This window comes from Megascapheus bottae, chromosome 23, assembly GCF_031878675.1.
Source record: "Megascapheus bottae isolate mThoBot1 chromosome 23, mThoBot2.hap1, whole genome shotgun sequence".
Lineage (NCBI taxonomy): Eukaryota > Metazoa > Chordata > Mammalia > Rodentia > Geomyidae > Megascapheus > Megascapheus bottae.
The window spans coordinates 2,923,998-3,212,355 of NC_143531.1; the positions used below are offsets into that span (position 1 = coordinate 2,923,998).

Below are 288,358 nucleotides of genomic sequence, written 5' to 3' on the forward strand. Positions count from 1 at the left end.
TACTATAGAGCCATAGTAACAAAAACTGCTTGGTACTGGCACAAAAACAGACCAGAAGATCAGTGGAACAGAACAGAAGACCCAGAAATAGAACCACATACCTATAGGCAACTTGTATTTGACAAAGGAGCCAAAGATATACAATGGAACAAACACAGTCTATTCAATTATTGGTGCTGGCAAAACTGGGCAGCCACATGCAGAAAATTAAAAATTGACCCTAGCCTTTCGCCATGCACAAGCATTAACTCAAAGTGGATCAAAGACCTCAACGTCAGACTGGAAACCATGAAATTGCTACATGATAATGTAGGAGAGACACTGGAACTCATAGGCACAGGCAACAGATTCCTGGACAGAATCCCAGGGTCACAACAGATTGGAGAGAGACTCGATAAGTGAGACTACCTAAAAATAAGTTTCTGTACAGATAAAAACATAGTTGCAAAAGTAGAGAGACAGCCAACCAACTGGGAAAAGATATTCATCAACAATATATCTGACAAATGCTTGATATCCAGTATCTACAGGGAACTCAAGGAACTAATTCCCCGAAAACCCAATAAACCATTCACTAAATGGGCAAGGGAACTAAAGAGAGACCTATCAGAAGAAAATTAAAATGGCAGAAAAACATAAAATGTTCATCATCTATGGTCATAAAGGAAATGAAAATAAAAACCCTAAGATACCACCTTACCCCAACAAGAATGGCCAAGATTTTGAACTCAGACAATGACAGTTGCTGGCGGGGTTGTGGAGAAAAAGGAACCCTACTGCACTGCTGGTGGGATTGTAAACTAGTTCAGCCACTCTGGAAAGCAGTGTGGAGGTTCCTTAAAGAACTGAAAATAGACCTTCCCTATGATCCCGCCATACCACTTCTGGGCATCTATCCTGAACAGCATGACCCAGGATATTATAAAGACACCTGCTCAGCTATGTTCATCTCTGCACTATTCACAATAGCCAGGCGATGGAAACAATCCAGATGCCCTACTGCAGATGAATGGATACAGAAAATGTGGTATATGTACACAATGGAACTCTACATAGCCAACAGACAAGATAAAATAATGGCATTCGCAGAGAAGTGGATGAATCTAGAGTGAATCATGCTGAGTGAGACAAGTCAAGACCTAAAGAACAAAAGGCGCATGGTATCCTTAATATGCAGTTATTAAATCCAAAGTGTACAAGAGCGAGAACTCAATAACCGCGTACCCAAAGCTATGGATATGGTAATGGAAATACAAACATAACTATATAGACAAATAAACCTATGACTCTATAATCATGTTTTATTTCATAAATTGATATGTTTCTATGACATACAAACTGTTAGCCTAACTTTGATTAAGTTCTAAATACTAAGTCCCTGAGAATGTAATTAGATTCCCTCCGTGAACAATTGTTTGTTAAACTTGTCATTTAAAATATGATGTAAACATAAGCCATATAATGAATGATTGTTGTTCTTAAGGTACTATGTTATCTCTCATCACTTCTACTGTCCCTTGGTTATCTCATATTTTTACACTATCTCACTTTGTTACCTGATATATCGGATATATTTGTATTTGGTTATCTGAAATTGGATAGGGAACGGGGGAAAACAAGATGAGGGGTGGGGGAGGGGGGAAGGGAAATGAGGACCAAGACATGTGAAAGGGTATCAATGTATGGGAATTAATGCACCATTTATCTGGCACATATCATGCAATCCTTCTATTAATTACAATAATATATATACATATATATATATATAAAATAGCTAACAACCTGTGCCAGGGAGGCCTAGTGTATCTCCTATTCTTTCTTGTAAAGTTTTCAGGTCGAAACTTTCTTAATAAGGACCAAGAATCAACAAATCAGAGAAAGGCTGGATAAGTGGGAGCTTTTGTATGGCAAAGGACATAGCTAGTAAATTAACTAAGAAGCCTACAGAGTGGGAGAAGATCTTCACCAACAAAACAACGGACAAAGGCCTCATATCTAAAATATATCAACAGCTCAAAAAATTGAATCACTCCAAAACTAATTTCCAAAGTAACAACCACCCCATTGAAAAGATGGGCCAAAGACTTAAAGAGAGTCTTCTCTGAAGAAACAAAAATGGCCTATAGACACATGAATGCTCAACATCTCTGGTCATAAAAGAAATACAAATCAAAACAACTCTAAGATTCCACCTCACTCCAGTTAGAATGGCCAGGATCAAGAAAACTAGTAAGAACAGATGCTGGAGGGGATGTGGCCAGGTGGGATCACTATTACACTGTTGGTGGGAGTGCAAACTCATTCAACCACTATGGAAAGCAGTATGGCAGTTCCTCAAAAGACTAATCATAGAGCTCCCCTATGACCTAGCAATTCCACTACTTGGCATTTACCCAACTGTCCAGAAACAAGGGCATACTAAATCCACTAGCACAACAATGTTCATTGCAGCACTATTTACCATAGCAAAGATATGGAACCAACCTAGATGTCCCTCAGTTGATGAATGGATCCACAAGATGTGTTATTTGTACATAATGGAATTCTCTGCTGCTGTCAGAAAGAATGACATCGCCCCATTTGTTAGGAAATGGAAAGACTTAGAAAAGATCATATTAAGTGAAGTAAGCCAGACTCAAAGGAACTCAGGCTCAATGGTTTCCCTCATTTGTCATAATCAGTAGAAACCTTGGGCTCTCCTAGCAGAGATTTGCAATAGAGCAAAACCTTGATACAAAAGGCCATATAGTAGGACACTAAATGAAAGGATCTCTAGGACATAGAAACATAAGCCACATAATGAATGATTGTTGTTCTTAAAGTACTATGTTATCTCTCATCTCTTTTGCTGTCCCTTGGTTATCTCATATTGTTAGAGTACCTTCACTTTGTTACCTGATATATCGGATATATCTGTATTTGGTTATTTGAAATTGAATAGGGAATGGGGGAAAACAAGATGAGGGGTGGGGGGGAGGGAAATGGGGACCAAGACATGAGAAAGGGTATCAATGTATGGGAATTAATGCACCATTTATCTGGCAAATATCATGTAACCCTTCTATTAATTATAATAAAAACTATATGAAAAAAAGATTCTTCTGGCTTTACCTATGGTATTTTTTTAGATCATAATTTTTACTGTCATCTAGCATTGTGACTGGCTAATATGAGACACTCCAAAGCCTGCTGAATAAATCAAGAAATAAGAATTGTTATTTTCATTCTTGGCTTTCATTTTTAATTTGAAAAAGCTTGAGCAAGACAGTAGAACATAATGTTGAGTGGTGTAACTGTGGAGAGATTCAAAACAAAAACTGGGAATACCTTTTAAACTACAAAAATTAGAAAAATACAAAATATCTACACCGTGAATGAAGTCTCTTTGCCAAAAGTAAAAAAAAGTTTAAATATAAGTTGACATAAATATCCACAAATTTTTTTGAAGTATCTAAATGTTTGTATTGCAAGACTCTAATTTGCAAAAGATGAAAACCTCAATATTTTAAAATCATTTTAACCAGTCAAAACACACCAAAAAATAAAAGACTTTTAATATGACAATGGATTGCCTATTTCACATACTAAATTTCTCTATACAGGAAGATTTCACAATCCAGGAGCCATAGCCATGTTGTTGTAAGTACGATTTCAGTAAAATTTTAGCTTCTTGATAGGATGCAGACATACACTAGAAAGAAAAAAAATCAAATTATATCATATTGGTAGAATTTGATATATGTAAATTTAATTGTCTTACTTTGCATTAATAAAATGAAACTGAATTCCTACTTTTTCAACTATTTTTTCAGTACTGTGATCTGACTTAGGGCCTATGCTTGCAAGGTAGTCATTCTGCCACTTCAGCCATGTCCTTTTTATGCTTTTGATTATTTTTCAGATAGGTTTATTTCTGACTACGATCCTCTTTTGCCTCCTTCCTCATCACCAATATACTGGCTGAGAATGAAGTATTACTAACATTTTTCCTGTATCAGCGTCAAACTATAACTCTTCTTTTTGCTATCCTGGGGCTTCAACTCGGGGCCTCAACACGGTTCTTGGGCTTTCTCAAGGCAGACCTCTACCACTTGAGTCTTAGCACCACTTCTGGCTTTTTTTCTATATATGTGGTACTGAGGAATCAAATCCAATGTCTTTGTGCTTGCTAGGCCTAGTGCAGGCCCAACTTCCTGTTCAAACCTTAATTCTCTTAATTTCTTCCTTCTGAGTAAGGATTACAGGCATGCCCTACCATTCCAACCCCTGAATATTATCATTTTTGCCTGTACTGGAATTGGAACTTAGGGCCTTCATGCTTGCTATACACACACTCCAGTCACTTAAGCTATGCCTCAGACCTAATGTTTAGAAATATACCTTTGGATGACTGCATATCATAAAAGTTACCAATTTTTACTGTACAGTTTGATGATTTGCATTATTGATGTATGCAGATACCACCACAATCTGGTTATAAAACAAATCCATGTGTGATATTAATCAAGATATATTTGTACTTATGTACTTGTGTCAGGTTTCTGTCATATTTCTTCCTAATTTACTCATGCAGTTTCATTTATCAGTAGTTTCTAAAACTGAACTGATTAACATTCCATTATATGGATATATTACATCTTTTTCATGCAGTCATCAGGATATGAGTATATATATAGCTACCAGTTATTGACTATTACAATGCTGCTATGAACATTCACATTAAGATCTTTATGTGCACATAAATTTTGCTCTTCACAGATACCAGCAACAATGTTGATCATACGTTAAATAATTATTTATTTATTTAGGTGGGTTGGTCGTGGGACTTGAACTCTGGGCCTGGGTGTTGTCCCTGAGCTCTTCAGCTCAGTTGGCCTGCATCAGTTGGTCATGCTGTAATACCAAGAAAATGTTTTTTAAACTAGCAATGAAAACATGAGTGATAGGTAAGCAAGACAATGCCAATGTGGTGTCTAGACAGAATAAATTGTCAAGCCAAAACCTAATCCAAAGCAAGGTCCCAACTCTATGAAGGTTGAGAGAAGAGTAAAAGCTATTAGCAAAGTGGATTACAAAGCTCCAGGAAAGAGGCCAATTATGTAACATACCAATGCAAGGTGAAACAGCAAGCAGTATTGCAGAAACCAGTAAATACCCTAGAATTTCTAGTTATAGTGATTAATGAATATGACTAAACACTTTTGAAACTGAAGATGATGCCATGGAATTTTCAAAAAGTCAATGCTTTAAAGTGCAAACACAGGCTGAGCTTTTTGTTGGGACTAGCATAGCTATTAACTTTAAGTTGAAGCCAATATTCATTTACCACTCTGAAAACCCAAAAATCTTTAAGAATTTAAGCTGGGTGTAGAGATCCACATTTCTAATCCCAGATATTCAGGAGGTGGGGAGTAGAAGGATCATAGTGTGAGGTCAGGCCAGCCAGAACATTAGTAAGACTTCCATCTCAACAGAAAAAGCCAGGACTGGAGCTCTTCTCCAGGTAGGAGGATTGTGATCTGAGGCCAATACTGGGCAAAAAGAGCGAGCCTACCCGGAAAAAAAAAGGGGGGATGGAGGTGTGTCTCAAGTGGCAGAGTTCTGACTAGCAAAGTCAAGGTCCTGAGTTCATATCTCAGTACAATCAAAAATCAAGTTATACCAAATCTCTTCTTGTAATTTATAAAGGAAACAACGTATAAAACAGAAGTTAGGCTTACAATACAGTATAATGAGTACTTTAAGCTCAGTTTCCACCTATTAGAAAAAGATTACTTAAAATTACTTTTCATTGTCAGTCATCTGGTCAAAGAGTTCTGACAGATGCAGCTTTTGTTTTTATGTGCATTCCATGAATGAGAAGTCACTCTGACTCTGTAGCTGAGGCTGGCCTTGAACTCATGATCCTTCTGTCTCTACCTCCTGAATGCAGAGATTACAGGCATGGATCCACCACATGGATTATTGTTGAGAAGTTCAAGACTTAAAGGTACAAGAAGAGTAGCTTAAGATGTGGTAGGAACAGTAAGAGAATCAGAATTGGAGGCCTGTTGCAATCACATTTATAATGCTAGTAATAAATAAAGATCTGTGCTGATGAAGAAGCAAAGAAAGACAGTTCCTTAAGATGAATTTTTTCCTGAGGATTCTACAAACACTGCTGAAATGGCAACAAGGGACTTAAGACTATTTAAAAAGCAGTATTAGTCAGTGGCTCAGGAGGCTGAGATCTGAGGATCTTGGTTGTAAGCCAGTGGGCAGGAAAGTCCATGAGATTCTTATCTCCAATAAACCACTAAAAAAGTAGAGTTGTGGTTCAAGTTCCTTGAGCAAAAACACCTCTGGGACAGCATCCAGAACTGGCATACAAAAAAGTAGATCAAAAACACTATTTAAATTTATTTATTTTGCCAGTCCTGGGGTTTGAACTGAGGGCCAGAGCACTGTTCTTGGGCTTTCTCAAAGCTAGCACTCTACCACTTGAGCCACAGCACCACTTCTGGCTTTTTTCTATGCATGTGGTATCAAGGAAGCGAAGGGTATCAAGGGTCTTCGTGCATGCTAGGCACGCAGTGTACCACTAGGCCAATATTAATATTTGGTAATAACATGGAAGGTTATGTCATATTGAATAAAAAGTATACTAAAACGTATACAGTATAAACTTATACATTATGTATGTACAAGAGAGGAAGCTGACATGTTTACAAGATTAAACGAGATCACTGGATAGTACACATAGGATTAAAAGTAATACATATATGCATACAGATATAAGTAATGTGTATATAAACATATGCACAAGTAGAAATATATGCATATACAGAGAAACATACATATTTTTATGTGTGATGGATATTAAACACAGCTGAGGGCTATATGACTATCTTCTGTATTATAACAGAATTTCCAAAATTTCTGCTTTAAGCATGCCATTATTCACATAAAACACCCAAATATTTTATATAGAGAAAGTTATCTTTACACTGCCAAGTCGGTCTGAAATAGAAAATGGTAGTAAATCCTTTCTGTGCCTTAGTAAGAAAATTGTATGAACCTCATAAATTATATTATCTTAGATACCATTCTATTAGCACAATGTCATACACAGAAAAAATGTATTATTTTGTTTCTCTAGCAATGACACACAGAGTTCTGGTGAGCATTGTCTGCGAAAGTATATACCATACTGAGCTGGTAAGTGATTAGATCTATGTATCTAATTTCTAGTATATATACTTAATAATTTTACCACTGCATGGTAATATAACTATTGCTCAACAAATTTTACTATGTTATATCATCACTAAATTACATTATTGATTTTAATTTTGTGTCTATAACCAACTTTATCCTTTTAACAATAATCATTACCTTTGCTTCATGGTATGTACTAGCTTCAAGTAAACCATCCTTTTTAGCTTCCTTGGCTAGTAAATTGAATCGACTTAACATTGCAGCCTTACAAAGCCGACTTGCCATTGACACACCACTTTTAAATGGGGAACTAAAGTAGAAAAAAATGAAAACAGGAACCATTTTTATTGATGCTGACAACTGAAAGAATTAAAATTAACAAAAAAAGAATTAAAATTGGGGGTGGGGAAGGAAATGGGGACAAAAACATGAGAAGGGATATCAATGATGGTTAAGTAATGCACCTTCTATCTGGCGAATATAATATAACCCTTCTATTAATTACAATAAAAAATTAAATAACAACAAAAAATAATTAAATTAACAGTCTACAAATATTGACTAATGTGCAATGAATTTACGGAGACTTTACATATAAAGCATTCTAAATATTTACTTTCTGAAGATAATTTATTACAAATTAGGTTAACTTGTTATAGTATGTCAAAAATTAATACAATGTGATAATGCAAACATTGCTGTTCTTTGAAGTTGTTATGTACTATGATATAAGGTATTTTTTAGTGATACTGCTAGGACTGACTGGAAAGGAACATGGATATATTCTCTGAATTGATAAAAAACATTTGACTTGTTGGGTTACATGGATACATATATCCAATTGCATAGCATTACACAGTGTATTTCTCTAATATTATTAATGTATTACTAGTTTAGTTTTTATTTAATGATTATGACTAATCATTAATTTGATTATTTACTTAATGATTAATGATACAAGTAAGCAAGCATTATCTGTAACTTTCATGTGCATGTTAGCAGGTGGCAGTTATCTTTTATCAGGTTCATAAAGCTATTTGGATATTTCAGATATTTAAATGTTCAAGTTTTTGTTTTCTATATTTTTATTTTTAAATCTCACCTTATTATTTTATTTTCACTGAAGTTTTTAAATGTACTGCACAGATAAGCTTTTTTGCTTAGGCCTAGTTGAAGTCTGTCATATGATCCGAAACAGAAATAATGAATTCAACTTAAAATATTCAACTTAAAGTATTATACTTGACTGAATTAATACTAAAAACACTTTTCATGTGGTCTTAACACAATTCTCAGAAAGGATATTACTCCTCGCCTCATTTTAAAGTCATGTTTACACTAAAGGGAGAGTTTTAGTTTTATGTGACAAGAACTGACAGGGAAATTATCTAGAAATGTCTAGAAGACATAGAGCATTATGGTTAAGAGTCCAGTCTTTGGAAATAAAATATTCAGATCAAAATTCTAATTGTGCCTCTTACTACTTAGGAAAAATATCTGACCAAAATACAGCCTACGTTTCTTTATCTATACAAGAATAACAATACCACTCAAACAACATGGCTATTATAAAGAGACAATATTCCTTAAATTTAAGTGTACATAATATTTGGGAGTATGTATGAAAAATGCAGAGCCTTAAGCTCCACATCCAGAAATTTCGCTGGATGAGAGAAACAATTTTTAAAAACCATGTGTGATTCCAATGCTAATGGGTCACAAAATGACACCTGGATGGATATACATTAGTTCTGGAGTCAGAAAACATTCAAATTTGAATGCTGACTTCACAACTCACTGTGTATGTTCAATAAATGATATAATTTTTCTAGGACTATTTTCTTACCAGAGAAAAGTTTTCAAATACAATGTTTGCAACATAGTATATTATTATTCAGAATCCTTTGTTTTCATTATTATATGATTTTGAAGAAATTAGTAATTCTAACCTTTCAGTGATCTTCCCACTCAAGCCATCCACAATTTCCAGAGAAATGTCTCCTTGTGCCCAATTCATGCTCAGGGATTTATAGTCCAGGTTCATTTGAAGCGGATATGCAGAGGGTACTAAGCTGATATGAGGTCGGTTAACCAAGTAAAACATTGGAAGTTTTGAAGTAAGTGCATCATCAACTCGTTGGTTAATTGCAATTTCTAAACCTCGAGTATCACTGCAATTCCCATCACCTATGAAACAAAGACAAAAACAAAACTTCAGAAATTCAGTATTCAAAGAAAAGACTCCATCATCAAAAAAGAAAATAAAGAAATATTTGGAAACTGTCTGAAGTCCATTTTTCTTTTTCTTATTTTTATTGTTGGGATAATGTATAGAGGGGGTTACAGTTACATTCTATCAGGTAGTAGGTGCATTACTTCTCACACATTGATACCCCTTCTCATGTTTTTGTCCCCATTTCCCTCCCCCCACTCCCTCCAAACAATCTTGTTTTCCCCTTTCCTATTTCAAATAAACATATATACAATATACCAAAAGGGCAAAAACAGAGAAGAAACATAACATAGTACATTAAAAACAACAATCACACAAGATAAAGCTTTTGCTTCCAAGAGGAAATGACTAGCCATATTTTATTAGAAATCTTGCTCTTTCCCTTTATGTATGAATGTTCCAATTATTTGCTCTATGTGCTATTTTATTTCAATCTTAAATTTTAGATCTAGAAAAACATACCTCTAAAATTATGTCATGTAATTGGGAAACAGACATTCAATACGATCTTAATATGAAACTCAAGAGACTAAAGTCAAAGTTCCTTTCATTTAGTCTCATCCTATATGACCTTATGTATCTACGTTTTGAGCTATTGTAATCCTCTGCTAGGAGAGTCCTAGATGTGTACTAATTATTACAAATGAGGGAAGCCATGGAGCCTATGCTCCTTTGGGTCTGGCTTACTGAAACCCATTGATTTAACTGTGTGTTAAATTGATTTAAACAGTGTGTTTCAAGCTTAAAGAGAGTTTCATGTATGCAAAAGCTAAATTTTTACTGGTAAACTGAGACAGAGAATATATTTAGTGCCCCAAGAAGCTAGGAGGCACTGACATCCCCACTCACCAACAAGTATACTGCTGATATAAACTGGCTGTATAAAATGGCTCAACAATGCTCCCTGTACCCCAAGCACTTCCCATCTTGTCAACTTGTCACTCGAGGACATACTGTTTACTCTATTAACAACGTCTGCAGAACAGTAGACAGTCAAAAAAATTTTGCCTTCAACAGCCACATGGAGACTCAATTCTTCATTGGCTTCAAATGCAGAAATAGAATGTGGATTAAGACGTCTAGAGAGAGAGAGAGAGAAGTTTCTTCTTTTAACAGAGTTGTTAGGATAGAACACATATACTTAAAATTGCTCTCGAACAGGTTTAATTTGCTAGCATACATTTAAACCAAGTATCACAAACAGATGCAAACAAAAGTAGAACTGGACTAACAATTCCAAAGACTAATAAAGCTTCAGCATGGTTAAAATTTTATTACTATTTTTATGTCACTTAAAATCAAATAAAAAAATCCCTATCATAATATGTGAGCTATTTCTTGCCTCTGAATGAAAAAATTTAAACTACAAAATAACCAAACAAGAACAAAAAGAAAATGTTTTTAATCAAAACTCATCAAACTGAAGTAAAATGTTCCAATAAAATATAAGATTAATTTTTATTAAGTTTCTTTCTAGGGACCATTGTCCTTACTTGCATCAGAGTGTTATTCCAGATTATCTCTACATGTTCAGACTCGAAATAAATTTTCCTTTCTTCCTGTTATTAAAAAAAAAAAACAAAAAACAACTGGCAGTACTGGGGTTTCAACTAAGAGCCTTCTCTTATTTAGCTTTGATTGCTTAGCTGGTGTTCTTGCACTTTAAATCATACCTCCACAATGGCTTTTTTATTGTTATTTTTTTGAGTACTAATAAAATAAATATTTTATTAACAAAATCTGAAAAATGTGTACACCAAAATAAGTGATGACTAATGTTGAAAGACCTGCAAAGAATGTACACCACATGATTTTGTTTTTAACACTTTATATAAAAACTATTACAAATTCAAAGTTAAATGTATTTGAATACTAACTGTTCATATAAAGAAACTTAACACTAAGTAAAATACAAATACAGGAGATGTTAGTTTTGGTTCTTCTAGGAAAAAGAATGAAGATTTTTGTTTTATCATGGCTCCAGGCCCAAGATCAGAATATAAGGTTGTTATTGTGACATTCTTAGTGTTTATCCTTGCATTCTTCAAATGTCACCAGTCATAATAGCAATGAACTCCTCTTAATTTCTCCATCACCATCTTTATCAAATTCTTCTATCATAGCTCGAAGTTCTTCATCACTCTTATTTTCACCCAGTTCTCTAGCAACACGGAGCAAATTCCTCAAGCTTATTTTACCTGAATCATTGTCATCAAATAGTTTAAATGCTTTAAGAATTTCTTCATGTGGATCTCTTTCCAATATCCAGTCTGTCACAACTTCATTAAAATCTTCAAAGGTGATTTTCCCTGTGGCTTCTCTGTCATAATCTTTAAGAATTTTCAGCACATCAAGCTTTTTTTACATCAAATCCCAAGGCTCTCATTGCCACCTTTAATTCATGATAATCTACTGTTTCATCTTTGTTTCAAATAGCTCAAAAGCATCTTTAATTTCTTGTTTCTGTTCTTCAGAGAGTTCTCTTCTTTTTTTCCTTTGTCGACTACCAGCTCACTTCTCAGAGCTAAACTCATTTTCTCTCCAGACAGAGACCTTCCTCTCAAGAACAACATTAACCCCCTAGCCGGCGCCACGCAGCACCCCTTCCACAGGCTGTTCAACAGACTCCTTTTATTGTTATTTTTAAGTAAGAGGCTTTTGTTGTTTTTTTCTGCTTACAATGACTTCAAACCAGAGTCCCTCAATCTCCTGAGTAGCCAGATGACAGGCATGAGCCACCAGTATCCAGCTCTATTGTTTAAATTTTACAGTATCTGACACTGCAGATATCAAGGACTGCAGTTCCATTTTTCTAAACTCTTCTACTGTATATATAAATAATGCATAAAGCTATACCCTAAAGCTAGTGATATATTAAAAATAGAAAAAATTAGTTATATAAAATGAAGTGGCTAAGTATATGAAAATTTTAAATATCTGTCATACATTAATGTTTAAAGAATAATGTAGACACAGACAAATTTACTTTTTCTATTTTCTACATGGATTCTGAACATACTTAATAGACAAACTCTGTTTTTCAAAAACAACTTCCATCATGCTTACAATTGGGACTTAATCTGGGCTGATCCTTTAGGCAACTGATTCATATACAGATAAATGTTGATATTCTGCTTCAAAGTAAGTAGACTAGAAGCTGGTTCTGTACAAAATATTGACTTTTCCATCATAGCAGGATTTTTGCTATAGAAGAGTAGAAGCTGTCTATAAAAGTACCTAAAAGAAACAATTTTATTAAATGATATTTATTAAATGGTGCATTTTAGTATCATACCAATATATAACATTGGCAATGCTCCTGTGTGTCAAAAGTTTGATATTGATTTGTAAACACTTAAAATAACCTTAGCTTTAGCTAAGGACAACTTAAATCTCGCAAGGATTTCTCAACTAGAGTCCCATTTTCCCTATATAAAGTACATTAAAACACCATTCCTTGACTGCTACTTCACATTCTGCAGAAAATTATTTTCTCTCTTTATTCTCCATACTCTTCCTAAGATAGTCCTCCTTCCAGACATCCATGTGAATACTCATCACATTTTTTGCCTTCTATTTCTCCTCCCCAAACAAATCATTGTTACTATTTCAATAACTTTATAACCAGCAGAAGCAGCAGTGGTTCCTGATTCACAGTTATATTAAAGACAAATATAGAGCATAGAGAGAGCAATATGAGTACAGCAAGTCGTTTTAACCTGGGAAAATAATCTCTTAAAAGACTAAACAAATGATGGTTTTTGTTTTAAAGAAAACATGACTACAAAGATTATAATGGTTTTAAAAAAAAAACAGGATTACTAGGATTACTCCATCTAGTCCCTTTAGAAATAGCTAGTAAAAAAATAAATGCCAATGGCTGTGAGTTGGGCCCTAGTGGTAGAGTGCTTGCCTAGCATGCATGAAGACCCAGGTTTGATTCCTCAGTACCACATACATAGAAAAAAGTTGGAAATAGTGCTGTGGCTCAAGTGGTAGAGCTCCAGCCTTGAGATAGCCCAAGGGCAGTGTCCAGGCCCTAAGTTCAGGCCCCAGGACTGGCAAAAACAATGCCAGTATATAACAATGCCAAACACAGTAAAAATAAAACTTAGAAGAAGTAACTTTACAGAGGTCAAGCGCTGAGCCCTAGGGGCTCAGGTCTATAATAAGAGCTACTCAGGAGGTTGAGATCTAAGGATCAATTAACAATCTGGTCTCCAATTAACCACCAAAAGGCAAGAAGTAAGAGTTGTGGATCAAATAGCATTGAACTTAAAAAAGCTCAGGGACAGTGCCCAGGCCCTGAGTTCAAGCATCAGGACTGGCACAAAAACAAAAAAGAAGTCATAAGGATTTGAAGGACAGTGAGTGGCAGTATAATAATTTTTCCTACAAGGTTTTATTACAAAGTTTATTTTCAAAATAGAAATAATGTTCTGATACTTCTCAGTTAAAATATTTAAATTTGTTTTAAAACCCTACAATAGTATTAACAAAGTAAGAATGCAGAGGTTAAAGGAAAAGAGAAGAATGTGTTAGCTGCCCAAGGCAGATGTTGGAATTGTCTTCTCATTTATATTTGCAAATTTCCATAAGAAAAGTTGGAAAAAAGGAAAGTTTGCTGGCTTAATGAACCCAAAAGCTGACAATATCGTCCCATTGCTTGTATTTTATATGAAGAAACTTCTAAGAAATAACATTCTTGGCTTCTCTCTCCCATTTGCTATTCATTTTTTTCTGTGAACAGTAAAACATCTGCAAGTAAATAGGCACTGCCCTCCTCAGCTATTTTCTGTTTCTCTGTCAGCCTGGAGAATACCTTGTGTATTTTCCTTTATGTAAACAATTCACAAACATCATTAATGAAAACAATACATCAATCTCATTAATGCTCTCCCTGGAGAAGCATAGCTAATTTAGACACAAGTGAGATTAAGCCACCTTGGGCAAATCTAAAACTTCATAACTGTACTTTTGAATAACATTAGTCAGTTAAAAAAAGATGGCATTTTTGTCTTTAGAAAAAAACTACAGGATTCTTAAATTCATAAGACTTAATGGAAGCCACTGAAATCCACACACTAGACATTACAATTACCTTGACAGTATCTCTGTATATTAGACACATATAATCAGATGACTCACTTAAGCTATCTGAATTTACATGCTGTTCTAGGAGACTTTGTGTGCCATTCTACTTATGTTAAACAGTCCACATACAATAGCTCCATTTTTTTCCTTCATTTTCCTGGATCATTGATTAGTAAAATACTGTTTTAAATACAGGCATTACATGTGGCAACTATGGGCTGGCTAACAGCATCTAGAGTTAAGGGAATTAAATGTATCTGTCACTTTACCTAAGGAGAGACCTTCTTGCAGTAACAATTGCATGTGTGTCATGCAACACTCTTCCATTTGGCTTAACACTCTGGCTGTAATTGTATTCACCAGTGCCGACTGCTACAACCTCATGATGTCCTCCTGTGAAAGAAAAAGTCTAGCAGTAAGTTGACAAGTTATTCTAAACTCGAATGCTCTATTTCTACCTCTAATGCCTCATTTTCAGTTGGATAAAAATTATTAGTACAAAAATGGAAATTAATTTCAGTTTCTGCAAAGACACAGACAAAAAGGCTAAACAAATCTCGAATTGCTAAGTGCTTTGAAAGAAACATGAATGGAGCTACTAAGAGAAAAAGACTTTCATGCAGAACAAGGTCTGAATCTTTTCCTAAATAGCTGAGACATGAGCTGTCAGATGATACAGAATGGTTCCAGTCAAAAGAAACAGCAGAATTTTATCACACAAAGACCAATATAATAGCTACTCCAGTCAGTATGATGCAGGGAGTGGTGTAGATGAGGCTAAAGAAAGGCATTATATATCATGCTAATAAAGAGTTTGTTGATTTTAATAATAAGCTATGAGGAAGCTATATACAAGATAATGAGGGAAAATCCACTTGTGGTTACATTTCAAGACAATTCCTTTCCTTAAAGCAAAGTGAACAATCAAATAAATGAAAAGTCTCTTCAGTAGTGTCAAAAACGTCCCTTTATCCACATCCTTGCCAAAATAATAGCATCCTAATAATAGGTTTGACATCATTTTAAAGTTTTGTTTCTGTGCCTGATTTGAACAATGTTTATTCAGCCCTTTGCCCACATTTTAGTCTTTTTTTTGCTACTGTGTCATTGGATATTGAACATTTATTGGAGAATATGATGTGAGGATACTTTTCATTTATTTGATTATATAATTTTACACCACCTTTCAAATTCACTGTTAATACAGAAGCACTCTGCTCAGATAAACTTGAAATAGTATTTTTATTCATCTCACTTTATCTTTCATTGTTACCTTCACATTACTGTATTATTTTTGTACTTAAGTCTGAACATAGGGTCTTGAGCTTGTTAAGCGGGTATGCTACCAATTTGGACTCTATTCCCATCCCTTATTGTTTTAGATTTTGAATAAGGGCTCAAGTTATTTTTTTCCTAATTGTTCTGGATTTCCCCTAAAATGCTGAAATGATAAGGCCAACACCACATCCAGCTTATTGGTTGAGAAAAATGTTTACTTATATTTTGCCTGGGATGGCTAGGGCCTGTGGATCCTCCAAATCTCTGTACTTTTCAGGAGCTGAAATTACGAACATGAGCTACTCCATCCCAGGACATCATGCAAATTTGTAGAAGTATTTTCTCCTTTCAGCTTATATCTGTCTGAACTCTAATGTAGGTACTCCACTATAGCTACTAAAATTGTAATTCCTTAACTCAATTAACTCCTATAATTTTTTCAAAAATTGTTGAATATAAATTATTGCCTGAACACTTATCAACTTACTACTTTCAACCAGTATGTATCCTTTTTTCCCACCTAGATGATAAAAACTTAAGAGGAATCAATATAAAATTATTTTAGTATCATCTATAACTCATAATTAAGAGATTAATATGAAGTACAATTATCAACCCAGAATACAAAGGATGAACAGACATTAAAACAGAATCACAAAATCATAATGTACAGAAGAACATTTACTTGAATATTTTGATTGTTTCTTCTTTGAAAATGCATGAAGGAGGATAATTTTTATAACTTTCTTCTCAGTGTTATAAGGATTAGCTTTGGGGACAGTAGTGGTTTCCACAGTTAAAGTATTAAAAGTTTTGTTCATTCTGCAGTTGTTTTCTAGTTTCTAGTTTGCTAGTCAGTATGTTTAGTCTATTGTCAGAAAAGTATGTATTGAATAATTCACATCTATGTGAAAAGGTTACTGGGAATCAACATCACTGACTATAGAAAACAAAAATATTAATCATACTACTAAGATTGTTTTTTACAAACATATCACCAATATCTAGACTTACCTCTTTCAATTACAAAAGCAGCCAATGAACTGCAACATTTCAGATACTGTGACTGGCTAGAAATTAACTGATTAAATGTTTCTTTAACAATCTGTGAAATCTTTGCATACTGGACATGCCTCCCTTCTAGAAGAGAGAATCAAAAGCAATATAAATTTGAAGAACAACATGCTTTTCTTTTTTCTTAGTTTTATAAAAAGCTGTGTCAGTAATACATGCTCACTAGAGCACTAATGATTTATATATATATATATATATATATATATATACATACATACATTTTTTGTCAGTCCTGGGCTTGAGCTCAGGGCCTGAACTCTACCACTTGAGCCTCAGCACCACTTTCAGCTTTTTTTTCTATGTATGTAGGACCGAGGCATCAAACCTGGGTCTTTTGTGCATGCTAGGCAAGCACTCTACCACTAGGACAAACTCCCAGCCCTAATGATTTATATTTTATAGAATTTAATTTTAAACGATATTCAAAATCCATAAGACAAGGTAATTCTGTCCCATACATTGCAAAATGACCTATATCACACCTAGTGGCATTTATTCTCAGTAATTCTGAAAATGGAAAGACCCTACTCTCTACTCTAATAAGAACCATTAAGCAAGCCATTAAGCATTTAGATCCAAATAATTCCATATTTCAATTAGAAAAACGCCTTCACCTTGATGGTTAGAAATACTTCTAAGAAATTAAATTAGGATAACTATACAATAGTTTGTAAGGAAAAATACACATAAAGTTACCAACAGAGTACAAATGTCTCACACAAACCTACAAGACCAGGCTGAATAAACATCAAACTTTTCAAGTCCTATCTTCCAGGCCTGGAAAATGAAAGAAGCTCTCTTCCATTTTACAAATTCTCTAAACCTAAGTTCAAAATCTGACATGTTTTTAATATATCACAATGTAGAAATGAAAACAAATACCTTGTTTTTCAGGAGACAGTAGTTTACCAGGTAAAAAACAACTATCATCCAATACTGAATGTGATAAGGTGTTATGATATAACAATGCAGTATGATTTAGTGAGAAGCTACTGAGAAGCAGAAAGGTATACAAGTATTTCACATGTTTGGATTTATTTTATCCTCACATTAAGTTTATGGGGTAATTAAGGCAATTTTTCAAAGGATAAATTAAGGGAACTGAAACAGCTCTATATTGATCACACAACTATTAATTTAAAACTGTAGTTTACAGTTTAAGCAATTAATAATTGCCATTAAAAGAAAGTGAATAGATAATGCAAAGTTTAAGTGCCAGCTGACCATCAAGCCCTTGTTTTTGTTGTTTTAAGTCTATATATACCAGACTGATCTTGAACTGAAATCCTCCTGCCTCAGCCTTCCCAGTGCTGGGCTAAATGTATGCCACTGTATTGAAACTATTGGTTTTCATTAATGATAAACCACCACAGCAAACAATTCTCAAAACTGCCTTTATATGAAATTCACAAAACTCTTTGTAAGAAAAAAACTCTTTAATCCATCCTCTCCATTTCTTTTCCTTACTTCTCTCATTACTATAAAACTATAAAATGGGTTTTCCTCTTTGAAGAAGTATGAAAGGTTTCAATAAAAATTTCACTTACATTTTCATGCATATACCTATTTAATTATAATTTTTGTTGTATTAATCTACCAAAAAAAAACACCACCACGGATTTCCCTACCATAATGTACTTTTGAAACATATGCTGGCTCAGGTGCAACAACAGGTTCTGCAGGGATAGGAGGAGGACCTGATAAAACAAAAACATAATGAAACATGAAACTTCAATGTTCCTAACTGAAAGTACTTTATTACTGTGTAATAATAGACATTCAACATTTTTTATTTTTGCTATGCCTGGGTCACCTCAGTGTTGATAAATTCACTATGTTGTCATAAATTTTGCAAATTATTTCCTGAGTTTCTTAAACTTATATTGCTTTACAGCTTACAGTGGAAAAGATACAATACTCCGAAAAGCATCCAAAATAAAATTCTACTGTAGATACTTAGGAACTATTTTCTATTTATAATAATATTGTGTGGAAAAAATCTGAATTAATGTTCTAATGAGTTAAAAATTGTTTTAAGCCAGCATTGGTGTCTGCAATCCTAGCCAAGGAAACTGAGATCTGAGGATCATGATTCAAAGCCAGTCAAGGCAAAGAAATCTGTAAGATACTCACCTCCAATTTACCAGCAGAAAGAAGGATAGGTGTAACTCAGGTTGGTTAAGTGTCAGCCTTGAGCAAAAAGGCCAAATGACACAGTAAGGCCCTCAGTTCAAGCTCAGTACCAGCACCACCAAAAAATATTTTGAGCCAGGATTTTTTCAAGGATAATACTACATCCAGAGTTTCCTATGTTTTCAGTCCCATTCCCTGGAACAGCTTTCTAACCCAATTCCCAAGATGAAACACAAGAAAAATACAAAAAAAATGACATTAAACTAAAGGGACAATTTAAAAACCCACGGATGTTTATACGGAAAGGCTTTGGAAAGTAAGGTGCTAAACTAAAAGATTTTCACTAAATGTGGTTGTCAGCCATCAAGAGAAGAGGGAAATGGAGAGCTGCATAATGAATAGAAAGTTACAGATCTACAATGTGAACAAGTTCTGAAAATTGGCTGCACAACAGTGTAAATACCATTGAACTGTTAAAAATAAGTTTTTTAAATCACTTTTGAAACCACAGATAGGATTTTTTGAAAAATAGGAATGCATGCTGGTGCTGGTGGCTCATGCCTACATGAGGATTGCTGAAATATCCACAAGACTCCATCAATTAACCAGCAAACGAAACAAAACTGAGCTGGAGCTATAAAAGCACAAAACCCTGTGTCAAAACCCCAGTACAAAATGAACAGCACAAAATAATTCATGAGTTGGAGGAATGCATGTCTCGGGTGGTAGAGCAATGAGTATGTCATATGCCAAGTACAAGTCTCAAAAAAGTTCAAGACAAAAAAGGAATAATTTCATTAAAATATTAACATATAAAGATGATGATAAATTTTGTGATAAATGCTGGTGGGATTGTGGAGAAAGAGGAACCCTACTGAACGGCTGGTGGGAATGTAAGCTAGTACGACGACTCTGGAAAGCAGTTTGGAGGTTTCTTCAAGAACTGAAAATAGACCTTCCCTACGATCCTGCCATACCACTCCTAGGCATCTACCCTGAACATTATAACCCAGGATAAGATAAGGACACCTGCTCTGCTATGTTCATCTCTGCACTATTCACAATAGCCAAGCAATGGAAACAACCCACATACCCTACTGCAGACGAATGGATAGAAAAAGATGTGATACATACATATATATACAATGGAATTCTACATTGCCCTTGCTCTGTTTATCCCTGCTTCCCACCCATCAGTTGTACAGTTCATGTTCAACATTGTGTCCCGTGACAACCATCGCCCATCATTTGTCCTTCCCTTACACTCCCAAAGACATATAGACAATGCAAAAAGAAAGAGGGGAAAACAGCAAACAAGGAAAACTCTCTTGTTTCCTTAAGTTTAACAATGTTAGTTTCAGCCATCTATTTCTCACGATTTCAGCCTTAACCTATTTGCTATACAACCTTTCTCTGACCATTTTCTGAAGCAACTACTATTTACTAAACTCAGCTTAAACTGTACAAATATTACATTAAAATCTCCTAGCATTAGATGTACAGGATTACATTCACAGTATGAATCCAATAAATCACACAAACAAAAAAAAACACTTTTCAGGACATGGGTACATTAGTAAGTTATCAGTGTAGCAGTATGATTGTATCTTTTGGTGCTAAATTGTGCAATGGTATTTTAACCACTATTAAATATGCCAGCAGACAACAACTTGATATTTATTCAAATCCTGTAACTTATCTTGTAGCTGCTAAGAAACTTGATGAACATAAATCTTTCTATGATTCCTTCTGCAAAAAGACAGTTTTTTCAGGTATTTTATAATCAAGAATAATTTACCTGATGGTTCTACAACTCTTGGTTCAGGTTCATCCAATTGTAGAAGCTCATCAAGAGCTAATTTTGCTGCATTGGATCTCGACTCCTTTTTATTTTGTCCCAGTCCAGTCTTGTATTGAATACCATCCACCACAGCACAAAAAGCAAAATATGGTCCCATAACATTACCTTGAAAAAGAACTCAGAATGACTGCTACAATAATTCACTCTGTGTATGTGTATATTTTATTTATCTATTTTGATGCCAGTCCTGGGGCTTGAACTTAGGGCCTGGGTGCTGTCCCTGAGCTCTTTTGTTCAAACTTAGTGCCTCTCTTCCATATAAGTCATAGCTCCACTTCAGGCTTTTTGGTAATTAATTGGAGATGAGAGTCTCACAGATTTTTCTGCCCAGGCTGCGTTCAAACTGTCGTCCTGAATGCTCAGCTTCCGAGTCACTAGTATTACAGGTGTGAGCCACACCGCATATTCTTAAAAACCATTTCTGTATTTGGGAAAACATTTCAGTACAAAAATCCTGGAAAACAACTTAGTCTAAAATAGCACCCAAAAGGAAGCTATCTTGTCAATTAGTACAATACACAAAGGATTGAAATAAAATATAAATTATAAAAAAAAGTATCAGTCTTTTTGTAGGGATAATAAGGATTAAAACTATAGCCTGATGTGCCCCTGACCTAGTTCTGAGCATTTACCCAGCTAGATGGTCTGTAGAATCAACTGAGATAAAGAACCAACTTCAGTAAACAGGTTGCACATGGGGAGTTATGTTCAGCAACAGCACCAAATATCTATTAAACAAATCAATAAGAGTAAAACGCAGACTTCTAGGAACATCTCTCTTCTCTTTAAAAACTTCATTACAAGAGAGAGCTGGTGGCTCATGCTGTAATTCTAGCTACTCAGGAGGTTGAACTTATTAGACCAAAGTTTGAAGTCAGACGAGGCAAAGGAAAAAAAGGGGTCTTTGAGTTTTTGTCTCTAATTAGCCTGCAAAAATGTTGGGATGAAGGCACATCTCAAGCGGTAGTGCACTGCAAGAAAGCCAAGCAAGAATATCCCAAAGTTCAAACCCTGGTATCAACATAGAAAAAGGAATTTTTCTAAAAACCATACTTCATTAAAAATAAGTGGAACTTCTTCCATTTTTACACTGCTAAAATACACTTATCTGCTCTGAGGAAACAATTTAATCTACTGTAACTCAGTTGGACCAGGGAGCCCACAAAAAAAACTGAAATAGGAAAGGTTATCCTAAAGTTTTAAACAGAATGTTGGGTCCAAAATGCCCATGAGATTTACTTTTACAGTTACATTTTATTTACCAGATGAAAAGTGAAATCATCTCCTAAATTCAAAAGTCACCGACTTTTTCAAGCTTTACTTGCTGCAATTTAGAAGCCTAATCTCTATTGTTTGGCTATGGATAGTTAGAATCCCTACTATCTTAGTTCAGATTCACAATCACATTATGTCAATCATCAGGAATTCCTGATACCACCCTTCCTTGATCTAATACCCCAAAATTCCTTCATTCACAAGTTCCTGTGCTCCAATACAAATTTACTGAGCCAGGGAACAATGTGTGTACAAGTAGCCCAAATGACACTCATGCAGGGAATACTGTAGATAAATTTGTTAATAAGTATTCTGTTGAGCTGAGCATTAAGCTTCATCCTACTTACAATCAGCATATTAATATGGATCTAAGTCACAGGCAGTACTTTTTTTAAAACACTGACAGAACACTGGTCTCAATACTAAACTTACTTAACACTTGGAAATACTTTGAATAGAAAATGAACGTCATTAACAATGAATAGGATCATATTTTTGAGTAGTTTTCCTCAGTTAAGATTTTCCCTAGTCAGTTTTCTTTCCCTCTCTTCCTTCCTTCCTTTTCCCAGACCAAGAGTTTATATTTTTCAATGGTGATCCGAATATAATGCAGGAAAACAACTGACTTAACAGATTAAGCCACTGCTTATATCACATTAAAAATACCTCTTTCTACACTTAAAATTATTTTTATCATGTTAAATTTACTAGTAATTCATTCCAAATAATAGATTAAAATTTTATGCCATTGTGACAATCTTCACTAAAATGTCAATTGCTTTAAATTCTTTCACAAATATACCAGATTTGAGATTTATAATTAGGGTGACAAAACACAACATAGACTTGCCTGTGGTTACAGTTTCCTTAAGGTCAAGCTGAACTCGCTGCATTTGGGCAAACTGGTGCAAGGCTGATACTGGATTTATCTCTCCACGTTTGTATTTCACTATGAATTCTTTAGGTATTTTTTTTGGAGGTAGGACAGGATTTGAAACAGATGAAAGACCTTTGGAAAGCAATGGTTCTGGAAAATTGCCTAAAAAAAATGTCCACATTGGTCAATCATGTTTTAAAAAAATGAGCTAAAAGACCAAATCCTCTTTGAAAATGAAAGATATGCTTAGTGATGCATTCTTCATTAGGTTTTGTTTCTACTCAACAGTACATGTGACAAGTGCAATGTTTGGCATATTAAGTTTCTACTAAAGAATTCTGGTATATACAACAAGCACAATGTGCTATTTCATTGTATGCTTTGGAATACTAAGTACAATTTTACAAAGAGATGATATTACTATGGTATCCTGAATGGGCTCTAAGAACCATGGAACTCTAGCGATACTGAGGTCATCATCAGAGGGTGTGCTATGTTTAACAAATGATGTCACTAAGGTTTAACATGGAGAAAGCCAAGACATAAATCTAGATCTGTTGGGTACACACCTCACTTTCATCTTCCCCCAACACACAAACCACTGTTTAATACTGTCTACGCTTCTCATGAAATACAATTTCATTCTAATTCACTCCAGTTTTCTCAAAGTAGATGTTGGTCCTTAGTGTCTAATAATTAATACCTAGACTCTACATCAGCCTCTAAGTCCCGTGCTCTCCCATACAGCCTCACACAAGGCAAAACCTCATTGTGGAGGGCGGGGCAATTAAAACTGTGACATGAGCATCGAGGAGTGGGGGGGAAAGAAAAACAAAGGAACCCCACAGGTTTCCTACACAATCTGGGAGTCAGATGCCAGCTGTAGGTGGAACCAGAGGTCACAATGAAGATCCGTCTCTTCCCGCCCGCCCCCCCCCGACACACAACTTTCAAATCGAGGGTTCATAAAGGGAAACTGAGGCACTCCACAGGAGAGAGAAGTCGTACCCGTCACTTGCGTCACCTTGGACGCCAGGCTCGCCAGGCTGCCACTTTCGGAGGGGTATCCCGCGGGCGGAGGGGCCGACGGGGCCGGTGCTGGAACTGGTAAATTCTTCTTCAGCATCTGAGCAAAGCTGGGGACCCTGGAACTCTGAAACCAGTCACTGTCGCCAGACATTTTCTCATCTACGAGTCAAGTTGGCAGGAAACGGAAACAAAGGGACTGGGTGAAACAACCGGGGTGTGTGTGTGTGGGGGGGGGGACCCCAGCACGCCCGGGGTGTGTGTGTGGGGGGGGACCCCAGCACGCCCGGGGTGTGTGTGGGGGGGGGACCCCAGCACGCCCGGGGTGTGTGTGGGGGGGGGGGACCCCAGCACGCCCGGGGTGTGTGTGTGGGGGGGACCCCAGCACGCCCGGGGTATGTGTGTGGGGGGGGACCCCAGCACGCCCGGGGTGTGTGTGTGGGGGGGGACCCCAGCACGCCCGCTTTCCGGAGCCCCCCGACCTCCTCGCCCATCCTCCGGGCTACGCGCTCGGCCCGCCCACTCCCCGACGGGCGGAGGCCTAAGCCAGGGAGAGGCGCGGCAGGAGGGCGGAAGCCCCTCGGTCCTCTCAGGCGCGGAAGTAAAGTCCAGAAGATTCGAGAAAACGCGAGAGTCCCGTCCACACCCCCCCCTTCCCCACCTTTAGCCGCGACTCTCACCCCCGAGGTTGTCCTCGTCGTCGTCGTCCTCTCGACTGGACACCACTGCCGACAAGTGGGTGGTCAGAGGGAGGCCGAGGCGCAGGCCCGGGGTCGGGGCTCGCCGGCTGCCGCCCGCCGCCGCCATTGCTTCCTCCTCCGGGCGTCGACCTCTCTCCTCAGGCTGCTCGGCGCCCAGCGTGCCACGCGGCGGCTCCAATCGCGTCTTTCGAAAGCCGCTTTGACAACGACGTGAGCCTACGTGACCTCGTGGGCCGGTCTTGGCCAATCACCAACGGTCTCCCGCGGCGCATGCGCGTGCGTCACTCCCTCCCCCCTCCCTTCCCTAGCGCTTACGTCGTTCCGCCACACCCCACGCCCTGTGTGCTTGGCCTGGCGAGTCCACGAAGCGAACGTGAGTCCCCGTGGGCCTCGAGCGGCGTGCACGCCTTCCTCGCCGCGTTCCCTTCCGTCGAGGTCTAGTAAGTCATTTGGTCACCTGTATGTCACCCCGCCGCTGGAGGCCCCCCCCGGGCGCCATGTCACCCAGGCTGTGCCCATCCTGTGCCCTGCGCCTTTCCATTCAAGGCTGCGGCTCTGTCACTTGAGCCACGCCTCCACCTCCAGCTTTGATTTATTGGAGGTGAGAGGCTCCAGCACCCAGCTTCAGAGGACTCTGATGGAAAGATTTGGCCTTTCTGTAAAAAAAAAAAAAAAAAATCATTACTTTCTGGGCCCACGCCTGTCATCCTAGTTGCCTAAGTGGTTGAGAGCTGAGCATCACGGCTCGCACTGAGCCTAAGCAGGAAAGTCCGTGAGCCCCTTCGACTTCCCTCCTGTGGGTTGTCCCCTGGGCTGTTGGTTACGCTGTCACTGTAGTATAATCTGATGTCCACTGTTGTCAGATCTCCACTGTTCTTCTTTTCCTCCTTCCCCTCTTCCTCTCCCCCTCCTCCTTCCTGACAGTCCTGTACCTTGATCGCATGGGTTGGGCATCGTCCCTAAAGGCTGTCTTGTTCAAGGCTGGCATCACCCCTTGAGCCACAGCAACCACTTCAGGCTTCTTCTGTGTAGGTGGTGCTGAGGAATTGAAAGCAAGGGTTCATGCATGCTAGGCAAGCATTTTATGACCAAGCCACATTCCCCGCCCCCTGTTGTTCTTTCTTATTTTTGATATTCATTGTCTTCTGTAATTCCAAATGAGAGTTTAGATCGACTCTTCTATTTTGTGGAGGAATAATGTTAGGATTTTGATGGGTATTTCGTTGAATTTAGCTTCCTTAGGATAATCATTATTATGTTGAGGTACAGCCCTTCTAGATTCTTTAGGGCTTTTTATCATACTAGGTAGAGTTTATTTTGGTCAGAACCTTTTTCTGCATCAACTGAGATGATCATCTGATTTTTGTCTTGGTTCTGTTTATGTACTCACTTTCATTTATTTACATATGTTGAACGAATCTTGTATCCCTCGAAGGAAACCAACTTGTCTTTTAAAAAAATTTATTATAAAGGTGATATGCAGAGGGTTTACAGTTACATAAGTCAGGTAATGAGCACACTTCTTTCTGAGCCCATTTCTCCCTCATTTTGTCCTACTTTTTCCCCTCTTGAGCCCCCTCTCTGTAGTTTTTTTAAGATGTTCAGCTTACCTGAATTTTATTTATAAATTGTGCATCAGTGCTTTTTTTTTAAATCTGTTTATAATTTTTTTTGGCTCAGGTCTTCTTTTAGAATACTTCATAGAATGAGCTTGGTAGTGTAGTATTTCTTCTCTTTATCATGCAAAAGTTTGAGAAATATTGGTGTTCTTCATTAATGGTCTGATAGAATTCAGCAGTGATTTATTTGGTCCTCGTTCAATGTTAGTTAACTGTTTTTAGAAATATTTCTGCTAGACCAGACCAGACTGGACCACACTGCACCACACGGGACCAGAGCAGACCCTGGGCCATTTTGTCCCTAAGCCTTTCAGGGAATTTTAATTTCTCAGAGTAACTTTCATGTTTGATGTCAAAAGAAAAAAACAGACAAGAAATTAAAAATAAAACAAAAAAAGAAATATTTCTGCTAGATTTTCTGGTTCATTTGAATATTGGTTTTTAAAGTATTCTCTCATGAGCCTTTGAATTTCATTGGCCAAGGTTGTGATATCCCTGTTTTGTTTCTAAAATGTTATTAATTTGTCTCTTTTCCCTTCTCAGGCAGACTTAGAAATCAACCTTTTGCTTCATTATTTCATTCATTTCTGCGTACTTATTTTTCCAGTCCTGGGGCTTGAACTTGGGGCCTGAGCTGTCCTTGGGCTTTCTCAATGCTAGAGCTCTACCACTTGAGCCACAGCACCATTTCCAACTTTTTCTATGTATCATGGTACTGAGGACATAAACCTAGGTCTTCATGCATGCTAGGCAAGCACTCTACTACTAGGCCAAACTCCCAGCCCCCTTTCTTTCTGTTAATTTTGAGTTTGACCCTTCTTCGCAGGAATTGGAAGTACATTTAAGTTTTTATGTGAGATTTTTTTTTTATATAGGCATTCATAATTCATAGTTTTGTTTTCCTCTTAGCACTTCCCTTTTGTCTCCCAAAGGTTTTGGCAAATGTGCTTTCATTTTCATTATATTCTAGTAACTTATTTACCTTCTTTATTTCTTTAATGATTCATTGTCATCCAACAATGTATTTGTTCAATATCCATGTATTGGAATATTTTCCATAGATTTTTTGTTGAGTTCTAGTTTATTTCCATTGTCGTCTGATAGAATATAGGGAGTATTTTCAATTTTTTTATGGTGCCAAGACATTTTAAGTCCTAAAATAAGCTGTTTGGATAAAGTTCCATAGGCTGCTTAGAAGAATTTGTATTATGTAGGATACACTGTAGATATTAAATCCATTTGGTATATGGTGTCATTTAGATTGGAGAGGGCTTTTGTTTTGTTTGGTTTTTGGATGACCTATTGGTGAGTGTAGAACTGAAGTCTCAATTATTGTACTGATGTCTTTCAGCACTTTTTAAATCCAGAAGCATTTGTTTGACATGGTGTACACTGGTATTTGGTGCCTATGTTAACAAATGTTATTTCTTGATGGATTGTTTCTTTTATTAATATGAAGTGACATTGTTCATGTCTTCTGATTTTTAAAGTTTGTTTTATGTGATATAAATGTAGTTAACTTACCTTCTTTGGTTATACCCTTTGCTTGGAAACCTTTTTCTAACCTTTAACTCGTACCCAGCATTTGTCTGTGTAAATAAGATGTGTTTCTTATAGGAAATGAATGGTTGGGCCTACCACCTTAGCTTTTCTTTGAAAATAACAGTAAAGGTCTGCCCAACTCCTGGGAGAAGGACATTTTTTTCCTTGAAATAGAATTATGCATGACACACTTTGTATAGCAAACTTTTCTTTACAACCCAGTTCTTGTTGTTTGTGAGTTGGCATTGGATTCAGGAGACCAAATTTCTGGTATCAAGACTACTAAAATTCAGTATTGATAAAGAGGATATGCTGTTTTTCATTTTGGTTTTGATTATTTTTTCCTATTCCTTTCCTGCTAATCCATTCATTTAGTGACAGTTTTTCTGGATTTTTCTGTTTTTTTTTTCTTCTTCTTCCTCTTCTATGTATAGGATTTATTATGTCTTTTACAGTACTGATTTAATGGTCATGAATTTCTTTAGCTTGTTTTTATTTCTCCCTGGATTATGAAGAAGAGCTTTAGTGACTATATTAATGCAAATTAACAATTGCTCTTTTCAAACATGAATTGTACCCTTCTATGCTTACTTGCATGAGATATGTGTTGAGAAATACTGTTATTTTAATGAGCTTGCTTTTGTATGTGACTTGTCTCTTTTTCTTTCCAGCTTTCAATGTTTTTCTTTGTGCTGTATGTTTAGAGTTTTGACTATATGTTTAAGGATCTTCTCTGAAGTTGCCTGATGGTGTTCTATATGCCTGCAGTATCTGAATGACCCTCTCAAGGCTGGGTAACTTTTCTATTTTATTGAATATGTTATTGTGATCTTAGTTTGTACCTGTTCTCTTTCTGTATTCAATGATTCTTAGATCTTTGTTTTCATGGTGTTGCAGCAGTCTTGCATATTGGCATTATTTACCATAGTTAAGACATGAAATAAACCCAGCTGCCCCTCAGTAGATTAATGGATCAAGAAAATGTGGTATATATTCACAATGGAATTCCATGCATCCATCAGAAAGAATGACATGGCCCCATTAATAAGAAAATAGAAAGGTTTGGAAAAATATTAAGTGAAGTAAGCCAGTCCCAAAGAAAGACAGGATACTTGGTTTCTGTCATTAGTAATAATTAGTATATGTCTAGGATAGTTCTAACAGAGGATCACAAGAACTGAATAATTATGTTCATATGACCTTATAAAATGATGCTAATCGAATGAATTACAAGATAGAGGAACAAGAGCTTTATGTTTTCCTTAGTGTACTGTATGCAGTTATTTCTTTTTGCTTTTATCTCTGCCTCCCCCTTTGGCACTGTTTTTTATATTTTGTTATCTTTTGTATTGTAAGTTTAGGTGACTTGAGAATGGGAAAGGAAATCTCAAAAAGTGAGACAAAGGACAAAAGATGAACCAAATGCAACAGTAATATTCACAAGCACTATACTGGAAATGAACTTGAGGATGAGAATGCAGGTGGGGAAGGAAAATGGGAGAAAACAAAGGAAGGGGTAACACTGAAATATACTTTTACTTATGTAACTTTAACCCCTCTGTAAATTACCTTTACAATAAACAAAGGTATCTCATGAAAAAAGGGAACAAACACCCAAATAAAACATGTAAAAAGAACAAAAAGTTTATTTAAAATTAAATTAGGTGAAAATACTACCTAGATAAGAAACTAATAAGAAAGCAAAATCAAACAATGAGAGAAGAAAAAAGTTCAGTACTCAGCAGATAAGTGTTCTGTCCAGCAGGTGGCAGTATCGTGACAGGTTCCACCTAACAATGTTGGTTCCTTAGTGCAAGAGGAGAACTTAGAGAGCTATTAAAATCTCCAGTGAGGACTTCTGACTTCTAGGTTCCAACCTTTCCTCACTCTCCCAGCACGTAGCTTCCTGGTGTTCCACCCTCTGCAATCTCAGGCTGAGTCAGATCCTGTGATCAGCCTCCTTTCTGCACTACATTCTTCACTCTGCCCGCTTGTTGTCTGGGTTGCCTCTGCAGAATCCTACATGGAACTGAGACTCATCAAACCCCTATTAAGTATGAAGATGTAAGAAAACAATAAGTTTCTTATAGATTCCCCTCATTAAGCTAAGGAAGTTCTGTCCTCTTCCTAATAATTGGTGAAGATTTTTGATAATAAGGATATCACTAGGCAGAGAATAATGCATGCTTGTGAAGCCTTGTCTTTCATCTTTCCTCTTCCTTTTTCTCTCCTACACTCTCAATTACTCCTTGAGCTATTACGAGTACTACAAATGTTTATATATTGAAATTTTAATAAGTATTAATTGTCTATGATAATGAACAGTTATGAAACAGGATGGGGACTACCAAAGGAAAAACAGTCCCGAAAATAGCTATAATTGAAACCATTACTGAGACTTTATTACAATAGTTACAAACAATATTTTAGTGGTATACAATCATATCACAATTGCTCAAACTATATACAAATAGGTATTTATACAAGTCTACATTAACAAAAAGCAACTAATGACCCCTCCAAATCACATTATTCACATTTTTTCTACATGTCATGGCCAATGTAACAAAAAAAAATTCACAGTTACTCTGCAAATGTTTTAAAGATGCAGGATTCATATTGCACATAATACAATTATAAACCTTCACAAGCAGATTTGCATATTTTAATCTAGTTTTCACAAAATTTACATCTTCATGCAATACTTCACTGTACATAGGATGGTAGAACTAAAATAAACAGGTTAACTTTTAATATAATGGCCACAATATTAGAATTATTTTAAAGTCACATTTAAACTTTTACTTAAAAAATGCCACACCCATGTAATAATACTTAATGGACACAAAGAGTTTGCTCACAGATCAAGTTCCTGTTTAGTGTTCTTCTTTGTCCTTTCCTTTCTTTTCCTTTTCATCCTGTAGTGCAGTGCCTAACTTTTTGATGAGGACTGACAGAACCTTGTCCAGTGGGTCCATAACACCTCTCTGAAGCCATTTAGGAATAGTAGTCCTGGCATGATGAAAGCCCAACTTTTGAAGAATATAGTCAACACCTACTGGATCGATCTTTCTTCCAGTCCAAGAAATCAATCTAAAAAATAATTATAAGTGAGACTTCTAAGGTGCTAGCACACAGTGCATTTGTACAATTGTGTTCATTAAGTAGCAACAATAATGTATGGGTGACTGCAAGTATCCTTCAGGTCCTTCATAGAGCAGTGTGGATGAACTTTCATTCTGATCCATCTGTTTTAGCCTGTTAAATGGCCCTCATAAACATTTACAAGAATCTCTTATTAAAAAGATTTTACAAGTGTGCAGGGTAATAGGGGAGAAAGGGCTAAAACTCAGTGTTATGTATGATTTGAAGGAAGGGCCATTTTCTCCCTTTTGCTTCTAATTCCTTCTACATGTAGGGTGTATTAATGAAACACTCTTGGTCTCTCTCTGTTCCTGTATTAAGGATTTATTTGTCTGACTAGCAACTGTAGTTCCTCTTAGGAGTCACTCATTTTTGAGTGTTCCTCCAAGCCACAGGGTATTTAAAGAGAAGGCTCCTAAACAGGATAGCTGGAGGCATTGAGTGCTGTTTGTGGGTAGTTGAGAACCCAGAGCTACGGACTATATAACTGTAGAGAACCCTGCCCCTTGAATTCTGCATTGCTGCAGCCCTATAGCTGCATCCAAATCTAGACTTTGTGGTAGCAAGCCACTGCTGCCAGACCCAAGTCATGTTAGCCAGCTGCTATTTTCCCAACTCTTAGTTGGTCCTGAATCCAAGGAGGAGGTTTCAAGCAGTGATGTCCCAGAATTCAGTTGTGATAAGCATTTTACAACATTAATGAACTCATGTAACTAGTTTAACCTTATAAGGTAAGTTAAATAGCATTTTCAACATTTTCCATGAGGCAGAGAGGACAGATAGTCTCTTGGCCTAGATCATTAGATCATTAAACTATAACACAATAAAGCTGAGGTTAGAACCAGAGCTGTTTTATCATTCTCTACCACTACACAACATTCCTTTTAATGCTTGCTCAAAAAGTTAATATGCTTAGGGTAACTTGTAGCCAAGTTAAATATGCTCTCAAAGATAGTTAATTTCATCATAATTATTTTTTATTTACAAATATAAAAATGTATTTCCAAACTAGTTTAATACTGAAGTTACTGAAGTAATAACTTTTTTTTTGTCCATCCTGGGGCTTGAACTCAGGGCCTGGGCATTGTCCTTGAGCTTTCTCAAGGTTAGTGCTATACCACTTGAGCCACAGTACCACTTCCGACTTTTTCTGTGTATGCAGTACCGGGGACTTGAACTCAGGGTTTTGTGCATGCTAGGCAAACAATCTACCAATAGGTCACAGTCCCTGCCCTGAAGTAATAACTCTTAAAATGACAACTTAATGACTACTTAAATGATTACATAAATTTTACTGAACAAAAATTATGGACACAAAAAATCAATACTCTCTGTTGTAGCACTGATTCTAAGTAAAGTTGGAAAATACTTTTGAAATTTTGATAAGAAGAATCAACTGGAATTATGACTTAGTAAAGGAACCTGCACCTGAAAGCATTAAATTCAACATTTTAGCATGGTTTAATATTGTGTAGTATGCACAAATAAAGACACAGTGATAGATTCTGTCACATTGTCAAAACATATCCAGTAAGAAATTTTAATGGTTTCTTAAGGATGACGTATGACTTCTACTTCATTTTTTACTCTAGTTACTGGTAACATCTAAAAATAACAATTTGCTGAATTAAATCTAATAGCAATAGTGGAAGGAGATTTATATTTTGGTGATTAAGTGAGAGAATGTCATTTAATGGACAACTTATCAGTGCTGAGCTATTCTGTTATTTGTATTTCTTTTTCCTCAGAACTAAAAAAAAAACAGGTGCAGAAATAGTAGTCAGAGGCTAAAACGGTTACCAGTGACTACATTCTAAATATAACCAAATATAGCAAATCTTAACTTGCATATTTATAACCCTTTTTCTGAGTATTCCTGTCAGAAATGGGTACAATAGGTCGATCTGTCACTTACCGAAGAGTAGGTTCCAGATGCCATGTGTTGCACATAAAATCTCTCCAGTCCACAGTGGTGTAGGTGATACCATCTTCTCTATCTCTGTCAGAGGAGTTCTCATCATGTAGAATAACTGGACTTTTCTGTCCTGGTCGAGTAGACAGAATCCGAGGTGGAAAAATGGCTAGAGTGAAAAACACCAACATTAAAAATCCATACTGGAAGTCCATTTTAAACCACCATAGGAACAGAGTGATTGCTTTCATTTCCTCCTTCTATTACTTCACTAAAGCAAAACCAAGAAATCTTTCAAAACCATTTTATAACAGTTTAATAAGAGTTTAACAGAGTCCTTAGTAGATTAAGACCTTTATATACTTCCTTTTTTTTTTTTTTTGGTCAGTCGTGGTACTGGAACTCTGGGCCTGGGTGCTGTCCCTAAGCTCTTCAGCTCAAGGTTACTGCCCTACCTTGAGCCATAGCGCCACTTCCGGTTTTCTGGTAATTTATTGGAGATAAGAGTCTCATGGGATTTGTAGTGCCCAGGCTGGCTTTAAACTGAGATCCTCAGATCTCAGCCTCCTGAGTAGCTAGGATTACAGGTGTGAGCCTCTGGGCCTGGCAAGAACTTTATACACTTTCTAAATGTCAAAGGTTTTTTTTGAGGCTGGGAATATGGCTTATGGTAGGGTGCATGAGGCCCAGGGTTAAATTCCTCAGTACCACATAAACAAAAACAAAACAACAAAGGTTTCACATATAATCTGAGACAGGTTTTCATATCTAGGTAGAATAGAGAGGAAACTAGAATCCTTAAGTTTGTTTGTCTGTACATTAACTATTATGGCAGAGGGAAAAAGGGGATTGTGGGTGGTTGGTAGAGGCTGATGCTTCCAAAATATTTTTTAAGAATCCCATCTGGCCAGGCACCATTGGTACATGCCTACAATTCTCACAACTCAGAAGGCTGAGCTCTGAGGATAGCCATTTAAAGCCAGCCTGGGCAGGAAAGTCCATGAGATTGTATTTCTAGCTAACCATCAGAAAACTGGAAGTAGTGTTGTGTCTCAAAGCAGTAGATTGCTATCCTTGAGCAAAAGAGCTCAGGATCAGTGTTCAGGCCCCAAGTCCAAGTCCCATGCCACACACACACACACACACACACACACACACACACACACACACACACACACACAAGGAATCCCACCTGTTGTTCTTTCATTGCGTCTTTATATGTATGATATGTATATAACTGAATACATATCTAATAATTATACAATAAACATTGAAAAATGACTGTATTTTGGAAAGCAGCCATATAATTACATTCCAAACTGTTTCATTCTTTTAAATAGTTACAGCATATTTTATCTGAACAGTTCCAAATAGATATCAGAGTTACTCTATGTTTCTTACATAGCAAATGAGTAACCCAATATTAGCTAGTTCATCAAACCAAAGCACTACTGTGGTCTAAATACTTTGTTTATGAAAACAAAATCTTCTTTATCTATATTCTGAACTAATCTCATTCAACTCAGCTTTTTCAGTTTTGTAACTCATGCAACTATTAAATAGCTGCTCAAGTTGCTTTGTCATTTTACTTAAGTTTGCAATATTTTCTCACAATTTCCTACTTGACAAAAAGCACCTACCCGATCCAACTGAAGCTGTAACCCAATGTATATGGAATACTTTATAAAGTATAAGTCATTATTCAGCACCAAGTTTGGTTAGAAAAAGAGTGCTGTATGTCTAACAGATATTCGAAAGTCTAGTAATGCTATTTACTGGCGGGTGTTTGTCACTACAGCATAAGATTCACAGAAACAGCAGTAACAATCACCTTTTCTGCAGCTTGAAACATTACTAACATGCAACCCACCTTTTTCTTTTTCTTTAAGATAAGCCGACACTAAATCATGGAGGAACATGATGAGTTCTGCATCCATGGTCACACAGATGTGGTCAGTGAACTCTGTTACCACACTACACTCTACCTTTGGCTTCAAGTTGGCATCTGAAACAACAATAAAGATATAAGTCCACTCAAATGCGTTCACGTGCAAGTACTGGGAAATATGCTATTTCCATATGCTATTTCTGGAATGATTAAGCCCATCTTACTGGATTGCCATTAGTTCCCCCTTTGCCCAGAAAATGAATTTTAACTGCTCTTTTTTCATTTACTTCAAGTAAAATGCACTGTCTTTACTTTCCATAGAACATACAGCATGTAAGAAAATCTGCCAATATGACTTATAAAATCAACTTGATTATAGCAAAATAACTGGTGGGAGAAGACAGCAGTGACTTTAAGAAACTGAAGATTATTTTTCCACATACCCTGTAATGAAGGTTCTTGTGGTTCCTGAACGTGAATGGACTTGAAATCCAGCTGCATCCTTGGTAAAGCAAATATGGTCTCTGTTTCATGATTGTAGCTAGATCCTCCTCTGAATCCACTCAGTAAACTAGAATTCTTCACAGTAGTGCTGTTCTCTGTGTTGTTGGCATCAACGTTACGAAGTAGATTGAGCTCTAGACATACAAAGACAGAATCAACCAGGAGGCTTTCAGAGCAGTATAGTACACTGAGCTTTCATCATTTTCAAAGTTGGAGAGTCTGTGTGAGTGTGTGTGTGCACGCATGTGCATTCATGGGAGCCAGTCCCAGGGCTTGAACCTTAGGATCTAAGTGCTGTTCCTGAGCTTTTTTGTTCCAGGCTAGTGCTCTAACCATTTGAGCCACTCCTTGCTTTTTTGTGGTTAACTGGAGATAGTCTCATGGACCTTTCCTTCCCAGGCTGGCTTTGAACTGTGATCCTCAGATCTCAACCTCCTAAATGGTAGCTTCGATTATGGGTATGGGCCACCAGTGCTCAGCCAGAATCACGTTAAAAGAAATAGTGCTATATACACAAGTGTGTATCACTGTTGTCAACACTACAACTTTATAGATGATGCTAAGTGAAATGAACTCCAAGATATGGAAACGAGCCTTTTCTGTGTTGTTGGTGTTTTTAATGTACTGTGTGAAATTATTTCCTTCCCCCCACCTTGGTTTATCCCCTGTTTTCAATACATTTGATTTTGGTATACTGTGTCTTGAATATACATTTATCTGAATTGGGGAAGGGAAGGAGAACAACAAAATGGTTAAGGACAAAGGGTGAACCAATGTCAACAGCGATACTCACAAAACAATATGTTGGAAATGAACTTTACAACTTTGGGGGGGATGGGAGAGGGAAAATGGGAGAAAATTGAGGGAGAGGGTAATAGTGTTTGAGAAGAAATGTGTTCATTACCTTACGTATGTGTATCACCTTGACAATAAAATTAAATAATAAAAAAGACTGCAGCTTTATAATGTGATTTTGAACAAACCCAACAATACTGTGTTTTTTTCCTCCAATTTTAGAATTGATACTCTTCTCAACTAAATTCATGCCTAAACTTGAGTTTCATTAATCTAAAGTTCTCCATAGCCTAACACTTTCCTTTTATACAACTTAGAGTTAAATATGATGCAGGCCCTTGAAACTCAATTGTTAAGTCCTAAATTTTCTAAAAACTGAAGTTTTTCTAGATACATAAATAGCAATAGATAATGAGGCAAGTCTACAAAAAAACTGTCAAAAAGGACTCCTATCCCTAAAATCCCTATTTTAGTAGACTCTGGAAAATGAGCAAACCTTCCAATTTATCCTTTTTTTTCCCTTAGGGATTTTCCTGAGTGTCTAATCCCTTAGGATAGAAGGTTCCATGGTAGCTATTCTCTATGGGTTCAAATCATCTACTCTTTACATTTTGAAAGCAAGTCATTTTTAAGTAATAAATACAGTCAAGTCTTAATCTAGCCAGCAGATGATTAAGCAAAACAATACTATAAACTCAGACCTGAATCTAACACAAGCACAGACTAAGAGTTATCTGACCACATTATCATACGACTAATTTATCTAGTAAAACAACAACAAAAAAACTCATCAGCACTCTGATGGGGAGACTAATTTATGAAATGCTGTATTATTTTCTTCTGTCTGTACAAAACTTAAAAAGTCTGCAGTAATGTTATTTAATGTATAATTTTCCAAACCTCCAATTATTAAAGCAAAAAATGTATTATTTTCCAAAAGCTTCTGAAATATTTCTAAAAATATTTTCTAGTATAACAACCTTATAATTATTTTAAAACAATTGCATTTTGAGTGCTTTCAGTTATATTAAAAATCGTTTGAGTCTATGATGTACTACTAGGATGATGAATCATGTAATAAATAATCACTGTGTTAATGAGATTAAAAAACTAAAAATAATAATGAAAAATAAAAGGAAAACTATGTAAAGACTCAGGGGAACTTTTTCCATTTAAACACATCAACTAATTAAAAATAGAAAAATTCAACAAAGGTCACATTTTACCTTCATTCCTGGTGGCAGTCACGTAATTGAACCATTCTTTCACACTCGCTACTCCATGGGGTGGGTTTTCATGGCGACGCCGTGTTATCTTGGTTATTGTTGCCATAGGACTTTCCAGAGCACCACATGGTTTGGTAACCATGGTATTATGACCCAGATGAAAATCCAGTGTTTGTACAATATATGTAGAATGATCATTAGAACCTAGAACAAAAGAAACTTTTTTAAAATAGGAAACTATGTTTACATAGTTGTGGTCTCAGAGTATCACCATTAGCTAAGTCATACACAAGATAAAGAAGGCTACACAAATGAAATAGGCCAAAAACTTTAGTTGTAACTGGCGTTTATTGCCAGTAGAATGAAATATATCAGCTATTTTTTTTCTTCAACCTTCATTAAGAAACCATTGAGCTTGCCAAGCACAGTGGCTCATACCTCTAATTCTAGCACTCAGGAGGCTCAAGGCAGCAGAAGTATGATTTCAAGGCCAGCCTAGACTATAGAGTTCCAAGCCAGATTGATCTAGGCCAGGGTCACAATAAACAAAACAACCAAAGGAACCACCAAGTGGGAAATTAAAGCTTTTTTCTTTTCCATAAAAGCAAAATACAGCCTTATCAACATGTTTTATCATCCTGACTGGCAAAGATTTTCCTAATACTACTGCTTCCTTCATGCTTTTTTGTAAGAAGTATTTACTATACCTATTACCGTAATGACACTGCCACAGCGGTATGAGATTTAATTAAGAAATAGGCCATAAAATGGGAAGTTTAGAAATACATTTGAACATGTTTATCATGTTCCAGACTTGATATGGTTTCACTGAAGGTGAACTCCTAGATATGTCCAAAACTCTCTAGTTAAACATGAAAAAGATTTGGGAAAAGAAAATTACTTTATCATTTATAAGCATATAAGATAGGAAAATGAAAGCTTATCTGTTTACCATCTTCCCAGATTTTCTGAGCTTCAGTCCAAAAGGCAATATTTGGTTCTTCTAAATGAAAAAGTGCCCAGGATTTTGAACGGAAATTTGGACCATGAAAACAAGCAAGTGTCATATGATTTCCATGTAAGCTCATTGATCCTCCAAACTGCATCCCATCTTCTGGTAATGGAATCTGAAATAAGGATATGTGGCATCCTGATACCACCTTCAACACGCCTGGCCAGTGTCGGTGATGAGCTGCGTCAAGCACTGCAAGAAACCCAGAAAACAGATGTCCTCAGTTTTCCCAGAGCATCACAGAGGATGGCAGCAGGCAGATACTTCCTATAGCTGCAAGTGACTCAGGTCATGGATGAAAGTAACAGATAGTATGCAGCCAACACTGAGAAATGACAGAGACAATCTTGGAACCTTCTAATATTTACAACTATTAACCTCTATTCTGATTTACACCATGCTTGCATGAAATTTTATATTCTCACATGACAATAACTATAAGCTAGGCATCTTATCTTGATCCTTTGCAAGTGAGCAGAAAAAGTGAGGTTTTCATACACTTTTTACTCTTCTATGTTCTTGCTCAAACTGAATGGAGAGGACCAGCAACATTAGAAACCTGGATCTTGTTAGAAATGTTGTTTTAAAAAGTGTACCCCATACATACCCTACATGGAATGAGATCTACATATTAAAAAGATTTTCTAAGTGTGTCAAGTGCATATTCAAGTTTCAGATGCATTAATTAAACAATTTAGCTGGATGCAGAAGGCTATGCAGGAGGCTGAGAACTTGAGGATTGTTGTTTGAGGCCATCCCAAAGCAGAATTAAGTCTATGAGATTCCACCTCCAAAATAACCAGTAAAAGAAGGGCTGGTACAATAGCTCAAGTGGTCGTATCAACAAGCATGCCCAATGAGCTCAAGGAAGACCTGAGTGTAAACTCTAAAGCCACACAGTAATGGACCCATTTTCTACTTATTCTAGAATGTTTTTTTGGCTGCTTCCCATACTTCTCATCCCAATATACAACTCATAACCTGGCATGTTTAATGTAAAACCATTTCTTTTCCTAATAGTTTATTTCCCATGACAAAAACATTTTTGAAGAAACCAAGCCAAGTATTTTGTAAAGTCTTAATTTGTACAGGTCTGATATTGACACTGTTACTAGTAAACACAGGGACTAAAACAACAAAATTAATACCTTAATCTATGGAAAAACAACTAGGAGATAGGACAATGGCAAGAGTCTCTTCCCCCGTGCTATTCATATAGAAAATTCTATTAAGCGGCAGGAAAGTACGATTTAAACTGTGAGCTTGGATTGGATATAATTGATTGAAGACAGTTGTAAAGAGTATTTTTTAGAATAGTTATGAAAATTTGCACTTTGAGAGCCAGAGAAGGTAAATGGTAAAATGGGAAGTTAAGAGATTGTTGACTAGAATGTTACAAAACATTTAAAATGATATTTTGATTAAAAGTACATCAGGAAGCAGACAGACCCTTAGAAATCTATCTGGAAGTAAATGCTCTAAGGTAATTACAGTGCTTTTATTTTATTTTTTTGTCCGTCATAGGGCTTGGACTCTGGGCCTGGGCACTGTCCCTGAGCTCTTCAGCTCAAGGCTACATTGCCCTACCCCTTGGGCCATAGTGCCACTTCTGGTTTTCTAGAGGTTAATTAGAGATAAGGGTCTATCCTAGGTTTTTAGTGCCTGGGCTGGCTTTGAACTGAGATCCTCAGATCTCAGCCTCCTGAGTAGCTAGGATTACAGGTGTGAGCCCCACACCTGGCTCACGTTGTTATTTCTTAATAAATATTTGTCCAATGGGCTCGGAATGTGGCTTAATGGTAGAGTACTTGCCTAGTGTGCATAAAGCCCTGGATTCGATTCTTTAGTACCGCATAAAGGGAAAAAAGTTGGAAGTGGTGCTGTGGCTCAAGTGGTAGAGTGCTAGCCTTGAACACAGCAGCTCAGGAGCAGTTTCCAGCCCTGAGTTCAAGTCCCAGGACTGGCAAAAACAAAGCAAACGAAATAAATATTTGCCAATACTGAATGAGTTGTTCTGGATCTATAGTCCATGCTCCAAAGCAGTGCATGACTGGCCATAATCTATACTGAAGAGCACGGGACAGATATGGCTGCAGATGGATTGTCAAAAGAGGAGGAAACATAAATGATGACATCCCAGATGGCCTCTGACAGCAGGGGGAAATCATTCTCTGCTGAATAAGGGAAGAAGAGCTCATATCTTGTAAGAATGTAACATATACAGTGAAAGCTAGGCACATGTAAAAGCTTCATTTTCTCCTTACATTGCTCTTGCGAACTTTTCTCTAGGTTGTTAGTCATTGTCTTTGGTGGAAGATAAGGAACAGGTCCCCAGGTAGACAGAGCTCGTTTGCTTGTGTCAAACTGTTGTGTGAAGAATTCTTGGAGCTTCATTCCTATTTTTATTAGGTCAGGTGTAGTTGATCTTGATATCATTACTTGGAAAATATCCCACTTTAGATCTCCATGGACAAAAATCTCACTAGAACAGAACATAGAACAGAAGCTTTTATTATATCACTCATAGTATATGCTTAAAAGGAAAACTTTCCCATCCAGCCTTTTCATTTGTATTTGCAACTTAATATATATTCTTTTGTCTTTTTCCTGCTGTGTGTTAAATAATGTGTGAACAGCAGTCACGTCCAATGTCCAGAAGGCAGTGGCTTAAAAATACCTCTTGTCTGTCACACTTGACTCCAGCGTATTACACAGGTTTACTTTCCACTCATCCTGCAGCTTCAGGTCAGCGTTACTGAAGATGCCCATGAGGATACTTGAGCCCATGTAATCAACACGAGCTTCCGTAGAGCCCATCGTGATCTCAATTTTGTGGCTGGGTTGCTGATTTGGATGTTCAGAAATATGAGCTGAAATAGAAACAATAATCACTTTCCATAGAAATGTCTACAGGAAGGACTCATCCAAATCAATTTTCAAAAGTATTTTAATGTAATTTTTGAGCATCTGTTACATGAGTTGTAAAAAAAACCATTCAACATACCAACCATCTCCAAAGCATTGACATCTATGGTCCCGCCAACTACTCCTCCTTTGGAATCAAGCTGTGATCTTCCCAGACCAACAGACATGCTGATTTCTCGGTCGCGATTACTGCCTACTGACAGACGGCCCTGGCTCTTCAAACCACTAGTTGTCCAACTGAAAAAAGGCAACATGGGAGACCCCATGTTGGGAATTTAAAAGGACTGACATTATTTCAATAAAAGGCCACATTTGATATTCTGTTATGTAAATGCTTGAGCTCAGTGGTCCTCCCTTTTCAGTATTCCAAGCACTTGGATTATATACACGCATGCACCCAGCTCAACATTTCTTATATTAATTTTTTGAGATGCCTGAATATTAACATGGATGGTAAAGCTTTCTTCTAAGGTAGAAAATTATCTATTTTCCTCTTTTTTATTATTATTTTTATTGTAATTAATAAAAGGGTTATATGATATTTGCCAGATAGAAGGTGCATTAATTCACATACATTGATACCCTTTCACATGTCTTGGTACCCATTACCCTCCCCCCCACCCGTCTTGGTTTTCCCCCCTTCCCTATCAAACTTCAAATAACCAAATACAAATAAATTCAATATATCAGATAACAAAGTGAGATACTGTAACAATATGAGATACTCAAGGGACAGCAAAGGAGATGAGAGATAACATAGTACATTAGGGACAACAATCATTCGTTATATGGCTTTTGTTTCAATATCCTGGAGGTCCTTTCAATTAGCTTCATACTATATGGCCTTATGTATCAAGATTTTGCTCTATTGCAGATCTCTGCTAGTAGAGCCCAAGGTTTCTACTGATTATGACAAATGAGAGAAACCATTGAGCCTAAGTTCCTTTGAGTCTGGTTTACTTCACTTAATTCCTCTTTAGAACACATTTCTTGCTGTTTTGTATTAGAGTGGTATCCTTACAATTAAGCCATTTTCAGAATTAAAAACAATTTATTATCTTTTACCAATATTGTTGACTGTCTCAAATATTTTTATCATTAGAAAGTATTCTGAGGTGCCGGGAGTTTGCCTAGTGGTTAAAGTGCTTGCCTAGCATGCATGAAGACCCGGTTTCGATTCCTCGGTACCACATACATAGAAAAAAGCCGGAAGTGGTGCTGAGGCTCAAGTGGTAGAGCTCTAGCCTTGAGAAAGTCCAAGGACAGTGCTCAGGCCCTGAGCTCAAGCCCAGGACTGGCAAAAAAAAAAAAAAAAATAAAGTATTCTGAGATGCTCTGCTATAATATAAGAAAATTACAGATATTAAATGTAGTTTCTTTTTACTGGAATAGCTTACGTTGTATTTCCCATTACGTTACTCATATTCATTTGCACATTTAGTTGCTTCAGGTTGATAGCGAACACAACAAGTGTTTCCCAGGGGGTCCCTTGCTGGCTGGCTGCTTTGTTGGACTTGTTAACAGGAGTTGACGTTTTAGAAATGGAATCTAAAGGAAGAAAAATCAAATAAACATTTGTTCACATAAATGTCAAGCTTAGGGCTGGGAGTTTGGCGTAGCAGTTGAGTGTTTGCCTTGCACACACGAAGACCCAGGTTCAATTCCTCGGTACCACATACATAGAAAAAGCCGGAAGTGGTGCTGTGACTCAAGTGATAGAGCTCTAGCCTTGAGAAAACCCAAAGACAGTGCTCAGGCCCTGAGTTCAAATACCCAGGACTGGCCAAAAACAAAACAAAACAAAACAAACAGCCAAGCTTATTACAAATCAAAAAATCACCAAATCACCCTATCTATTTATTCTGAAAGATAAAATATAGAAAACACTAATGTTGTATAAGAACTCAATGTTTAGTACAGTTGTCATGCAGCCTCAAAAATCATTATTATTTCATAAAAAGCTTAGTAAGTGGGATATCCTTACTTCTTGAGAAACTTGGAAAATTCTGTGTGGCCTCATTTTCTGTGAGGAAATTTTGGTATGCATGGTAATTCTTCACCTCAGGTCTTCTTAATCACACGGTGTCAAGTGAGCAAGGCAAAGCCCCTTCCTGCAATGCTAATACTCCTGAGGTGTCTGGATTCCAATGCACTCAGTATGAAAATCAAACCCTATGCATTTGCACATTATACTTTGACTCTGCCTTGTGACAAAACCCATAGGATTTGTTCTTATACACTTCAAACACAAGATGATATCCTTCACCCAAGTGTTTAAAAAATATATTGACTAGATGAAGAAATGAGAATGACTGAATGAATAAAAGAGTTAACTTTTTGAATATCATGATACCAAGTTTATAACACTGTATCAATTTATTCCTAAAAGTAACTATAATGCACAAGCACATTACAGTGTTCTTTTTGTTCCATCCCTTTGCAAAGCTACTAGCCATCATATAATTTCTTCTCCTGGCAATACTTTGAAATGTTATTGTTTTCCCCCTTAATTTATCATAAAGAAAACTTTGGGACTGCATTTCTCTACAACTGAGGCAGAAATCTTTGAGCAACTAAGGGTTATTATCTTGGGGACACTGGAGGGTTACTAATAACCAAAAATGTGCTGTTACCTCTTCGAGGAACTGAAGAATCGGACACACTCCTTGATCTCACAGAGGCTGGGGACTTGAGGCTCTGGGCTGCTGTGCCTGGGGACATGGTGCTGTTTGTCACATGTTCATTGAATACATTAGGTGACTGAGGCATGTGAGTGAAGGAGGCTGACTGACTTGGTTGCTCCCAAGTCCTGCAGTAAGCTTTCCTTGATGATTCAGGGGAAAGGTGCTGGTTAACCCCTTCAATGGAATCCGGTGTCCCTGGACCAGATGCTGGTTTAAAAAAAAGGTAAAATTACTGTATGATAAAAGAGTTCGTGTAGGGCAAGGATCCTAGCCTAGTGGTAGAGTGCTCACCTAGCAATTCCTTGGTACCATATACTCAGAAAAGGTCGAAGTGGTGCTGTAGCTCAAGTGGCCAAGTGCTAACCTTGAGCAAAAAGTGTCCAAGGACAGTGCCTAGGTCCTGAGTTCAAGCCCCAGGACTGGCAACAAACAAACAAACAAACAAACAAAAGTTCATGTAGACATTTTTAATCATAATGTAGAGCCCCTCTAGTTCTCTACTTGGCAGTTCATAGTTTGCAAAACATTCCAGTTATTTAATTTTCACAGATACTGCATGAAAAGGAGAAATCTAGTCTCATTGTAGAGGTGAAGGACTAGACTCAATCCTAAACCCAGTCCAAGGGCATGACCTCAAGGCCTTGAGCTCTTGATCATGCTTAGCTGACTTGCTCAACAACTGTTAGTGCTCTACTACTTGAGCTATACCTTCAATTCAGCCTTCTGATGGTTAACTGGAGTAAGAGTGTCAATGACTTTTATGCTCAGGCTGGCTTTCAACTGTGGTCTTAGCCTCCAGAGTAACTAGAATTATAGGCATGAGCCACCAGTGCCCAGCGAAGGATCTCTAATATTCTATTGCTATCAGAATGACTGTACTCTTCCTTTCACAACTCTCCTATGAGCACAACAATATATAAAACCCGGATATTTTTATCAAATGAAGGCAAAAATGGTAACATTTGTCAACATTTTTTCTTTGTGCTTAAGTCATGGTTAACTTGGATGGTTAAATTATGTACCTGCACTTCCAGATTTTACAAAGATTATAGAGTAATAATAGAATAAGATATTGGCTAGAATATAATCTTCAAGAGGATGTTTGTGTATTTTTGTGATATATGCCCAGTGGTAGGCATTTCTAGACATTTTTGGAATAAGTGAATGAATTACACAGTACTTTTGTAAGCCAAAGTTTGTGTTTTCAATCATGGATGTGAAACTATTACAACCAAAATTAGAGGCAACCTAATTATAATTATATAACAAGCTTACTTGGCAAATTTATAGTTTGGTCTCCAAGGAACAGACGTCTTGCAATACTTCTCCTGTACCAAGCTCTTGGAAATGCCAGAATTTCACTCAGTCGGCGCATATCATACTTAAAGGAGGCAGACCCTATATCACAAACAGCTGATATAGAAATAAAATTTGTTAGAACCTTTAACAGATTTTTAAAACTTAGTATTTTTACATGGGGGGATAAGACAAATTATACAGCTGAATTACTGTTAAAATTCATGAAAGGTAAAAAATAAGCTGCAGTTTATACTTAATTATGTAGCCTCCTGTAAATGACAGAATCTGTACTGTACAACTATGATCTTTGTCCAGGATGAGGACTTGGGGTTCTAATATCTACTTTTTTATGAAATTGTCAGAGAGCTTCTAAAGATCAGTGCCTTCCACTGCAACATAGGTTCCCTGTCAAGAAAAAGGAACTGTCAGTATGAACTGGGGTATAACTTACCTCAACGGTTACCAACCTTTTGGACAGAATACAGCTAGGATGCTAGCCTTGAGCAAAAGTGGCCAAGGACAATGCCCAGGCCCTGAGTTCAAGCCTCAGGCTCATGCTTGTAATCCTAGCTAACTGAGGAAGCTGATACCAAGGGAGCATGGTTTAAAGCCAATCCCTGGCAGGAAAAGTCCATGAGACTCTTATCTCCAATTGGCGCTGCCACTCAAAGTGGTAGAATATTAATGTTGAGTGAAAAAGTTCACAGACAGCACCCAGGCCCCGAGTTCAAACACCACAATAAGAAAAAAAAAAGACAGCACCAGACAGCTTCCTCCTTTGGCTTTCTTTGCTCCTGCTGTATGCACCCCCCCCCCCCTCTCACACCTCTAGAAGACTTGGATGCCAATGATGCAAAGCAAAGACCCTGCTGCAGCCTGAGCCCATGACTCTGCCCATCAGTCAACTGCCTCCCAGGCCCCTCCACCAAAATGGCCTGCAGGAATTTTTATCTAAGTCAACTGCTCTTATGGCCCTTTAATTATCTAAGCAATTTTTTAGGTACTTTGTTTCCTCAACTACTCCTTAGCCAACTTTAAACTTGTGTAGATTGCCTATTTTTTCCCTTAAAAGTCACTCCCTTTCTCCTACTGTTGCAGTTCAAGTTTCATTCACTGTGGCTTGGTCAATTTAAACCATTTCCTCAAGCTTCTTTCCATTCCCACAGTCATGGTGCTATCAGCTCTTTCTATAACACCAATCTGAAGTATCATCCCATTTCTTTAAAAACAACAAAAAAACCCCTCATGGCGCCTCATTGCTTGAAAGATCAGAATCAAATTTCTTTCTTAGTGTATGAGTCCCTCCACAGTATGGTCCAGTCTATTTTGTCATCTGTTACCTCTAGCCAATCTTTTCTCTCCCTTGCCTCACCTACTTCATACAATAGATAAAATAAGTTATATCTATGCATTAGCCATAGCAAACTAATGTAAGCTCTCAAAGAACCATTTTTTTTGATACTTTGATCACACAGGATCCCAGGTTGCTAGCTTCAAGGTAATTCTCAAAAATTATTGTTTCTGTTAGGGCCCAAATATAATCTCTTTGGTGAAACCTTCCATGATTTTTCACTAAAGACAAAGTTTATTATTTCTTCCTCTTTATATTCACCTCAGTTATAGCATTTTTTCTTTTGGCCAGTCCTGGGGCTTGAACACAGAGCCTAGGCACTGTCCTTAAGCTTTCTCAAGGCTAGTGCTCTACCACTTGAACCACAGAAACACTTCTGACTTTTTCTATGTATGTGGTAACTAAGGTATAGAACCCAGGGCTTCATGTATGTTAGGCAAGCATTCTACTGCTAGGCCACACTCTTGGAGGTTATAGCATTTTATCATCCTCTCCTGTCATTGTCTACAGAGAGGACTTTGCCAGATTTATGCCTGCTCCCCATACCATTTTTGTTAGATTAGTCACTATGTTTTCACCAGGTACTGCTCAATTCTATAATATGTTCATACACATTTAGCTTTATGTAATAATTAAGCCACAGTGTAAACAAATGACTTGCCCACAGTTATATAACTTGTTCTTAAAGCTTTTAGAACCCATCTACATGTCAATGTCAAGTAAAAATTTACTGGTATTTCTCTTTGGAGTTATAGCACTCACAACTAGAAGAATCAAACATGAAAAAGTTAGAAATTTTACTAATGCATGATAAAGTGAAGAAAAACACTTTTTAATTGTTGAACGTGGTATATTTTGCCCCTTGGATCACATGTCCAGCACTAGATGTTTGAGTTGAGATTGTATTATAAGCTGGGACTGTTCCATGTTCAGTTGGCATTGTATAGAAATAGCCACATTGGTCTAGAAATGCTGGAACTTAATTTTTTTCCCATTGGTACAGAGGTAAACACACTGTATTAAACATATAAAGTCTTATCTACATGGGTTTGATTACAGAAACTAATATTCTTCAATGAAAGAAAAGATTCAACTGTCATTATTCTCTTTTAAATCAGCTAATTAAGCTTAATATTTAAGTACTTCATATTTAAACACGGTTAAAACAAAGGCTCTTAATATGGAAAATAATATCTTAGTTTAAAAAGCTATAAAATTGAATACCAGATATATTTATTAATGTTGTATCCATTTTGCTTGTAGACTTGCTTGCAGACTGACTTTCAAAAAATGAGGCACCACCTGAACGTCTAATTCGAGACAAACTCACTTTTACAAATTCAAGGTTTATACTGAGTGAGTCTTTTCGACCAGTGACTGAAGTGGGTTCTTCATCCACATTCCCTAAAGCAAACAAACAAAAAAATCCAATGCCTACATCTCTACATGTGCATTTGTACATACAGACACAGCTATCCATTTCAGTGAACACTACCCTATGTATTATAATTGGCCATAAATATAAACCACTTAGGTTAAGTAAAATTTTAAATAAGAAATTCTAATGAGCACTAGTATTCCTAACCACAGTTTAATAGGCTTAAATCTATAAACTTAACTGGTAGATTTTACAACTGTTTACCAACCATCTGCATGGACACACATGTAACATCCTGATTTGTCTAAATAAAAGAAAAGAAATACGAACTACATCATTTGCACCTTCAGTGATTCATCTGTACTTCAAAATGTTAAGTGAAATTTGACTAAATTGTCATTAAAAAGTAATAAATGACTTACACCTTTTAAAATTAAACTTTTTATAGAACACAATTTCTTTCACAAGTAGGGACATTTACACATGGAAGGAACATAGAACAGCTCTGCTATTTTAAGTGATTATTGTGTATATCACTTAGAAATCATTCTGAATTTTTAAGTTACTGTATAATTTTACTTGAATTCCTTTACTTCCTATTTTTACTTATTATAAAAACAAAACATATCAAAAGAAAAAAATGTAAAATTCTTCTGATCTAAATTTTTACACATTACTACAGGTAGAATGATTTATGACAAGAAAGCTCCAAGAGCTACAAGCATAAAGCATACCTAATCCTCCAGATCCAGACGTGAGGCCAGAAACGGCAGATTTTTGTTTCCCTGCCCCATATGGATGAAATACATACAGGGAAAAGTCAGACATGCATGCTGTGAAGCTCAGGCCAGAGGAGCTGCTGCTGGAGCTGGTCAGATCTGACTGACTACTACTATGCCGACTTCTGCCCAAGGGGCTGCCTAGCCCTGATGAACCTAGAGTGAATATAAGAAACCCCAAAGGTTCATAAACCATAAAAAGAGGTAAAGGATACAGCCACAAACAGGTTCTTAAAAGTCATACATGTCTTCAAAAAATACAATGGCAACACTTAAATATTAAGAGACCAACATATTTAGAAGTTTAATATCAAAATGAAATGTATATTGCAAACCAAGGTGGGATGATCTATTCGTCTTTAAAATAACTGTTAGTACATGTCTGGCATGAGAAAAGTGGGACATCATGTATTTATTGCTTACTGGAGGCAGCAGTCAAGAGCTCCCTGGGGATGGGTTTAAGCAGTTAAGGAGAACAAACTTGAAAAACCATATTGTATATTTGGAATACACATTTCAGTAGATAATAGTGAACACAGAAGAAGTTACACAAATGTAGAAGTAAAAGATATTTCTCCTATACAGCAAACTGTTCCTATTAACATTTACTAAATGGGTAAGCTAATTGCAAATATACTTTAAAGATAAAAAACATGAGTCTCCCTGAATATTGTATGAAATGTACCACCAGACCAGACTTTGTACAGAATAGCCTATTTCACCTCCAATCCCACTGGCAACAATTAAAAATGTTTGACAGTGCTGGTCCGGGAGTTTGGCCTAGTGGTAGAGGGCTTGCCTAGCATGCATAAAGACCTGGGTTCGATTCCTTCGTACCACATACATAGGGGAAAAAAAAGCTGGAAGTGGTGCTGAGGCTCAAGTGGTAGAGCTCTAGCCTTGAAAAAGCCCAAGGACAGTGCTCAGGTCCTGAGCTCAAGCTCAGGATTGGCAAAAAAAAAAAAAAAGAGAGAGAGAGAAATGTTTAACAGTGCTGGTGTTGGAAGTTGATAGCCCATGCCTCTAATCCTGTAGCCACTCAGGAGGCAGTTCTCTGAGGATAATGATTCAAAGCCAGCCCAAGCAGGAAATTCCATGGAACTCTTATCTCCAGTTAACCAGCAAAAAGCTGGAAGTGAAAACATGGCTCAAGTGGTAGAGTTCCAAACTGAGTTTGAAAAAAAATCAAAGCAAGGGCACAAAGCCCTCAGCCCATGCCCCTTTACTGACACATAAAAAGTTATTCACATTGTCTCACTCAGAAATTCTACTTTCAAGAAGTTATGATATAAGGGTTGTTTTGTCAATGTTATTTAAATGTTTTTCTTTAAAAGGCTGGGTGTTGGGCTTATACCTGTATTCCTAGCTTCTGCAGAGGATAAGATCAGTAAGATTATAGATTGATGCTAGCTCAATCTGAAGAGTTCATACAAGCCTTCTCAACTCACAGCTGGCACAGTGGCTTGCATCTATCATGCCCAGCTACACAGGAGGTTGAGAATGGAAGGGACCATCATGCCAGCACAGCCCAGGGAAAAAAAGTCTGAGAGGATTTTTCTAAGGGAAAAGTCCTCAGCAAATCTTAAGTATATTATAAAAATGATAGGATATCATATAGCTATTCAAGTTATTAGTTCATAATCTGAGAAAATATTTATGACATTTAAAATTTTAAGACATTACATAATGGAAAAGACTGCATTTACAATGCCAGAGAGGAGATTAAGACCTATTCTCAATGATAAAGGAATATTCTTCCTTAGTTTTATTACATTGTAATACTTTTCCATTTTCAAATAATGAACAATAATTACTGTGATGGTTTTGGTAGCCAGTACTACCCCTCTACCAATCTGTTGACTATCATACAAAGGGTGAATAAGCTAATTCCAAATATACTTTAAAGATAAAAACACAATATTTTGGAGTAAAGTGCAAAATAACAGTTGGCCACATTAGCAAAAGCTTTGTTTCTAAGAAGTTAATCTTTTAGTTTCTTATTTTTGTTATGAAAATTTTCAAAGATTTACACTGCAAAATGAACATTTGTATAACATGAATGATTATTAAATGTAAAAATCTAACAAAGTGTTGTAAGTTACTTAAATAGATTGTTAAGTGGTATTTCTGGTAACAGTGCTTATAATATACACAAGCAAACTCAGACCAAAAGGTTATCCTTTGTTGAGCTAAAACTACTGAACTAATACAAATTCTGATAACCCAGAACTGGGCTATACTCCAAACCCTGGTCTTAATAATTTTCTATGAATATTCCAGTTCTCGAATATTGTCTAGGTTTCTGCTGGAGCAGTGAAGCCATGTCTCTGTACCTGGCACTCCAGCTTTGCCAGCTGAGCTCTTTGCCATGCTCTGAGCAGTGCTCCCTCCAGGAGACAGAGTCTCTGCAGGACACGTAGTCCCTAGGGTCTCCAGCTCTCCTCGGTTTGATGAGAACACCAAATCCAGGGATGGCAGCTTTAGCATGCATTCCACTCTTGACACTGGTAAACAGCTAAATTTGATCTGCGATGGCTAAGAAGAGAAATTTAAAAAAGGGGGGTTTGAAGGATCTGCATGATTTCAAAGGTTCCTCTTTAGCTCACATATATCAAATTTATCATGCTTACTCATAAGAGTCTTAGCAGAATTGTGTCTCCTGTCATAGCTTCTGCCAACAGATACATATTATATATGAACCAAGTGTATTTACAAATTGGTATTGTTTGTAAAAAGGTAATATTCTGAAACTTAAACCTATTTATGCTGACATTGTTCATAAATTATTTTGTTTTTTAAGTACTGGAGTTTGAACTCAGGGAATCACACTAACTAGACAAGTGCTCTACCTTGGAAGCAATACCTCCAACCTTCTTTCATTTATATTTTGAGGTAGGCACCATGCCTGAATTTTTGACTAAGATGACAGCATCATAAACATTTTGCTCAGGTTGGCCTCTGTGATTCTCTCAATCTCTGCCTCTTGAGCAGTTGGAATTACAGGTGGCAGCTTTTAAGAAGTGATCTCATATGGGCCTGGAGTTCAACCTTGTGCTAATACATAATCCAGAAAGCCTACTGAAAAGACAGCATTTTAGCATAAAATATTAAGTAAAAACTACTAACTGTTCACATAAAATCTAGAGATACTATTGTGACTTTTTTACATTTTCTACATGCCCACAAAGGCATAAAATGCTTTAAAAATTATTTATTTTAACTTATCAGTTTTGGCCATAAAAGTTTAAGATTCAAATTTTTAAAAGCCTAAATCTGTGCAACTTTTCTGAAGAGAAGTAAATTTATATTTTTCAGAGTTCATGCAACCTCTAAGCTATTTTAGATGGACAAATAGACCCTGAAACTAAGAAAACTTTAAAGAGAAATAATGCTGAAACACTTCAATAAAGATAACAAAAAGTTTTCTTAAAGAAGGATAGTCCATTACCTGAACTCGTACATAAACCACAACATCTACAGGGAAAGAAGAGTAAGCAGATGTAGAAGATGATACTAATGATGTTGTTGACTCTTCCATGGGATCTGGTATTTCAAAATGCCCCATATCTTCATCCTGGGAGCTGATACCTGTTAAAATATGCAGTTGTATGTTTTATTAAGTGCACCATTAAAAGTTCCCTAACCAGTTACAAATATTGAGATCACATGTATGAATACATAGCAATATTTGCTTCAAATGTCTTTGTTACTTTCCTAAAGTCAAATCAAACAAAAATTATTAGGTAATCTCCCCGGGACTAAACCTTTTCTTTTGTAAATGGAGATTAGATGATCTCTCTGGTTCTTTTCCAGTTATTCTGAATGTATAGTAATTCAGTCATCCGGCATGTGACATAGAAGGATATAAGGAGGATGCTTACCTGTGTAATTCCTTTCAATTGGTGTAATTGGGATAGTTTCCAGAGCCTTTTCCAGAAAGTCCAATAGGCAAGGACTAATAACCATCTCTTCCGGCAATGACTGAAGTGCCACCCAGGCATACAGCTTGGCTGTTTTCACCCCTCCACTTCCTTTTCCTTTGGCTAGAACATTAGTAAATGTCAGGCCCAGTTAATAGGTTTTAATAAAAAAAAGTTCCAATAAAACATGACAAATTTATAAGAAGCTAGAATTTATATGACCAGTTTCATCAGGTTAAGAACCTAAGGACAATAAAAATAGGTTGATGACTGCCAAATGCCAGTAGCTTAGGACTAATACTAGTTACTCAGAAATTGAGATCTAAGGATGGCAATTCAGATCCCACCTGGGCAGGATGGTCCATGAGAATCTTATCTCCACTTAACCACCAAGAAGAAAAGCTGGAAGAAGAGCTGTGTCTTAAGTGGTAGAACACTAGCCTTGAGCACAAAAGCTCAGGGACAGCATCCAGACCCTCAGACCAGCACACACACATACAAATGTTGACAGAAATGATACATCAAAATTCAGAAAACCAAGGTCATTAGTGATGGGCACACAATGGTTCTTCTTACTTGCTCTAAGACAGAGATTTTGGTTCAGTTTTCAACTTTATCCTTGCTTAAGTCTCTCATTAGTGTTAGTCCTTTTTGTCCTTTTAAGAAGGGAGAGAACTTTGACAATAATGTTCAGTGCACTGTTTCTAGGATTTCCTATAACTTAGCCTATATACACTCATAGTGCTTCTCAATTCAAGAATCCATGATATTCCTTAACAAAATTACTTTACTCAGTCAAATGAACAAAACAACTAACATAATCTTAATTAATTTGGGATTAAGTTTCCAACATTTCTTAGTCGTGTAAATGTAGAAAAAATGTTCTCAATGATCCTTAACATTCCTCAATTACAAAATGGCATACAATTATCTACCACATACTTACTTAATCCATAGAAATGTGCCTTATCAAAGTAATATAAAAAATTTAAGTGATACCATCACTGTTTTTCACTGCTTTTTACCAAATTTATATATATTAAGTTCTGTCTCCTAAGTGCCACTTCTCAAGTAATTCTCATCCAGGCTTCTATTACTCTTTTTAATTTGGAAATTCTGCCACAGTGTGTGTGAGCTAACCTGGGCTGAGGTAGCCAGATTCCCAAGAAAGCTTCCAGTGAGCCTTGCTCCCAACATACCCCCGGTTCCCTCCTTCTGATGATCTGTATGATTCATAAGATTTTATCAAAGCAATGGCATGTAGCTTTGTTAAAGGTAAGCAGGTTAAGCTATATTCTCTTGGGGATAGCTCCTTTCAAAAGACATCAGTTACAATGTCATAAAATTATATTCAAGTGGCCCTGTGAAATGCTAACATGGTGTAGAACTGAAGCATAGTGAGCTAGCCATGTAAGTGGATATACGGAAGGTTTCTCTGTCAATCAAGTATTTAAGTGACTGCAGCTTCTGGAAGACCTTCAGTTAGACCCACTAAGCCAACCTGCCCTTGCATTTCTGATCAACCGAAACTGTTTGATGTTATAAGCCACAAAGTTTTGGGTAATATGCTGTCATAATTTACATAAATACAGCTAACCCCGAACAGTGTACTCTGTCTTATATGTATAAATTTGGTTTCCATTTGATAATAGTTGTCAAATTTGAACTACATAAAACCATCCTTTTCTAAACATATACTGTCCTAAACATCTAGTTAAGAAAACTGTTCAGATGAGTAACTGATATTCTAAAGTAACTGCCTGATACATACAACCATACATGAATTTTGAATAGTCACTATTGGCAAGTCAATGTCTTTTTTACTTAAACAATAGAGCAAGTAGAATGATGAAAGGCTATGAGAAAAATGGTAAGTAATAGAAATAGATTCTCCTTAAATACCTGAGGGAATAGGTGGGGGTTGGGGAGGAAGTAAGGTGTTAGTCTTGCTCTGGACAGTGCAAGGTAAAGGAGGAGAAGGAGGAGACGTGGCACAGTCTTTCATACCATACAGCTTGGACTCTTTGGAGAGTGTTCTTGGCAAGGAAGATCCTCTGGAAGCATTAGGTGATTCAGTCTTTAGTGTCTTGGAATTGTAATGCAACTGTGGTGAAACAAACTTTTTGAAATTAAAATTTTGCAGATGAAATACTAAAAATGTGATAAAACACTAGCCCAGGAATAAACACGTGGTTTGACTTTTTGTAAGTCAGCTTTATAATCCCAGCAAAACACTGCTTTTTTCATTTCTAAGATTAAACTTGTACATTCTTTAAAGCATGCTATGAATATTGGTATAACTTTTTTTGTTAGACTTTCATTGGAAAAGCTGTGTTAATGAAATGGCAATATGGAATTAATATGTTCTTAAGTCTAGAATATGTCTAGATAAGCCACAAAGTATCATTTTTAAGTTAATGAGCAAAAGACCATACATAACAGAAAATAAACACCATTTGGAATAATCTCTTATCCTAGGCAATTAGGTCTTCACCTTTACATCAACTCCAGGAATGTAGAATACTGTTGTTTCTGAGTCACTAGGCTTTGTCTGCAGAGATGATGGCACTTTCTTCCCAGACATTAAATGGGTAGTAGAAGCATAATTTGTTTGAAATTTCTTCTTTTTGGAAGGAGAATCTTGATCTAAGCTTCTGGAACTTCTATCATAACTCCTATAAGAGAAAAAGAAAAAAAATCTCAGCACATTTTAGCTAGATAGTTTTAATGAGGGGTGGTAATATTGTATATTTCTTAATAATACAGAGTAGCTATTTGTTTGTATTCTTTGTTTTTGAGACAGTGGATCTTTATGTATCCCAGGCTGCCTCTGAATTCATGATCCTCCATGTCTCTACTTAAGTGGATTACAGGTATGCACACCTGGCTACCATTACTTTTTCTAAGGTAATGGTTTTTTTACTGCACAATTTTTGTCGGTTATGGGGTTTGAACTACGTGACTGACCACTACCCTAGAGTTCTTTTGCTCAAGGCTCCATTACTTTGAGACACAGTGCCACTTCCTACTGCACAGTTTTATGATAGATCAAATGCAACTTTTGTTATAGGTAGAAGGCAAACTCTATATTAGAGGTTTATTACAGATTATTACATTTATCATTGTAAGACATGTTACCTTTTGTGTTTTCTTTCTCATTTTGTAAAAACTTCACTAGACAAATCTGACCACTGAAAAATCTTTATTTATGAAAACTTTTTTCTTTTTTTCTTTTCTTTCCTTTTCTTTTGGTCAGTGGTGGGTCTTGATATCTGGGCTCTGTCCCTGAGCTCTTGCTCAGGGTTAATGTTCTACTACTTTGAGCCACTGTGTCACTTCTGGTTTTCTGGTGGTTAATTGGAGGTAAGAGTCTCATGGACTTTTGTGCCCAGGCTAACTTTGAACTGTGAGCTTAGATCTCAGCTAAGATTACAGGAGTAAGGCACCAGTGCCTGGCCTTATGAAAAATTTCAAATACGTACTTTAACAACTTTCAACATTCTGTCATTCCTGTTTCATCTGTATTTCTACAATTCATTTTACTGTAAGCACTATTTTATTTTTGTAGTCCCATCAGGAATTGAAGAAAGGATTAAAGAAAAAAAATCTAATGTTAAATCGTTTATACTGCCATTTCATTAATGATGGGAAGCAATGGTAGCACCACAAATTGTATCTTAGTCTAATCAAGACTATTTGTACAGCTGCTTTTTAAATTTTTTTCCTTTTGAATTCATCAAACTCTCCAAAATCAAGATACCGCACTGTTTTTAAAACAGAAACATGTACAAGAACAGAGGAGGAAAAATGCATGCTAGTTGTTGAAAATAGAATTCCAAACACATAACTACTGTAATTAACAAAATCACAGACTCTAAATTAGAAATCCATTTCTAGTTCTCAGAAAATACTATGCACTGGAGCAGGGCACTGGTGGCTTTTGCTTGTAATCCTAGCTACTCAGGAGACTGAGATCTGAGGATCACAGCTCAAAGCCAGAGCAGGCACGAAAGTCTGTGAGAATCTTATCTCCAATTAACCATCAGAAAACTAGAATTGGTGCTGTGGCTAAAGTGGTAGTGCACTAACCTTGAGCTGAAGAGCTCAGGGATAGTGTCTAGGCCACAGTTCAGGCCCCATGACTAAAATATATATATTTAAAACCCTCTATGTAAATAATCACAAAAATTATGCTCATCTACTTTTTAAATGTACAGAATGTTGAGGATAGAAACAAATGTTTGTGATAGAAATTAAGTGATAAAGGATTAGTGTTTCTACCAGATGAGGTCCTATGTATACCTTTTTTTAACCCTGTTCTTACCTTCTCAAACTTATATCATCATGTTCTTGTAGAAGGGTGGTTGGGTGGAGTACACACTTCCCACTATCAATTTCAACCCGTATATCAAGCTCAAAGTCAATATTTCTCTCAGTAGCTGTGCCACTAAGACTGCGGTTGACTGGTGTTGTTGGCCAGCGTTCCGTAAGTAGCTGATGCACAGCAGCAAAGCCTGTTGCTTTCTTACGAGAGGTGTGTCTAGATAAAAGAATAAACAATTAGTACTTATAATAAAACGGGAAGTCTTCTAATAAACCATTTCTAATGTGTGACGTAGAATTCATATACCTGCACAAGTTACTCAGTACTAATTGCAGTTTAATGGGTTAAATTTTTTAAAATTGCACTTTATTGTATAGAGGGGTTAAAGTTCATTACTTCTTGAATATTGATACCCCTTCCCATGTTTTTCTCCCACTATCCCTCCCTTAATTCCCTCCCAATCATCTTGTTTTTCTCTGTCCCTTCCCTATTTCAAATAAACTAATAAATGTATATAAAATATACCAGATACCCACAGCAACTTTATGAACTAAGTGAGAAAACAGGCCCAGGCACTATATCAATGAATTGTTATGTTCATGTATGAAAATATAATGGAAAATCAAATATCATAAATTACAAAATTGGGTTAAAAGAGAGAAGAATATGGAAATAAAGAAAAATAGTACCAATGGTCTTTAACAAACAGTAGTAGGAAAACTGGATATCTACAAGCATAGTCATCAATTAAATTTAATTATACAGTATGAAACTTAAAAAGCTCATACTAATGCTCTCTTCTAAGTAATCTTTTTTATCAAAACATATACATGGAAATGATTGCTATCTTAATTTAATTTACATTTGAAAAAACATGACTTAAAATGTTTTCTAAAAAGAATGAATGAATGCAAAACAAAGGAGACATAAATTGTCCAGGAAAACAGCTGTGAGTTGTGGAATTACTATTCAAAGAAGAAACTAAAACAACTATGAAAATGTTAAAAAAAAATGCTTTAAAAAGCACCAAAATACCCCAGTGCTGGTGGCTTGTACCTATTATCCTCACCATTCAAGAGGCTGAGCTCTGAGGATTGTGGTTCAAGACCAAACCAGGCAGAGAAAGGTCTGTGAAACTCCTACCCCTAAAATGACCAATAAACAGCAGGGCTAAAGGCCTGGGTCAAGAATTAGAGTGCTAATTGAAGAAATATAATAAACTCCAGGGCTTGAGTTCAAACCCTTGCCCTCTGCCCCTCCAAAAAGAAAAAGAAGTGATGCTATGGTAGAGCAACAGCCTTGAGCTGTAGAGCCAAGGGACAGAGCCCAGGCCCAGAGTTCAAGCCCCACAACAAACCAACCAACCAACAAAAAAAAGTTATAAAAGTGGCAAGGAGGGGGTCGGAAATTTGGCCTAGAGATGGAGTGCTTGCCTAGCATGCATGAAGACCCAGGTCTGATTCCTTGGTACCACATACATAGGAAAAAAAAAAAAAAAGCTGAAAGTGATTCTGTGGCTGAAGTGATAGAGCTCTAGCCTTGAGAAAGTCCAAGGACAGTGTTCAGGAGGCCCATGACTGGCCAAAAAAAAAAAAAAGTGGCAGAGTTCGGCCTAGTGGTAGAGTGTTTGACTAGCATACACAATGATCCGAGTTTAATTCCTCTGTACCACATACATAGAAAAGCTGGACGTGGTGCTGTGGCTCAAGTAGTGGAGTGCTAGCCTTGAGAAAGCCCAAGGACAATGTTCATGCTCTGAGTTCAAGCCCTGGGACTGACAAAAGAGAGAGGGAGATGGAGAGGGAGATGGAGGGGGAGGGAGGAGGGGAAAGTGGAGGGGAAAGGAGGTAGGGAGAGAAGGAAGGAGGGAGGGAAAGAAGGAAGGAAGGGCCAATATATATATATATAAATTGTTAAAGAAAATAAATATCATTAAAAAAAACTTAGAATGTGGGCTGGGAATTTGGCCTAGTGGTAGAGTGCTTGCCTAGCATGCATGAAGACCCGGGTTCGATTCCTCAGTACCATATACATAGAAAAAAGCCAGAAATGGTGCTGAGGCTCAAGTGGTAAAGCTCTAGCCTTGAGAAAAGTCCAAGGACAGTGCTCAGGCCCTGAGCTCAAGCCCAGGACTGGCAAAAAAAAAAAAACAAAAAACTTAGAATGTCCATGTTAAAACAGATATTAAGCCAGACATGTTATGTGCTTATAATCCAAGCATGTGAGCAGTGTAGGCAAGATCCAGAGTTCAATGCCAGCCTAAACTACCACAATTAGACCCTGTCTCAATAAACAATCCCAGATATTTAAAAATGTGTATATATTTCTTATACATATTTATACACTTACATGTATATAAAAAAGTCATATTTATAGAATTGAAAAAAATTGCTAAATTTTAATACTAGTCAGTACTGGAACAGTTTATATTCAACCCAATAATCAAAATGAGAATAGCATGGCTGTTTTAGAGACTCAGAAAAAATGAAAAAAAAGTGTCTTTATTACAAACTTTTCTTAGAAGACTATTTGACTATGTATTCTAGAAAAATGAGAAAATAAAACAAAAATATGCCCGTATAAAAGAGATTCAGAAATTAGGAGCTTGAAATCAGTTTAGAAAAGAATCCCCAGCTCAGAAAGGAAAAGACTGAAGGTAGGGTAAGTTTCTTCTACACTAACTTGAATGACGACTGTATGTCTAGCCAATTTCCCACTACGGTCACTACCAGAAACCCTTACAATTATTGTCACCACTGCACTTGAGGGGTAAGTAGATCCGTTCCCAAAATCCTTCCAGCTTTTCTTGAGGGTGTATTCTGATAAAGTTTTATGTAACATCATCTCACCTTATTTCTTCCTCAAGAATTTGTTAAAATTTCCACTTATTGTCTTCTTCAATACTTTTCTTATTTACATGTTACTGTTAGGTGTTTCATTGTAATTTGTTATTACCTAAGCTCAGAAAAAAACATAACCCTTTCCTTTATTTGACTTATAACGACATTTTTATTTCCATTTTTCTTGCCAGGAAATAAATGGGAGAAATAAAGTTATTAAATATATGCATTTACATTAGAAAAGGAAGCTAAGTAACTATTAAAATATGGATAGGACTCTTAGTCTCACTCAATCTAGGTATATACATCAAGAAAATTTCTGGCATAAAGTAGGCATAATGCTTTAGGCTCCATTCTGGGCTCTGCAGTACCACCTAAAGATCTTGAGAGTGAGTAAATAAATAAATAAATAAATGCTACTCACGAGGGCTTCCTATAAATGTAAAACCTTTCCCTTTCACGGTCTTCATCCTTTTCATCCTTGTCAGAATCCTCACTGGTAGAAGACAGACTGTCATCCCGTCGAGCCTCCTCAGGTTGGAAATGAATGCTGGCAGAAAAGCCACCTGGAGTTTTAGAAGAACTGAACACGGAACACGACCCCTCACTGTTGGATGAGTAATGAGATGGACCTTCAAGAGTTACTGATAAAAGGTCCAGTTCTGTCTCCTCTGGAAACTGAATGTAAAATGAGAAAAAAAACCTGAATCAGATTCACATTTCAAGTCCCCAAGTCACTAAAATATATGTAAGTCTCAACAGAAAGTGTTCTGAGTTGATATTTCCTCACTTTGAATAGAAAGGTCACACTCAAGAACACACAAAATGGCATACCACAGAAGGAAGCAAGTAAAACCACACAGTCATACCACTGACATTTTAAAAATCACAGTGAAATTTCATTTTATATGAACATTATAATCATGTTAATTAAGGGAGCCATTCAAATAGAAGACAGATAAGTTGGAAAAAAGTCAACTATGAATCAGACGGAGAGAGCAATTAGTGGCAATTAGCATGCAGTGTCTGTAACTTGTCAAGTACTACAACAAGTAATAGCTAAACTTAAGAATGTGGAATAATTTGAAGTAAATACCCAAAGAGGCCACTGCTTTTAGGTAGCTAAAAAACAACAACAACAACAAAAATAACAAAAATTCCTATGTCTTAATTTAAGTTACTCACTTCCCTCTATCATTGCAGTATAATCTGAGAAGAATTGGCTTTTATAAAGTAATGTTAAGGCAAAATAATTTATTATTTTAAACTATTGAGTGCGGCTATAAAATTCATAGTGAAATCCTACAATCAAAACTGCAAATATTTATAGAATTTAGGTATTTTTCATTTTATGAACGAAATATGCTTTTTTCCTTTTTGATTTTTGCCAGCACTAGGTCTTAAACACAGAGCTTTGCACTGCTGGCTCAGTCTTTTCACTTAGGGTAGTATATCTATGATTTGAGCCTTGCTTCCAGTTCCTCCTTTTTGTTGGGTTTTAACTGGAGATAAAAGTTTTAAGATTTTAGGGCCAGGAGTTTAGCCTAGTGGTAGAGTGCTTGCCTAGCATGCACGAAGACCAGGGTTCGATTCCTTGGTACAGAAAATCCGGAAGTGGTGCTGTGGCTCAAATGATAGTGCTCTGATCTTGAGGAAAGCCCAAGGACAGTGCTCAGACCCAGAATTCAGTCCCCAGGGCCAGCAAAAACGAAAAACAACAAAAGTTTGTAAAGCTTTGTATATCTAGGCTGGCTTGGAGCCAAACTTAAGAATTCAGCTTCCTGAATAGCTAGGATTGCAAGCATGAGTCACTGGCACCTGACCAAAATAATACATGTCAATAAGTAAATTTAAAAAAATTAGGTTTCTTACATTTTCTAAATTAAAAAACTTGTAAATTTATGTAGAACATTGTATTTGTTTTGTACATTTTATATAACTGTATTTCAATCTACTTTCTAACATCATTGGCAAGTCTAAATTTCGTATCTTTTATTAATTTGTGATTTTTACATACCATTTATTTTTACAAGCACCATACACTGTTATTTAAAAATAGGACTTAGTCATTTCAAATATTAATGCCTTTAAGTCACCTAATTAGGGCTGCTAATGGAGCTCAGTAGTGGAGCAGGTGATTGCTCAGCACATTTGGGTCTGAGACCTAGCCTCAGAACAAAACAAGCAGACAAAAAAACACAGAAAGAAACCCATCTAGTTAGCAGAAACCATTCAATTAACATACATGATTTGTTTCTAAGAAAATCGAAAACAATCAAGTTTGCTATTTACAGTTTCATAGTTCTAAAATAAAATTTAATAAATTCAGTATAAACTCTGGAATATATGCAAATCCTCCAGTTTGAGAGAGTAGGACAAAGAAAATGTATTTGGAACAAAGTACCCATTTTTAAATATAAATTTTTTAAATCCCAAACAAAGATTATCTTCATGTAATATTCTTAAAATCCATTTTTTTAAATGTCATACTTAGGGAAAATATCTGCCTTGTAAAGTGTTACTCATAATGTAAGTGGTTACTAGCAATCACTTTCTGACATGAGAATAATTTAAGTGTGTCAGTTAATAAATATTCTTTTATACCAGTGACCCAAAAGCAATACCATTCAATTGTTAATTTGTTTTCAGTTATCTTTCTTTCTAGTTTTGAGCTAATTAATGGGTATTATTTATTTTTTTAAGAGTTTTTTAAAAAATTTATTTATTTATTTTTTGCCAATCCTGGGCTTGCCTGAGCACTGCCCTTGGACTTTCTCAAGGCTAGAGCTCTACTACTTGAGCCTCAGCACCACTTCCAGCTTTTTTCTATGTATGTGGTACCGAGGAATCGAACCCGGGTCTTCATGCATGCTAGGCAAATACTTTAACCACTAGGCCAAACTCCCGGCCCCGTGGGTATTATTTATAAAAATTACTGTAAGTAAATGTAACAAATTCACTTAGAGATCAATAAACAATAAAATTGAAGTTTTCAGTTTATGATTGGGTTGAGCTGATTAGCAAAGCTGATTAAAATCTCTTAATTTTGAAAATAAAAATAATCTTAAACTGAATGCAAGTATTAAGTGAATGCATGCAAGAGCTTATGAAATATATGCGATGAAAAAGAATCCAAATGTTAAATCTGAGATATTCCTGAGTTACCAGTTCAGTTTGCAATGAAAGGAAGGTATTTCAAAAGCAGATTTTCAGGTGGTTAATTAGTTCAAAAGCGAAATTGTTATTCTGAATATGTACCTGAAAATACCCTTCCCTGGGAGTGCTGGACTGTGGTGTACTTCCCCATACTGTATTTTTCAACTTAATTAAAATAATAAGAAAAGAAAAACTCATGAAAAACAAAAAACAATGCAAGCAAATACATAAAAACAAATTTTAACAGTAAGTTTTAGTATGCTTTGAATTTAGATTATAACTCTGAAGCTGAATTTCCTTCTTGCTTTTGATACCATCTGTATATACTCTGAAGTAAAATACACAAGTACAAATACTTTGAATTATCATATATATTATCACCTACATGAAATATTCCACACAGACCTTTCTAGCTAAGACCAGGCACTAGTCACTACTATCACCAGCAGCAGTCTCCAAGGCAGGCTGAAGGAACCATGGAGACATTCTCATTATTACAACTTCTCTTGTAGAGTAGAAGCAGGGTTTCAAAATAGTAGGAAAAAAACCTAGCAATGGGTATTTCTAACAAATGCCACTTTTCTTACTGTGTCCTGGATGTTAAAAGTTACTCTGGGTCCAGGAGATGCTGCATCCACACGGATTTCTGGGAGCTCGTCAGTTTCTCCTATTCGAGAACTGTAAGTAAAATATAAAGTTATCGAAGTCTGATTAATGATATCAATATTCTATTTATACATATTTTATTTATCAAAAAAGACTGTGGAGTTTTGGCATTTCATTTCTTAACATTCCAACATTTGATTAACTCAACATTTTCTAAAATAAAATTATACAAAAGAATTAACTTAGTACTAAAACAATGTTTTAATTTGACAAGAAAACTTTCCATTTCTTCATCTGCTATATTGATCTACATACCCTAGCTACTAGTGTGAACATTTTCATCTCTTTAGTCTTAAATGTATGCACAAACTTGTCCAACAGGCAATGTACTTTACTAAAGCCATTCAAAACTGGTCTAAAGGTGGCAAAAGTTCAGGCACCAGTGGCTCATGCCTGTTCTCTAAGCTAGTAGGGAGGCTGAGATCTGAGGATTTAGGTTCAAAGCTAGCTCAGGAAGCAAAGTCCATGAGACTTTTAACTCCAATAAATGACTCAGAAAAAAAAAAGTTGAAAGTGGCTCTGTTGTTCAAGTGGTAGAGTGCTCAAGTAGCCTTGAGCAAAAGAAGTTCAGGAACAGCACCCAGGCTTAGAGTTCAAGCCCCAGGACAGGAAAAAAAACAAAAACAAAAGTTCAATAGTAACCAGATTGATTGCTACTTTACTAATAAGGCCCATTTTCACTACCAATTAGAGCACAGTAAATGATACGAGTCAATCTTGGTAAAAGTCAGCAAGTTTAGTGTTTCTTTCATTTCATTTAAGATAAAATATGCTATACCTTGCTCTCTCCATTCGCTTGAGAGGTGGTCTTCCAGAAGCAGAAATGCTTTTTGATCGGTTATAACTTGGTTTGTAACCCAAACCCCATTTATCCTTTAGGGAAGCAGCCTAATGAAATGGGAGAGAAAAAAAGGAACTATAGGCAGCTATATATTGCTCTAATATTCCACTAAAGCAACAAAGCACTCTACCATTAAATTAGTTAGCTTCCCCAACCCCAGGAAACTTTCAGCACAACTCACTCATCAATATAAATGAGTCAAAGCAGAACATCAGACAGCTATTCTACAGCCTAGCATCATTGATACAAGCCAAGAGAAATGGAGAAAAAGATTAGGGCAGAGTAGAAGAAACAAGGTGAGAATGAAGGAAATGATTCATAAGAAAAAAAAACTGTGTGGGAGGAAAGGAGGGGGAGAAAGAGACAATTGCTTCATGTACCATTTTTTTTTCTAAGTAAAAAAAATTTAATACAGTTAAATGGAATTCTTTTAAAATATTTACTTACTCTCATACTGGATCTCCGCAATTTTTTACGGACATCCCTTCGGATGTCGTTCACAGCTACGGATTCTAACTGCTGGTAACGCTGAATTTCCTGGTTTATGGTTCCTTCACTTGCACCTAATTTCCTGATACAAAAAAGGGGTTGGGGCAGTTTTTTTTTTTTTTTTTTTAAGAAACAAGGAAATATAGCTAATTTTTTAAATGATCCTTTAAAACTTTCTTACCTGACAGAATACCAGAGATTATGTATGAACAGGTCAAGACAAGTTTAAGTGATACCTAACAAGTGATTTTTTAAAAAAAAATACCAATATTCTCTAACATTAGAAGAAATGCTTCTTAACTTTTACTGTATCTGACATTGGTCTGACATGAAGCCTTGAATTCAAAGCCTGGAGGAGTGCCAACAAAGATTTTTTTAAAAGTATGAAAATCTCATGAAACTACTGGCTATAGGAAATATATCTACGTAAACATTCTTGTAAGTTACAGGTTAGATTTTGGAAGAATTTTTTAATATACAGTTTTGCTCCTGTGACAACAAAATTCAAATTGTAAATCAATAACATAAAGATGTGACTCATTAAATGATAATTTACAGTTTTTAGGGCATACCTTTCCTTTCACAAAACTTTATGCTTGCAGAACACAGGAAACACACACACACACACACACACACACACACACACACACACACAGATGTATTAAGCTTAGTTAAGATGAAGTATGACCATCAATTGAGAAAACAAGAGTTTCAAAGTTTAGTAAGAATACCTGTAGAAAAGTAATTACACAAACTACAAACCCACAAACAAGATGGTAATACCTCCTATCTCCTATCCTTATTGTAGTTACAGAGAACTGCTAATCCATTCATGTAGGAAGAGTCAGATAAGGACAAGGTCAATTTGTAATGCTCATGTGACACAGTATTGTTAGCAGTGAATGGGATAATGTCATGTAACCTTGCAAGGATGTGAAGATTAAACTGAGATGACATATATCATACCATAAGAAGGTACTTAGATTCTTTTTTCTCCTCTACAAAATTTCATTTCAGAAATATTATCAAATCACAAATGCATAATTTGTAAATACATGTGGTTATGTATAAATACATATGTGTATGCGGATGCATGTGTTTGTGATTTAAGAGTCAGCCAGAAGTCACGCAAAAACGAACAGTCATGAAGGGCATCACAGTAGGATTTCTAGTCTAACTTTACCACTAATGAACTTGGAATTTCAGGTCAATTACTAAAGTACTCCGGACACTGGTGAAATGAAAGGATTCTGTATTAGCCCAAATGAATTTCTTCAACAGTTTGCATCCTAAATGACTTTATGATCTATGATTATTAGAGAACACTGTATTAAATATAAAACCATTATACATACTTAAGATCATCTATCACTTTGGCCTGTTCGTTCAATTCTCTGATATCCACTAAACGCTTCATAATTTTTCTTCCTCGAAGTTCTCCTGGTTGGATGGAAGATGGTCCTTGTCTTCGATAATCTACAGCTTCCTGAAACATGGAAAGCATATCTGGTATGTCAGTATCAATCTCAGTTCACATGGCAAATCTATGCTACAATATTAACATTTTAAATCAAAAATAGCATGCAAGAATCAAAGACATCTATATATTAAGTAAGATGATTAGATTCTCCAATGATTCAAGTCCCTTCAATTTTGTAGGGAATCTAGTTACTAGTTGCAGTTAGTTTCTACCTACATTTCCCCATGAGTGTGCTCTGCATGCTTGCAAATGGGGTTGGCTAGACTGAGGGGAGACCCATTTCTCTGTGTCACACAGATACTCTGCAGGAACAGAATAGCGCTGATTTGGGGGCGTCAGGCCTAGGAGGTGATTTACAAGTCGCTGCCCAAAGGTGAGTTTGTGGCCATCTCCACTTACTGTACTTCCATCTGAACTCTAAACAATAAACAGTAATATTAATTTAAATTTCAAGAATAAGACTATTTCATAGTACAATACTTAATTTTCAAAAACCGTGACAGAATGAGAGCAGAGTAATTTTGACCACCAAATAATTTGATTCTAGAGACTACATAGTACAGATGTATACTTTCAAATATCTACTTTCACTTTGCATATGCACAATGCTTTGTAATGTTTTTGTGTGCTAAACCTGGGTGGGGCTTGAACTCAGGGCCTGGATACTGTCTTTGAGCTTTTGTTCTTAAGGCTAGTCTAAGGCTCTACCACTTGAGGTACAGCTCCCCTTCCAACTTTTGGTTTTGTTAGTTAATTGGATATAAGAGTCTCCTGCCTGGCTGGCTGCAAATGACGATGCTCAGAGCTCAGCTTCCTGGGTAGTACGGATTACAGCCACTGGCTACCAACTACACAATGCTTTTTTAAAAGAACTCATTTGTAAACATCTTTATGAAGATACAACTACCCTACCATAAAATTCACTTAAAAAGTTCAATTCTCATTAATCAAGGTGCATTGTATTCATATTTGACTTTTGAATTGATTTGTACAACTACTTAAATTAAAAAAATAAATGTGAAACTCAATGGTTTTTAGTACACTCACAAAGTTGTATAATCATTACACTCACAAAAGGAATCTGTATGCATCAGCATTTCCTTCTACTTCCCATCCCAGCCTGAGATACCCTACTGCTCTACTTCCTGTCTCTGCTGGTTTTCCTGCACAGCACTTTCAGCATCACTGCACTACGTACAAGTGAAGGCACTCAGTTAAATGCAAATGGGACAACATTCAGTGGTTCATCTTCCCATTTCATGCTAAAGTCTCCTTACTGTGTGGATGGTGGGAGACATCGTATCAACCTCATCCTCATCTGAGAGATCAGCTATGTTCACTGAGTTTAGGTCAGCAATATCATCTGTGTCCTCCTCTCCTGTCAGAGTGGTAAGGGTGTTGCCCAGGGCATTAAGTCGTTTCCCGATGTTGGGGTCCATATGGACGTCAATCCCACACATTTTCCACAGTACATTCAGTGTCCAGGTGCCAGCACTACTGCTTTCTGTAGAAATTTAAAAGTGGCAGTTGTTTTAAATAGCCCTAAGTATCGAAATTTAAGTAATAGTTTTACATAATAAAATATAATGAAGACCATCTCCAATAACTCGTTTTCCACAGCAAGCAAAGAGGCTATGAGCTTGATTTCCCTCTGTGCACCCACCCTTACCTTTGAATAGCTCCCTTCTTTATCCTGAGAACTGCAGATTATCTCCCCTACAGGAATTGCCATGAGTATCATTCATTAGCCAGAAATGATTAGGGAAATGAGTAATCCACAAAGAAAAACAAAGAAGAGCCACAAGTTCTGCTAACAGTTGGATCTTGCTCCAGTAGTTCCTTTTCTTCTCAAAAAAAGCATTGCTAAGTTTAATGGTGATCTGCAAATAACCTGTGATATGTTCCTTCTCTGGTTAAGATTAAATGGACTGGGCTATTGTCACTGACAAAGGCCTTCTGTAATACACATTTCTATCATTCACGCCCAGTTCCTTCTAGCAGTGCTGCTGGAAGTGGCTTCATTTTTCCAGTTCCTTGTCAATGGGGATAGAAGGGGTTGTGCTATCTATGATCATTTGCTCAGGTCAGCACAGAGGCTCAGGTTGGGAAGGATAACAGTGAAAAGGGAAAGGCCAATTTCCACACCTCGCAACATTTTAAGAGCCCTTAAATGAATGGCTGTATTTAGCTCACCCTGCCTATAACATGAGAAATGATTTTTTTTTAATTTGTACTTCCATAGTTATCTCTTCAGTGACTTTTTAGACTTGCTGCCCTCTAATCTTTCAAAGTGTCACCATTTTCATTCTTGTTCCAAAATATTTGATGGCCTCCTACTCCACACTGAGTCAGGTTAAAGCATCTTCATTTAACCTTTAAGGGTTTTCCAATTTATTTTTCACCTACTTCATCTCAGTCAAATGTAACAACAACTCTGATCAGACACGATGCATGAACATCAGAAGAGATGTTAGTCTCTGCCTGAGTTTGCTGAGGCCACATGTCTTGGCTTTTGCTTGAGGAATATTTTATTCGTCTTTTGGGAGCAGTAAAGTGCTTGTTCTTTCACAAAGCTTTTCTCTGCTCTAATGTCCTCCCACATTTGGAAATATTCTTTCTCTTTCACATTTCAAAGCAATTAGGCTATTTTCTATATTCACTCCAATGCAATGTTGCTTCATTTGCCTTAACAACATCATCAAGTCAAATGCATAAAGAATAACAAGTGTATTTCATATTAAGTCTTCCTCAAACCATTTTCAAATGTATCTGGTTTACTGTAGGTATCTAACACTATTACAAAAGGTTTCGAAAAGATTACTGTATTCCAGAATTACTTTAGGTAAAAGATCCTCCTGAAGTTCAAACCATGGCAGAATCCTACCTGATAAACATAGTGACAGCAAGAGCGAATGCACACCTACCAGCTGCTGCTTGTCCAGTGGTCCTTGAACACACTTCATAGGTGCCATCTGGGACGACACCTGTACAGAAATGACCACAAATAGCAATAAAAATACACACGATTAAACACTGTCTTTAAATTTAAATTTTTCACCTAAAGGTAATTACTATCTAGACAAAAATAGGGTACATTCTTCTTAAATTTCCGTCCCTAGGGTATGGAGGGCGACCCTAAGCCTCCTTAGCTTTCACATCTGCGTTCAGCTTTAGCCACACTCCCCATGTGGCTACTTAGGAGATGTCATCATCGGTTTCCCTCAATCTCTGGAGGATGCTATGACAACATAAACCATCAGGAATGAATGGTGTTCTGAAAGTACAAACTACTTTAAATGACTTTTTTACGACCAGGAATTCCCATATTTTGCTAGAGACATGATCTATCATGTCTTCCCCTTGATAAGGAGTGTTTTATGGGCAAAACTGGCTGATTTCCATTATTGTCACCATCAAAATTATGATCTAACCATTTGAATGTATCTTATTTTAAGGACAAGCATTTTAACACAGGATAGCTTTAATCTGATAGTTTATGCTTTCAAAAAGAGATTAGTTAAATTCAACAATTTTAAATAGTAAAGGACATATCCTCAAAACAACTTTTAAACAAAGAAAAATCTAAAGATAGAATTAAAGCCTTTCACAGTAATCCTTCGTGGAAACTATCATCTAAACTTGACAGATATAGTGTTCAACAGAATGTCCCTTTAATAACTCCTCTGAGTTCTAAATTAGAATCTAAATACTACTTAAAGTTAGGCATGCCATTCCTTTTCTGGGTACCATGGTATTCCTTCTCCTGAAAGTTTCCCAACTTAGACATACTACAATTTAGTTTGTAAGACAGATCTTTTGGTTACTAAGTAACCATTTCTATTTATGTATGTTTTAAAAAAGATATTGCCAATAACGTTAAAACTAAATCATATTTTTGAACTGTATTATACCAGTGTCTTAACATGCTGATTCTAAGAAAAAAATGGATTTAACTTTAAGATTCAGATACAATCAAGAAAAAAAGCACATATAGTTAGCTTCTCAAATTGAAGAATGCACTGAAATGCCCTTGGAATTTGACCATTATCTCTTCCCCCTAAATACTAAATGAATGTTATATGCAATTATATTTACTACTAATAAAAATTACAAAGTAGTAAACAATTTTGTCCATTTTGGAGTTCCTGTAATGTGTCGGTAAAACTACTATTTATCTCCTCTTCCTCTGGCCTTCTCCCAAGATTCAAGCAATAACAGGTTATAAAAGCAAGTAATCTTGGTAATCGAAAATCCAAAAGAAAATATTCCAATTATACTCCAAATAATTTGCAGCATGTTGAGTGTTTTTGCATTGTTGAAAGAATGCTTGATTATTCTGAGTATGATCTGATGCTGAATCTGAGGTATATTTATTGTGCATCATTTTTGTTTAAAATAAACTAAGGAAACTGCATAATTCCTTTCACACCTATTATATTTTTATTAATACAAGAATGGCAAAGATATTACCTCAATAAAAACTGGTAGGTTTAATTTTAGCCTTAAAGAATAAAACCAAAAGCCAGCTTCTGGTGACTCATGCCTATAATTCTAGCTACTCAGAAGGCTGAAATCTGAGGATCAGGGTTTTAAGGAAAGTTCATGAAATTCTTATCTTTAATTAATCACCAAAAAAAAAAAAATCCCACAATCAGGAAGTGGTGCTGGGGCTCAAGGGGTGGTAACCTTGAGCTGAAGAGCTCAAGGACAGCGCCCAGGCTCACAGTTCAAGCCCCAATGGAGCTGTGATTCAAGTGGTAGAGCACCATCCCTAAGGGGGAGAGGAGGAAACATTCATAGATAACATGTAGGCCCTGAGTTCAAGGACTGACACACAAAAAAATCTGGAAATAAGCAATGAAAGCTTCAGATGTTAGCCCTAAAAAGAATATCAGGTTGGATTACTAATCCAACTGATGAAAGCTATAGTTTTGCACAAGTAGGGTTCATTACCATTAAGTACAAATAGCCTTTATTTCAAAGGTTGTTCCTCTAAGCACCCTCCCATGGTAAACATAAAAGATTTTAAAAGCTTTAATCATTCTGAACCTCACATAAAAAATGAAAGACACTCACAAGCATTCATGACCAGATCACCACGAATCTCCGGTTTCCAGTCATCCCACGATGTCTCAAAACCATCAGCAAATCGGATGCAGAAGTTTTTGAAATGCCCTTTGCTGACTAGAGACTCGGAGGAACAGGCAGTGATGAGCGTGCTCTCGATGGTCAGCACCAGCGCCGAGCCCGTGTCCAGGTCTCCAGTGTGATTGGACTGCACACACAGAGCAAGGGACTCAGGAGGCCTACCATTTACACTCAGACATTCCCACACATTACAGGAAGGGCACTCTAGAAAGGTTTAAGCCTAGAAATCCTCATTACAAAGCAGATGAGAAAAGAGCTTTTAAAAGTGAAATTGAGCACGTGAAATACTTGTCATGTGCATTTTTTTTTAACTTAGCCTGCTTAAGGCTACTCTCTATTTTTCTATAACTAACTAATGTTTTACACTGCTTGTACTTATACCTTCTCTCTATGGGCGTGGCCTTGCTGAACCCTGTCCATTATGCCAATAAAAAGCCTACATAGTTCATTCCCTCAACATAACTACACCAATTCAGGACCTCCCTACCCCTATCCTCAACCCAAAGGAGGTTTATAATACTGTCTAGCCAAATATAAAGTAATTCAATGATTGGTTACATTTTAAGTAAAGTGATAGCAGGAAAACATATATTTCTAGATTTGATTGTTTTATCTGTGATTTTTTGGGCAGACAGGGATTGGTAGCATTTAAAAAATTTTTTTTTGCTCTTACACATGTGCTTGATTATGTATGTATGTATTCCTGAAAATTGGTCTTAAATTATGAAGAGAACATTACTGTTTATCTGGGTTTAGAAAAATAAACTTGGAGGTTCATTACTATTAGTTAATATTAACAGAAGCATTTTAAAATTCCTTGATATAGTACAGCACTCTTAAATTTCCTTTTGTTTCAGGGCCGGGATTTTTGGCCTAATGGTAGAGTGCTTGCTTAGCATGCACAAAGACCCGGGTTCGATTCCTTGGTACCACATACATAGAAAAAGCTTGAGGTGGTGCTATGGCTCAAGTGGTAGAGCTCTAGCCTTGAGAAAAGTCCAAGGGCAGTGCTCAGGCCCTGAGTGCAAGCCCCACAACTGGCAAAAACAAACAAACAATGTCCTTTTGTTTCTATTTTATAGCTCAAAGATTTCTTTAACAAACAAAAAAAAGTGATTTTGAAAATTAAGGGATTGTTTTTTTGTTTGCTTGTTTTGTTTGCCAGCCCTGGGGCTTGAACTCAGGGCATGAGCACTGTCCTTGGATACTTTTTGCTCAAGGTTAGCACCCTGCCACTTGAGCCACAGCACTACCTCCAGCTTTGTCTGTGTATGTGGTTCTGGGGAATCAAACCCAGAGCTTCATGCCTACTAGGCGAGCACTCTACCACTAGGCCAGCACTCTACCACTAGGCCATGCTCCCAGACCAGATTTCAACCTTCTGAGCAGCCAGGACTACAACAGGGAAGAGCACTGGCACCCTGCCGGTATGAATCTTACCATTATTCTGAAGCAAACCCTGAGGGCTTCAAGAAGTCTCTGGATGAGTTCAATCCTCTGCACTGAATTCAAATTATAAACTGCTGAAATTTTTATTATTTTGCCCAATGAAATGGGTATTATTTTACTCCTAGAAATGATTTGTAGACATTTGTTTTAATCTTGAATCAAAGAAATAGGGCTTGATATTTTGTACCTGTGCAGTATTTGTGATGGGTAGACAAATTCCCAGGTCATTCACGGTTAGTTGGAGGAAGAGTGTCCCAAAAGCCTGCGCTGATGTTTGCTGGAGACCAGGTAGCATATCGACCACCTCCTTAGTAGCCATATGAATATCCTTATGTAAAGCCATGCGTTGTTCATTCCAATTGTCATACGCAGCCTTATAATTCAGCCAGAACAACACAGCTTTTGAGAATTAAGAAATTAAAGTTAACACTAACAGGCTTATGAGGTTAATTCATCTTACAGCTGCAATATCCTGTTGACTGGTAAAAATTACTCCCTCAAATGGTAGCATCAAGAAAGTTAAGAAGAAAGTAGGCTCAGGTCCTTCGATTTGCATCTGTATTTGTATGATGACAATTCCATGGCAGGCATAGGGATGGTGTAATAAAAATAGGCATGGTCCTTGCAGAGTTTACTGTTATTACCATTTATTTATCTATTTATTTAATTAACTTATTTATTTGGTAGTCCAGGGGCTGGACCTCAGGGTCTGAGCACTGTTCTTGGGCTTTCTCAAGGCTAGTGCTCTACCATTTGAGCCACAGCACTACTTCTGGCATTTTCTACTTTTGGGGTACCAAGGAATCGAACCTGGGTCATTGTGCATGTTGGGCAAGCACTCTACCACTAGGTCAAACTCCAAGTCCTTTTAAAGTTATCTTAAGGGCCGGGAGTTTGGCCTAGTGGTACAGTGCTTGCCTAGCATGCACGAAGACCCGGGTTCAACTCCTCGGCACCACATACATAGAAAAAAGACGGAAGTGGCGCTGAGGCTTACGTGGTAGAGCTCTAGCCTTGAGAAAGTCCAAGGACAGTGCTCAGGCCCTGAGGTCAAGCCCAGGACTGGCAAAAAAAAAAAAAATAAATAAAGTTATCTTAAAAGTAGTACACGATGCAAAAAATATGCAATTAAAAAGAAAGATCAAGTCTGAGTTCATTAAAGGAACACCACTCTAAGGAAATTCTTCATTTCATGGAGGTAAATGGCATAATAAATACTAAAAAGAAGGTAAAGACAGAAGAGTCAGAAGCTGAAGGAAAAGTGGGAACTGTGACAAATATGCAGTACAAAACACCTCAATGAGCTGGCAAAAGCTGAGAAAAGGCTAGAAAAATGAGAGATGAACACCACACATACAAGATGAAGCAAAAGAAAATGTTATCTGTAACAATGTTGGACTGTCACCTGTTGAAATGTTAAATGCTTTTAGAAGTAGTTCCTTTTCCCACTAAAATGCAATTCAAACATATTTATACAGGCCCTATTCCCTAGACTGTGAGTTCACCCTTTTCAATTTCTTTCTTTCCTGGAAGCACTATTTTTTCTTTTGTTTGTTTGGTTTTTTTTGGTCACTGTTTCCCTCTCCTCACTCCTCCAACCATCTTGATTTCCCCCCTTCCTTTCCCTATTTCAAATAAACAAATAAATGTATATACAAAATACCAGGTAACAAAGTCAGATATAGTAACAACATGAGATAAACCATAAGGGCAAAAAAAAAAAAAAAAGAGAAGAGAAATAGCATAGTATACTAAAATCAACTATCAGATCTCTGCACTTATACGCTATCCTCTCTTATTTGGAGAATGTTTGCTTTGTTCTCACAATATTCAGGATTCTCTTAGGCCCTAGGATACAATGGGAAACAAGAGAAGTTCTAATTCCTTGTAATGCTGGTAAACACTGAACTCAGAACTAAATCTGAAGAGGTTGTTTCTTCTCTCAGAAACATTAAGAAGTTATAGACTCCCTCAGATTCTAGAACTCCATCTTGTAGTAGAGCACTTCTGCACTGACTTAGGTTTTTAGAGGGCAGGAATCCTGTAGTCCAATTTGTATTTCACACTTCAGTAAACCTTCATAAAATGACTAAGCCTGCGTCAAAACATCAAGGGGTAGAATATCCAAAACCAAAGATTTAGTATTTACATTAAAATATAAAGTCACACATCTCTATTTTTCCAGGTAAAAAGCAAAAAAAAAAATGTTGACAAATAAAATGTCTTTAAAACAAGCAAGAATATCGCTTTCCCATGAAGGAGACATTTAGCAGTCAAGCATTTATGCTGGTAAACCACACCTGATTGTGTGCACATTACCAAGGCATTTCTCCATCCTACAAGATGATGTCTGAATCTTACCTCTGTCAAAGGCCACAGGCTGTGCATAAACAATTGGTCTATTTAAAGTAATAAGTACAGCTTCCCTATCAGAAGAACCACTGATTTCTTCTCGAAGGGCATTCCTTAAGCCAATTCTAGTTTTAAAATAGGCAACTTGATGAAAATCAGAACCAGCTTCCTCATACACCTAAAATAAAATGGAAAGTGCAGTAATAATTAAAATAGTAGAAAGAATGTCTTAATAAAAGTTACTCATCATTAATGGCAGTGTTCACCAAAAGAACCACATTTTTGTCAATTTCTTGAAAACACAGACAACCATAGCAGAGGTGACTGAGGAGCTGGGGATGAGGCTTAGTGGTAAAGTGCTGTCCAAGCCAGTGAGCCAGGTTTCATTCTACACGGTGGCAGACAGGATTACACAGTACATGCTTCAAAAGAATCAGCCCTTCTCTCCTAGTAAAGCAGGCTTTCAGTGAAAAGTGCTGTTCCACACACAAAAAGAGGATCTTGTAAATTTTTTTCTCAACATAATCTCTAATATAGCCACTTTATTTTAAAACCATGATTGGCAGTTTTTTTTTTTTCTTTTTTGCCAGTCCTGGGCTGGAGCTCAGGGCCTGAGCACTGTCCTTGAACTTTCTCAAGGCTAGAGCTCTACCACTTGAGCCTCAGCACCACTTCTGGCTTTTTTTCTATATATGTGGTACCAAGGAATTGAACCCGGGTCTTTGTGAATGTTAGGCTAGCACTCTACCACTAGGCCAAACTCCCGGCCCCCATGATTGGCATTTTTAAAATTTTTCTTTAAAAAGAGAAAGCATTGGCCGGGAGTTTGGCCTAGTGGTGGAATGCCTGCCTAGTATGCACAAAGACCCAGGTTCGATACATAGAACCACATACATAGAAAAAGGCTGGAAGTGGTGCTGTGGCTCAAGTGGCAGAGTGCTAGCCTTGAGAAAAGCCCAAGAACAGTGCTCAGGCCCTGAGCTCAAGCCCAGGACTGGCAAAAAAAAAAAAAAAAAAAAAAAAAAAAAAAAAAAAAAAAGCATTAAGTCTCCATAATTGTTAATGAAAGAACTGCAACAAAACAACCCCATGAAAAAGACTTAAGAAAAAAATCATATTAAGTGAAGTAAGCCAGACTCAAAGGAACATAGGCTCAATGGTTTCCCTCATTTGCCATAATCAGTAGAAACCTTGGACTCTTCTAGCAGAGATTTGCAATAGAGCAAAACCTAGATACATAAGGCCATACAGTATGACACTAAATGAAAGGACCTCTAGGATATAGAAACAAAAACCAAATAATAAGTGATTGTTGTCCTTAATGTACTATGTTATCTCTCATCTCTTTTGCTGTCCCTTGGTTATCTCATATTGTTACAGCATTTTACCTTGTTATCTGATATATTGGATATATGAGTGTTTGGTTATTTGAAATTGGATAGGAAAGGGGGAAAACAAGATGAGGGTGAGGGTAGGGGGGAGGGAAATGGGGATCAAGACATGAGAAAAAGTATCAATGTATGTGTAGTAATGCACCTTCCATCTGGCGAATGTAATGTAACCCTTCTATTAATTACAATAAAAAATATATGGAAAAAAATAAAACAACCCCATGAGCAGCAAAAGTTAATTCTATGAGTGTAACTTCTATCTTTAAAAATAAAACTTTATGTATGTACATACTTTCACATAAAAGTACTCATGCATATATATAACTTGTAGCATATATATTTTGCAAATATAAATTAGTAACATTTTAGGTAATGAATGTTTGTATAAGAACCTGAAATAAAAATTTTTAACACACTTAAAAATTGCCAACAAGTATTTATGAAGATACTGAAGCTTCATGTGATTAGACCACTAGACAGTATTTGTCATAATAATGAAATGCTGCAGTAAAATTGTAAAGGTCTTCTTACATCAATTTTCAGTAGTATTTAAAATCTAATTTTAGGAATTGAACTGCTCTTGTAAATATGGTAATTCATGAATGGAAGTAGTTCAAAATATTATGAGAAATGCGAAAGCAAGAGTTATAGAATGTGTACATTATATACACACCTGATGTTTGACAATTTGTCCTAAAGCTAGGTTTAAGTCCACTTGGCATTTACCAAATAGTTTCAAGTAGCTGCTACTTCCTGGTGAAGCTTTGGTTTGAAGTCGGTTAGAAAGTTCCAGTTCAATCAATCCAGTTTCAAATCTCACAGCTCTCATGGATGGGGTTGTGGCTGTGACTTGAATACCCTGCAGATTATGTCACAAAAGGAAAAAAAGAAATATCCATTACTAATGTCCATTCATTTGTTCAATATAAGACAAATAAAATAGCCATGTAAGAAACATGTCTAAGAGAAACCATAATGCTGATGTGAGTACAGGCAGCACTAGAAAACATAAGAGAATGTATCTGTTATTCAGTGTTACCTTAAACTGTAAGTTCAGGGAGTAGAGGAGAATCTTGGGCTTATCACCATCCGTGGTTCCATCATGCTCATTCCAGAGTGGAATGGGCTGCTCTCCCCCTGAAGAGGTTATAATCAACCAAGGGTTAGGCATCTTCACAAAAAGAAGTATTATAATTTTGTGAATTCAAAAGTAATCTCCATTAAAAGGTCTTTTTTTCTTTTTTGCTTTTGAGTCCAGGTCTCCCTATACAGCCCAAGATGGCCCTAACTTGAAACTGTCCTACCTCAGCTGTTCACTTTCTAGGCTTAAAGGCTTCAACAACTAGCAGGCTACCACAACTAGCAGAACTAGTATTCTTAAATTGCAGTCTTCAATGTAGTGACATTTCCCTGAGGCAGGCATATATAAAGCAATAATAATTCTGCATAGATAAACATTTACCAAGAATATTTTAGAGACACACAATTGAAACAAATAAGCGAGGCAAAAATATATAAAACTGTTAATCTCTTCAACGATATGAACATTTTTGTTTATATTTACATGTGAGGCAAGAAAAAAATTTTTTTAAAGATAAAGGTGGAGAAATATAAAATAAGGTTAATATATGCTCGTCATAAAGACTGTAAAATCCAATGTTTGATAAGCTTACCACCATTCCCCAATTTCACTCAAATATAACCTCTTCTGTTGCAACGTCATTTGGAAATCTTATACTCATTTAAAGTAGTGTAAGTGCTATTTCTAAAATACTGACTTATGCTCAGTCTGTCACTATTTATCACTGATTGATGAGCATATGTGTCTACCACTGTTACTTTTGTGCCAATCAAGCTTTATTTCCAATTGTAGAATATCATGGAGTGAATGAGATTTAAAAACCTAGATTATAAGGTAGCAGATAATTTTAGATCATCTTACCAGAAACTTTTTGTATTACTTCATTAACTTCCTTCATGAATACTTTCTGTACAAACACCAAGTGATTTAAAAGATCTGTAGTAAGATTATGTTCAAAGGAACCAACCTGCCAAACAAAACCAACATATTATATTAACACTATGTAATGTTTTATCAGCTTTACATTTTTTTCTTTAAAAAATCATCCAAACTTCTAAGGAAAAGATAATTGTCTACATACTAGTTGAGAATAATACAGGAGTTTAAAAATCCAGAGTCGCTAATATTCTAATAGTTTGACACTGATAAAGGCCATTCACAATGTTTTATGTACCATTTTTAAAGGTACTTAATAAGGTAGCATTTTTTTAAAAAACATGTAAAATATTCAACTATATAGCCTAATTTCACAATTAAAATATTGCGTAAAGTGAAATTTATTTTTGATAATTGTTTTGTGCTCTTAAACCACAGATAAGCATCATTACAAATAAAAGAAAATTTATTTCACCATTTCACTATTTAGTGATCATTTCACTATTTACTCTATAAGCCATGTTAGATGTTAAAGACACAGCTGTAAAGACTATATTTGAGTAAAATAGCAAACCATAAATATATAAACTAAGTTGAACAAAATATGTACTGTTCTTAGTTCAAGGCATTCATTTTTGGCAAAGATTAATAAACAGATAAAACAGCTCATAAATAAAGTTAATGATAGGAGAAATATACTTAACAACTATGATTACAGCAAATACCTCATACCTGACACTTCTGCAGGGTTCATATTTTCATCAAAATTAAAAGAACGAAGGCTTGGGAGCTATAGCAAGCTCCTGATCAGCCTGACCTACGTACCACATTAGATTTATTTCACTTTAAATAAAATGATAGTATTGCTCAACTGGAGTACAGAACACTTATTTTCAAAGCAGAAAGCCCCAGTGGAGAGCTGAATTGGGACACCACAGTGCTTTAAAAAGTTTTAAGTAAATTATCCACTTGTTAGACTCTTGTATGCTTTCCTTTGTACAATTACTTTCCCTATAAACAAATTCCAACTCTGAGATCTAAGGTAAGGAGGATCTGAAGAAATTAAGTCAGACTGTATATCCTCTGCAACAGTAATATTTTTATGAGAATATTCACATATCATTAGTATAGATGCTTCAGATTTCAGTAAAAATTCTAAAACCAGTAGAAAAATTGTGGGTTTTTTTGTTTTCTTTGCCAGATTGTAACTTTCTGACATACTGCTGAGGTGAGGTGAGCATGCAGTGTGCTGCCTGGAAGAGGAGGAGTACTGAAGAGAGGTCCTTGTCACCTTCATTTAAAGCTTGGGAGACCTTGAAAGGCAAGTTGTTTTTTCTCAGCTTCAATTTTCTATGACATGAACTGAAAGAACACAAGAAACTGCACCCTAAAATTGTAATATTTCTGTCAAAAACCTCAAAACAGCTTCCTTAGAGATGTTCAAATAGAATTAAATGTGTTCATATGCTTTTTCCTTTTGATAGTTATGAAGTTAAAAAAAAAAAGATGTAATCAGGTCTGCCAGCTCCCAACTTACTTTAGTATTATTCTGTAAATCTATTTTATTTTCCTATATGATCTTTAAATGATTGCTACTAATTCTGTATGTCTATATGAGCCATGTTACTTCATTAGGGCTAATTTCTGCACTTAGAAAATGAAATCAAGTCTATTTGCCTCACAGAGCTGATTTAAGAACTACAGAAATCAATGCACAGAAGGCATTTGACTATCAGCTACTACTGCCCTCCATAATCTTTTGTTGTTGTGGTGGTGTCTTAGGGCTTCCACTCAGGGCCTGGGTGCTGTCCCTGAGCTTTTTGACTCAAGTCTAGTGGTCTACCACCTGAGCCACAGCTCCATTTCTAGCTTTTTGGTGCTTAACTGGAGATAAAGAGCCCCTCTCTCTTTCTCTCTCTCCCTCCCTTTTTTCTTTGCCAGTCCTGGGGCTTGAATTCAGGGTCTTATCACTGTCCTTGGGTTTTCTCAAGGCTAGAGCTCTACCACTTGAGCCACAGCACCACTTCTGGCTTTCTCTATATATGTAGTATCAAGGAATTGAATCTGGGTCTTTGTGCATGTTAGGCAAGCACTCTACCACTAGGCTAAACTCCTGGCCCTGAGATGAGCCACATGGACTTTCCTGCCCAGGCTGGCTTTGAACCTCAGTTCCTCATATCTCAGGCTTCTGAGTAGCTAAGGTGACAGGTGTGAGCCACCCAGCTCATCATCTATTTTTAAGATAAATATTTAGTCAACTGTAAGAAACATAAATTTAAAGGTCACCACTATATTTTTAACAAGTATATTCCAATTAAACCTCAGCGAGAAAGAAAAGACACTGAACAATAGGGACTAGAAACAGAGACACTTTTGTTGTTGATTCAGTAGAAATGACTTTTGTAGAAATGAGGGATTTAAAAGCTTGAATGACTACATATGTTGGTACATCTAAAATCTGAAGACAAATACAAAGAGTAAGAAAATACAAAAGTAAACTTACTTCTGCCACACAACGTAGATAATTTCCCTGTAAATAGTACCCTTGCTTAGAAGGCAGTTCATCTATACTCCACACTTGGTCTGAGTAGCTATCATGCTCTTCCATTATGTACTTTCCTGACATAGTAACAGGAGGAAGGTTAAGACTGGCAGAAGGAGGAATCGTTGACATATCTGTGGCAGAAACTTTTGAAGTAAAGCGCAACCTGTGATTTGGCAATTCAAATGTAAACCTTGTCTGTGCACCTGTAAAAGAAAGAAAACTTATTGTTTGTCTAGGTACTTATCCATGCATTAATTTTTTGTTTTTATATCTTTTCAAACACATGAAATGATACTTCAAATGTCCTAATAACTTACTCTCTAATTTTTAATCTAATATAGGGTTACTAGAAATAGCAACTATTTCTAAGCTTCTGTTTATCAGAAATGGTAGGTGCCTGGCATTGTTTTAGATATTAGACAAGCACCTCCAAATATTCTTTTTTTTTGGTACCAGTCCTGGGGCTTGAACTCAGGGCCTGAGCACTGTCCTTGGGCTTTTTCCTCAAAGCTAGCACTCTGCCACTTGAGCCACAGCCCCACTTCTGGCTTCTTCTATGTATGTGGTACCAAGGAATCAAACCTGGGTCTTTGTGCATGCTAAGCAAGCACTCTACCACTAGGTCAAACTCCCGACCCCCAAATATTCTTTACAATATAGAAGGCAAAACAGAAAGAAGAGCTATAACGAGAGAAATCAATTTATGTTTTTAAAAAAACAATCTCAAATACAAGGAAAATTCAGTTTAATCAGAAAATTATACAAACACGCGTATCTTTGACCTTAATCATTTTCAAAAAAAATTTTTTTACCAGTCCTGAGGCTTGAACTTGGGGCCTGGGCACTGTCCTTGGGCTTTCTTAGGGCTAGTGCTCTACCACTTGAGCCACTGTATCACTTCCAACATTTTCTGTTTAAGTGCTTCTGAGGAAATGAACCCAGGGCTTCATGCATGCTAGGCAAGCACTCTACCACTAGGCCAAACTTCTGGCTCTGACCTTAACCACAAACTCCTGGCCCTGACCTTAACCATTTTTAATGGGATAATTATCCATTTGTACATCAAGTAAGGGTATGTTATCCAAATAAGGATATTTTAAGTTTTAATTTGTTCTTTACACTAAACTGAACAGAGTGTACGTACACACACACACACACACACTGTTCAGCCCATAGTTCTCCAACTGTCTATGTAGGCAGGAAGGTGTAATGAAAACCTTATAATAATCAAAAGCTATTAATTCCCATCATTAAGTACTATATTGTATCCATTATATATTATTTATTCCTACTCTCACTTGAGCAGAAATAACTTTTTTTCAAAATACTAACAAGGATTACTTGCTGTAGGTCATGTTCACAACTTCACAATATTTATTCTTAGCATGCATTAGTCATGAATACATTTTACCAACTGTAGCATCTACAAAATGGTTAAAAAGGCTCTGCCTACCCTAATCTCCTTTCACTCCCTAGTCCATCTAGGGACTTTACCTCAATTGAAAGGGTAAGAAGTTGGAACTTTGTCTACAACCTCTCCTGCCAGTACTCCTGCTAAATAAGGACATCCATACAGAATCAGTCCTCGGCCTCAGTTACAGGTCCACACACTATGACCACCATAGTCATTCTTCTATTTTTGTTCCTCATTCCAACAATTACACTTCTTATCCTGTCGGGATTATTTGACAATGTTTGTTCTGCTCTTACATATTTCCATCTTCCTCTATTTAACCTGCCTATCTGCTTTTTGACTTGCTTCTTCTGTTGACTATTGCATTTCATAGCAACCAGAATAAATGATCAAATGAGTCCACCACATTGTTAGATTAGGCTCCAATACTTGAAAACCCAGAAACTGTGATATTCAGGTATAAATGTTTGAAAACAAACAGCAACAAAAAGCTTCTATTAAAAAACCTCCGAAGTGCTAGGAATATACAAAGATACCTATGTAAAAAGATGTATTTACATGTGTAACAGTTAACTTATCATGATAAAATACTGCTTTAAAAGTTAATGTAAGCCAAGTCTTGATGACTCACATCTAACCCTAGCTACTGAGGAGGCTGAGATCTGAGGACTGATGTTCAATGCCAGCCCAGGAAGGAAAATCCACAAGATTTACCTCTTAATTAACCATCAAAAATACTATACTGGAAGTGGTGTTGTGGCTCAAGTGGTAGAACACTAACCTTGAGTACAAAAACTCAGGGTCAATGTGCCAGGACTCTGAATTCAAGCTCCAGGACTGGCACAAAAAGAAGCAACAATATAAAAGCTGGACACAGTGTTACCAAGAAATTCGAGCAATGAGAACATCCAGGTAGTGTTAATAGAAAAGTCAGTAGTATCTCTGCTAGGAGAGCCCAAGGTTCCTCCTGATCATGACAAATGAGGGAGACTATTGGGCCTATGTTCCTTTGAGTCTGGCTTACTTCACTTAATATGATTTTTTTCTAAGTCTTTCTATTTCCTTACAAATGGGGCGATGTCATTCTTTCTGACAGCAGCATAGAATTCCATTGTGTATAAGTACCACATCTTGTTGACCCAATCATCTACTGAGGGGCACCTGGGTTGGTTCCATATCTTTGCTATGGTAAATAGTGCTGCAATGAACACCATCTCCTAGCAGAGATTCATACTAGAACAAAATCTACATGCATAAGGCCATATAGTATGACGCTAAATGTAAGAACCCCCAGGATATAGAAACAAAAGCCATATAAGGAGTGATTGTTGTCCTTGATGTACTATGTTATCTCTCATCTCTTTTACTGTCCCTTAGTTATCTCATATTTTTACAATATTTCACCTTGTTATCTGATATATTTTATATATGCTTAATTGTTTGAAATAGGAGAGGGAAGAGGAGAAATCAAGTTGTGAGGGGGGACAGGGGAGGGAAATGGAAAACAGGACATGAGAAAGGGCATCAATATTTGTGAAGTAATGTACCTTCTATCTGATGAATATAATGTAACCCTTCTATTAATTACAATAAAATTATATGAAAAAAAAAAGAAAAGTCAGTAGTATAAGCTCAGTGGAGAATAGCTGTGTCCCCCAGTTAAACTGAAGGGGTACCTGCCTACAGTAATGGTCCTGCTTCAGTATCCTTAAACTCTCAAAATGGATACCAGGAAACATGTATAATGGGGACCAAGACATGTGAAAGGGTATCAATGTATGTGAATTAATGCACCTTCTATCTGGCAAATATCATGTAACCCTTAAACATGTATAATGGGGACCAAGACATGTGAAAGGGTATCAATGTATGTGAGTTAATGCACCTTCTATTTGGAAAATATCATGTAACCCCTCTATTAATTACAATAAAAATATATGAAAAAAAAGAAAAAAGAATGTTCAAGATAGCAAAAAAAGTCCAACAAGACAAAGATCGTGAATAGTACAAATAAGTAAGTTCTGGTATAATCACTAATTCCAATGAAAAATGTGAATAAACCAGATAGAATGAGAAAATGAATGAATCTTAAACCAAATGTGGAGCAAAAAAAGTATAGTAAAAAAGTAAGCATTAAATCATTTATGAGTATTATACACCCATGTGGTAAAAGGATAAAGAAAAGCAATGAATGAAGACAAAATCCCCAACAGTGGTCTGTTAGGTTGGGTTAGATCGCAAGTTGATAGGGTCACAATACTCAATTATTCCTTAAAATGTATTTATAATGACTAGTATATATGACAAACATTCACAATTTTAAGAAAGCAAATAATTTCTGGAGAAAATATAATTTTGGATCACAAACCATAGACAAGGAGCTATTTTGAAGAAATGCAATTATATCTGATAAGATAAATGCATAAGTGAAAATGAGCTAAGCAACTCAAACTGTAAAAACCTAACAACAATAGGTTCATCTATTCAATTTAAAATTCAATTTAAGTTTAAATTGGATATGTGGCCTCACCCGTTGAGAATTTTACAGAGTTCAAAGCATGATCCATTGTAACCATGCAAAAAGGCGCCCTCATATTTTTTACTTGATTGATGATCATCATAATGATTTACATTTACCTTTCCATCAAATATATCTTTGTCCTCAGAGATATCATGAAGCTGAATGGACTGAATTTGAAACTCAAATGTTACCTGTCATTCCATGGCTTCTCATTCTTCCCATCTTGTATTCTGCTTTCAGGGACGGCAGAAGTGCTGCCCCAATGGCAATTCCATCTAGCATGGCGCTAAATTTAAGAACAATAGGCTTCTTCTCTAAGCCTTCCGGTAGCTGAGGAAATTCATTAGTTTCTATGGGAGTCTGGTTAACACTTGTGGGGGTTTTCTCAGAAGGCAGTGGGGTTGCAATATCTTCTTTCATAGGCTGTGGACTATAAACCAAAGATAGTGAAAAAATAACTAATAGCTACCACTTTCCTGAAAAAAATTTACTAGATTTCTCATTGCAAAATAGCTATTTGGATGACCATGATTCAGAAATGTAAGCAAGAATAATATAAATTTCTGGTATAGACCTTTGGAATGGTACATTTTCAAGGTGATTTATTTCATTAAAGCAAAGCTGGAATTTCAACTCAAGATCTGATTACAAATTATACAGCATTACCATATGCACAATCCTGTTGGTGGCAACACTTTTATTAAAACCATTTAATAATGCCCAACACCAGCCATATCAGTGATCACTGCAATGTCAAATTTTGTTGCACTGTCCTTGGGCTTTTTTCTCAAGGCTAGCACTCTGCCATTTGAACCACAGCACCATTTCCAGCTCTTCTATGTATGTAGTATTGAGAAATTGAGCCTGGATCTTCATGCATGCCAGGCAAACACTCTACCACTAAGCCAAACTCTTGGCCTCCTATATTGGGTTTTATCTAATTAATCCCACAAAATTCATGGGTACTGTTACCTCACTTTGCAAATGAGAAGCCATAGCTGGACTGTAGTAAAACTAGGACTAAACCTACCTAATCAAACGGACTGCAGAGACTTGATATTGTTTACTATTAACCCTATTAGCAATACATTATTAGAAAGAAAAATTATTTATAGTATTTTAAAACTAGAATATGCACAATCAGGATTCCATAGTACATTGATGGGCTATGTATATTTAAAGTTTGTATAAATAGCAAATTTCAGTAATAATTTGTTAGTACACAAGACCTAAAGATCTAATTAAACCAGATGGGGAAAAATGTCTCTGATTTAGTACAACTTCAAACAATACAATAACATTGTCTTACTATAATGTAAAGACAAAGAAACATAACCAATGTTTACATTTTTATATCTTTTTCATTAGTCATTGCTAAGGAAGAAGGCTAGGCATATAGATGCAGTGAACAATGGCTACAAACACATTAATTGTGGGGCGTGGTGGCTCACGTCTATAATCCTAGCTATTCAGGAGGCTGAGATTTGAGGATCAAGGTTCAAAGCCAGTGCTGGCACAAAAGGACCTGAGCCTCTTACCTCCAATTAACCTCTAGAAAATGGGCAGTGGGGCTTGGCTCAAGGTCGGGTGGTAGCCTTGAGCTGAAGAGCTCAGGGACAACACCCAGGCCCAGGAGTAGGACAGTAGCCTTGAATTGAAGAGCTCAAGGACAGTGCCCAGGCTGAGTGCAAGCCCTATGACCCACCAAAAAAAAAAAAAAAAAAAAAAAAAAAAAAAAGAAAACAAAACAAACATTATTTATTGCTCTTTAAAATATGCCTATGGAATTATATCTAGTCATCAATCAGATCCAGTTATTATTTCAGAATAAAGGATCACACAAAAGAATGTTTGAGACACCAATGACAGATGCAATTTCTGAAACTTTACACAAATAAATCTTAATGAACTCAAAGTAAGAACAGATACCTTCAGAGTTCACCAGTTTTCTTTTTATTAGCACTTATGATGCCCCTAAGTCTCTAGGATCTCTTCAACTGTATTTGTGTAGTATGGAGCACTAACAATTGCTTTTCTGACCATAGTACTTGAAGGCTGGTCAGTATAACTCGGGACTTACTGAATACCATCCTCCCATGGCTGTCTCTAAGTAAGCTCTACCTTCCCCACAGTCCAGATGGTCATCACTTGCAAGTTACCATTCATCTTTCATTCTCACCACAATGAATATCCTACAATGAAATATAGAAGCATGACCAAAGAAAGTAACTTACGCTGTAGAAGGCTGTCGGATGAGGTCTGAGATTTGTTTGGATAACTGGTGAGAACTTCGAACCATCATGCTATGTAAGGTGGCAGGATGTTGAGGAATGTTGATGCTGATAGCTCCAACTTTGAACACAGCAGCATTATTTGTCTTCAGCCCTCTCTGGGCACTGTAGAGAGCTTGGGACTTGGCAATACTACATTTCACTACAGTTCTATCAGTAGAGAAGGAAGATCATTAAAATATAACCAAAGAAAGGGAAAAAGGAAAAAGTATTGAGAGCAAGAGAAATACTCCTAAGTCATTCTAGAAGAGCTAAAACAAGATCTTTGATGTGTTAAATCATGTATCAAAGAAATGTTTTCTCAAAATATGAAAATATACTTTGATACTGCACTGAATAGCATACCATTTCTTTAATAGGAACACTTTATAGACATAATAACTATGTGTTTCTATGTGCTATATGTTAGTAAAAGCACAAACACTGACACATAGAAATGTCATATATAAACACACAAAAATTCCACTTTGGTATATTTATCACATTCACAACTTCCCTTTTCTCCTCCAATTATTCGAGGAATCTCTACAACTCCTGAGCGAGATAGCTGCTGAATACCAAAAGAATTTATACTATACATATCAAGAGGTACAACAAATTACTCTTTTATCTGTGATGCAAAAATTGATGCAAAAAGAAATCCCTGCTGCTTGAGCTCAGGCCTTGCCTGATCAGGCCCTGTGGCTGTGGTTGTAAGGGAGGCTCCCAGGGGATTTATAAGCACCTTGTGAAACAGATCACAATGTCAATCGATCTTTTACCCAGTTCTGGACATGACTATGAAGTTTTCAATGTTTATGACATATATATCTAGCAAGTTAAATATTTTATATCTATTATCTTATGGAAATTTTAAACACTTGTATAAAGCTCATATATAGGCTACAATGACTTAGGTTTAGTGATAACTGTCTTTAAGAATTATAATAAAAATACGAATAGGTCACTCCTATTAGTAGCTGGTAGGCTACTAAATTCATCAGTCTAGGTCCCCATACATCTTCTCCATGTGCTGTCTTATTTTCAATATGCTGCGTGACAAACTAAAATTCTTTGATTGTTTACTATTCAGTTAAAGTACAAATTGAAAATAAAAGCTACACTGCGTGCCTACTAGAGATCCTATTGAAGTATGTTCAGTGGAAATTTGATATTAAAGACTTCAGGACTGCTAGTGCTAAACACTAGAGGTCCCCATTCACACTGCAATCTACATAGAATGACCCCCAATGTTAGCAGCTGTTCTTGAAGTTGGATAGTATGATGTTATGTCAAACACTATTTCTACCTCTAGCCCCACCTCAATACATCTAGTTAAGTAGGTAGGTCCCAAAGAGGTAGAGACAAGAAATAGACTCAGAAGACAAGTAGGCCTATGTTGCTTACATCAATTCAATTTTCCCTGAAAATCTATACAATAAGGTTACCCAATATAATAATTGCATGCAACTTAGTCAATCATTGAAAACCAATACCTCTCTTATCATAATACCCCTAAAAGGGTATGGCAGTCTGTGACTGATATTATGACAGGGACCATCTCTCACTTTCTTACTGTTATATGCCTGTGGTCCAATGAGAGTCTAGCACATAATATGTAAGCTAGTAAGCAATCGCTGAGTAGATATAGCCAGTAAAGGAATTCCAAATTAATATTTTTATACATATTCAGAAAACTCAGATAATAAAAATACACAAAAAATAAACCTCTAGGTACTATAATTTTCAAAGTGGAATTAAATGTGAGTCTTTTGGTATATGTTAAGATGGCACTAATGTCAAGAAGTAGTTTGAAGAAAAAAAATTCTGTAAGTTTTTTTTAGTACTTTCTGTTGGCTGATAAAGTGAAATACTCACAATAATCCCCAAACTTTTCATTAACCATGTTTTATATACAGGCTTATTAATCAATGTACAATGAAACAAATCTTATTAAGCAGATTATCAATTTACCAGTGGATTACATAATGTACACATTTATCCACTTGCTCCACATATTCAAATCTTATAGAAACTGTCCAAAGAAGTAACTTGTACTAAGCCACATGTTAGTTTGTAATGGTGATGGACTTAAATTTTTAACTGCTACTTCAAGGTATGCAATGGACCATTCACAATATAAAGATTTATATAGTAAAAGCCACAGGTAAAACTCATCAAAATAGGAGTAAGCCCTATTTTAAAAACAGAATTATCAAGTTGAAATATACAGACACTTTCTTATTAGTGTTTTAAAATTATTTTTATGGTTATTGAAACTTTAGCAGTAAATTTTTTCGCTTCTATTATAAAACATTAAAAATATTCATGATAATGGCAATTTTAATAGTAACATGTCTACAAAAGCATGAGCAACACACAACTACAATGTTATAAACAACTACAATGTTATATACAATGTTTTGGCAATCATCAATTGCCAAAAAGACAGTCCCTTATTTAAGCTTAAATCTATAGAAGTTTCTGTATTAAGGTTACAAAGCAGTAACTGCATATATTCTCAGCCACAAAAAATAGTTACTGTAAATACTCTAATACTACGTTAATGACAAGCTATGAAAAAGAATGTGACATACAGAAACTCTTGTTTGGCTGTACTTGTAGGAGATGTAGGGAAATCCTCCAGCCTAAGATGCGATGCAGGAAAAAGCAGGAAACAGAAAGGAAGCAAATGAGCATACATAAACCAGTTACACACAAAGAAGCAGCTGGAAAGCTTCTATATAATTTCCCCACCTTAAAGTTATTCTTTAAATACCTTTAAAACTACTTTCATGCCATTTCCATTAAGTGGCAATTTGAAATGAAATGCCAAGGAATAAATTCAAACAGTATTAACACTGTGAGTTTAACTGTGACAAGTGAGTAACGCTTCATTTTCAAATAAAGAACATGACCTAGGAAAGAGGAAGCAAGAAATAGAAACTATATAACGCTTTACTTTTTGGACCAGGACTGTAGCCTAGTGATAAGGCAGGAACAAATCCCTAGGTTCAATTCCTCAGTACTACATATTTTAAAAAAAGCCAGAACTAGTGCTGTGGCTCAAGTGGCAGAGTGCTAGCCTTGAGCAAAAAGTATCCAAGGACAGTGACCAGGCCCTGAGTTCAAATCCCAGGACTGGCAAAAAAAAAAAAGAAAGAAAAAAAAATGAACAAACAACGCCCCCCCCCCCTGCTTTTTTTAGATGTGTAGAGTAGCTCACACCTATAATGTAGTTCTAGATATGAGGGAGACAGAGATGGGAAGATCATGGTTTGAGGCGAGCCTAGGCCTTAAAACAACAGGAGCCGGAAGTGTACCCTAGTGGTAGTACTTGCCTAGCATGCACAAAGCCCTCGGTTCAATTCCTCAGTACCAAATACACAGAAAATGTCAGAGGTAGTGCTATGGCTCAAGTGGCAGAGCACTAACCTTGAGCAAAAAGTGTCCAAGGACAGGCCCCAGGCCTGAGTTCAAGCCCCAAACTGGAAAAAAAAAAAACCCACAACAGATTAAACAAACAGGAAGACATAGTGGTACATGTCTGTAATCCTAACTAGACAGAGAGGAGGAGGTTGCTGGACTGTAGTCTCAGACCCTATCTAAAAAATAAAAGCAAAAAGGACCGGAGGCATGCCTCAAGTGGTAGGGCATTTGCCCTAAAATCAAAAGCCAGTATCAACCAAAAAAGAAAAAAACAAGAACAAAAGGAAAAATCCCTGTCTGATAAATACAATTTGAAGCTCTTCTTGTATGAGATAACAGAAATAGAGAGACCCAGGAGGACAGAGAAAATATAACTCTACAGAAATTTGGTCTACTTTCTGAATAGTTCCAAATATATTAGAGTTCATCAAGAAATGATGGAATCTCTGCGTGTTACTGAGAGGATATTGGGAATAGGGAGAAAAACACAATCAAGTGGTCAAATGGGTTGATAATAAATTAGGGATTTGATTACCACCTGTACAAGTAGTCATTAGGAGAGCACAAATGGTAAGACCAAAGAGTGAAATAAAAGCTTAGGACATAACTGTTTTAAAAAGCAAAACCTATTCTACAACAAACATTTCAAAAGCTTTGTTGTTAATCAATGCAAAATGACAAGAAAAAGTTTTAAAATTCAAGGTGAAAATGAATAATCAGAGTAAGTGTATAGACTTGGCCTATAATTTCACTTTAATTAACTGCTGGAATTACACATTTTCTTTTTATATGCTGAAGAGAAATTTGTACTGTGACCAGATTTCCTGATAGGTTATCTTACAATGTATTGGGAGTTAGGTTTGTATGGGGGGGAGGGGTAAAAAGGGAAGGAATAGATAGCAAAATAAATTTCAGGAAGAAAAACAATTATCTTTCTAAAACCATTTGATTTGTTGATACTCTTTCCTTTGATTTTCTGGTGTTTTTTTTTTTTTTTGGTGGTGGGGGGGGGCGGTTGTGGGGCTTGAACTCTGGGCCTGGGAGCTGTCCCTGAGCTCTTCAGCTCAAGGCTGGCACTCTATCTCTTGAGCCACAGCACCACTTCCAGCTTTCTAGTGATAAATTGGAGATGAGAGTCTCATAGACATTGGTGCCTGGCCTAGTTTTGAATCACGATTCTCAGATCTCAGCCTCCTGAGTAGTTAGGATTAGAGATGTGATCCACGGCACTCAGCTTATTTGTTGATATTCTTAATGGCAGCCAGACTCTTCAAATCTGGAAATATTATACATAAATTCCAAAATCAGTAATTATGAGTTCACCCAAAGAATTTCAAGTTATCTATTAAAAATGAGTATAAGGAAATAAGAAAAAACAAGACTGGAGGCATAGTTCATGTGACAGGACATCTACCTAGCAAGAATGGGGCCCAGGCTTCAAGCTCTACTACAGGCAAGAAAAAAAAAAAAAAAGAGAGAAAAGAATGAACATGAACATACTTACTGTATATTTGGTGTAATTCCTTCAAGCAGCACAATGTTCACCCCACCAATATGAGCAGTGGCACATGTCTCAGTCATCTTTTGATGTAAAACATCTTAAATGTAAGAAAAACAATCATTTGATTTGTGGAACTAAGATAACTGCTCTTCATATTAAAATCACTTATTGTGTATAATATTCAGACACAAGAGAAAATTGAAAAGTCATGAAACTATTCAACTGTTTTCAGAGTACTCTAAAATGTCCTTCTTGCTGTTACTTCACTGTAATATACACACATATATATTACATATAAAACTTTGGATAATGTAAAATATATATATTATTAAGTTATGTAATGAATGAATGATTATTTAACAGTATTTTTTTTCTACTGGCACTGGGCTTGAATTCAGGGTCCTCAAGCTTGCTTGACTTTTCACTTGAGGCTGGTGCTCTACCTTTCGAACCAGAGCCCCACTTCCTACTTGTTATTGGTTACCTGAGGATGAGAATCTCATGGACTTTTCTGCAGGCCGTCTCCAAACCCAGAACACTGATCTCTGCATTCTGAGTACCTAGAATTACAAGTATGACCCACCAGTGCTTGTGTGTGTGTATGTGTGGGGGGGGGGAGAGAGAAAGAGGGAAAGAGAGAGGGAGAGAGGGAGAGAGAGAGAGAGAGAGAGAGAGAGAGAGAGAGAGAGAGAGAGAGAGAGAGGGAGGGAGGGAGGGAGGGAGGGAGGGAGGGAGGGAGGGAGGGAGGGAGGGAGGGAGGGAGGGAGAGAGGGAGGGAGGCAAGCATATAGGTGCACATGTGCATGCAGTGCTTGAACTCAGAGCCCTATGCTCTCACTTAGCTTTTTCGTTTAAGTCTGGAATTCTCCCAGTTGAGCCTTACTTCCATTTATAGTGTTTTTCATCTCAGAAATAATAGTACAGAGAAAACTTGGAAAATATAAATTTGTGAAAAGGAGACTCACGTAAACTGTCTCCTTTCATTAAATTCTTGTTATCTTCTCAGAAGAAGATGTATTAAAAGAGAAGAGAAAAGGTAAATCTCACTGAAGACACAAGCATGCATGAAATACCCCGGTCGAACCACATTGTACAGAGACTATACACTAAAGAAAATAAATGATCAGAATGTATGGCAAGTTCTGTCGGGGGTGGGTTCCAGTGACAATGAGAAGAGTAGAAAGATATGGTGAAGAATGGTATAAATACTTTTTATGCATGCATGAAAATAATGAAACTTGTTGAGTCTGTTGGAAGATGGTGAAGAAAAATGAAGGAGAGTGATAGAAGAGGTGAATTTGATCAGGAAACATTATACATAATCTACTGTACTAAGATATGCTATTAAAGATAAATTATGAATAAATAATGTTTAGCATTTTCCATTATCTTATCATTTGGCATTTTTCCATGTAACTTTTAATGGGTAAACTGTAAACTGTCATATAGTTTTAAAAATAACAACAAGCAGAAATTTGCCTCCTTCTCTGTACAGACATCTTTCCATACAATTTCTTTGTGTAAAGTAGGCAATGTTTTTCTACTTAAGTTTGTAGAACTGGAATTTCTGAATAAAATGATCAATGTAGTTTAAAAACTATTAAGAAAGCTATTATGTTAATGTTTGGAGAAGTTAATTTATATTCATTTAGAAGAGAATGCAATGTCCATTTCACTGGTTCCCCCTAAAACTAGGCAATGTATTACTAATTACTGTTAAATTGATCTTTTTATTTTTGCCAGGTTGGGGCTTGAACTCAGGGCCTGAGCACTGTCATTGGGCTTTCTCAATACCAGAGCTCTACCACTTGAGCCACAACACCATTTCCAGTTTTTGTCTATGTATGTGGTGCTGAAGGATCAGACCCTGGTCTTCGTGCATGCTAGGCAAGCACTCTACCATGAGGCCACACTCCTGGCCCCTACATTGATCATTTTTAACCAGTGAATTTGAGGAAAATTATGTTCAGTATTATGAACTTATGTGTACTCATTATGCCCTCTGCCTATATTTCTAAGGCGAAGGGTTTGTTTGTAGTTTTCTTAGCAATTGACAATTTTTCTAATTCCCTCAGAGAATTTTCTTTATCTGTATAAATTTTGTATTTAAATTAAGTGCTTGAGAAAATTTTACTTAGGGTATAAAATACAGCAGAGGAGGGCATATGGTGTAAACTAAGTCCAGGATAACTAGATAGTATTTGAAAATCACAAGGTTAACAAGACTTTCTTCCTGTTATTTTTACAATCAGAAAGAAAACACCCTAATCTTGAAATCCCTGGCCACAAGGGAGTTCTATATTGTACTCCCTACTGATTCCAAGCCTTTGATTTTACTTTACCATATCCGAACTGTGGATGCATTTGACAAGTGACGGCATTGGATCAAATCTGAGATTATTTTCTTTCTCTGAGATAAAAGAATGGTATTTTTTTGTTTCCTAACTTGAAATACCATCATTTGTTTTATTATTATTAAAATGAATGGAACATTCATATATCAGCTGGCAGAATTTATGGAGAGATTATAAAATCTGACATTATTTTCTTTCTCTGTAATAAAAGAATGGTACATCTTTGTTTCCTAACTTGAAATACCATTATTTGTTTATTATTAACCTGAGTGAAACATTCATACATCAACTGGCAGAACTTCTTATGGAGAGATTATATGATTTCTATAGTGGTACTGAAGAAAAATGCTGTACATATTTCATTATTTTCTTGAAGTTTTCAGGCACTAGAACATCTTACCAGACAACACTAAAAGATAGTCAAGAAGTATCTCCAGAAGCTAGTTGCTCACGCCTGGAATCCTCTCTAGTTAGAAGGCAAAGATAGGGAAGATTGAAGTTCAAGACCAGCCCTGGAAAAAAGTTGGCAAGAGCCTATCTTAACCAATAGTTGGGCTCGGTGGTCAGTGCCTGTCATTCCAGCTACACAGGAGTCTGAGATTGGAAGAATCATAGTTATGGGCCAGCCCAGGCAAAAAATAGTCATGAGACTCCATCTTAACATAAAAGGAATGGGTGTGGTGATATCCACCTGTTTTTCCCACCCTGGTGGGAAGTACAAGTAAGAGGATCGTAGTTCAGGCTGGTCTGTACAAAAAGTGAGAACTCCAATAACCAGTGCATAGATGGTTTGAGGTATGGCTCCAGTGGCCAGCCTACCACGTCTTAAGCCTTGAGTTCAAATTCCAGGACCACCTCAATAAAAGATTTTTATTGGGCTTTGGGGCATTAAAGAAATTAGACATGTATTTATGTGTTCCAAATGCTTTCCTTAGGTACCAAAAGCTGCCTTAATTCACTGAGCTTCAGTTACATTTAAAGTCCTTTCTATTTTCCCTCAGAATTCTGCTGTTCCAGTTTTTAAACAAATATCGCCAAGTAGGAATTTCAGAAACATAGCACTGGTTTCCCTCAGAAAAGTGGCATTGTGATATTGGAAAAATCCTCTACCTTTCATTTTTTCCTTAAGGGTGAAACTACCATGGATCCTTTTCAGCTCTGACTCCATTGTGAGGCCCCCAATGTCAGCCTCGAGATGTGTGCGGTTCACCATTCCAATCCCAAACACAATTAGAGTAACATGTTGGGGCTCAGCTGTCACAAGGCTGCGCTTCCTCTGTGTCTTAGTCAAACTGTTGTTGTCTTGTTCATTCTCAAACACAACTTTACATGTTGGCTCTGTAGGGCTTCGAACACCTTTATCCGCGTATGGAAACAGATTGTTTTAGAAATACAAAATGCAAAACAGACAAACATTCCAAACATCACATTACCTTTTGTCCCTAAACATTCCCAACCCACCCTCTTTACCAAGATGACCTCGTTGCTTTTCCTTATCTTCCCAAGTACCTATCAAAAGTATGTGTGCAAGATATTTAATTGGAGGCTGCCTAAATCCTTCCAGAGCATTCTGTGTAAGAGCTGAGTGGACAGGAAGTAGGGTAGCATTGTATTTGAGTATTGTCATTACTTTCTTTCCGCCTGATTGGCACTTTCTCTGTATTTCATCCACTTATACCATTAAGAAAACATGACAAACAACCTGCTCTCATTTTAGTACTACTGCTAAAGAGAAACATTAAGAAGCTAAAAATGTCTGTTACCTGCTGGTCCAAATGTCTCAGAAGATTTTTCCAATATGCCCGTTGGGTCTGAGATGAGCGAGTAGAAGTTGAGCAGTTTATACATGTTCTGCCAGCACTCTGCCGAGGGCTCACTTTGCTCCGACACTGTAATGGAATCAGAGTCATCCATATGGATTGTCATGTGATCCACCACATCCTTGGAACCTTTTCTAGACACTTTTGAAGTCCGTCTTTCAGATCTCCCTAGTGAGTTTTTGTTTCGGGATTCCTTCTTGTTAGTCTCATTGTTGGTCCGTTTGTTCTTGGCATTATTGACTCGTGTAGTTCCATTAAGACTTCCTCTAGAACTGCGGCTGAAGTCGGAGGAGCGACAATCCCGCTGCTTTCGGGTTTTGAAGGTGGGGGTTGGAGAAGCTGAGCCTGCAGTGTATCTACTAAGTTTGATGTCAGTCTGAGTGGCTTTGATGTCATCTATCATTGTACTAAACTGATGAATAAGACGAACCAAAGCCATGTCTACGTGCTGGCTTATTGACTGGCAGGAGATGGTGAAGTTGCAGTGGAAGGTGTTGTAATAGCGCTTGTTGAGGTCATGGAAGGAAAGTGCGCTGGTTGGGTTCTGCGGTGTGCATACCGACTTCTCCATCACCATGGCACTGATACTGAAGGTCTCTAGCATTAGTGCTGGCTTGAACTCAAGTGGAGGAAGGTTCACATGGCCTTGCCTAAAACGGTCCAAACACAACTACGTTGTTTACTTCCTCTTTCTTGAACTGTACCATTTTACTAGTGTACAAAACAAAAATGAACCATCATCCTGTGAAATGTGCTGCAAACATTGGGATTTTACCAAGAGATCCAGCAAGGGCATTCTCATAAAGCCAGGATTTCTGTCAGCTAGATGCTTTCCTCCTTTGTCTTACCAAAATGAGTTGATTTCTTCTAACACCGTCCCCACTACCCACTAAAAAATACTTATGCCAGACATTTTAATTGAAGCCTTATCTCTCCCTTGTTGATTTACTCTACAATTGGTTAACAAGTCGGAATTATCCTATGAGATGAGAAGTAAAGAAGTATCCCGAATACTCTTTAAGGTTTTTACAGAGCATTAAGTAGTTTTTACATATTTCTAATGTTTCACAATACATTACTCATTTTCTTTTGTCCATTTTCCTATATATTAATAATAAGCACTGGTGTTTGACAGACTCTCAATATTTCAAAATAAATTTTTCCCATTAATCTTTACAATCACTTTAAAGTTTCAGTCTGTACAAGTAGTTGTTGTGATACCATACTGTTGTGAAAGTGAAAGACTCCTAGTAATTAATCAAAACCGATACAATAGGTACCAGAAACTCATGCCTATAATCCTAGCTACTCAGGAGGTTGAGATATGCAAACTTAAGTTCAAAGCTGGTGGGCAGGAAAGTCCATGAGAATTTTATCTCCAATTAAACAGCAAAGAGCTAGATGGGACATGAGACAAGTAGTAGAATGCCAGCCTTGAGAAGAAAAGCTAAAGAATAGTGGCCAGGCCCTTTAATTCAAGTCCCAGTACCAGTACCAGCACAAGACCAAACCAAGAGAGACAATGTAATTGCTTTATACAAATGTTATTAGAAAACCTTCAGGTATTCTGACCTGTTAGAAAACCAAGTTTTTCCTGTTTAATTCTACATAATTTTTATTTATTTATTTACTTTGTGGGTTATGGGGCTTGAACTCGGCCTGTGAGCTCTTCAGCTCAAGGCTACCACCCTACCCTTGAGCCAAGCCCCACTTCCTGTTTTCTAGAGGTTAATTGGAGGTAAGAGTCTCAGGTCCTTTTGTGCCCCAGCTGGCTTTAAACCTTGATTCTCAGATCTCAACCTCCTGAGTAGCTAGGATTACAGGTGTGAGCCACCGTGCTTGGCTCATAATTTTATTTTTAAAAACTAATTTTATTAAATTTTATTAAATAGAAGATTTCAGGTGAAAAACATACTTAGCTATATACTGGATGTATCTCCGTGCCCAAACACAAATCAAATGAAAAAAGTGCCATCATAAAAAAAATGCCCTATTCCACAATTCCTGTTCACATCAAAACACACACTCAGCCAGGCACTAGTGAAGAAAACTAAAGAACTATTCATGAAACTACAGAATAGCAGGTAGATTACATTTAGTATTCTTGCATATTTGATCTAACGGTAATAATTACATTAAGATTTTCTATTTTTAATAAAAACAGGACCTGCTAAGAAAGTCAAGAAGTAAATTATGAATAAAAAAATTAGACCATAAAAATTTCTCTGCTGCAAGGGAAGTATATAAACGTTGAGCATAAATATCAGAAGACATTTATGTGCCAACATATAAGCTCAAAAATATGCTCAAATCAGATCTTAGGAAGCCGAGCTCTGAGGATCGCAGTTTGAAGCCAGCCTGGGCAGAAAAGTTTGAGATTCTTAACTCCAATTGAACACAAAAAGCCAGGGGTGAAGTGAGAGCTCAAGTGATAGTGTTAGCCTTTAGCAAAAATGCTCACAGGAATGGCACACAGGCCCTGAGTTCAAGCTCCAGAATTGGGCTCCTTGTGCACGCAAGCCTGCGCGCGCGCACACACACACACACACACAAAAACACACACAAACACACATGCACACACATATGCATACACACACAAACTCAAAAGTAGGCCTGTCCCATCAGATTAATAGCCAGTTATTATTAAGAAAATTCATGACTAATTTTATAAAATAGAAATTATCTCATTAAAATTTTTACAATTGATTTTTCATTAGAATGAGAAGACAGTGAAGTTTTAAAAAGTTACTGTAATTCGTACATAAAATTTTATATAAAAATGCAAATGACACCTTCTTGCTCTTTTTCCTTTTCTCTCTTTAGCTGTGTCTGAATCTACGATGTCAGCTCGGAGACAGTCCAAAGTTCCTGAGAACGAAAGGTGCTCTCCAAAGTACATCCTGTAGCAGAGTGGCATTGAGTCCTGCGACTGGATTCCTGTATGGCTCAGGAGGGGCTTAAAAACAACCTGGAAGACATTACCATCCACAGGACCTGATCACACCTGGCATCTGTCTGACCACAGCAAACCCCAACAGAGGTCATTTTCTTTAAAAGAAAGATAATTCTCTATCCTGCCTGGGCATATGAAAGGATTTAAGTTTATCTTATACAACCTGTTACTTATAAAAAAAAAAAAAGGCATATATATCTACTGTTTCCATTCTTTAAAAAAAAAATCTGATATATTAGCTTCTCAAAGTAGCTTATCTGTAACTCAACTTCACAAAACAGACCAAGTGTTCAGGTCCGAAGTACTGTGATCAACCATGATTACTATTCATTCTTTTTTTTTTGGGGGGGGGGGGGATCGGGAGCAAGGGGAGCTTCAACTCTGGGTCTGGGCATTGTCCCTGAGCTCTTCAGCTCAAGGCTAGTGCTCTACCACTTAAGCCACAACACCACTTCCAGTTTTCTGGTGTTTAGTTGGTGTTAAGAGTCTTATGAACTTCGGTGCCCTGGCTGGCTTTGAACCGAGATCCTCAGATCTTAGCCTCCTGAGTAGCTAGGATTATAGGCATGAGCTACTGATGCCCAGCTACTATTCATTCTTTATCATGCTTTCCTGGTCATGGTCCCTAGCCCAAATCTGAGAGCTAAACATCTTTTCCTCCTAACTGTTCTACTATCTGTTCTTCTCTAGTGAGCTTTTCCTGAAGCTTAAATTACCTATCCAAATAGAAAAGAGCCATCAATACAGTGAGACCCAAGTATATACTTTCACTTGTCCTAAGTCCCTTCATTCATCTGTCTGTCTGGTCTGTGTACCCATCTTCCTACCTCTTTAGCCCCTTTCTGTGGCAATAGGGGCCTAGAATATGAATTACAACCATTTTCCTTTAATCTAGAAGTCTAGGGAGAAATCTCCTTTCATTCTCAATTAGGAGGCTCTTTCACACTCAACTGGCACACTCTCTTTTCATGCTCTTTTTTAGGCTTGTTGTTTCATTCCAATGAAGTTTAAAACATCTTTCCTGATTTTTTTCATCTGGCTAAACCATCATATACTAGGACATTGGTTTTGAACTGCTCTTCTTTTTCTTTTCTATCCCAATTTATTAACCAAAATAACTTCACTAGCTATGAGATGACAAGACCAACATTTCAGTTCCTAAATTATGGGACTTTCTTCTCCCTACAACCTGGATGGAAACTCCCTTGCAGCCACTTCATAGGCTACACACTACAACTCTTCATCATATTTTTTTTGCTATATCTATAAAAGATCAATCCTATTCTATTCCTATAACTGGGAGAACATTATATAATTATATTTGTAAGTATTTAATATAGGCCTAAATCCTTAACTTAATAGATTCTTAACATTATGTGTCATTCCTGCCAACGGCCTGGGTTCAGCAATTTTCTCATTCACACCAACCTTTATATATTTCTAAACTACCTTACACAATTTTTCATTTTTTGGTTTATACATAAAAAATTATACATAACCGTGGAAACTTGTACTTATATTAATTCATATACTTAGTAGAGGCTTTTCCTGTTCTGCATATGAAAGCTCTTAGCAGGAAGACAGAGTAACATCTACGGTTACCTGACAGATCCAGGGGCTAAATACTGCTGAAGGAGAAGTAGTTGGGCTAGCCTACCTGTGCATCAGCAAGCTGAACAGCAGGAAAGCCTTGGTTCGCCTCTTCTACTCCTGCCACATCATCCTGACTTGTGCTGTGTTGAGAGTGTGTCCCATCCAAAGTGTTCTGGTCACTTGACAGGACAGTGTTGAAATCAGAGGCTGAGGGTATTGTAGGCAGATTGGGTGCGACACCTACCAGAGTACATTTTCAAGAATAAAATGTAACTTACTAGAAAGAGAAACAACCTACAAAGTAAACTTCTGAAGCCTATATTGTAGTGCCATTCATTACGAGGCCATTTAAAGTAAGAAGGAAAATTAGTATTTTAAGGTTATCTTATAAACCCTACTAATGAAAAATGAAATTATACTCTCAGAAAATATCAAGTCACCCATATATCTATACCTATATTTATGAATACACACAAACACACATATCAAGAGCCAGTCAGTCCAAAATGTACAATTTGTGATCAGAAGGTCTGTGACAGCATTTTCTGTCCCACTGACATTACCCTGATGAAGCAAGGCACAGGCAGTAAGAGAGCTATAGAAGGCAGCACAGCAGGGAAAAGACAACACATCTCACCTCATACACATGCTTTCTGGGGCAGAAGAAAGCTAGGATGGCACTACTCCTTTCCCTTGTACTCCCCTTTGTACTTAAATCCCCATGCAAAGGACCAACAGTAGGGGAATAATTACATTTTGGTCCTCCTGAAATTTATGTTCCATCTGGCAGGAATGTAAATAATACCAGCAAGTGTCACCCTCCTATTTTCCTCAGCCAAGGGCCTAGGCCAAAACCAATATGCCTTTCTGGATTGAAGGTAGTCTACACTAGCAATAGGGCTGAATAAGTAGATAACCAGAAATCACTTTTCGTATTTTCTGTCTGAAAAGCATTTGTGATTCAAAAACAGTGACATGAATTAATTTCAGCTGTTTTCAGTAATTAGTATCAAAAGGTGCTAGTATATTCTTTTTAATATATAGGGGAAGTAAAGTATACATTGTAAAAAATAATGTATGCCTCAGAAAACTTTGAAAATTAAAAAAATAGGAAAGGAAAATAGCCACCAGTCCTTTGATGAATTTTCTACCAGTCATATTCAATACCTTCACTCACATATTCTTCAAAAATAAATAGCTCTTATTTGTCTCCCTCTTGTTGAGAAATTTATTTCATACTCCTTTAGATTTAATTAAATATTCGTTAACTAATAAGAGAGTAAGAATAATAGTTATTATGTCTCCCAAGAGTCTGAGTAAACTAAAAATACTTTTTATGCTGTAAGTATATAATGTTGCAGTTAGATTTTTGCATAATGTCATTTGTCACCATTTGGTGTTATAAAAATTAAATCAACCATATTAAAGGTTAGTTACAAACTTCTCAAATTACACACTATGTTATATTTGGCCCATCTCTTTCTACAAGAACACTTGAACGCTTGCTACCCTCTCAACAGTGGCAGTACTACCAAAGGCATTTATAAATAGTATTTAAGTACCTGATGCTTTGGAATTAGCTTCCAAAACAAAATTTGTTTTATAAATGCACGTGTTACTTAGGGGGCTAATCCAAATAAGACAACTCAGTACCTGTTGGAAGACTATTGTGGCCCGATTTTGTAACAGGAGATTCTTGTACCACACTTCCTCGATTACCCACAGCATTTGACATCCAATTATAGAAACTCACAGACGATGGCTCAGATAGCAGAGGATGCTCAGAAAGCATATCAGTAGCCACTGTATTTCCTGGAAAGAAGTTTACTGAGTACAGAAATACTTATGTACTAAGGAACATAAAATGAGATTTACATAATTATTTTCAAAGCCTAGGTTAAAATGTCCTCCTTTGCATATTCTTTCAAATATTCACAGCCTGATGTTGGCAACTGGATACTAGTGCATTAACAGATATTTTTTAAAAATTGTAACAAGGTAAAGATTCTATGTTAGTTGGGCTAGCCAGAGACCTCAACAAATGTCCAGGTTAACATCAGGACAGTAGTGTAATTTCAAATGCAAATGAAGATATTAAAAGGTTACAAATAGAATGTTTGTATTCTATAATAGTTTTTTAAAAAAATAAAGTACAATATAAAAGATTAGTTATATTACCGATACCTGTATTTAATTTCAAGCTGTTTGTTTTTAATTCCCCCATAAAAAAAATAAGTTCACAGTTATCAGGCCTGGGGGATATACCTGTCCTTGTTAGGGAGCTACTTTTTACAGCGGCACTACTTCTCTGAGGAGTTCCTTCCAGAAGGTTGTGCAGGCTTGGGAAGCTTCCAGTCAGGTAGCTGAGAAGGCTCTCCTTCCTTGGACTCTCCTTTACTGGCATTGCAGAACGTCCAACATGGACAGGAGAATCAGTGGCAGTGTCTCCGCTGGTATAGCTCAGAGAGTGATAGGGGTGGATGCCCTACAGAAGAAACAGTGCATGGCTTCAGGTTTTCTGCACATAAAAATGGCTCAGCCACTTGCAATTATCAGAACTGCCACTCTTACTGCAAGCTACCCTGTAAATGGAAACTAGAACCAATTCTGTCCACTAAAACTGTGGTATGTTTCAAATGTACTAAAGCAGTGCATTGTTATTGCCCTTTAATTGGGTTATAATTTTTTCTGTGTAGAAAACCTACACTTTATTTTTTCATATATTTTTTATTGTAATTAATAGAAAGGTTACATGATATTTGCCAGATAGATGGTGCATTAATTCCCATATATTGATACCCTTTTACATGTCTTGGTCCCCATTTCCCTCCCCCCCACCCCCACCCCTCATCTTGTTTCCCCCCGTTCCCTATTCAATTTCAAATAACCAAATACAAATATATCCGATATATCAGGTAACAAAAATGCTTCTGCATTAAAAATAACGTTGGTTATAAGATTTGTTTTCACCCTCTTTTTTAGTATCTGAAACTTTTGAGGTATTTTAAGATTCTGAATAACCTTTGCAATCAGAACGAAGATCACATTGATAAAATGAACTTCTTGGTTTGGTTTTTTTTTTTTTTGTTTGGTTGGGTTTTTTATATTTTTTATTGTAATTAATAAAAAGGTTACATGATATTTCCCAGATAGAAGGTGCATTAATTCACATATATTGATACCTTTCACATGTCTTGGTCCCCATTACCCTCCCCTCCACCCCCGTCTTGGTTTTCCCCCCTTCCCTATTCAATTTCAAATAACCAAATACAAATAAATCCAATATATCAGATAACAAAGTGAGATACTGTAACAATATGAGATAACCAAGGGACAGCAAAAGAGATGAGAGATAACATAGTACATTAAGGACAACAATCATTCATTGTATGGCTATTGTTTCAATATCCTGGAGGTCTTTTCAATTAGCTTCCTACTATATGGCCTTATGTATCAAGGTTTTGCTCTATTGCAGATCTCTGCTAGTAGAGCCCAAGGTTTCTACTGATTATGACAAATGAGGGAAACCATTGAGCCTAAGTTCCTTTGAGTCTGGCTTACTTCACTTAATATGATTTTATCTAAAACTTTCCATTTCCTAACAAATGGGGCAATGTTGCAGAGCTTTTGTATGGCAAAGGACATAGCTAGTAAATTAATTAGGAAACCTACAGAGTGGGAGAAGATCTTCACCAACCAAACAACGGACAAAGGCCTCATATCTAAAATATATCAACAGCTCAAAAAATTGAATCACTCCAAAACTAATCTCCAAAGTAACAACCATCCCATCAAAAAATGGGCCAAAGACTTAAAGAGAGTTTTCTCTGAAGAAGAAACTAAAATGGCCTATAGACACATAAAGAAATGCTCAACATCTCTGGTCATAAAAGAAATGCAAATCAAAACAACTCTAACATTCCACCTCACTCCAGTTAGAATGGCCAGGATCAGGAAAACCAATAACAACAGATGCTGGAGGGGATGTGGCCAGGAGGGATCACTACTACACTGTTGGTGGGAGTGCAAACTCGTTCAACCACTATGGAAAGCAGTATGGCAGTGCCTCAAAAGGCTAAACATAGAGCTCCCCTATGACCCAGCAATTCCACTACTTGGCATTTACCCAACCGTCCAGAAACAAGGGCATACTAAATCCACTAGCACAACAATGTTCATTGCAGCACTATTCACCATAGCAAAGATATGGAACCAACCTAGATGTCCCTCAGTTGATGTGTGGATCAACAAGAATGGAATTCTATGCTGCTGTCAGAAAACCTACACTTTAATGTGACTAAAATTCTAAACTTATTCTATTTGTTGTTAGATTATCATCATCATTATTATTTTGTAGTATTAGCCCTTGAACTCTGGGCCTCACATTTACTAGCCCTTGGGCCATAGTCTTACCCTTTTTGCTTTAGCTATTTTCATTTAGGGTCTCACCCACTCCTGCACAAGCCAGACTAGGGCCCACAATCCTCAACCTACACCTCCTTTGTAGCCGGGATCACCTGTGGACCACACTCCTCTTATTTGTTGAGAAAGAGGCTTGCTAACATTTTTTTAGAGGGAAAGGCCCTGGGTTGGTTTCACACTGTAATCCTCTGGATTACAGATGTTAACCATTACACCTAGCTTAGATTCTGAATAGTAATGTAGCTCCAAGAAATGAAAGCTACTGACTGTTGTCTTCAGTGCTGAGTGGATCAACAAGTTGTGGTATTTGTACACAATGGAATTCTATGCTGCTGTCAGAAAAAACGGCATCACCCCAATTGTTAGGAAATGGAAAGTCTTAGATAAAATCATATTAAGTGAAGTAAGCCAGACTCAAAGGAACTTAGGCTCAATGGTTCCCCTCATTTGTCATAATCAGTAGAAACCTTGGGCTCTACTAGCAAAGATCTACAATAGAGCAAAACCTTGATACATAAGGCCATATAGTAGGAAGCTAATTCAAAAGACCTCCAGGATATTGAAACAAAAGCCATACAATGAATGATTGTTGTCCTTAATGTACTATGTTATCTCTCATCTCTTTTGCTGTCCCTTGGGTATCTCATATTGTTACAGTACCTCACTTTGTTATCTAATATATTGGATTTATTTGTATTTGGTTATTTGAAATTGGATAGGGAAGGGGGGAAAACCAAGACGGGGTGGGGATGGAGGGGAGGGTAATGGGGACCAAGACATGTGAAAGGTATCAATGTATGTGAATTAAGGCACCTTCTATCTGGCAAATATCATGTAACCCTTTTATTAATTACAATAAAAAAAAATAAATAAAAAAAATAAAAAACAGAACTCCACAAAATATATTAACTGACAGAATGCACTAGGCATTTTTTTCATGTCCTAATTCAGTTTATTTCTCTCCTCCAGCAGAAGTTATTGTGAATACTCCCATTTCTACAAGGTAGAAAACTGATACAAAGCAGTTAAAAATACCAGTGGTAGTATGGCTCTCTGTGGGAGTTCGGGGAAGGGATCTGACCACCTTTTTGTTTTTGCCTACTAAATCCACTAGCACAACGATGTTCATTGCAGCAAAATTTACCATAGCAAAGATATGGAACCAAACCAGATGTCCCTCAGTTGATGAGTGGATCAACGAGATGTGGTATTTGTACATAATTTAATTCTATGCTGCTGTCAGAAAGAATGCCATCACCCCATTTGTTAGGAAATGGAAAGACTTAGAAAAAATCATATTAAGTGAAGTAAGCCAGACTCAAAGGAACTTAGGCTCAATGGTTTCCCTCATTTGTCATAATCAGTAGAAACCTTGGGCTCTACTAGCAGAGATTTGCAATAGAGTAAAACCTAGATACATAAGGCCAAGGCCATATAGTATGACACTAAATGAAAGGATCTCTAGGATATAGAAACAAAGCCATATAATGAGTGATTATTGTCCTTAATGTACTATGTTATCTCTCATCTCTTTTGCTGTCCCTTAGTTATCTCATATTGTTACAGTATCTCACTTTGTTATCTGATATATTGGATATGTTTCTATTTGGTTATTTGAAATTGGATAGGGAAGGGGGAAAACAAGATGAGGTTGGGGGTGAGGTGAGGGAAATGGGGACCAATACATAAGAAAGGGTATCAATGTATGTGAATTAATGCACCTTCTATCTGGCAAATATAATGTAACCCTTCTATTAATTACAATAAAAATATATGGAAAAGACATGTGAAAGGGTATCAATGTATGTGAATTAATGCATCTTCTATCTGGCAAATATCATGTAACCCTTTTACTAATTACAATAAAAAATTAAAAAAATATATATGGAAAAAAATAATTATTCATTGTATTTATAATATCTGAAAATATCTGCCCAATAATATTCTATAATGTACAAGAAACAGAATATTACTATAAAATATGAGATGGAAATAATTAAACAATCATAAATACACGGCAGAATTCAAAATTAGTTTTCAATTTGTAAATGGAATATTGAGTGTATTTCAGTGAAGAAATTATTTTTCAGTAAAAGCACTTAAAACAAAATCTAGTCCAGAAAAATTCAGAATCCATTAAATCACAGCGTTTTGTTTTCAAAAGTAAATTCTCATTTAATCCAATAGTTTTCTCTTAAAAAAAAAAACTATTACTATCTTTAAATAGTTGTTCTTCTTTAACAAAAATCCAACCTGATCATGCTCTGCCCAAAGGCTTCTCACTAAAATAAACAATTATTAGGCCATAAACATTGCAATATTGGATTTTACTGTACAGAATAGTCAGTAAAATAAAAGGCGAGAACTAAGACTTGATAGTTAAAATATTTTCTACTCAATTCTAATTTCTGATAATACAGTTTTTAAAGAAGTATAAACACTATATTCTAAACATTCACACAGAATAATGGAGAATCTTCTTACGAGAGGATCATGAGGGTTCAACAGCTTTACATATATAATCATATACAATAATGCTTATTGAAATGAATTCTAAGACATGGGAACAAGATGGTTTTATTATACTGTTTGTGGTTCTTTTATCTGTGTCACTGTTTTTGATTTCTGTATCCTGTGTCTTGTATATAAGTTTATCTGATTCTGGGAGGGGAAGAGGAAGCACAGAAAAGGTGAACCCATTCATCAGTGGTACTCACTAGACACGATGCTGGAAATGTACTATACAACTTGGGAGGAAAGGGTGAGGAGGAGGAAAACTGTGAGAAAATGAGGGAGGGGGGCACTGTTCCAAAAGAATTGTACTCATTACCTGACTTACGTAACTGTAACCCCTCTGTACATCATCCTTACAATAAACTTTTTAAAAAGTTTAAGAAACAAAATGAAATAAGACATTATAAGTCACTGATGCAGTTGATTTCAATGTAACACACTATTGAGTACATAGGCTGGACACCTAACACATAAATTTGATGCATCAACATTTTAGATCTTCACTGTAGGTCAAAATTATCTGCTCTCTAAGCAAAACGAGCAACCATTTACCTTTATTTTTAATGCAGAGTCACTGTGAGTATGAGTTTTAGAAAGCTTCCTCATGATCTCAGCTCCAGTAACAGGCCCAGAGCTACCAGGTGGTGGTCGGTTGGCTGTTCCTTCCAGTAGCATTGTATGTTCACTGACAGTGGCTGAAAGTGTTCACAAGAAGAAGGGAACAATGTATTATCACAAGTTCTCTTGAAATTCAGCCCCAGTGCTCTGGTTGAATAATACAATCTATTTGCATAATGTGATAAACTATAGACGTTCCTGTAATAACTACTTTTATTTTCCTTTTTATTTCCTAGTCATAACCTCTCACTCTGTCCCCAAAACAGAAAGAATGTCTATTAAAATTTTCATGATCGTGGAAAAGATACAGAGATCAAAAATTATATTCAATCAATATCAAGAATGTTCACAATGCCATAGACTAACATGAGCATCTACAGGGATTAAAGGGGATATTTGCTGTACTGTTCTTTCAACCTTCATGTACACTTGAAATTTAAGAAGTAACTAAATTTAGCCTAATACTTAAAATATATCTTTAACAGTTATAAAAAAAACTAAGCTGAATAACGAGTATCAACATTTAAAAAACCCCAATTTAGGACGATTATTTCCCATACACCTTGCCATATATCAATAATAAAAATTAACTTCTGCAAAGAACTAAAGTGAATTGTACACTTCTGACATACATATCCATTTTGTTCAGGCACAACCATTTTAATAACAGAACTATAGACTCAGGACAGTGCCCAAAATTTACTTAAATTTATTCAAATACTCACTAGGTAATAAAATAAAGGCTTCTCTAGTAACAATACATAATGAAATACTATTTTTAAAAGGAGAGCTAAGAGTTTCATTCAAAACATTTTTGTGGGCCAGGGGCATGGCCTAGTGGTAGAGTGCCTCCCTACAAGCCCTGGGCTTGATTCCTCGGTACCACATACACAGAAAAAGCTAGAAATGGTGCTGTGGCTCAAGTGGTAGAGCACTAGCCTTGAGAAAGCCCAAGACAGTGCCCAGGCCCTAAGTTCAAGCACCCAGTTTGGCCAAAAAACAAAAACAAAAACCCTCACACTTTTGTTACATAAAGATGTTATTCTATAGCATAGATAACAAGAGATTTTGGAAAATAATATTTTTTTAACCAAGCCAAGCACATTTCCTCTCCATCACACCACTATATTCAGCAGTCCTCTCCATTACACCACTATATTGAGTCAAATTTAAGGGAAGGAAAGACAACTATACCACTCTGAACAGTTTTGCACTATCTCACTGCACTAGGTGAGATGCTACCTGGTAATGGTGTCATTCCAACTTGTGTTGATACCTTGATTATTTTTATATTTGGAAATACCAAATAAAAATAAAAACAACTAAAATGAGATGTCTGTTGTACATCACAAAATCAAACTCATGAAATGAAATTCATGAAGATTTATGAAATTCATAAAGATGCCAATTTATTTGGGTTATCATGTATTGGGATTAATAAAAACTTTATCTGCATAATTAAATAATGACACTTTCAACTTTGGGATACAAACTGTTTAAGTTAACAATTACCATCTTGCCAATATAATCTCTAGTTGAAGAATTTTCTTGGATTAGTAATTCTTTTGTTGTCACTTAAGGAGGTAGATTATTAATATACTACCTTATTAATAGAAGACAGACATCTGAGCAAAGTAAAAATAGTACTGAATAATGCTGAGGCACAAGGTACTTTGAGGACCCTTGCTAAAATTACCTGCATCAAACTCAAACTCCGCCCCATCAGCACTGGTATCACTCTGAAGACCACCCCCATTGTCCAGCCCAAGGCCATCTTCACGCTCAGGGTCCACAGCTGCTGGAGGCTTCAGAGGCTGAGCTGGTCTGTGCAAGCTGACTCCTTTAAAGGTTGGGGTCACCACAATGAACTTCATCCACTGTCTAGCCAGTGCGACCAAGCCTTTCTTTAAAGTTACCAGAGCAGGAAGCCCATCACTCTATAACAACATTGGCAAGTTTGAAGTCAATAAGGGAACCAGTCTTGTCTGTGGGTTTGTATACAGTTATTCACTTAAATCTCAAACTCTCCTTTTAGAGATAAAGAAAATAAAACTTGGAGATTACATAGTTTGCTCAAAGTCCCCTCCTGGGCACTCTATGTTCTCTATTCAATCTCCCTATCTTCCTTCAACTTGGGCACTGTTCAAGATTCATCCTTGACCAGTTTTTCACTCAACATTCCACACTAAGAAATCTTGTCTATATCCACAGCTTCAAAGAACATCCTTACTCTGGCAACTCCCAAGTCATTAATTAGAGAACACTGTTTCCTATTAGCTTACATTCTCATCCTATTTACCCTTTGGACTCACCCCTCATACCTATAACCTGAGGTCAATGTTCCTGCAACAGAAAAGTCCTGGAGTTTGAACTCAGTGCTCAGTATCTCTGAGATTTTCTGCTCAAGACTAGCTCTCTATCTCTATTTCTGGCTTTGTGGTAGTTTATGGGAAACATGAATCTAAGGGGCTTTCCTACCCAGACTGGGTTCAAACTGCAATCCTCAGATCTCAGCCTTCTTAGAGGCCAAAAGTACTTGCATGAGCCACTAGACACCCAGCAAGCACAGTTGCTTTAGGGCTTTAGTAACTTACCATTGTAGCATCCTCAATGATGGAATAATTTGCCTGGTGCAAGTAGTGGTGCAGTATATTACACAGTAAACAGGAAGGATTTTCTTGAAGAAAGCGGGCAACTTTCGTAAGTCTATTGTATTTACTTCTGAGGGGGAAATGTACACTCTTGTTCTGAAACCAAACAAGAAAAGATTGAGAATGATATGCCTGAATGAGCCTACATAAAAGATGGTTAGTAATTAAGAACTTGCTGGTCTGATATTCTCCAACTATGATTACCAATAAGGAAACACTTTCAATAATAAAGTATGTGATTCTTTATATAATTAAAAGACCTACCTCTAATGCTTCTGTCATTATGCATCCCATGACAGCACAAATTCTCAAAGTCCCCTCCGTTTCTAACTTGTTTAAGGATGACTTGAGCTGGTCGATGGGAACAAGCCAAGCTCCAACAGCTGGAGTCGCAGTGCTTAACAGGTTTAGCTGCCTTTAAAAGAAATTGTAAGACAAATGTCAACATTTGTATTTCAATCAATCTCCCTCATCTCTGGCTTGTTTTTATTGTCGCTTTGAGACAAGATCTCCCCATGTATTGTAGGTGGCCTAAAACTTGCCATCTTCCTGCTCTAGCTCCTTTGAGTACAGGCTTTGTCACCATGACTGGCCCTACTGGCTGTTTTGTTCAGGTAAAAGTACTTTTCCTTTTACAAAACCTATTACAAAATGTATTACAAACCTATTACACAAACCTAACCACAAAATGTAAAAAATGGTTAATAGGAAAGGAGAAAAAAATCATAGTTAAAAACAGTAAACAAAAGTAAGACAGTAAGTTGATCAATAGAGACAGCTGAGACAGTGACACCTGCAAAAGTAAAACTGAAGTACTAACAACAACAAAAAAGTCAAGGTAATGTCTACATTAAGTACAAAGTAGGAAGATCAAAAAAGCTAACACTTATAGAAGGAACATCAATGAATTTTTTTACCGAGAAAATGCATGCGTGGGAGATCTCACATTGGTGGGAGCTGCAAAACTAAACCAGATTTCCTTAATGGTCAGCTTCATGCTACATGAATCTGGAGGTGGAGGCATGAGAGGTAGATCTTTTTTCAAGTCATCAGATTCAACTCCTTCATCCTGTATAAAATAACTGAATATAAGTTCTTATTCAGCTCTACCTAAAATAAGCAGACATTAATGAAAATATCTGCAATTTATGTGAGGCATGAATAATAAGGCAAATTATTAAAAATGGCTTCTGCTAAAATTCATAAACATATTCAAGGCTCACTTTTCTTCAATTCCACCAATATTTGCCTCAACAAGCAGTAAGTGCATTTCAAAACTCTAGTCATTGTATATTCACCAACATGCTATCACACTTAAGCAGATACAAACCTAAGCCAGGAAATGCAATTTCAAAAGCAAAACTATTATTATCATTATAGATTCACTAACTTGTTCATCTGAAACAGAATTTCCATTTAAGTCTGAGGAGGGACTTGTCCGGTCACATGGAAGATTGTCATCAGAGACATCAGTGTTGTAGCCACTGCCAGTTGGAGAATCTGAAGAATTATTGGATGTCAGCACTCCACCTCTTTCTGTAACATTAGTTTTACCCATAATTCCAAAGCTGTTATACAAAACAGCACCAGACTGTCTTCCTCCTAGAAAATGAAAGCATTTACTTATTAAAACAGTGAATGTGCATCTCCAGTTCTGTACAGTATGGTATCTACATAAAATTGCATAAAGATCATTTCTTCCTCACCTACACTTTGTCCTAATCTATAAAAGTGACATATCATTGATTTATCAGGTAAACAAGTATAGACACACACAATTAGTAATTACAGTAGTTACTACACTGTATAGTACTAAACTTGCACGTCTATGCACAATTCAGCCTGCCTTCCTCTTGTAATGTGTTATTCAATAATAAGAGGTAAATATATCAGTACTATTCACCAAATAAAAGATTTTCAGTGTTTACATCCTAACATTGTAAAGTTCCAACAATCAAAGATGTAAACTTTTAAAAAGCTATATGGCTCTATATCTGACTTAGCATTTTTTCTGAATCACACAGTACATTTTACTGGAGCGCTGATATTTGGACATAGCCTAATACCTGAATCACCCAGTGGAGAGAAAGTGCTACTGTGCAGTTAGGGTACCTATGCAGAGGTAGCTACTTCTTGTGAATAATTCCAGGTATCAAAGTTTCTGCCTTACTATGCTCATACAGGTTCCGAAGAGTCATAATCATTCAAACCATTTAAGTAATGTGAGGTAAATTATCCCCAGCCCCAATGCAGAATTCAGCAAGACAGGGGGAACAAAAAGAAAAAGATTGCCTTTTATGGTTAAATTTTCAAGTCCACATTCAAACATTATCCAACCCCATTTTTCTTGGCTGGGCCCTATTCGAGTAACATCTGGGACAACTTGCTGATCTGTTTCATCTACAAAAGTAAATTCATCCAGTTCTTCAAGAGTAAACAAAACTTTGGACTTCTCAAAAGGAATGGCAGTGATGGCGCAGGTCCCGATGTCTGTTATCAAGAGAGCAAGAGGAATTGTTTTAAAGACATATACTTTCAGCTAAAAAAAAAAACAAAAACCAAAATGGCACAGAGGTAGGCTTTAAAAAAATACCTTAGCATTGTGTCAAAAGAAAAAAATAGAAATGAGTCAACTAAATTTTTTTAAAATGCTAAAGAGAAATTTTCATAAATAATGAGTAATACTTTGACCAAAGGGAGTTTCAATCTTTTTCTGAAAAAATCACAGAACACCTTAAAAATATAATTAATGGTCTTAAATAATTCCCCTACAAGCTAAAGTAATTTAAGAAACTTATGTTTACAAAAAAACAATGCATATATTTTATAAGGTATATCATGTACATATAAACAAAGACATTTAATTTTTCCTACATTTTTACACAAATGAAGAAATTCTTTAGGAATTGGGTGTTGGGAATTTTACTTCAGAATGAAGGAGTTCACAATTACACAGGGTGTTGCTTATGGCATGTCCAACAATCAAGTACAAATTGGTTACTGGTGCAAGCACAACTCATACAGGAATTCAAGGAATTTCATCTATTCATTCAATATGTCCCACATTGCAGACTTCAGCATTCATACTCATCTCAAAAACACTGGAGTGGTATATAATATATCATATGTAGTATCAGTAACTTTAAGAGAAATATCTAGGGGCCAGGAGTTTGGCCTAGTGGTAGAGTGCTTGCCTAGCATGCACGAAGACCCAGGTTCGATTCCTCGGTACCACATACATAGAAAAAAGCCAGAAGTGGTGCTGAGGCTCAAGTGGTAGAGTGCTAGCCCAAGCCCAGGACTGGCAAAAAAAAAAAAAGAGAGAGAGAGAAATATCTAAGCAGGTGCTGGGCTCACACCTGTAATCCTAGCTTCTGAAGAGGCTGAGATCTGAAGATTGAGATTTGAAGCTAGCTTAGGCAGACAAATACTTAACATGTTTATCTCCCATAAGCCAGCATAAAGCCAAAATTGGAAGCATGACTCAAATGGTACAGCTTAAGCCAAGAATGAAAAAGCTAAATGAGAGGTAGAAAACCTGACTTCAAGCTCCAATACTGGCACAGAAATATGAAAATAAAAAGGATTATCTACCATTCTTATTGCTACTATGACTAACCTATTGTGACTTAATTAACAAGTGAATTCCTTAAATTGAGTCTTAAAAATAATTTTTAAGGATGAGGCTAAATGAAAGGACTTCCAGGATATGGAAACAAGAGCCATATAATGTGTGGTTGTTGTTCTTAATGTACTATGTTATTTCTCATCTCTTTTGGTGTCCCTTGGCTATCTCATATTGTTACAGTATCTTACTTTGTTATTTGGTTTGTTTATTTGAAAAAGTATAGGGAAGGAGGAAAACAAGATGAGAGGAGTGGGGGGAGGGAAGTGGGGACAAAAACATGAGAAGGGGTATCAATGTTTGTAAAGTAATGTACCTTCTATCTGGTGAATACAATGTAACCGTTCTATTAATTACAATTAAAAAATAATTAAAAAACTATAAATATTGGCTTTCTCTGGTTCTATTATGAACAAGAAGGCCACATGAAGAAAATATATATGAGAAAAAAATTCATAATTTAGGATAATATTTATATTCTTCATGAAGTTTAGTTTGCATTTGCACAAAATATGAGTAAATACCATGTATTTAAAAGTAGATGTTAGACATCTCCTTCTTCTTCCATTCAACATTCAAACTGTAATAGGAAATAGTCATGCTTCCTTTTATAAAATCCTCTCTCTCTCCCTCTCCCTCTCTCTCTGTCATACACACACATACACATACACTTACACACACATACACACACACATACATACACATTAAAGATAAAGCTATTTGATACAAAATCCTACCTGTTGTATCCAGGCCCCTAAGTTGCCCATGAACTCGGTGAATGTTTAACTTGGCAGCAATTTCTTTGCCCTTTTCTGCCCCAGCATTTGATCTGAGAGATCCAGATGACTGAGGCTGCATCTTGTTGGCATGAACATATCTATCAAAATTAGATGCTTTGGTAGGATCGGCATTATTTGAAGTCTCTTCGACCACACCTCTTTATGAGAAAAAAAAAGTATATAATGGTTAAAATTTAAATAGTATAGTTCAGTTAACTATTATGGACATGGTTTACTTCTTAAAATATCCCACCAATTTATCCGATATTAATGACAAATTATTTAATATTTATTGAAAATATGAGTAAAAGCAACACAAACTTTTAAAAATCATACTTTACAGGGCCGGGAATTTGGCCTAGTGGTAGAGTGCTTGCCTAGCATGCATGAAGACCTGGGATCGATTCCTTGGTACTACATGCATAGAAAAAAAAGCTGGAAGTGGTGCTGAGGCTCAAGTGGTAGAGCTCTAACCTTGAGAATGTCCAAGGACAATGCTCAGGCCCTGAGCTAAAGACCAAGACTGGCAAAAAAAAAAAAAAAAAAAATCATACTTTACTAATATATTAAAGTATGATCCCAAAAGCAGTTTTGAGTTGTAACTTAACTTGCATAAATATATTTTTAAAATAACTAAGGGTTGTTTATATATCTAGTAAAATAATGATTCAAATTGTTAAAATCATTCTCACCTGTTCATTCGAACTTGCGTAACAATTCTGTCAAAGCACAATGCCACCAAAGACACATGAGTCACACTTCTACTGGGAGCTGTAGTTGGAGATTCTTCTACTGAGGCTTGTAACAAACATAGGTTTACCTAAACCACAAAATACCACAAATTTTACAGTTAAAAAGCAAAAAAGTATTTGAAAAACATATAAAAAAATTAAAACATTACTAGTAAGAAGCCAAGATGTATAAATATAGCCTCTATAAAATAGTAAACATTTTTACTGGATGAATAGGAAGATTTTAACTAAATAGTGTCCAACATTCTGCTTAAGTTAAACTATTTACACTATACTAAATATATATTAACTGTTTTATAAATTATATAATATCTAACTTTTATATATAACATTAATTATAGTAAGTTATAGTAATTATAGTAAGTATATATGTATGTATATATATATATATACATAATACTATTATTCAAGGGAATAATATAAGCTGGGCATGATGGGATAGCCTGTTATCTTAACTACTTGTACAAGCTGGAAGCTAGTTAGAGTTAATTTATCAAGACCCTATCTCAAAAACAAAAACTAAAAGAAGGGGCCGCGAGTTTGGCCTAGTGGTTAAAGTGCTTGCCTAGCATGCATGAGGACCCGGGTTCAATTCCTCGGTACCACATACATAGAAAAAAGCCGGAAGTGGTGCTCAGGCCCAAGTGATAGAGCTCTAGCCTTGAGAAAGTCCAAGAACAGTGCTCACGCCCTGAGCCCAAGCCCAGGACTGGCAAAAAAAAAAAAAAAAACTAAAAAGAAAAAGGCCAGGAGCATTGTAGACAGTTTGCCTTGCAATCCTGGGTTCAATCCCCAGAAACCACACACACACACACACACACACACACACACACACACACACACAATTTGTTGGCTGCTGTTGTATACACACATGTATTTGTATGTATATATGCGTATTTGTGTATGTGTAATAGTAAAAACTTCCACTACCACTATCACTTAGGGAAATGCAAAGGATAAATAACACTGAAAATGTTTTCTTCCAGGAAAACTTTTGAAATACTAAATAGTTACCTTTGGTATGCTAACATTTGCCTGTAGACCTTTTATTGTTACATTATCTTGCTTTGCATTAAGATTAGTCTGTGCTTGTCCTTGGTTAGTTGTTCCATTTGTGGGGTGCTCAGTTTTTGTTCCCCGAACATCTTGCTTGGAAGATAGCTAAAAAGATTGAAAGGGACATTACTTCATAGGTCATTTGTAATTTCCACTTCATCCACAACCTGCTCATTCACTGTGCTGCTCATGCCCATGGCTATACCTGCTGCTACTTGCTTTGACACCATCTTAAAATCCAAACCTCAGAAAATCTAGGAAATAAAGCAGCAGCAGGGCTGAAAGTATACATGCTAAAGTGAAATCAGGGGGCTGGGAGTGTGGCCTAGTGGTAGAGTGCTTGCCTAGCATATATGAAACCAGAAATGTTTCTGTGGCTCAAGTGCTAGCCTTGAGTTCAAGCCTGGCAAAAAAAAAAAAAAAAAAAAAAAGAAAGAAATCAGCTGATAGAAACAAGATAATAAAGAGGGAGTAGGGGGACAGAAAGTGGGAAAAACACATGGGAAGATGTATCAATGTTCAAGAAGTAGTATACCCACTACCTGATGAATGTAACTGTAACCCTTCCCCGACAAAATAGAATAAAAAAAGAAGTAATGTACCCACTACCTGATAAATATAACTAGTAAACCGTCTATATATAATAAAAAAGAAGTAATGTACCCACTACCTGATAAATATAACTAGTAAACCGTCTACATATTACTCGACAATAAAATACAATAAAAGAAGAAAAAAGAAGAAGAAAAGATGGTAAGAGGAATTATAAGTTATTTTCTTTTAATGTCTTAAAGGCACACTTGTTTTCTGATACTGACAGTACAGTCTGAAATTTCTTCTTTTTAACTCTTCAATCCAAAGGCAATACAGATCAATTTGAAAGTCTAATGAAGCCAGAGGACAGGATATGACTGCTATGCAACTGGCATCATGTCCAGAAGCACAGCATTGTACAATAGGAGACAGTTACTTGATTGAGGCCAGCAAGAGTAACTTTGCAACAACATTAAGGATAAAAGTTACTTGACACAGAAGTAAAAATAAGCATCTTTCTGTCTCAAGAAATTAGGATAGTAATCCTAAAGAACACTCACTCATTCAGAAAACATTCTATACATTCATTCTAAAGAGCCAAAGCATTTTGGAAAAGACTTGGAGCTAAGTGACTTTCAATATAAAATAGAAAGCTATACTTCCAAAAGCAGTTTTTACTACTACTTAATTTACAGTACAGTTCTGTACCTACTGTCTTATGGATCCAAAGCCATGTAAAGGGTTTTGGAACAGGCCTATAAATTCCAATATAGCTTTTAAACTATAAGTTTATTACATTCACAAATTTGTAAATTTGGCTATTCTGTGCACATGATGAATACTCTAGCTGCTATGCCCATTGAATAAAAACCTTACATTTTCTGAGAAGGTAGTCTTGCTATTTTGTACAGCTTCCCTAAGGACTTTAGCATGAAGATCATCTACAATTGCAGCTGGGTGTCGGGTACTAGCACAGTGAACCATCGCTTCAATATATCTGAGGGAAGGAAAAAAGTAAATCAAAATTTGCGATTTCACTTAATACCATGACTTACTTTAATGAGATTCATTAGTGAAAACCAGCATCATTTAAGTACTTATAACAACCTTCCAATACTGAAGGAACTCATTTCAGAACTCACACACAAACGAGGCCTCAACCCCCACCTCACCATAGATGGGCATGGTCACTGTTTTCTCCAAGGTAAATCAACTTCCTGTTTTCTGACAGATCCCACCTTAGCACTGCTGTTCATTTTTAATATAAAAAATATATGACTATATATTAATAAAGTACCATGTTGGTATTATGCCGTGTTTAATTCAAGTTAAATATATTTGTCATTTATTCTTTGCACGCTACTCCATCCTAGCCTATAGTAAACTTTTGGTGTTATAGCGCATAAGAGCCTCTGGCTCTTATCTAGATGTAAATTAGTAACCACTGACCAATCTTGCCATCTTTCCTACCACTGTTCTATTGCCAAATTCCTTTTTTTTTCATATATTTTTATTGTAATTAATAGAAGGGTTACATTATATTTGCCAGATAGAAGGTGCATTACTTCACAAACATTGATACCCTTTCCCATATCTTGGTTCACATTTCCCTTCTCTCACCCCCGCCCCTCATCTTGTTTTCCCCCCTTCCCTATCCTATTTCAAACAACCAAATAAACATATATACAATATATCAGATAACAAGGTAAAATGCTGTAACCATTTGAGATGACCAAGGGACAGCAAAAGAGATGAGAGATAACATAGTACATTAAGGACAACAATCATTCATTATATGGCTTTTGTTTTAGTATCCTGGAGGTCTTTTCAATTAGCTTCCTACTATATGGTCTTACGTATCAAGGTTTTGCTCTATTGCAGATCTCTGCTAGTAGAGCCCAAGGTTTCTACTGATTATGACAAATGAAGGACACCATTGAGCCTATGTTCCTTTGAGTCTGGCTTACTTCACTTAATATGATTTTTTCTAAGTCTTTCCATTTCCTTACAAATGGGGCGATGTTGTTCTTTCTGACAGCAGCATAGAATTCCATTTTGTATAAATACCACATCTTGTTGATCCACTCATCCACTGAGGGGCATCTGGGTTGGTTCCATACCTTTGCTATGGTAAATAGTGCTGCTCTATTGTCAAGTTCTATGAGATCACTGTGTCTAGAGTCCATATGAGCGAGTCCATGTGGTATTTGTCTTCCAAACTTTTTAATATAATGATTTCCAATTCTGTCCATGTCACAAATGTTACCATTTCATTCTTTCGTTTGTATATTTTTTTGTGCTATTACTGGAGCTTGAATTTAAGGACAAGTGTTTTCACTTAGCACTTTTGCCCAAGGCTAATGCTCTACCACTTGAACCACACCTTCATTTTGCTTGTGCTTGCTAAATGGAGTTAAGCATCTTTCAGATTCATCTGCCAAGGCTAGCTCTGAATCCTGATCCTCAGATCTCAGCATCCTGGGTAGTTAGGATTATAGACATAAAGCTCTAGTGCCTGGCAATATTTTGTTCTTTCGATGAATGAATAGTATTCAACTGTATATACCAACCACACTTTATGTATTAATCAACTAAAGGACACAAGTTATTTCTATTCCTTAGCTACTGTGGATAGTGCTAAAAATGCATTTGAGGCATGTCTCTGTAATACACAGTTTTCATTATCATTGGACATTTATGCAGACCCAGATGGCTGGGTCTTAGGGCTAATTCTTTTTTATTACTTGTTGAGGAACCGCCATTCATGACTATAACTTACTTATATTCCTACTAACCATGTGTCTATCTATTCTTTTCTTTGTAACAGTCATTTTTACTGGGGCAAAGTGACATTTCACTATGGTACTACTTGCATCTCTGTGATTAGTGGTGCTGAGCATTTTTTTCATGTCTATTGATCATCCATCATATTGTCTATCTTCTTCTGATAAGTGTCTAGGCCTATTTACCCATTTTACCTTCTTTTTTTTTTTTCTTACAGGGCTTCTTCAGTTCTTTATTAATTCTGGGTATCAGCCTTTTTCCAGGTGAATAGCTTACATTCTCCCATTCAGTAGATTGTCTTTTTACTCAATTGAATGTTTTCTTTGGCACACATAAGCTTTTTAATTTATTGAAATCCCATTTTTCAATTTTTGGTTTGTTTTCTATGCTTTAATTGGTCTTATTTAAAATAGCCTTGCCCATTCAACTGGTCTTGAGTATTTCTTCTATTATTTCTCCTATTAGATACATAGCTGATGACCTTATATTCAACTCTTCAACCCACTGGGTCGATTTTCATACTGTTAAGCCACATTTCTAGTTCTTGGTATTTACTTGTTGTTTTGAGCTAGACTTGGTTTTTTCCTGAACAACAATCTTCCTTTTTTACTCTTCCTGCAGTAGCAGAGATGACAGGCACATGCATTTTCTATTCACATGGATCTCAGCTTCTCATATAGCTAGGATGACTGATAGGGGCCACCACACAGCTACTGTTTAAGATACTGTCTTTCTATTTTCTTTCTTCACCCCTCACCCTCTTTCTTTTGTCAGTCTTGGGGCTTGAACTTGGGGTCTGGACACTGTCCTTGAGCTTTCTCAAGGCGAGCACTCTACCAGTTGTGCCTCAGCACCACTTCCAGCTTTTTCTGTGTATGTGGTATCAAGAAACCGAACCCAGAGCTTCATGCATGTTAGGCAAACAACTCTACCCCCAGGCCACACTCCTAGCCACTTGTGATCATATTTCTTAGGCTAATCTCAAACTTCAGGTTTTCCCATCATAGTCTCCCAGGTAGTTAGGATTACAGAAATGAGTCATTCCATCCTATAATATAAAACTATGAACCTTTGCAGTTAAAGAAGACATTCATTAAAACTAGTCCCCAGTGAAACCCTTCTCAACTTTTTCAACAGGGTTCAATGTCTTCCACAAAACTTTTTATTCCATTCCATTACATACCATCCCAGCTTTTATTTGTATTGATATTACCTCTAGCGATAGAGTATAGTTTCCTTACAAGGTAGAATATCTATTATTTCCCTTTTATCCATTCATTAACTAGATAATATAGTGAGAAAATGAAATAATAATTGCTTATGTCTGTAAACCCAGCTACTTAAGAGACTGAACCTGGAAGATCTCAGTTAAAAATAGAGGGAGCAGAGAAGTCTGTGAAATTCCATTCTCCAATTAACTTCAGGAAAATGTCAGACTGTGGATATCGTTCAAATGAGAGTTTCAGTTGTGAGCAAGAAAATTGACCTGAGTTCTAGCCATGGCCTAAAGTGTGTGTGTATGTGTAAGTGAAAAGTAAATAAACACATACATGAATTACATAAAATACATTGCATTTTATATATATATATATATTTTTTTTTTTTCAGTTGTGGGCTTGGGCTCAAGGCCTGAGCACTGTCCTTGGACTTTCTCAAGGCTAGCACTCTACCACTTGAGCCTCAACACCACTTCTGGCTTTTTTCTATGTATGTGGTACCGAGGAATCAAACCCGGATCTTGGTATATGCTAGGCAAGCACTCTACCACTGGACCAAACTCCCAGCCTTGCAATATAATTTTGATTGAGAGACTAACAGATGATTAACTGAAAAAGTGATCTGGTAAGGCATTTCCATTTTTACATAATTGAAGCAAGCACACTCAAACAAATTTCTATATTAACATATACCATATAACATCATATTCATGTGTCATTCAGTAAAAGAATATCTGTATTTGTAAAAAACATGAATACCTGTCTAAAGCCTCTGCCACCAGTGGAGTCAAAACAATACCAACAGCTCCTTTTACTTCCACTATGGCTGTTGTCTTGGTCTGAGAGACTGGCTGATCCAGGGTCCACTCTTCAGTCAATGTCTCATCATCTGTGTGATCTACAATTTTCTTTTCCAGTGGAGTATATGGTGTGCTATTCCATTTAAAAAGCAAAGCATTTATTCAACAAGACTGAATAGTAGTAGAAGTTGGAGTTCTTTAATGTGAGTAAACATTTCAATGGCATCTATTTCAACACAATACTTTAGGGAGTTGGACTTTTCAGACATAAGCCAAACCAGATATGAAAATGCAAAATGGCAAAAAAGCCAATATATCAAACAAGAAAAGTATATTTTGATATACTTACTTGATCAAAAATAAGAAAAATACTGAACTCTTAATAGTCAATTTTGACAGTACATTCTGATTTTCATAGTATACTTAACAGAAACTGTGCTAGCTTTCAGTAAGTGCAACCAAAGTCATAAAAAGCAAAAAAGCTACATGGTTTGGGGTATTTGGCTGTTTTCTGGCATTACTGGGGTTTGAACTCAAGGCCTTACACTTGTCAGGCAGGCTCTCTAACCTCAGAGCCTCACTCCTAACCCTTTCTGATTATTTGTTCAATAGGGTCTTTTCTTTTTGTTCAGGCCAACTTATACTGTGATCCTGACAATGTCTGCTGTGTAGCGGGATCATATCCAGCCTTTTATTGGTTGTGATGAGAACCTCATACCTTTTTATCTAGAATGGACTTGAGAAGCAATCCTCCCAGCTGGTGGTTTCTGAGCAGCTGGGATTACAGGGTAGGAGCGACTGCACTAGACTATGGTAACTTATTCAAAAATAAGACCCAAATTCAAGTCAATAAAGACTCTCTAGACTGCAAAGTACAAGATTTGTAGCTGAGCATGACAGTGTAGTCCCAGCAACAGGAGCACAAGGACTTTTTCAGTCCAGAATTTCATGGATAACCTGGAAAACATATTAAGACCTTACTGCTAAAATGAATATAAATAATCAGCCACTCAAATAAAAATACGTAATTATTTCTTACTTTGAACTTGATCCTGAGAGCTGCATGCCTCTATCTAGCAAGGAATTAGCTGTGAGCCCTTGTTTGATAACCTAGGAAAAAATAAAAATCAGTTATCATCTAGAATTTTAGAATTTATAAATAAACTTATTTTATTAATATGATTTTGATATATTCAATTCAATATCAACAGAAAAAGTTTTAAAAATCACAAAACACTCCAAAGGGTCATTTCATTTTCTTTTCTGTTTTGGGGGGGTCATGGGGCTTGAACTCGGACTGGGCACTGTCCCTGACCTCTTCAGCTCAAGGCTACTGCCCTAACCCTGGGCCTGGGCATTGGCCCTGAGCTCTTCAGCCCAAGGCTACCACCCAACCCTACCCATTAGTCAAGTCCCACTTTCCATTTTCTAGAGGTTAACTGAAGAAAAGAGTCTCAGGTCATTTTGTGCCTGGGCTGACTTTGAACCTTGATCCTCAGCCTCCTGAGTAGCTGGTCATTTCATTTTCTATATTTCAAATAAATGATACAGCTGGGTTATGAGTTGAGCAATAGAAGTAAAAGGCTACAATTAACACAAGATTTCTTTCCACCAGAATTTTTTTTTCCTTTCAGTACTGGGGTTTGAACTCATCACCTTGCACTTGCTAGGGAGATGAGTCTACCACTTGAGCCATCTCTTCAATCCTCTTTGCTTTAGTTTGGGGATGAAATGTCACATTTATCCCTAAACCATCTGGATTATGATCCTATTTGCTTCCCATAAAGTACACCTAGCTTTTGAGATGGGGTCTTATAAACATTTTACCTAGGTTGGCCTTGAATTGTGATCCTACTGCTCAAAGACTCTTGAATTGCTAGTATTATAGGTGTGAACCATCACAATCAACATGGAATACTTTTTAATACTAGTAAGCTTTTCTGATATCATTTCTTTTTTTGTTTTGCTGGAAAACCAACTTTTAAGTAGAAAAGAGACCCAGAGAAGAATTAAATTTTTAATATTAGAAATTAATTTGTATTTTATAACTATAAAGAATAAATAAAATGAGTAAGTGAAGCTGTTTAGCTAAAATAAATATATAGAAGTGCTAAAAAGGCGCATGATATCCTTAATATGTGGCTATTAGATCCAAACAGTACAAGAGCAAGGACTCAATATTTACATACCCAATACTATGGACATGGTACTAGAAATATAAACACAACTACATAGACATAAAAACTTAAGACTCTAGGCTGGGAGTTTGGCCTAGTGGTAGAGTGCTTGCCTAGCATGCACGAAGACCCGGGTTCGATTCCTCAGTACCACATACATAGAAAAAAGCCGGAAGTGGTGCTGAGGCTCAAGTGGTAGAGCTCTAGCCTTGAGAAAGTCCAAGGATAGTACTCAAGCCCTGAGCCGAAGCCCAGGACTGGCAAAAAAAAAAAAAAAAAAAAAAAAAAAACCTTATGATACGTTTTATTACATAGATTAATATGTATCTATGACATACAAACCCTCAGTCTAATTTTGATTTTGTTCTAAAATCTAAGTGCCAATGATTGTTTATAGAGATTCCCTTCTTGAATACTTGTTTGTTAAATACGTCATTTGAAATATGATGTAAAAATCAATGTTAATAAATTCTTTAATAAAAAAGAAAAAAAGTGCTATGAGTTATTTCAGTTTAATGAGGAGAACTCATATTTCCTAAGTTCTGTGTTTCAACTTATCAAAAGACAGAAATTCCTGGTCAGACACTGGCGGTTCATGCCTATAATACTAGCTAATTAGGAGGCGGAGATCTGAGAACTTCATATCAAAGACAGCATAGGAAGAAACATCTGTGAGACTTATTTCCAATTAACTACCAAAAAGTCAGAAGCAGGGTTGTGGCTCAAGTAATAGAACATCAGCTTTGTGTGGAAAAAGGCAATGGAGAGCCCAAGACCCTGAGTTCAAACCCCAGTACTGGCATATATGTGCACGTGCACACACGCACACACGCGCGCGCGCACACGCACACACACACACACACACCCCACACACACCCAAATGAGTGAATAACTTGACCTATCTTCCCTAGACATTCAACTAACTAATTAGAAATATTTTAAGTACAGAAATAATTACATCCTCTCCAAAATTCTATATAGTACTTGCAATAAAAATACTATCCAGTTTTAGAGAGGAAAATTTGTGTATGACTATATTGCTACATGGAATAAAGAGTCAGAATCTTAGCATGGGAAATTTATCTCAGACAAGGAAAGAGGTGAGCGAAATCTTAAAATCATAACTATACAACTGCCAGTAAAGTTCCTTACTACTCCAGTAAATCCCCTCATGTGCCTACATATCTCTATAAGGACATTTACTATTTCATTTCTATCATTACTAGTGCATCTATATCTCTTGCAGACTCCTGCAATGATTTTCTAAGTTATCATTTACCTCCTTTCTCAAAGGTGGCCATTTCCTTAAAGAACCCAAGTTTCCCAATAAAATTAAATTTCAACTAGTAATGCCATTAAATGTTGAATGATCCTGCTCCTTGCAGGTCTCCAGCCTCATCACAAGCAAGTCTCCCAACTCACTACTTCTCAACTGTGCTGACGGCCTTCCCACAGTATGGCTATAAGAAGATCTCTGTCTGCCTGGAATGCTATGTCCTAGGTCTTCCCCTCCTCCACTATTAATCACCCTTTAAGTTCCATTAAGACTTTACATAATTAATTCTAGTCCTTAACATCATAAAAATTTCCCTTATAATTCACTATTTTAAAAATGAGTGTTTGGGGCCAGGAGTTTGGCCTAGTGGTAGAGTGCTTGCCTAGCATGCACGAAGACCCGGGTTCAATTCCTCAGTACCATACACATAGAAAAAAAGGCTGGAAGTGGTGCTGTAGCTCAAGTAGTAGAGCCCTAGGCTTAAGAAAGTCCTAAGACAATGCTCAGGCCCTGAGTTCAAGCCCCAGGACTGGCAAAAAAAAAAAATGTGACGTAAAAATAAGTATTTGGGGCTGGGAGTTTGGCCTGGTGGTAGAGTGCTTGCCTAGCATGCATGAAGACCTGGGTTCAATTCCTTGGTACCACATACATAGAAAAAGCCTGAAGTTGGCCGGGAGTTTAGCCTAGTGGTAGAGTGCTTGCCTAGCATGCCTGAAGACCCAGGTTCAATTCCTCGGTACCACATACATAGAAAAGACAGAAGTGGTGCTGTGGCTCAAGTGGTAGAGCTCTAGTCTTGAGAAAACCCAAGAACAGCGCTCCAGCGCCCAGGCCCTAAGCCCAAGTCCAGGACTGGCAAAAATAAATAAATAAATAAATAAATAAATAAATAAAAATTAAAAAAGAAAAAGCCCAAAGTGGTACATGAACCATGAGTTCAAGCCCCAGAACTGGGGGGAGGGAGGGAGATTTCATGTCAGCTAATGTTAATTTAGAGGTGATTTTTAGTCTTTCTAAAAGATTAATTTACAGAAAGTTCCCTGAAACAGAATTTGAGAGTAATTTTTTAAAAACCTACTTTTCTAAATAATTACATCAATGAAAATGACTGGTTTGATTTATACCTTAAAGGTTGGAATGGATAGCTGTTCAAATGATGATGAACTTTCTTCACTAGTGGGTGTATCCAGATCAAGGGGACGATGCAAGGAGGACTTTGAGGTTCTCTTGTTGGCTGGGTGTTTCACTGACCAATTAATGACCTGAAACTGAGTAAGGTAAGTCTGGTAACAATTCATCACAGGTTGTTGAGAAGTGATCTGTTCACTTTCTATTGTTTTCTCGCCTTCTACAACATATAGGTGCTCTATTACTTCATCTTCGCCACCTAAGGCAGAAACAAATGAAGCCTGGGATGGATGGGCTTTGAATGGCAGAGTTCGAGGATCCAGAATACTTTCTCCATGGCCAGTTAGTGGCCCTTCGACACTGTGGTAGATGGAACCTCTACTATAGTCAATCTGTTGCGTTTGCTTTTTCTTCTTTTTTCTTCCAGGGTAGGTTCCAGGGCCTTCATCACTGCTAATGGGCTCAAATTCTTCAGCTGCAGAAAAGTATGCTTCACTATCAGCCATGGACATGCTAGAATCCATTGATCGATACTGATGGAATGAATTGGAATCTGCTGATGGTGTGTATGGGAATGAACCAAAACTTCTCCTTTGTTTTGGTGAGTCTAGTACATTCTCATCACTACGAGAGACATCACTACTAAACTGGACTCCAACCGTAACAGGCTGTTTGTCCCCATAAAATGCAGCAGTAAGACTCTTTGTGCTTCCAAGTCGGGTAGAACATACAGATGCTTGGCGCTTCAAGGGAGATCTAAGAGGAGACTGACCTACTGATTTATCCTGAGTGTTAGGAGACACGGGGCTGGTTCCTGAAATTTCTGTAGGAATACTAAAAGAGAAAGCAAAGAAATTTCAAATTCAGGGCATAAATATAAAATGAGCATAAATGGTATATTTATAAAAATCCTTTTAGTAATTTTCATCATTTTGCAAGTAAAAGAAAATCCAACGATTTATAGTATCTATTCAAAGTAGCAAAATTGCATTATATGTTCATATTTACTTGCAGTTTCAAAAGAAGCAGGAGACAGCTTAAACAATAACATATTTAAATCATATTTAGTGAAGTAAGCCAGACCCAAAGGAACATAGGCTCAACGGTTTCCATCATTTGTAATAATTAGTACACATCTAGGACTCTCCTAGCAGAGGATTACAATAGCTTAAAACATAGGCTACATAAGGTCATATAGGATGAGACTAAATGAAATGAACTCTAGGATATGGAAACAAGAGTTTTATCTTGTGTGATTGTTTTTCTTAATGTAATATGTTATTTCTCTTCTCTTTTTTTGCCCTTATGGTTAATCTCATGTTGTTACTGTATGACTTTGTTACCTGGTCTATTGTATATATGTTGATTTGAAATAGGGAAGAGAAGGGGAGAAAACAAGATGATTGGGAGGGGGTAGAGAAAGGAAAGTGAGGACAAAAACATGAGAAGGGGTATCAACTTGCAACAAGTAATGCCCCTACTACCTGACGAATATAACTGTAACCCCTTTATACATTATCCCGACAATAAAATTTAAAACTAACTAAATAAATAAATAAAATGAATAAACAGGAATATCAAGGCTAAAAAAAAAATTTAAACAAATCTAGAACATAGTCTTTAATCCATAATCCATAAATACTAGTGCATGTTTAAGAGTATGTATCTTTCCATATTCTCTAAGTTTGTCCAACAAACTACCTAGAAGTTTTTTGTTAAAGAAGAGAAGCCAAGTCACACAAATTTCAGTATTTGATTTCAACAACTGATTTAGTAGTGCCATTACTGAGACAAAAACAACTAAAAAAGAAGGTGATTCTGGATTGTTACATCAAGCAAGGAGGCCTGTGGGCTTCAAAAGAAGGAAGTGGCTAGCTGCTAAAAGAACTATAAACTATTCTTAACACTAGAAGGCCAGGATCTGAATAGCAACAACAATTCATTCTGAATGATGCCACAGCAAGAATTAATTTTCTGCATTTTCTCAATATTTGCAATGAATGTGTGTATGTGTTTGCATAACTTATTCAAAAAGGAAAATAGTTGTTTTGCAATACATTTAAATACAAGGAAAAACATCTTGTAAAATAAGGGAGTAGAAAAGGAAGAGGTTTTTCATACCTATTTTCTTATTTTCTTTCTTATTTTACTGTCAAGATAATGTATAGAGGGGTTACAGTTATATTCGTGAGGTAGTAGGTGCATTACTTCAAAAGGAAGAGGTTTTTCATAACTATTTTCTTTTTTTTTACTATATTTTATTGTCAAGATAATGTATAGAGGGGTTACAGTTACATTCATCAGATAGTAGGTGCATTACTTCTTACAGATACCCTTCTAATGTTTTTATTCCCTTCCTTCCCCCCTCCTCCTCCCTGTCATCTTGTTTTCCCCCTTCCCTTCCTTATTTCAAATAAACCAGTAAGTGTACATACAGTATACTAGTATACAACTTCAGATACAGTAACCCTGTGAGATTAACCATAAGTTTTATAGCGATTTTAAACAACTATTTTGATCAAGTTTCTAATTCTAGTTGACTACTGACCTTACTTGACCATCATCTCTTTTGGTACCATGCAAGAAATCCTTTTGAACCAAATGGTCATCTGCAACAGAAGAGGGACTTTCCTTTTCCCCAGCCAACAAAGGCTGTGCAGCACTGGAGCTACTATTCTCCTCTGAGGAAGAGGAGGAGCTGTGAGATCGCAATGGGACCTGGAGACTGAGGTGCTGGGTTTTCCTCTCTCCTTCCATTCCTGTTGACTTGTTTTCCCACTCTTTCCTTTTCATGCTACTTACATTACCTAAACAAACCAAATGCATATTAAGTGAAAATAAAGATTTCTGAGTAAAATTTTTTTATAAAAAATGGTAATTGTACTTTAAAATGATTACTTTTAAAACTTCAAGTATGTTAAAGACCATAAAAAGATACCTTTATAAATCTAGATCCAGAATCTATGGACAGTGCACTTTGTCTTTTTTATTGTTTTATTTCAAATTTTTCAGGGCCAGGGGATAACTTGGTGGTAGAGAATGAGGTACATACACCAACCATAATCAAATCATCCCATCTCTAGCATTAAAATGTAAGAACAAACTGCAAGGAAATTTTTAATATCAAGAACATCATATATCTTTAATTCAGATTTACCTAAATATTTTGACATTTAAAAGTTCAATGAGAGCAAATTTTATCATTTTCCAGTCTAGATACTTCCAGTGCCTAGAACATAGAAAGCACTCAATAAATAATTTGGTGAATAAATAAAAATTACTTTACAACTAGAGTAGAGTACCACCATCTCAAAGTTTCATAAAGAGTCCTATGATGTGTTTTATAACTGGTCAAAGGGCACACCAAAGGTAAAAGGAGAGTTCTGTAGCTGCCTAGAGACTCCTACACCACCAGAAGGAATTGTTCAGCTTTCCCTTCCTCTGCCATCTCTGAATTACCCAAGAAAAAGAACACTTGTTAATGGGACAAAATAACCCTTGAATATAATTCTACACAGAATTCAAGGGTGTGGGGAGACTTAGGAACTTACAATATAAGTAATACTATCAACTATCACAAATATAAGGGGCAAAGTGAACCACACAAATGAAAAGATAAATTGTCTAACTTCTATATCATAGGAACTAAGTGGACCCTAAATTCTACCAAGCTGAACTTCCTCATTAAATCCTGATAAGGCACCTCTATACTTGGCTCATAAAGACTGAGCAATGAGAAAAGAATTACCAAAGTAGTTTCAGTGGCCCTGGTTCTATTTCTACCAGGACATATACTTGACTATGTAGGATTTTGTACAACTCAGCCTCAGCAAAAAGCCTGCTTCTTTCCTATGAAACAAGGATAATATCTGCCAGCCATGTTAACCTGGGGATTGAATGCGAAAATGACAGCGTAAACTTTTAAAGATTAACATTATTCAAATGTAACTAAATAGTTATAAGAACAGCTAAACGATATTCATTTTTCTCCCAGAGTTTGGAGATTACTTACTGGTTTCTTTCTGTTGAAAGAAAATCACCCTAATGTGTACATGTTTATGCATTACTATTTAGTCAGAAAACATTTAAACAGGACTTACACGTATAAGGGGAGCTCTTTTCTCTTAGAGCTCTTATATATGGAAATAAGTATGATGAATTCTTAAAACTATTTTTTTCTATTATTTTTGTCCACTGACAAAAGGTAAAATAATGTAACAATAATATTCACAAGACAATATGTTGGAAATGAACTTTACAACTTGAGGGGGAGGTAGGGAAAGTGGGAGAAAAATATGGGAGGGGTAACAATGCTTAAGAAGTAATATATTCAAAATAAGCAAGAAGGTAAGCAAAGAAGCGCATGGATAAGCAGAAAGGCAGGGAAACATTCTGTCAGAGTTTGGGTGCTGTCAAAGGAAGAGCGACACCATGCTCTATTTTTTACTTTGTGAATGCAACTCCTTTTTACCTTTAGTTCTTATCATATATAGTGATATTGTGGTAGTTTTGTAATTTCTAGGATCTTGACAATAATTATTACAATTTATGATGCTACAATATTAATGTTCTTTATGGTATACACAAACCAGTGAACACCATTCAAAATTATCGATAATAAAATTTATACTTCAAAAAAAAAAAGAAGTAGTATATTCACTACATTACGAATGTAACTGTAACCCTTCTATATATTACCCTGACTAAAATTTTTTAAAGGCAAAACTTTTTAGATAGATTAAGGGAAAAAGATTAAATATTGGTATAGAAATAGAGGACTTTTATGTATTTGATGGTAAATATTATCCTCAAGTGCATGGATGCATAACTAAGAAACTCAAAGAAAAATTCATTTCTGAGTCTTTGGAGAAGACACTAACTAAATCTAAAACTATTCACTTAAAGCCACTCGGGTATTACTCATGTCAAACTATTATATTTCCAAAGTTGCCCTAAAGACTTTATAGAAAGTTCAGATTTCTCTGCTTGAAATATTCAATGCTAGTCAAAAGAAAAATGTTGTGCAAAAGTAGCTGGTAATTTGGGGACAATAATATAAATATCATTACTGCTAAGTTTTCTAATAAAACAGAGGAGAAACACAACTACTCCTAAGTATATCTCTGGAACTGAGGTACAGGTAAATGATGACACCTAAGAAAATCAGCTTTTCAAGGAAAGCCACCCATTGTCAACAACATGAAATGTACTCTCTGACTCAAACAGAGAAAGTCTTATGTAGGCTTAGTTGTTACTGCAAAGGGTGGCTTATACTTAGTCCCATCTAAAACATTATTTAAAAGTTAACAAGTAGGACAAAACAACACTAAGCTTCTTTCCCAATGGCACATGGATTAAAAACAATTGAAGATTAACATAAGATATAAACAATATAATGTATTACCATCTACTACTTTGGGGATTTCTTTAGTAATAATCCACTCTCCAGGCTGTAACAAGGACTGTCCATAATACATATCAGATTCTGCACTTGTACTTGAAAATGCCGAGCTACTAGAAGGTGTCAACTCTTCAAGTTTGAAGAAATCTAAGCCAGTTACTGTGCCACCAAAGAATCTGCAGCCACCCAAACAACCACATTTGTTTCTGCATCTCTTATTCTTCAGAGTGTCATCTGGCCACAAAAACCACAACCTAAATAAAATTCAAAACAAAAGAACAAAAAAACAACAGGAAAGAAAACTCATTGAAAAATTAAAAAAACTTTTGGCAGACAAATAAATACAAGTTCATTGTTAAAGTATTTTAAAACAAAAATGAATATAAAGCTTATTTATATTGTGGTTTATCTTTTTAATCCTGTTACTCTCTAAGAAAGTCTTATAACATCAAGTGAGATGGAATTAAGTAGGAACAATAATAACAGAGACATAGTATACATAAAAAGCAACGAATTAAAAAAAAGCCGGAAGTGGTGCTGAGGCTCAGGTGGTAGAGCTCTAGCCTTGAGAAAATCCAAGGACAGTGCTCAGGCCCTGAGCTCTGAGCTCAAGCTCAGGACTGGCGGGGGAAAAAAAAAAAAGCAAATACAAAAATCAAGCCAGGAGTGTGGAATACACCTGTAAACCCAATACAATGGAGGCAGAGGCAAGAAGATATAGAGTGTGAGGCCAGGCTAACCTACATAGTAAGACTTATTCTCAAAAAAAAAAAAAAGTAAAGACCTAGAAATGTAGGTCTTTAATGTTAAAGAGCTTGCCTAGCATATGCAATGTTCTGGGTTTAAAGTTTAATAGCATAAAAATATTTAAAAATTTAAAAAATAAGACTCTGAAAAATAGTTTTAAAAAATAGTTAACCTCAAAATATTAAAATGTTTCTATTTTAAAATCTTTCATTAAAATTTTGACTGATGGGGCCGGGAGTTTGGCCTAGTGGTAGAGTGCCTCGCATGCTTAAAGACCCAGGTTCGATTCCTTGGTACCACATACACAGAAAAAAGCCAGAAGTGGTGCTGTGTCTCAAGTGAAAAGAGTTCTAGCCTTGAGAAAGCCCAAGTACAGTGCTCAGGCCTTGAGCCCAAGCCCAGGACTGGCAAAAAAAAAAAAAAATTGACTGACACATAAAAACACAAAAATCTCATTAGGTCAATATGTTAAGTAAAATCCTGTATTCTCCAAAATTCTTGAGAAAGTAGAGCATTATAATCCATCTAAATGAGTCACCTGAGACAACCTCAGTTACTAAGAGCTCCATTTCACTAGCAAATTTTTGTCCTGCCACTTCACTATAAGACAATAATTAAAAGTATTATGTGGGGCTGGGAGTTTGGCCTAGTGGTAGAGTGCTTGCCTAGCATGCACAAAGACCCAGGACTGGCAAAAAAAAAAAAAAAGAATTATGTGAAGTAAGCCAGGCCCAGAGAAAAGCAGGCTGCATGGTTTTCCTCATTTGTTATAACTAAAATCAGTCTATGATAGTCTTAACAGAAGATCACACTTGCTAAGTACAAAGCACCATATATAATGAAGCCTATCAATATGAGCTCCAAAACAAGAGGTTATTATGTCCTGTATGCAGTTATTTCCTTTTTTTTCTGTTTTAGTTTTCTGTACCCTTTCTCTTATCTTATATATAAGTTTATCCAATCCATAGAAGGGAAAGGGAATTACAGAAATAGCAGGACAAAGGATATCTCTCCATTGGATCAAACCAAGCACTTTAAGCCAGGTGCTAGTAGCTCAAGTCTGCAATCCTAGCTTATCAGAAGACTGGAACCCCAACCATCACAGTTCAAAGCCAACCTGGTTAGAAAAGTCTCTAAGTGTCCATCTTCAATTAACCAGCAGAATTTCAAACTGGAAGGATAACTCAAGGCACCAGGTATGAACAAAACACCATTATCTTGCAAACTGCAAGTTCTCTTATAAAAACATTCACCAGACATGTATTTCCATACTCAGATTTTGTAAGCTATCTTCCTATAACAATTTAAAAGTTTAATGTAAAGTCAATGAAAATGAATGTTAACAGCCCTTTTTTAAAAACTAAAAATGAAGTTCTCCAATTCTCTGGAGAAATTAATGAATGAAAATAATCATTTTGTAAAATGGAGAAACATAAAAATATATTAGGAATGAATGCTTTTTTGCAGTTGAATAGGTATTTGCAGAATTATCTCTAAATATCCTCTAGATTTCTACAAAAAAAAATAAAAACATAAAATCAAGACAGATTCGAACTCTGTATTAGCAAAGTAAAAGTAAGACAACATCGAAAAATAATAGCATTTCCAACAACTATACAATCATTAGAAATGAAATATGAGGTATTTAATCCAATTAAGACTCAGGTCCTTCATGTTCTTTCTTCATTCCTAAAGGTAGAATTTTTTCTACAATTACATAAGAATTATCATATGAACCTGAGTCTACTACAGTTGTTACATTTGTCACACACCTCTTAGTTCGGGCATCATGGGTTTCCAGGAAATGTCTTTGTGCTTCGTGGGTAGAATGATGAACTGCGGCTAATGCAACGTCAACAGTAATAAGTCCTAAATTGGCTGACCCTGCTTCAAGCCAGTAGGCCCTCCTCAGCACAGCGGGCTGAAGTCCCACTCGGCAGTTATTTAATTGTTCAATGAACTGTCTTACTTGAAAATCCTGAATCGCAGCACTTATTCCTTCCCCAACTGTTTGATTGTGGAGATTACAGTTTGCAATCCGAACTGCACCCATCTTTAGAAGGAAGAAAAAAACTGTTCAGTAATTTTAAGTAGTGTGGCAGAAACTGCAAAATAGGTAATCATTTCACATAGAGTGGAAGACAGGAAAGAAAGACAGAAGAAATGGGTTAAGAAAGAAGAAAACATTAGAAAAGGAAAATAGAAAAATCTAAAAGTAAATGCAATAATAGAAGAAACTTAAGAGTTTTTTTAAAGAAGCATAAGTTCAAAAAAAGCAAGCAGAAATTTAGCTGGGTATTAAACAATAAAATCAATAAAAATTAACAAGGCTTCATTTGGACTAGAACTCATAAAGCAGAAGTGATAAACAAATGTTTGTATTTCCAAGCAGGAAATAGAAGCATATAAAACCTAAAGACTGGGCCGGGAGTTTGGCCTAGTGGTTAAAGTGCTTGCCTAGCATGCATGAAGACCCGGGTTTGAGTCCTTGGTACCACATATAGAAAAAAAAAAGCCAGAAGTGGTGCTGAGGCTCAAGTGGTAGAGCTCTAGCCTTGAGAAAGTCCAAGGACAGTGCTCAGGCCCTGAGCTCAAGCCCAGGACTGGCAAAAAAAAAAAAAAAACTAAAGACCCAGGTCTGGTACCTGACATATACCTATAACACCAGCTCTTAGGAGGCTGAGACATGGTTTGAAGCCAGGCTGTTAAAACCGTATCTCAAAAACAAGAGGGAGGGTGTTGCCTATCTATGAATCCTAGCTACTTTGGAGGGCCCCAAGCAAAATCCTATGTGAAAAACAGACTAAAAGAAAGACTGGGGATGTAGCTCAAGTAGAGCATTGGCCTAGCAATCTTGAAGTCCTAAATTCAATTTCTAATACCACCAAAAAATAATATGAAGACAAACAAAAATCCCATGAAGATATTCAAAATGAAATCATTTTAAAACACAATTGTTAGAAACTGACATTCTGCTACTTTCTACCCTGTCATAAAGCAGGGTCACAGTAATCCAATCAGAATAGAGGTGCTGGGAAAACTTAATAGTAAAAGAGGGTATAAGTAGTAAAATATTGGAAGGTTTATCTTCTGAAATCTCATGGTAGTCTAATCAAGAAAGGAAGTTTGTTTTAGTAAAATGAAAAAGAATTATATTGACTACGAAGATGACAAATGCTCACCTTTATATTTGTAGCACAACCATGCTCTACAATGTAAACATCAGCTCCGTCCACTGCTAAACGAGTCATAGTATATTTCAAATCATCTGAAGTTGGACAAGGTCCAGGAATACAGCTCAACTAAAATAAGAAGTGTGCAATTAATTTAACACTAATAACTTACTACATCGACATCAAGTAAATGGCCTTATTTAAATAAACACATAAAACTCTGTTTACATGTACATTTTTATTTTTGCCAGTCCTGGGCCTTGAGCTCAGGGCCTGAGCACTGTCCTTTGGCTTTCTCAAGGCTAGAACTCTACCACTTGAGCCACAGCACCACCTCTGGCTTTTTTCTATGTACATGGTACTGAGGAATCAAACCCGGGTCTTTGTGCATGCTAGGCAAGCACTCTACAACTAGGCCAAACCCCCAACCCCGCGCGTGCGCGCGTGCGTGCGTGCGTGTGTGCGTGTGTGTGTGTGTGCGTGCGTGTGTGTGTGTGTGTGTGTGTGTGTGTGTGTGTGTGTGTGTGTGTGTGTGTATGAGCCAAGCCAGGCATTGGTGCTCATGCCTATAATCCTATATACTCAGAATACTGAGATCTAGGGATCTCAGTTCAAAGCCAGCCCAGATTGGAAATTCCTTGAGGCTCTTATCTCCAACTACCAAGAAGAAGGAAGCAGACCTGTGAATCAAGTAGTAGAACACATGCCTTGAGCACAAAAGCTGAAGGCACCCAGACCCTGAGTTCTTAAGTCATAAGATTTCCTTATGAAAACCATACATGTCCATTAATTCCCACTCATCTACATACATATGAATTGTTAGTATTATAATGAATATAGGTTAAAACACAGAAACTGAATTGTACTTTCCTTCTAAAGTATTTGCTAACATATGTTAATATTCTGATGGGAAGAAAATATACCCATCACTCACTTTAATGAATTTCCAAGTAAACTAGTAGATGTACTAGCATAGATAGAAAGGCTCAATGATGCTAAACTAGGCTATAAACAACCCATTGAGTACAGTCAGTGTTCTATATTGGCAAATTCTCTTCAGAGGAGCCAGGGGAGGACAGAACTAAACAAACTAACTTGAGTGAGGGAAAGGGACCTTAAAGGTAAGTGTGAGTTATTTCTACTTCAAGATGGTTTACAAAGCATATCCTGTAAATAAGGTAGCCTTCCACTGGCTTAAACTTCAAAATCTTTCTACAGTCATATTTCAAAAAGTTAATACAATAATGTAATAAGACAGTAATCTGAACAGGCAAAAGCATGAGACATGAGACATAATTTTTATATATCTCACTGTGAATGTTCATGTTTGAATAATTACCTCATTTTTGTAGAGACAACCAGCTAAGAATTTACCAAATGATTAACTGAAAAGCACTGAACTGTGCTGTTGATTTCATAGCTCTGCAGAACTGAATCCCCAACTTTCCTATGTTAACAGTCATCAATCTTTGTAACACTGCTCATCTATCTGCTGATATACCTTGGATTCACAGAACCGACGATCAATGCCATGCTGACACATTATGACTGACTTTGGTCTTTCTAATTCATACTCCCGACATACCACATGAGAAGCAAATGTCTGCCCCCACTCCAAGAGACATGCCAGCTGCAGATAAACCAGGACAGGATGACAACATGTTAGCACATAAGCAAGAACCAGCATTCAAAACCTCATCAGCAATGTTCACATGAAAGCAGTCAAAGGTATTTCACAGCTACTACTCCATAATCTGTTTGTTATCCTCTATTTTTCTACCTTGACATCATTTATAGGCTTGGGATATTCTTCATTTGTGAATGACCAATTGTCATAACATGAAAACTTATTTCAATTAAAAAAGTTCTTCAGCAACTTGTAAAGAAAATACTCATCCCCTCCCTTCTCTGCAATTAATATCATTTTTCTTACATAGTTCATTGGAATTCTAGCACAGAAAGGCATCCATAATTCTAATAATGAAATTTCAGTTGAAACATATTATAAAATGTGTATATGTGACACTGTTCTCCCAAAGAGGCATATAATTTCAACTATTGGACAAGACAAATTTTATATTTAAACACGTGAAGAAGAGGCTCTCTGCCAATACATAAAGTATGTATGTAAGTGGTGACAAGATTGTAGTACAGAAAGGTCATCTTAAGAATCCATCCATATATATATATTATTTTAGGAATTTGGAGGATAGTTTTCCCTTGAGTTTGGAATTACATTTTTTAAAAAAAAAATCTAGAAAACATTTCAAAAACGTGATTGCAACATGCCCTATTCTCTTGTTAGAAAACATACTGTTTGGTATATTCTTGTTTTCACTCAACTTCAAGATGAGAAGTGGGGATAGTAAGGGGAAGGCAGTTGTAAGATATATTCAGGAAGTACTAAATATTTATTTTCACCTGCTTTATACATTCCATCACACATTTCTTTTCACTCATTTTATATATCCTAGTATACTGAGATGTCATTTAACTCCAAAAGTGAACTATGACAGTACTACGGTTATTCAACTAAATTAAAATTGTCTATTTCTAGAACTAAAAAAATCTTTAAGGCCCCTGGGCCTTCAGTTAGATGAGAGTGGGAATAGATTTAGCTACAAGGATCACACCTAGCACTCAGATATACATACTGGAATATTTATTTTTATTTTTTAAAGCTAGTATCCATTATTACTAATAATAGGTATAAATTATACCACCTTCCTGGGGACAAAACAAACATTATGCTGCCTATTTCTTAACATCATAAAAACAACTTTCTTTTTTTTTTCTTTTGCTTTCTTTTTTTTTTGCCGGTCTTGGGGCTTGAACTCAGGGCCTGAGCACTGTCCTTGGGCTTTCTCAAGGCTAGTACTTTACCACTTGAGCCACAGGACCATTTCCAGCTTTTTCTATTTATGTAGTACCGAGGAATCAAATCTGGGTCTTTCTGCATGCTAGGCAAGCACTAGGCAACCACTAGGCCAAACTCCCGGTCATAAAAGAACAATTTTCAAATCTTACTTAAGAAATATAAAAGAAAGCAAAAACCTAAAAAAATTTATTCTAAGAAAAAATTTATGCTAAGAAAAAAATGATAGTTCTAATAGTTTTCTCACAATTGTCTTCAGACAACCAGAATTTTATATATTTTATATATGATACATATATGTATACATACATATATATTCATATATACATATATCTTAATGTATTTTAACAATAAATTTCCTGTATTAGATGGAACTACATTAACTTATCAGTGACTCACGTATTGCTAACTTAAGTGTGAATGGCAAGAATGGCAATCATCAGAGTGCCCTTAGTGAACACTGAACTTGCCATACAAATCATTCTTGGGAAGATGATTATGGAAAGGAAAAAGAAAATAGATCCGAAGATGGTATACAGAGTCTCACCTGTGGTGCTGTGATCTTAGCTGTAAGGCTGCCAGCCTGCACATCAATTAGCCATGCATATTCTAAAGAATCACTTCCCAAAGGAAGACCTTCTGCTGAGAACATAGCATGTGCTCTCAGTTGCAGACCAGACAAGGTAAAGTGACCTTCCCTGAGTACTTCATCCACAGTGGGGCGCTGCTGAGGACAACAGAAAGAGTAAGAAAACACACTGATTTCCAAATGCTTTATCCCTGCAGAGACAAATAACCAAATTAACTATCTGGAAAATAAGACTTCTCCTACTGCAATACCTCATTATGTCAGCCTACCTACAGAGAATGATTGCTGAGTCCAAAGTATGCAGATCATTGGCTAGTAGCTGCCTCTCTGAATAAAGAGAAAGTAATAGTTGGCCAGGGAATATAAAAGGTTAATGGATAGGCAGGATCATGAGATGAAAATATTAAAAAGATTTTTAAAATGGAGCAAATTAAGAAACTAGGAAGAGGAGATGAACAATACCCATATAAATTATGAGGTCTATGTAAATAAGACAGGTTTAATACCAAATATACTCAAATATATTCAATACCAAAAAGCAGCATGTATATCAGAGTGAAAATTCCCAAGACATATTCAGAAAGGTGCCAGAAATGTCCTTTTAAAAAGATATTTCACGAAATACTAGTTCCACGGAACACTGTTAATACAGAGGCCATCATGGCGTATGCCTGCAATCCCAACCATCTGGGAAAGAAAGACAGAAGGATCACATTTCAAGATCAGCCTAGGATAAATAGCAGGACCCTATCTTAAAGATGTAAGGCCAGTTCCGAGTAAAAAGAATAAGAACCTATCTGAAAAATAAGAGGGTCAGTAGTTGGCTCAAGTGGTTCAAACCCTAAAGCTGAGTAAGTACTACTAAAAAGGAAAGAAGGAGGGTCATGGAGGAAGGTAGGGAATGAGGAAGAAAGGGAGGAAAATTAGAGAAATAGAGAAAGAAAAATAGCGAGAAATATAGAAAAAAGAAAGAAAGAAATGCCCTTACTCATCTATCAGCAATCTCTACCACAAATGTGCTGATGTCTTCCTTCTTCACTATCATCTTTGTCCAAATAACACCTTCTTGCCAGGACTTTTAAAAGGTCTCTCAGCACTCACATTCTTTTCTTCCCCTGTCCTAAGCTCTACCAACAACCACAGACATTTTGAAATCTAATCCAGCTTTTGTCTCCAGACCATGATGTGCTATCAAGCTACCGTAACACTTCTCCTTACAGCATTTTTGGCGTTCGTTTAAGTTATTTGAAATTATTATTTGAATAAATTATTTTTAATCTCTTCGCTAAGTAGTTATCCACCAAGTTAGGGCAATTCCTGCCTTGCTCACCAAGAACCTCACATTACTTAATTTTACCACAAATAGTACTGACAAGCTAGCCATATTTCTTCAGAGTAAGCATTCTCAGTTCCCCCAATACTCCAGGATACACTGTAAAAGTTCACAGATACTTCTCTTTTCTTCATTTTATTATTTTTACTTGTTCATTTTCTTTTTTAAAAATTATTATTGTACCCGTGATTGTATATAGATTCCCTTCTTGAATACTTGTTTGTTAAACTTGTCATTTGAAATATGATGTAAAAATCAATGTTAATAAATTCTTTAACAAAAAAATTAAACTAAAAAAATTATTATTGTAACAGTGATATACAGACAGGTTATAGTTACATAAATCAGGTAATGGGTATTTATTTTTGAATAGTGTCACTCCTTCCCACTCTGTTTTTCCTTCCTGCCCCTACAAATTGTATAGTTTATTTTCAACATACTATCTAGTGAGTATCAATACTGCATTTGTTCACCCTTTTCTCCTCCATTTCTGTGGTACCCCTTGTATTCCCCCAAACTGATAATTTAAAAATAGGAAAAAAAAGGAAAGAAAACATAAACAGCAACAAAGAAAAACATGGGCAGGGATAACAATGTTCTACCTTACATATGTAAATGTAACCCCTCTGTGCATCACCCTGACAATAAAACTAAAAGAAAAAGAAAAAGAACCCTCATTTCCACTTTGTGGAGTTCATTTTTTTTATTTTATATGATCGTATGCATATAGCAATCAAGCCTTGTGATCCTCTCCTAAGGATAGTCTCCTTTGGTCTCACTGTATGAATGACTTTTTTTTTTCTTTTTTTTTTTTTTTTTTTTTGCCAGTCCTGGGCTTGGGCTCAGGGCCTGAGCACTGTCCCTGGATTTTTCTCAAGGCTAGGGTTCTACCACTTGAGCCACAACACCACTTCTGGCTTTTTGCTACGTATGTGGTACCAAGGAACCGAACCCGGATCTTCATGCATGCTAGGCAAGCACTCTACCACTAGGCCAAACTCCCGGCCCTGTATGAATGTCTTATATAATTTATCAGTTCATAAGCATTTCCCAGGCTAATTTTAGAACCATGTTCTGAGCCATCTCACAAAGTTAACATTCCTGATTTTCAACAGATTTTTACAGAAATACATTCTTTAAAGACAAATTTCTCTAAAGGTAAGGGCTAAACTTGTATTGTAAGTTAACTTCTTGAATCTGTGATTATTTTAAAATAAAAGCATTTTAAGCATTTTTGTGGAGGAAGAAAATTAGACCATATTCTCTAATGATTTTTAACTACTGTGATTTCATCTATGTCAAATACAGAAATACACAAGTAAACTAACTCTATAAATAAAAATACAACCAACTATGGCAAAAAAGTGATAAATGATTTTGATTTCAATTATTTTAAATTAAGTGTTATATATAATCCACGATGGTGAATTTGACTGTCAAATTTAACTTTTCATTAAAAATATTATTTTGCCTTATCTTAAAATCCACTTACATTTTTATGTGACTAAGTAGGAAAAGCTCCTAAGGAAGCAGTAGTTACCAAGAGAAGCTGTTTAGCAGTTTAACAAATAATGAAATGATATCCAGGAACATGGTAAATTCTCATTTGATTAATATCACTGACTCCTCGGAAGTAAAGGAATGTACTGTATATTGTAAATATGTTAAGTAAATAAGAACAAATCATTAACTGAGTAGAAAATTTTTATATTTTTATGGTATTGGTATACAAGTTAATTTTCCCCTTCTATAAATACATGACAACATTAAAAAGTGAAATGTTAGGGGGCCGGGAGTTTGGCCTAGTGGTAGAGTGCTTGCCTAGCATGCACGAAGACCCAGGTTCTATTCCTCGGTACCACATACATAGAAAAAAGCCCGAAGTGGTCCTGAGGCTCAAATAGTAGAACTCTGGCCTTGAGAAAGTCCAAGGACAGTGCTCAGGCCCTGAGCTCAAGCCCAGGACTGGCTAAATAAATAAATAAAGTGAAATGTTAGGGTACTATAGATACCAAGACATAATAAACTCAAATTATGTGCATGCATTTGGGAGGGAGGATGTCACATACACGCACACATATATTTATGCATGTATACATATATACTTCTTTCCAATATGCAAGAACCAACCCAGAGCCCCGTAGCTGCACAGACTTTAGAGGTTCACAATCATAAATAAGTATTTTCACTCTCCCTCTCCCTCTGGGCATTTACCTAAATGATAACAAACAAAGCCACATTAAAGCTACCAGCACAACTATGTTCATAACAGCATTATTTACCATAGCTAAGATATGAAATCAACCCAGATGCTCCTCAGTATGAATGGATCAAGAAAACGTGGTATATATACCCAATGGAATTCTATGCTGCCAACAAAAAGAATGACGTTGTCCCATTCCTTAGGAAATGAAATGAAAGGACTTTGAAAAAAATCTTATTAAGTGAAGTACACCAGACCCAAAGAAACACAGGATTCAGAGTTTTCCTCATCTGTAATAATTAGTAGATGCCTAATAATTAGTAATATGTAATAATATTACATATTAATATATGCCTAGGGTAGTCCTAGCAGAGGTTAACAATAGCCTAATAGCTATGAATATGGACATATAAAATGATGCTAATCAAAACAGTCTCCACAATATGCAAACAAGGGAATTTTGGGTTGGGGGGGTTCTTTTTCTTTCTTTTATTTTAAAATGTACTATTTGCAATTATTTTATCTTTTGTTGTTTTTCTTTCTCCTCTGGCTTATTCCCTATGGTTACTGTTTTCTGATTCTGGTACCCTTGATTTTGTATATAAGTTTATCTGCTTTGGAGAAGGAAAGGGCAATCACAGAAATGGCTGGACAAAGGGTGAACTCATGCAACAGCAATACTCACTAGGCATCATGTTGGAAATGAACTTTATATCTTGGGGGTAGGGGAGTGGGGAGGTAAAGTGGAAAAAAATGAGGGACAATATAACACTGTTCAAAAAGAAAAGTACTCATTACCTTACTTATATAACCGTAACCCCTCTGAACATCACCTTTATAGTATTTATTTTTTGCCAGTCCTGGAGCCTGAACTCAGGGCTTGGGCACTCATTTAGCTTTCTCAAGGCTAGTGCTCTACCACTTGAGCCACAGTACCACTTCCAGCTTTTTCTGTGTATGTTGTTCCAAGAAAATTGAACCCAGGGCTTGGTGCATGCTAGGCAAGCACTCTACCACTAGGCCACACTCCTGAGCTCTACAATAAAAAAAATTTTATAGACAACATAGGTAAGTATAATTTTGGATCACATAAACAGCGAGCAGCAGGGGAAAAACAATGGGACTCAAAATAATATTCATAGATATGCAAGATGCAAAACTGAATTAAGCTTGTCATTTTAAAAGAAATCATATATTCCACAGAAAAGAATCACAATAATTAATTTGGATCTTTACCAAAACTCAGTTTCCTTACCTGATAATTATCACTGACAAACACATTCAGAGGGGATAGGACAAGCTGCAGCATCGTCTCTCTGAACCCCTTTTTCATTTCGAAACACAGTCTTTCCAAGAAGGCCGTGGGGCACTCGGGACCATCAGTAGTTCCATGCTACAGTCATAGAAAAAACACGGGGAAAAAAGGTCACTGATGACAATGTATAGGAAAATAAAAATTGATGAGAACTTGATTCCCAAAAGGAGTAACAATTCATACTGACAAAAGTGATTATTTTGTACCTTAATAAGGACACTAAGTGCCAGAGGTGACCCTCTGTGCAATACTGGTTTATGATATTGCCCCTGGTGGACAGGGTAAGTAACCCTCGCGGGTCTAACCTCTCCTTCACTATTGCTGACCCAAAGTCCTCAGGTTAGAAAGCATAATAACTGCTGTCCAGGTTAGCCTCAACAGCCAAGGTCACCTTTAGAGTAAACAAGGAGTCCCGCTGGACCCAAACCTGAGACACAATGCAACCTCTAGCACAAGCCTGAAACGTGATCGTAAAGGAGGCTCATCGTAAGGGTCCACACTAGTCCAGGGCCTCAACATGCAAAGTCCTAGGATAGCACCAGGTTAGAATACACATAGTTCTATACCATGACTAAGTGTGCTAACATTCCATACTACAGGAAAGGAGCTGGGTGAAAGAAGACATACAGAAAGTAAAATCACCAATAATCATAAGATGGAAAAAAGCCAGCTTTCTATAGTTAGAGGTAAATTCAAAAGACTTTTAATCTAAATAGCCTTTCTTGTATACCTGTACCAAAGCACATATACACAGAGAATGTAACTATTCTAAATAGATGTCATTATATACTATAGACCATTTTGGTTTTTTTTCTTTTTTTTTTTTTCGCCAGTCCTGGGCTTGAACTCAGGGCCTGAGCACTGTCCTTGGACTTTCTCAAGGCTAGAGCTCTACCACTTAAGCCTCAGCGCCACTTCCGCCTTTTTTCTATGTATGTGGTGCCGAGGAGTTGAACCCGGGTCTTCGTGCATGCTAGGCAAGCACTCTACCACTAGGCCAAACTCCTGGCCACTATAGACCATTTTGATATGTAAACACTTACAACAGGAAGACGCCCATGAACTTTGTACAAATTAACAAGGACAGTGATATCCCAAGGACGCAATGTAAGAGGATGAATTGACTTGGCTGAACTTTCATTTTCCTTTTTGTCATTTTCCATCCCAACAGCAGTCCACCCAGAGCTGGATGAGGTTGACAGTGAGAGAACAGGGCTTGAAACTACCTCCTCAAAATCCATGTACATATCATCTTCCCCAAAGTAGTTTTCCTAGAAATATTAACAAAAGCAAAGCTGCCATTAAAAGACATTTGCAATACAGTTCCACCCATGAGCCCTAAATTTGTATGTAATACATCCCTCTACTCTACTGTATTTCACTAGAAGCAACAGGCCTAGTTCCATAACATATTAAAAAATACATATTTATCTTAGTAAATATCTTCAATAGCAAAAAGGCAAACCATCACAAAAGTTTATAGTAAAGCTTCATGATACCACCCTAGTATATAGCAAAAACTTGTCATTTAAATCATCAGAGAACCTTGAATATTTGTATGGCTCAATAGTCATCAATTTTTGCATTTGGCCCCAGGGTCATCCTTTAAGGAAAGAGGATTGGATTGATTTGCTGAAAATCAATTTGCCTAAATCCAATTAGTTGAATGTTATAATTTACATATTACAGTTAAAATATTTATAAGGAATACTTCAACAGTTTTAATAAAACTATCCAATTTAAAGATCAGATAACAACAGTAGGGGTTAATAACAGCTATCAAATATCTAAGTATTTCATTCACTTTTTTAATGCCAAATTGTTTCAACTATTAATATTCTGAATTCTTTTGAATTAGAAGTTATAACATAGTAACAAAATAGCCTAGTATATCCAATCTCTGCAGCTATGAAAATGGGAAAGTAAGTAAGTATGCAGTGTAAAATTAAAGCCACACAAACATCACTCTTACAACTAACTCTCCTGTTCATGACAATAAAAAAATCTTTTGATCATTAGACATAATTCATATCCAACATTATAATGAAAACGAAAAGTAAACTTGCAAAATCCTGGGGAGAATGCAAAACTTCGTGAAAATAATATAAATTCATCCTGAACATTACTATGGTCATAGACTGAGATATCAGTGACAAGCAAGGTTTAAAAACATTAGAGTTGGGGGCCAGGAGTTTGGCCTAGTGGTTAAAGTGCTTGCCTAGCATGCATGAAGACCCGGGTTCGATTCCGTGGTACCACATACATAGAAAAAAGCCGGAAGTGGTGCTGAGGCTAAAGTGGTAGAGCTCTAGCCTTGAGAAAGTCCAAGGACAGTACTCAGACCCTGAGCTCAAGCCCAGGACTGGCAAAAAAAAAAAAAAAACACATTAGAGTTGTTATTACAAAGTAGTAAATTACTAAGATGATGATTACTGGCAAGAATGTTTTCCAAAAATAGCCTGTCTTTGTAATCATGTTACAGACATCAATTTTTAAGTGTTATCATACTATGAAATCACACAATTTCAGTGGAAAAATTGTGCCAGAAGGAATCAACTCCTTGTTCTAAGATATAGTGCACATTTATTCAGAACTGAAATTTGACATATTCTGATCTTAACTTACTTTAATATATTTTTCTTTTAAGATAAAGATTCAATCAAATCTTAGTTCTTTTTTTTTAATCAAGTGTTGTCATCTGTTTTCAATGGACACACTAGAAATAAACTTTTCCTGGTAATAACTACTGTCAGTTAACAAGCAGTGCTTCTATTGCTGCATTATGTGTTAAAATTTTGTCCATAAATCCATATCTTCTTTTAGCTATCACTCTTTAACTTTTTGGAAAACAGACATCATATTATTTTTATATATAACTAGCACCAACTCCTAAAACGCTTGAAGTTAAAGTTGTTGACTACCTTTTACTAAGTGATAAGTAATGATGTAAGTGATTCCGGAGTCCAAATCCAGTAACTACATCATTTAATGTATCCTCAAAAACTTAAATCATACAACTGGCTATTTCAGACAGTCTTAAATACCATGTTTCAGCTGCCTACATGGAAAAAAATGTATGTTCTTTTAAAACTCATACCTTTATACACAGAAAGGCATTTAGCAGAGGCCCATAGAGAGTTATCTGAGAATCTGGGGAGAGTTCCATCTCCACATGTAGTTTATCTGGTGGCAATTCTGAAGGATCCACAGGAGGGCGTGAAGAGGCCAATGGGGAAGAAACAACTCTGTCTGATGTTTTCTGTGCTGGCCTCAGGACAGAAAGCATAGTTTCTTCCATTTCTGACACTAGAAGAAATTGGGAGGGAAGGGGGAAAAAGGATAAATACTTGAAGAAAGAAGGAAATGACCTTCTAAAAGTTCTGCAAGGAAATCCTACAAAATTTTACTTTGCAAGTATAAAGTCAATGATCTTGGCATGCCTATAGTATATAATTTTTTTTAAATGACTTGAAAAACCAATAATTAAGAAGGCAAAAAACAACATCATGGATACATGGAATTATAACTCAAGGCTGCACAGAAAAATAAAAAGTGGTTGTCAACATAAGTAACATTCTTACAAAGTTCCTGTGATATAAATGTGTATTATAACTGCAACGTTAACATTATTGCCCACTAGGCTATATGAACAACTATAAACTATTCTTTGAAACCACACACTGATAAAACACAAACAATTATTTGACTTTTTTGGACACAGGAATGAGGCAAATTACCTTCAGGAGCCTAAAAACTGTATGACAGCAGCCAAAATACATTAAAGAAAAGTTTCAAAACACCAAGCACCTTAACTATACAAATTAATACACATATGACTTCAAATCCTAACTCTGTTGTTCCTAATTTGGCAGACTTAAAGAAAGTTACTTACTTTTTCTGAGCCTAATTCTCCAACTCCAAATAAGAATTATCACCTTCACAGTTATAGTAAAGGTTCTACAACAATAATTTAATCTATTCAATAAATGCTCAAAAGTTAGCTATAATATTTCAAAATATTTAAAAGATTATAAATTTGTATTATTTTAGAACAAAAACATTTCTATTTTTTCATTCTTTGTTATCTGAGGAGCATTAATTATAACAGCAGCTGTTTCAAAGTACAAATTCTATAAAAACTCTTACATGATTGTTTTAGCTGTTCATCTGCCTTTTGTGGGTAAATTGGATGCCATGTATAATCAATTGTAAGCATAACACTTGGGACAGTCCAGCATTCAACCCAACTAGCCCTATGAAGAGTAAAAAACAATTTGTAGTCAGATACTTTTTTCTTGACTAATATACAAACCCTAGTTACAGATTAGTATTTTTATTATTTGAAGGAAGAAATTTCTCCATACATACGAGAATTTCTCCACACAGCCTGGTCATTAACTATTTGTACTCACTTTTCTTGAGTAACGTTGCGCCATTTTGGTTTAACTGTTTTCTGACCACTCTGGCACTCACCAGGAATGCCAGCATCATGAATCGTCTTATTTGGGTGGCAATTCTTTACCAGCATAAATAATGAATATTTACTAGGGTGGCAATCTGGCAGAAACAAATGAAGATCAACATCTTCTCCCTAAAAAATAATTTATAATAACCCAAGTAATAAATTCCGTACATCAATATGTTAGACTACTATTTACAAGCAAATCAATATATACTGTAACACTTTTGAAATGAATTAAACATAAGATACTAAAATTTAAATCATATATTTTTACTAAATAGTTAAATAAATACCTGGAATAAGATTTTGTTAGGCTTTAAATAAATTCTGGCTGGAATTTAAAAACAAACAAACAAAAAAAACACATTAAGAAATAGTAACTATTCCAGCATAGCATAAAACTATCTTCTATGGTTTCCATGGATACCTGCTATAAAACTTTTTTTTTTGGTGGGTTGTGGGGCTTGAACTGTAAGACCTGGGAATTGTCCATGAGCTCTTCAGCTCAAGGCTAGCACTCTACCACTTTCAGTTTTTCTAGTGGTTAACTGCAGATATAAGAATCTCACGGACTTTTGTGCCTAGGCTGGCTTTGAACCTTGATCCTCATATCTCAGCCCCCTGAGCAGCTAGGATTATAGATGTTAGCCACCAGGGCCCAGCATAAAACTCAATTTAAAAATACAACTAAAAAGATTCAGCCTGATGGCACATGTTTATACCCAGCTACTGGGCTGGCCCAGACAAAAGCAAGACTGTATCAAACACACACACACACAAGTATGGCTCAAGGCTCAAGTGGTAGAGCACTTGCCAACACAAGAAATTCCTCCCTCATAAAGAGGAAGAGGAAGAGGAAGAGGAAGAAGAGGAGGAAGAGGAGGAGGGGGGGGTAGGGGGAGGGGGAGGAAGAACAACTCTTATTATAAGCTCAGGTGAAAAATGTTCCCTTTTTAGTAACTTTTAAAATAATATTAACTCTTGGCTTTTAATAAAATTTGATTCGTTTTTTTCCTTTTAGAGTTTCATTTTGATGTCTAGTATATTTTCTTTCTCTTGTATATTTCCTATGTTCAAAACTGCAAACTAATAGTACAATGAGGTTTCACTCTATCAACATATATACAGACAATGTACCTGTACATTTCCCTTCTTTTCTTCATCTTTAACCTCTACCCTCTTCCCTTCCACTACATGGTTTAAGTAATTTTACTGGGTTTCACTTTGTTATTTCCATATACATATACATACACACACACACATATATAATGCCCTTCTATTGTATTTATCCCTATCGTAAGTATATAATAGAGGGGCTACAAAACTGCAGAGCCATAAGCCAGGATTCAAAAATAACATGGAAACTCATTACCTATGTGATACCTGTCACAAATTCTGTTCCTCTCTCAATGTTTCTCTCTCTCTCCTCTTCTCCCTCTCCCTCCATCCTCCCCTTTCTGTCACCTCTTTTCCCTCCCCCCACACTCTCTTTCTCTCTCTCTCTCTCCTCTCCTCCCTCCCCTCCCCTATTCTCTCTCTCTCTCTCTCTCTCTCTCTCTCTCTCTCTCTCTCTCTCTCTCTCTCTCTCTCTCTCTCTCTCTCTCTCTCTCTCTCTCTCTCTCTCTCTCTCTCTCTCGGCTAAGCTGGCTTTGAATTTCTGATCCTCCTGTCTATGTCTCCTTAGTGTTAGAATTGCAGGCATGTGTCACACCACCATACCATGCTCAGTATTCCAACATACAGAAAATAGTAATAACTACCTTTAAAAGGCTGTTTTGAGAGTTAGAGGAATTCCTACACATTAAGAATTCAGAACAGTGGGGCCAGGAGTTTGGCCTAGTGGTAGAGTGCTTGCCTACCATGGACAAAGACCCGGGTTCGATTCCTCGGTACCACATATGTAGCAAAAAGCCAGAATTTGTGCTGTGGCTCAAGAGGTAGAGCCCTAGCCTTGAGAAAATCCAGGGATAGTGCTCAGGCCCTGAGCCCAATCCCAGTACTGGCAAAAAAAAAAAAAAAGAATTCAGAACAGTGTCTGCACACAGAAAATGTTTAGTAAGTGTCAGCTGTTCCTATTATTGTTACTATTTTTCCCACCATAACTCACATTAATACTGCAATTACTAATGATTATCAAAACTCTACAAATATCCAAACCCATCAAGTTTAAGCTTGGTAGAAGAAGTATGTAAGAGATGCTTTATGGAAAAGGAAGTTATCTCCTGAATTCATTGTTAAATTAAGAATTAAATATGGGGGAAGTGTAAAACCAGTTATTAGAAGAACATACGAAGGAGAACATATAAATTAACCACAGAGATCAAAAATGAGAGCTCCAAGAAAATAATCAAGTTGGGCATTTTTTGTTGGCCAGTTTCTTAGGGGGAACATGTTAATAGCAAAAGATGAAGCAGTAGGAACTCTGGGACATGAAAGTCAACCAAACTTACTAACAAACCTTTTGAAATAAACAACTTATACATCCACTTATACATACTTTTAAGGAGAATTTAGTATTACATGTAGCTGGAACAAAATCCGTAAATGGCAAAGAAAAATCAATGTTTAATGTTTCTCCACAGGCTGCCAGGTACACTATAAAAAAAAGAGGACAAATATTGACTTTTAATGTCAACAAAATTTAAATGTAAAAAGTGCCTTAAACAAAATTAAAAGTGAAGTAATACAGATTCACAAATAGTCCTCAGAGTTGTACATGATAATGGAGAAAAGCAATTCTAGCATCTAGAAAATGCTGAAATCAAAACTGATTTTTTTTATTGGCATATGCCTTAAGAAGCAAAATAACAAACCTAATTTTTAAACAATTGCTTACCATTTTCCTGTTGTTTAGTAGAACAGTCAATCCAATTGTGCTGATTAGCAGCCCAAATCATTTCGAACTGATGAAACATGATCTTAAAATTCCATGTGTATGGAACAAATGAAAAAATATCTGGAGCACTATCACTAGACCAGTCTTGAATTAAATCTAAAATTATTGGGGTACAGAACAGAAAGTGAAGTTAATGGAAATTTAGAAAACAAAGTAGTTTCTAATTTGAAGAAATGAATTTTTCCTTTGTAATTGAAGATAACTATTATACTAAAATGTTTTGACAGTAAAGTGCTATCTTTACTAGCTGCTCCAAATGTAAAAATTTTGCGAGACGCAGTGTTTCACGCCTGTAATCCTAGCTACTCAGGAGGCTAAGAATTCCATAAATGTGTTCATTTGCATGTAGTTACCTTTCTATTACTTATAACTAAGAATACATGTTTTATATAAATGAAATATGAATAGCTACCAAAACTTGCTCCATGAAATAAGGGTTCTTTTTTAAACTACTAATAACATCAATTATAGCAAAGAACATAAGTAAACAGGGACTCTGAATATAAAGTCAATGCTTTTGGCTTTTGATTACAACAATTATTGATTATAATAATTAAACAAATTGTGAAGTTAAATTGATGCCTAAGTCAAGAAGAGAGAAAACTGATCCATCAAGATTATCTACACTGATATCAATCACTAGTCTATTTAGTCTGAAGAGAACACAAAACATCTGGATAAAAAAGTCCTCTGATATTTTCAGCCTAAATAAAAAGAAAAAGTAAAAGTAACAAACCAGGAATGATGTTTTCAAATCCCTATAATTAACTCAGAAGTAGAATTTATTGAATGGAAATGAATTCGCCATGAAAAATCCTTTTATATTTTCAGAAAATACCTGTGAAGAAGTTCTTCTGTGCAAAAATGAAGTGGTAGGTGGCTTTGTAAACCTCTAGCTCACACCGCCATGTCTGGGGCATGTTCCAAAGTCGAGGGTAACTGGCATTGATGTGGAACTGCAAAGCAAATAAATATTGGTGCTTCAAATGTGACACTGTGTGAACAGCACTGAATGCAATCACACATTTATTCCTACCGAGCTGACAAGAGATATCTTTGAGATTGTAACTGTGGTAGAAGGTGAGTTTCTCAGCACCTTGAAATATTAAGCCATGATGTGGTCAAAAACGTTTTAAAACAATGAATCAGTCTATAGTTTTGAATCTATACTCCAGGTAAACCAGTAGTCCCATTTCACCTCAGCCTCATCAGAGGCATAGTGCATAACATACTATCACACAGTAAAACTGTTGTGGCCACAAAGCTTGGCATTACTGCCAAGGAAAAGGCTGCCTGATAGGGAACAACACTGCCTACCACACAGACCCATGGGGGAAAGCAAAGTGGGAGAAAAACCTGGGAAGGGGTATCAATGTTCAAGAAGTAATGTTGGGGCCAGGAGTTTGGCCTAGTGGTAGAGTGCTAGCCTTGCATGCACTCTACCTAGCCCTGGGTTCAGTTCCTCAGTACCACATACATATAAAAAGCCAAAAGTGATGCTGTGGCTCAGATGATAGAGCTCTAGCCTTGAAAAAGCCCAAGAACAGTGCTCAAGCCCTGAGTTCAAGCCCCAGGACTAGCAAAAAAAAAAGGGAGGGGGGAGAGAGATAGAAAGAAACCTAGTGGTTTATGAATTTTCTAAAAATTGACATTTTATTTAACTTTTATAGAAGAAAATTCAACCAAATTTGTACTGCATCAAGTATGTATATTATCAAATAAACTGGACTTACTGCTACCATTTCTGCTTCTAGAAGGGTCCGGTATTGCATGCTGGTAGTGGCATCAACATGCAATAGTTGTCCTTTAATTGCAGGAGTGTAACCTAATAAGTAAAAACAGAAATTAAGGACTAGAAAATAGGTACAGAATTCGAAATATTGGATTAGAACATCTACCATTACCTAAAAAAGCAAATTGCAGCAAACACCAAACACACATCTTAAGCTTGCTAAAACAATAGGGGATTCCTTCTTATTTCGAACAGTTCTTAGAAAAGATCTTTATCATAAAATATCTACGCTGATTTTGCTCTTGAGTCCAAAATTACAGCAGTCTCTCAGTGTTTAAGGGGGATTACTTCCAGGAACCTCTTTGGATACCAAAATCAGCACATGCTCAAATCCCTTATATTTTTATATAAGCCACAGGATTTTCCTGTTACCTAGAGACACAGCCCACATGTTTTATATTACCTCTAGAATAGTTACAATACTCTAGGCAACAAATTCCATATACATAGTTGACATACTATATTGTTTTAGGAAAAAGAAAAATTGACCATGTTCAATACAGATATCATTTTTTGCAATATTTTCAACTCAGAGTTGGTTAAAAGCATGGATATGGAGAGCTACATAACAGTTTTCAACACTAAGGCAACTCACAGTTTTTTTATCTGCAGACTCGAATACATATTTGTTCCATTTTCAACCATTCCTTACATAATGAGTTTTGAAATAACCTCTATTCCTCATGTCATGACTATTTTCCAACAATGCAGCCCATTCTCCACAAAGGCAGGAAAGCAGAGTATTACAGTTCCTTTCTGGATAGGATTCCTCTCTATAAACACTCATCTATGGTAAGTGTCACATTGCTACTAACATGTATCCTGCTATTGAGGTTCCCCCCTCCTCCGCTTTCCTAACACCTAAATCTGGCTTACGATTGCATTATTCTTCCTAAGATCTAGGTCTATTTTATACCTTATTAATGTTCATCTAAAAGAACTGTATCACTTACTTAGTAATCTTTTCACTAATCATTTCAATTAAAAAAATTACCCCTTACCATTCTCTTCAACTGTCATCGGAATATTAATTTCTAAATATGAGCCAGCTCCTACATTCACATGCACAGCATTTGTTTCCTACCAAAAGAATAAAATTCATTTACATAAAAGATTTAGTTGTATTACCTTTCAATTTCTTATTAAAGAAATTATGAATGTTGTGAAACAAGCATTAAAAATCTGTAAGAACAATAATTCAAATGCATACTGAAACTAAAGTAAAACAACTTAACAAAACACCAAAGTGAAAGTGAAACACAGGTTAACATGAAGGTCTATTATTTTTCATCACGAGTTTCTCTTCCTTAATTGTAGTTAATAAAAGTATGAAAGTAAGATACATAAAATCATTTGAGGGGAATCGAGCAAAGCTCATAGAAGTGAATTTGGGTACAGGAACGGGTACCAGAAAAATCATTTAGAAAATATTGTTCAAATTTTAAACACAATTTCTACTACACTATTACAATATTTACCCTATTTTTAGTAAATAGCAAGTCAATGGTAGCATCTGCTATAATATTCATTCGTAGTTCAAAAGCAAGGATCTGTCTTGGTCTTCCAGGTTGCGCAATTTCAGAAACTTTCAGAACTTGATAATCAGGTGGAAAGAAAAACTTCCACAAACAATCTCTACAGAAGGTAGATAGAAAAAAATGACATGTTATGAAAACAAAGATTACCTCTGATATGGGGCCAAATTAGTTTTATAAGGATACATGACAATTGTTCTCACTGGACAATTACTATATTCTCCAAAGTCTTGACTTTTCAAACACTATTACCAAGTGAGACACAGGTTAAGATCAAATTTGATTGTACAATATATTGTAATTAAAAACATTTTACATTCTGTGTCAACTGTTCAAACAGTAAAGAAAGAATGACAGAGGGAAGCTTAATTGGAATTCCACTCCCACACTAAACGACTGACTTAAGCTTTCCCAAAAAACTTGACTTGCTTCCTTGCCTATGATGCAGGCACAATGTAACATGTCTCAAGGATGCTTCTGAGGATTAATTGACAATATTTATGAAATACTGAACAGGTCATGGAGCATGGGGAAAAAAATCTTATTCTTTTCATAATCATTTTTAATCAATATGGTACCAATATAAGACTAAAGAACAACTTATTTCTAAAAAGTGTTTAGATGCTGAGACTCCAATGTGTTAGATGTCTATCAAATAATAAAGATAAATATAAGAAGCTTCCAGTTCAGTGTCAGCCAACCTTACTAGAATGTTGCTCATATATTTACAGAAGGGAAAAGTTTGTGGTTTTTAAAAAGAAAGGTTGAAGAAGCAGTCAGCAGTAAAAGGAAATACTATCTGGAATCAATGACTCTATTTACCACAAACTATTAACAGACTGCTTGTCTAGCATGTGCTAAGCAAAATATGGGAGAGAGGGAGAGGGAGAAAAGGAGAGAGGAAGAGAGGAATAAATGGAGGAAGGAAAGAGGGAAAAAGGGAGAGAGGGAGAGAGGGATGGAGGGAGGAGAGGGGAGGAAGGGGAGAGGAGGAGGGGGGAAGGGAGAGGGGGAGAGGGGGAGAGAAAGAGAAAAAGACCGAGACCAAGAGAAAGAAGGGGGGAAGACAAGAAGAGAGGGGAGAGATTGTCCTGGCAGAGAGAGACCGAGATTATATTGCTTTTTATTGTTATTATAAAGGTGATGTACAGGTTATAGTTGAGATCATATTATTATTAACAAAGAATATTTCTAATCAAGTAGGTAGTACTTTCAAAACTAAAAAGTATCAAAAACCTCAGTACATCAAGAGTCAGTAACATCTGACTCAGTGAACGATTTGACTTAAATCTATTCAAGAAGACTATCTTTTTTGCATTGATTTTATTAACACTGATTTTTACATCATATTTCAAATGTCATTTTAACTAACAAGCATTCAAGAAGGGAATCTCTATATGCAATCACTAGCACATAGATCTTAGAACATAATTAAAATTAAGCTGAGAGTTTATATGTCATAGATACATATCTGTCCCATCACAGATTTTTATGTCTATGTAGTTATACCTCCAAGACCGTGTCATAACCTTGAGTACCTGAATATTGAGTCATCACTCTTGTAATGTTTGGATCTAATATTCACATTATCAAGGAAACCATGTGCCTTTTGTTCTTTTGGTCTTGACTTATCTCACTCAACATGATTTGTTCTAGTTTCATCCACTTCCCAGCAAATGCCTTTATTTTATCTTGTCTGCTGGCTATGTAGAATTCCACTGAATATATGTACCACATTTTTTGCATCCATTCATCTGTAATGAGTTGTTTCCATTGCTTGGCTATTGTGAATAGTGCAGAGATGAACATGGCTGTGCAGGTGTCCTTATCATACTCTAGGTTATGATGCTCAGAGGTGGTATGGCTGGATTGTAGGGAAGGTCTGTTTTTAGTTTTTTGAAAAACCTTCAAAAATTGCAATCACTGCAGACCTCTCCAAGAAAACTATCTTTTAAGACACAGTGTCTCACACCTATAATCCCAGCTATATAGGATGCAGAAATAAAAAGACTATAGTTCAAGGTAAATCCAGGCAAGTCCACCCCGAAAAAAGAGGAGATTCATCTTCCAAGAACAAACAAGGTGTGGTGTGCATGCTTGTAAACCCAGAAGAAGACCTAAGGACAGAGGCAAGCCAAAATAAGCACAAAATCCTAACAAGAAAGATGGGGGGGGGGAGAGAGAAAGAGAGGAAGAGAGAGAGACAGAGAGAGAGAATGAGAGAAAAGAGAAAAAGGAGGAGAGAGAGAAACAAAGGAAGGGAGGAGGAAGGAAGGGAGGCAACAGGCAAGAAGACTAAAGTAAAAAGGGGTGGAGAGTAGCTGAAATGGTAGAGTACTTGTCTAGTACATATGAAGCCCTGAGTTCAAACCCTAATGCTACCAAAAAAAAAAAAAAAGCAAGTTTAGATCCTCCTTAATAATTAATAATAGGGGCTGGGAGTTTGGCCTAGTGGTTAAAGTGCTTGCCTAGCATGCATGAAGACCCAGGTTCGATTCCTCGGTACCACATACATAGAAAAAAGTCAGAAGTGGTGCTGAGGCTCAAGTGGTAGAGCTCTAGCCTTGAGAAAGTCCAAGGACAGTGCTCAGGCCCTGAGCTCAAGCCCAGGACTGGCAAAAAAATAATAATAATTAATAATTTTTTTCTCCTTTTAGATTCTACAGGACAATCCTCCACTACCCCCATGCATTTGTCTTGATTATTCATACCCCTCTCTTTCCCTTTTCAAACTAAAGTGACATGTTACCTCTATCAAATTTTCCTTTGTTCTTTTCTCCCCAACTCTGATATAAGTTATGTATTTGCAATGAAATGAATTATGTCCTAAAAATTCATGGTCCACACCAAGGGGTGGTGGCTGACACCTGGATCTGAGGATCACAGCTGGAAGCAAGCCCAGGCAGGACAGCCTGTTAGACTCATCATTAATCACCAAAAAGGCCTGCAGTGAAGGTGTGGCTCAAGTGGTTAAATGCTAACTTTTGAGGGGGTGGGGGAAGCTCAGAAACAATGCTTATAGCCCTGAGATCAAGTCTCAGGATCCATATTCATATTCACACACACAAAGTCAAGTTTCACTCCTTATACCAAGATACGACTACATTTGTTGAGGTAAGGAAGTTAAAATGAGGTCGGCAAGTTATACCTAACCCTGTAAGCAATCTTGTACAAGTGTGCATGTACAAGAGAAAACATGAAAGAACAGGAAACCATGACCTAGAATTCGCTGAGACAATTGGCCATATCCTGTGGGTCTCCAAAGAAGACAACCTTGCCAACACTGAAGCTGGATTTCTGTCCTTCAGAGCTAGGAGGAAATAACCTTCCGTTGTTTCAGTTCCATCTTCTGGGCTGCAACCCTCAGAAGCAAAGTGTAGTTTTCTAAATTTGCCACCTGTATTTACCTCTGTTAACACACTTAATAGAGACTTTTTTCCTTCCCTCACTAAAACTAACCTGTATGCACAGGTTTTATTTCTGAATCCTACCCTACAGCTTCAATAATCCCTGGCATATAGTAGGGCAAATAAATAACCTGATTAAACACATACCTACAAAAAAAAAAAACCAAGAAACCAGTAAATATGCTGCTCAACTCACCATCTTTGTATATTAAGTCTCCTTGGGAGCAAACTTGCTTATCATTTTTTTCATAAAGCAAGCTACTACTGAAACCAAAAGATTTAGTACAAGCTTGAAAAAGTTTATGAAACTATTATGCTAGTGAGAGGGAAGGGGTGACACTGTCCAAAAAAGAAATGTACTTATTATCTGACTTTCTGTAACTGCAACCCCTCTGTATATCACCATTATACAACAATATTTTAAAAGTCTATGGGCAACTAAACCAAAAAGGCATATATATATATATATGTTAAGTATTAGACTTTATAAAAAAAATAATAATGTATTCAAGTACCTCTGCCTATCAGCCCATGGTCCATAATTAAAATCGGTTCCTTTACCACAAACAATATCCAGTCCCCAACAGGGTGGTAAGTCTTGTAACTTGCAATCTTCACTGCTTATTTCTCCTTCAATATTTTCTTCAGTTTCTTCTGGAACAAGTCCTGTATTTCAAACATACAACATAAAGATAGTTATCAATGACAGTCAAAAAGTTTCCTTGGGTCAGCAATTCTAAAACATTTTGGTTTCAGGAAATCTTGACACTCCTAAAAATTTTAAGAGAGCCAGGAACTGGTAGCTCATGCCTATAATCTTAACTAGTTAGGAGGCTGAAATCTGAGGAAAAAGGTTCAAAGCTAGCCTGGGAAGAAAGGTTCATGAGAGTCTTATCTCCATTTAAGCACCAAAAACTTCAGAAGTGGAAGTTTGGCTCAAAAGGTAGATCACTAGTCTTGAACAAAAAAACTCAGGTACAGTACCCAAACCCTGAGTTCAAATAGCAGGACCAACAAACAAACAAACAAAAAAATCCAATGCTTACCTAGTTTTATCAAATGAAAGCCACCTATCAAGTATTATAACTAGTTGGATTTCAATCTTAAGCTTTAAACCCCCAATCTAACAGAATGTCATTTCCTTCTTACTAAGCTAAGATGAAAACTACCTAATTATATCACTTTCCGTAAACATTTCCATCAGTTATTTGCAAACTCAATGTTGCTTGCTTGGAACTTGGAATCCTCCTGCCTCAGCTTCCTAAGTCACTAGAATTACAAGTATTACCACCATAAATGCCTGTGGCTCAAGTTCTGAGATATATTTGTGAAAAATGTGCTTATTGTGTATGCGTGCTGACACTTTGAACTAAGGGCTTGGGAGCTGACCCTTAGCTTTTTTTGCTCAAGGTTGACACCTTATCCCTTTCAACTTTTTGCTGGTTAATTAAGATAAATCGCATGAAGTTTTCTGCCTGAACTGACTTCAAACCATAATCCTCAGGTCTCAGCCTAAATTGCCAAGATTACAGGTGTACTCCTGTACAGGTCCCTGCTCTATTTGTGCAAAGAGATTTTAAGATTACTATATGTTAAATCTAAAAGTATTACTATATTTTGTCTCAAAAGCCAAGTAATACATTACTTCTGAGAGATATCACAAAGTAAGGTAACAAGTATTCTTACACATCAACATTTCAGAACTACAACTATGAACATACTTGAAGAAAGCAATACCTGGCTCATCCATGTAGTAGTAAATGTCAACATCATTTGACTGCATCACTACAAAGCCTTCTCCCATCAGTCTAGGTGGTCTGCAAGAAGACAGAGTGAGGGCAAACGAAATACATCTTTAGAATACAATGTGCTCTGTAGTCTAAATAATCATGAGAGAAAAGAAAGGAACAAGGCTAGTATGCCCTTGTTTCTGGACATTTGGGTAAACAACCAGGAATGGGATTGCTGGGCCATAGGGGAGCTCCATGTAGTCTTTTCAGGAATTGCCACACTGCTTTCCTAAGTGGCTGAATGAGTTTTCACTCCCACAGTGTAGTATTGATCCCTTCTGGCCACATCCCCTCCAGTATCTGTTATTAGATTTCTTGATAATGGTCATTCTAACTGGAGTGAGTGGAATCTCAAAGTTGTTTTTATTTGCATTTCATTTATGGCTAGAGATGTTGAGCATTTCTTTTTTTTAATTTTTCTTTTATTTATTTTTTATTTTTTTAGAGCATTTCTTTATATGTCAACTAGCTATTTTTATTCCAGTCCTAGGGCTTGAACTTGGGCTATCTCAAGGCTAGAGCTCTACCATCTGAGCCACAGCATCACTTTCTGGCTTTTTCTATGTACGTGGTACAGAGGAATCAAACCTGGGTCTTCGAGCATGCTAAGCAAGCACTCTACCACCAGGCTAAACTCCCAGTCCTAGCCCACCTTTTCATACAATGGTTGTTCCTTTGAGAATTTGTTTTTTAGAGATTCAATTTTTTGAGCTATAAGTATATTTTAAATATGAGACCCTTGTCTGTTGTATGGCTAGTGAATATCTTCTCCCACTTTGTGGACTTTCTATTTAACTTGCTGGCTATGTTCTTTGCATACAGAAGCTCTGCAGTTTAATGAAGTCCCACTTGTCCAAACTTTCTTTAATTTGTTGAGTTTCTGGGCCTTTATTAAGAAAGTTTTGACTTGTGCCAAGGAGACCTCGTGTATCTCCTATTCCTTCTTGGAAAGTTTTCAGGGTATCTGCTTTGACAACATCTTTGATTCATTTAGAATTAATTCTGGTGCAGGGTGACATAGAAGGATCCAACTTCAGTTTTCTACAGGTGCTTAATCAATTCTGACAGCATCATTTGTTGAAGAGGCTGTCTTTCTTTCCATCCTATTTTTTGGGCACCCTTAGAGAAGATAAGGTGACTATGGGTTGATTTCTAGGTCTTCAGTTCTATTCCATTGGTTCTCAGGCCTGTACTTATAACTGTGCCAAGGTGTTTTTATTACCATAGCTCTGTAATAAGAGTCTGAAGTTTGGTATTGATATTTCTAAGGTGCTGTTTTTTCTACTAAGGATTGTTTTTTACTCTACAGATCTTTTATTATTCCATATGAAGTTTTAGATTGCTTCCTCTATTTCATTGAAGAATGACATTGGGATACTGATGAGTATTGCACTGAATTTATAGATAGCCCATGGCAGGATTGCCATTTTCATGATGTTAATTCTTCCAATCCAAGAGCATAGGAGGTTTCTCCAATTCCTTAGTTCTGCTTTAATTTCCTTTTTCAGGTTTTTAAAGTTTTCATCATAAAGGTCCATTACTTTCTTAGTTAATTGCTAAGTATTTTATTGGGGGGGCATTGTAAAAGGAGTTGCTTTCCTGATTTCTGCCCTGCTCTTCTCATTGTTGGCATACAGGAAAGTCACTGATTTTTGAGGGTTAGTTTTATACCCTGCTACCTTGCCAAACCTTTGACTCAGCTCGAGTAACTTGGGAGTGGAGTCTATTGGGTTCTTTAAATACAGAATCATGTCATCTGTAAAAAAGGAAAGTTTCACTTCCTCTTTCCCTATTTGGATCCCATTTATGTTTGCTTCTTTCCTTATTGCTCTGGCTACGAATTCTAATACTATATTGAAGAGGAGTGGAGAGAGTGGGCATCCTGTCTTATTCCTGATTTTGGAGGAAATGGCTTTAGCATCTCACCATTAAGTACAGTGCTAGAAAAAAAAAAACTAAAAATAAAAATAAAGAAAGGAATAAAACTACAAAGCACATCATGAGTGGTATCTCAAAAAAAGAAAACAATTTAAAAAAAAAAAATCACCATAATGCCGGATGTGGTGGCTCATGTCTATAACCTTAACTACTCAGGAGGCTAAGATCTGAGAATCTTGGTTCAAAGCCAGCCCAGGCACCAAAGAACATGAGACTCTTATCTCCAATTAATCACTAGAAAATAGGAAGTGGGGCTGTAATTCAAGAGGCAGGTAAAGAGCTCAGGGAAAGCACCCAGACCCAGAGTTCAAGACCTATGACCGAGCAAAACAAAAAATAAAAAAATCATCATAACCAGTTTTTCCACAGTTGTATTTGGTGTATTTGGTATTACACTAAGTAAAATGGTACTGAAATTAAGTTCAACAAGAAAACACTTTGAGTTCTTTTGTTCTCTTTTTATATTTTGAATGAAATCTACTCTAAATGAGAGAAATCAATTGAAAACAAACTTTAAATAGAATATAATAATGATTACTGAAAGTGACATCTTCATTTATGACAAAGTTAAAATTAGTTCATTTATATTAATACTACAAGCCTAAACAATATCTAATCTATCAGTAGACCAAAGTGTTATTATTCAGAAGCATTAAAAGCTTTTATCTAGCTAGGTACCAGTAATTCATACTGGTTGGTATGTTAGCTACTCAGAGGCTGAGACCTGAGGATCAAAGTTTGAAGCCAGTCCAGGCAGAAAAGTCCATGAGAGTCTTATCTCCAATAAACTACTCAGAAAAAGCCTGAAGTAGTGCTGTGGTTCAAGGGGCAAGCACTGTCTTCAGCACAAAGAGGCTCAAGGACAATACCCAAGCACTGAGTTCAAGCCTCAAATGTGCAGCTATTTCTTTGGAGGCTTGCTTGTTGTTGTATTGTTTTGAGACAATCTGGATAAATAGCCCAGGCTGGTCCCAAACTCTCTATGTTGCCCTTGGTTCTTACTAATAAACTTAAATTTAACACAAATATCTCGAAGCCAAACACTGGCATGAATAATTGTCATCATCTCAAAAAGTATTCATCTTTGGTTTAGCAATTTTTGTCTATCATATACTATAATTTTTTTTCCACATCAAAACTAACTTTTCAGGCTGGGAGTTTGGCCTAGTGGTAGAGTGCTTGCCTAGCATGCACAAAGACCTGGGTTTGATTCCTTGGCACCACATACACAAAAAAAGCCAGATGTGGTGCTGTGGCTCTCGTGGTAGAGCTGTAGCCTTGACAAAACCCAAGGATAGTGCTCAGTCCCTGAGTTCAAGCCCCAAGCTTGGCAAAAACAAAAATAAAACAAAAAACTAACTTTTCAATCAAGCTTAGCTATTTTCTTTTAAACATGTATTAAATCACAAAGTCTAGTAAATTTCTACTTTTGAATAATGACATTTGATATATCTTCACACAAACTATTAATAGTGGGCACATTTTTTCTTACTTTCTAGTCCAGATTTATTCAGTCTCCCTTTACACATAAATAAAGAATGTGTGCATAGCCTACATTTCAAAAGATGCTTGATCCAGTCCATAATCTCAATGAGCAAGACCAGGAATACCCACAGATACCTGCATCTCAAAAGATGAAAATTCCTCTGTCTTACTAACCAGTCTTGAATAATCCAATAGCAACTCAGTCAAGAACTAAAAAAATCATCATTATCATCTTTCTCATAAACTCAGATTTTATATTGTCTATACAACAAAGATAGATACAAGCTAAGATATTATAGTAGGAACTCTGCATGTTTAAATGGCATACATTGAATAACACAGTTCACTTAATAAAAAACAAAATAGACTAGAGAAAAAAAACCATGAATTTATAACCTGAAGTCAAATGAAGTTATGAGTCTGTTTCCTCAGGTCCTGGTCCATTCCTGTATAAGCATTTCACCACAGGGAAATGCATCTAGTGCATTCATATAACATGTCTCTGAAGTAAAAGTAGTTACTTCACTGAACAACAAGGTATGGGTAGCTAAATGGGAAACTAAGAGTTTAGGTTTCAACCAAGATCAAATGGGTCTCAAAACTGGACCATCCTAAATTCACTAGTTTTCCAAAAAAGTAGTTTCAATTCTATTTTCAACTTTCACTAACTCAAAATGGTACTCCATATGTCACAGAAAAAAATCCAACATGAGGCCATCCCAAGTATGTTTCCAAAATATAGGAAAAAATGACAGTTATTACCATATGGAAATATACTAAAACACACAGTTGATCACCACTTAGCACCCTGATCCTTAAAGCAAGAATAAGTAGCTGGGCACTGGTAGCTCACACCTATAATTCTAGCTACTCAGGAGACTGAGATCTGAGGGTCACAGTTCAAAGCCAGGCTAGGCATGAAAGTCCGTGAGACTCTTAATCTTCTACTATTAACCACCAGAAAACCAGAAGTGGCACTGTGATTCAAGTGGCAGAGTGCTAACTAGCCTTGAGCTGAAGAGCTCAGGGACAGTGCCCAGGCCCAGAGATCAAACCCCATGACCGACAAAAAAAAAAAAAAGTTAATGACTTAGACAGACTGAGAAAGGTTCAACCTTTAGCAAAGAAATGTAATCCAGTGGATATCTACAAAAGCTACAAAGTTATCATTTTATAAGGTTTTCTTACTCATCATTTTGAAGACCAACATATCTTGGACTGGGAACAAGCATAACTCGGACATTTTCAAGCTTTCCTTTTACAATATGCATGAACTGGTCAAGATGACTTGAGGGTGGTTTTGTAGTATAAGTTAGGAAAGCATCATCAAAATTAATGCACAGAGTCTGAGGTTGGTAATGATTCCCAAAGGCCAAACGTCCCTTAAAAAAAAAAAAATCAATGAATAATCAAAAATGAAAGGATTCCACTTTAACATTATGTACTAAATAATTCTATGGATCTAAAAAGCAGTATTTAAGCCAATTTAAAGAGATGTTTAAAGCAATGACTGAAGAGTCTTCTATGTGTAATAAACTTGCTCTAAAACAGTACTGATATTAAAATGTTTTTGGCCAGGCGCAGTGGCTCACACCTGTAATCCTAGCTACTCAGGAGGCTTAGCTGAGGATCAAGGTTCAAAGCCAGCCCAGGCACAAAATGACCTGAGACTCTTATCTCTAACTAACCCCTAGAAAATGGGAAGTGGGGCTTGGCTCGAGGTAGAGTGGTAGCCTTGAGCTGCAGAGCTCAGGGACAAAACCCAGGCCCAAGAATAGGGCAGTAGCCTTGAGCTGAAGAGCTCAAGGACAGTGCCCAGGCCAAGTTCAAGCCCCATGACCCACAAAAATAAATAAATTAATTAAAATGTTTTCATGCTTTACTGAAATAGTAACTAAAAACTCCACCAAATTGCCTCCTTTTACTAACATGAAAAATGACTTTTGAAAAATCACAGGAAGCTCTACATAGTTATTAACTCACCAGTTATAATAACAAAATGTACTTACTGTACTAACATTGACCTTTATTACTGGAATAAGTGATCTCCAGGAAGATGTGGGGTCTTGAGATTCTGTTTTCACTTTAACTCTGAAAAACAAGATTGACATGCATAAGAAAACCTTAAATACATAGGATACAGTTAATTTCCTCAAAATATGCTTGAACCAGGGGTTTGAACCCAGGGCCTTATGCTTGTTTGGCCAAGTAGCAAGATACTGCTGAACTGCTGATTCACAACTCCAGTTCAGCTTTTCACTCATTTTTAGGCCAAGATCTGGTTTCCCACCTAGGGAAACTATAGTCTATCTACTTCAGGCTTCCTGTTGCTGGGATCATAGGCAGGGGCACCTCATCCAACTCCCACTGACCCTCAGAGATGGGAATCCCACACATTATCCTGCCAGGGCTAGCCTGAAACCAACGTCTTCCCCATCTCAGTCTTTCATACATCTTGGGATGACAAATGCACACCACGGTGCCCAGCTACAGGTCAAGAAGGGGTCTCAAACTTCTCTGCCTGTCCTGGCTTCAAACCTGGATCCTCCCATTCTCAGCTTTGTAACTACCTAGGATTACAAGTGTGAGCCACCAGCTCAAGATGCACTAGTAATAACCAGCTATACACCATAATGACTACTTCAGTGAATTATATAAGGAAATACCAATATCTCGAAAAGTATCCCTCAGAATGGTTTTTTTCACATCAGCTTTTCAATATATAAGCTTAAGTAACCTATAAACATATGCTTTTAGAGTAACAGGGCTTAATGACAAAATCACCAAGTAAATATACTGTTATCTGATGTAAACTAGCAAGTATTTCACAAGATAACCAAAGCTATTGTGAAATCAACAAGGTTTACCTAATGATTAAAGTATGAGTCTAATCTTTTCCACTATTGTTAGCAGCTCTGAAGGTAACTCAGGAGCTCAAATTCTTTCCTTCCCCCCACACCCCTCCTACCCATCATCCTATGCCAAAATAATTCACCTCCAAAAAAAATTAAAATCATAGGCTAAGAGTAAGAAAACTGGTCATATAAGTGCACAGCTTGTTGAAAAGCAAAATTTCACAGTAACATCTGAAAATGAAAGCTTGAGGCATATCCCTTCCTGCATGATTCCAAAGCCTTCTCTCTCTACTCTATCTTACCACCACCACCTGAGTCTCTTTCACCAAGACTCCCTGACTCACTGTGATCACTGTTGGTTAGAAATCTGGAGGGTTTTTGTCTTTTCTTTTTTTGCAGAATGGCTAAATATTCTATTAGCTCACTTCTTAACATTTCAGTGGCAACAATAAAGTCTACTAGTAGAAGTTGTCAAAAATATATCATTTTAACTATAGTCATTATGTTGTATAACAAAGCTCTTGAATTCATTCCTATTGACATGTGAACATCTTCCTAAACCCTCCACACCTGTTGATTCCTGCTACTCTCTACTCCTAAGAGTTTAACTTTTTCAGATTCTAAAATACGAGAGAGATGGCGTGGTATTTAATTTCTGTGCCTAAGGTTCATTTTGCCCATTTCATTGCAAATGGCAAAACTTGCTTGCTCTTTTAAGGCTGAATAGTATTTCCCAATGCCTAAATACCAGATTTTCTTCACTCGTTAATCGATTCATGGACATACAGGCTGCTTAGCTATTACGTTTAAGGCTGCAAAGAGAATGGAGTGCAGATGATTCTTCAACATCCTAGTGTGATCTAAAGGCTTTCTTAAATTCCAAACTTTATTTGGATTTCTTTATACAACTGTATTGTATGTAGAAATAAAAATCCTTTTAACTTATTATTGGATTTTACCTAGATTCTTTTCACTTATAGTTTCCCTTTACTATATCTAAATTATTAAAGATGTTTTTGTATTCTAGAAAAAGTGAATAATGAATTACTTATAGATGGCTAATTCTCTAAATTTACACTAAAAATACTTACAGACTATTATAACTATTTTATACTATTTTATCTTTCTTAATAGTTCATTAATCTATCAGAAAGCTGCTTTTCTTCAGGGTATCTCTTATACGGTGATCCATATAAACTAGTCTCATAGGGCACTACTTCCAGGACCTTCAAGGAATCCAAAATTTATGATACTCATAAATTTATTTGAATAAAATCTGTGCCTATTACCTAGCATGCTTTAAATTATATGCATATAATTTCTAATATCTAAGTTGGTATTAATAGTTGTTATACTGTATTATTTAGAGAATGTTAAGAAAAAAGTCTGTAATTGTTTAGTAGAAACAATTCATATTTTTCTGGATGTTTCTGATCTGCAGTTGAATGAATCTGTAAAAGCAGAACCCACAGTACGCAGGGCCACCTAGACTTATGTCTTCCGTTACAACCTTATATCTACCTTTCCTCACTTCCCTGGGCTACTATGTCCACTAGCCCTGAACCTCCACTTCAAAGCTTTCTCATTTATTCTATACCAGGACTCAGCATTTTCTGTTATAGATTACACAGTAAATATTTTAGGCTTTGTGGTCTGTCCTGTATAGTCTCTGTCAACTATTCAGCTCAGCTGCTCAAACACAAATAGAGCAGGAGACAATACAGAAAGGAACAGGTAGCGCTATGTCCCAATAAAATTTTTATATGTAAAACAATTAGTGGACTAGATTTGGTCTGCAGGTCCAAGATTGCTGGCCTGCTATATAATATATATTTAATATAATGTATATACATTTTATATATTTTAATATAATGTAAATCTATATAGAGATACACAACGATCTTGAAGATATATAGCTATATGAAAAGCATGTTAGCCAGGCACTGATGACTAACATCTGTAATCCTAGCTACTCAGAGACTGAGATTTGATGATGACAATTCAAGGCCATCCTGGGCATGAAAGTCCAGAAAACTCTTATCTCCAACTAAGCACCAGAAAACCAGAAATGACACTGTGGCTTAAAGTTATAGAATGCTAACCTGGAGCTGAAGAGCTCAGGGACAGCATGAAGGCAGAGAGTTCAAGCCCCACAATCGAGAGAGAGAGAAAGAGAGAGACAGAGACAGAGAGAGAGAGACAGAGAGAGAGACAGAGGGACAGAGAGAGACAGAGAGAGAGAGAGAGACAGAGAGAGGGAGAGAGGGAAAGAGGGAGGGAGGGAGAGAGGGAGAGAGGGAGGGAGGGAGGGAGGGAGGGAGGGAGGGAGGGCAAGAGAAGTTGGTTACAAATTTGGGGGTATGGCTCAGTGACAGTCCTCACCTTGGGTTCAATCTATATCACCACAAAATAAACAACAGCAAACTAACAATACTGTACAAGATCACAAGAATTTTTTGAAACACACAAGACAAAATCAAATATTTACATATGCACCTTAAATATGTATACTTCTGTACAGGTATATCCATATGCCCAAAAGGATAAAGATCAAGTTAATAACAGTTGTTATTAATATAAAACTATGACTGCTGAATAAAGTGAATAGACAGAACTTTTTGGAACATTTAATACTTCTGTATTTTAATTTTTTAATTATATAAGTATTTATTACTAAAAATTGCACTTTATTTTTTAAAAAAGATTAGGCTCTGTTTAGGTACCACTGTCAATGAAATTCTAGGAAATGTTTAAACATTGAAAATTAATAAAATTCAAGTTTAATACTGAACCTTTCAATTTTGGACTGGGTTCTTGTTCTTCCATTTCTGCTCTTATCATCATCTTTCTTGGGTGGAATTATTGTTGGCTCTAAACCAAACAACTCTTGAAGACGTCCATAGAGATCCGAACGATTGTAGACATGGAATTCGAAGTCATTAATTGTGATGTATAACCTGGTTTCTGCCTTTGGATCTAAAGATACCAAGTAGCAAAAAAATAACTCTTAGTCAGCTTAAGAATATAAATCAAAGCTCTGTGACAAATCTTGTTTCACAAAGTAAACTTGAATCACTTATTTTAAAATACAATTATATGAAAAAAGATGCACATTAAAATAAACAAAGTACTAAAAAAATAAAATAAACAAAGTACTGGCAAAAGAAATATTAAAAATTGATGTTACTGTTATAATTTAACACTGAAAACAACCTGAATTTATTGATTCTAGTTTTTTTTAAAAAAAATACTCCCTAACATACCTATAATATACTAAAATATACAGAGCAAAATGTTTAACTATATTTACATAGTATGTGAGTATTTTGCCATGGCACTATGTTGCAATTTTACACCATAGAAACTAGGGATTTTTCATTAAATATTGTACAAAACTAACACATTTTATTAACTGCTGTTGTCAAGCAATAACCTCAAATAAAACACATCATTAAAGATTAATAGCCACAGAAGTTGAGTATGCTTTCTCTGAAATCTTTGGACTAGAAATGTTTTGAATCAGAGGTTTTCTTCAGATTTTAAAAATATTTCTATATAGATATAATGAGATTTCTTAGGAACTAGTCTAAAAAGCATAAACACAAAATTCATTTAGATTTCATACATACTATATATAATATTTTCAATACACCTGTATTTTTCCCAAAATTATCACATAGGTTTAGGTATGTAAATTTCCACTTGTTTTGTCAAGACAAGATAGCACTAAAAAAAGTTTTAGGTTTTAGAACATTTTTATGTAGATTATTATCAGTTGTAATTAATAAATATATAAAGTAACCAATGAAGTACTCATTTCAAATGAGGAAATAATTTAAAACAATGTAACGTATCAACCAAAGCATATTAGAAGAAAGGCCAATATCTTTATTCTGAAATAAAACTCATACATGTTTTCTGAGATATCTTTTTTAACCTTAAAGCAATTTTCACGTCTATCAAATTTAATTGTAATTAGCAAAAAAATACATGTCAAGATATAAAAGATGAAAATTTTTAATGAGTATAAAGAATTGTTGCTATCAATCTTGCTAGCTGATGGCATAATTTAAACAAGAAGTATATTGCTTTCAGTAAATTATTAGATTTTTGCAAAATAATTATTTCAAGTCATTTATTCTTTCTGTAAATAGATATATGAAATGTGAAATAATGAAAGCAAATATAAAAATATAACAAACAAAATACATTGCCCCTGGCATTTTTAAAATAATAAGGAAAATCAATCAGTAAAATTTTCTACTTAGTAATTCTATCACTTGTACTCCAATCTTGGATTCTTTTCTTATAGCATCCTATGACAACTGAAGAAAAAAAAAAGACAGCCCCAACCCTTCAAAAAATTGTTAGGCCCCATAATTTTCCTAGCATTTCTTAAGTAGTTGACATATTCACTCCTAGTTCTTCAGACTTGCCACCTAACTAAAGCTAAAAATCTCTTAACTATATTATATTGAACATTTAATTCCTCCTTCTTACTGTATGTCAAACTCCTACAGATAAAAAAAAGACTAGTATATACTAGTATATACATCGTTTTATAGTATTAACTATTCCAATTCTTGAAAGTAATAAATCTGAGTATCTATTTTAATCAAGTAAGCACCACCACTGACTAGGTCTACCCTTTCTCAGTAATCAATATAGCTCCTAGACTGCTGGGGTTGAGTGTCCACAACACTCATTATCTCCAATTTTATGTCCAATAGGTTTCTGGAACTTGGCATATCTAATTGAACACCTGGTTTACTCACCCAAATCTAATCCACAATGTTCCTCAGCTTAGTGATAGCGAGTCTACCTTTTCTATTTTTCAAGTCCAAAAGCTCACTGCTCTTATACTTTTGTGACCCAGAGATGACCAACCAAACTTGTCAACTTTTCTTTCAATGGGCATCTAAAATTCAAGCACTTCTCAGCATGGACTAATTCACAATTAATTTCCAACAGTCTCCTAACTAATCTCCCTACTTTGGCCTTGGTACTCAGGTATCTGAACTACAATCAGGGAAATCATGGTTCAAGATTGGTATAGGCAAAAAAAAATGCACTGAGACCCCATTCCACCAGTAAATTTTGTGTGTGTGTGTGTGTGTGTGTGTGTGTGTGTGTGTGTGTGTGTGTGTGTGCTGCCCAGAGCAATCTGGGGGAAAAAAAAAGAGAGAGAACTTATAAAAAAAATAATTAACTAAAACAAAAAGGGCTTAGGGATGGCTCAAGTAGTATAGCATCATCCTAGCAAAAAAAGCTAAGTGAGAACACCCAGGCCCCCATACTAGTAAACACACACACACTCACAAAATAAAAGAAGAGACAGTATATTATATAGGCATACAATCACAGTATGCCATTAAATATCCATGATTATTTAACTATTTTTTTTAAATTAAAGCCAGGAGCCAGTGGCTCACACCTGTACTGTAATCCTAAATACTTAGGAGGCTGAGATCTGAGGATTGTACTTCAAAGCCAGCCAAGGCAGCCAAGTTCATGAGATAATTAACTACCCAATTAACTATCCCAAAAAGCCAGAAGTGGTAGAGCACTAGCCATAACTAGAAAAGGCTCAGGCAAAGTACCTAGACTCTGAGTTCAAGCTCTAGTACCAACACAGAAAAATAAATAAAAGGGGCAGAAATGTTACCAAAAATAAATACTCAACCCAAAAACAAAACAGCCTGCTAAGCTTTGGAAAATGGTTCTGGAGTTTTTACTTAACAGTTAAGATATAGATGCAATAAACTTTAAAGGCATTAGAATGTTAGGCATAACCAATAAAATAACAAAAAAGGGACATGCTTTATCCACTTTATTCACTTAGTAGTCAAGAGAATTCCTTTAGAGTAGGGAAAGTACATGACTATTTATTCAGATTCCATAGTCAGGAGATGTTATCACATATCCTATTTTCCAAAATTAGAGATTAAAATCAACTATCTCCAAAACAAAATAAGATTTTTGACAGATACCCTATTGGCCTTTAACCAATACCTAATATATTCTACCCACTATCACTATCATGCATGATGTTTAAGGAATGAGAGCATCTCACAAACTGTTCATCCACCATTCTACCTTCTGACAGATGGGTAGAACTCTTAGACAACCTCAAACCATGACCCATTTATCGCTACACATACTAAAGTCAGAAATCTGGAGGATGGTTCTCAGTATTTTCCTCATGCCACACTCAGAAATAAAGATCTTTTTTAGTTCACCAAAAACTACCTCACATGAAGGATTTGAGGCAGAAAACTCTTTGATTTCATATATTTCTATATTGATTTTTAAAAATCTAAGGAAATGTGATACTTCATGATAAAATGAATTAACTATTTACTTTCAAAAACTTATGATTTAAGATTGTAGAAATAGAACTCAGGAGAAATAAGTTCAGCAGTAAAAGTATAACACAGTGGGAGAGTGCTTTTGCCTACTAAGCAGGGGACTCTGGGCTTAATACCTAATAGAGAAAAATAAAATGATTGTAGTCCTCATGTATATGAACTTAAATGTTATCCCTCCCTTACCTGGTTCTTTGCTGTCATTTATTTCTTCTTTTTTTCTTATCTCTTTATTTTCTTTTATCTATTTTCCTCTCTTCTCCCTCTACCTGCCTCCCCTTCTCCAGATTGAGTCTTGTTAGGCTTGGCTTTTATTTGGTTGCTTTTGCACACTGTGGATGTCTGCATTCATCCCATATGCTATAATCAGTGTTTATAAGAATTCACACAGGCCAGGAGTGTGGCCTAGTGGTAGAGTGCTTGCCTAGCATGCACAAAGCCCTGGGTTGATTTCTTGGTATCACATACACAGAAAAAGGTGGGAAGTGGCTCAAGTCTGTAAAGGATTTATACATATTTTATAAAAATATATATTTCCACCACAACACAAAGAATATGAACAATAACATTTTAATATAAATAATACTAGAAAATAATACCAAATTTAGGATTTATTCATATTAATAAAATCACAAAACTAAAAGATTCCCAATGTACATTTGCAATATATACTGACTAAACTATTATTTTTTCCAAGTAAGAATGCTAGTAGTAACTACAACAACAAAAAATAATAGTAATTGATATTCCAAAAGTTAGTAATATCATAGCTATTCTAAATCACAGATGGGAAACCTCAAATACCCTCACAATACTTTATCATACAATAAAACTTGTGTTCTATTCAGTTACCTAGTGAACAACTCAGTCTGTTGTCTTTCCAGATATGAAGCCTACCCATTATTCTCATTTCTATTCTCTCTGATTTCACTAGTTCAATACATGTCAAATACTAACCCATTCATCCTAGCCTCAATAAAGAAAAGAGTACATTGTACATAAAAGCATATCCCTATAGGAGCAAAGGAATAAAAGCAAAAAAAAGAAGACTAACAATGAAATAACATTGAAATTTAAAGTAGTTTAAGCTATCTCAAACCTGTGATAAGCTTAGCAACTTTTAGAACCTTTAACTTACTTTCTTGTAGGAAAAAAGTTATAAATGATAGATATCTAGGTAAGCCTATAGAAAAATAAAATGAATATAAAAGCCCAACATTTAATTGGAAAGTTCAAGCCCCAGGACTGGCAAAAAAAAGAAAAAAGAGAGAATAAGAAAGAGAAAGAGGGGCTGGGAGTTTGGCCTAGTGGTAGAGTGCTTGCCTAGCATGCACAAAGACCCGGGTTCGATTCCTCGGTACCACATATATAGAAAAAAGCCAGAAGTGGTGCTGAAGCTCAAGTGGTGGAGCTCTAGCCTTGAGAAAGTCCAAGGACAGTGCTCAGGTCTTGAGCCCAAGCCTTGGACTGGCAAAAAAAAAAAAAAAAAAAAGAAAGAGAAAGAGAGAGACAGAGACAGAGACAGAGACAGAGACAGAGAGAGAGAGAGAGAGAGAGAGAGAGAGAGAGAGAGAGAGAGAGAGAGAGAAGGAGAGACAGAGAAAGACAGAGAGAGGAAGTTAGTTCTAGAAAGTAAAAGCAAGGTCTATCCTTAATGCAAAGTTAAAAAGGGTAGTGCACAGCTGAAAGAACAGTCATAAAAAATTAGAGGGGAGGGGCTGGGAGTTTGGCCTAGTGGTAGAGTGCTTGCCTAGCATGCATGAAGACCCAGGTTCAATTCCTAGGTAACACATACGTTTAGAAATAAAAGCTAGAAGTGATGCTATGGCTCAAGTGGTAGAGCTCTAGCCTTGAGAAAAGTCCAAAGACAGTGCTCTGGCCCTGAGTTCAAGCTTCACGATTGGCAAAAAAAAATTAGAGGGGAAAATTGAGAAGACAAAATGTAAGGCTCTGATGATAAATGCACATATAGGCCAGATGTAGTGGCATGCACCTATAGTCCCAAATACTCAGGAAGCTGAGATAGAAGAATCACTTGAACACAAAAGTTCAAAACTGGCCTGTACAACATAGCAACAACATAGCAAGTATAAATAAAGTCATAGAAGCTGAAGAATATGCCATGTTTTAGAAAGATCAGAGTACTAGGGACGGCATTTGAGTCAGGCCCACAGATTTGACAAGAAGAAAAGCTAGAAATGTATGTAAAGATTATACTGAAATATATACTCTATACTGAAGTATAACTCTAAGTGAATAATGTGCTCAAGTATCCAAAGTTAATCAGGCAACAGGAAAACTATGAAAGGATTTTGCAACAAAAAGAAATTTTTTTCCCTATCTTTAGGGTATTCTATTCCTCCTGTTTCTAAGACTCTAAATCGCATAGAACACCAACCCCTGGATTTTTTTTATAAAGATTTTATTAACAATGATTTTTATGTCATATTTCAAATGTCATGTTTAACAAACAAGTATTCAGGAAGGGATTCTCTATATACAATCACAGGCACATGAAACAAATGTTTTTTAAAAATTATAAACTACAAAACTTTAAAAGGTTATCTATTAAAAGATGATCTGAGATATATATGGCTCAACCCAACTCAGTCTCCAGCACTACCAAAATATAACCCAAACTACTTCCTTGCTGGGCATGGTGTTAGATACCTCCTAGCATTCAGGAGGCGGAGGCAGGAGGATGAGTTCAAAGCCTGCCTAGGCTACACAGCTATCCAAAGCCAGCCAACAACATAAAAAAGATATGAAACATTTAATTATCTGCAAGTGAAAAATCAGATTATCTGACTGAGAATTTAAACACATGAAGAAATGAGTATTTACCATGCTGCTTCTGCTTTGGGTTATACATCTTCCACCACCGAAAAATGATAAATCCATCCTGAATTCTAAAAAAGATTATAAAAATGAGAATTTAACAACTTAAAGTACTTCATAATTGGTTATTATTATAAAAAGTAAGCAATCGGTAATAAGAAAAATTCCCAAAAAGACACTGACATGCAAAAATACACCATTTTTCAGAACTAACAGTTATAAAAACAATGTTTGATAGTCTTCTAGTTGAAAAAAAGATACTTGTACAGCTCCAAGTAATGAAGAAATCTTTAAATCTTTAAACTTGACAAAAGCTGTATTATCACTGCAATGTACGACATGCTTTGAAACATTAAGTCCTTCTATTAGGTAAAATGCAACAGGAAAAATTAAAACTTAACAGGAAAAATCAGTACTAACAAATTTTATCTATTTGGGGTAACATTGTGATAAGTATAAAAATTATTTCTTTAAAGTTAGCTCTTAGGGAAAAAACATTGGATGGGGTAACAATGTTCAAGAAGTAATATACTCATTAACTTACAAATGTAACTGTAACTGCTCTATACATCACCCTGACCAAAAAAATGTAAATGTATATATATATACATACATTTATATATATATATATATATATATATATATATATATATATAAAGTTAACTCTTAAAAGGTGGCACTGGGGCCGGGAACATAGCCTATTGGTAGCATGCTCACCTAGCATGCAGGAAGCCCTGGGTTCAAGTTCCAGGAACCACATACATAGAAAAAGCTGGAAGTAGCTCTGTGGCTCAAGTGAATGAATGCTAGCCTTGAGCAAAATGTGTCCAAAGACAGCGTCCAGGTCTTGAGTTCAAGGCTGAGGACTGGCCCAAAAAAAAGGTGGTATCAAGGCGCTAAGGATTTGTGACAGTATTTCACCTGGATCTCTGATATATTGTATATGTGCGTATTTGGTTATTTGAAGTGGATAGGGAAGGGAGGAAAACAAGATGAGGGGCAGGGGTGGGGGGAGGGAAATGGGGACCAAGACATGAGAAAGGGTATCAATATATGTGAAGCAATGCACCTTCTATCTGGTGAATATAATGTAACCCTTCTATTAATGACAATAATTTTTCCTTTGGACATGTTAATAATTATAGAATACAAGTTGCCTCTTAAAATATTAAGTGTAGTATGAGCACTGCCAAATCCTACCACTTGCATCTCCTAGTTAATACAAAATTTCTCTATATCACAACTTTTAAGAAAATTATAGAAACAGAATAGGCATAAAAACAATAGGCTTTTCTTCAAAGCTACAAGGAGAAGGAATACTTCAAACATACTATGACTGACATGCTCAGATTTATGTTTCTAAGAGTAAAAGAGCTGCTTGCAAAATTAAATATTTCTATATACTTATCTCAAAGTAAGGAGCTAGTAGATGAGAATCATCAACATTCTAAACTTTTGTTAATATAATAAATGCCCACTAAAAATTCTACAACTGAAATAATAAGCAAGGTCAGGTAACTTACAGGTCAGGTAAGTAATAGTCCATCTAGAAATGAAGTATTTATTTACATAAATTATTATTCGAGAAACTTTATTCCAGTCTGTATTTTAGTTAAGTCAATCCATTAATAAAGGTATCTTCAAATATATGAATTCACCAAGTATGATTTTTTTAAGATTTAAGAAGTACTAGTAAGTGAATACTTAGAATATTTTTACAGTATTTCATGTTTGTCTGTGTCATTTTATGTTTTATTTTGTTACCTGATAGACATGTCTTCTGTAATGTAATAGATTTCACGAACCATGACTTTTCCAGAAAGAACAGAGAAAGAAAAGGAACCTATTGTAAGAGAGAAAAAAAAAAAGCCATCAATGCAACTGTTAACAAAGCCTAAAATAAGGCTGGTATTCAATTTATTCAATAATTAATCTCTTCCCAATTCCTTTATAAGATCGTTAACAATATTACAAATTTCTAACTTTGCATTTCCTCAGTATAATAAATGTCAGCTAGGCACCAATGGTTCATACCTATTATCCTAGCTACTCAGGAGACTGAGCTCTGAGGATCAAGATTTGAAGACATCCTGGACAGAAAATCCATGAGACTCTTACCTCCAATTAACCATCAAAAAGCCAAAAGTAGAGATATGACTCAGGTGACAGAACTCCAGCCTTGAGTGAAAAAGCTAAAGAACATCACCAAGCTCTGAATTCAAGCCCCAATACCAGTCCACACACAGAGAAAGAAAAGAAAAGGAGGGGAAATGGGAGAGGGGAGAGAAAAGGGAAAGGAAAAGGAGAAAGAGAGAAGGAAAGAGGGGAGGGGAGAAGAGAGGGAGAAAGAAAAGAAAGCAGGAGAGAGAGAAGGAGGGCATGCGGGACAAAGAGGGAGGGAGGGAAAATGCCATATGTAATATTACTATGTCCAAAATATCTTTATATACAACCTATTGACAAAATAAAACTTATACACTAACAATTATATGGGAGAAAATTAATAGTGCTATTCAAACTTACCAATATGGATATAGCCATGCTTGTATAATCTGTTAAGAACCAATGTTAAAATCAGACCAACATTCCTTGAATTATAGTATGTGAGATAAATAATCCATCCACAGGACAAAATAGTAGCTGTTGAAGGGGGGAAAATGTCAGAAATTATAAAGTTGACTTCTAAATGGTAATGTCTGAAACTATTATAAATTAGTAATGAAAGCCAAAAACTAATGTACCAAATATGAGGAAAGAAACAGAACTTAATAAAAACAGCATTTGAGAACTACTTCCATGAAGGCCACAGCATATTTCATACCTGTCTCCTATTTTACCACAGACTACTCATTATTGCATACAAATTCTTTTGTTAAGAAAAAAACAATAGCAAGGAGAGAAAAAGGTAAACCAAAGCACTTGCTATGACCAAGCTATTACCATTAAAAATGTTGCACTTTATTAAGACTTAGTGACTGCTTCTTCTTTTCTTTTTTGGTACTGGAGATCCAACCCAGGATTTTGCACTTACTAGGCAAAAGCTACAGCCCGGCCCATGACTGCTTTTGCTTTTTGTTATATAATTTTAAACAAATAATTTAGTGGGGTGTTGCTTATGAAACACATGCTAAATTTTTTTCTTAATTTGAAAATGAATTTTATAAAAAGAAAACTATTCTAATAGCTGTTTGTATTACATCTTTTATGTATTCGTGAGATAGAATTTTGAGGGACTATAAATTTAATAGGTGACTACATTTTTTCATGAAAAAATTATTTATGTGTAAAAACTGGAACACATTCAATGACATTCTTCAAATAGTAGGTTGTCTTATTCACTACTGCAATGTTAGATGAAAATTTCTACTTCTATTACCATTTCTTTTTTTTTTTCTATTACCATTTCTTTAAAGAACAGTTTGGCTGTTCAGTCAGTCATGAGGCTTAAATTCTGGGCTTGGGCGCTGTCCCTGAGCTCTTCAGTTCAAGGCTACCACTCTACCACAGTGAGTCACAGCTCACTCTTTCAGAGGTTAACTGGAAATAAGAGTTTCATGGACTTTGCTGTCTAGGCTGCCTTTGAACCACGATCCTCAGATCTCTGCCTTCTGAGTAGCTAGGATTACAGGCATGAGTCACCAGTGCCCAACAATAGGTTGACATGTTTAAAGTGACTTTTCTCTAATTTAAAAAAAATCATTTTTCTTTCTAAAGGCTGCAACCTGTATTGGAAAATAGCTTGGGAATGAATTTGTTATGTACTTTTGGCCTAATAAAGGTGAACATTTTTCTGACTATCCAGAAACATGAGCTTTCTCTTCCCAAAACGTATTTATTTAGTAACTAAAACAGAAAAAAAAACATATACTTGAAACATTTTTAATTCATCTGAGCATAATCTATGCTTTCCTGCTCGTGACCAAAGAAAAAGGAAAATTGGATATAGATCAATCTCTGATTTAAAAAGTGTTAGTATGCGTGGTGCCATGCAAAAAGCGTAACAAACTGTGAAAAAAATAAAACCACAGGTGTGTAACCTATATTTGTGATTCAGTATCTATTAGCCTCAGTTGTCCAATATATTAAAAGATATGCTGAGCTCTGAAACATACCCAGAATGCCTATCTATGACTACCATATATACTATATCCTATGTCATATCCATCAATATCATTATCCTCCTTTTCCTTTCCTATCCTTCTTATTTTTCCCCTCTGTTTCCAATTCAAGTACCAAATCTCAGATCAGATACCATTCTTTCACAAAAGTATGCTGGGTAATAAATGCCCTTGGTAATCTGTCCCTTATCTGGTATTATTTTTGTATTTCTTCCTCTGCTTTCCCCATACCATCCAACCATTCACTCACTCCAGCCTTCCTCCTCCTTTACTCTCTGCTATTTAATGATACACTATTTTAAACTATTTATGTGTAACTAGAAAATTTCTAGATTATATAAAAATGTATAAATAGCACAGCTCATTGTCAAATACACAAAAGGTAAGCATATTAAAAGATTTCATTCTATTTTACTGTAAAAATATACTTACTGTGAGGATTTATTAGTTTTATAATAAAAACAAACAGAACTGTGTATAATGGGTAGGGTGGAGGGGTGCTCTGAAACTGGAGAAATAAGCTCAGTGCAGTTTCTTTTTTTCCACCCACTTTCCCTAAGTTAGGTAATGAAGTATGCAAGGAAAGGTAAAGAACATTCTAGAGAAGTTTCAGGAAATATAGATACATTAAGATTTTCTTTCCTGAAAATAGGTGAAACTTATCAACATGCATTGTATTCATAAACTGCTTTATTAAATGATACCTCCCAGTTCCAGTTTCACCCCCTTCAACATTCTGACCCACCTATTCGCTAACCATTCTTAATTTTGTGGTATATACAATGAATTACTGATTGATTCATCTACCCACCCCTGTTCCCTTAGCCCCACCACCCTCCTTGTAAGTATCCAACTCCCAAAAAGTGGTAAGGCTCCAGATGAAGCAAGGTGGACAAATGGAAAGAAGGATGGTAAGCAAACAGTCATAATAGTCAATGTACACATATAAAAATGGAACCATGCAACTTGAGAGAATGGGTAGGGTTGGGACTGATGGAGGAGGCAATGGTGTCAGGAGTGACACTGATCAAGAGACACTGTACATATAAATTAGTGTAATGCATTGAAGCTCCTTAATGATAATAAAAATATAACTTAAAAGGTAAACAAAATCGAAAGCTGCTGAAAAGTCAAAAATAAATAACAAAATAAAAGTGGTATTATAAGCATTCCAAGTTCAGTAAACCACTGCTTAAAATCTCCTAACTGCTAATCGTCATGGACTATATGCAATAAAGTAGCAGAAAATATATTCAACATACCAACAAGGAGCCAAACAACATTGGAATTGTGTTCTGTAAGAAAATCTTCTAATTGAGTGATACTGGGGACAATACTGTCATTCTTCCTTTGATCCATTACTGAAGTTTTTGCAGAACAGCATCTGTAGGCCTGAAGAAGTCAAAGGTTAAATTCTGAATTAAAGGTTTTTTAACTGATAGAGAAATTATGGAAAGGGAGATAAGGTGAATTGAATAAATAAGGTTTACTAAATCAGTTTGTTTTCTCCAATTATGGAAATGCAAGAAATACAGCAAACAAAATACATCCACATTTCTATCTAAATATAGACAATGGATCATATTTATGTCTTCTTTATTGCATCATTGCAACAATAATGAAAGATTAACCTTCAGTTGTTAAGACATGATCCTTGTGGGTGTGTGTTGTGCATTCTAGTCCTGACGCTTGGATTCAGGGCCTGGGTGCTGTTTGTAAGCTTTAGTGCTCAAGGCTAACATTCTACCACTTGACCACCATTCTACTTCCTGTTTTTGTTTTTGTTTTGGGGGGATGGATACTTGGAAATAAGAATCTCATGGACTTTCCTGCCAAGACTTTGATTCTGGATCCTCATAACTCAGTCTCCTAAGAAGCTAAAATACAGGAATAAGCCACCCACACCTGGCTTTCCCTCAGCTTTTTCATTCATGGCTCTACTATTTAAGCCACATCTCTACTTCTAGCTTTGTGTTGGTTAAGAATCTCAGGGGTTTGGCTAGCTTTGAACCATGACTCTTAAATCTTAGTCTCCTAAATTGCTAGGATGATGTGTGAGTAACCTACACCGGGCAGATTATGCTTAACTCTAATATGATATGTCTACTACAGCCAGAAAGGATGGTACACACTTACGATTTCAGCCCTGCGGAGGCTGGGGCAATAGCATCTCAAGTTTGAGGGCAGCCTGGACTATACAGTGCGTTTAAAGCTATCCCAGACAACAGTAAGATCTTGTCTCAAGAAAAGAGCCAAAAAGCAAAAAAGAGGGCCAGGAGTTTGGCCTAGTGGTTGAGTGCTTGCCTAGCATGCACAAAGACCCGGGTTCGATTCCTCGGTACCACATACATAGAAAAAAGCCAGATGTGGTGGTGAGGCTCAAGTGGTAGAGCTCTTGCCTTGAGAAAGTCCAAGGACAGTGCTCAGGCCCTGAACTCAAACCCACGACTGGCAAAAAAAAAAAAAAAAAAAAGCAAAAAAGGCAGAGCACAATGTTTATGAGCAAATGATGAGTGTAAAGGGGGGAGAATATGAAGTTGGTTGTTTCTTCCTCTGCTCATCCTTAACAACCCAACCTAAAACTAAGTTAAAGCAGAGTAAGGCAGGCATCTGCATATGAGGAAGAGAGACACGAGAATCTCAGTGTCTTAGAGTAGGATGTTAGATTTCTGGGAAAAATTAATGATCTACTTCTGTAAGCAGAGGCAGCACTTCAGAGTGTCAGAGTTTTGAGTGTCAAAATCAGAGTGATAGGAAGGGCATACATGGAAGAGAGGGGCCAGGTGCAGCATATTCACAGTAGCTGGAAGAGTGGCAAGGGAAAAGCAGTCTAGCTCCACTGTCAGAGCCTAGGCAGAATGAGAAGAGCGCCTTCACAAGAAGGCTTCCCGACCATCAGTCAGAACCAGGATAGAGGTATCAGACTTGAGAAGGTCAAGTAGGGTATCCATGCAGGAGAGCAATCAGAGAAGGTTAAGGCAGCATGAGGAGAAAGATGCGCCCAGATTGATCTATTAAATAAATACATTCAGGAAGATGTAAGCTAAGTTATTCACTGTTGTAGATATAGAGAGAGGATGAAAATTAAGAGTCCTGGGTAATAAGAACTAGAGATAGGGTTTTCAATATCAATGGAGAGATAAGCAGAGCTATAAATTTAAAAATGTGGCTGCTATGAATATGTGTATGTGTATGTGTATATATGTATGTTTTCATCAACACGTCCAGGGAACAGCAACATGCCACTAAAAATGAACACAGAACTATATTCTTAAAACCTACTTCTACGGAGACGAATCAGGACCCTTTGAAGAAATGACTGATTTTAAAACTAAGGCAGTCCAGGAGGGATCGCTACTACACTGTTGGTGGGAGTGCAAACTCATTCAACCACTATGGAAAGCAGTATGGTGTTTCCTCAAAAGATTAAACATAGAGTTCTTCTATAACCCAGAAATCCACTTGTTGGCATTTACCCAATCGTCCAGAAACAAAGACATACTAAAGCCACTAGCACAACAATGTTCATTGCAGCACTATTTACCATAGCAAAGATATGGAACCAACCCAGATGCCCCTCAGTAGATGATTGGATCAAGAAGAAGTGGTATTTATACACAATGGAATTCTATGCTGCCATCAGAAAGAATGACATCCCCGGGGCTGCGAGTTTGGCCTAGTGGTAGAGTGCTTGCCTAGCACGCACTCTTGAAGACCCAGGTTCGATTCCTTGGTACCATACACATAGAGGCTCAAGTGGTAGAGTTCTAGCCTTGAGAAAGCCCAAGGACAGTGCTCAGGCCCTGAGCTCAAGCCCAGGACTGACAAGAGAGAGAGAGAGAAGGGTGGGAGGGGGGAGAGAATGCATCCCCCTCATTTGTAAGGAAATTAAAAGTCTTGGGAAAAAATCACATTAAGTAAGCCAGACATGTTGGGGCCTTATCTCCACCTCTAGGCCTGTTCATCATTCCAGTTCAGTGGAAAGGGCTTTGGACAGGCATTCCTTGCATACCTCTCATCTCTGTGCATGTGATTTGACTGAGCCCCCACTCCCACCCCAGTGCAGGTCCCATGCACTTTCCTGCACTGGTCCCGCCCAGTACCTAAAAGTTTTCCCCGGAACCTTAGTGATAGCATGATGGCTCTCGTCCTATTGGCTAGCTTCCCAGTTCCCACCTTTTCTTTCCCCAACAGTATATAACTAAGTGCCTGACACAATAAACGAGTAGCTACACAGACCCAAAGGAGCATAGGCTCAATGGTTTCCCTCATTAGTAATAATTAGTACACATCTAGGACTCTCCTAGCAGAGAATTACAATAGCTCAAAACCTAGATACATAAGCCTATATAGGATAAGGCTAAATGAAAGGATCTCCAGGATATGGAAACAAGCTTTATATCCTGTGATTGTTGTTCATAATGTACTATGTTATTTCTCTTCTCTTTTGCTGCCCTTTGGTTAATCTCATATTTGTTACAGTATCTGACTTTGTTACCTGGCATATTGTATATATGTTTATTTGAAATAGGAAAGGGAAGGGGAGAAAACAAGATGATTGGGAAGGGGTAGGGAGAGGGAAATGAGGACAAAAACATGAGGAGTATCAGTGTGTGAGAAGTAATGCACCTGCTACCTTGTGAATATAACTATAACCCCTATACATTGCAATAAGAAAAAAAACTAAGGCAGAAAGCCAAGAGGAACCTTGTTTTCCAAAAATAACTCATCAAAGAATGACAGCAATATGTGAAAAAGATACAGAATCAGCTTCAAGAGATTCCTAAGGACAAAATCCAGGGTAGAGGCTGGGAGCATGGCCTAGTGGTACAGTGCTTTCCTTGCATGCATGAAGCCCTGGGTTCAACTCCTTCATACCACATACACAGAAAAAGCCAGAAGTGGTGCTGTGGCTTAAGTGGTAGAGTTCTAGCCTTGACAGTGCCCAGGCCCTGAGTTCAAGGCTCAGGACTGGCAAAAAAATAAAATAAAAAAGAAGAAAAAGAAAAAAGAAAAAAATCTAGACCAACTTTAAAATAGCTTTGGCTATTTGAATGGCTTTCTGAACAGGTGAGATGGGACTGCCACAAGAGACACACTCTAACTACAGTGTGGGGTCCTCATTGTCAAACTTTTTAAGGTCCTTGTTGATGTCTGTAAAATCTTCTACCAAACCTTTCTCTGAGCCTAAGGGTGTAAAACTCAGAAGTAGGGCATTTGCCCAACATAAATCCCTGGGTTTAACCTAGAGTCCCACAAATAAAAACAAAAATAAAAAGAACAAGAGGAGTTAGAGATCTACTTTTAAACACTTCCTGTGATGTTTCTTGGGGATTCTTCTTTCTCATATTCATAGGTTTTTATCTTGCTATGTTTTCCTGTTTTAGTCCCAACAACATTTTATTAGCTTGCTCAGAAACCTCCTGTGGGAGCTTTTAACTGCCATCCTCACTCACATCCATGTAGCTGCTTCACCAGTCAACCACAGAAACCAACTTCCTCACTCCTGACTCTTGAGAGCCTTCTTCCAGAAGCAGATGCTATTCCTACTCATTCAGACCTTGGATACAAGGTTCAAAGCCTGACCAAGCTGGGCATGATGGCTCACCCCTGTAATCCTAGCTACTCAGGAGGCTGGGATCTGAGGATCACAGTTCAAAGCCTGAGCACTAAAGTCCATGAGACTCTTATCTCCAATTAACCGCCAGAAAACTGGAAGTGGCTCTGTAGCTCAACATGGTAGAGCATTAGCCTTTAGCTGAAGAGCTCAGGGACAATGCCCAGGCCCAGAGTTCAATCCCCATAACTGACCAAAAAAAAAAAAAAAAAAAAAAAAAAAAGCCTGGCCAAGTTTTTGATGCAGCTACAGATGTTGTAATCCCTCCAGAATTGTTTGAGTGTCTTACTTAGCTGCAACAACCTGGGAAGAAATCCTTGAGCAGGACCTAAAAACTGTTATATCTTGATTCACTATTGAATTGAGGAAGTGGTTTAGAAGGAGAAACATGGGCTTGGTATTGGGAGATCATCTTGATGGAAGACCATCAAGAAAAGGAGGTATGCCAGAGTGACACCAAAGAAACAAGGCAGATAATGAAAGGCATGTTTCTTTCCAAATAGTACTTCTCCATTTCACCGCCACAGCAGTTCAGGAGGACAAGGGGAAGAGAAGCTGACTCATGCCTGAGCACCTACTGCTTCTGTAGGTCGCCGGGAGTGTGTGCTTACTGATAACCATTGGAAGTCCTAGTCCTCCTTGTGCCAGATCACAAAAGGTACTCCATTTGTATCCTGAACATTGCTCCCAGGCAAGACTGTTACTTCAAAACCTAAAAACCTGACCTTGACTTGGCCTCTTACAGATCAAAGTACTTTTAGGCATCCATTTACAGAACAGTGAGATTCTGTCCATATGGAAGATTTGCTGTGACAAGTAATCTTCCTCCACTGTGAGGTCTCAGCACTCCCTTTCACATATGAAATGAGTGATGATGCTTAAATCACAAAAACCACTCAGAACTAGCAATGAATTCAACCCTGAGGGTGGGGCCAGACTTTTCTTTCAATATGGAAAATTAACCTTAAGTGTCACGGTGCTGAAAAGGACATGCTTCTTCTATGCTAGGTCATTAGAAAGCTCTCCACAGGCCTTCGTCTCATTGCCTCCTATGTAGCAGATCCCTTAACAGCTTTCATCATATTGTTCCCATTCTTCAAGATTACAACTATGGTAGAATGGGACATGCTTGACTGGTAAATACTCGTCACACATTTCTAGCTTTGTAATCCTGAGTATTTCATTTCCATAGCAATCACTCATTGGGACCTACTATTATTAACATCAGCAGTGGATTTTCATGACAAGTAATACAACATGAGATTAAGTTAAGCATGAGAGAAAAACGTGAAATCAGGAGACAAGACACATGGCCCTAGTCCAACATGGCACACTGCTTTATAATGAACTTTTCTTTAGAAATAGAAAGTATTCTATACATGAGATACATAAACCAGAAATGCTATTGTTTGCTATTAACTATAATGAGCAATACATAATTGTATGTACTTCATTTTATACTTTCTACAGGCAGAACAGGTTTCTTGGAAATGCCATCAATACAAACATAAAAAATATACTATATTAAATGACGAAAGTTACTTATTGTCACTCACTCAGTATATGTGGTGCATTGTTGATCAAAACATCACAGAGCACACATTATCTACTATCAATTATTAGCATGTGTTACTACTGTAAATTAACTAAGGTATTTGTTTTTTATTAGCAAGCAGGATCTATAAACACCACCACAAAAATTCAAGGGTTCCTGAAAATAGAGAAAAATCTTTAAAAAAAAAAAAGTGAAGGAATAATAGGCAACAAAAGCAAATATAACCTTCTTTAACAATTTTACCTAGAACCAGCTGCTCTGTGTTTACAAACCAAAATTATATAATGCCCTAATTAAGTAAGCAAAATAGACAATTATCTTAAGCCAAACAGATTAGTTGCTATAATCCTTATGACCCAGTAAGTCATTCTACATCCTTTTCTATCTCAGGATTCTATTCAAAACAGACAATTTTTACCTGTCAACTATAAAATCTAACAGAATTAAGATAACATTCAATCAAAAATAATGGCCCAGGTCCTGTGCCAAATGGTCATAGTCAAAGCCAACCCAGACAGAAAAGTCCACTAGACTCCATATCTAAAATAGCATCAGAAAGGATGACTTGCTCAAGTGGTAGAACACCAACTAAGAATGCAATGACAAAGTCCTTAAAAAATAGCATAGGTTTTAAAAACAGTTTTCAACTGTAAAGGCTGTTCCTAATATTTCCCTCAGTGGTAAAATAGCTCAGGCAAAGTAATGAATCTCTCTGAACCTATTTCAAGCAGTAAAGTGCCATCTCTTCCCCAAAGACATGATGAAGTCATTAAAAATACAAAGCAAAAATAAAAGTAGCACTGGGCCTCACCAACACATATGCATATCTACATACACACACAGAAGAACTATCTTAGCTAAGCTACCACTAATGTTCTTTAAAAAACTCATCACTTCAACAAAAAGAAGGAAAGCGAAATGGGAATGGAACACTGATCTATAATGTGACCGACAAATCATTTATCTCACTTTTGGATCGATGTCTGATTTGTCGGTCACGTTATACATCAATGTTCCATTATACACAATATTCCATTCCCATTTGCTATTGATACACAGATTAAACTACAAATGAGGCAGAAATTTATCTATTTTTCTCTATCTTAAGTAGAAAAAATCTTTCCCAAAATACTTGCCTTTTCTTTTAGTATAAAATGTTCTTTTTTTCTCTTCCTCTTGCCTTTCAAAGGCCCTTCTTCAGTGTTTCATTTTAACAAATCTAAAAACAACAGCATTTTAGCCAATTAGACAAGGCATTTTTGGCTGTATTACCAAAGTGAATAGTCACCCACAAGGAAACTTTTATGGTTAGTTCACTATTTCCTTGTTTAAAGTTTCAAAATAAGAAATACTCTTAAAATCTAGAATAAGACCATACTTTCTCAAGTAAGATCTTTCAAAATCACTATACTTGTGGAAAGAGTGTGAGGGGAGGGGGATGTCACCGTTTCCTCCCTATTCCCAGCACTTGGCACACTTTCTAAAAGTGAATATCCATTGCAAATTCTTAAGATGCTTGATTTTAGTACAGCATTTTGATAAAGGGACCCTAAAGGAGTTGAGTCAAGATTCCCTGGCTGAATCACAACTCTAACTTCAGACTTTATTGCTCTAGGATTTGGTTCTCTCATATATTAAGCGAGAATAATAACAAAGTAATAGGGATTTTGATGATTGTGAGATAATGTAATATATGAGTATGTTTTATATATTTTATCTTACATATATTTACATTTTAATCATACTTGTATACATATAGATACAATATATTTTACTTAACTAAAAAGTCCACAAAACGTGTATTTTGCGTTTTTATATTTTTTTTATATTTTAAGCATGTATAATTAGATACAGATAATACATGTAATACCTAAGGCAATCTATAGTTCCCTAAGTCTACTTTTTTGCTTTGTTTTGCTTTTTTGTGCTGGTCCAGGGGATTGAACTCAGGGCCTGGGCACTGTCCCTGAGCACAAGGCTAACACTCTACCAGCTGAGCTGCAGTTCTGACTTTCTGGCAGTTAAATAGGGATACGAGTCTCAAGAAGTTTCTTGTGGGGTCTGGCTTGGAACCGCGAGCCTCGGATCTCAGCCTCCTGAGTACCTAGGATTACAAGCATCATTCATCGTTCTTCTACTTTGGTCTAGCTAGAATAACTCAGCCTTCTTGGCACGCACAACATGAAAGCAGCAACAAGAAACCAGCTGAAACTTAAGATTCTGAAGACAGCTACAAACCCCAGAATTGCCATGCAGAGGAAATTTACAGGAATCCTTTCCTTGCAACCCATGTGTTTCACCTGGCCTAAGCCCAACAGGAGGAGGAGGGGTAATTGATACTGTCCTGAGCAGAGAACCTCTCCCATCTTCATATGAAGATCACCCAAAGCCAACGATTCTGCTGATGGAGGTTCTTCCGCGGAACGCTCCCATGTAGAACATAAAACCCACCCGAGCTTCGCCGAGACCGGGAAGCGCTGAGGTCTGGCCGCCCGTGGAGAAGCCACCCGGAGCTGGGCGATGGCATCTTTCCTATTCCCGGCCCGCTGGCTGACAGCCCAGCTCGCAGGTGCACCGGGCTTCCCGCCTCCAGCACCGGGCAGGGCCGGGGCCACCGGACGCGCCTCCACCCGCAGAGGCCCCGCAGGCGCAGGCCGCGACCCCCGGCTGTCCTGGCCCCGCCAGGTCTTCCCTCGGACCCCGGCACCCGGACCCCGAGGCCCTGGCGCGGCGGGTGAGGACGCCACAGGGACCAGGGGCGTCGCCGCCACCTCAGGCGGCCGCGCCGAAGCTGAGCCAGCCACCAGACCCTGGGAAGGGTCCGCCCTCCTCCGCGCGACCCGGCCCGGCCCACCCTCACCTCGGCCAGCAGCGCCGGGTTCCTCTCCCGGGACTCTGCGGACCCAGGAGCCCCACGCTGGCCTACCGAGCTCTGCCGGTGCCCGCGCCCTCCAGCCCCGCCGCCCCGGCGAGCCCACCCGGGTCCAGCTCCGGGCTGCAGGGCCCCCAGGCACTCTAAGGAGTGGGCTAGGGGAGGGTCCAATCTGAGGCCCGCGGCACTGCGGCTGCGTCAACCGGCGACGTCACACGTCAGAGCGCCGGCGCCCAGGGTGCCCAGCTGGAGCCCCGCCCAGAAACTCGCTAAACCCCGCCCCCTTCCCCCCCGCCCTTCCTGATTGGGGGCGGAGCTTGGAGCCTCAGCCAGCTGAGCTGATCCCTTAAGAACTTATTTGCTAAAAGCGCCTAGGTTAATGGCTTTTCTGATACCAGAGGAAACAGATAAACCCCCGACGGAAAAGGAGACTAAAAAAAACAAGACAATTAGATAAGTGTATGTGGAAAAATGGGTCTGCATAGAATAGAAGGAAAACAGTCTATCACCATCAATAAAGGGAGCTTGATGATGTGAAATGTTGACACACAGAATTTCTCAACCAAGTCTTCCTCGAGATGCTCACCACTGTTGTGTGTGTGTGTGTGTGTGTGTGAAAGGGAGGCGGGGCACGCTGTACTGGGGTGTGAACTAACAGCCTGAATGCTGTCTCTTAGCCTTTTTGCTCAAAGCTGGCACCCTACCGCTTGGACCTTCAATTCCAGACTTTTGCTGGTTAGTTGGAAAAAAGAATCTCGTGGACTTTTCTGCCCAGATTGGGTTGGAACGGTGATCCTCAGATCTCATCTTCGAGGGTAGTTAAGTGTGAGAGCCACCTGGGCCCCGTTGCATAACTTTTTAAAATTATCTTTAAGTAGTTGCCCAAAGGAGTTTCAACACAGCATGTCAGTGCATAAATAAAATACCCTCTCTGAATCTAGTTCATCATACTCCTTGTGATCTTAAATAAACTTTGTAGTTTATTTTACATCATTTCATTTGGGAAACGGATGCAAATACAATAACTGAAGACAAAATAGTGAATAGATCACCTAGTAAGGAAATGAAGCATGATAATAAAAGGTAACTCCTGAAATGAGGCACTCAGCATGAGAGGAACCATGATAGTACGGAAAGCTATGGCAACAGTCATGAAGATGGTGGGTAGCCATGGCAAGAAACCACTAGACAGATTTGTGACAGCCCCTAAGAAAAACCAAATACCGGAGAGTTTGTGGACAGCCGATTTTGAGAAGTGAGCTTGGCATCTACATTTCTGCTGACAACCAGACATTCGCTTCTGTATTCTGCTTCTGTACCTTGTTTAGCTTGCATAATATAGGAGAGTTGGAAAGATTCCATCTAATGCATGACCAGCCCCACCCCCATTTGGCGAGTATAAAACCCCCTGCTTGTTGTTACTCGTGGGTGCTTCTGGATTCCCGATACCTAGGAGTAGTCCCGGCTGGTTATGATTGGATATTAGCAAATTGCTTTTTGCTATTAAAAAATTACTTCATAATTAAGATTCTGTTTTGAGTCTGTGGTCTGTTCCCTGGGGTCCTCAGCTCATTACACCCAGAACTGGGTGTGGGTGGCTTAAGCCTGAAATAGCAACTTAAAAAGCTGAGGATTCCAATTCAAAGCCAACCCAGATAGAAAAGTCTTTGAGATTCCTATCTCCAACTAACCTCCAAAATGCCAAATTAGAAGGATGACCCAAGAAACAGAGCATCAGTCTTGAGTGAAAAATCTAACTGCAAGTTCAAGGCAGCCCTGAGGTCAATCCCTAGTATCAGTGTAGACAAAAAAAAAGGGGGGGGTGATGGGAATTGCAGATTAGGTCTGAGTTATGCCATCCTCTAGCTTTATCAAAAGATAGACAAAGATGTTACCAAAATAGATGAATTAACCAGATTTCTGGAAAGGAAACTATAGACAAATCATAAAGGATCCAAGAAAGATGAAAGTTTCCAAGTAGAGCCATATTTTTTTAAGCAGAACAGAAAAAAAAATGCAAATGTATCTGAAAAATGACCTTTCCCATCTGGAGCAAGATTACATCAGAGATATTTGAATATGAATAGTACAATTTATTGGTAAAAAGTGGGAATTTAGAGGAATAAAGATGTGTGCGTGTTGATACTTGTACTTGATCTCAAGGCCTAAGTGCTACGCTTTAGCTTTTTTACTCAAGGCTGGTGATCTACCACTTGAGCAGAGGCTCCACTTCTAGCTTTTTGCTTGTTAATTGAGGGTAAGAGTTTCACAGACTTTTCTGGCTAAACTGGCTTTGAGCCACAATTCTCAAGTCTTAGCCTCCTGAGTAGCTGAGATTGCAGACATGAACCACTGGCACCATATTTTAAAGATATAATTTAGAAGTCAGCTTACATCAACATAATCTGTAACATTGATTATATTTCTAGTATACATCCAAACTAAAACTATAAATTGCCTAAGTTTGACTGACATCTTCCATCACTTCTGCTTATCATAATCAAAATACCTTCAATAATGTCAAAGTTTGCAACCATTTTCACTATGTAAATAGCTGAGGAAAAATACGCATTTTAGTTAGCACAAAATTTATTATATCTGTAAATATGATTATTCTGTTACAATCTGAGTCAAATGTGGATGTACTATCATTGAGTTAGTAGTAAAACTTGTTGACAATACAAATACATTTTTAGAGCTATTCCTATGGCACTCACTAAGCAAGGTCACAAATCAAAGTGCATCTCTGTTAAAATAAAATACCATAATCTATTCATTTGTGACTATCCACAAAAGTGTAACTTTCTAATGCATAAGTTTCTTAAACTCTAGTCATATTATCACACTCACAAACACCCACTGCAATAGCATGTAACTGAATCATAGCTCTATGCATAAAACTACCATAGTAATTCATACAAAAATTTAGAATATTATTTAGCTTGCTTGATGTAAACCAGTGTATGGGACAAGAACATTGGTAAGAGAATTGGGTCTGAAAAGGCCTTCTCTTCTGAGTTAAGAAGAATCAGACAAGCCAGGTGCAGGAGGCTCATTCCTCTACTGCTAGCTACTCAGGAGGCCGAGATCTGATGATTGCAGTTCAAAGCTAGCTCAGGATGGAAAGTCTGTGATACTGTAATCTCCATTCAATGAGAAAAAAAATGGAAGTGGACATGTGGTTCAAGCCGTAGAGTGCCAGTCTTGAATGTAAAAGCACTCAGTCCCTGAGTTTGAGCTCTAGAACTGACACCAACAAACCAGAAGCTTAAGACAGAGAAGCATATGAGTAAAGAAGAAGCAAAAGGATGAGTAGACGAGTTATTAATTGTATACAATGTCTCCTTTCTGCAAAGGATCCCTTTGCCTGGTTATAAACTTCTTGCAAAGATAAGCAGTCTGAGAGTAAGACCAAGACTCAGTATCCCAGGCTTGTTTTCACTCATTTGCTGGCCCTCCACAACCTAAACCACACCTCCAACCCCAGGCATATTTTTAATTCTGGGGAAAAACAAAGCTAAAATGGAACAAGGTAAACATGAAACAATAGACTTCTTAAGGGATTTCTCATGGAAGGACACACACCAGCAGGAAGGAATTTTTAAGGAAGGGATCCTTTGTGGAGAGGATAACAATGTTGGATGGAATGTACTCATTGCCTTACTTACGTAACCGCGAGCCCTCCAACATCACCCTTACAATAAAATAAAAGCAAATGTAAAAAAATAGGAAACCTTGCAAATAGAAACCCATTACAAAATGAGTTTTCTTTTCTTTTTCCTTTCTTTTTTCTTTTTGCCAGTCCTGGAACTTGACTCAGAGCCTGGTCACTGGCACCCTGCTACTTGAGCCACACCACCAATTCTGGCTTCTTCTTAGTATGTGGTACCAAGGAATTGAACTCAGGGCTTTGTGCATGCTAGCTGAGCACTCTTACCATTAGGCTATACTCCCGGCCCATTAAATGGGTCTTCTTTTAAAAGCAGTAAATAAATAATTTTTTTGCCACTCCTGGGGCTTGAACTCAGGGTCTTGGCACTGTCCCTGAGCTTCTTTTGCTCAAGGCTAGCACTCTACCACTTAAGCTTGATCAAACAGCTTTTTCTGTTTATGTGGTACTGAGGATTTGAACCTAGGGATTCATGCATGCTAGGCAAGCACTCTATCACTAAGCCACATTCCCAGGGCAAAAATACATGTTAATAAACAAGCAACAAGCAGGACTTAATAGGTAAAAAAAAAAAAGAAAGAAAGAAAGAAAAAAAAAAGAATTAAGCTTACTAGTAAAAAAAATTATGAAACTGGAGCAGAGCAGGAACATATAAACTGGCTGATAAAACAAAATGTGTGTGTATGTGTGTAAAATTGATATGAGAGCATCATACCTCAAAACGGTGGAGAAATTAATATCTTTTGTCAGAGTGCTGAGATAGTAAATCATTAGAAGTATGCAATTGGGATGCCAAGATTGGGGCCAAGTGGTAGAGTGCTTGCCTAGCATGCACAAAACCTTGGGTTTGATTCTTTGGTACCACATACACAGAAAAAGCCAGAAGTGGTGCTGTAGCCCAAGTAATAGAAAGGTAGCCTTGAGAAAGCACAAGGACAGTGCCCAGACCCTGAGTTCAAGCTCCAGAACTTGGAGGGGGGGGAGAATTACACAACTGGGTCCCTTCACTATGTTATTAAAAACAGGTAGACCAACAAATAGAAGTTAGTGAAAGTAAAGCCATTCCATACTTCCTTTTATGGACAGATAGCATAAAATGAATATATAGGAGAGATTTTCCATGGAATAGGAGCAGAAAATAAAATTTAAATTAAGGATCGTGAATTGTTTTGTCTAAAAGAAATTCTGGTAGAGGAAGAAGAGAAAATATAGGCTACTATACTTGCTGATTGGGCAAATGCTTTGTAAATAACATCCTAAAAGTAAACTGTAAGATGATAGATGGATGCTGGCTACATCAAAACTAAGGCCAAACATATCAATTTCTGCTCAGGAAAAGCCAACACAGGTAGCATGAGTAGATAATTAGTAAGTAGGTGGCTGACTTAGAAGAGAATTGCAATATCTGAAATTAAGAACAGGGATATGGCTCTGTTGTACATAGAGTGCTGGGTTCTTTACCAGATGTAATAGGGGAGAATCACAAACAATTAATCAAGCCCAAGCCAGGCACTGGTGGCTCTGCTGGCAATTGGAGTTACTCAGGAAGCTGAGATGTGAAGGTCAAAGTACAAAACCAGCAAGGGAAAAGAAATTCCACAAGACTCTTATCTCCAATGAATCACCAAACAGCTGGAAATGCAGCTATGGTTCAAGTGATAGAAACTTAATTGAGAATTTTAAGGAACAACGCCCAGGGCTCTGAGTTCAAGCCTAGTATGATCACACACATGCACACTCTCCTACCTATACAAATTATATTGATATGACATATATCATATATTACATATATAGTATATATGACATATAATCAAACTATAAGAACAAAGTTAAGGAATATGAAAGGAAGTAGAATTATGATTGAAGTGGAAGGATAATTGAAGAAGAGGCATAGTACATGAAGAACTCAAAACTGAGAAACACCCAGTATCCAGCAAGCATACTATGAGACTCTCAGAATCACTAGGAATGGAGGAAATGAAAATTTTCAATGAATCTATCATATGACAGACATGAAACGGATAAACAATACTAAAGTTTGGTAAGTAGTGGCACACTGTTGTGGGAATTCCTTTTAGAAACTGATCAAGCTCAAAGTGATTAGGTAGATGTCTGCTCTGTGATATAGCTATCCCAGAAAAACACTTTTAAAGCTCCTTAGTGGGCTATTTTTTAAGATAGTCACAGGGCACTGGGGTAATCCAGAGAAATGGATCTATGAGACATGTTAGATCTTATCATGGAACAATATGTATCATATACATATAAACACTTACACATATCTATATATATACACATACATGCATATACCCAAATGATGGATAATAGATGAATAGATAAGAGACAGATAGACAGATGGATGGATGGATAGATAGATAGATAGATAGATAGTCTCATACTTATGTTTTCTTATTAGCTGGGGAGAACAGGTTTGCAACAATGTGTCCAATGTACTTCCCTGTAGCTGGGAAAATGGACACCCACCACCATGCCTAACCACTGGTTGAGACAGGCTTGAATACTTCTTGCCAGGACTGGCCTCTAACCCTGATCTGTGCCTTGTAAGAAGGTAGGGTTATAGGCTTGAGTCACTGACTAGGCTAAAGTAGGAATATTTAATTCTTAAGCCTAAGAGTTGCATTGCTCATTTAATTACAAAAAACATTTTTAAGACTGTTTTCTGACTTTAAGGAGACCTATTTCACTAAAGAAGAAACGTATTTTATTTCTAAAGCTAACTACGAACACTATCGTAAGTAATTCTCCGATTCAGATTGGAGTTTTCAAAAGAGAATGTATAAAATTCCTTTCTCAGGACTTCTGAATAGCAAGTAGCTTTAATACTGTCTTTGCTAATGAATTTTATTTCATTATCTTTTTTTCTTAATTTACATTATTGTTACTATAGAGGTGATATATAGAGGGATTACAGTTACATGAGTCAGGTAATGAGTACATTTCCTGTCTCGTACAGCGTCTTCTATTCCCTCATTCTCTCCCAGTCCCTCCCTCCCATCTCTACCCGCGAGTTATTGTGTAGTTCACTTTCATCAGTGTGCAAGGATCTCCACTGCTACACTTTTAATTTTTTACTGATAGGCATGGGGAGGGAAGAAAAGGGGCGGATGGGGGAAGAGGTAAGGGGGAACAGGGAGGAGAAAAGGAGAGAGGGTGGCAAAAGACACCATTTTTTTTTTGGCAGAATTGGGGATTGAACTCAAGGCTTGGCACATATTTAGGCAGATACTCTAATGCTTGAGCCATGTCAGAACCTGACAGAATTCATGATGTTGTATGTGGGTTTTGCGACTCAGGTAAGAACAGCACTGGATAAACTAAGTCTCCTTATACCACCAGTACCCTATGATCTTTTCCATTCCTTTTCTTCCTCTGAAGAAGTAGGCATGGTATTGCTATGTGTCCCTAAAAGAAAAATAAATATATATACTATCTAAAAACTATAACAATTTTTTTTGAAATTTAACTTTCTAGCCAGGTGCTGATGGCTCACACCTATAATCCTAACTGCTCAGGAAGCAGTGATCTGAGGATCTTGGTTCAAATACAGCCTTGGCTGAAAGTCTCTGAGACTCTTTGTTTTTTAATTATCAGGGTAATGTACAAAGCTGTTACAGTTACGTTTGTCAGGTAGTAAATGCATTACTTCTCACATATTGATACCCCTTCTCATGTTTTGGTCCCCATTTCCGGCCCCCACACCCTCCCAATCATCTTGTTTTTCCCCCTTCCCTATTTCAAATAAACAAATAAATGTATATACAATATACCAGGTAACAAAGTCAGATACAGTAACCACATGAGAATAACCATTAGGGGGAAAAAGAGAAAAGAAACAACATAGTATATTAAGAACAGCAATCACAGAGATAAAGCTCTTGTTTCCATATCCTAGAGTTCATTTCATTTAGTCTCATCTGATATGACCTTATGTGCATAGCTTTTGAGCTGTTGTGATTCTTTGTTTAGGAGAGTCCTAGATGTGTACTAATTATTACAAATGAGGGAAACCATGGAGCCTATGTTCCTTTGGACCTTGACTTACTTCACTTAATATGATTTTTCCACGTCTTTCCATTTCCTTACAAATAGTCCATGAGACTCTTATTTCCAATAAACCACCATAAAACTGAAGTAGAGCTGCAGCTCAAGTGGTAAAGTACTAGCCTTGATCTGAAGAGCTCAGGGACAGCGCCCAGACCCAGAGTTCAAGCCCCATGACTCCCCTCCCATCCCCCCAAAAGAAAGAAATTTTCTCTACACAGCAACGAACTATTTTTCAGAAACAGTAATGCACACAGTATGAGATTAGAGAAGTAATTTCTTTCAATCCCGAGGAAACTTTATTTTTCAGAATTTACTCTTGCCTACCCGGGTTTATTCTTATTTTTTTTCTTTTTGCCAGTCCTGGGGCTTGAATTTAGGGCCTGGGTACTGTCCTTGGAGTTTCTCAAGGCTAGTGCTCTACCACTTGAGCCACAGCACTACTTCCAGCTTTTTCTGTCTATGCGGTAGCAGGGAAACCAAGGCTCCGTGCATGCTAGGCAATAATTCTACCACTAGGCATGTTCCCAGCCTTCAGGGTTTATTCTCATTGAAGAAAAGACTTGAGTTACATCACTTGTTTTATTTTCATACTTTCATTCTCTTTTCAAACACTTAAAAGAAAGCTACTCATACTTGTAATCCTAGCTACTCATGAGGCTGAGATCTGAGAACTATGGTTCAAAGCCAGCCCAGCAGAAAAGTCTATGAGATTCTAATCTCCAGTTAGCCACCAAAAACTGAAAGTAGAGCTGTACCTCAAGGGTTACAGAGCCAGCCTGGAGCAAAAAATGAAAAAATGCTAAGGGGCATCACGCAGGACCTGAATTAAAAAAAAATAATAATCTAAAGTCTCTCCCAATGGAATCCAGCAGTTAAATTTATGATGGCCCTAGAGCTGGCACTCCGAGGTCTACACTAGTGATGTCACCTTGATTTGTTGAGAAAGTAATCTACAAATAGAGAAATGTTTACACAACAGGAAGAAATTACATTAGCGCTTTTCCTGTCTAGATTGGCTTCACATTGAAGTCCTCAGATCACAGACTCCTAAGTAGCTAGGGATACAAGTGTGAGCCACCAGCATTTAGCTTACAGTGTGTGTGTGTGTGTGTGTGTGTGTGTGTGTGTGTGTGTGTGTGTGTGTGTGTTAAATAAAGGTAGAGAAAACCCTTGCATGCAAAATAATACCACTGGAGAGAGTAAAGATTAGCAAATACAGCCATAATATTCAATATACAGATGTAAAAATGGGAACAGGTAGGTTGAGGAAATGGGTAGATAGGGTGGGGAGAGATGGGGAGAATGATGGAAGGGTTCAAAGCTAAACCGGGCAGAAAAGTCCATGAGACTTGTGGGGACTCTTATTTTCCGTTAATCACCAAAAAGCAGGAAGTGGAGCTGTGGCTCCTCTAGTGGAGGTCTAGTCTCTAGAAAAATACCCAGCGGGGTGGGGAGAACAAAACTAAGGGATAGCACCTAAGCCTCAGGACTGGCAAAAACAAACAAACAAACAAACAAAGCCATGCATGTTCAAGTATATCGCTTTTGGTTTTGGTTTTTGTTGTTGTTGTGAGACCACAACTTGAGCTCTATACCTGACATTTTGCTCATTGGTTTGGACCTCTACCAACTGAGCCACACCTCAAACCCTCAAGCATAATAAAATTAATTAAATATATTTACCATAGCAGTGCAAAGTACAGGCAAGATTGAGAAACAAATGGCTGCTAAAGAGGTAAAGATTACAATAGTACTTGTGAATGCAGAGGAGAGAGATCAAGAAGCTATACTGTGTCTCAATATTCCTGCACCTGGAGGGGAAGTGGTGGGCAGAAATGTTCTAACAGTACTACTTTTGTATGATAAACTGTACAGGTCTCTAGGTATTCAGAAACCGGGAGACCAAAGGAGGATATTCTTAGGAGAGGACCACAAGGGCACAATACCTATGTGCCTCTGATCATAGAAAAGAATGCTTATCAAAATGAACTATAGGAAATGAAAACACGAGTTGTTTTTGTTTTCTTTTCTTTTTTCTTATTAGTTTATCTGTCTTTGGGAGGGAAAGGGGGAAACAGAAATGGAGAGACAAGGCGTGAACAGATACAGCACGATGCTTACTAGACATTACATTGAAAACAAACTATATACCTTATGGATGGGGATGGGAAGGAAAAACTGGGAGAGAACAAGGAAAGAGGTGACATTGTCCAAAAAGAAATGTACTCTTTATCTAACTCGTGTAACTGTAACCTCTCTGTATATCACCTTTATAAAAGCACTAAAAAATTAAAACGAAAATAGTACTGCCCTTTAAACCTAGGCTGAGGGTTGCAGAAGGTGTAGGGATGAAAAAAACAGCAAGTTTGAGATCATTAATATCATTAGCATCCCAGCCTTTGTTACTCATTCATCCAGCAACAGAAGTGATCCACAGACATGCTCAAACATAAAAAAAACCTTTTGCCTGATGTTTGTGGCTCATGCCTGCAATCCTAGCTACTCAGAAAACTGAGATCTGAGGATCATGGTTCAAAGCCAACTTGGGCAGGAGAGTCCATGAAACTCTTATCTTCAAAGAACTTCCAAAAAGTTGGAATTGGAGCTGTAACTCAAGTGGTAGGGCAAAAAAAGGTTCAGGGACAGGGCCCAGGCTCTGAGTTTAAGAGGCCAGGACTAGCACAGAAAAAAAAAAACAAAAAAATAAACAAAACCTTTGTACATTCTTGTCTGAATAAGGGATTCTTCCTGTTGTCCTTGGGACATCAGCTTCAATTTTTCCTGTTTTCTACATCATTCATAATTTCAACATCGGAGCCAACAGAAAATCTAGGATTGTTCTTTTTTTTTTCTTGAATGGTAGGCAAGAAAATTTCCAAAGAGAAGCTCTGACATTTGATCAGTCTTTGAATTAGATTAACATGATTAAAAACAAATCATTAAAACAAATGATTAAAACTCAGCAGTGTTGTTATGGCTGAACATTTCCTAAGTATAGAATTGATTAGTGGAAGCTTGTAGCTCTTATCTCCATTTAACCAGCAAAAACCCAGAAGCAGAGCTGCTTAAGTAGTAGAATGCTAGCCTTGAGCCAAAAAGCTCAGGGAAAGCATCCAGGCCTTGAAATCAAGCCCCAGGATAGGTATGGGGGTGTGTGTGTGTGTGTGCACACTCGCAAAAACCACTATGAATTTACGATTGTCTTCTTATTCAATGTATTATAATGTGATCACTATTCATTTTGATGTTTATATCGTCCTAAGTTTAGTGGAAACTCCTCCAAGCGGGCTTCAATTGTCTCTTGAGTACTTTGATGCCGCTGCTGCTGCTGCTTCTGCTTCTCCTTCCTCTCCTACCTCTCCTTCTTCCCCTCTTCCTCCTCTTCCTCCTCCTCCTCCTCCTCCTTCTTCTTCTTCTCTATAAAACATATGTTCCAAGCCATCTTGTACTTTTTTATCTTACACCTAGAATGAGCCATTTGCTCAAGGAGCCCTGGATCCTTTTAATGAAAGTTGTTCTTTTAAAACTCAGGGTCCAGGAACTGAAGGTGCTCCTTGGTGCTTGAATATCACTGTCTTTTATGTCTTCACACTGGATAGTGATAAGAAATAACAATGTTTTCATTTTCAATATGTTTAATTTTTATGGTGCTGAATATAACTCGGTTTAGCAAATGCGTGCTAAGCCAGTGCTCTACCACTGGCTATCATCCCAGCTCCAGCATAATTTTATATTATGAGTTCATACAGATCTTTGTGTATTGTATCAGTTTTTAGCTGAGCAGTGAAAACTTCAGTGGGGACAGGATGGTGGCTCACATCTGTAATCCTAGTTACTTAGGAGGCCAAGAGCTAAGGATCAAGAGTCCATATCAGTCTGGATAGGAAAGTTCATGAGACTCTGATCTCCAACTAACCACCAAAAAGCCAGAAGTGGAGGAGTTTGTGCCTTGTGCACAAAAGCTCAGGAATGGCACTCAGGCCCTGAGTTCAAGCTGACACAGAAACAGAAATAGAAAAGGACAGAAAAGGTCAGTGGACATCTACTAGCCAAATCATTTCGTCCACGTGGTTATTCTTTCTGAGGATATGGTCTCTTTTGGGAAATAAGTTATCATAGAAAGATATTCATGCCTTTCTAGCTACCCGGGAGGCTGAGCCCTGAGGATCACAATTCTAAGCCCTGTGGGAGGTGTGGCTCACGTAGAAGCACTACCTTTAAGTGGTAAAGCTAAGAAGAGTGTGGGGGTCTTGAGTTCAACTTCCAGGGCTGGCATGAAAATAAACCCTAAACTTGTGCCAAATTTCCTTTTTAGATTCCTCTCTGGAGACTGTTCTATGGCACTTAAAACCTCTACCCATGGGTGATTTTAGCACTCTACGGGGTTTTTTTTTCCAGGTTGTTTTTTCATAGAATCATGGAAACACTTCTTCCTCTAGTGGAGTTTTTTTTTTTTTTAATAGCTTCCCACATGCTGTGACCATTGTGTATATTACAAGAGTAACTGTGGCGTTAATTCCTCCCAGTTTGAAGCGTTTTTATGTTGTTGGTTCCCTGCAGTGATTTGTTTCTCATTCCTAAGAATAGCCCTTGTTGACCTCATCTTTTGAAGCTCTCCTTGGGATTCACTGAGGATGGAGTGAGACATGTTCTCGTGGGAGCTTGTGAGGGCCTGTACATGTGCCCATCACCCAGAATGGTACTGCCACCCAATGTTGGTGGCATTCCTCCAACAACCTACGTTGAGAGAAACTTGGGAGTTCAGACCTGGAAGGAGTCTTTAGCTAGGTTTTGTTCTGTGCATGCACAAGTTAAGGGGGACCTCACCAATAATGAAATTACACCCCCCCCACGCACACAGAGCAAGCTTCTATCTTGAGACAGTATCAATATTAAAAAGAGGTCAGCTTGAATGTCTTAATACTGCTTCACTCTAATTCGGAAGATCTAAATATCTCCACAATGATTCATAGTTGGAATTTCCTTAGCCTCATTAGGATAGGTCCATAAACATTCCCAAGGGGAAGCTGGATCCCCAGAGAGAGCATGAAAAAGATTAGCTATGCTGCTATGAATACTGAGATTGGCTTGTTGTCTACACACTCAGGTTTCATAGATACAAGAAAGCTGCCTTATTTGTAGGCCTATTTAACTTCTTTTGGAGGTGAGGGATTAAACTTGAGGTCTTATGCAGGTTAGTTAAAGTGCTCTACCATTAGGCTACATCCCTAGAGTGTTGACAAAATGTAAATTAGATCTGTAGATATGTCTCTGGGCTTAATTTTATACCGTTATAGTCCTGATTTGAGTAACTATATTGTCCTTATGCCCGTGAATTTAAGGAATGTACACTGAAATATTGAGTGTTAACAGACCATAATGTGGTTAAAAAAACCAAACCATAATTCTCTCCACTCATCTATCCCTGTCTAAGAGAAATGATAAAACAAAGATAAAATGTTACCTTTGAAGAATCATACATAGTGAGGGCTATATGGAGATTTTTTTTGTTTATTGCAAACTAAATCTTGGAGAAACAAAACTTGTAGCAGTAAGTTACATGTTTATATAACATTAGGTGGGCTCCATGATTTAGTGCAGATTTCAACCAAGGTTAAAAAAGAAAGCATTTTCTTTCTGTGTCTGTCTGTCTGTCTGTCTCTCTCTTTCTGTGTCTCTCTTTGTCTCTCTGTGACTCTGTGTCTCTGTGTGTGTCTCTCTCTCCCTCTACCCCCTCTCTTTCTCTCTCTTTTTTCTCTCCCTCTCTCTCTTTCCTGTGTCAATACTAGAGTACTAGGGCTGGAATTCAGGGCCTCCAATTTTCCTTTGGCTTTTCCAATCAAAGCTCTACCACTTGAGCCACACTTCTACTTCTAGAACTTTCTAGAGATAAGATTCTCATAGACTGTTCTGCCCAGATTGGCTTTAAGCCCCAGATCTCAGCCTCCTGAGTAGCCAGGCTCACAAGTATGAGCCACAGGCATCCAGTATCATACCCTGCATTTTCGGTGAACCACACTAGAGGTTTTCCTGACAGCATACAAGAAACTCAAACTCAGTGTGTTTCCAACAGGCTTTCTTTAGTAACAATGGCAACGCTAAAAGCTGCCATTACAGCTGGATCTCTGAGATTTTATTGTAATTTTTATTTTATTTTCTGACATGAGTCTTGCTTTTTTCTTTGACAAATTTGTTAGTAACTATGTCATAGAACTTGGCCTTCCACTGGCTAGTGGATAATTGGTGTTCATATTCTGTATAACTTCGAGAAAGATATTATAGATTATATTTTCTGAGCTGGAGAATTCTTCATTTAATTCTGGGCTATCCAGACTAACACCGGGAAGGAATGATGGGGCTTCATTCCAAAATTGAAGTAAATTCCTCACATTAGCTGGGTTTTTGCATTCATGCTTATATTTATAATTAGATATGAAGGTGTTCAATTTTCTGGGAATTCACCAAGACAAAAAGAACAGATCCCATCAGCCAACACTATAATCTTTGGAAAATGTCCACTTTGCACTTGACTAAATCCTCTCTTCCTGTTGAGAGCCATGGCTGTATTCCAGAGTGGTGTCAGCTCACAGGTTAATGGAACTCTCTGCAAATAAAAGAGCTAACTATTTGAGTTGTCAAGGCATTCTCTCTCTATGACACAGAGAAGAAATGTAGAAAGAACGATCAGGATCAGAAGGAGCCATGCTGAAGGCCTGATGTGGGAATAATTTACTTCTCTTCGCCGACAATTTATTATTTTGACTTTCCTCTATCACAGGAGCATCAAGGGGAGGTGGGTAAAGCTCTTGAAGAGTTTTTTTTTTTTGTTTTTTTTAATGGCTGGGCTGGCTAAGAATAAGTCCCCTTAAGGCACTGTGGGGAGAGAGGAGAAGCTGCAGGTGACACTTCAGCCCTGAGGGTAACCGGGGAAGCATTGCTGTCTGATTAGTGGTAGGAAGAGACACTCCTGCCAGCTGCATTCAAGAGGCTGCATCTGCCCGGTATGCGCACACCCAGCTTCCATCATTAAAGCGTTTCACAATTAACACGGAAGCTAGGAAGCTTGGCAGTCCTAAAACAAATCGATCCAAAAGCACAAAATATTAATTTTTTAGTTATTTTTGTCTATAAAGCAAAAAAAACACCACACACACACACACACACACACACACACACACACACACACACACGTCAAACTAGACATCCAGCCATGAGTTAGCTCATTGAGATAATCAAAGAATCTGAATTAGTGTACAAAGCTTTGCCCTTAGGACCTGTGGGATTTGGTAGGGGGAGGCCCTGCGGGAGCAGTGAGCGAGTGCAGGAAGTATGAGTGGATGCTGTATGTGGAGAACGCTTGCTGTGAGCGGAAATCTGTTGGCTTGTGCATGTCTGTTTATCTTTCCTGCAGCCGGATACCCGGTTATAGACCTTGTAGAATTTGCCCTTTGATCTACAAACCAAAACAGTCCCCAAGCTAACATGGGCCAGCTAAAAGCAGGAACTGAGGAAATGCTGAAATTTGGGGGGATCTGTCCAAGAAACTCTCTTGTCTATCTTGGTGATATACACCTAGGGGAATCCCTCTTCCTATTGTCAAGTTATTCTATAAATTAATTTCCAGGATTTGGGGTGGTGGTGATTTAACCTCTTAGAGCAAGGCTACATATAAACATTTTCGGGAAAGGACCGGTAAATACTTTCAGCTTTCCGAGGCTCTGTTACAGACACTCAGCTGTTCAGTTGTAGAGAGAACCAAGCCACTGGTAATCATGACATGAATAAGCCTGGCTGTCTTCCACCTGCATTTTTATGAAAACTTGACTTTGAACTTCAGATAATTGGGACATTCTCAACGGTTGCTTTTATTGTGATTTCTTCATTACCACTTACAAATGAGACAAACAATCTCAGGCTGTACTAAAACAGCATAGAAGCCAGAGTTCCTTCTCAGAGTCACGCAGCTTTGATGTCCTCATGTGTAAACAGAAATGACAACACTTCCTTCCCCTGGGTGGCGATCAAATGTGAAAGTCCGTGCAAGAGTCCATTGAACTTTCAGCTCTACTGATATAACCCCAAACCATTCCCTGTTGGGGTTGTTTTACTTATCTTCACATCACAGCTTCATTTTTGCTTCTGGAAGCCAGGACTTAAACATTTACAGGACTGAGGTCAAAGATTCATTAGCATGCTTTTCAGAAGTTCTGTCCTATAGTTGAGACTTATGAGAAAACATTGTTAATACTTCTGGTGAAAATTAAGGTAGTCGAAGTGATGAGAAAAGTGGATGGACCTGAGGGGAAAAGTTATGTCTAGTGAGTAAGTCAGGCTCAGAGAGATAAAGGCTGTATGTGTTGTCTCATAGGTGGAAGTTGGATCTAAATAATAAACATATATGAAATCACACACAGGATCATATGCACACATGCACAAGCAAACTGACTACAGTATGCAGGAGAGGATTCCATGGTGTAACTCTTTCGAACAACAGAATTACAAGTCTAACAAAATGAATACCAGAAAGCTAGAATGTATTCTGTCAGAATGGTTGGAGGTCAAGAAAGGGGGTTGAAGGCAGGCAGGATGAGGCAGGGGTTGGGGGGAGTTGATGGCAACAGATGAATGGAGAGAAAATGTATGCGAAAGCCTTCAAATGTCTTCTGTAAATTCTGCTTTCTCTGTCAGCTTCTCAAGTAGTTTTCCAACCTTTTGGCCCTAGGACACAATTCCTGTTGTGGTTGTTCATGTAGAGTCTCACACTTTTGCCCGAGGCAACTTCAAACTGTGAATCTTCTACCTATACCTCCCACATAACTGAGATGACAGCCGTACAGCATGACATTCACTGTATGGCTTTGGGATACAGTGAGGGCTTGGTCTCACTCATTCAATTTTCGTTTGTGCCAGTCCTGGGGCTTAAATGTGGGATTAGGTGCTGTTCCTGAGTTTTTATGCTCAAGTCTAGTACTCTACCACTTGAGCCACAGCTCCACTTCCATCCTTTTTTGGTGGTTCATCAAAGATAAGTGTCTCACAATCTTTTCTAATGGGGCTGGCTTTGAACTGGAATCCTCTGACCTCAGCCTCCTGTGTACTAGTGGGAGCCACCAGTGCTATATTCTCACCAATTATTATTATTTTTTGCCTGGACTGGCTCCAAACCATCATCCTTATTTTTATTTATTTTATTTTATTTTATTTTTTGCCAGTCCTGGGCTTGAGCTCAAGGCCTGAGCACTGTCCTTGGACTTTCTCAAGGCTAGGGCTCCACCACATGAGCCTCGGCACCACTTCCAGCTTTTTTCTATGTATGTGGTACCGAGGAATCGAACCCAGGTCTTTGTGCATGCTAGGCAAGCACTCTATCACTAGGCCAAATTCCTGGCCCAATTATTTTTATAAAGTAATCTAAGGCTACCCTACCCTGCTCCTTCCCTTGTTCCCTGCAAAATGCCTGCATCCTGTTATTTGGAATGTCGATTTCCCAAGTAAATGGGGGTGCTTCTTTGTCCTCAGGCTGTAGCAGGACCCTTTCCCCAAACCAGATTTTCCAGCTCTTCTCCCCTGCTCCTCTCAATCCCAGCCCCATTTCCTTCTCTTCCCCTGGACACATCAGACCTTTCCTCTTCCCTGTCTCCCAACCACTTTTCAAACCCTCAAACCCTTTCTGGCCTACCACTTTATTTAGAAACTCCACTCCAAGTAAGATGAACACACATTAACTCTCCAATAGCCAGAGGCCTCAGCTGTACACAATGAACTCTTGGCAAATAGGGGAAAGATATTTTGTATATGTGTGTGTGAGCTAGCTGGTCCTGGGGCTTGGACCCAGGGCCTAGGCACTGACCATGAGCTTTTGTGTTCAAGGCTAGTATTCTACTACTTTGAGCCACTGCACTACATCTGGCTTTTTGGTAATTAATAGGAGATAAGAGTCTGTTGGAGCTGGCTTTGAACTGCCATCCTCTGATTTCAGCCTTCTGAATAGCTAAGATTATAGATGTGAGCCACTGATGCCCCGCAGGAGAAAGACTTTTAATTATTTAATTTGAATTTTTGATTAGATACGAAGGCATGTAATCAATTATATTTAAAAATCTTAACTTCATGTCCTGCAAGGGAGTCAACAGAGATAGGATGCAATGTTTCCACACAGAAGAAACATGACTGGACAATGGTAAGACCTATTATAAAATTCAGTCTCACACACTTCCCCCATTCCTCCCTCCCCCACCCATGCCCTGCCCCCTTACTGTCCTTGACCTTGGGCAGGAAGCTCTTTCTCCCACTGCAGGCTTTTTAACCTACCAAGTAGACTTGGGCCCTTGAGAAAAGCAAGGAAACACATTCACAGAATCAATGATCTCAGCAGGAGCTTTCTCCCTTGGGTGTAACTTTCCAAGCAGTTCACATTTTTCTCATGGTTTTAGGAAGCAAACAGACTCACTCATGTTTATTTCCTGAGTAATATTCCACCATCATGAGAACTGGAAAGGGGGAAAATGAATAATCTTGCTCAACCTGCTCATAATTTTCAGAAGTGTCAAAAAAAAGAACACATTTTTCCAAAGAGTGTTTTCTATTCTATTTTAATAAGATAACCAACTGATCTATTATTATTATTATTATTATTATTATTAGTTTTAAGTAGTTGTCCACAGGGGTTTCAATTCAACATGTCAGTTGTGAGTATAATGCATCTTGATCAATGTCTCCCTTTCCATTCTTCTCCCTCACTCTCCCAATCCCACCCTTCACCTCAAATGACCTTAACTAAGCAATGGTAAACTCATGTCAGATGTATCATTTTTATACTTACTATACAATGTGGATACTTTCTTTGTGCAGTGCTAGGAATCCAATCCAAGGCTGTATTCATGCTGGATACCCAGACTGCCACATCCCCACCCACTTACCCATTTAAGAAATGTTTGGCTGAGTGGCTCACACCTGTAATCCTAGCACCTTAGGAAGCTGAGATCTGAGGATCATGATTCCAAGCCAAAAGTGGAAGTATGGCTCAGGAGGTAGAGTACTAGCCTTGAGTGAAAAAGAGCAGAGAGAGAGCCTAGGCTCTGAAATCAAGCCTTAGTACCATTATGTGTGTGCCCCCATTCCGAAATATTTACTGAAAAATTGTCTTAAATCCCTCAATCTTCTGAAGTATGAGGTAAGAATTCTATAGTAGATCATAGCTGAAATGATGTTCCTGTTTTTCTTCTCTCATATTATTTCTGATATTCCATCAAGGTCAAGCTCTGATATAATATTAGTTCCACATGGTGGGGGGAAATAAAATGAGAAAAAAAATAATCAGCTCATGCTTGCTTCCAATGTATTTAGACAGTCAGTCTTGATTCATTCAGACAAAAGGCCCCTTTGAGGAACAGCACGTACGTCAGAACCCATAACAGGGATAATTGTATCAAGAGATGATTAAGTGGAAAATGAGTTGGGTGAGCAAAGAGCAAGAAACATGCAAGGATGATGCATTCAGATTGTTCAAATCACATTTTCATGCTATGAACATCTCAGTCAAAGGCAAAATCCACGTTTACTTATGTGGATTATTCCCCCACATCTTTATTATTATTCCTTAGAAATATTAGTAATTGTTGGGCACTGGTAGCTCATATCTGTATCTAGCAACACTTGAACAACATAAAAAAGCCAATAAGGGATGAAAAACTTAGTTCAAGCCCCAGTACACACACACACATACACACACACACACACACACACACACACACACACATACTTGACCACCACCAACAAAAAAAGCCAATGAAAGTTGAAGAACTTAGTTCAAGCCTCAGTACATACACACACACACACACACACACACACACACACTCAGAAATATTTGTAGATTTTTCTACAGTTTTGTCTTTTTCAGATATGCAAGTAGAATTATAGAAGATGTAAATTTTTCAGACTGGCTGCATTCAAATTAGCAATATATACTAGAGATTCATTAAACATTGCTCAACGCTTTGGTTTTAGGAGTGTGTACGTGTGTGTGTGTGTGTGTGTGTGTGTGTCCCTGTGTATTTTAGGGAAGTGTTCTACTCTTACCACTGGGCTATATCCCCAGTTCCATTCAAGCATGTTTATAAATGATCTCCAGGACCTGCTTCCTTTTGGGGGAAATCAGGTAGTGTAAGCAGATGCCCCAGTCTTCTAACTATTGAGTCTTTCTGGCATCCAGGCCCATGACAAGCTTCCTATTGTCTCCACCCTAAATTATCTCATTAGCATAAGCTTGGATATGAACAGAAATCACTTACACTTGTATCACTCAGAGATTCAAAGGTTTTAGAACCTCTGTGTCAGGAAGCAGAGACAAGGGCTGTGTGTGTGTGCATGTGTGTGTGTGTGTGTGTGTGTGTGTGTGTGTACACGCAGACACACCCAGGTGCTGGTGCTTGTCCCTGAGTTTTTTTTGCTCAGGCTAGCACTCTACTGCTTGAGCCACAGTTCTATTTCCAGATCTTTTGTGGTTAATTTAGATAAAAAGTCTCACAGACTTTCCTGCCCAGTTTGGCTTCAAGCCATGATCCTTAGATCTCAGTCTCTTGACTACCTAGGATTACAGATGTGAGCTACTGGCACCTGGCAAGTCTATTTCTTATGCCACATGGCACATCAGAAGTGGTTTTCTCATGAGAGGATCTGATGTAATCACCTCATTTATAAATGAGGAAGTCAAAGTTCAGACGCAGCCCTCGCTCTTTCCACAATCTTTATACTGAGGAAAATTCACAATGAGAGAGCCTGAGAAGCGAACCCAGCCAACAGAAGCCCGACATTCCACCACTCCCTTCTGCCTCAACAGAGCAAGAACAATCAGTTTCCAAAAAAAGTCTTAGAAAACAGAGTCTCTGACAATCACATTGTCTTCCCCATTTTCCTATTTTGCTGTAACAAATTCCCACAAATGCACTGGCTTCCCTTGTTTTCTTTTTTCTTGGGTCTTTCTATGTAACCCAAGCTGGCCTCTGACTTCTGATCCTTCTGCCTCCACAGTGCTGGGATTATACGTGTGTACCGCACTATACACTGAAACTCACTGGCTCAAAAGAACACAAACTCTATTATCTCTTGGTAGTAGAGGTTAGAAGTCTGAAATAAGTCTCATTTGGACTCAAACTGTGGAGACTACCTTCTTCTACAGGTTGTAACAGAACCTGTTTCTGTGCTTTTTCCAGCTTCTAGAAGCTTCTTGTTTTGCTTGGCTTGTAGCCTCTGTCCAGCCTCAAGGTCAGTCCAGTGTGCTGTCTGTCCCCAGACTGGTTCCTTTACTTCTGTTCTCTCTCCATCTCCACCCCTGCCTCCCTCGTGATGAAATTGGACCCAGCTGGATAGTCCATGATTATATCCCTCTGCTTATTAAAAACATCATTCCATACCAGAAAATAGTGACTCATTCCTGTAACTCTAGTGAGTCAGGAGGCTGAGATCTGAGGATCATGGTTTGAAGCACCTGGATAGGAAAAGTCCATGAGACTCTTATCTCCAATTAACCACCAAAAAAGCCAAAAATGGAGCTGTGGCTCAAGTGAAGAGCATTAGCCTTTAGTGACAAAAGCTCAGGGACAGTGTCCAAGCCCTGAGTTCAAGCCCCAGTACTGGTAACAATAAATCAACAAACGATACCAACCCCCCCCCCAATTAACCAAAAAAAAAAACAAAAACGAAAACTCACCTTTAGACCACTTCTGTGTAACCCAACATAGCTCGTCACAAGTTCTAAACACTTGAGAGCAGCCATCTTGTCAGATTGTGTGATTCTGAAATTTGTGTTCAAAATAATTTTTCTTCCTATAAATTTGGGACTTTTCACTTTGGAAAGATTCTTCTGATTCCTCTAATTTCATATGACATGCTTTCTGGGAATTTTTACTTCTGCTGGGAAAGGGAAGATACTGAAATGAATTATCTTGATTATGACCCAAACGCAAAATAATGATAATAGCTTGCCTTTTAGTAGATCATAAGGATTTTAGATAGCTTTCTGAGAAAATACGATTTCATTTCTATACTTTTGCAAAGGCTAGAATTGCAATGCAAACATTTCCAGGGTATCTTACATGAATCTACTAAGGAATAACACATAATTCAACCAGTTTCATAAAATTTGGCATGTTGAAATAGTGATTAGCTATGCTGTGCTATTTGTACTAAAATTATACACAGAGTTCAGGTTCTCTAAATCACTGTCTGTGCAAAAATAATAATGGATCTTTTAGCAAGGCAATGTGATTCAACTATCAAGCACTGGTGTCTTAATACAACACCTCTTCAGTCTGGCCATTAGTACTAATATCTTGGCAGGGAGTTCTAAGTCCAGGCACTTAAACTCCAGGAGCTTTAAAAACTTTCTGGGAAGAAGAAAGTCATAGAAGAAGAGTAAGAGAAAAAAAATAAATCTCGAAGAAGAAAAATCATCTTGGGTTAATTGAGGGCAAATCTTAAGAGTTGAAAGCTTTAAAAACTATAAGGTGAGCCTACTGTTTTGAAGCTTTTTATTCTGTACTTTAAAAAAATATTTATGCTTTCCATAGCTGAAACTCTGTTTTAAAATGTGTGTGAAACAGAAAAAGTTGGAAGTATCTCTGTGGCTCAAGTGGTAGAGTGCTAGCCTTGAGCACAGAGAGGCTTAAAGACAGAGCCCAAGCCCTGAATTCAAGCTAGGGCCAGAAATCATAAATAAGTAAACAAATAAATATTATCTAAAACAATATACATACTGAAACAAACTCCAGACATGGAAACAAAGACATTTTATTTTTTTAGGTTTTTTTTTATGATTCTGTCTTCTTTACCTTATGTATGGTATATTCACATGGATATCATCAAGAGGGTGGAGAGAGGGCACAGAACTCAAGGGAAAAAAAGGTGAAAAAAATGCACCAGTAGGGAGGGTAATGGGTACCAAGACATGTGAAAGGGAATCAATGTATGTGAATTAATGCACCTTCTATCTGGCAAATATCATGTAACCCTTTTATTGATTACAATAAAAAATATTTTTAAAAAATGCAGCAGTGGAACTCACTAGATATGGATGAAAGCTAACTATGCAACTTATGGGTTGAAATGGGAGGGAGAGAATGGGAAAAGAGGAGGGAACAGATGTACTCATTACCTGACTTATGTAACCATAATCCCTCTGTCCATCACTTCTGTAATAACAATGAAGGAAATTTAAAAAAAAAATGTGTGTGTGTCTGTGTTTTAATTGCCATTGAGCACTAATGACTCACTCTGAGGATCAAAGTTCAACTCAGCCTAGGCAGAAACTTTTATGAGACTCTTATCTCCAATTAACTAGCAAAAAGCTTAAAATGGAGGTGTGTCTCAAGTGGTAAAGTGCCAACCTTGAGCAGAAAAAGCCAAGTGAAAGTGCAAGGTCTTGAGTTTAAATCCTAGTACTGGCACAAAAAATAAATAAATGGGGCCGGGACTTTGGCTTAGTGGTTAAAGTGCTTGCCTAGCATGCATGAAGACCCAGGTTCGATTCCTTGGTACCACATATGTAGAAAAAAGCCGGAAGTGGTGCTAAGGCTCAAGTGGTAGAGCTCTAGCCTTGAGAAAGTCCAAGGACAGTGCTCAAGCCCTGAGCTCAAGCCCAGGACTGGCCAAAAAAAAATAATAATAACTATATTTCTAATACCTATAACACCTTTCCAAAGTGAACTGCTGGTGCTGTTGTTTTGCTTTTTCACTCATGGCCGGCACCCTACCACTTGAGCCATAACTGTACTTATGACCTCAGTCCTCAGATTTCAGCTTCTTGAGTTGCTAGGATTACGGATGTGAGCCACCAGTGCTCAGCAATTGCATTTTCATTTTTAAATCTAGGGTACGAGTCACATGAGCAGAAACTTAAAACTGGGAAGGAGGTTGATATATGCCTTCTAATCTTTGCCTCTGCATTGAATCTAGCTATTAATGTCAATGGGTTTTTTTTCCTCTGACAAGATAATTTTTGCCAAGTTACCATCTATCCTACATGAATTAGTTAGTATAAATGAGACCTAGAGGGAAATGACCAGAGTGAACCCAAGCTCTATAAAACATTCTATGCTGGAGAAATGCACAATGTCCACATGGTTAGAGAGTAGAAATCTTTGGGGATACGGCTCTGAAATTGCTGAAGAATTGAATTTAATTTGATAGATGCTACTACCACTAAGGCAGATATTGTTGCAATCCATAAACAGAACCACAGCTTGAAACTGAGTATCTGAATATTTTGTCACCATTTGCTAATGATACACAGCTTTGCTCCTACGCCTGCTCAGTGGTCATCTCTCTTGCACTTTTTATTTCCCAGAAGCAAAATAAGAACATTTTTTTTCAAATTTAATCAAATGTTTCTGTATGTTTTGAGGAATCTATTCATATTTGAAATCATGGTTTATAAAATAACACAATTTATACAAAGGCAGTTTATCATCTAACACTAAATTCTTTCTCCAAAAAGAGAAGTTTCTAGAATGCCTTTTCTCCCACTTTTCCCCTTTCCTACTCCTTCTTCACTCAAAATCCCTACTTTTATGGTATTTACAAATACTATGCTATTCATTAGTGGGACATCTTTGTGTGTGTGTGTGTGTGTGTGTGTGTGTGTGTGTGTGCATATGTATTTGTATATGCATGATTGCATGCATATGTGTGCCAACACTGAGGCTTTTTTGTTCAAAGCTGGCACTCTACCATGGGAACTACAACTCCATTTTCAGCTTTTTTGGTGGCTACTTGGAAATAAGTCTCACAGGTGTCCCTTCTGGGTTGGTTTGATCCTCAGATCTCAGCCTCCTGATTAGCTAGGATTACAGGTGTAAGCCACCATCTCTGAGCCCTAAATCATTTTTAAAGACAAATTATCTGCACTGATATATCAGCTATTCATTTCATCTTCTGTTACCAATTCTATTGAAGATCCTTTATTTTGATGCCAGGACCAACATTAAGTCAACCAACTTGGTGTTAAGCAGTGACTAACAGATCTTCAGGCATGGGGACAGGAAAAGTGGTGGTGGGTCTGCCAAGACCCTGTGGACACAGACTACAGAGACCAGAATAGGTAACAGTGAAGATACAACAGAGAGCTGTGGGAATTTGGCAAAGGCCAATGCCACATTTTAAGTGGCATTTGAGATGATTAATTGTTTCCAGGACCTCATTCTGGGATTTAATAACAAACAAGACATTCAGTTAGAATTAAGCACCCCTGTCTTTCCTCTCATCCTGTCTGTGTTGGAGGTGAGGAACAGTTGGTTAATGTTCTCTGAATATGGCCCTTCCCAGGATGGAAGGGGAAGTTTCATTTAAAAACGATGGGATTTTAACTGGGGCATAAAGGTGACTTTGAACCTTTCAGCCAAACCCTCTGGAGAAATGATGGACAGGAGCCCATCGATTCAGTGGGGCCTCCAAATTCTGGCACCTTGTGACAATCTGCCTCTACTTAGTGACTCATCTGCTCAGCCTGCCTCCTTCCCTCAGTGCCTCTCACAGCTCCATTTTCGCTCCCATTTCCTCAGATCAGTAGTTTTTGGTTCCACTGGAGTCTTAACGGAATTCTACAAGATGGAGAGTCACTCCTGGCTGGGTACCAGTGTTTCACTCCTGTCATGTTAGCTACTTGGGAGGTTGAGGTTGGAGGATCATAGCTTGAACCTAGCATAGAACAGGAAATTCTCTGAGACTCTTATCCTCAACTACCCACAAAAAAGCCAACGTGGAAGTGTGGTTCAAGGGGTAGATTAAAAAAAGCAAAGGGATCCACACAGTTCCCCTGATTTAATCAAGCCCCAGTGGAGATGAGAGACACACACAGAGACCAGAGATGTGGGGGGAGAGGTGGAGGGAGGGAGGGAGGGAAAAAGGGAGGGAAGGAGAGAGGGAGGGAGAGAGAGAGGAGTCAGAGAGACACAGAGAGAGAGAGACAGAGAGAGAGACAGAGAGACAGAGAGACAGAGAGAGAGAGAGAGAGAGAGAGAGAGAGAGACAGAGAGAGAGAGACAGACAGACAGACAGACAGACAGACAGAGAGCCCTTTCTTCTGGTTTAGATCTTCCTTAAGTTGGCCCAGTTAAATCTGATTATTCCTGAATGTGTTCCCTTAGCTTCTAGTAATGAAACATAATGCTTCATTTAGTGTTTTTTTTTACCTTCCAAGGAACTATCTGTTCTACCTAAGAGAAAAATAATTTTAAGTCTTAAGCTGATTTCTTGAATTGTCAATGGATACTCATCTAAATTACTTCTAAAGGAAAACTTTCTGTAATGATATATCACTTACTTGATCTTCCTTTTTTGGTGTGGTTCATGGAATTTGAACTCTGGGCCTGGGCACTGTCTCTGAGCTCTTCAGCTCAAGGCTACCACCCTACCCCTGGAGCCCCAGCCCCACTTCCCATTTTCTAGTGGCTAATTGGAGATAAGAGTCTCATGTGATTTAGTGCCTGGGTTGGCTTTGAACAGTGATCCTCAGATCTCAGCCTCCTGAGTAGCCACCACACCCAGCTTGTTCTTCCTTTTATAACTTGTTTCCCAAATACTATTTGTGTGTGTGTGTGTGTGTGTGTGTGTGTGCATGTGCATGCACACATGTGCTGTCCCTCAAGTCTAGTGCTCTGTCACTTGAACCACATGTCACTTTTGGCTCTTTCTGAGTAGTCTCACAGACTTTCCTGCCCTGGGTGGCTTTGAACCACAGTCCTCAGATTTTAGCCTCCTGAGTAGCTAGGATTATAGGCATGAGCCATTTGTGCTCAGCCTGGATAGAAACTTTGATACAAAGGAATCTCCATTTCTTGTGTTAGCAAGACCTAATAAGGTGCCCTGTATAAAAGTTAGAATTCTCTGTGTTTTTCTCCTCTTATTCTGTCTCCCTCTGTCCCTCTTTCATTCCTTTTTCTTGGTCTTTCCCTTCTCTCTTTCTCTCCCTCCTTCCCTTATTCTCTTTTTTCTGTATCTCCCTTCCTCCATCTCTCCCTCCCTCTCTCCCTTGCTTCTCCCCTCCCTCCCTCCTTCTTTCCCTCTGTTTCCCTCCTTCCTTTTTTCCCCTCTCATCCAGAATCAATCTGACCAATTCTTAGAGACTAGACTCTTTCTTTTTAGTCTACATCCCCCATCTCCTCCACATCCAGAAATATCCTACTGGGCTGGGCTTTCTTCTGTTCTCCAAGATTCTGTCTACTTCCTTCCCTACACAGTGTATTCCCAGAAAGAAGGTTAAGGATGCTTTGAAATCAAGTTATGTTTTTTGTCCTTTTGTTCAACATCCCAGATTCGTCCCTCTCTTTTCTCTAGAACCAGAGTCAGTATGATTTCTTAGGATATTCAAAACTACAACTAAATAAGACAGGATTAGTTAAGGGCCTACATCGTCTAACCCTTAATTTTATTGTTCAGAAAGGATGTTGCCTATTCAGGATTTAAGGCCTTTTTTCAGAGCTGAGATCCTCAGATCCCTGCTGGCTTGACAAGGTCTAGATGGGTGTTTATTTTCAGTGAATGTGTTATTTTATGGGAATGCTTGCTGTTTTATTTACTTTTTCTTTTTCTTTTTCTTTTTTGCCTCTGCAATAGGTCTGTTCTCCAAGTAATCTGTTCCTCTTCTAAGAGCTGGTTGTTCGACACTGTGAATTACTGCCTGCACACAGATCTCAGACTCTGGAGAAGCAAAAATGAACAACAGCATCAGTGATTCTGTGGTCTTATAGGAGGTCTATAATGATCAATTTTTCTTATCCACATGGAAGGCTGTTTTCTCTTCTATTTTTCTTGAATATGAAATCAGTCAAATCAAAAGCTGAAAGCCCTTCCCAAATCTTTGACCCTAAGATTTACCTTCCTTACAGAAAAAGAAATGAGACTGGTAAATGGCCATGCTGAATAAACATTGGAAATTTGAAAATATTTTCTGCATCTTTAATATCACAAGGTGATTCATATTCTTGCCATATTTTCAGATGGGGAATTATGTGCACTATTGTATAAAAATTTCCTTCCTAAAAAGAGGGCTACAGTGTGTGTGTGTGTGTGTGTGTGTGTGTGTGTGTGTGTGTGTGTGTGTGATACATCAATAAAATATGTTCTTTGTGGAAAAAAGCAAAAGTATGGTCAGCATACCATAAGCTCACACCTATAATCCTAACCACTAAGGAGGCAGAGATCTGAAGATTGTGGATCAAGGCCAGCACAGGCAGGAAAATTCAAGAGATTCTCATCTCTAATTAAACACCAATTTTAAAAAAAGGAGCCAGAAATAGAGCTGTGACTCAAGTGGTAGAGCATTCATTTTGAGCAAAATGTTTGGGGACAGCACCCACTTCTGAGTTCAAGCTGCAATACTGGCACAAGAACAAGAAAAAAAGATAACTGTGAAAACAACAACAACCAAAAAGCAAACCCAAGAACTAAAGAAGAATAGAAACACAAATTATTTTAATAATAGATAAACAAAGAAAACAATTCACCTGCTCTAAAGTCCATGATCTAAACTGTAGACATTTGGAGGGCATATAAAGATATTATGGATAATTTTACTTATTAACTTTGTAACACATGCTGGTATTGGGGTTGTAATTCTGAAGCTAGTTGGTGTGTTTGCTAGGCTGCAACCAATAGGTTAATATTTTGAGGTTAGAAATCTTAATTGAGGGCCGGGAGTTTGGCCTAGGAGTAGAGTGCTTGCCTAGCATGCATGAAGAGCTGGGTTCATTTTCTTCGAACCACATATATAGAAAAAAGCCAGAAGTGGTGCTGAGGCTCAAGTGGTAGAGCTCTAGCCTTGAGAAAGTCCAAAGACAGTGCTCAGGCCTTGAGCTCAAGCCCAGAAATCTTAATCGAGTTCACAGTGGATGAAGGAGAGACAAATAAGTAGATACAAAAAATGAAAGATACAAATAATAAAAAAGAATCCTGTAGTATTGGATACAAATTGTATGTTAGAATTATGACCCAGAGAGAAAGCCAAGAGGGGAGGGAGAAGAAAGAGAGAAGGAGAAGGAGACAGACTAAAACTGTAACACCCAGTAGCCATTGTATTCAGAATCCTTATCTTGATTTCTAAAATATACTTCCCATTTGAGAAAGCAATCTCAGCTAGGTGCCAAATACCTGTAATTCTAGCTACTCAAGATACTGTGATCTGATTATCATGGTTCCAAGCTGGGTTCAAAGGCAGTGAGAAAGTCTGTAGGACTCTCCTCTCCAATTAACCATCAAAAAAAAAAAAAAAAAAGAAAGGGCTGGAAATGGAACTGAGTGCCAACCTTGAGCAAAAAGCTAAGGGACAGTCCTAGGCCCTGAGTTTACACTTAGCACAATACCCTCCCCCCCACACACACACAATTTCAGGCTGGGAATATAGTTTAGTGGTAGAGTGTTTATCTATCCTATTCAAGGCCCTAGAATCAACCCTGATGCAGAAAGGAGGAGAGAGAGGGAAAGATTGATTTAGCGATTAAGTCTGTGTTAAAATGTGTTGTGTGTGTGTTAGGAAATCTATATTTGCCTAGTGTGGTGGTATAGGCCTATAATCCCAGCACTTAACAGGTAGCTCAAGACGAGCATGAATTTGAAACCAGTTTTCTACAGGGCAAGATCCTTTTTGAAAAAGAACAATAAAATTCCACAAAAAGAACCATCTCCTTGGAGAAATGGCTGGTTCCAGTCCAAGTCTAAGATGAACCTGGACTATCTTGGGTGTGAAGACACCCTGAAGCTCAAGATGAATGAGGAATTCCTGGATGAGGAGTGAGGACCTAGGAGTCTGGGAGAAATGGCTCCCAGGTCACATGTGAAAGAAAACATAGGATTGTCACAGTTACAGGGAAAAAAAAATCGCTCAGACTTTTCTTGTCCAGGCTGGATTTGAGCCATGATCCTCAGATCTCAGCCTCCTGAGTAGCTAGGATTTACAGGCATGAGCCAGTGGAGTGAGCCCAGCTGACTGCATAAAGTTTTAATGAACAGTTAGGTCCCGTGGTAAGTTTGCCGAAGCTCAACGTATTTACATGACTTCAAATGATCAATCCACAAGGACCTACTAATGACCAAAGGGAAGAGCACAGGTGCATTTTTTAATGCCTATCCTGGGGCTTGAGCTCAGGTCCTAGGTACTTACTCCTGAGCTGTTTTTGCTCAAGTTCTACCACTCGAGCCACAGCTCTACTTCTAGCTTTTTTTGTTGATTAAAAAAATCGGAGATTACGTATTGTTACAATATTTCACCTTGTTATCTGATATATTTTATATGTGCTTAATTGGTTATTTGAAATTGGATAGGGAAGGGGGGAAATCAAAATAAGTGGGGGAGGGTGGGAGGGAAATGGGGACCATGTCACGAGAAAGGGTACCGATGTTTGTGAAGTTATGCACCTTCTATCTGGTGAATATAATGTAGCCCTTCTATTAATCACAATAAAAAAAAAGAAAAAAAATCGGAGATTAGAGTCTCATAGACTTTCCTGCCCAGTTGAACTGCAATCTTCACATCTCTGCCTCCTGCCTAGCTAGGGTTATGGGCCTGAGCCACCAATGCTTCCCAATGCTTAGCTCAAATGCATCTTTATAGTGAGAGGTATCAGTCTGGAACCCAGGAATCCTGCTGCAGAAGTCCATAAGGAGATGAAGAATCAGAAGGATCCAGACTCTGACATATCAGACAGTGGTCTAGACTTTAAAGTCGTCCATGTTTTAGAAGGGAGCAGAGGAGTTGGTGAACCATTCTAGATTGAGGAAGCATTAGAGAGATTCCTCCAAAAACTTAATGCATGGACTTTCACCAACACTAGATGGGGCTGGAGTGGAAAGCTATGATAGACACTTCTCTGGGTTTTTAATTTTCTTCGTAATTAGAAAAATTTAAAAATGGGTTATATTGGCCAATGATGTTTTTGAAAGTCATGTTCATTTTCTAAGAACAATGACAGTGTTGTGATGGGTTCTATAATGTTCTCTTAAGAAGATGCATGCTGAGAAATCTAGAGATGAGGGGCCGGGAGTTTGGCCTAGTGGTACAGTGCTTGCCTAGCATGCACGAAGACCTGGGTTCGATTCCTGGGTACCACATATATAGAAAAGCCAGAATTAGTGCTGTAGCTCAAGTGGTGGAGCACTAACCTTGAGAAAAGCCCAAGGACAGTGCTCAGGCCGTGAGTTTAGTCCTGAGGACTGGCCGAAAAAAAATAATCTAGAGATGAAATGTCATGTCTGTGGTCTATAATCAGGAAAAGGGAAGTATGTATGTATAGATGTTGTGTGTATGTGTGATTGTGTATATGTGGTATATGTAATTGTGGTTGTGGGATGGTTTTATGTGTACAAACCTAGCTATGATGTGTGTGATTATGGATGCATGATGATTTTATGGGTATATGATATGTTTAGTTGTGTACATGATGATTTTGTGTGTATATGATGTATATGATTGTGTGTATGTGTGTGTGGTATGATTCTCTCCATAGGTAGTATGTGAGTATGTTGTTTTGGCTATACGTAGTGTGAAGATAGTAATACCCAGTGTAGATACCTGAGTTACCTATGATTTTTGTTCCATTCTTTCAACTTTTTTGTGGGCTTTAGTATTTGCAAAATAAATACATAAATAAATTATGGCCAGGCACCAGTGGCCTGTGCTCCTAATAATGTAAGCTACTCGGGAGACTGAGAGCTGAGGATTGAAGTTTGAAGCCAGCCTGGACAGACAAAGCCATGAAACTCTTACCTCCAATTAACCAACAAAGAGCCAATAGTAGAGCTGTGGCACAAGGGGCAGAGCACCAGCCTTGAGAGAAAAAGCTAAAGGACAGTGCCCAGGCTTTGAGTTCAAGCCCCAACACTAGCATACATTCAAAATAAAAACCAAATTAAACATGTTAGTAAGTAATAAACTTAGATTTGAGTCAAGCCTAAAGAAATGAGAATGCCTATGCTTTTTCTTAAATCTCATGGTGTGTGTTTTCAGAACTTGTCATGTATAATGATATTTTTTTTTCCAAATTAGTGATCATTGAAATTTCTCAAAATGATTCCTGGGAAATTTGAGCCATCAAGATTTAATGGTTACTACACAAGCATTTTGTACCACAGGAGAACACACTTCCTAATTTTATATTCAACAGGAACTTATTCTTCTTTGGGGTTTTGTTATTAGTGTACATCCTGCTTCTGATGAGATTTGTTTAAATCAATAAATGCCTTTAGAAAACACCCAGTAGTCTACTTGGCTTGGCTAAACACAGAAGTTTTACCCATTTAATTTGTTGACAAATAAATTTTAATTATACCCATATCTCTACTTATAGAGATACCCATATGAAACAGTGAAAACCAGATATCTCAGGATCTCTTGTGTAAACAGTATTTATAGCTGGAAATAGCTGGGAAATTTTCCTCTGAAAAGTCTTCAGCCCTGTAGCTATGGTTTCAAAGATACACAGTCCTAAACTAACAACCATAGATAGCATTTGGGCTACCGGAGAAAATACAGGATACCCAGTTAACGTAGAATTCTGAGCTGACCACTGGTGGCTCACACCTGCAAGCCTAGCTACTCAGGAGGCTGAGATCTGAGGATCATGGTTCAAAGCCAGCCTAAGCAGTAAAGTCTGAGTGAGACTCTTATCTCCAATAAACTACCAAAAGCCAGTAGTGGAGTTGTGGCTCAAGTGATATAGAGTACTACAGGTGAGCAAAAAAGCTAAGGGATAACAAATCCTAGTACCCACACATATACACACATATAAATAATGAAATTATTTATTCTCCCCACATTTCTGTTTTAAAATATTTATTACTAACATTTCTAATATTAATGGGAAGATGTTTGTGTTTCACTGTTACTTTGCTTTTTGATACAACTTTCTATCATATCAAGAAAGTTATGGCTGGGCTCCAGCTCATGCCGAAATCCTAGCTACACAGGAGGCTGAGATCTGGGGATCCTGTTTCAAAGCCAGCCCAGGAAAAAAAGTCTGTCCAAGTCTCAACTCTAATTAACCACCAGAAAATTGGAAGCGGTGCTGTGACTCAAAGTGGTAGAGTACTAGCCTTGAGTGAAAAAGCTCAGTGTCGGAGTCCAGGCCCTGAGTTAAAGCCCCATATCTGACCAAACATATTCTCATGTCTATATCCACTGTGGATTTTTTTGTTAGCTAGAAACTTGGAATTTTATTAAGTAACTTTTGAGTATTTTTTTTGTGAATAGGATTACCCATAGTAGATTTCCTAATGTAGAACCAAGCTTTGCCAGTAAGTGTGTGTAGTATCACCTCGGGGACAAGTCATTTCACCTTCAGTGTGTTTCTTTTATTATAAAAACTTAGGACTCTACCACTACGCCACACTCCTGGCCCCTCAAAGAAGCAACTCTTGAAATCCTTCTTTAACTTCTGAGTTTATCTTTGGTAATACTTTAGTCCTTCTCCTTTGGTTCATATTTTGTTGGGACAATTTTCCTAGCTTTTTGAATTTCATTCTTATTGTCATTTTTACTTTTTAACATTTAATAATACTAAAATATTTCATTCTGAGTTTTGCCTTATCCTATAGAGTTTGAAGTTAAAAATCTCACTATTACTAGTTGTCAATTACATCATTAGTTTCTGTCCCATCTCCATTTCCAGGCCAAAATAAACTTTTTGTAGCATCTCTTACCTTATCTGATCTCATTTGTAATGACAGTCTTCAGGAGTTATCTGTATTTATGTCCACAATTCCTTACCTTTCCATGTCTTTTTACTTTGGTCAGTAATTTCACTGTACTGAAACCTCCTTTTCACAGTCATTAATGACTTCACATCCCCAAGGTACTTGTTACTTTTAGACCTTACCTTATGGGATGGAAAACAATTTTATTTATTCAACAATTTTGTCTATGCTGAAACTTTCCTTCCTCTCTCTCTCTCTCTCTCTCTCTCTCTCTCTCTCTCTCTCTCTCTCGTTTTTCAGCTTTTGGTAACCTTGTTTTTAACTATCTCCTGTTCATTTTCCTGCCTTGTAAAAGTTGAAAAAGCCACACAGTATTTAATCTTGGCTCTCTAAAGAAATGATTTAATTTTGTAATTTTTTTTTCAAGCCCATTCTTCCTTCTTGGATAAAACCTAAGGCATGGCAGGTGCCAGACACACCTGCCTGTAATCCTAGCTACTCAGGAGGCTGAAATCTGAGGATCAAGATTTGAAGCCAGATTAGGAAGGAAAGTCCATGAGACCCTTACTTCAATTAACCAATTAACCATTTTTAAAAAAAGGCTAGAAGTGGAGCTGTGGCTCAAGTGGTAGAGCACTAGTCTTGAGCAAAAATCCTCACGGTCAGCCATCCCCCCCATCCCGAGTTCAACCCCCAAGACTGGCACACAGTAAAGGAAAAAAAATCCTAAGGCACATCCCATAGCTTTTGTTGACATTCATAGAGTATTAATGAAGAGTCACATACTTAGCTAAGCCTTGTAAAAGATCTAAACTGAAGTACTATTTTCTTTATTTTTCTTTCTTTCTCACTCACTTTCTTTCTCTCCTCCCTCCCTCCCTCCTTTCTCTCCCTCCCTCTTTCCCTCCCTCCCTCTTTCTCTCTCTCTTTCTCTCTCTCTCTCTTTCTTTCTTTCTTTCATTACTGGGCTTGAACTCAGGGCCTGAGACCATCCCCTGAGTTTTTCTGTTCAAGTCTGGAACTTTATGACTTGAGCCACAGCTTTTGGCTTCCTGGTGGTTAATTAGAGATAAGAGTCTCGAGTGTATATCTTAGGGAGGATCCAGAACTTGAGGGGAAAAAGGGTGAAAAAAGTGCAGCAGTGGAGCTCACTGGACAGGGAGGAAGTAAACTATACAACTCATGGGTGGAGGGGGGAGGGAGGGAGTAGGAGAGAGGGAGGGAACAGAAACACTGTACAAGAAAGGAAAGGTATCACCCGGAGTTTGGCCTAGTGGTAGAGTGCTTGCCTAGCATGCACGAAGACCCGGGTTCGATTCCTGGGTACCACATACATAGAAAAAAAAAGCTGGAGGGCGGGGAGTTTGGCCTAGTGGTTAAAGTGCTTGCCTAGCATGCACGAAGACCTGGGTTCGATTCCTTGGTACCACATACATAGAAAAAAGCCAGAAGTGGTGCTGAGGCTCAAGTGGTAGAGCTCTAGCCTTGAGAAAGTCCAAGGACAGTGCTCAGGCCCTGAGCTCAAGCCCAGGACTGGCAAAAAAAAAAAAAAAAAAAAAGAAAGGAAAGGTACTCATTCATTACCTGACGCATGTAACTGTAGTCCCTCTGTACATCACCTTTATAATAACAATAAATTCATTTTTTTTTAAAAAAAGAGTCTTGTGGACTTTCCTGCCCAGGATGGCTTTGCACTACAACTTTCAGATCTCAGCCTCCTGAATAGCCAGGATTATAGCTGTGAGCCACCATTCCCTGACCTGCTCCTTCTTTTTTTTTTTTTTTTGCCAGTCCTGGTGCATGAACTCAGGGCCTGATCACTGTCCTTGGGCTTTCTCAAGGCTCGAGCTCTACCAGTTGAGCTACAGTACCAGTTCTGGCTTTTTCCTGTGTATGTGGTACTGAGGAATCAAACCCGGGTCTTCATGCATGCGAGGCAAGCATTATAACCACTAGGCCAAACTCCCGGCCCATGACCTGCTCCTTTTTAAAATATATTACTTCTTGGGCCCAGAGTGTGGCCCAGTGGTAGAGTGCTTGCCTAATGTGCACGAAGACCTGGATTTCATCCCCCAGAATCACATACGCAGAAAAAGCCAGACGTGGCAGTGTGGTTCAATAGGCAGAGAGCGAGCCTTGAGCAAAAAGTGTCCAAGGACAGTGTCCAGGCCCTGAGTTCAAGCCCCAGGACTGGCAAAAAAAATTAAATAAATGTATTACTTCTCTTTTTCTCCCGCTCTAATCCTGACCTGCAAATTTGTGTGAGTGTGCTCTCACATGTGTGCAAGGCCTCACACGTGCTAGGCAAGCACTCTCCCACCCCACTAGGTTACATCCCTGCCCTCAGTCCTGACTCATGAGTCCTGTCAACATGTTATTCTGTTGTTTACATTTTTTTTTATAATTTCCTTTTCCCTACTCAGTAAATAGTATTGCCATTAATCCACTTAAACAGGCTCTTCTTCAATTCTTCTCTGTCTCTTTCACTCAATCATGGCAATTTCTACCACCCCCACCTTCCAAATACATGAAGGACAGGATTGCTCTCCCTGGCCTCCGGATGGCACAATACACCAAAGCTCCAGACCTACCCGGCCCCTTCCCCACCCCACTGAGGGCATCCTAATCCATCTCTATCCCCCAATTTGTGCTTCAGCTCCAAAATTTCTTAGAGCCAGACAGGTCTTTTTGAAAATGTGTAAACCAGCTAGATGCTAGTGGGCTCACATTTGCAATCCTAGCTATTGAAGAGGCTGAGATTTGAGGATCATGGTTCAAAGTTAGCCTAGGCAGGCAAATCTGAGAAACCTCATTTAGTTGTTTTATTTATCTCCTATTGAGAAAGAAAGCTGGAAAGGAAATCATGTTTTAAGTGGTACAACACCAGCCTTGAGTAGAAACAAAAATCTGAAAGCAAAGCCATCATGGATTAATGTGTCGATACAATATTGATTCAAATATTGCATTAAATACTACTAATTGTGATTTCTGAGGTGTTTTGGCATCATCTAAAACTTGGTGTCTGAGGGAAGAACTTTGCTTATTTCATTCTAATTACTACCTAGAGTTTCAGAATTAAATCTGATGACTACTGTCAGCTTGCTTTCCTGGGAGTGCTTCCCGGCTTTATGAGTTGCTGAATAAATGGGTGTTGAATGTAATTGAAATCTACTTGGGCTGCTTTGGAGAAGTGTATATGATTCCTCTTCAATTTCTTCTGGTAGAATTCCATGGGTTCATGCTTGACCTGAGGTCCTAGGACAAACTCTACTTGCCATTTTATGTGAAAGACACTGATAATGTAGTTAATAATCTATAGAACTCAGATCTCAACTTGTTAATATTTCACATTTTTTTCATTTTTTTTTTGCCAGTCCTGGGCTTGAGCTCAGGGCTTGAGCACTGTCCTTGGACTTTCTCAAGGCTAGAGCTCTACCACTTGAGCCTCAGCATCATTTCCGACTTTTTTCTATATATGTGGTACTGAGGAATCGAACCCAGGTCTTCGTGCATGCTAGGCAAGCACTCTACCACTAGGCCAAACTCTCAGCCCATATTTCACATATTTTTATATCTTACATTGACGATATTTGTTTGTTTGCTTCCTCCCTCTCTCCCTCTCTTCCTTTCTTCCCTTTCATTCCCTCCCTCCCTCCCTCCCTTTCCCTCCCTCCCTCCCTCCCTTCCTCCCTCCCTCCCTTCCTTGCTTCCTTGCTTCCTTCCTTTGTCTCATGGCCTGGGCACTCTCTTTGAACTCAAGGCTAGCACTCTACCATTTGAGCCACAGCTCTACTTCTGGCTTTTTGGTGGTTAGTTGGAGATAAGAGTCTGACTAGGAAGTATGGTAGGGCGGTAGCCTTGAGCTGAAGAGCTCAGGGACGCACCCGGGCCCAGAGTTCAAGCCCCACAACCGACAAAAAAAAAAAAAAAAAGAGTCTGGCTGCCTTCAACTATGAAGCTCTCAGCCTCCTGAGTAGCAAGGAGCCACCAGCACCCAGATGTGTATTGCACTGTTTGTTATTTGTTTAAGAGCTGTTTTTATCTGGGTATGCCTCATCAAATGAGTCATATGTCTGTCTACCCGTATTTCTCCAGAGTCTAAGACAGTATAGAGTCATATCCATTTAAATGCAAAAGTATTAACTAAACTTTGGTCTAGGTAATGGAAGACTATAATGACTCCTTTGAATAACTCAGTCTAACAAAAGAATACTGGAGAGCTGGTACTTAAGATGTTATTGTGGGGAGGGGATATAAAGGGAAGGGATTTCAGATAAATGAAGAGAGCAAGGGTGGGCAAATACAGTCATAATATTTAATATGCGAAAATGGAACCAGGAAAATGGAGGGATGGGTGGGGTTGAAAGAGATGGGGAGAAAGATGGAAGGGTTGACTTTGCTCAGTATACATTGTTCTCATAAACTGACATGTTGAATTGAAACCCTCTGTACAATTACTTAAAGAGAAATTAAAAAAAAATAGCTGCATAGGAAAAGAGCTTTGTTCCCTAGAGATCTGGTAAAAATGACCTAAAAAGTTATCTAGGCCTAGTGTCATTGGCAGAGGAGAAACTCTCATTTCAGTTTCTGTAACCTACATTGCCCCTATATCTGTGACCTACTTTTAGAAATGTGTACTTTCCTACAAATTCACACTTTTTAAAAATTATTTTATTGTTAGGATAGCATATAGAAGGGTTACAGTTACGTTTGCCAGGTAGTAGGTGCATTACGTCTCCAATATTGATAGCCCTCAAATTCTCACTTTCTATTTAGGCTTTTTTTTTTTTGCAATTCCTAGGGCCTGAGCATTGACCTTGGGCTTTCTCAAGGATAGAGCTCTATCACTTGAGCCAAAGCACCATTTCTGGCTTTTTCTATGCATGTGGTACTGAGGAATCGAACTGGGGTTTTTGTGCATGCTAGGCAAGCAAGCACTCTACCACTAAGCCAAACTCCTGGCCCTCTATTTAGGCTTTTGAATGAATTTGTTGAATTATGACACTCAAAATTTTAAATCTGCAATACTCATTCAGTGCTTTTGGTATTAATTTTCCATCACCATTTAGTTTTGTTTTATTACTTTTCTCATTTTTTGCAATGTGACTTGAAAGCTAAGTTCATTTTTTTGTCTAACTTTTTTTTGGTATTCAGAGTTTGAACATTTGTTGAAGTTTCTTCTACATCATTTGAACTTTTCATTTTGGTAGCTTTCAGCAAATATTTACTTACAAGTAGTTTTGTTCTTTTAATTGATAGATGCACATTTCTAATCGTATTGTGTTCAGTCAATATAGCTGGCCTACAGAGCACAAACCTTAATTTGTTGAAGTCTTACTTGCTGTACAAGATAAATTGTAGTCAATCCTATAAGTCTGTTTGAAGATAATACAGTTAATGACTATGTGTTTTGCATATATATCTACTAGAATAATCTTGTGCATTGGACCAGCCAATTCTCTATAGCAGTACTTATATTTACTTTCCAAATTCAGTTCTCTTTAGTCTTATTTATAGTTTGTTTACTTCCTGAATTCTTTTCTGAGAAGGGTATATAAAGACTGTGAGTTTGTGGTTTATTTCTTGTAGTGTGGCTAATTTATTATTGAGTGTGTGTGTGTGTGTGTGTGTGTGTGTGTGTGTATGCTAATATATACTTGTACTAGCACTTGAACTCAGGGTCTGGGCAATGTCCTTGAGCTTTTTTTGCTCAAGGCTGGCATGCTACCACTTGAGCCCCACCTTCACTTCTGGCTTTTTGATGATTAGTTGGAGGGAAAGGTCTCATAGACTTTCCTGCCCAGGCTGACTTTGAACTGTGATCCTCAGATCTCAGTCTTCTGACTATCTAGGATGTCAGGTGTGAGTCATCAGTGCCCAGCTAGGTTTGCCAATTTTTACTTAACTATCTTGAAGCTATCTTGCTAGTGAGATATGAAAGCCCACCTATATGTTATTGTATTGGCTAGTTATTGCTTTTATGACTTCTCACAGTGAATTCTATTATGTTGGACAATGCATATTCGACATCTACTTTATTTTAGTCAATAATTATTCTGTCATAGAAAATTGAGACTCTCGATTTGAACATAGCATATTAAATTGCACATAGTGTATATATTCACTTACATGTTAGAAAGGGAAAAATAAGAATACACACGATAATTTGCTTCTATTTACACAAGGAAATAATAAAGAATATTCTGGGCACCAGTTGTCCATTCCTTGTAATCTGAGCTACGCAGAAGATTGTGGTCAGAGAGTTCATGATTTAAGGCCAACGACACACAAAGGAGTTTTCAACCAATGACGGGACACAGTGGTGTGCATCTGTTGCTCAAAGTTATGGGGAAGCTGAGGTCAGGGAGATTGCAATGCCATGAAAGTATGGGCAGAGAAGTCCTCAAGACACTATCTCCATGGAGAGAAACTAGATATGGTAGTGTATGGTTATAATCCCAGTGGAAAACCTAAGGTAGGAGAATTACCATCAGACACATGTGTAGGTGGGAAGCAAGACCACATCTCAAAAACCGCCAGCAAAAAATAGAGCTGGATTCATGGTTCAGGTGGTAAAGCATCTGCTTAGCAAGTGTGGGACCCTGAGTTCAAACCCTGGTAACAAGAGAGATGGAAAGAAAGGAAGAAATAAAGAAAGGAAGGAAGGAAGGAAGAGAGGAGCGAGGGAGGATGGAAGGAAAGAAGGAAGAGGAAAATATTAAAGAAACTAATAAGAATCTAAGGATGTATGTTTTGGCCCACTACTGAAGAGCTGCTGTCTGTGAAAAACAAATAGGAATTTAAATCAAGGCTGAAGTCAAATATTACTGCCAAAACTGTGACTCTCTGGGACATGAGTATATAGGAGCATGTATATAAACTTTTGGCAATAGTTACAATGTTGTTATTAAAATATATTAACCACAGAAGTGGCTCAAAGTGATAGAGCACTAGCCTTGAGCTGAATTGCTCAGGGACAGTCCTGAGTTCAAGCCCTACAACTGACTGAAATAAAAACAAAAACAAACCAATAAAAAAAAACACCACTACCACCAACAAAGAAAAATGAAACTGGAAAACAACAACAGCTAAGAAACATAATCATCAACAAAAATATTGAATCTAGAAATGTAGCATTTGAATAACACAACTGGCTTACAAGATAAAAAAAACTACCTCTGAATTTCTATCTTGTTTCAGGTTTGCTTTATGCATACCTATTTCGGAAATCTCTGTGGGGGAGAAATAGGTTTCTCAGCCTCTAAAATGCTGACATCCATTTAAAAAAAAAACACCTAATATATGTTCTAGGAAAGCTTGAGACAAACCTAGTTACTTCATTACATGAAACTGATAAGAGCAGAACTTCGTAAATGCATTGCCTACTATTTTAAAAGCTAACTAGAGTAATTTTTTATTAGTATAATTTTTAAAAATAGGCTTTTACTTGCTTACTTATTTGATTTATTTGGCTAGGCATGGTGGCTCAACTCTGAATCTCACCTACTCAAAAAGGCAGGTACTGGAAGACTGTAGTTCGAGGCCAGGCTAGAGGGACAAATGAGGCTTCCCCCATCTCAATCCACAAGTTGCACATGTTGGCATAGCTGCAATCCCAGGTATGTGGAGATGTAACAGGAGGATCACAGTCCGAGGCTAGATATGGACAAATAATTATGAGACTCTCTCTGAAAAATAACAAAGGCATTAAAGGACTGGGGTGTGGCTCAGGTGGTAGACCACCTCCCTGGAAAGTTTGAGGCTCTGGGCTCAAAAATAAGTAGAGGAGACCTATCTTAGTCTACATTCTGAATCAAAAAATGTCTGTAGAGCTGAGGGCCAGAGGTTCACATCTGTAATCCTAGCTATTAAGAAGCCTGAGATCTGAGGATCACAGTTAGAAGCCAGCCCAGGCAGGAAAGATTGTGAGACACTTAGCCTTATCTCCGATTAAACACCAGAAAACCAGAAATAGAGCCATGGCTGAAAGTGGTAGAGTGCTAGTCTTTTTTTTTTTTTTTTTTTTTTGTCAGTCCTGGTCTCGAGCTCAGGGCCTGAGCACTGTCCTTGGATTTTCTTAAGGCTGGAGCTCTACCACTTGAGCCTCAGCACCACTTGAGGCTTTTTTTCTAGGTATGTGTTACTGAGGAATCAAACTCGGGTCTTTGTGCATGCTAGGCAAGGATTCTATCACTAGGCCAAACTCCCAGCCTAGTAGAGTGCTAGTCTTGAGCAAAAGAGCTCAGGGACAGCACCTAGGCCCTGAGTTCAAGCAACAGCAAAAACAACAGCAACAACAAAAATGTACATAGTTTTATAGTAGCAGGAGCTAGTAATATATTCCTTTACAAATATATTCCTCTTTAAAACTATCTTGAGGGGGAAAAACAAGATGATTCAGAGGGGGTGGGGGTGAGAAACAGCGACAAAATCATGAGAAGGGGTATCAGTGTTCGAGAAGTAATGCACCGACTACCTGATGAATGTAACTGTAACCCCTCTACAGTACCCTGACAATAAAATACAATTAAAACAAAAAAACTGTCTTGATATTGTCTGAAATCTCTTGGCCTTATGCTATAGAAAATTAGATGGAAATTCCGTCTTATACTGGCAATATATACAATAAGCATAAACTTGACAAAAAAAGTAGCTTAACTCGTCTACCATTTACTTTCCTTAGGAAGAATATTTTGTAAATATTTACATTTATTTATATTGTAGGAAGTGATAGCTTATGTGGCACTTTGCTTTCACTTTCATTATGTCTATAGTAATGAGCTTTTACTTTTTGGGTTCTTCACTAAATTGCCTTTTGAGACTGGAGGCCTCAGGTGTCGGTTTAATTTTTAACAAAGATGAAATAATAATAGATGGTCATTATAAGTTATTTCAGAGTTCCACAGCTTGAGATATCTATTTTAAGCTTCCTGAATAATTTTTCTTTAGAAAATATGCCTCTTGTAAACAGCTTAGAATTACATTTATTTCACACAGTGTTTCTTTTTAATACATTATATTGTGTTCCATTTATATTGTGATTTACTGATTTTGTGGAGGTTCATTTCTGTAATTTTATTCTGTGCCTTTTACTTACCACAAACTCTACTTGGATGTTTTTCTCGTTGGTGTCCCTTGCTGTATTGCTTAAATTTGTTCATTTTATGCTGGTGCTAGTGGGTGAACTCAGGTGCTGTCCCCTTTTTTTTTTTGCTCAAGGATAGCGTTTGACTATTTGAGCCATGGCTCCACTTCTGGTGTTTTGCTAGGTAATTGGAGATAAAGTCTCATGAATTTTCCTTGTGGGAACTGTGATCCTCTGATCTTACTCCACTGAATGTCCATCAGCATCCAGCTGAACTGCCTTGAGTTTATTTCACCCAATATTTTGTTTACTGATTACATTCTGTTTCCTGATCTAGACACACTGATTTGTCTAGGATTGCATTGCTGATTAATACTAATTATAACTATTAAGTTATTGCTAAAAGTAATAGCTATTTATCAAGTACATCTGATCCCTTTGATCCTTACCGAGGACCTGATTTCTGGGTTTGGTATTTCTGACCAGTTTCCTGCAGCTTCAAGCCCTGCAATAACCACCTTGCTTTTCTGCTCAGTGAAATAACAGTTCACTCTGTTCTCTTCTTTAAATTCCTATTAGGTTTATAAACCACTCATCGTTTTTTATGAGCCTGAAATGTTGCAGGATAATCACATAGAGCAATGTTTTAAAATTATCAGGATACTTTCTCATTGTTGTAGTTTATTTTTTTATTTGTGTGTGTGTGAGTGCGTGTGTGTGTGTGTGTGTGTGTGTGTGTGTGTGTGTGTGTACTGGGACTAGAACTCAGGGTCTCATGTTCTCTCTTAGCTTTTCTGGTCAAGCATGGAGTTCTGCCACTTGAGCCACAACTCCATTTCTAGCTTTTTGCTGGTAAGTTGGCCTCATAGACCTTCTCCTTGAGCTAGCTGTCTTTGAACTGGAACATCAGATCTCAGCATTCTGAGAAGCTAGGATTACTGATGTGAGTCACAGGGCCTTTTCAACTGATTGCTCTCCAGACCCCAGCAGCCCCCTGCTCTTAAGGGGACCAGTTCTCCAGCTTGATCTGCCCCTGCTTTACCCTTTCCGAAGCAATTCATCACTCTAGTCAGTGGTCCTTACAGAAAGGCAGAGGCTGCCACACGCCTCCTTGTTTTCCAGAGGGAAGAAGCTGTCTCATTTAGTATAGGACCAAGTCCTTTCTGGCTACAAGGCTGTGTTAGATCTAGCTAAGCCACCCCTGTCAGTGTCACCAGAAGAAGCCACAGAGCCTCATGAGACCTTGACTGCATCAGCATGAAATGCAGAGGTTCACGCAGAGCTGTTTCCTCTGTGCAAAGCTTACATCTCCCAGATGTAAGCCAGCAAGGCCTCTTCTGGGAAGCCTTCCTACAATAGTGTCTGCTTCTCTGACCCCATCCTTCCCCCCTATTCTCTCTGTGCTTCCAAGATCCTGACATTTTTTTGGAATCTCCCCCCCCCCTCTTCCTCCTCCTCTTCCTTCCTCTCTCCCTCTCATTCTTCCTAGTACTGGGCATGAACACAGGACCTTACATTCTTGCTTGGCTTTTTTGCTTAAGGCTGGTGTTCTATCACTTATTCCACACCTTAATTTTTTTTTTTGCTGGCTCATTGGTGATGAATCTAATAAACTTCATGCCCCAGCTGGTCTCTATGCACAGCACTTCACAGACTTCTGGGACTTTCTTGGCTTGTCTGTGTGCTTGCTTGATTCTCAGCCTAGGAACTCACTGGCCAGGAACAAAGGCTGTTGTGCCAATATGGCTGGAGAGTTTAATAAAAGAAAGACAGGAGAGGAGAGGAGAAGGGAGGGGAGAGGTGGGGAGGGGAAAAAGCTGCTGTGATTGAACCATTTATAGCAAGGTTTTACTTCAGAGTTTTGAATATATTTAGAACCACAAAAAGACCATACACAGATCCTTTGGTTGCATGGAAAAAAGGGGGAACCCCTTGTGACAGTGCATGGGAAGCGGGGTGTCAGTAACATACTCACAGAAGAGCCTTTGAAAATGTTGTCCTCTGGGTGCTGGGATGTTGTTTTTGCCTTTTATTTGTAATATGTATGCATTGAAAAATATTTTTAAATGTTTTAACGTTTTGAAAGTTTTGTTTTGTTGTTTTAAGGTTAATTTTCATAGGGAAATCATGTTATCTTGATGTTGACCTTGATTTTGATTGATTGAGTGTGTGTGTGTGTGTGTGTGTGTGTGTGTGTGTGTGTGTGTACGTGCACACCAGTACTGAAGCTTGAACTTGAGGCCTGGCCACTCTATCTCGTGAGCTATAGATTTATTTCCAGCTTTTTGACGGTTAATTGGAGGTAAGAGTCTCTCTGGTTTGTCTGCTTAAGCTGTCTTTTTCCTTTTTTTGCCAGTCCTGGGCTTGATCTCAGAGCCTGAGCACTGTCCTTGGGTTTTCCTCAAGGCTAGTTCTCTACCACTTGAGCCACAGCACCGCTTCTAGCTTTTTCTATGTGGTACCGAGGAATCAAACCCAGGTCTTCCTGCATGCTAGGCAAGCACTCCACCACTAGGCCAAACTCCTGGCCTGCTTGAGCTGTTTTGAAACCTTGATTAATAGACCCCAGCCTCCAGGCATGGTGCCTCAAGTCTGGGGCACTATGCCTGGCTTTAATTTGCTCTTTTGAGATGTACTTTATCCTAGCTCTTTATGACTGCTCGTATCGCTTATTAAATACATGATATTAAAGGGATAGAGCAGGGAAAGAGCTAGAGGTGTGTGTTCTGCATTTCCTTGTGTTTCAGCTTATGTCTCTCACTTTTGGAACTAAATTCGCATTTTACTGGGCAAAGTTTGTACAGGGCCTCACTCTCTACCTTGGCTTTTTTTTTTTTTTTTTTTGTCTGTGCTGGGGGTTGAACTCTGGGCCTGGACACTATCCTTAAGTCTCTGTGCTCACAGCTAGTGCCCTACTACTTGAGCCATAGCACCATTTCTGGCTGTTTCTGAGTAGTTTATTGGAGATAAGAGTCTCACAGAGTTTCTAAATGAGTTGGTTTTGAACCATAATCCTCAGATTTCAGTCATCTGAGCAGGGATAAACCACCAGCGCCTGGCTACCTTTGGCTTTCTTAAGTCATGGCTTCAGGTCAGCATTTTTCTTGTTCATTTAAGACGGGGTCTCACTAAGTTTTCTGCCCCAGCTTTCTTTGAGCTGTGAGCCATCAAGTCTCAGTGTCCTGGGAAGTTATAATTACAGGAGTAAGCCGTTGGTGTCTGGCTTTCTTCACAAAATTTTATAATAGATAATATATGTAAATAATACATATGGTATAGTAATTTTGTGCTATTAGTTGAATTTCGCCTTGTAAGTCATTTTTCCAGCTATGCACCAGTGGCTCACATCTGTAACCCTAACTACTCAGCTGAGATCTGAGGACTGTGATTAAAAGCCAGCATGGTGAGAAAAGTCTGAGACTCCTATCTCCAATTAACCAACAAAATGCTGAAAGTAGAGCTGTGGTTGAGGAGGTAGAGCACTAGCCTTGAGCACAAAGAAAATCTCAGGTCCAGTACCCAGGCCCTGAGTTGAAGCCCCAGAGCAGGTGCACACAGTCACAAAGAATCTTCTTCTGAGGGCTTGGGGGCAGGCTTCAAGGCTGGAAAACAGCCTAGCACACAGGAGGAACTGAGTTCAAAAGGGCAGATTCTCTTCATTTCGTGGAGAGTCTATTTTCATTGCCTAGTGTGTGAATAAATGTGTGTTTCCCACAAAATACAAAGCTGACCAAAAAGATTACAGAAAACTTTTCTGAATACTCTTCAGAGTAGCAACAGAAAGACCTAGACTGGGAATGTGTCTAATATATGTATATGTATACACATGCATGTATATAGTATGTATGTACACATATATACATGCATATGTATATGCATATAAACGATGTATGTCTATATTTAAACTGAAAGGACAATGAAAGAGTTATAGTTATATGTGCATATGTTAAATAATACATAATATATAATAATATTATAATATTATATAGTATGCACTCTCTATATTATATAGAACATATGGTTATCATATAGAACATATGGTTATTTGGCCCGCCCCAGTGTTCGTGTTCAGTCAATGCCTGGGCTGAAGTCCAGGGCAGAACAAGGAGCTCTCAGTGGTCTCTGGAGTGCTGGGCATAAAACTCAGAATCTGGGCCCACTGCCGTCACTCATGCCTGTAAACCCAGCTACTCGGGAGGCTGTGATCTGAAAATCATGGTTCAAAGCCAGCTGGAACAGAAAAGTCTTATGTCCAATCAACCACCAAAAACCCAGAAGTGGAGAAGACAGAACACAAAGTTTAAGGAAAAAAGCCAAGTGAGAACAGAAGGCCCTGAGTTCAAGTCACAGTACCGGTACCAGGGTGGCAGGGAGAGAGGTGGGGGGAAGAAAGGAGGGAGGGAGGGAAGGAGAGAGGGAAGGAGAGAGGGAGGGAGGAGAGAGAGAGAGAGAGAGAGAGAGAGAGAGAGAGAGAGAGAGAGAGAGAGAGAGAGAGAAGAGGAGGAGAGGAAAGGAAGGAAGGAAGGAAGGAAGGAATGAAGGAAGGAAGGAAGGAAGGAAGGAAGGAAGGAAGGAAGGAAGGAAGGAAGGATTTAGCCATGGCTTCCCCATGTCTAATGGAGTGTGCACAAGGGCCAGGCCCTGGCTGCTTGGTGTTAGCACAGGTCTTCGTGTTCACCCAGGATACATGTGGGGATGCCTGGCGACCAGGCCCACAGGAAGTGTGATGAGAGGGAGTGAGTCATCTCCTCTGGAGAACTGAGAGAGGCGGCGGAGGGAGGTTTATGTATTAAATGTCATCACGTTAGTACCACCGTGGAGGAACAGAATTCACAAGAAAATGTGTTACTTATGGGTACTTCCCAAGAGTACAGCTGAACTCACAGAGAAAGACCATGTAAATGAACAAGGAATGTCGGTTGGGCTCCTAAAAGTTCAAAGTCACCTTAATCGGCTCTTACAGGAACTTGTTCTGGTGCTGAGCAAAGTATCTTTAACTATTTCTAAGGCCATTATTGTTTTATCATCTCAGTCACCGTGAGCAGATGAAGAGAATGCAGGCTACCCTTAACCGGTGCATTCATACAGTTTTACTCACTTTTGATAATAATACCTAATTCTAAGCTGGTTCTGGTGGCTCCTGCCTGTAATCCTGGTTATTCAGGAGGCTGCGATCTGAGGATCACAGTTCAGAGCCAGCCTGGGTAGAAAAATTGGAGTGACTCTTACTTCCAGTTCAGCACCAGAAAGTCAGATGTGGCTCAAGTGGTAGAGATCAACCCTGAGCAACAAAGCCAAATGTGACCAAAAAAACCAAAAATGAAAACAAATGGGTAAAGAATAAAGAATAGCTCAGAATTCTTAAATCATGTGCTCTGAAAAGAACAGAAGACAGTGCCAGTGGTTTCTGTGACTTCCGACAGCTTCCCTGTTCCACATGGATCTGACTGTCAAGCAGGCAATAAATGTGTTGTCTAAGTTCTTTGGACAAGAACATGTTTGGTACACACACCACACACTGGCTGAAAGAAAATTGAGTTCCATCTGAACACCATCTGTTATGCTGTGAAAACACAATGCAGGGTAACTTCCTAAAGTCAGCCTGGAAACTGCTGGGAGCCACCCCGTATAGCAGTGGCTGAGCTGGGCCCCGGTGATGGTGACTTGCGTCTGCAGTTCTAGCTGCTCAGGAGGTTGAGAGCTGGTCACCATTTGAAGCCAGTGTGGGCAGGAAAGTCCCTTCCAAATGAGTGTGTGTGTGTGTGTGTGTGTGTGTGTGTGTGTGTGTGTGTGCACATGTACATTTTATCTTCTTCAGTCCCAATATTCATCATCACTTTTGTCCTCAGCCCTTTTTTATATTCATATCCTCTATTGTTCTTATTTATTGTTGCTCACATTATTACTTTAGGTCTAGATTCTACATATAAGTAACAACGTACCATACTTGGTGGTGTGAGCTTGGCTTACCTTGCTCAGTATCGTGACCTCCAGTTTATATGTTTTCCCTGCTCATGACATAATTTCAGTCTTCTTTATGGCTGAATAATATTCCATTGTGTATTTATACCACATTTCCTTCAGCCCTTTATTAACTGTCAGGGACCTAAGCTAATTCTAAAGTTCAGCTATTATGACAAGAGCTTCTTTCCCTTCCCTCTCTCCAGGGACAGATTTAGAAGGGCATGCTGCTTTTTTTCTGCCTTGGTTTCCCCATGATTTTTGGCTGGAAAGACTTAAATTTTCTAATAAGTGTTTTGAAATAGATTTTTAAATCTTTTCTTAAGGGGTGTGGAGATGACCTTTATTGAGCTGCCATCAGAATTGAGGTCATGTCTGCACAAAACCAATTGTTTTGGCTGTAACTTCTGGAGCATAATGCAAATCCCAATGGTTTTATAAAAGCAGTCAACTCAATCAGGGTCCAGGGATTTGGAATCAATAGCTTATTAGAAACCATAGCAGACACATTCAGCTATGGTAAAGAATCCAATATGGACATTTAGCTGGTTGGGAAGCTAATTAAACTGCTCAAAGAATTATAAGAAGACAGATTTATGTGTTTGGGGGTGTGTGCTTGTTTTTAAAGTTTTTTGTTTTGCCAATCCCGAGGCTTGAACTCTTGAGTTTTTGTTTCTCAAGTCTAGTGCTCTATTACTTGAGCCATAGCTTCACTTCCAGCTGTTTTGATAGTTCATTGAAGATATAAATCTCATGGGTTTTCTGTTTGGCCTGGCTTTGAACCAGGATCCTCAGACCTCAGACTTGTAAGTAGCTAGGATTACAGGCATGAGCCACTAGTGCCTGTTTAACATTGCGAGGTTTTGATTTTTCTTTGCAGAGACACAAAGCAGTGGACTCACCAACATTGGACAGCTGCTATGGAGTATTTAGTCCTTGACAAAAAGGAACCTAAGGATTCTGTAGAAAATTCTTTCATGGCCCCCTTTTCCCAAGAAGACATTTGTTGTCCAAACACCAGTGATGGTAACCTAGATAAGAGAATCCACATTCTCATTTCCACCACTACCAAGTTGCACAGGACAGGGATAAGATGCTTTACCATGGGCAGGGAGTGTGGGCTAGTGGTAGAGTGCTTGCCTAGCATGCACAAAACCCTGGGTTCGATTCCTTAGTACCACATATGCAGAAAGAGCTGGAAGTGGAATTGTGGCTTAAGTGGTAGAGCGCTAGCCTTGAGAAAGCTCAAAGACAGTGCTCAGGCTCTGAGTTCAAACCCCAGGACTGGCAAAAACAAAAAAAGATGCTTTACCTTTAAGGGTCCTGGTGCCTCTCCTGCTTGTTCAAGGACCCCGTGATAGTCACAGTGTACCCAAAGATCTGGGACTGATTGGTCTCGATGTCAGGGGGCATGAATAGTCCACTGAAGACTGCCAGTCCATTGAGAGTAGAAAACTGCCTTTGTTTTGATCTCTCTAGAGTCCTTCCTGGCCTTAACAGCCATTTCATCCATTGGTTTTTTATTTTAGGCCCAAGACCAGGACTCCAGTTCAGTACCCGCTGCTTTCTCTCATTGGCAAACACTCTACCAACCCATCCACCCTTCCAGCCCCAACATTAGCCGCTTCAAAACCTGCAGAAATTCAAGCAAGCAAGGCACAGAAAGGTTTTGTCAGATCTACAGTGAGATACTACTAATAACTCTGTTCATTGGTCTGCAGTTCAAACTGGCTTATTGCTTAAATTGATTAATAAGTGATTGATTGGCTAAGAATTGATGAAAAAACACACGTGTAATAAATCTTCAGATAAGGCAGGCTGACTGTATTTACACAGATAATGAAGACACTGGTGTGAAGACTTCAAGACCCAAGCTGTCCTTCACCCGCATCTGTTCAACAATGGCACATTTTTAAAATCTGTCTTAGGATCTTCACAGAACCACAAATACCCAGAGCTGAAAAATAATGAGTTTGGAAAAAAGGAAAAAAAAAGTCTTGCTCATTTTGAATGTGCCGTGAATATTTTCCAACTATAAAATTCATCTTAGAACAGAGTTAAATCAGTAATAATGCTCTCCCGACAGTGACACAATAATTAATGTTCTGTTTCTGAGAGTAGATGTTAAAGAATCAATTCTTATTTACATTTTATGTGTCCAAAACAGACATGGTTTACTTTGTCAAAAATGTAATCAAACCAGGCACCAGTTACTCATGGCTGTAATTCTAGTTAAGACAGGAGGCGGAGATCCAAGGCTCAGAGTTCAAAGCCAGACTAGGCTGCCTGAATTGAAAAGACTGAAAGTGGATCCATGGCTCAAGTGATAGAGCACTAACCATGAAAAAAAAAAAAAAAAAAAACTTGGGCAAAAATTCCTCAGGGCCAGGTCCTAAGTTCAAGCGCCATCATGACCAGCACACAGAAAGAAAGAAAGAAAGAAAAAGAAAAAGAAAGAGAGAAAGGAAAGAAAGAGAAAAAGAAGGAAGGAAGGAAGAAAGAAAAAAAGAAAGGAAACAAAGGAAACAACTGGAATAATGTAGCGGAATCATGGGAGGTGCAGAATCATAAAATCAAGGAAAGTCAGACTTGATAATGACTGCGGACATTATCTAGTTGGGTTTGTGCTTCAATAGAGAAGGAAAGGAAACATTTAGCAGAAGGCCACAGGGAGATTTTGTGATGCTCTCCCAAAACTCACAGAATTGTAATCCTATCTACTCAGGAGGCTGAGATTTCAGGATAGAGGTTCAAAGCTAACCTTAGGAAGGAAAGCATGTGAGACATTTATTTCCAACTAACCACCAAAAAGCCAGAATTGGGGGAAGAAAGCCAAATGGTAGAGTGTAGAGCACTAGCCTTGAACAACAAAAAAAAGGGGGGGGGCAGGAGTTTGGCCTAGGTAGAATGCTTGGCTAGCATGCATGAAGACCCGGGTTTGATTCCTCGGTACCACATACATAGAAAAAGCTGGAAATGGTGCTGTGGCTCAAGTGGCAAAATGCTAGCCTTGAGAAAGTCCAAGGACAGTTCTCAGATGCTGAGTTTAAGCCCTAGGACTGACAACACAACAACAAAAAAAACCAAGCAAGAGCTTGAGGCATGGAGTTCAAGGCTCATACAGGCACAACAAACAAACGAAAGCAACAAGTCAAAAGAAGTCTGTTTTTGATGTTTCTGTGCTAAGGGTTTTCAACATTGGCAAGCTTGACATTTTGGACCTGATCATATTTGTTGTGTGGGGCCGATGTAGAGTGTTGAGTGATATCCCAGAACCCTATGTCCTGGATGTCAGGAACTGCCCTCAAAGTTGTACTAAGCAAAAATGTCAGCCTTGGGGCTGGGAGTTTGGCCTAGTGGTAGAGTGCTTGCCTAGCCTGCACAAAGACCCGGGTTTGATTCCTTGGTACCACATACATAGAAAAAAGCTGGAAGTAGTTCTGTGGCTCAAGTGGCAGAGCTCTAGCCTTGAGAAAGTCCAAGGACAGTGCTCAGGCCCTGAGTTCAAGCCAGGACTGGCAAAAATGTCAGCATTGGAGGCATGGCTCAGATGGTAGAGCATCAGCCAATAAGCACATGCATCAGATACCGAGTTCAAGACCCGCTCCAGGAAAATAAAAATTAAAAATGTCTCCAGACATTGTTAAATGTGTCTTCCCTTTAGAAGCAAACTTGCCCCCCTGTTGAAAGTCACTGGGCTTGACACTGCCTGGAAAACAAAGTTTGGGACCTTTTTTCCCCCCAACAAAACTTAAGACTCTCAGGAGAGTGTTAATTAAATCTTATTAGGTCCACAGACATCTTTGGTACTGGAAGTTGTTCACAGCAGTCCACACAATGTTGGAAGAAGAAATTCAATAGTAACACCTCTCCATTCTGTCCTACTGAGACATGGAGAATGTCTCTGGAGAAAAAAAATCCAATCTCACCTTGGATCCCTACAACAAATGAAATCATATTGCCTACGTGGATTTAACCTTCACACTTGCCCTTCTGAGTATCAGCAAGAAATAATTTTCAAGCTGGGTACCTGTGGTTCATGACTATAATCCTAGCCTAAATACTAGGAAGCTGAGATCATGATTCAAAGCCAGTCTGGCCAGGAAAATCCAGGAGACTCTTATCTCCAATTAACTACCAAAAATTTGGAAGTGGAGCTGTGGCTCAAGTGGTAAAGCACTTGAGCCTTGAACACAAAAACTCAAGGACAGCGCCCAGTCCCTGAGTTCCAGCCCCAGAGCCAGCCCCCAAACAATAACAACAATAATACAATCAATATATTTTAAGAATATTCTCATTTTAGACAGTTAGATATGGAATCCTGCGCATCATGTTGCCATTACTAAGCTAAGAAAGTAGGGCATTGTGAAGAAAATTGGACTCCTGTGATATTTGTTAGCACAAAGTCAAAAGGAACCTAAAGATGTCACTTTTAGCAAAGGCATAAGTAGAGTTTGAGAGCAGAGGTCTGAAAATGCTGTGGGACCTTCAAAGAAATTCAGCACAGATTAGAGGTAATCAACAGCTAAGGCAAAGCCTAAGATCGGTGGCTCACAGTGTGAAGCCAAACCACAGACAAATGGGAGAGACTCATTTTCAAGGAACCAGCAAAAAGGCTGGAAGTGAAGGTATGGCTCAAGTGGTAGAGCACCAGTTTTGAGAGGAAAAGCCAAGCAAGAACTCAAGACCCTGAGTTCCAGCCCCAATATTGGTACAAACGCACACATACACCTGTCCCCCCCATGTCATCCTCTGATATCCTGGCCACCCTCTATTGCTTAGTAAGGATGCGCCAATGGCTGCCAGAATCCCTCCAGTGGACCTTAGCAAGGCTCAGATCCATTCTTGCTCTGGTATCAAGGGGATGCTATGGGGGACCATTTGGCCTCCCTGTGACAATCTGCCCCTTGTGGCTTTCTCTGCTCAACGTGCAGGCATCTGCACGGTGACCTTGGAGGTCACCTTCAAGCTGTAATGGAAGATGTGACACGAATTCAAGATGTAATGTACTCATAAACTGTCAAGTGGAAACCCCTTTATACAACTGCTTTAAAGCATTCCATGTGACTAAAGGAAAACACACTCAGAGGAGAATGCCAAAGGTTAACACCTCTGAACACTTAAAGTTCTGTTTACCCAAACCAATTCCAGGAAATGGAAACAGGTTTTGGGTGGTGGCAGTGTTTTTGTGTTTTTTTTTTCTTTTGTCCATCTTTTGAGGGGAATCAAGGAGAGGCAGAAGTGGAGGGAGGAAATGTAAAAATGTGCTCATGGTACTCAGTAAACACTGTGGGTAACTGGTGGGCAGGAACAGGAGGGGGAAATTATGAGAAAGAGAAGGAGAGACAATGTCGAAAAAAATGAAAAGAAATGTACTCATTACCTGACTTACAGAATGGTAACCAATCCTTATGTATAACACCTTAATAATAAAAGTAAAATTCTACTTTAAAAAGAAAGGATCAGGGCTGGGAGTTTGGCCTAGTGGTTAAAGTGCTTGCCTAGCACGCACGAGGACCCGGGTTCGATTCTTTGGTACCACATACATAGAAAAAAGCTGGAAGTGGTGCAGTGGCTCAAGTGGTAGAGCTCTATCCTTGAGAAAAGTCCAAGGACAGTGCTCAGGCCCTGAATTTAAGTCCCACGACTGAAAAAAAAAAAGGAACATATTTTAAGGATATTCTCATGTGAAAACTAGCCTGTGAGAGTCAGGCTATCACACATACACACACACACACACACACACACACACACACACACACACACACACGTGGGGGGGGTCATAGGGCTTGAATTCAGCCTAGGTGCTGTCCCTAAGCTCTTCAGCTCAAGACTACCACCCTACCCCTAGGCCTGGGCATTGTCCTTGAGTTCTCCAGATCAAGGCTACAACCCTATCCTTGAGCCAAGCCTCATTTAGAGATAAGAGTCTCAGGTCCTTTTGTGCCTAGGCTGGCTTTGAACCTCGATCCTTAGATCTTAGCCTCCCGAGTAGCTAGGATTACAGGCATGAGCCAACGCACCTAGCTTATCTCACATTATTTGACAATTATTTTCCTGTTGTATTTACACTGTTCAAACATTGTACAAAAATTAAGTACCTAGCCAGATTGCTGGTGATTCATCCCAGTAATCCTAGCTATTCAGGGACTGAGAACTAAGAATCCAGGTTTGAAGCCAGGTAGAAAAGTCTGTGGGACTCATCTCCAAGGAATCACTAAGAGTCAGAAGTGGAGCTGTGGCTCAAGGGATCGGGTGCTAGACCTGAGCAGAAAGCCAAGTGACAGAGTGAGGTGCTGAGTTCAAGCCCCAGTATCAGCCAAAAAAAAATCTGAATGTCATTGAAGACCACTTTGTAATCTTCTGGAAGCCTGTGATGAATAGTAGTATGAGGCAGATAAAGTGCTTGTCACATGGAATCATTCAAAAGCTTAGCGAGCATCCATTGCCACAGCTCCCCCCTAATGTAAAGCAGAGACTTAGACACAGTGGGTCATGAACAGAGCCGTGGATATGAGCTCTGGGAAATTTCAGTCCATGGCTCCATGGACTGACGCCAGTTCTATTGCTATTTAATTCTGCATTAGGTGTAGGTCTTCACAGCACTAAGTTTGACATCTGCCATCTTCTATCTTCCATCACCATGAAAGTTCAAAAGATTCACCCCTGGGGGGTAACCGGGGGCTCAGTGCTTCTCATTATCCTATAGCAGTATGCACAAGCATGCTTTTGCCTTCTGCACACACAACATACACACACATGTGCACACACACACACACACACACACACACACACGGCCCATGATGGCATAAGTGGTTTTTTTTTTAAGTTTAAAATTGTTATTGTAAAGGTTATGTTCAGAAAGATTACAGTTACAGATGCCAGGTAAAGGGTACAATTCTTTTTTTTTTTTAATTTTTTTTTTTTTGCCAGTCCTGGGCTTGAACTCAGGGCCTGAGCATTGTCCTTGGACTTTCTCAAGGCTAGAGCTCTTCCACTTGAGCCTTAGCACCACTTCTGGCTTTTTTTTTTTCTATGTATGTGGTACCAAGGAGTCGAACCCGGGTCCTTGTACATGCTAGGCAAGCACTTTAACCACTAGGCCAAACTCCCGGCCCAAGGGTACAATTCTTTTGGGTCAATGTCACCCCTTCTCTTTCTCTCTTCCAGTTTTCCCCTCCCATCCCCACCCACAAGTTGTACAGTTCATTTTCCATGTAGTGTTTAGTGAGAACCATTACTGCATTTGTTCATCCTTTGTATTTCCATTTCAGTGCCTCCCCTTACCTTCCCAAAGACAGACAGATGGACAAACAAGACGAAAAGGAAAGGAATATACTAACAAAGAACAAAAGCTCCTGATTCCTTTTCCTGGAGTTCATTTTGATAATATTATGCTATGTGATCAGATGCTCGTAGACCATGTGCTCTTGCGTTCCTCTCCTAAGAGTATCCTTTGGTCTCACTGTGTGCAAATGGCATTAGTGGAGGAAGAGGAAGGAGCTAGTTGTCCACACCTGTAATCCTCTACTCAGGAGACTGAGATTTGAGTACCATAGTTCAAATCCAGCAGCCCTGAGCAAAAAAAAAAACAAAAAAAAAAAAACAAAATAAAACAAAAAAAAAAAAACCCTCAAGTGAGAGCAAGAAGTCCTAAATTCAATTCCTAGTATCAGTATACACATACAAAAGAAAAAATGAGAAAGAAGAAAATGCCATCAAGAAGTTATTTACTTAGAGGAATCATTGCTTTAGAATCTCCTTGTTCTTTGTTTCAGAATAATTTAAAATTCAAATAATGTCCTGGGCACTAGTGGCTCACATCTATAATCCTAGTTACTTAGGAGGCTAAGATCTGAGATCCAAAGAGCTAGGATTTCAGAATACACTACTATGCCCAATTCATATCAACTATTTTTAAAGGCAATAGGTGTGGGTTTCTTATGCTAATCTCTCTACTTTTATGTATGTTCGACATTCTCCATAAGAGTGTCATTCTCTCAAGGTGGATGATGAAGAGAATTGAATAGATTTTGAATTGTATTTTAAATAATAGATGCGATCTTTAAAGAATCATCTATTTACTTGGTGTTCTATAAGTCTTCCCATCAGATGGGCTCTAATTCTAATTCAATCTGACTTGTTTATTTGGTAGAAACTGCCCATAGGCGAATTTCTAGCAATCAGAGTAATTTTGTTATTGCTATGCTCTGAACCCCAAACAAGCACAAGATTAAAACTTTATTTTCCTTAATTTGATGAGTTTCAAATGTGTGTACTTTCATTAGGCAGGAGATTTGGAGATGAGATAATGAGGCTGGCAGGGCCTTCTGAATGAGGAGAAGCTCAGCCTAATTGAAGCTGGCTAACAGGATTTCCAGCAGGGAGCAATGTCTGTGGGTGTGTGATCTGATTCCCTGTGATGTTTGTATTACAGTAATAACATTAGCAGCATCCCAAACAAGGCTTAATGAAATTTTAGACTTGCTAGACGTGAGGACTCCTCTATCACCAAACTTAGCTGCTTTGTATGCCGTGTCTCTTAAGCACGCTGGTTCAATGTATGGGAAAAACACAGAATAGTTTGAGGTCACTCTGCAGCTTCAAATCCTGGTCCAAACTCCTCCTTGGCTTTCTAATTCTATGTGCTTCCACTGCCCAGAGCAGAAGAGATCCTGAGTAAGAAAATGGCTAGCTCAATCCCAGGCTGGTAGCTCACACCTATAATCCCTCCTACTCAGAAGGCGGAGATCTGTGTGTTAGGGCTCAAAGACAGTGAAGCAGAAATGTCCCTAAGACTCCCATCTGCAATGAAGCAGCAAAAAGACACAAGTGGAACTGTGGCTTGAGTGGCAGAGTAGTAGAACACAAACACTTCACGGACAACACTAGGCCCTGAGTTCAAGTCCTCATACTGGAACCAAAGAGAAAGAGAGCAGGGAAAAGAAAATAGGAGGGAAGGGAAGGAAGAAGGGAGGAAGGGAAAAAAGAAAGAGTGGATGGCTTCATAATAATTGACATTAGTATAGGATTAGTGACCAAAGACTAGCAAAGGAGCTCAATGGTGGAATGTGGAATGCATGCTTGCCTAGCACAACCAGCAACACACACACACACACACACACACACACACACACACACACACACACACACACACACACACACTTTCCCAGAAATGAAAACTTGGGTAAGTTTTGGACTAAATAGTGGGAAGTGATAGTTACCTTAATGCATTAGAAACGTTTCCAGGAAGTTGCCTTAAAGTGTGTTTGTATTTGTTTTTAAATCTAGCAATGCTATCTGAAGAAATCAAGGACTGCAATTACTACATACAGTTTTATTAACCGAGAGTCAGTAAAGCAGTCTATTGAACTGTGTCTTTAAAGAGCTTTTCAATGAATAATTAACACCTGGGAGAAGAGAGAAAGTCTTCATCCTGACTTCACTGATAAATAAATTTGGAATCTGAAAAGTCATCTCTCTCGAGAAATGGAAGAATGCAATCTGGCTCTCTTAACTCATGTCTGGCTGAGATGGATGCCCCACATGAGTGAACTGCATATAAGCATGAGGGTTAGATCTGCGGTTAACATTGGCCAGGTCTAAGAGAAAAAAAATTATGTATATTTGGGATAAATTATGTATATTTGGTCCTCAGGTGGGATGTAAAAATGGGAGGAGTGGTAATCTATAATAGATGATGATTTAAGTATGTTCTTAGCATTTCACCAAAACTTACCAAGTGATTATCAGGCAAGAAATCGTGAAAGCAGGTAATTATTGATAAATATCAACAAAAATAAGTGAAGCTTATTGGTCATTTTTCGGATCTTACCAGCAGAGTTAGAATATATTAACATGGGCCCCAACTCATGACATTTCCCGAGCAAGCATATGAAATATTCTGTATTCTGAAGCCTGAGATTGTCTACAATATTTATTAAAAGTACTTACTTCAGTTCACTGAATAGCAATCAAGGAAATAGTTTTGATCCAAGTGGCTGGTTGATTTTGAAGTTCAACAAATAGCACACTACAGTCTAGATTTCAAAAGGCAGAAAGTCATTTTGGCTTATACTTCTTTCAATACTGATATATTTCATTTCAAAAAAAAAATATGTGTTCTCATGCCTGCAATCCTAGCAATTTAGGAGCCTGAGAATCATGGTCAGAGCCAAACCTGGGCAGGAACATGTGTAATACTCTGAGAAAGCCAGAGGTGGCGCTGTGGCTCAAGCAGTAGAGCACTAGCCTTGAGAAAAAGAATCTAGGAGACAGTTCCCAAGCCATGGGTTCAAGCCCCAGGACACACACACACACACACACACACACACACACACACACACACACACACACACACACTTACCAGCTCAAACTCATTTTTAAGTAGAATTTCTAATGTTTCACATTAACTCTAATAATGAAATGGATTAATCTATAGTTGTGTAAATATGCTTATAATATACATTATAGAAATATACATTGTAGCATTACTATAGAAAATAGATAATCTGAGGGGGATCAAGGGTGGAGAAGTAATATACTCACTACCTGACGAATGTAACTGTAACCTCTCTATACATTATCCCGACAATAAAATACAATTTAAAAAAAAAGAAATTGGTACAGGCAAAAAAAAAAGAAAATAGGTAATCTTATGGAGCTTAAAATCTAACAAAGGAAAGAAGTAAGAAAGGAGGGAACAGAATGTGTGCTAATCATGCACTTAAAGGTATTTTAGATGTTTGAAAAGATAATGCTTGACTATTTCCATGTCCCAAAAAAATCTCAAAACTCAGACACCATATCTTTGCTTCATAACTATCTGTCTATCTATATCGGTAGATAGATATGTATATATCTCAAGGAACAAAGACTCAAAGACATGAATGTCATGGCATATCAAGAAACTCTGAGACTTTTTTTCACTTAAATGTATGTAATTTCTGCTGTACCCTGTTTTCTGAGAATATATTATAATCTCAAACTTAGCGAGATTAGTAACTTGTCAACTGAAAGTTTTCTCAGCAAATAACAGTTGTTAAGAGAACTTATCAGCTCTTAAGCAATCAGAAGAAGATATGCATAGGTAAGAGGAAGTTAGAAGGAAAGGCAGGAATTGACAATGCAGATTATATGTTTAAGGACCTATTTTAAGTAAAATTGCCCAGGCATAGAACAATTTGAAGACAGCCTGAACTTGAAGAAGAAAAGATTATTGGGCAGAATGTGGTACCCTACCTCTGGCTAGTCACATCAGTCAGAATGCTCACTCTCTTCACATTCTGCATCACTGGCTGAGTGTATCTTTGACTCTGCCTATGTCACATTTCAATGTAGAGTCCACAGTTGTTCTTAATCCATGTGTTTTTGCTGTGCACAGGTGGCTGGCACCTGTAATTCTAGCAATTCAGGAAGCTGAGGTCTGAAGATTATGTTTCAGAGCAGCCTGGGCAGGAAAATCTATAAGACTCTTATCTCCAATTAGCCACCCAAAAGCCAAAAGCAGAGCTGTTGCTCAAATGGTAGAGCACTAACGTCGAGTAAAGAATTGGGGGACAGCATCCAGCCCCCTGAGTATAAGACCCAAGGCTGGGATGGATGGAGAGAGAGAGAGAGAGAGAGAGAGAGAGAGAGAGAGAGAGAGAGAGAGAGAGAGAGAGAGAGAGAGAGAGAGAGAGAGAGAGAGAGAGACAGAGAGAGAGACAGAGACAGAGAGAGAGACAGAGAGAGAGAGAGAGAGAGAGAAAGAGAGAGAGACAGAGAGAGAGAGAGAGAGAGAGAGAGAGAGAGAGAGAGAGAGAGAGAGAGAGAGAGAGAGAGAGAGAGATGGGGAATGCAGCTTAGTGGTAGAGTGCTTGCCTAGCATGCATGAAGTCCTGGGTTTGACCCCTTGGTACTACATACACAGAAAAAGTTGGAAGAGGTGCTGTGGCTCAAGTAGAGCACAAGCCTTGAGAAAGCTCAAGGGCGGTTCCTAGCCCCTAAATTCAAGCCCAGGACTGGCAAAAATAAATAAATAAATAAATAAATCTATTCTTGTGCTATTACTAAAAGCCTATATTAGAAAGTTGGAAAGAAAGAAGAAGCAGGAATATTTTCAAAGATGTCGAATTAAAATACCACAGTGAAAGTGATGAGAGCTAATTGCATCTGTTGGGATGTTTTCTCTGGAGGTTATAAATCGGGTAGATGGTGATTAGAAGGCATCGGAATTTGGTCAGGAAATTGTATATCAAATTTCTGACTATCATATCAGCTGATGGATAGACTTTTTGTGCCAGTTGTCAGCTTGAATTTAGGGCCTGGGTATTGTCCCTGAACTGTTTTGATCAAAGCTACTAGCATTCTGTCACTTGAACCTCAACTCCACTCCTGGCCTTTTGTTGGTTTGTTAGATGTGAGTCTTAGGAACTGCAAGGGCTGGCTTCCCATGTCCACCCTCACAGTAACTAGGATTGTGGTATGAGACAAGGTACCTGGCCACAAGTCTTAGTTCTGAGAATATAGTTCTTACACATTTGTCATATTTTTATTTTATTTTTCTGCTGGTTCTGGACTTGAACTCAGGGCCTGGGCCCTCTCCCTAAGCTTTTTCACTCAAGATTAGATTCTCTTTTTTGATGATTATTTGGATATGTCTCCTGGACTTTCCTTCTTGGTAAGTCTTTGAATCCCGATCCTCTAATCTCAGCCTCCTTAGTAGCTAGGATTATAGGCCTGAACCACCAGTACCTGACTTGTTAGGATTTTTGCCAACGCAACATTTTTCTTTGTTTTTCTGGTCTCTTTTTCCCCTGTTCCTTTTCACATTTCCCCTTTTCATTCCTATTTCTTTCTTCTTCCCTTTCCCCTCCCTTTTTCCTTTCCCTTCCCTTTCTTTCCCTTTATATGGTGCAGGAGATTGAAACGAGGGCCTTTGCCAAGCTAAACAAGTGCTCTACATTGAACCACGTCCCCAGCTTCCAGCCAATTTTGAGAAAGTGATTTCTCATCATTGTGACCACATCTGCTAGATCGCTACCCAAGTTTTCATGCAGCTAATTTACACGCATTGAGAAAGTTCTAGAAGAGGATAAAACACTCCATCCTTAACTCCAGAAATGCCGTGTTTCAGGAAAGCCTGTGTTGCCATTTGCCTGTTACTATGAGTCAAAGGCTTGACTGTAGGATTAGAATGCATTAGTAGAGTGCATTGAAGATACAATGAATGTTTCTGAGAGCTTTTTGTGTGCCCCGGGGAATTTTCTAAGGTGTAAATACGGAAGATGCTAATAACAGTGATGTGAAATACACAAAACAGAGGGGAGAATGGCTTTTTCTGTGTCCTTTCCTGTGCCTTGAATGCTGGCTTGCTGTGATGATTACATTTTGTTTGCTTTCTTTTATCCACTGTAGACTTCCCACACAGTGTAAATTTCTGTGTGATGTAGTCTTTGTCTTACGCAATGAATGGAACACTGAAGAATAATTCAAGAGCCCCTATGCTGTTCTATATGGCTCCCCAACTGGACCCTATTTTAGGAGGCTTCAGAAAATACTGGACTTCAGGGCAGGGTAACAAATCTGAATAAGTAGGAGAGTGTTCAGTACAGCAACACTTTTGTCAGCTCTGTGATGCCATTGATTGCATTTCACAGGAAGATGGAATGGTTCTCTCCCCCACTGCAATCTCCCATTGGTTCCTGTTAATCATTTCTCTCAAAAAATGCAGAGATTCCAAAGTTAACAAATGCATCATCATCCATGGGAGGAAGACCAGATTTTGAGGTGTTCAGCACAAATAAAGGAGGCGATAACCTTACAGTCTCATTTTTGTTCTGTTTTTTTCCTTTTTTTTTTTTGGCCACAGCTCACTTAGATTAAATCAAATCAAATAGAAAGCATCACATGCCATTCATTTCTTTACATTTTATTTTTGCCTTTTCTTTTTGGTACTGGGGATTGAACCCACTACCCTGGCCTTGCTAGGCAAGTGCTTTGCCACTGAGCTACATTCCAGCCCTAGCATATTGATTTTTAACCTATGTTCTTTTCACATTTATTCTGTTCTTTTAAAAAAAACATGTATGTATATAGATATAGATATATACAGTTTCTATGAGGCTTGAACTCTGGGCCTGAATGCTGTCCCTGAGCCCTTTTGCTCAAGGCTAGTGCTCTATCACTTTGAGCCACAGTGCTACTTCTGGTTCTCTGTTGGTTAATTGGAGATAAGAGTCTCATAGACTTTTGGGCCTGGGCTAGCTCTGAACTCTGATCTTCAGATCTCAGCCTCCTGAGTAGCCAGGACACAGGTATAAGCCACCAGCAGCCAACTTAAGCATATATTTGATTAGGATTTCTTTCGACTTTACAGAAGGAAGCCGAAGAGCAAGTACATCCTAACTACGCAGGCTTGAAGAAACACTGTGCTGGGGCTCACTTGCTTTGATCTCTCCATCTTTGTTTTCTCTTTTAAAAAAGATAATCTAGGAAATGCCTTCTTGATCCTTTTGGGCAAGACACTTCTGAGAAACAGAGGGGGTGTGTGAGGAGTGTGCTGAGAGATCAGCAACCAATCCTTAACTAGCAACACAGAGCCTTGTGAGAGAACCACGCGCCATTATTAACTATCACATACAAGTTTCCCTGAGTCCATCCTGATCCTTTTATGCCTTTATTTCCTTCAGTTGTCATATCTGGAGACCATGATTAGCAGTGTGTGTGTGTGTGTGCACGCGTGTGTGTGGTATGTATGGACGCATGCTGGTCCTGAGGCTTGAACTCAGGAGAGCCTAACCATTGTTTTCCTGCCCAGGCTGGCTTTTGAAGTAGGATCCTCAGATCTCAGCCTCCTGAGTACTTAGGACTGTAGGCATGAGCCACCAGAACCTGGCATCCTGCCATAATTAGCACTCTTTTTAAATGATGATGCAAAAGATTCTCCAGGATCTTGGGAAGGTCTGCAGAGAACTTACAGAGAGTGTCTGACCTCCGTGGTCCTTTAAAATATCAAAGGGGACATGTGCAGTGGTGTATGCCTGTATCCTGTGCCTCAGGAAACCGAGGCAGAAAGATGGGGAGTTATAGGCCAAGGTGGGATACTTTGTGACAGCCTACTCAATTAGAGTCAGGGAGAAACAAAGAAAGGGAGATGGAGAAGGGAAAGGATAGATGGTGGAAGCACGTTACTCTTTACCTTTCTTTTTTCAGTCAACCGTATTTGGGGGAGCTTTCCTGCTTTGTGACTTTGGCTTATAGTGAGAGTACAGCCATTTCCTGTTCCTGCTGGAATTCTCACCCTTCTGATCTTCTCTCTGTCCTTTCCAGTCATTTTTAATGAACTCTGAGTCCCACAGCAATCACGGGTTGCTCTCATTTTGTTAGTGGCAGGAATGGGAAGTGTGCCTGTCCAGCTCACACCAGGGTGGCCTTGGTTGATGTCCCCGGTATTGGCATGCCTCAGTAGCCTCCCCTTCTTCAGTGTCTAGTAAAGCAATACGTTCCTCACATCTGGCTTTGTTGTTCTATGCTAGTTTCCTAACTCTGATGCATAGCTAGTAAAGATATATTCCCATTCTGTCGGCTTCCTATTTATCTTGCTAGGTATTTCCTTTGTCATGCAGAAACTCTTCCCTTTGATGCAATCCCATTTATCCAGTCTCTCTCTATGTCTTTTTTGTTGGGATTCTGGATCTTTACTCAGGAAGTTACAACCTATGTCCAGGAGCTCTCGTGTTTCCTCTATCCTGTCCTGTAATGTTTTCATGGGGTCTGGCCTTACACTGAGGTCTTTCATCCTTTTGGATTTGCAGGGTGGTAGATAAGGATTTAGCTTCTGTTTTCTGCCTGTGTGTAGCCAGTTCTACCAGTACCATTTATTGAACAAGAGCAGTGAATGCTTGAGATGGAGCCTCCTGTCGTATCTAGTTCACCTGTCTACCCAAATAATTACAAGGGGCATTCTAGTATTCCCTTCTAAGGGGCTCTACGTTTGTTTTTTTTATCAAGTCTATCAACAAATTGCCACCATATTTACATATTACAATTCCCCTTTGGCTTGAAATCAAACTTGTAGCATTCTGTATATTCTAAGATTGTTTTGACTACTTCTTGAGTAACATTTTCTATTTCTCCAAACATGAAATATTTTTAGATATTTTGGGCCAATTCTTTACATAGCCCGTCAGCATTCACTTTGTCTCTTTCATCATCAGTAACTAAAATTGGATGTTCTTATTCAATATTAAAACCCCATTTGCTAAATCAGTAAATGCAGGATGCTGGACCATTCAATGAATTGAATTTTTGTCTTTCACAGCATTGGTTTCGGATGTATTGATGTACAGAAGATAGAAGCTGTAAACAAGACACTGAACAACTTGGACAGACTATAAAAACACAGTGATGATTTTGAAGTATTTTGGCTGCAGTAACACACAACTCTGCTGAAAGCACATCAGTTTGAACACACCATCTATGATGTCAAAGATTAACAAAGGAATAAGCCTTTGAGGGGCTTAGATCTAAGCAACAGAGAAGTGTATTTATCACAATCCTGCACAGAATTTATAAAGAACAGAATCCCAGGGTGCTGTTTATAGATATTCTATCATCCCTTTCTGTTAGGCATATTTGTATTTACTCTTGGATCTTCCTTTGCTTGCTAGGACATATCTCACAAGTACTTTGACTTCATTGTCTGACCATAATGTTTCTACTGGTTAAAACATAATAATCAGGGCCAGGAGTTTGGCCTAGTGGTAGAGTGCTTGCCTAGCATGCACGAAGACCAGGGTTTGATTCCTCAGTACCATATACATAGAAAAAAGCTGGAGGTGGTGCTGAGGCTCAAGTGGTAGAGTGCTAGCCTTGGGAAAGTCCAAGGACAGTGTTCAGGCCCTGAGCTCAAGCCCAGGACTGGCAAAAAAATAATAATTATAATTTATATGATACATTGTTTCTAAAATATATTGTGCCACTGCTTATATTAATGTGTGTGTGTGTGTGTGTGTGTGTGTGTGTGTGTGTGTGTGTGTGTGTGTGTGTACCTGGGGCTTGAACTTGGGGCTTAGGCACTGTCCCTGAGCTTTTTTGCTCAAGGCTTTTTTGCTCTACCACTTGAGCCATACCACCACACCAGCCTGGGCTGGCTTTGAAGCACAATCCTCAGATCTTAGCCTCCTGAGTAGCTTAGGATGACAAGGCATGAGCTATCAGCACCTGGCAACAATGCAATATGTCTTAACCAGAGGGGGGATTTTGTAGAACAGCACAGAATATTTTAACTATTCAGTTACATCTTCAATTGTTTGCTCACAAAAATTCTAGTTGAGCCAGAAACCTGTGACAGATCATCTCAGAAAACTACGCTCTTTTTCTCTGCAGCTAGTTTGGCACCTATGTCTCCATCACTATTGTTTAGACACACTAATGTAGCCTTTCCTAAGAAGACAGAAAATTCAGGGTGAATTTACTTAGCTGAGACTAAAACCAGGATGAGGATTGTTAGAATGACATTTTAATAAAGACAGGAACCAAACTGATACCATTGATGGAAAAAAAACCAACAACAACCCAGAAGCATCCAGACAAGAACCTTCAAAAGCACTGTTTAGTTCCAAAGCCAAGTGATATCAGATGTGCCCTGAGTGAATTTTTCTTCTAGTATTTCAGGAACTAAAACTCCTGCCTCTGAGATGGTCCAGCCAGCTGTTCCCCGGTTCTATTTTACTCTATTCCTGACAATAGTTCAGAGAATCATTGACTAGTCCCGAGTTAGATTCATACTGGAAACTGGCAAAGATTAATACCCTCTCTGAAATACAGTAGCTTCCTCTGAATCCAGTCATACATAAAACTCTCCACTCTGGTTATAATAGACTACTAGGATGTAAAAAGGAAGAGTAAAATCCATGGACATGGAAATAAAAAATAGCCTCTGAACTGTTTTGTCTGGAAAATAGTTTATATGAAACCACTTTTTCCATCTCTTCTTTCTACTGTAAAAATTATCATGTATTTGTGATGATGGAGAAGACTCTGTGCTCTCATTTTTTTTAATTTTTCATGGATGAAGTCATTTTGTGAAAAATATAATTTTTAATTTTACATAGCTGCTAAGCTAGCTATGAGTTTATTATAAAAATGATCATTTGCTTGAGCACTGCTAAAGGACCTAATTTCCAAAACACTTCTTCCCTTAGTAATAAGGGCTATTAGTCACACTTTCCCATATAATGTATGAGTGTGATTGATGCGGTCAAAGCTTATCTCATGGTCTAATTATGGGAATACGCTTACATGTGAAGCATAGTTTGCTGTATTAGGATGTACTTTCTTTAGGGTTGTGAACAAATAGTGTGGCCAACAAAATCCTCAGTTGTAGAAATTTTAATAATACTATCTTGAAATAGCAAATGCTATTAAACTGTACTTCCTGTTTTGTGTTTTAAGGTAGTTCTCTCTTGTCATGGGAAAGCCAGTTTGGAGTCCAGTTCTGTTTACTATTGGAAATTCAGAACTCCAGTCAAATGAGGGATGATCAGAGCTGGCAGTATTTGGGTGGATATAGTGTGATTTATGTGAGGAATAATATAATTGGAAAGAATCAAGATGATACCATGAGCAATCAAAAGGTTATTATTGGTCAGACTTTTCATCGCTGTGACAATACTACTCTCTCTCTCTCTCTCTCTCTCTCTCTCTCTCTCTCTCTCTCTCTCTCTCTCTCTCTCTCACACACACACACACACACACACACACACACACACACACACACACACACACACAGAAGAAATACCCCTGAGATGGTTCATGTTTTCAGAGGCATCATTCCATAACTGGCGGGTTCCATTGCTTTCTGATTTCCACAAAGCATCATGGTCAAGAGGACAGATGGTAGAGTCTGCTTGCTTCATAGCACCAGGGAGGCAGGGACATGAAGAGACAATGGATAAAGTACACCTCTTCAAGGCACTCCCCCAGTGGTCTATTTATTCAGCTAGTTTCCACCTACCATAGTTCTACCAATCTAGATGTTTATTTTTTAAAAGTCAATCCAAGCTGGCACTGGGACTCATGCCTGTAATCCCAGCTTCTCAGAAGGCTGCGGTGTGAGGATCCACTCACACATGCACTAGACCTAGGGCTTGAACACAGCCTGGGCACTGTCCTTGAGCTTTTAGGTTAGTGTTCTACCACCTGAGCCATAGGTCCACTTTTGTTTTTTTCATGGTTAATTCGAGATAAGAATCTTATGCACTTCCTGCCTGGGCTGGCTTCGAACCATGATTCTCAGATCTTCCTGATTCACTGGGATTAAAGGCATGAGCTGCCAACCCAGCTTCATGAGGACTTTTGAAAGAGATACAGAATTCAAGAGAACGTGGGCTACCCGCAAAAGATATGCCATTAGCTCAGAAAATCAGATGGTAGTTAGACTATATTTCATAATTAAAAAAATCCGAAGTCAAGTTTGATTATTAAAAGAGAAGCAGAATCAAAATTAAAGTGTTGGTAAATAGAACCACATTTCCCAAATACACAAAGGTCAGGATAATGCATGCAGTGGATTTAGTAGGACTCTGCTAACCAGGAGAAAATGGGATGGGTGAAGATACCTAATCCTAAAATGATTGGGGGTGTGGAGGGAGGAGGGAGAACTTGTGGAGCAGGTAGAAAAGGACGGCAGCAGCATCACATGATGCCAGCATGGCACACTTTCTGAGGTGAGCTGGCTCTCCTCATATGCCTTCCACCCATGATTCTGACTCACCCCCATCTGTCCATCCATTCCTTCCATCCCTCAGCAAAACTAATACACAGCAGCGAGCCTGAAGACAGGTAAAACAGAATGTTTGTCTCTGCACCAAGGAGGGCCTGAACTGAGTTTTACTTTCCTGTGGCTATTTGTCAGAGAGTCATAGTCTTATCACCAAAGACTTTCCTCTAAAAAGAATACTCAGAGGTTGGAGATGGAGTCCTGGCTTTGTTAGTAGAGTGCTAGTCAATGGATGAAAGTGTCAGATACCAAATTCCAGTCCCAGTCATGAACTCAAAAAGCAAAAGCAACAAAAAAAAATGTTCAGAGCACCATTAACTCATCCAGTTCAAATCTACCCACGTGTCATCAGGAATAGAATGGACAAACAAATGATGGATAGTTACATAATGCGATGAAAAGAAGCAAACTAAAACTTACATGCCTTACAGATGGCTCCTAAAAATACAGTGTTGGATAAAAAAGGGCAGGCCCAAATGGGGACATATGGTATGATTTCACTCCCATGTGTGAAGTTAAAAATGGGACATACCTGTTGGGACCCAGAACTTGTACCTGTCATCCTTGTAACTCAGGAGGCTGAGATCTGAGGATTGTGGTTTGAAGCCAACTCAGGCAGGAAAGTCTGTGAGACTCATCTCCAATCAACTACCTAAAAGCCATAAGTAGAACTATGGCTAAAGTGGTAGAAAGCTAACCTTGGTCAGAAAAACTCAGGGAGAGCACCCAGGCCCTGAGTTCAAGTCCTAGGATTGGCACCGAAAAAGGGTCACAGAGAAAGGTTATCCTGGGTTGAGGGGGGCAATGGGAATGGTGATTGAAAAGGAGAATCAGAGTCTTTAGGGGGATTGTCTGCATTGTGTCCTGATCAAAACCCTATTTACATAAGCACGTTAAACTTGTAGACATTTCTCAGGCTCATGCCACTGTTCTCTATAAGATAAAAAGTGAAATTAAGCTAAAGATGATAGGTCCAAGTTCTGAATGCTTTGGACAGTGAGTTAAGAAGACAAGGTAGAAAGAGAGCATGCTGCTTTTTATCTGCTTGCTCTTCTTCATCTCCTTTCTATCCTTCTTTATGTATATGCGTTCTGGGAGATGATTATTAGAAGTTGCAGTGAATCCCTTTAAAAAGAAAGGAGGGAAGGAGGGAAGGAGCAAAGGAAGCAAGGTTGGTTGGTTGTACCAGGCACTGGTGGCTCACAACCAACCACCAATGCCTTTGATAGTGAGGTATAAGATTTTTCTTTTTAGTGGTTCTTTTGTGTGTTGATGATAAGCAAAGTTCATGTGCTGACTTCCAAAGCTAGACACAGATTTACAGAAAGGATAAACTGCAACCTAAGCACAGCTCTGATGTTTGGAAATCATTCTTGCTTGTTTTCACCTCTACAAAATAGAGAGAGAGTTGGTCACTGGTAGCTCACACTCAATCCCTCCTATTCTGAGAATGAGATCTGAAGATTGCAGTTTGAAACTAGCCCAAGCAGATGATTCAGAGAGATTCCAATCTCCAATTAATCAGCAAAAAAGCCAGACATGGTGGTATGGCACAAGTGGCAGAGCACCAGCCCTGAGCAAAAAAAAAAAAAAAAAAAAGACAAAAAAAGCAACACACACACACACACACACACACACACTCACACATACACACTCACACACACAGGGCCAGAAAGGTAGAGGAGAAGGGAATTTCTTTCCTTTCTTTTCTTATTTTTTCAAGTTCTGGGGCTTGAACTTAGGGGCTCGATACTCTCCCTGAGCTTTCTCCAGGCTAGTGCTCTACCACTTGAACCACAGCACCATTTCTGGCTTTCCTGTGTATGTGATTCTGAGGAATAAAACCCAGGGCTTCATGCTAGGCAAGCACTCTACTAGCACTAGGCCACACTCTCAGCTGTATTTTTCTTTCTTTCTTTCTTTCTTTCTTTCTTTCTTTCTTTCTTTCTTTCTTTCTTTCTCTCTCTCTCTCTCTCTCTCTCTCTCTCTCTCTCTCTCTCTCTCTCTCTCTCTCTGTCTCTCTGTCTCTTTCTCTCTCTTTCTTTCTTTCTTTCTTTCTTTTTGTGGTCTTTGGGCTTGAACTCTGGACCTGGGAGCTAGCCCTGAGCTCTTCAGCTAAAGGCTACTGCCCTACCCTTGAGCCAAGTACCACTTCTCATTTTCTAGAGATAAGAGTCTCAGGTCCTTTTGTGCCTGGGCTGGCTTTGAACCTTGATCCTCATATCTCAACCTCCTGAGTAGATACGATTATAGGTGTGAGCTACTGCACCTGGCTATTTATTTATTTATTTATTTATTTATTTATTTATTTATTTATTTATTTATTTTTGTCTTTTCTTCTTTGGATACTGGGGATCCAACCCAGGCCATTGTCTTTGCTAGGCAAGCACTTTGCCTCTGAGCTACATCCTAGCCCAGGAATTTCTTCCTTTTTTCTCCTCTGTGATTTCCTTTAAAAAAACAACATTTACTTTATTGTTATTATAGAGGTGATGTTCAGAGAGATTACAATGAGTCAGGTAATGAGTACATTTCCTTTTGTACAATGTATTTTGTTCCCTCACTCTCTCCCTGTCCCTCCCTTCTCCACCCACAAATTGTGTAATTCATTTTCATCCACGCCCAGTGAGCTCCTCTGCTGCATTTTTTTTTCACCTTGTTCCTTGGAGTTCTGTGCCCTCTTATATCCATATCTTGGAGTATCTTGGAGTATGGTTCTCTCTCTATTTATATTATGTTTTATAAATATGAAGAGGCAGTTAAACATTGTGCCTTTGTGATTCACTCCTAAGAATATTCTCTTTTGATCTCACTGTATGGAGTATCTTGAATCCTGTATAATTTGTCATATTTCAGCGCATTTTAGATCTCACTTCCATATACAGAGAGAACATAGGAATTTATTTCTTGATGGAAACTAATGTACAGCAAAAGAATTTTTGTGGTTGCCTATACTATGGCCATAATTTCATTTCTGGAAAAGCTCTTCAACTGTCTCTATAGGCTTGGCTATCAGCGATCAGCCATTTGCCAAAAAATGAGCTATCTAGCTTCAGAGCTCAGAACCAATCACCAGCGGGAAAGTCTCATCCTGACTATCAAAAAAAAAACCAAAACAAAACAAAACCCAAAAAACATGGCTTTAGGAAGTTGGATCTACAATACACTGGGACATGATAAATTATACCCTGGGCTTTCACACACAGTGAGACCAAGGGAGGATTATCTTAGGGGAGGAACATGAAGGTGAAATGCCTGCGTGCCTTTGGTTATATAAAATAATACTTATTGACATAAACTCCAGGAAATGGAGACAAGAGGTTTTTTCTTTGTTGTTGTTCTCTTTTCTTTTTGTCTTGTTTATCTGTCTTTGGGAGAGTGAGAGAAGGTAACATTGTCCAAAAAGAAATGTATTCTTTACCTGACTTATGTAATTATAATCTCTCTACACATCACCTTTATAATAACAATTAAATTTTTATGTGGCTTTATACAATGGAGGCAGCAGGCAGCTTTGCACTGAGTTTAATATGAGTAAAATCAATTGTCTCATAATTTCTGTCTTACTCTTTTAAAAACATCAATGATTTTTCTGATGTAAAACAAGAATATGTGAGATAGCTCCAAGCTTGAACTATGCTAAGAAATAGATATATAGAGGTCATACTGATAGAAGTAATACTGACAGTTTTAATAATTGTATTATGAACCAGGCTAGGAATTATAGGTTTATCTCACCAACCTTTCAACCCATTCTCTACTATTACCTCCATTTTATTGGCAAGGGAACTAAGAGATTAAATAAAGAGATTAAACGAATTACCCAGACAGGCATATCTGATAACTGTTAACTTTTAGGATTCCCAAGTCTGTAATGTTGACCTCAAAATGTCATTGTTTTCTCATGTAAGTGGGATGGAAGTGCCTTGGAGTCCCCTAACAAGACTGAATAAGGAGTGGGGAAGAACTGAGTTGCCTTGGAAACAAATGGGGTTACCCTCTAGATTCTTAATTTTATCCCTGAGCCCCATGGCAGAAGTAAAGACTCTTTTGCAGAAGATAAAACCAAGGTTTACAGTGGGAGAAAGAAATAATTTACTTATAGAATCAGTCCAGATGCCCCTCAGTGCACAAATGGATCAAGAAAAATGTGGTATATATTCACAATGGAATTCTACTTCTCCATCAGAACCAATGATATTGGTCCATTCATAAGGAAATGGAGTAAGACAAACCCAAAGAAATATGGATTGCATGGTTTCCCTCATTTGTGGTAACTAGAATGTGCCTATGAATCTACAAATAAGTATACCGGATGGTAAAAGAGACAAAGTACACCTGGATATGATAAATTATTCAGATTTCTAGGCATTCACTCACAGTGAGTCCAAAGGAGAATAGTTTTAGGCACATGTGCCTCTGATCATGTCAAGTAATCTTGATCGAAATGGAATCAAGAAGGTGCATCAAAAATAAAGTCGAGCTCTAGTAATTATTTAGCTCTAGTAACTATTCTTTACAAAGTTTAAAGATGTCTTACTTAAATTTGTTTAGTCCAGGCCAGGCACAGTGGTTCACAACTAAAATGCCAGCTACTTAAGAGGCATGTATTGGGAAGGTCAACATTTAAAGTGGAACTTGGACAAAGGATGTGAGTTCCTATCCAATCTGGAAAAAAATAACATTAAGCCTTCAGTACTAGATCACTCCAATTTGTGTAACTGTAACCCCTTTGTACATCACCCTTGGAACAGCACTAAATGATTTTTTTGCTAGTCTTAGTTCTTAAAATCTGGGCCTGGACACTGTCCTTGGGCTTTCGCAAGGCTAACACTCTACCACTTGAGCCACAGCATCATTTCTGGCTTTTTCTGGGTATGTGGTACCAAGGAATTGAAGCCAGAGCTTCTTGCATGCTAGGCAAGTACACTACCACTGGGCCACACTCCCCATCCTTTTGAGACTCTTGTCTTTAATTCACCACCAAAAAGCTACAAGTGGAGTTGTGGCTCAAATGGGAGAGTGCTAGCCATGAACAAAATAATGCCCAGGGAAAACACCCAGGTCCTGAGTTCAAGGCCCAGAACTTGGAGGGGGAAAAAAAGCCGTTACGACTTTATAAGGCTGGCATGCTCTCTGGATATGCTGTTTTAACATTTATTGGATGATGATAGAAGCTGAGAGTCTCAATAAAATCATGCAGAAACAGCATTCTTTTCTTCATTTTGCTGCTGAAAAAAAATGAGGACTCGCATAGCAGTAAATGATTCACCAAAGGCATCAGACTAAAGGAATGGAAAGGGGAAAAAAAAAAAGAAATACAGAGAAGAAATAAAAGAATGTACCTTAACTTTTCTAATTTCCTCTGTATGTAAAATGTACTCAAAACAAAGAAAAGAATCCAGATGACTCTGCTCATCATTAGATCATAGAGCATGGAAACTAAAAGGGTATTTCATTTTCCAGAAAAGGAAACTGAGGTTCAGAGACACTAAGCAACCACCGAATGTTCCATTGTGGAAAGGAGGCAATTCTTCAAGTTTTGATGTTCTCTCTGATCCACTATTCTGTCTACCAGTTCTTGTGGGGACCAATCTAAAGATGGCTAAAATAGAGTGAGCACTAAGACTGGAGTTTGAGTTGCATCTCTCTGTGGACCAGTCACATAATCTGTCTGATGGTATTAGCTAGTCCTAATCCCAAAGTATTGATCCAGGGAAAAATAATGGAAAGGAGGTCAAGCCACATTTTACACACTGAAAGGAAATGCTGACATTATGAACACACCAATGGCAGACCTGATATGGTTGATAGGTCTGCTCCCATATTAACCAGGTTATTTGGTAGGGTGGACTGGGTTGGGAGGATGAGACTAGTAAGTCACTGATAAATTTTGTATTAATCACATACTCCGGTCATCTCTTAGTTTAGTTCTAGCTATTCATACCAAACTGTCTATCTTCCTGAGGTCTAAGATCAACTTGGTCGGGCATGTGGCCTACTGGTAGAGTGTTGCGTAGCACGCACGAAGCCCTAGGTTCCATTCCTCAGCACCATAGACACAGATAAAGCCAGAAGTGGTGTTGTGGTTCAAGTGGCAGAGTTCTAGCCTTGAGAAAGCCCAAGGACAGTGCCAGGTCCTGAGTTCAAGCCCCAGGACTGAGGGGGAAAAAAAAAAAACCCTCAACTTTCAAATGACTTGGACTTGAATCGCCAAGTGCCTCCAAGCCCCCAAGTCTGGGATTAGAATGCCCCTGAGGGGCCCTTCCAGTTGATGTGTTGAGGACTGTGACCACAGGAAGGGGTGGCCGGACGTTCACTGTGAAGCACGAAAAGCAATATGGTGACCTTTGTGACCAGACCCAAAATAACCAAGGCTGTGCTGAGACAGAATAAGGAACATTCAGCCTGAATTAGCATCTATGATATACAGCAAGAAAAACAGGGATTACTTGTCTCTTCAGTCTATGTTTAGAGAACATGCTGGAATATGTGAAAGCTGGAGTATGTGGCTGTTATTTATAGAAAACATCATTCACAGATCCAGGAGATTGCTGTGGTCTAAGAAAACAAACTGTGGTGAGCCATGGAGACGAATCTATTATCAATGTCGATAAACATGAACATCTGTGCTAAGGATGTGATTCTGTGATGTGGATCAATTCCTCATCCGTCTTGGGTATCACAAGATAGATCAAAGCAGTTCCATGGAGAGAGATGGAGAGAAACATTGTTAATAAATCAAAACTGTATGTTCAATTTTATAGGAAAAAAGCATTACTTCTGTTATTTTTCTACTTTATGTTTCTTCTAGGAGAATCACTTTCTTTCTCGAGTTCTTGGTCTCAGGTAAGTCTGCTTAGCTTACAGCAGAGCTACCACTGGCATAGCGGATGCATTTATGGGGGTGAAGGCATGTGGCTTAGGGTTTATAGTGAGGGCTGGGTTTAGGGCTTCCATTGTGCCTGGGCACAACCCTGAGCATCTCTGGGCAGTGCACAAATTGGACACCTATACTAAGAAGTCAGGTTTCATGTCATAAATATGTTTCTGAATAAGCTCTGTGTAATTTAGGGAGGTATCTTACCCACAAACCAAAAACTTGGAGCAATGACATTTTCCTGGCGGGAGGTGGGGGGCAATTTTTTTGTAAGGTGTAGAATTATCTCCTAGTCAATCTGTTCAATAACTGATAACTAATAAGAACGCACAGCTAATAATTTATGCTGAATAAAATTAAATTTCAGTTTATTTTTTCAGGTCTAGGATGACAAAGAGCCTCCATCCATGCATTCCAGGGTTCTCTGGAATAAAAATGTCATTATTAGCTATTCTGTAAAAATATGTGTGACCCTAACAAATCATTTATTTACCTAATGGTCAGGAAAATCCATTTACTGTATGAAAGTCTTGACAGTTGACAAAGGAGAGAAGGAAACAGCCTGCTCTGGGTGAATTAGTTCCCAATTTTGTGTTTCTCTGCTCTGTCAATGTTTGCTATTACCCTCCCTGCTAGTGCTGCTATGGACAGAGAGAAAGAGAGGGGAGTAGGGAGAGAGAGAGAGAGAGAGAGAGAGAGAGAGAGAGAGAGAGAGAGAGAGAGAGAGAGGGAGGGAGGGAGGGAGGGAGGGAGGGAGGGAGGGAGGGAGGGAGAGAGAGAGAGAGAGAGAGAGAGAGAGAGAGAGAGAGAGAGAGAGAGAGAGAGAGGAGGGAAGAGGGTGAGAAAGGGGGAGGGGAAGAGAGAGAAGCATACAGCATAAATGCAGAAAGAAGAGAGAAAGAGAGGAGAAACTGGAGTTGACAAGGTTTTTTTTTTTTTATAAACTTGATACCGTCTAGGGATGGGTGCACATTAAAAAATATTGTTTAAACTAAATTTAAAAATTCAAAATATTGAATTAATTTCATTGCTTGAAAAAAATTAAAGGTCAGGAAAGTGTTTAAAGAATACAGAGTAGTTTTATTTGAAAGCAAATTAATAGCTAAAGGACTCCTTGGGTTGCAAATAAGGGTCCCACAGTCTCTCACTGGGAACCTGGTATATATAGTCTTGTGATTGGTTCCCCCACTTGGGAGCATGGAAATGCTTCTTGATTAGATGGAGGCTGGGGGTCATGCCAAGGGCCATGGTCATGAAGGGTGCATGCCTTAGGGACCAAGGCCTGATGGGAACAAGACAGGTATCTTTGGCTGAGTCATTTTTCTTACCAGGTTGGAGTGGATCCAGCCACCATTTTCCATTCTTAGCTACCTAGCCAGGGACCCTAAGCTTCCCCTCAAACCCAGTGTTTTGAAGAAAGTTGCCTGTTTTCCAGAACACTCAACAATATAAATAGAACTTATGTATAAGATGCAGAATAATTAAGAACTTGGCATCAGCGGGCACTGGTGGCTCAAGCCTGTAATCCTAGCTATTCAGGAGGCTGAGCTCTAATGACTGAAATTTGAAGGCAGACTAGGCAAGAAAGTTCCTGGGACTTATCTCTAACCAGCAGAATGCTGGAAGTTGAGCTGCGGCTCAAGTGGTAGAGTGCTAGCCTTGAGTGAAATAAAGCTAAGGGATAGCCCTCAGATCCAGAGTTCAAGCCCCAGTACACACACACACACACACACACACACACACACACACACACACACACACGTATGTTTCTAAATGATATTATTAGCTTTCATTTATTGAGTACTTACAGCATACAAGAGACCTGGGTAAGTTGCTATAAATATAAGAACTGAGTTTAACAGAGGTTTAATAACTTCCTCAATATTATTCACCAAGTAAACAACAAAAGTATGCCTGTCCATTCAGAGCTCAAGTAAATAGTAAATGTTATGTTGCCTACTCAGGTTCTTTCCCTCTACTTTCCACAGCTCATCTTGGAATTTTGACCCCTAATTCTCATGCTTGCTTGGCAGACTCTACCACTTAAGCTATGTCTCCAGACCAGCTTTTATTTTACTGGTAATATTGGAGATGGAGTCTCTTAAATATTTCTGACTGAGCAGGCTTCAAATTTTGATCCTTCAGATCTGTCTCCTGAGTAGCTGGGACTTCTGTACTATACTACTTATTGTCCTGTGGTGTTGATAAGGTGTCAGAATGTCTTGAGGAAGACAAAATAGAATTTTAATAAAATCCATATTATTTCAACTGGGTGGTGATAGGAATTCCAGGCACCATTATCAGAGTAGTCCCAGTTCTGTAAAAACACATGAGAAGCCCCAGTACAAATCAGACCTCATCTTCTCAGTATGCAGTGACACCCCATCCTAAACGCCTTAGTTCTTGATTTTGTGCCTCTTCCTGACTCTTCTCTAATACTGTCTCCCTGTCAGCCTGGGTTGTGACATGCTACATTCCTGATACTCATCTCTGCTTTTAGCTTTGTCTGTCTTCACTATTCTGGCAGGTGTTCCTAACTCTTCAGACAACTTATATGGTGCGACCCACTGTACAGAGTCAGGAACCCATGGCGCTGACACAGGGGAGTGAAGTGAATCAGGAAGGGGTAAGAGGAGATTCCACGGCAGAGAGGGGTAAGCAGTAAGTGAATCACAAAAGTCCTTACAAGAAGAAATTAGGTAGGTAGGTAGGTAGATAGATGGATAGATGATAGATATGACAGATGATAGATAGTAGATATGATCGATACATAGGTTATATAAATAGGCAGTAAGGCAGAATAAATGATAGCTAGATATCTAGATAGCTCAATAGCTAGAGAGATAGGATAGATGATAAATATGATCAATGATAGATATGATTAATACATGAGACAGACAGATAGATCTCTATATACATAAATCTCAGGGCCCGCTGAATAACTCAGCTTTAGTAGATGCTTCCCATAAAGCAATCCATAGTTTAGTCCTGAAGGGAATGGGAAAGAACAAACCAAGAAAAATGAAGTGCCAGGCCATAGGAATTCACTAAGTTTCTGGAAGGCTGAAGAATCAGACTTGGCAATAGGCAGACAAAGCAGTTCCACATGACCCTGTGTCCACTTGCTGTGCCACCCACTGCAGATGCAAAGCCCTAGGAAAAAAACAGAGGACAAAGGAAGCACAGGCGGGTGGCCTGTCCTTGTCAATCCTGGCACACTGGGAAGAAAGTCAGTGGGCTTGGGCTCACGTGGAGGGAAGTCCCGGCGTTCACAGTCCACGGGCATCACACTCTAGGGGAGAGAGGCGATTCCCCCAAAGGAAATCAGGCCACTGCTACAAAAAGCACAGATCGCAGTCAGCCGTGACCAGAATAGCAAATGTCCTCTACGCCGTTCCCATAAGACACTGTGGTTATTTCTGTCATTAAAAATTTTTTTTAACAAGTTGCATTGATTGGATAATCATAAGATAAAGTCTCTGTAGGGTGGTTCTATCATTTAGGGATTTTAGTTGACTTTTTTTAAAAACCTAATCAATTTTTAATGGTAAATTTTATTGACAAATTCAAATGTAAAATAGATTTAAAAAAATACAACTTCATCTTGGAAAGACACACACACACACACACACACACACACACACTCATTTCAGCACATTTGGCAAGCTCGAGGCACCCACCTTCAAATACCTATGACTCTATGATATGCAATTTGAAAACCTCTGCTGAACTCTGCCAAGGAGTTTTTTTTTAAACTATTATCCTCATTAAATAGTTGTACAAGGGAGTTTCAATTCAACATGTAACTTTATGATTACAAAATATCTTGATCAATATCACCCATCGTTCTCCCCATCTCTCCCAATCAGGATGAGGTTTTGTTTTTGTTTTTAATTAAATTCAACCTTCTACTAAAAGGTCCTTCTCACAATAGACTTTGGAAAGAGGAAGAAATGTATGAAGCAGTATATTTATATCCTACTTCTCAGCCTCCATTCCTGTCAACCAAAGGTTAAGTTATGGCTTACTGCAAGGAAATAAAAATGCAAGAATGATAGGCTGTCTATGAAATGTTACTTTGCTTCTCAGCTCTGTGTCCCATGTTGCCATGTCATTTCAAGTTATTCTTGAAAGGCTAGAACATTCAGCCTTCATCATTAAGATGTTGTATTGGGGACTTGCAAAAAAGAAATCTGAATACTCTGTGATTGGTAGAACCCAGCAGAGATTGATCCCTCTTCAAGTAGCTTCAGTGGAAAAGAAACTGAAGACCATAGGGCATGAACTCTACAATCACAGAGGTATTTTTCCCAGTGCAAAATGATAGTGCATTCACTGAACAGAAAAGCAAATTGCCTGCAGTAAAGCTTCTTTGGATGAATAGAGAATTCAGAGATACCTGCACTATTAAAACTGCTACATTGCACCAGGACTAAAATGAACATTTTTTCCCAGCTTAAAATGATTTCTAACATCTTCCAATGTCTAAAAATATTAGACTCTGTGCTCATTTCAAGATCTCATCATGTCAATCTTTACATTGGACACAGTTGTTGTTTTTCCAACCCCTTTTGCTTAACTGCAAAATCAGTCATAGCTACCTAAAGTGCTTACCTGAATGCTAAGCCTGGAAGGTTGCTTCTCTGTATTGATGAGAGAAAGGAAATGAGGACATGGATGCTACTATGTAACATATAGCATTAGGAAGATATTTGAGAATATGGAGAGTGAACACATTATTCTTGCTATTAAAAAAAAAAGTAGATACACACCAGGCGCGATGGCTCAGGCCTGTAATCCTAGCTACTCAGGAGGCTGAGATCTGAGGATTGCAATTCAAAGCCAGCCTGGGCACTAAAAAGTCCATGAGACTCTTCTCTCCAGTTAATCACCAGAAAACTGGAATCGGTGCTGTGTCTCAAGGGGTTGGGAGTAGCCTTGAGCTGAAGAGCTCAGGGACAACGCCCAGGCCCAGAGATCAAGTCCCACCACCACCACCAACAACAACAAAAAAGTAGATTTTGGGTCATGTCTGTAATCCTAGCTTTTCAGGAGGCTGAGATCTGAGGATTGCAGTTCCAGGCCAGACCATTCAGGTAAATCCATGAGAATTCTTTTTCGTGTGAGACCAGGACTGGGACTCTGCATCTAACACTGTTGCTCATTGATTAGTGCTCTACAGCCTGAGCCATGCTTCTGCCCCGTCCATGAGACTCTTGTCTCCAATTAGCAAAAAGCAAAAAAGCAAAAAGCAGAAGCTGGAAGGGGTGCTGTGACCTAAGTGGTAGAAAGCTAGCCTTAAGCAAAAAAGTAAAGAACAGTGCCCAGACCCTGAGTTCAAGCTCTTTCACTGGCATACACGTGCATTCACACACACACACAGACACACAGAAATATATTTACAAAAATGTAGACTCAGAAAACTCAACCAAGATTATACTAAACCTGAAACTTTCATTTCAAACAGGGAGCTAAATATGGCTGAGAGCAAATCGGTAGCCTCGGGGATTTTCAAAACTATCTCACATTCTAATCCTTCCTTTCACGATTTGGGTTATTATTCACTATGCTTTTAGGGGAGAGGCTGAGGAAATGTGAAAATTAATTAGACCATGAGGGGGGGAAAGCAGATTGAATATGTTTCTGAATAGCTCATTTATATATAGGAATTAATTTTGTCCTCAGAGAATTCCTTGTTGTACTTGTGAGCCAGAATGACTGGGATTGAATTCTTATATTTAGTCCATGCTAAAATCGTGCTATGATATTTTTAGGACATGAAAAAGCTTCCGTGACTTCTGACTTTTCATTCCTGTTGTGCCACCGACACAGGTTGGTGATAATTGCTTTGAAGGCTTAACAATAACAACAATAGTCTTTTTCAGTTGGGAATTATAATCTTATATAAGCAAGCACATACACATTAAAAGTTAAATAATGAAGCAAAGCAGTGCATATTTAAGGTATGATCAGGATATAAAGCCAGCATGTTAGGAGATGGGGAAAGAGTGAGATGTCATTTTGAGGTAACATGATCACTGAAAATTCAGACTTTAGTCAGGTCTGTGTGCAGGTACTGGCAGGATTTATATTCCAAACCAAAACAATAAAAACCAGGGAAGGCAGGCACTGGGGCCTCACATCTGTAATCCTAGCTACTCAGGTGGCTGACATCTGGAGTTCCCAATTCAAAGACAGACTGAGAAGACAGATTCAAGAGATACTTAATGCCAATGAACCAGCAAAGTAGCCAGAAGTAGAGGCATGACTCAAGTGATAGAGCATTATCTTTCAGTGGAAAAACCAAGCAAGAGTATGAAGGCCTGAGTTCAAGACCCCAGTACTATTATCAAAAAAACAAATAAAACATGGCTTGTTCTAGAAATCCAGACTAATTTGAGTGTCATAAAGTGAGGCTCTGATTAATATACTACATTCACTTTTTCTGTATATCACTGTGATATTTATTCTCCTTCACACAGAAAAAGCAACAAGAAAAAAAAGTTATGCTCCTTGCAAACCTCTTTCACCTTGCCCACTATAAATGAAATGGTTTGGGGCTGGTACTCACAGTCAGACAAATTGTTCTTTTCTTTTTTTTTATATATGAAGCCCATGTCAAAATACTATTTTATTTTACTTTCATATATTTTTATTGTAATTAATAGAAGGGTTACATGATATTTGCCAGATAGAAGGTGCATTAATTCACATACATTGATACCCTTTCACATGTCTTGGTCCCCATTTCCCTCCCCCCCACCCCCACCCCTCATCTTGTTTTCCCCCCTTCCCTATCCAATTTCAAATAACCAAATACAAATATATCCGATATATCAGGTAACAAAATGAGATACTGTAACAATATGAGATAACCAAGGGACAGCAAAAGAGATGAGAGATACCATAGAACATTAAGGACAACAATCATTCATTATATGGCTTTTGTTTCTATATCCTAGAGATCCTTTCATTTAGCGTCATACTATATGGCCTTATGTTCTTTTCTTTTCTTATCAGATAACGACCTCTGCATACTAGAGTTGTTCCTTTAGAGTTTCTCAGACAGAAACATTCCATTTCCCTCACCCCTTTGACAGCTGCTGGTTTTCATGGTTACCCACATTTTGACATTGTCATAATCACAGTAGCCACCAATAATGTCATAATTAGTATAGTTCCAGCTTTACCACGGAATCCAACAGAAGGAATTTGACACGAAAATGAGGATAAAGAAATGTCTGGGTGGAATTTTTTTCTGTTAATCACAGCACTCTTCAAATTTTCTAAGCACAAGAATCCATTTAGCTAGTGACACCTCTTTTAAATGATTACAACTTCAGTATCCTGATTGAAAAAAAAAATTTCCATGCTGAGTACCTAAGACAGAAAATTACAAGCAAGCTGTGCTCCTGTAATATATGGCTAATGCAGACTTTTAAAAAGACTGCACCGATATGGGAAGCTTTTTAAGTTGGTGTTAATGCATCCATTACTCACGTCTGTAATCCTGACTGTACAGGAGACTGAGATCCAAGGATCAAGGTGGAAGCCTGCCGAGGCAGCAACCAAAGACTCCTATCTCCAGTTAATCATCAAAGGGCTGGACGTGGAGCTATAGCTCAAGTGGTAGAGTGCTAGCCTTGAATTGAAATGCCAGTGGACACATGAGTTCAAGCCCCAGTACTACCGAAGCAGGAAGAAAATGGAGGAGGGGGAGGAGGAGGAGGAGAAGGAGGAGGAGGAGAAGGAGGAGAGGGAGGGAGAGAGAGAGAAGGAGGAGGGAGAAGAAGAGAAGGAAGAGAAATAATTTTGTCTGGACACTAGGGATGCAAATTTGAAGCAGTTGCTACTCTCAGAGTGCTTACAGTCCATTTGGGAAAAGCAGAAAGACAAATCATGTTAGTACCTGTGGGAAATCTGTAAGAGAGGCTCACCTAATGTCTTGAGGGCTTGAGGAAGGCCCCTGTTTCTACCTCTGGGTGGGTGGAAGGAGATGGAAAGAGGGTTTTGTAAAAGACGCTACTGTAGGGCTAAATCTTGAAAGACAGAGTGAAAATAATCAGAACAAAGAAGCAGGGGGGGGGGACCAGTTTCCAGGTGTGGCCGTGTTGCTGATGTTGGCTTCTTTGAAGAGCTGAGTGAGTCATCTTTCCACTGCAGAGAAAGAGGTAAGAGCTGATCAGGAAAGGTTGGAATGGACTTCAGCGTCCTAATCAAACCAAACATTTGGAGGATGATCTGAGGATCCCAGCTGGCTGGTGACACAATCACATTTGCATGTGAGAAAAAAAGCTGTGCTGGTGGGGTGAGAAATGCTTTGATGGGTGGAAGGTGATCGTGAGGTCCAGTCAAGAGGCAAGAAGGGTCAGGTGCCAGTGACTTATACCTAGCTATGGAGGAGGCTGAGATCTGAGAATCAAAGTTCAAAGCCAACCAAAGCAAGAACATCCATGAGACTCTTACCCCCTCTCAACCACCCAGAAAGCTAGAAGTGGAGCTGTGGTTCAAGTGGTATAGCATCAATCTTGAGGGGGGGGGGGGAAAGCTCAGGCTCTGAGATCAAGTCCCAGGACAGGACTAGCACCAAAAAAAAAAAAAAAAAAAAAGAGGACCCTGAAGAAAGGCAGGCGTGATAGACAGAGGGAGAGGTGTGACTTGAGCAAATGCCAGAGCACAAAACAGACATGACGACCCATATTCAGCAGGGAGGGACAGCGGGAAAAGAGGAGAAAGGACTGGGTGTTCACTGACTGTGTTTCTCTTACTTTTCTTGCTGGCACTAATGTTTTTCACTTCCATCATTGCCTGCTTTTCTGCCAATAACAGGAGCAGATAAGAGGAAGGATAAGAATTTTGTGTTTCAGAACAGCAGATGCCTTTTGTGAGCATACCCATTGTAGTCTTTTCTTCTTGACATTTGACCTTGGATGTGGGATAGGCCATTTTGTATGTGTGTGTGTGCACATGTGCGCACACATGTGCATGTATGCACCTGTCTTGGGCCTTAAAAATCAGTCTTGGCACTGTCCATAAACTTTTGTGCACAAGGCTCTCTATCATTTGAGTCACAGCTCCACTTCCAGCCTTTGTGTGGTTAATTGGAGAGATAAGTGTTCCATTTCCTGCTGGGGCTGTCTTCAAACAGCAATCCTCAGATCTCAGCCTCCTGAGTAGTTAGGATTTTGATTCCAGCCTCGATGGACCATTTTTAATTACCGGTTCAGTCATGTTTGTCACAAGATTCTGAAATATACGGTGCATGCAATAGCGTATGAGATTCTTGGTAATTTTTCCATTTGTCATCTTACTGCAGGTCTATGGCGATGCTATTGCATTGTAAAGAAAGGGCTTCACCATCCCCCTAGGGCCAGTGAGGCAACTGCAACAGAGAGGTTAAGGTCCAAAGGCACACAGTTTAGAGGCAGATGAAGAAATGAATAAGAGTATATGTAAATCTCTACGAGGCTGACACCTGCAGGCTCCCTGCCCAGTCCAGTTCCACCTTTCTCTATTTCCCTCAGCCTGTGTCTGGCTCCACTGAGCCTTTGGAGAAAGGACACTCAGAAGTGATTATCTGGGCAAAGTCCACAGTGTTCACATCCCTCTCAGGCCTGAACCACCAACTTTCTAACTCCTTCAGGGTCCCCTGGCCTCCAGCCCAGTCTTCATTGCTGTTCAGATTAAAGCCTTTGTTCTATACCTGCTTGTTTTTAATGCATGCTCCTAGGAACTTGTGGTTTGTGCCTGTCATCCTAGCTATTGAGAGGCTGAGGTCTGAGAATTATGGTTCAAAACCAGCCCAGACAAAAATGTTTGTGACACTTACATCTCCAACTAGGCAGCAAAAAGGCAAAGTTGAGCTGTAGCTCAAGTGGTAGAGCACTAGCTTTGAGCAATAAAGTTCAGAGATAGTGCCCAAGTCCCGAATTTAAGCCCCAGGACAGGCACACACACACACACACACACACACACACACACACACACACACACACACACACACACGTATGTATGAACTGAAAATCCAGGCCTGGCACATAATAAATCTTAGTAATTATTATTATGCTAGTAACCCAAATTCCAAAACAAGCCTTGAACCATTTTTCCCCAGAAATTCTAGGGAAGAAATTCTGCCTACTTGAAGCTGTACCTTTTTTTTTTTAAATCAGTCATGGGACTTGAACTCAGGGCCTGGGCACTGTCTCAGACCTAGTTTGCCTCATGGCTAGGCTAGCACTCAGCCACAGTACCACTTCTGAAGCTGTACCTTTGATTCCTGCTCTACAAATCTTTCTGATAACCAGTTCACTGTATCCAGTCCTCAGATTCACGCTCTTTCATATGTAGAGCTCCAAAGCTATGTCCTTTGAATCCTAACCATTCTGGACCTCAAAATCATTCTATCCTGCAATTTAGTGCATAGCAAAAATACCCCAGAGATTCAGAGAGATAGCAAGCTGGTTTCTTGCAGAGAACTTCTAGAGCAGATAAGTTAAAATATAGTTGTTTCTTCCTTACTCAGGGTTTCATCTGCATATATGTGTGTGTGGTCTCAAAGACCCATGGTCAACCACACTCTAAAATTATTAAGTGAAACATCCCAAGCAGTATAAAGGTTCCTTAAAATACTAAACATAGAGCTTTCCTATGACCCAGCAGTTTCACTCCTGGGCATTTACCCAAGTGACCACAAACAGAGCTAGACTAAAGATACCAGCACAACCATGTTCATTGCAACATTATTTACCCTAGCGAGATGTGGAATGAGCCCAGATGCCCTTCAATAGGATCAAGAAGAAGTGGCATATATACAAAATTGAATTCTATGCTTCCATCAGAAAGAATGACATTGCCTCATTTGTAAGAAAATGTAAAGACCTGGGAAAAATTGTATTAAGCGAAGAAAGCCAGGCCCAAAGAAATGTAGGTTGCATGGTTTCCATCATGCATAATAACTAGAATATGTCTGTGATATCTTTAGCAGAGGATCACAATAGTCCAATCACTAAGCACATAGGACCACTTATAATGAAGCGTATCAAAATTAATTCCAAGAATTGGAAGCAAGAGGTTCTTAATATGTTCTGCTTGTCATTATTTCTATTTTTTGTTGCATTTTCTGTACCTTTTGTCTTGTATATGTTTGTCTTATACATAAGTTTATCTGTGGAAGGGAAAGGGAATCACAGAAACAACAGGACAAAGGATGCACTAATGCAACAAGGTTTTTCACCAGACACTATGTTGGAAATGAACTTTAAAATTTAAGGGGAAGGGGCAAGCGGGAGAAAATGAAGGAGGGGGTAACAGAGTTCTAAAAGAAATGTGTTCATTATACTACTTATATAACTGTAGCTCTCCGTTCATCACCTTTCTATCTATCTATATATACATATATGTAATACATATACAATATATGTATTGTATACAGATTTATTAGGATAATTATTTGATTATTTAACCCATAAAGCCAAACATTGGTATTTGGGGAAAGAAAAAAGAAATCAATAATATACCAGAAACTTGTCTCACTGATTATTTATGTGTTCTCATTCTATATATTAAAATAAAGTATTCTCACATTCTAGTGTCATCCAAAATAAATAAATACACACCTAAATGAAGCATCTTGCAATGAAGCACTGACACCATTCTCAACAGTGTGCAGAAATCTTTCACTGCCCTGCTCCATCTGGCCTGAGATCTGAAGAAGCCCTTGGTCCAGTGTACCTGTCGTGTATATACTACTTGTCCATTAGTAGTCTTCGAACTTACCAGATCAACTGCACATCACTTAAACTTGGGGCTTGGAATCATTGTTGTAGGCACCCACTGAGTGTCTTGGACCATCCCTCACGGAAATAAAGGTAGACTACTATATAATGCTACTGTATAATTTTTATTTTATGTACTATTATCATTATTTATTATAAAGGTCATAGGCAGAGGGGTTACAGTTAACTGTATAATTTTCTTCTGAATACTCTTGACCATGTGGGTTTGTGGTCCACTGAATTTACTCTGCTTTCTGATTTTGTGCCACAACTAGAATATTAACAACCATTCTTCCTACCAACAGTCCCTCCGGGGTGGCCAAAAGCCCTGTGTTCAATAGAACCCTAGCCTAGGTGTCATTGTCCTTTCCTCCATAGTTTTTGATGAGAAAGTAGCACTAGAGAGATTTATAGTTCTCTCCAGAAATAAATGATGGTATTTTCTCCATAAAAGGAAAGACTATCTACAAGTCAGTGCTGGATTCAGACACATTTTTCTCTTAGTAATGTTATTGCTGTAAATTGTGATGATGAATGCTGCCTGTTTAATAAGATATTTTTTAAAAATAAAAGATGATATTGAGTGCACCTAGGGCTTTTTCCCCTTTTTTTTAGACACGTCTTCATATGGTCACAACCTTTTACTGCCTTCCAGGATTTCCTATTTGCCCTGACTATAATGTTGCACAACCCATCAAGTGATAACTTAAAAAGGAGTTTGGTTTGCATGGGATACATGAAAAACTCTTTGCATAGCCATGCCAAAATTTTGACTCAGATAAACCACCTTCTTAAATAGCTAATTTTTCTTCAGCCTTTGGAATAACAGGATGTCGTCCAATTGCATAGTATCTATAAATTACCTCAATGTTTTCAAGGTACCTCTATGAATGTCTTGTTATTTTGGGACAAGAAAATGAATGCCTTTATTTTTGTGCCAAGGAAAATGAAGCAATCTGAAATTCATGTAGATCTAAAGAGCTGGTCTTAAAAAACAGTGACTCTCTGCACTCATTTTAAAAACAATGGGCAGGTAGAAATTTGGGGTATGTCTTCCATTTTATAGGGACACGCTTTGGAATCTTGCCTATAACTCAGCACTTTGGATGTCTTGTGACAAGAAGATTTTCATGCAAGCTGTTTAAGAGGAAGGATGAAGTCTGCTTTCTAATATATGATGTCGGCTTTCTAACTAAATTGTCTTTTCTGATGAGCAGTCAGAAATGCTGCTACGAACCCAATCAAAGTAATGTGGCTCCACATAGGACTTTTTAATTGCCACTTTGATGCAGGATAATAGATACTTTCACTCGGGAATCTTGCTTTCTTAGCTCTAATCTGTCATCCTTTGGATTAGATAATATGCATAATGTCTCTAGTTTCAATTTCATTCCTTTTCAATTTACATTTGAGATTTACGTGTGAATCCATCAATCTTCAATTTAGAAACAGAATTGGTTTTGTTTGAATGATTAGAAGCTAAAACCTTACCCTAATTTTCAATATAACTCAACAGTTATATTAAGAAAAAAAGAAAGAAACCTCAATCTAGGTACCAGTGGCTCATGCCTGTAATCCTAACTACTCAAGAGACTCTGATCTGAGGATCATGGTTTAGAGCAAGTCTGGGCAGGAAAGTCCAGAAGAGAATTATCTCCAATTATCTACCAAAAAGCTAGGAAGTGGAGCTGTGGTTCAACTGGTAGACTGCTAATCCTGAGCAAGAAGGCTCAAGGACAGTACCCAGGCTTTGAGTTCAAGCCCCAGTAAAGGGAAGAAAGAAAGGAGGAAGGAAAGGAAAGGGAGGGGAAGGGAAGGGGCTCTTCAAAGTAAATTAGCACTAGTATAAAACTTCCTTGACTTCTGAATACTATTAATCTTTCCCTCAGACACTTGCTACTAATAAGCTAAAATGTGAATCAATAGTTATAATGAGATAGTCACTTTAATTGTGTGTGTGTGTGTGTGTGTGTGTGTGTGTGTGTGTGTGTGTAAAGTGTATGTATATGGCAGTCCTGGGACTTGAACTCAGGACTTGGATGCTGTCCCTGAGCATTTGTGCTCAACACTGGTATGCCATCACTTTAGCCACAGCTCTATTTCTAACTTCGTTGGTAGTTAACTAGAGATCAGAGACTCATGGACTGTCCATGTATGGGCTGACCTTGACCCATGATCCTGACCTCTTAGCCTCTTGGGTAGCTAGGATTACAGGCTGAAGTAGTCACTTTGTATCTGTGCCTACCCAGAATCCTCTCTATGGTGTCTCTCAGGGATGCATACAGTTAAGAGATGGCAAGGAAAAGAGTCTGGATCTAGGTGTCCCAGAATCCTATTCACCTTAGAACCTCTAATAATGTAAGCTAAAGTCAGCTTGAGATCATTGTCCTATTACTTACACTAGACAAAGACTGATCATAACAAAAGCTTCAGAATAGATAGATTGCTCCAGCAAAATCTCAAGGAAGATTTTACTTCAGTTTATTTCTATTTGCTACTAAGTTCTTAAAGCTGGATATAATCACAGTGGGCATTTCTATGGTGATTTCCACCCGTCCCCCAATAAAAAAACATCTAGGGTTCATTATTTTACTGGATTGGAATCAATTACACATTCCCATGTTTCATTTGTAAACCTAAATCTCTATTATTGGAACCCTTTCTGGAATCCGGATTTGTGTTGCACTTACTATGTTTTGTTACTTCGTTTCACGTTTTTAAATGTTCCTTATGTCCGCCTTTATCTCTTACCAGAGAGAGTGGAAAAGTAAGCAGTGGACCCCTGTCCTCAGACATGTGAAAGTTCCTCAAGGAAGGCTTGCTACTATATGCTCCCGTCTTTGTTTTCATGCAAAAAAAAAAAATCATTCTATGTAAGAATCAGTCTTAACTACTAAGATGACATCTCCCTCCGCCCCACCCTTGTACTACAACAAAAAAACCCTAATCCAATCAGTTTAAAAGGTGAAAAAAAAGTCATTTCGTATGCCAACAAGCCAAAGTGGGAGGGCATCATGGCTAGTTGATTGACAGGCTGGTTAATGGCTTCCTTCTGTCTTTCTACATCGCTGTCTGCAAGACAGCTTCACTGCAAGACCCTTCACTGTGTGGTAGCTGGAGCAGTGCCAGACAATTCGTGGTGATACTGTCTAGAATAAACTCATTTCCTTCCCTGCCTTATGAAGATATAACCAGACCACTGTGACCAGAACCGTAGTATGAATTGTGACTAAGCCAGTTGTTGGCAAAGAGAAATGTGCTCTATTGGCTTAGTGAGCCTTCCAGGATTAGAAGACAAATGGCCTCCTTTGACAGGATAGCAGGTGAAAAGAAGAAATGTCTGGCTGGAGTGGCTCTGGCCTGTAATCCTAGCTACTCAAGAGGCTGAAATCTAAGAACTGTGGTTCAAAGCCAGCCCCAGGCAGGAATGTCTGTGAAACTCTTATCTCCAATAAAGCACCCACAAAAACCTGGAAGTGAAGGGTTGGCCTTAAGCCAAAAAGCTCAAAGGCAACACCTAGGTCCTGAGTTCAAGACCCAGCACTGGCACAAAAAAAAAAGAGAGAGAGAGAGAATGTGTGAGCAGAGTAGGAAGACAAGTATGAGTTCTGGTCAGGCTCGTCTCATCACTGTCTTCCCGGCTGTCTGTCTGGGGAATTTGCAGAATCCATCCCTGGAAGGCCCCTGCTCTTAGTTTAATACTTTACTGTCATAAAAAACATTTAAATAGATTCTTGAACAAGGGCCCCTGGAAATTATGTAAGCTGTCTTAGATCTGGCACATAAAATAATTATGCCAGAGGCTCAGGGGAATGTCTCCTTCAGCCTCTTTTCTCCTTCAGCCTTGGAGGAATCTGAAAGAAAAGTTTGCTGGGCAGAGGTGAAGCAAAAATAAGCTAAAGGCTGTAGAAGACAGTAGCAATTGACGCAGGCCAGAGACCCACAACCCAAAGGTGAGCAGGTAGGGAGAAAGCAGCGGATGGAGGACAACTCAAGCAAGCAAGAACCAAATTCAGCTAGCTGTGCATGCTCAGAAACCTAGAGCAACTGATCTGCCCATGCATATACTTTACCTCTTTAACACTCCTTCTATTTGCTTACAGCTACTTCTTGGTATTGTTTTTTCCTTTCCTAAATTTATTTTTTTTTATTTGGTTTGGTTTCAGTGGTACTAAGGTTTGAACTTGCCAAGTCCTTTGTACTTGCTAGGTACGCAAGCCCTTGAGTCACGCCTCCAGCCCTGTTTTGATTGTGTGTGTGTGTGTGTGTGCCAGCCCTAGGACTTGAAGTCAGGGCCAGGGCACTGTCTTAGAGCTTCTTTGCTCAAGTTTAGCTTCACTACAGCTCCACTTTCAGCTTTTCATTTTGTTTTATGAGTTTATTGACTTTCCTGCCCAGGCTAACTTCAACTCACAACCCTCAGATCTCAGCCTACTGAGTAGGCTCAGATTACAGACATGAGCCACTGGCACCTGGCTTTTTTGCTTATTCTTACTCTCTCTCTCTCTCTCTCTCTCTCTCTCTCTCTCTCTCTCTCTCTCTCTCTCTCTCTCTCTCTCTCTCTCTCTTCCTCTCTCTCCTTTTTTTCCCCCTCTCCTTTTCTCCCTCCTTCTCGCTCTCTTTCCTCCTCTTCTTTTTCTTTCTGCGTTTTTTTCTACTGTTGTGTTTAGGCATTTTTTTTTTTTTGCACTAGTTAAGGTTTCTTTCCCTTATTCAAAAACAGGTGCTACTATTAGGCTCAAAGGACTCTATCTTCCCCCAGCACAGGTGATAAAGTGCAACGGTGGACACTTCCCCCTCCCCTCCCCCCAGGTCATTCCACTTTGAGAAGTACGCACAGAGTCAGTGTAAGCCTGGTCTGGCAGTATACCCTAGTCTATTCGAGACATGTTTGTATGAGGAATGGACTCTTTTAAAACAGTACTGAGGTTTGAACCCAAGGCCTGGTAACTGCTCTGCTACTACAGCCAGTCTCCAGTCCACATTATCACTGTCTAACTAGAGATCGAGTCTCTCAGATGTTTCTGCCTGAGCTGACTTCAAGGTGTGACCTTGCAGATCTCAGCCTCTTGAGTAGCTGGGATTCAGGTGTGAGGCCCTGACACCTACTTCTCAGCTATCTCTTGGATAAAATTGAGCTCCAAGACATCATGACAGTAGTTAGCAAGAGATGATCACTATGTTCTGAAGTTCAAAAACAGACAGGATAGCTGCCTGTCAATACAGGCTGACATCTGTTTCATAACTTGGTGTGAACAGGTAAAAAATGAAGACAGAGTTTGGAGATGGGGAGGGGGAGATGACAACATTGAAACACTCTAGAGTTGGTCAATCTTAACCTTCAGCCAGACCAAGGGAAGACCAAGAAATTCCTTTCTTAAAAAAATAATTTAATGAGGCTAAATGAAAGGATCTCCAGGACATAGAAATATCTTGTGTGATTGTTGTTCTTAATGTGCTATGTTATTTTTCTTCTCTTTTGTTGCCCTTGCATTAATCTCATATTGTTACAGTATCTGACTTTGTTACCTGGCATATTGTATATACATCTATTTGTTTATTTGAAGTAGGAAAGGGAAGGGGGAGAAAACAAGATGATTGGGAGGGGATGGGGAGGGAAATGAGGACAAAAACATGAGAAGGGGTATCAATGTGTGAGATGTAATGCACTTACCATCTGGTGAATACAACTGTAACCCCTTTATACATTACAATAAAAAAATCATTTAAATCCTTTAATTTAAATCAACACCACCACTCAACAATATAAATGTGTATTTTTATCCAAAATAAGGAACAACAAATATGACCTACCCTAGCATGGTTACCTTCTGACTGGCTAGGACTAATTGGACCCAGTAGATCAAGCCATCAGAAAGAATGGAGTAGATGTTGGTCACTAGCTGCTAGGACAAGATCATTCACTATCACAAGTTAGCAGGGCCTGGGGAGACAGTGTCGTTGGCAATCAATACAGCAATTGATTTTCTTTCTGAAATAAAGCATGCACACAAATCATTTGCTTTTTAATAGAGGACTTGCATATTTGAAATGCTGAGATCTGGGATTTTCGGGTTAGGTGAGCCCGGTGGATGTAATTTATAAATATGTTAAAATAGAAAGGCAGATAAAATTGAAAAGGTGATTACAGTTTATCTACATGGTAGGACTGACTTCTAGCATTACAGAAGACATGAAGGACAGAGGGGTGCGTGTGTGTGTGTGTGTGTGTGTGTGTGTGTGAGTGAGAGAGAGAGAGAGAGAGAGAGAGAGAGAGAGAGAGAGATGGGGCTTGAACTCTGAGCCTGGGCGCTGTCTCTGAGCTCTTCAGCTGAAGGCTATTGCCCTACACCTGAGCCACAGCACCACTTCCCATTTTCTAGTGATTAACTGGAGATAAGAGTCCCATGTTCTTTAGTGCATGGGCTGGCTTTGAACCATGGCCTCAAATCTCAGTCTTCTGAGTAACTAAGGATTACAGATGTAAGCCACCATGCCCAGCAGGACAGATATTTTTAATCAGGTTATAGAATAAATGTCTCCCTAAGGAAGCAAGTTCAGAAAACTTGACCTTTCTCCCTACAGAAGTTACACAGAACCTCATCTTGCCAGTGCTGAGTGCTACAGCCTTTCCCCACACATAGAGAAAACCAAAGACTTAGGCTAATGGCTGTTACTGTGTTCTGCTACGTACCTTGAGGGGAGGGATGGGAGGAGGAAATGAAGGAAAGCAAGGGAAGCAGTGATCCTGAGCAAGACGTATTGTACTTAGAACCTGGTTTATGGAATTATAACCCCTTTGTGCACCCATTGAATAACGATGACAACAACAACAACAACAACAATTCATCTGTATCCTGGCAACTAAGTAAGGACAGATAATATTTTAAATGTTCATTGTTGTTATTGGGAAGGTAATGTACAGAGGCTTTCCAGTTGCTTAAGTCAAGTAAAGAGTACATTTCTTTTTGAAGAATGTCACTCCTTCCTTCACTCTCTCCCAGATTCTCCCCTCCCATTCCAACCCATAAATTGTATAGTTAATTTTTAACATAGTGTCTAGTGAATACCACTGATGAATTTCTTTATCCTTTTTTAAAAAATGGTTTTTATCGTTTGATCCACCATTTCTGTGTCCTCCCCATCTGTTGTTATCTTCCCAAAGACAGATAAACCAACAAAGAAAACTAAAGGGAAAGAAAACAAAAACAGCAGCAAAGAAAAACAATCGTCTTTCCCATTTCCTGGAGTTCATTTGGATAAATAGTATTTTCAATGAACAGGTGCACACAGGCATTGCATCTTTGTGATCCTCTCCTGAGAATATCCTCTTTTGGTCTCACTCTGTGTGAAGGCCTAAAGTCCTGTATAATGTATAATTTATCGTGTCCCAGTGGACTTACTTGTAGATTTATAGGTATATTCTAGTTGCCGTAAATGAGGGAAAGCACGCGACCTTTATTTCTTTGTATCTGGCTTACTTTGCTTAATATAATTTTCCAAGTCTTCCCATTACTTTGCAAATGGCACAATATCATTCTGATAGATGAATAGCATTAGATTGTGTATATATACCACATTTTCTTGATCCATTTGTCCATTTTTTTTATGAGGAACTAATATTATGCTTGTTATGTTAACATTACAGGGTCCTAAATCCCAGCCATTTCACCTCATGTTTCCATATCGTAGTGTTCATTTCGTTTAGTCTCATCCATATGTACATAGCTTTTGAGCTACTTTGATCCTCTGCTAGGAGAGTCGTAGGTATGTACTAATTATTACAAATGAGGGAACCCATTGAGCCTATGTTCCTTTGGGCCTGGCTTACTTCACTTAATATGATTTTTTCCAAGTCTTTCCATTTTCTTACGAATGGGGTGATGCCATTCTTTCTGATGGCAGCATAGAATTCCATTGTGTGTAAGTACCACATCTTCTTGATCCATTCATCTACTGATTGGCATCTGGGTTGGTTTCATATCTTAGCTATGGTAAACAATAACTTGGGCCCTCATGTTCTTTCTCAGCTTTAAAAAAAAAAAAAGTATTACTGGGCTGGGAGCATGGCCTACTGGTAGAGTGCTTGCCTAGCATGCACAAAGACTCGGGTTCTATTCCTTGGTACCACATACATAGAAAATCCAGAAATGGTGCTGTGGCTTAAGTGGCAAAGCACTAGCCTTGAGCAAAAAGTGTCCAAGGACAGTACTCAGACCCTGAGTTCAAGCTCCAGGACTGGCAAAAATAAACAAAAAATTTAACTTATTATCAAGTTGATGTACAGAGGGATTACTGTAGCATTAGTCAGGTAGAGTACATTTCTTTTTGACATATGTCACCCTTTCCCTTGCTCTCTCCCAGTTTTTTCCCTTTGTTCTTGCTCAGCTCTAAAAAAAAATCACAGTTGGCCCTCTACCACTTGAGCCACTCCTACAGTCCAGATTTTTTTTTGCTGGAAGTGAAGTCTTATCATTTTTTTTCCTGCTTGGTCTGGTTTTGAACCTTGGTTCTCAGATCTCTGCCTTCCAACTATCTTGGATTATGAGCATGTGCCAGCAGGTTTTTTCTTTCTCTCAAAGAGAGAATCATGATTTCCTCACTTTCCTGCCCTGTTCTGCCATTGTGCCCCACCCATCAGTCCATAAGAAAAACTCCAGGGGCCTAAGGAAATCTCCCCAGGTTCCTTCCTGGATATCACTTCTTGCCCCTATATCCCTGCCATCCCTACCTCACACCCTTTTTTCAGCAGCTCCTGTTTGGCTAATCCTTTGGGCACATGGCTTCTCCAAGGCTTGAAGTTTGGCTTTGCTTAAATGACTGTAATGTGATTCTCTTCACTTGAGCTCTTTATTTTCTGATTTGAGAGAGAAGCACTTTCTGCACCCCCTTGGGATAACACAGACAGCAGAGTGGGGTGAGGTCCAGTGAGTGGAAGAGAAAGGGAAAACCAATTATGAGTCTCACCTTGAAGTTACTTCTTCAACACCCTGGAGAAATGTCCTTCTCATTTGTCAGGTCCATTGAAAAGCTTTCAGAATGTAATGATAGCGCACTTCCTGGCACTTTCTGCCTTTGTTTACATTCCCTTGGGCCTCAAAGGCTGTGCCTCCTCGCACCTGCCTCCCTCTCCGGGCTGCCCTTCCCTCTCTGCTTCCCATGGTTCTGCCTTGCTTCCCTCTTCTTTCACTTTTCTTCATCTCACAGATCTTCAGAGCTATCCCGTTCATTCCCACAGCTACACGGCAGTGACACTCAAGCTTGTGTCTGCCACCTTGTTCTCTTTTTCTCCTGAGTCCCAGGGCTGTACCTGTCCTGAGAACTTTCAACGGAAGAGCCGCAGGTGTTACTCGGCATCTTCCCTTCCTAGACCCATCCCAAGCAATCGCCCTGCATTCTCTATCAGTAAAAGACATCAGCCAATCAAGAGCACAATTCAGAACACCACAGGTGCCCCCCAAACCAGGGCCCATCAACACCACCACCCAGATAGAATTCCCCAATACAAAGTCTTGCCATTCTTCTTGCCTCAACAATTGCAAGACCTCTCTGGAGACACTCTAAGTGATTTTCCTTCAACTCAACCCCCATAGGACTCTCAGAGCTTTCCATACTTTCTTCGTGGTTCTTGTTGTTTGGTTTGTTTTTGTACTGGTCTTGGGGCTTAAATTTACTATCCAGGGAACTGTCCTTGAGGTTTTGGTTGTTGTGGCTGTTGTTGTTCAAGACTGGTACTCTACCACATGAGCCACAGGGCCACTTCTGGGCCTTTTAATGGTTAAATGAAAATAAGAGATTTGTAGATTGATGTGTCTTCAAACTTCGATCCTTAGATCTCAGCCTTCTGGGTAGCTAGAATGACAGGCTCAATGCCTGTTTAATCCTAGGCCTTGTGTATAACTGCAGACTTCCACTTTCTCTCAGCCTCCAGCCTTCACCCCCAGCACAGGCTCTGCTGTGCTGGTGGACAAGAAATTACATGGAGAAGAGCCAAGAGGCCCAGCCAAGCCTTGGAAGCAGAGTTTGCCAGAACTCCCATAGCTGATGCAGGCACATGATCTCAGCTCTTAACAACCTTGATTGTCATCTTATTAGCTGTATTGTAAGCTAAAACATGATTGTTTTGAAGTTATTTGTTTTGCAACAATACACATGGATAGAGCTACCAAATTTGTGAAATTGATTAGTGAATTTCCTTGCTTTTGCAAATAGTCATTTCCAGTTCAAATTATTCCTAATTCACTATTTAATTTTTGAATAGTAACAAAGGAGTAAGTCATAATTATTCTATATAGATAAGAATGTGTTACAGGCCAGGAGTTTGGCCTAGTGGTAGAGTGCTTGCCTAGCATGCACCAAGACCCTGGTTTGATTCCTCACTACCACATAAATAGAAAAATTTGGAAATGGTGCTCAAGTGGTAGAGCACTACCCTTGAGAAAAGCCCAAGGATAGTGCTCAGGGCCCTGAGTTCAAGCCCCAGGACTAAAAAAAAAAAAAAGAATGTTATGACTGATTCTAAAATCAAACTTAGGGGCTGGGAGTGTGTTCTAGTAGTAGAGTGGTTGCCTAGCATGCATAAAGCCCTGAGTTCAATTCCTTGGAACCACATACACAGAAAAAGCCAAAAGTGGTGCTGTGGCTCAAGTGATAGAGCTCTAGCCTTGAGAAAACTCAAGAATAGGCCTTGAGTTCAAGCCCAGAACTGGCAAAACAAAAAAACCCTTGTAAAATCAGACTTAGAAATATTTTATTATTGTTCTCATG

At 38.0% G+C, this 288,358-nt stretch overlaps 2 protein-coding genes, 1 long non-coding RNA gene and 1 pseudogene across 3 annotated transcripts; 1 reads left to right on the top strand and 3 right to left on the bottom strand.

The window, feature by feature from the left end:
• Positions 1 to 3,532: 3,532 nt before the first annotated feature.
• On the bottom strand, positions 3,533 to 24,959 carry Adad1 (adenosine deaminase domain containing 1). Its single transcript, XM_090356622.1, has 12 exons — positions 24,729 to 24,959; positions 24,031 to 24,210; positions 22,996 to 23,184; positions 20,808 to 20,975; positions 18,505 to 18,573; positions 16,817 to 16,942; positions 14,794 to 14,917; positions 12,497 to 12,667; positions 10,280 to 10,509; positions 9,147 to 9,384; positions 7,375 to 7,507; positions 3,533 to 3,691 (listed from the first exon to the last, which is right to left on the bottom strand). The coding sequence occupies exons 1-12, from the start codon at positions 24,853 to 24,855 to the stop codon at positions 3,578 to 3,580; spliced, it is 1,869 nt and encodes a 622-aa protein (XP_090212748.1). The 5' UTR covers positions 24,856 to 24,959; the 3' UTR covers positions 3,533 to 3,577.
• On the bottom strand, positions 11,425 to 12,211 carry LOC150047217 (centrin-3 pseudogene; annotated as a pseudogene).
• Positions 24,960 to 25,087: 128 nt separating the features above from the next.
• Positions 25,088 to 34,934, top strand: LOC150047218 (uncharacterized). Its single transcript, XR_016539416.1, has 3 exons — positions 25,088 to 25,189; positions 28,582 to 28,704; positions 34,856 to 34,934. It is a non-coding gene; the product is annotated as an uncharacterized LOC150047218 (long non-coding RNA).
• Bltp1 (bridge-like lipid transfer protein family member 1) lies at positions 30,286 to 190,916 on the bottom strand. Its single transcript, XM_090356623.1, has 88 exons — positions 190,703 to 190,916; positions 188,979 to 189,061; positions 181,933 to 182,062; positions 179,076 to 179,192; positions 178,317 to 178,395; positions 176,559 to 176,623; positions 170,142 to 170,325; positions 166,504 to 166,585; positions 165,683 to 165,876; positions 161,019 to 161,098; positions 159,797 to 159,947; positions 155,818 to 155,974; positions 155,341 to 155,419; positions 154,281 to 154,372; positions 153,386 to 153,503; positions 152,488 to 152,643; positions 152,149 to 152,246; positions 149,602 to 149,780; positions 149,336 to 149,442; positions 148,287 to 148,495; positions 146,233 to 146,460; positions 145,130 to 145,267; positions 140,297 to 140,476; positions 138,376 to 138,504; positions 136,884 to 137,003; positions 135,474 to 135,754; positions 132,958 to 133,208; positions 130,102 to 130,360; positions 127,550 to 128,387; positions 124,012 to 124,082; positions 122,932 to 123,105; positions 119,048 to 119,168; positions 117,596 to 117,742; positions 116,522 to 116,649; positions 115,788 to 115,987; positions 113,718 to 113,915; positions 112,816 to 113,027; positions 112,343 to 112,494; positions 111,690 to 111,840; positions 111,369 to 111,521; positions 110,471 to 110,711; positions 108,709 to 108,851; positions 103,486 to 103,705; positions 102,874 to 103,032; positions 101,285 to 101,460; positions 99,467 to 99,642; positions 96,618 to 97,324; positions 95,965 to 96,210; positions 92,504 to 92,597; positions 90,168 to 90,218; positions 87,535 to 87,741; positions 85,492 to 85,730; positions 81,324 to 81,568; positions 78,806 to 78,911; positions 77,903 to 78,000; positions 77,537 to 77,722; positions 75,482 to 75,650; positions 73,308 to 73,519; positions 71,600 to 71,798; positions 69,448 to 69,507; positions 67,801 to 68,027; positions 66,740 to 66,940; positions 66,399 to 66,529; positions 65,002 to 65,125; positions 64,492 to 64,601; positions 63,635 to 63,725; positions 63,150 to 63,212; positions 60,316 to 60,569; positions 57,052 to 57,267; positions 55,222 to 55,402; positions 54,630 to 54,831; positions 52,689 to 52,850; positions 52,256 to 52,395; positions 51,141 to 51,342; positions 48,763 to 48,963; positions 47,875 to 48,054; positions 45,276 to 45,413; positions 43,950 to 44,207; positions 42,714 to 42,864; positions 41,396 to 41,553; positions 41,069 to 41,261; positions 40,656 to 40,873; positions 38,332 to 38,583; positions 37,380 to 37,583; positions 35,298 to 35,492; positions 34,837 to 34,971; positions 32,970 to 33,135; positions 30,286 to 31,003 (listed from the first exon to the last, which is right to left on the bottom strand). Exons 3-88 carry the CDS (start codon positions 182,027 to 182,029, stop codon positions 30,787 to 30,789), a joined length of 15,279 nt encoding a protein of 5,092 aa, XP_090212749.1. The 5' UTR covers positions 182,030 to 182,062; positions 188,979 to 189,061; positions 190,703 to 190,916; the 3' UTR covers positions 30,286 to 30,786.
• Between the last annotated feature and the right edge of the window lie 97,442 nt (positions 190,917 to 288,358).

What these genes read in the sequence shown, in the direction of transcription:
- Adad1 (XM_090356622.1), bottom strand. Translation starts at nt 24,855, where the DNA reads ATGGCGGCGGCGGGCGGCAGCCGGCGAGCCCCGACCCCGGGCCTGCGC. An exon ending in GCCCAGATTAAGTCCCAATT is followed by an intron (nt 10,510 to 12,496) that starts GTAAGCATGATG and finishes CTCTCTCTCTAG; the next exon opens with ACGTCTTAATCCACATTCTA. An exon ending in TATCAGCAGTATACTTGTTG is followed by an intron (nt 9,385 to 10,279) that starts GTGAGTGGGGAT and finishes TTTGTTTCATAG; the next exon opens with GTGATGGGAATTGCAGTGAT.
- Bltp1 (XM_090356623.1), bottom strand. Translation starts at nt 182,029, where the DNA reads ATGGATCAAAGGAAGAATGACAGTATTGTCCCCAGTATCACTCAATTA. An exon ending in TCAGAAAATCTGGGAAGATG is followed by an intron (nt 37,584 to 38,331) that starts GTAAACAGATAA and finishes CTTTTGTTCTAG; the next exon opens with GTTCTAATGATCATTCTACA. An exon ending in ACAAGAACCTTCATTACAGG is followed by an intron (nt 34,972 to 35,297) that starts GTATGTGGAAAA and finishes TTGTTGTTTCAG; the next exon opens with ATGCCAACTTGAAGCCAAAG.